The sequence below is a fragment of the Cinclus cinclus genome, chromosome 7 (assembly GCF_963662255.1).
Source record: "Cinclus cinclus chromosome 7, bCinCin1.1, whole genome shotgun sequence".
NCBI classification, from domain to species: domain Eukaryota; kingdom Metazoa; phylum Chordata; class Aves; order Passeriformes; family Cinclidae; genus Cinclus; species Cinclus cinclus.
Window position 1 is genome coordinate 24,911,954 of NC_085052.1, and position 273,157 is coordinate 25,185,110.

The 273,157-nt window shown below is 39.1% G+C and overlaps 5 protein-coding genes across 8 annotated transcripts; 4 read left to right on the forward strand and 1 right to left on the reverse strand.

The window, feature by feature from the left end:
- Positions 1–50,790: 50,790 nt before the first annotated feature.
- On the forward strand, positions 50,791–181,921 carry LOC134046439 (CD209 antigen-like protein B). Its single transcript, XM_062496902.1, has 7 exons — positions 50,791–50,889; positions 51,301–51,414; positions 163,399–163,558; positions 165,569–165,664; positions 179,624–179,752; positions 180,783–180,860; positions 181,545–181,921. Exons 1-7 carry the CDS (start codon positions 50,791–50,793, stop codon positions 181,919–181,921), a joined length of 1,053 nt encoding a protein of 350 aa, XP_062352886.1.
- Positions 181,922–188,619: 6,698 nt separating this feature from the next.
- Positions 188,620–190,519, forward strand: LOC134046322 (pulmonary surfactant-associated protein A-like). The gene is made up of 3 exons (XM_062496672.1): positions 188,620–188,767; positions 189,373–189,450; positions 190,143–190,519. The coding sequence occupies exons 1-3, from the start codon at positions 188,620–188,622 to the stop codon at positions 190,517–190,519; spliced, it is 603 nt and encodes a 200-aa protein (XP_062352656.1).
- A 21,148-nt stretch (positions 190,520–211,667) lies between these two features.
- Positions 211,668–227,697, reverse strand: MAT1A (methionine adenosyltransferase 1A). The gene is made up of 9 exons (XM_062496755.1): positions 227,604–227,697; positions 220,990–221,067; positions 220,368–220,490; positions 218,555–218,667; positions 216,856–216,999; positions 216,028–216,246; positions 212,825–213,007; positions 212,250–212,383; positions 211,668–211,770 (listed from the first exon to the last, which is right to left on the reverse strand). The coding sequence occupies exons 1-9, from the start codon at positions 227,695–227,697 to the stop codon at positions 211,668–211,670; spliced, it is 1,191 nt and encodes a 396-aa protein (XP_062352739.1).
- A 21,176-nt stretch (positions 227,698–248,873) lies between these two features.
- On the forward strand, positions 248,874–251,965 carry EXOSC3 (exosome component 3). Its single transcript, XM_062496432.1, has 4 exons — positions 248,874–249,164; positions 249,306–249,455; positions 250,025–250,176; positions 251,605–251,965. The coding sequence occupies exons 1-4, from the start codon at positions 248,898–248,900 to the stop codon at positions 251,804–251,806; spliced, it is 771 nt and encodes a 256-aa protein (XP_062352416.1). The 5' UTR covers positions 248,874–248,897; the 3' UTR covers positions 251,807–251,965.
- A 6,978-nt stretch (positions 251,966–258,943) lies between these two features.
- Positions 258,944–269,391, forward strand: PRXL2A (peroxiredoxin like 2A). 4 transcript variants are annotated; one of them, XM_062496525.1, is made up of 6 exons: positions 258,944–258,961; positions 265,181–265,360; positions 265,727–265,818; positions 267,718–267,858; positions 268,612–268,776; positions 268,909–269,391. In XM_062496525.1, the coding sequence occupies exons 2-6, from the start codon at positions 265,183–265,185 to the stop codon at positions 269,005–269,007; spliced, it is 675 nt and encodes a 224-aa protein (XP_062352509.1). In that variant the 5' UTR covers positions 258,944–258,961; positions 265,181–265,182; the 3' UTR covers positions 269,008–269,391. The 4 variants fall into 4 exon arrangements, with proteins under 4 accessions (XP_062352509.1, XP_062352508.1, XP_062352507.1 ...); XM_062496524.1 differs by lacking the exon at positions 258,944–258,961 and adding an exon at positions 259,473–259,617; XM_062496523.1 differs by lacking the exon at positions 258,944–258,961 and adding an exon at positions 261,611–262,483.
- Positions 269,392–273,157: the final 3,766 nt, after the last annotated feature.

Below are 273,157 nucleotides of genomic sequence, written 5' to 3' on the forward strand. Positions count from 1 at the left end.
ATATACAACCTCAACCTCCTCTGATGCAACTCCTGTCCTGTTGCTTCTTATTTGGGAGAGGAGACCAATGACCCCCTGCCCTCACCACCACCTCCTTTCAGGTACATGTAGAGAGCTAGATCTTCCTGAGCCTCCTTTCCCCCACTTTCTTCAGCTGCTCCTCATAATTTTTGTTCTCTAGGTCCTTCACACTTCATTGCTGTTCTTTGGACACAGTTCAGCCTTTGTTAAACCAATCCCTTGAAATGAATTTAAGCCTGATGGTAATGCCACATAATTTTTAATAATCCCAGTGGGAAGTCTTTGAAAAGAGAGGAATTGGCAAGTAACGCTGTCAGGAAGTCTATTGTACCTGGGGAAAAGGACATTTTCCATGTTGTTGTTGTAGGTGTCAGGCAGAGACATTAATATGGGAAGTGTATGTTGGATGTTAGCATCTGGTGGGACAAATCACTGGAATATAGGGTAGCATGGCTAGGGCAACAGCTCCTTTTGTCAGGCTAATTAGTGGTTAAGCAAAGCAGTTGTAGGTATCAGGTTTCTGGTAAAACTGAGGTGCATCTAATAGGTGTTAAGTGCTTACCACACCATGTTTTAAGGAAATCCTGCAAGGGCAAATCACACTATGGGAAGTAATTATCTTTGCACATAATCTTTTGTACTCCTGATGTGATTCTAACCTTCTGAGAAAATCTGTAGTTTATTCTCCTATCATGCCAGGATTTCTTTTAAGGGGAAAAAGTCCCCAACCCCAAAAAAGCCCAAAGTAGGCCCCAAACCCATGGATTTGCTGGGATCTACATGTATTTAACATACACAGAGTCTAAATATTGTTATTATTAAATAAATTGCTACAGTTTTCCCTTTTTGTGGGGGTAGACAAGGGTATAACATAGATAATTGGTTAGATCTTCATGGAGTTGACTTTTAGTTGAAGGTACCTGTAGAAGTCTGCTGCTCTTGGGTTTGAAAGGTAGCAATGCAATTCCTGCCAGACTGTGTGAGCCCTGTGCTGCTTATGCATGATTTATAAGGGACTGTAATAATTTTGTAGCTCTCACGAATGAGTCCCTGAAAATGTCGAGCTGATGCCTCACTGAATGGAGTCACACACAGACAAAAAGAAAGCAAGTCTGAAGGTGAAGATCAATGAAGATCAATTCAGGGAGTTCTATGTAGTACTTTATTTCTTTATTCTGTTTCTCTCATGCTCACAAGTAAAACAAATGCTGTCCTTGAAGCACTGACCACTGAGTGGTAACTATATCATTCCTCTCTCTCCCTTTAGCACCTATGTGTTAAGAGCAGTGGATGAATGCTCTCAAATCAAAATTGCTGCTCTGCAGGGTTGTTTTATTATGTGAGGTGCATGTCCAAGTGTGCAGAATTTCACAGATTAAACCCACAGGTTTTCACTTTTCTGTGCCTAAAAGCATGATTTATAAAGAAGTGATTTTGCCTGGCTTGTTTTGAAATGCAAATCCATTTTCATCTTACTTACAGAAATGCATATTCGAGTTCTGTATCATCAGAATTCATCTTTAGACTCAGCATATTTGTAGGAAAAGGTGACTAAGAGATGAAAATAAAACCCTCTTCAGTCTAACTGGAAATTAAGCCAATTTCAGTGATGCTCTTAAATACCTCAATCATAACAAATAGTGTCAGTTTCTAGAAGTATTACTGTCAAGTGATAGATGTTTTTACAAGTCAACTTTTTTTAATTCACCAGCTATGAAGGATTATGTAATAACAGAATAATATCAAATAAAGGAAAATCAATGTCTCTGGAGACAAGCAATAAGACCCCAGGGCTGTCATCTGTATTCATCTGGTTTAACCCCAGCATGGGGCCATTCAGTCCCCTTCCTGGAAAGCTTTAACAGGAGAAGTGTTTCTTCCTTGGATGGATGGTTCAGCATGAGAAGAGGCTGACTGCTGGGGCTCTGGACTCTCATCCCTCAAAGTAGGCAAGCCTCAGAGCTGTGCCTGATTTAATCTACAGCCCCAAACTGACCAGGAGGTTGGCTTTGATGACCACCAGCAGTCTCTTCCAAATAATGTTTCTACTCTTTCGTGGTAAACCTTGCTATTCCAGTGTGATGGACATTTATGTGATGGACATCTTGGAATAACTGGACTGCAGACCTTGTCCTGTTACAGAAGATACAAGAAGTATTCTCTGCCTCTGTGTCCCCCCCCATCATGAGAGTGATGACAAACTGGAATCCTGCTCTCGGTGTTCTTTTCTCCCCTATATCTGTCTGTCAGGAGCCACATTTTCAGCTTGTTGACTCTGTGGGATCCTTTCTACCTGCATGCTGAAATTCAGGTCTGAACTGTCATCACTTCATAGATTGGCAGGCAGAGTTTTTTCCACAGTGGAGAATTTCCTTTGGTGAAAATATGAGATGTGCATGTTTATATGCGTAGTATCCACGTGGCATTAGTTGCTGGATATAACACACATCCTGATGTAGTGTTCCAAGTTCCCAAGCACTCATTCTCACTAGATTTATCCTATTCCAGAGCAGGGGAACTGCAAGAAAGTGCAGGTTGCTGGAGAGAAGGCAACCAGATGGTATCTGACTTCCTGTGGCTGCTCTGAAAAGCACTGCCACACCCCCTGAATCATGTTTGGGAGCTTGGTCACGCTGCTGAGCTGAGCTGTGTGATCCATGTTGTCTTTTAATGAGCTCCTTGTAAAGCACTGGCAGCAGGACTGGCAGGGACTCAGGGCCATGGGCTGCTGCATGCCAGTGCTGTCACCTGCCCAGGACCACCTGGATGCAAGTGGAGCTTGGGCCACCTCAATCCTAGGAGCCATTCAGGGAAAGAAACATTTCTTTTGCGTGTTTGTGCTTTCTCTACCCACGCCTAATTCACAGGCACAATGATATTTTTTTGGTTGCCTGGCAACCAAAGTGTGTGGATTTGGGTTTTTTTCAGGCAGTGTCACGATAGGTGTTTCTGCGTTCAGGTTTGCATGTACTGCTGCATCTCTATTTTAATTATTTATAAGAAACTATACTAACTACCTTGGCTGCTTGGGCAGAGCTTGGAAGAGCCCATGCTGAGAAGCCTCTGTAGAAACCATCCCCCAAAAGCTCTGCCCCTGCAAACTTTGTCCTGTCCTAAACACCCCTACCTTGACCCCCAAGCACACACTGATGGTCACCTGAAGCTAAGGGACCTTTGGAGTGGGTACAAAAATACCAACCCCATGGAAAATTAGCAGGCAAAAAGGAAAACTTTTAGCATGCTGTATTTCTCTTATGATGGGGTTTTGGTTCCTTTCCTGCCCTTGAAAATGAACTACTAATGGAACTAACTTTCTAGTCTAGGGCTAGTCAGCACCGACATTATTGACAGTTTTTCATTGTGGAATTCTTCTATGCAGAAGAGAAATAAAACACTTGAATTATGAAAATATAATCTATATGTACATATCCATGTCATTAGTTTTTATTAGAAAATAAAGGAAAGGTGAAATATATTAAGTGTGATACCATGGTAACTGATGTCCTTCCTGACATGTCACAAGATGAACTGCAGGTCACAATAACATTTGAAATTATTCTACTTCTAAGGAAAAGAGGAAAGGGATTTGACTGTATGACAAGGAAAAGCTTCTGAGACTTCTGATGTGCTTCCAAAAGTAGTCCTTAATTATCAGAACTTCTTAAAATAAATAAATAAAAAAAAAGGCGGGAGGGGGAATTCTGAATTCTTATTGGCTCCAAATCTTAATTGGTTTGATTTTTCAAACACCTTGACTGATCAGTTTGACACTGTCTCTAAGGTCAGTGAAGCTGGTTATGGTGTTAGGTATTGCCCAGGGGTAGAAAGGCTAACATTCAGATTGTGCACTGAGAGCAATTCTATTTTCTGTAGTAGAGAGGCTAACTGCCAAAATGAATGATTTTGTTACTTTCACAAATAGGTATCTGAATATGATTATTGAGGGGTTTTGCTGTTGATGGGGTTTTTTTCCCTTCTCCTGGACAAATGCATTAGTGTTAGATGCAGGCAAGTTAGTCCTGGAACCCTAAGCATAATGTAGGTCCCTTGGCTTGGCCAAAGGTTGGTGTATGCATATTAAAATCTTTAAGGGATTACAGGGATGAATGAAATAGGTTAAGAAAAATTAAAAGATGGGAAAGAAAGTATTATCTGTAGAAGGGAATCTGAGATACTTCTTGGGGAAATGTGACAGACAGAGGAATTACATGCATACCAAATTTAGCAGACCAGTGCCCATAGTTCCATAAACTGTAATAATGGATTGTGAGGACCCGTGTCTGAGCCATGACTTGAGTGTGGCTCTTGTGCTTGTCAGATGTTGCAGAAGGAGATGTGATAATGCTGAGTTGAGGATTAGGCAATGGCTGCTAATGGTGTCAAAGGTAATCCTGCTTTGGGAATGGTCGAGTGCCCTTAATAGTCCCACTCTGCATTGGAATGAAAGAGACTCAGGAGTTGTGTCTTCTGCTTGGTGAACCTGCCAGTCTAGAAACCAAAACCTTCATTTGTGAGTGTAAGAAAAACATTCACTGAAAAACCCCTATCATTTTGTAGCGAAACTATTATTTTTTGTGGAGCTAGATATGTGATTGACTTGTGGAACAAGAATGGCTAGTTGTTTAAAGTACATTGGCTTACTTTTTATTCTTCATCAAGAAGAAGTGCTTTTAGAACGTGTGTTGCTTAAATTATAAAATATATATCCCAGTTAATAATTTTTTTCCAGCAGGGTGTGGCTATTCAGCAATATATTAAGGTCAAATACTTGTTTGGTTTTCATGCAGCTGTCAGGAAGAGAGCTTTGTAATTTCCGTCAGACTAAGATTTTTTTTTTTCTCATGAGCAATTTAGTTAAAAGCTTGGTCTGAATTACAGACATTTGCTACTAGCTATCAAGTTTGGATTTTATCTTCTCAGTAGAGAGCCTGTGCTTTGCAGAAAGCCAGGCATTAACATTGTTTGACTCTTTAATTCAGCAACATGTAGTGCTGCTTCTCTACCATTCTTCTGGATGTGAAATGAGAGAACATTTAATTTGCCTGACATGTGCCTCTGCCACTCAAGATGGACAAAATCAGCTGAGAAGCAGACATGCTTCAGTCCTACATTTGTACTTACAAGTTTTTAATCTAGAGGCACTTGGCTCTGAAAGAGTGATCGTTTTCCCCTTTAAAACCTACTGGTTAATTAATCATAGTAGCAGAATGCTGTTGCAGGCCCCTTCCTGTAACGTTTGTTAATAATAAGTGCTGATAAGGGGAATGTGTTACAGCAGTCAGGATCACATCTGGCAGGTCATCATGGCTGCTTGCTGCTCTGCACTGTAAGCAGTTTTTACCCCCAAAATGTGTTAACCCAATTCTCTGCTGTTCAGTTCTGAAGTTATGGTTACTACCTTGCAGTGCACATGGTACATCCAAGTCTCAGTTTGTGGCTCTGGGATGCAGACACAAGTTGAGGCTGCTGTGCAGGCAGTTAGATCTCTTCACTCACCAACTATTTGTTGGGGTTTTTTTTCCCTAAGCAAAATGTTGTAAGTATCAGATATGCAAATTTGTCAGTGACTGCAAGTTTTGTCCACATCTACTCAGCAGAGTGATTATTTTTAAATAAATTATTCTGTATTTAAAAGAGTCTGGATTCTGAAATTTGTGATTAAATATTTAAGGAAAAAATTGACTGAAATAACTCAATGAACTGAAGTGCCAGAACACTGCTGCCAGTGAAAATGCAGTCCCATCCTTTTCTTGGTTTGGAGAGGTTAGGTGCTTTCACAAGCAAATGATCCTTTTCTGCATTAATCTTCGTTTTATTTTACAAGACTTTCAATCAAGCTCTTCTTGTGGGGATCTTCCACACTTTTAATGTGTGAATCATTTATCTCTGCACATAAAATAAAGCCAACTTTTCATCTTAAAAAATAAAAAACAAACAAATCCACCTAAATGAAGAAAAATATCCACTGCTTTTTTTCTTTTTATGTCCTTTCCACATCTACACTGGGGAAGAAGTAGGAATGCCAAGTGACTAGCATTAAAAATGTTTTCACAATACATACCTGGAAGGCAGTTGCATAACACTTATTTTTTATTGTTATTTTCTCTGACATTACTAAGAATCTCATGAAACTCCAAATCAAAGACTAAACGCATCAAAATTTGAATCACATGCTCTACAAGATTTAAATTCTGGTGTTTAAAGAGATACTTGTCCATAAATCTTTCAGCTTACTTGATGGACATCACTTTGAAACACTACAGGCTTTTTTCCTACTGGAGATTGAAATTCTTGCAAAGTGCAACTGAATGTGTTAAGAGATTGCTAAAGGAGTTCTGTTGTTTTGAGGTAGACGATTGTGCTTGATGCCTCTTTGTGCTAGGGCTGAGCCTGGCAGAGTATGTTAGATCTTTTTCAGTTCCTACATTGACTTGGAGTTAAAGAGAAAAGGATTTGTGCCACCTTTCTCTCTGAGCCATGGAGGGAAGGATGGGCATGATGTCAGTACGAGTGCTCATAATTAATTGTGAGTCTTTTCATGACACATAACGAGAGCTTTGTCCTCAATTCAGAGCTGGTTTTGATACTGACTCAGAGTGGGCTAACACTGAGATTTATCACCAGCCTACATCCTTTCCTGTTCTTACCATCAGAGTACATTCTCTTAACTGTAAATGCAATGAAATACTGGTTTGTAAGAGCAAAGCCATCCTGGCAATCACGCTGAATTGTTCCCTTAACCCTTGTCAATGGAAGGTAAACAGATGACTGAATGTTACCATAGCACTGTAAAATTCATTCTCCAGCAAGATTAATAGGATGCTTAAAGTAAAGTGGTGCCTTTGAGATGGACCAGGCAAACCAGCAATAAGACATTAAGAATGTTATACCTGTTTTATTTTAACAATACAGTCTTGATAGCACTGAGGTTTTAAGATTTAATGAACATGAATGTTTATTATCTGTTTAAGTGCAGTCTAAAATAGAGAAGGCCTTTCTTACCACTCTTCACTCTATGAACTGACACATACCTCTAAGAAATAAATCTGTTTAAGTATCATAAGTGTACTCAGACCGTATTTTGACATGATAAAAGATAACTCCTCTAAGGTGGAGATAATATAAACTCCAAGTTGGCAAGACAGAGACTGACATAGAGGAAGAAGGGGTAAATTTTTCTTTATCACAATTCAAGGGTCTTGGAAAAGATAATGTAGGTTTTGTCTCTTGAGTGGCCTGTCTGTTGTTCTTGAAATATAGCCCACCAAATGTCACTTTTAATTTCCTGAATTGACTAATTAGAACAGAGCAACAATATAAAAGAAATTAATTATATTAGCAGAATTAATTAAATTAATACAATTATCATATATGCAAGCTATAAACATCTCTGCTGCCTTTTTTAGTACCTTCTTGTATTTGCAAATATTTCAAAGCTAAGATGCTCACTGGCAGAAACTGCTGGTCCTTAAAGCTGCATGATGTAAAATTCCTGTTAGGGCTGAAAAGCATTTTTGGGATCAGAAACTGTAATCCGATCATGTAATAGGATTGATATAAATATAATCCCATTACTAAACCATGTGCTTGCATGTCAGAATGAGAAGTGAATAAAGGCTAGGAGATGTTTGAGACATGTTGCTCTTTCAAAAGAGATTATCAGTGTCCACCACTGCAGTATGCAGTGATTTTAAAAAGTGGGTTTTGATGTAGACTGCAACTTCTTGCCATAAATTAATTTTGCTAAAAATTCTGAGCTGTCAGGTCTTCGAGCTTGTTTCCCCCCCCCCCCCCCCCCCCATTCTTCTCCAGCAGTATTAAAGAGCAGGCTGAAAAGATTTATTTTTAGTGAACCTCATTTCCCATGATAGATGCGCAACAACAAACGATACTCTATGAAATAAACCTCTATAAAGGGTCAGAAGGGAGAAATCACCTAGCTGAGAAGAATATACCATTGTATGCAGCTGATAAGAATAAAGCTAAGTGGCTCGTGTCATGTCATTGCCACAGTTATAGTATATTAATCCCTTAACAATATAGAACCAGCAAGCATCTGTTGAAAGCCAAGTGTGCAGGGTGAATGACCTGGATTGCTGAGTCTCTTGAACTGTAGTCATGAAGAGGTTAGCAAATTAAGTGCCTCTGCCCTTTCCTGACACATTAATCTTGCAAAGAAGACACTGTGAACGTTTTATGAATGCATCATGCCAAAGAAGTGCTGGCAGTAGCTTTTTTTGGCCCACTTCCTGCCATCAGTCTTGAGGTAGAGGCACCCAAAAAGGAACTGCACTCCACACTTTTTCTAGTTTTGGAGCCTAAATCAAGACTAAAGTTTTACAGTAGACCAAAAAAATATTCTTTGGATGTTTCATTTCTCAAAACACACCAGATTTCAAATTTATTTGTGTATCTTCATGTTTTGTGGGTTGTTTTGTTTTTTTTTTTTAATAGTATGTTAAATGTATTTTTTGAATACAGCGTAACGTGGTTTTGTTCTGTCTATCCAGTACAATATTCTACTGTGTTAATTTGACTTTAGTGATCAAACTTCTAAACTGCACCCTCATATGTAAGCGTGCATGCAAACATATTTATGAATGCAAATGCTTTTTAAAATTTTAGTTAAATAAGGAGGAAGTGAGACTGATTTATCTGCTCAGCCTTTGACATGGTCTTTCCACTTCAGGGTCTGCAAAGGCTCGTGTGGAATCTTTGGGCTACTGCTACCAACCTGATTCCTCCTTGCCCAGGTTATAATGTGTACTCCAGATGGGAAGACATTGGAATTACCATCCTATCAGCATGGTAATCATTGTCTGGTGAAACAGGAGCAAAAAGAACTGAAAAAAATCCCTCCTGGTGCATGCCACTTGAACACCAAGAGGTGGATCTGTCTCCTCTGCTGACTAGAAAAGCTTTTTGCCAGCTTTTGTCTAAGTAGTGAGATACTCTGCAAATACCCCAAGACTAATAGGCATTGAGGATGTACATTAATTACATTGCTATCTTGAGTTGTCTTCATTTCAGTTTTTATCTTATATACTTGGGAGATTTAATACAGTAGGAAGACAATCACTCAAGAGAAAAATTCAATAATCTAAGCAGAAAATGGATTTATATTCCTTCTAAAGGTAGCATTGGAAAAGAGGTAGAGAAAAGCTTGGAATTTAGTACACGTATTTTATATCTCAGATAAATGCTTGCAATCTTAAGACTGTCAGGTCTCTAGAATATTTCATTTAGCACATTCATATTTTATACTTTCATCCTGAAGCAGCCTAGTTTACATCATTCCAACCTGAACATAAGGATGTAGTTTTGTAGGTGACATATTGGAGGAAATGGTTCTCTGGTATTAGTGTGATTCATGTTAAAAGCATAGGTGGATGTGTATTATTTCACAAATCTCACACCTTTTCTAACCCTAGCTGAGAAACACACTGTGGTTTGTCCTCATCATACTTGAATTATTTCCCAAAGTAAATATATTATTTATCTGTGGTGATAAATGTTACCTTAGTTTTGTGGTTCCTATTATGTTAATGGATCACAGTTTGCTGGAAAATGCCTTTTCTCAAATAGCCTGTCCTTGTTCAACCAGACTGAATTATGGTTTCACTAGCTTTAGTTTCTCCTTGTAATTAACTTTCAAATGTGCTGTAGGAGCATAAGGAGCAAACAAAATCATTTTACAGTAACCTGTAAATAAAACCATTTCCAAAGTAAAACTGACATTTAATACAAAGCAGTAGTGCAATTTGCTGCCACTATAGAGTCATGAAATTAATTACCCATGGGAATGAAATATTGATGAATAACTAACACTACCACACTTAATTTTTTTTTTTTCTTTTTTTTTGTATATGCTGTGCACAAAGGTGTCTGGGATAAGGGCAAGGGAAGGGAAGCAGAACAGCTATGAAAGGTTCAAGCAAGTGTAGGGTTAAGACTGAAAAGAAAAGTAGTGAGAATGCCATTTGCACAGACCAAGAGAAAACAGACCTCAGTTTGATCAACTGTAGTGTTATTTTTTTCTGCATTAACAAGACTTAACTTTTTTCTGCAGAATAAAAACATGATATAGACCTCAGAACCAGTGAAGGCAGTGCTGGGTTGTGGTTGCCATTACAGATTTGGTGTCCTTGAGTGAGGGCTGGGTTTGAGGTTTTTCTTTCTTTTGGTTTAGTATTTCAAAGCAGGGAATGATTGGATTGGTGTGTTTCCTATTTTACTTATGTCAGGATGTTCTTTTTATTCTTGCAGTTTAAGAAACCAGGTTTGAAAGCTCTGTTTCTTGAACCAAGTAGGCTGAGGTTTTCCTCTACTGTCACTCCTAGCAATGGCTTAAAAAAATAAATATAAATTAAAATACCCCTTGGCCAAAGCAATACTTAAAGAAGAGGCATTTATGCTTCTCTTAATTTAATTTGCACAGTACCACATTTGTCTTCCTTGAGAAACCAATCCTGTGGTTAGACAAAGAAGTCTTGCAAGCATGTGTAGCTGTTTTAAATGTGTTAGAGACTGAGGATGCAACTTCATGCTTCAAAACCATGCTGTTATAATTACAGGTCAGTTCTATGGAGTCTTACATTGCAATTAACATTTTTTTAAAAATCAGACCTATGTAAATGGTAAGAATGATGTTGTTATTTGAAAAAATACCCCAGAATTGGTAGTGTAATCTGTGCTCTAATATAAATTCTACTCACTCTAGGAGGGAATAGGAAAAGGCTTTGCAGAAAGAAAAGATGAATTTTTATAAAGAGTTTATGAACAGTTGATTGGGTTGGTTTGTTGAATTTTATTAGTCTATCATACTGCTGAGTTTTTTTACCTGTAAAGACCTGGAGGAAAAGTTAAATCCTGACAATGTGAATGTAAATCACATCCCATAGCTAGGTATTGTTTCTCCAGCCAACTAATCAGGAGCTAATTTCCACAAAGCAAGAAGTGATACAGTAGGAATGTGAACAGAGAGGAGCAAGGTCCTACTTATCATTTCCTTCAGACTCTACTGAAGATAAGCTTATCTAAGGGTCTTGCACATGGAGTCAGGTTTGACTGTGGCCTTCACTGAAGAGATATTTTCCTCCACTCCCACTGAGAGCTGTTCTTAAGAAAAAAGAATAAAACAAACAGGTGCAGATTGCTGACAAAACAAAAAAAAATGCAAAACCAGTGTGTTGCTTAATCTTAGTTATATCATTTTTCTTTTGTTTGTAGTGATTGCACTAATTGCAGAGCAGATCTTCTGTTAGTGCGATGTACATGGAAATGCCAGTTCCACATAAAGCTGAGGCTTGACCCTTGGAGTTGCTGAGTGTTCAAAACTTCCATTGAATGGACTGAAGACATTTGTGTCTAATCAACTTCAATCATGTGAGGGTCTCAATAATTGCGTTCTGTGACTGACAGTTTGTGTAACCCATGTTCATGACTGATTACAAGCAGGAGATTGCTTAATTTACTCAACATCTATTTTCACTGACAACTGTGTAGCAAACCCACAGATCACTTCTCATAATTAAATGCCCTTTCAACATGAGTTATAAACCATGCTATTGTGAAACTGGAGAACAGCTGGTCAATGAAAAGTGCTTTGGGAACATTTCTGAATTTAGGGCTTTTAAAAAATATATTTTTATTTAATCTTCTCACTATTCGTCTGTACAAACTGGAAGATTGGAATTTGTTTCAGGCCCCTTTTAAAAATTAATTTGTTTTCATCTTTTCTTCTTCTATTATTTTAATAAGTGTATAATAGTTTACTTCTCTCTATAATGGATTCCTTCTGCATCAAATTGCTGAAGCAGTTTCTCCACTAAATGCCTAGAAGCAAGTAAGCCAAACTTCCTTATAATATATTCAAATATCACAAAATAGTTGTATTCCCAATATTTACAGCTTTTAGCCCATTTGTGATATCATCACAATAGTGAACTCATCTCAATGAGAACCTTAGTGGATTTTTGCTTATTACTTCAGCTAAGCTCTGCACTCTGTGCTGGCAGATAGAAGCAAGTTGTTGCTACTGAAGTTGCATGTATGTCTCAAAAAAAGATATTAATTTTCCTTTCTCGATTCATTTTTTTCCCCCACTGAAGAGGTTAACACCCAGAAATGAATTCCTGAGTACTTTGGGGCAAGCCAATGTAACTAGATTGTGAAGGCTGAAGTAATGTAGAAAAGAACATGGTGAAATTTCTCAAAGCCAAAATTGATCTCTGAAGGCTAAGATGGTTTCCTCTGAGATAGAATGGAAGAATTCGGTAACTGTCTTAGGCAACAATAGCTTTTTAAGTTTTTTGTTTGTTTGTTTGTTTGGTTTTTTTTGTTTTTGTTTTTTTTTTGTTAACTCCTCAGCTGAAATCATAAACCCCAAAGGTAAAGGTATGCAGGTAATTCACAGATCATTGACACAACACTAGAAATCAAGTAAATTGTGGATGGTTTTTTCCTTCTCTTTCAACTCCAATTTCCTCTTACCCATTATTCAGCCTAAAAGTCTTCCTACTAAATCCTGGGGTCTTATTCTCAGTTAGTATTTTCTGTAAAGTATTTTCTGTCTTTCCGTGATACTTTTTGCATATCTGAAAAGGTGCAGATTAAATGCAATTAAAAATTGCAGAGTTTATAGGTGATACCTTTCATTTGAGAAATCTAAGATTTATTTATAAGAACACCAAGAAAAATGGAGTTTTGCTTAGCAAAATCTGGGAAATGGAGATTTAGTTCCTTGAGCTCCAATAGGTTATGATTTGGGTCTGTCAAAACCTCATCATGCCTCTCAGCAGCCAGCTGCTGGAGGGTTCAGTCACACCCCTTCCAGGGTGTGTGTTTTGATATTTAATTAATTAGCAATGAAAACCTCTGCCTTCAAACGAGGCCTGTGTCTTGAGACAGTTCCTGGTGGGCTCTGCTCAGACACAATTAACAATAAGCAGAAAATTGTCTTTTCAGTTGACATGTTGTAAATGAGGACAGAGTAACACTCGTCCGCCACCTGTGTCGGTCTGATTAAAGCATATTTAAGAGAGCAATACAAAGAACCTTAATTATTCATTACATGTGGTGATTGTGGTGTGTATGGTAACACTTTTTAAGCAAGTTGTGTTTGTTTCCACTTTGCAGCAGAACAAGGATTTATTTCATGGATCTATTTCTACTAAGTAAAAATTAATATATACAGTGGCAATACTAATGTTTTCTCACAAGATTTGCTGCCAAATTCTAAATACTTGGCAAACTTGGAGAAACATCACATTGATTTTTAGTTGTTTGGCTTTTTTTTTTTTTTCTTTCTTTGTAATATTTATTCCAAACATCCCTGGGCTCATGATCTGTTCAAGATGCTCCAGATACCAGTCTAAACTGCTGGTTGTCAGCACGCACCTTAAGTCATGTAGCTTTTCTAAACAGAAATCCCAGCAAGTAGGCAAGTAGCAAACTTTGCCGTCTATGGTGAGAGCTCACATTTTATAAATCAGTATCAATTCTGTTGTATAAACAGAAATATTTCATGCAGAGTCTAGAAAAGGAAGCCTTGACAGTGCTGCCAGTTGTGGGGCAGGGTCTGTGGGGACGTTTGTCTGTGAGGAGTGGCTGACTTGGTGTGCATGAGGGATATATGGTTATTTATGCCAGTATTATTCTTGTAATGCTGTGTGAGGGGGCAAAGAAACATGAATAAGATCTGTGGTAGTGGTGTTTTAACTGGTTCCAGCAGGACGTGCTGCAGCTGGTGTGTTAGAGCCTTTCTTCTGTAGAAGCAAGCTCTGAAGGTGATGGAGCTGGTACTGGGTCCTGTAGCATTGAATGCACTGTGCAGAACAAAACCTGTCATGTGGTTAATTAGCTATTTAAGGAAAAAAAATAAATCCCAAACTCTCCAAGTGCATAACCTTAAAGAAATTTTAATTAATGTCGGCAGGGAAATTGCTGTGAGGGGAAAAAAATGGAAGTGTAAAGTGTTTGTTCTGGTTTCATAAAGCCCTTCTGCCTCTCCCCTCCCCAGCTGGTTTCCTCCACAGATAAAACACACAGTCTCCAAATGCAGAGAGATAAATATTGGCAGCTCCCAGGTTTGCTTTTCATCCCATGCCTGATGGGAAAATGCCAGTCCGTTTTCAAGCTTTTCCAAGTGAGCCTTTAGGGCCTTATTCACCAGACTTTGAATTTCTGGTAAACTGTTCCCTGCAGCTTTGGTCGTGAGACACAAAATTAATTTGTATCCTTTTTTCAGTTTTTGATTTGTGGCCTATACTCATTATGAGTAAATTCTTAGAGGGATGTTTTTTTGTATGGAGCTGGTTTTGTTTGGTTTTTTAAGTCTCTGGAGCTTTACTCAGACTGTTGAAAGGCAGCCTGTTTAAGGCATATCCTCTAACATGTCTGTTACTCACTGACGAACCTTATCTTTTTGTTGCCATTAAAATATCCATTAAGCTTTCTAAAATGTTTGTGGATGTGAAGTGATTTTTTTTTCTGTATTTAATGAACCCTAATGAATCACTATTGTTGTCAGGCCAAAAAGGTGCATTAATTATTGCCAATGTGACTATAAAACAGGAGATGTGAAAGGATATTTTACAAATAAACAACAAAAGACTCTAACTCGTGAAAAATTTCAGCCAGTGCTTGATGTATTGGTTTATAGCAACAAATTTAGGTGGAAGAAGTGGTATTGATTTTCAAGAGAGCCACATATGCATGTTATGTCTAAAGTAGGGCAGCCCCTGAACAGAGAACTATTTCCGTGATAGGAACAGCTAAAACATTTAATAAGAAGAAAATTAAAGTGTAAGGAATTGAAGTTCTATCTGCCTCATTTCACTGCATTGCACATACGACATTTAAATGAGTCTATGATAGGAGCCATGCTGCATTTTCAACTGATTAACCTTTTATTTTTTTTTTCTCTAGGGAAATCTTTTTGCTTCTGTCACATTATTTGGGGGGCATTCCACCTATGTATTTCAGTGGAATAAAGTGCAAACATGGAAATAAAGGTCTGAAGTGAGCTGATGTCTTGATAGTTGGTCATGTATTTGTTCTTAATCCAAGGAAACTGAAGAAATTCAAGTGAAACTTTTCTTTTACTAGTGCTTTATCTCCTCTGAGTGGTGTTAGTTGAACTGAGAGCACTCAGAGACCACTGCTCTTCACAAAGTGCTGTGACTAGGGGGTAACTTCTTCCTGTCAGACTCTCAGTTGCTTGGGCTGCTCTTTTACCAGAGAAAAAAAGACAGTGGTGATTTTTAAAGATTTAAAGATTTTTAAGAATTTCCAAGAATTCTTTCCTGCTCTTGTAGAGACTATTATATCAGAAACATAGATCTGTTGCTTTTAAAGGGGATTACATTTTTCCAGGTTTTTTTTTTTTACAATTTTCACAATTAAAATTTTACAATTTTCAAGATTTTGATTATGCATGATATATTTATGTGGTTTTATAAACCAATTCCTTAACATAAGCACGAGATTATTAATTTTATATCTCTTGTGTAGAGTCCTATAAAACTGGTGGCTTTTAAGGGCTGCTGCTGTGTATTTGATGGGAAATACTGGTAGAACAGGGGACAGGCTTGCAGCTGATTCATGAATCTGCATGGTGAAGAACTTTTAGTCTAGTTCCTTCTTCATAGTCAGGCCATAATTGCTCTGCTACTATTAGACAAAATCCCTCAAGTGAAGGAGGGCACCAAGCAGATGTAGGAACAAAACCACATCCTTACTGACACTCCTTCAAGGAAGGACCTCAGAGGGTACAGGAGGCTCTGCTACAAACTGCTTGGAACCTGTTCCCTTACACTGATCCAAAGCCTCAGTCTAGCTTTCTAGTGGGTGCTCTGTGGTGCTTCTGGCATCACCATAATTTTATTTAAATTCCAAGTGTTTAAATGGGAAAGCTCTAGGCTTGCCAGAGCGCTGATCTTGTCACTGTTTTTAAGGGTGCATGTTTTATGCCTCGGGACACAACATTATCTAAACTGTGTGAGGCTTAAAGGATGCATCTGGAGGACAACGTAGGTTTGAAAAATGGATAAACTGGCCTGGTCTGGCCTGTGCTTTCTACTGGGAGCAGTTCTGCAGTGAATTACCCTTCAAGGGAAAGCATTATCCGTGAAGTAGTGGGAATTCTGTGAGCAGGTAAGTATCAGAGGAAATATATTTCTGAGCTTAGGGGCTAAGTCAGAATATTTTTACTCCTCATGGAAGGCATTTTATCCATTGTTACAAGGCTACGCTGCTATTTAGAACAATTTGTTTTACTGGAACCTGAGTATCTTTGCTCTGAAAGTATCAGCATTTTGGTTGTATTAAAAGTCCTGTGAGGAGGACATGTGCCACAGAAAACTACAACACTTCACAAGAAGGGAAAGAAGGGAGACAGTAGCTTCATAGCAGTGAAATCTGTACATCAGGGTTTCACAGTTTTGCATAATGGTTGAAACCAGCAAGCTTTGATGTGGTGGTACAGAGGTCAGAAAATAAATCAGTAAGTGGCACATAATTTTATGAAATAGATAATACAATACTAATTTTTAAAAGAAATAGTATTTTTCCTTATACCTTTGATTTTTCCCTTTTATCAGAAGGAGACTCAGATTTCTTGAGATTTCTTGTTGCTCTTCTGAATTGGCTTCAAAATATTTCCGTTTTATGCTTTTTATACATCTCCCAAAGATGTCATAATAAAATGGTTGGCTATACTGGGGCTAAAAGATTACTGTTTTCAGTGGATGGTAATTGTAAGAAGAAAATATATACTCTCTGAAATAATTAAATGGGAACAATCATGGATTAACTGAACTTGATCTGATAAAGACAATTCAATACCTAATTAGTGTCTTGTCTTTGTTGCATGTTTTGAAGCTTGAGATTCATCATTAATGAAAGTAATTAAGTGAACAAGTATTTTATCACCAATTGCATCCTGAGAGCAGGGGACAGGGTGGTGGTGAAGAGAGAGGACAAAGGCATGGGTAGATCAATAACATGCAGTTCTGCCTTTCCTAATGACAGCTGTTGTGCTTCCAACTACAATTGCTTTGATAGCATCCAGGGAATCTAAGTTGAAGAGGAGTGTGCAGAGATGAATTGAGATGCAGGGTTTCCACAACAATCTTGGAAAGGTGACAGTTGTGCTTTGACTGGACATTTTTTCTTGCTTAGGGAACTTATTTTAAGTTATGTAACTTATTAGAGCTTGTCCAAGGGACAGACTGAGCAGGCTCTGCTTGGCAACTCAAAATGTGGTTCTGATCATCTCTTGACAGGACAGTTAAGTTGCAAATTTTTATGGCAATGCATGACTGTCTGCAAATGATTAGCCTTTATACTGTCACTCTTGCTTCATTATATAAGAGGTTATTTGCCAATTATCTCTCTTGCAAAGTGAACAGAATGTACACCTTAGTTTAAAAAAGTCATGGAACTATGCAGATAAAGACAAAAGGTTTAGAAAGGCTAAGAGTAAGATACCGACCCCTGTTCCATTTGCTAGTCAAAGCACTTAGTAGATGGGTTAAAGCATTCAAAGGTGCTTTGATGGATATTACATTTTGAACATGGAACGGCTATTAGAAATTCTAGATTTCAAAGACTTGAAAACAGAGATCCATACGATGAGACCAAAATTTAATACTTAGTGCCCACTGAGCCTGGACAATTCAGAAACACCAAGAAATTGGCAGCATATTAGATGAGGAAATGTAAAATGTGTGCATTAGTTTTGGAGAATCATTCTGTATAGAAGCACAAGTAACTCTCAAATACCACCTAGTAACTTATGTCTTAACAAAGGATGAATTTGCAGTAGAGGGATGATGGAAGTAAGTGGAGCTGCACACCTTTTCTCTGCAGTTGGACTGTTTATTGAAAACAGATGATAGTTTCCCATGAAGGTCTGATTATAAATGACTGTGAGGAACAGGGAATATTTCTGAAAAAAACCCTATCTCCTTTAAGATATCTTTTAGCATCAAAAGGTGCTTGGGCAAAGGCTTTTAGTCTAACTATATTTGGAGCTGTGACATCCATTGGATGTGTTTAGAGAAGAGAACAGAAAAGCAAAACCAACACAGTAGCTTCAGGAGGAGGAGCTGTAGAGCTCATTTAATGAGAGAAAATTATGAGAGAAGGGGATGCTTTCAGAATCCAGACATAATTGGGATATAATTTGCAACTGGGCAATAAACACTTGAGTCACTCCCAGCAATCCAGCAACTCCCTGTGGTTGTGTGACTCAGAAATGAAGGCATTTGTAAGTATTTCCATGGCAGTATTCTCCTCCACGACTCTTATTCATGTCTTGCAGCAGTGCACAGTGTTTCTCAGAAAGGCAGAGCTTGTGGCAATGAACAGGTAGCTCTGTCAGCCCTGTAAAAAACCTCTGAAATAACAGAAGCACTTGGTGTTAAAGACCCTTCCCCCCCCCCCCCCCCCCCCCCCCCGATTTTTGTGTTGATTAAGGCCTGGGCTTGGTAGCAAGGTGACTTTTCAAATATTAACTAATGGCATTTTAAAAAAGCTGGGGGAAGAATCAGGTTGGGGATGTAAATAACTGGCAAGCAGAGAAGAGCAAATGATTATCAAGTTCATCTATTATACCTGTCATAGAGACTCCTGTCTGTTGTGGACCATGAGTGACTGGCATATCAGAGGAAGGCCTAAGGTAGAAGGAAAAGAAATAAAACAAGTGAAGCAAAGGACCAGCTTACAGTTCACTGAAAAATAAATATTTTGCAGCAATGTAAGTTTTATACCTCATTGATCCTTAAACTATTTTTGATACTCTAATGGCATATTGATTCAGAAGGTTGTTATATGGGGGAAAATGACATTAATCTGCAAAATGGACTCTAAATTATTGAATAAATAATTATTGTGGGTTCATGGGCTTTTGAGGACTTCAAGCTATGTTGTTCTTCTGGTTTTGGCTGAGGTAGAGTTAATTTACTTCACAGTGGCTCATATAGGGCTGCATTTTGGCTTTGGCAGAGCACGGAGCTGATAGTACAGAGATGTTTTTGTTGTTGCTGAGCAGGGCTTGCACAGAGCCAAGGACTTTCTGCTTTTGGTCCAGCCACGCTGGTGAGGAGTCTGGGGGTGCATGGGAGGCTGGGAGGAGACACAGCTGGGACAGGTGACCCAAAGTGACCAAAGGGATATTCCAGACCATGTGACATCATGATCTGTAGATAAAGCTGAGGGGAAGAAGGAGGAAAGAGTGAACATTTGAAGTGATGGTGTTTGTCTTCCCAAGGACCTGTTTTGTGTGATTTGGCCCTGCCCTCCTGGAATGGCTGAAAAACCTACCCATGGGCAGCAGTGAATTAATTGCTTGCTTTGCTTTACTTGTGTGTGCAGATCCTTCTTTCTCTATTAAACTGTCTTTGGCTCAATCCTCTGGCTTTTACCCCTCAGATTCTCTCCCTGATCCCACTGGTGGGGGAGTGAGTGAGTCACTGTGTGGGGCTTGGCTGCTAGCTAGGGTTAAACCATGGCTGTTGTAAAATGAGATTATTTTAGTAGAAAATTCTTGTCAGGAGTTCTAGTTACTATTGCCAAAATCTCTGTTACAGCAGTTAACCTGTGTAATGGTGTCCTGGTGGGGGATCATTGAAGTGAACTCCAGCTGTCCCAGACTTCAAAACACCTGACATGGCTGTGCTCTCTGGGAGAAACAAGACTAAAGCAAAGAGATTTTGAAACCATCCCAATAGGTATATTGGTGAATGTGTTGTCTCAGAAGCAGAGAATATTCTCAATCAGTCTTTGTACACTAACAATGTAATTCAGGAACCATCTCTACCTCCCCTTTTACCTCTGCTTTAGCAGAGAATTCATCACTAGGTGTAATGTCTGTTTCTCTATTGTTTTTTTTTAAGTAGGGGATAACAAGGAGCATGAGGGAGGGTCTTTAAAGTCTTGCGAGCTTTTTGGATCTCTACAGTGTGGAATCTGCAAAGGAAGGAATAAAAGGGACCAGCATGGCTCTGCAGAATCCACTGCCTGGAGGAATGAGGGGTGCTGAGCTAGGCTCTGGGATGTTGAGATTCTGTGACGTTACTCTGATAAAACTCGCTCAGATTGTCTCACACGAGCTCTTCAGAAAACATGGTGCAGTTAATGTGTGGGACTTTTTAAAGGTCCCAGCTGTACTTTACAGATGGAATTGTGGCTGGGTGCATACACAAGATAAGGAATGATGATTTATGGTTGTGGATGACAGCCCCGGCTGTTGGCTGTCTTCAGAGATTGCTTATTGCCCTCTCCCTGTAATTTGTTCAGTGCTTCAGGTGAAGGATAAATAGTGAATTTATAGTAGTTATAGTGACAAGAAACCCATTTGTGTTAACTGTAGTTATGACTGCTGGCAGTGATGGCCAATGCCTGATCTGGAGAAAGCCTGCATCCAGCCAGTGCCACAGTGTTATGGAGGTAAAATATTAATGCTCACATTTCTTAGTACACCAGTTGCCAAGTGAAAACTGGGTGCATGTAAAATACATACGTATTAAATATTTTTATTTATAATTGTCCATATACTCAATCTTTTTACACAGGTTTCAATAAATCACATTCTGAACCTGCATAGAAAAGATCTTATATGGGGTGCATCTTTACATTTCAGAATCTAAAATTTAGAACTTTCCATAATGAAATCTAAAGCAAGGCTGGCAGAATTAAGGATTGTTAGTGGAGCCATTCAGTAGTAATTCGAGAGCCAGTTTAAGCCATAAGCAGAAGGAAATTCAGTCTGACAGTTAGGTGTCTAATGATTTCATCTTTAATGCAAGAAAAGAACGATGATTTTTTTAATGACTAAAAAAGGCATGTGCCCTTGTTAGTTTAAAATGTTTGCAAATTTTTTAATAGTTTGAGAGTCCTTTAAAAACATTAGTGGAGACAGGCTGGTTTTTTCTCTTTTCATGTGCTTTAATTTAATTTAGCTTAGTTATATTGACAACATTGGAACTTTAAAAAGATCATAAAAGAAGAATGTACATGCAGACTTAATCAGCAGCATAAGTTAGTTAAGATGATATAAGTTAGAAATTGTACAATTTAGATACATTATGGAAGAGTATGTTGAAAAGAGAGAGAAGGGGACAGTCGATTCTCTAAGATGCTCCATGCCTATTAGAAAATTTTGTTTTCTTTGAGAATTCCCAATATATTTAACTTCTAAAAGTTAAATTTCTTCAAATCCTTCCTGAGATTTGACTATTTTTGTAGTCTTGAACATGTACAGATGTGTGATTCTTAATCTGCACAAAATCTATGGAAAAGCTGAAATTCACACATTTAAACCCAGGATTCATCAATGAATTTGATCAATAGTTACAAGTCGCAACAAAATATACTTTGTTAAAATGTTTATGAATTCTTTCTAAGTATGTTATAGTTATTTTTTTAATGACCATGAAAGAGCATATGCATTTGACCTGTTGTAAACACCTTCCCAACACTAATCTGTCTCAAATCAAATGGTTTTCTGATTGTCATTACAGAAGGACCTGTAGATGATTTTCTTATGAAAGCATGCCAAGATAATCTCAGTCATGTTCAATTTCCAGAGCAGGTTATATCAGTGCAATAACTTCACACTTTTTTTTTTTTCTGCCTGTTGGGCCTTTTACTTTAATCACAATGCAGCAGAAGAGTATGAGGGAAAACTACAACATTAAAATGAGCAACAGCTTTCTTGGACAAATAGGAACAACTCCACTGTATATTTCTGCTTTAGCATCCAATCAATTTCTGTGATTGTTTATAACTGAGTAATATTTCTCCAAATCCACCATTAGAGTAGGAAGTGTGAAGATACAATTATTTAATAGCTAGCAAGCTTGCAATGCCCCATACCCATAACTTCTTTTTATTTAAAAGTCTATTCAATCTTAAAGTAAAGGAGCAGAAAAGTACAGCTCTTGAGTTTTAATGTCAACAATAAGATTCCCCAGAGGATGCCCTATGTCTATTAGCTAACCTCAAATTTATCTCTCTTCATCATATTATAAAACGTTAATGAGATTTCTTCCATGAAACCTACCCTGAGAACATAGGCAGTTTTGAGAAATTTGAGTTCTTAAAAACATAGGCCAGAAAATACTGAAGTAGCTTAGATGTGGCCTAGCACACAAGAAAATGTGGATTCTCAGAGAAAAAAAAAAGTTCAGTTGTGAAATTTTGTACTAGGAAATAATTAGCTATTGATAGAGAAATTTAATCAGTATAAAGGGAACTGATTTTATAAGGGACATTGAAGTTTGGTATTTTGTTCACTCTGTCTGCACTGTCACAGTGACTTGATAAAATACAGAAACCCTAGTAAGAAATGAGTCCTAAATTTATGGCGTCTTTTTAGTGCACATACCTGTGGGAAATTTTGTGTGGGTGGATTTTGCAGCCCTTCTGTTTAAAAGAAGTTGTTACGACTTTGGAGTTTATTAAGCAAAAAATAACAGCAAGAATATTAAATAAAAATTAAAATTACTTTTATCGTGACTCCAGATGGTACCTCAGTCTCCAAAAGGGAGGAATTAGCTGGGATTTGATAATGACTGGCTACCAGAATAGACAGAAACTTGTTTTCTTGCATGTAATTTTTTGTACCAAGAAGTGCAGGTTAGAAAATGCAGCTCATCTAAAGGATGTTGTGAAGCAAAAAGGCATTTGGACTGGGCTTGTGGGTCAGTGCCAAGGGAAGGTGTGTCCTGACACAGTCCAAGGAGAATTAGGAAGCTGAAGACATCACATGTCTGGATGACTGACATATTATGGCACTTAGCAAAAAGTAGACACCTCTTTGAAATGAACTTATGTGACCCAAGAATTTTATTAGTGGGAAAACAAATGAATGTAAAGAATAAACTCATTCTGTTGTTGTCAGGGAAACTAAAGCAGCCATGAACCTGAAAGTAATGATGAACATAACTCAGAAGGTTTTGTACAAATAAGCATTCAGCTGCCTAGAGAGCAATAAGAGCAGAGGTGCACTGAAATCTAATGAAAACTATTTCAAAGTTCAGAAATGTATTTAGGCTATGCTGGAGTTGCTAGAGTTCAAGAATGGTTAATATGAAAAAGTTGTTCATCCTTTCCTAAAGAAGGCATCAGATTTCAAATTAAATGCTAATCCACAAACTTGGAGGACTTAACTGCATTTAGATCTAAGAGAGGTAGAGAAATAAATAGCTATGCTTAAGTACTCTGTTAATACAATGTAATGCAGCAGAAGAGTATCAGTGGTAGGGCAATATACCTGTAGGGCCCATTCTCAGAGAAGTATTTCTACCCTGTGCAATTTCCCCCAAAGAATTTTGGATTTGCTTGTGTTGAGGTGCCACTTATGGATTCTTTGCTCCCCAATTTGAGCCCCTAACTATGCAACAGCTGATTAAAACTGGGCATGATAAAGCAAGGATTAATGTTGATTAGCTGAGACAAGCTTCAGTCTTAATGAGAACTTGTGTTAAGATAAATGACTGGGTTTTATCTGGAGGAAAGAATATGCTGGTCACCATGTTCTCTAAACTCTGACAAGAGGAATTTGCAGGAAGCATTTGTGCTGTTGTCTTGGTTACTGTCATGCTCTTGCCACGAACCATAGGGCTGGCATGATCTCATCTACACATGTGAATTGTGATCCAAAAAGTGCTGAAAGGCTGTTCTTTATTCTTATTACTGCAGTTTTGGATTGTAGTGTGAATTTTGCATATCCAAATTTCAGTGTTAACATTGGAAAGTTGATGCGCTGTCATTTTGTTCTTTCTAGGCAGACTTATGTTCCTTACTAAATTATTGAATCTGTCTTTTAGTCCAAAGGGATATTAATTATTTTTATATTTAGTTAATATTCTATTTAATAGATCCTACTATGCATTAGGGAAGACATTCTTTTCTGTCCAGGCAAAAGTCTCTGCTTTGGACAGTTACCTGGTTTCTGTTCCCACAGTATCTGAGCAGCTCATATCACAGCTGCACTTATCTCCTCCGTGCTTATGCCCTTGCCCTGAGTCACAGAGAAATGGCAGTGGCAGGGTGTTGGCTCCAGAGGGCCAGAAGGCCAGTGGGTGACACCAGTGGGATGTTTCCTTCTTTAAAAAACAGACAGTACAATACTCAGTTATCCTTGCCCGTATCTCTTCATGTGGCCTATGGCCATAGTGGGACACATTGTGTTTATTTCTAATTGGCATTACTGGCGCCTGCCTGATTTTATTTCTTTTTCACGCTCTCAGAACTAAAACCAGTAAATCAGTCCTAAGGGAGACCTGCACGAAGGTGTCAAGGATAGTAACATAAATGAAGCTGCTGAATGAATAGCAAACTCTTTAGTAGAAGAGCACTTTTGTCCTCTATACCTTTATTGATTAACTAATCAGATTGGACTGGCTCCAAATTCCCAGACCTGACAAAGAAACTTTGCAAAGAATGGAACAGTGCCTGTGAGCTCAGAGGAATGCACTCTGATTAAATCAGGTTAAGACAAAGGCTTATGGACAACCATTTCATCTGTTCCCAATTATGGTAGGTTCTTAGAACGAGTGGGCCTCCCAAGAAAAGCTTGTTTGTAAGTCCTATACATTTCTTTCTTATCCTTTTCCTCTTGTGTTTCCTTAAACTTAAGGAAACTTTTCCTCTTAAATTTCCTTAAAATAACTTTTACTTTTGAAGGGTCACTTTGTATTTCTATAGAAATCAGTAAAAGAGATCAAAGTTCAATTACTTAGTGAGATAATCCAGGTGATAATTTCATCTGAAGGTTCCTCTTGCTATAATGTTTATGCAATGAATAGAGGTGTAATAAGCAGTAAAATCAAAACTAGTCCAATGATCACAGTCATGTTTCTTTTGCTGTGGCTGTGTCCAAACACATAACCTAGAACGGCATTAAAAGGCTGGCTCTGATGTTGATGTGTGACCAAGAATGGGCACAGTTAGCTAATGATGTTAAATGCAAATATCCTCTATAGATTTGCTATAAGTTCCCTGTCTTCAGAGAGAAAAATATTGCCTCTCTTTGTAAGCACATCCTTTTTGATTGTATCTGTTGAGGGTGTTGAAGATAAAAATGTCCTGTAATGAAGAAACATTCAGTAATTTTAATCTTCAAAGAGATGTACTGATAATCAATAAGGATATTTTCTCTAGAGCATGCAAAGAAGATATGTCTTGAGTTTTGTAGGAATAAAAAAATTCTGGCTAGTATATTGCACTTTTGTCAGGTCTGTGAGATGCTGTACCAGATCTTCCACTTCACAATATTTTTCATTTAATTTGATGGTAATAAAAATAAAAAAAGCTGTAGAAATGAAAGCTGTAGACAATGTCTCTTCTGTGCTCTCAGAGCTAAGGGAGAAATACTAGGGAAGGTTTTCCTTTGAATATGCATTTAAAATTTTTAATGAGATTGCTTTGGTAAAGGACATACCCCTTTGAGGTTTGTTTAGCACAAGTGTTTGCGCATTGAAGCACAAATGTTCACGCTGGTGGTGATAATTATTTTTAAGCTTTCTTATTGGCAAAAAAGATGGAATTCAATGAGTAAAAGATGAGTGAAAATAAATGAACCTTCATAACTGTTCACTGCACTATAGTTGGTTAGAGAGTATCTAAACATGAATGAGACCAACAATGCGTGTGTGGGGATGTGGGGGTGACCCATAATTCTCTGTAAGTACATGTCTTAGATTATATTTGTTCTGTTGCTGTAGCTCCCATTAACCTTTCTTTCCTGAAGTTAATTATTGATAAAATTATTGTATCTCTACATAGTGAAGAATTTTGGAGGTAAGTTATGCAGTAGCCTCTGGATGGTGTCCAGCTTTTAATTACCATGGCATCTGGCTCACTGTAAGGTGGGTTAGACATCATGGCACTCAGGAACATCTGCAGCCATATGGCTTTCTTCATGGGTCAGCATTCCCAGTATTGCTGTTTCTGGTGGAGTACCAGGTGATGTAAGTATTGGTGGGAAATCACAGGGCTTGTTGTAGGTCAGAAAGCAATTGGCAGCAGAGGGGGACCAAGGACAGCTTAAAAAACAAGTGTGGCTTCACCTGGGAAGTATCCAATTTAGACAAAACTTCAAAAGGGGACAGCCAGAGGTAACCAAAGTGCAGTCCAACCTGGACACTGCCTGATCTACTTGTGACCTACAGTTGAGAAATTATTCAGGGATTTTGATAACCAGGATACCCCTGATTCATTATCTTTCCAAATTACAATTTCCTCCAATATGGGAATTGTTTTTCTGATACTTAATGCTGAGACAATTTTATCCTGGCTATGTTGAAAGTGAGATAAGTGGAAGTGAGGTATGGTTTAGTTGCAGGCAGAGGCAAGTAAATTAGAGAACTGAATGAAAGTATAAATCCTGTGCAGTTTAGATTTTTGGAATAGCATGAATCTTTGGAAACGTGGTGTATGATTCACTTTGTGGAATATAATTGTGACTAAATTCAAGTGCTAATGCAAGTTTTAGAGCGCTGGATTCACATATCCTTTTCTGACAACATAAATAATATTTTTGGAACAGCAAATATGAAGGTTTGAAGCCATTGGCATACAAAATCTGATGTAGGCCCTTTGGTTTCAGACTTTGTATTTTGTTTGCTACTTCTTTGTAAACATATATTTTCAACATGCTTTTTTTCTATGTACAATTAACAGCATGCAGGTACATTTTAAAAGAGGTGTCATATGAATGAAACCCCTAAAAACATAATGAGTTAATTCCTTGTCCAGTGTATCTTGTTGGAACACAGTGCCTACATTGAAATGTAGAGATCAACGTGCATTAACAAGGTTTTTATTAATTTTCCTGTGCTCATTTGGCTGCTATAAAATAGGAGATCATGCTTCTATGGAAAGACATTAAAATAGCAGTAACAAAAAGCTGGCAGTGGCTTCTCAAAAGGCCTATTGAACAACAGACTTACACGTTCAAAAAACCCAGCATTAGTCACAAGGCTAATACATCTTCAATAAATCAACACTTGGAAAATTTTGTGTTAGAACATCCTGTGTGCATGGGTGCTAAGGCTCCTGGATTGGATGTAAGTACAAAAGGAGCAGGACAGGCTGTTATGTGGCACATAGCTGAACAATAAAAGTGGAGGATGGAATCTCAAACCCAGATTGTTATAGAGCAGTAACAGGGCTTTTGCATCTCTCTTGTTACAAATATTTTTTTTCTACTTGTTCACTAAGGCCAGGATGGAGGGAGTATCAAACATGCAAAGTATGGTCAGCCAGTTTAAAATTCTTTTCCCTCCTGCTTGTCTTGTCCTGTGTCAGTGAACTCTAGGGTCTAGACAGGTTGAATGAAAAACCTCTCTTTGTTTTATCTCACTGGCTAATCATTTCAGGTGATACACTGTACTTGTGTTTTTACATAGAGAATAGCACTGGTGACCTTATTCTTCCTGTTGCTTTAAGTTTTATAGACCCATGTAGAGTCATCCCTTGATCATGCCCTGTGCATCTAAGCCAGATGCAGTTTTAGTCTTAGTTGTCCAAATGAAAGATACTCTCTACTTCTGATGGTTCAAAAATATATCTGGAGACACTTTTTTTTCTTTTCTGTAATAACTGAGTGCTTGTAAAACTGCTCAGAGCAGAGGTGCTCATTGGTACAGAGAGCAGGTGATGCAGGGTTACATCAATTCCTGCCTTTCTGCCCTCCTGTCTTGGCCTCTTTCCAAACAATTGACCCTTCACAGACGTGCAGACAAAATCTGTGTCACATATTTTCCCGTGTCACCTATGGAAACAATCTCACACCCAAATCCACACAGAAACTGGGCAGGCTCTTGTGATGTAGCAACCTCAGCACACAAACTGTGCTTCAGTTTCAAACCAAGAATATTGCTGGCAACTATTTTACATCTTAAACTATGTTGTTCCATTCTGAAGTGACAAGCGATTTGTTTGCTAAAATTTTGTTCTATGCATCACTGCTTTATGTCCTTGATTATTATTTAGGTTCCTATTGTAACTTTTGTCTGGGTGCTATTGAATGCAATTATATTTCCAGAACAGTGAATATTTGTCTTGTGATGGTGTATCTTAATTGGACATTATAAATAAAATTTTTGGCCTAAATTATTCTTTCTTTTGTACGTAATTCTTCTATGATCCATTTTGCTGAGTAGGTTTAATGTGAAAGGATGAAAAAAGAAATCTACGTTTCTCTGAGACTACTCTTTCAATTTGGTTCTTATTAAAATCACAATTTTTATTACTAGGGATAATACTATACAGCATTATCACTAAGTTGAAAAATCTTTTCCTACAGAATCATATTTATTTTTTAACTAGAGCTATTTTGTTATTTTTACTACCAAATATACACTTTTGATGCTATTCAAATAATGCTTATGTTCTGTTTCTTCTGGCTGCGCTATACCATCTTTTATTAGTGCCTTCCTTTTACTCCTCAGCCTCCTTCATATTATCTTTTTGCTCTGCTCCTTGATTATCAACAATATCCACAATCTAAATTTCCCATGTTAGCTTCTCTATATGAGGTAACTTTATAACAATTGATTGTGACCTAACCCTGACAGTGAGAGCATCCTCTCTATTGTGTGTTACACTGGATGCTTTAGTACAGTAGCTGTCCATTAGTGTTTATGCAAATATTTTTCAAGTTCATATTGTTCTATGTAAATTTAGCACTTTTTAGGCTGAAATGTTCTAGTATGGGGTAGCTATTTAACTTATTATTCATTTTGAGTGAATGGTATGTAAATTGGTTAAAATGAGGTGTGGAGGGTGCAGTGAGGTGGTTGAGAAGTTGTGTTATTTGGGAATGAGCAAATGGGTGGCAAAAAGATAATTCCTAACGTCACACACTACTTGAAGTTTAGGTTTATTTTAAGGAAGTACTTATGAACTCAGAACCCATCTTCCATTTCCCCATATTGTTACAGGGAGACTGACATGTATTAGCTGTAGAATTACACAAGGGAATTTTGAACTGTTCATTTCGTAGACAATTGTCCAAGAACTTTCATGAGATTGAGAATTTCTTTTATAAATTCATTATATAGTGCTGTTACTTGTTTGCAGTTTTCACAGGTCTCATTGAATTTGCCTCCTGGTGAGAACTGACACAAGGAGTTTAGCAGAGGAATTGTCTGCAAAACCTTAGGTACTCAGAAGGACCAGCTCCAAGAATCACATTCAAATCCTAATGCTGCAACTTGAGCTAAACAAAGTTTTCCAATAGAACTAACACAAAGCACAGACACAGAAGATAAACAAATGAGGTGTTTTAATACACATCTTGACCCCTGGGAGTCAAGAAGAGCTAATGTATAAGATCTTTAAGTCTACCAGTGATAAGTAGTTATGAATTGGGTGCAAAACACAAGCATCTGTTTAACATATCAGAACACTGCCAAGCTGTTGAGGACAAGTAACTTCCCTTCTCTAGTCTGGAATATATTGAGCACCTTGAGCCAAAGAGCAATCAGATTGTTGGCAGGGGTGGAAAAATGCTCTTGGCTTTCCTCTCATACAAATAAATAGTTTAGAGGAGTACACTGGCATGGATGAAGACAAACAAACAAAAAAAAACCCCGTGTATTAAAATATATGTTTGTTTATATCCACTGGGATTCAGAGTAGTTTAACCTAACACTGTCTAAACATGAGGCAGGTTCTGAATATGTAAAAAAGAAAAAGAAAAAAACAACCTACTGAAATAGATGGGTTTAATTGCATTTGCTACTCAGACTTGGATGCAGCAAATAAATGGGAAATAGTGTACACATGGACACTCAGTGAAGATGCTAGAAAATTGCCAACTCTGAATTAAGTGACAGGAAGATGGTGATTAACACCACATGTCATATTAAAAGGGTATTTTTGCATCCAGGATGAATCACAGGACAGCAATGTGCAACTTGTCTTTTACCCACTGACTGAGAGAGAAAGGGAGAAAAAGAAACCTGGTGAATATTTTAAGGATGGGAGAACAGCTACTAAACTTTTAAGGAATGAAAAGGAGAAGAGTTTTCTGAGATTTTTACTCCTTGCTGACATAGGGTGAAGACTTCTACTGTCTATTTGGTTTAGTCAATTTTCCCTGAAATAAAATAAATAAAGCTGTTCTCTTGTGAAAGGAAAAATGATCTTAATAAAAACAACATTCATCATAAACACTCTACTTTGTAAGGAGGTTATTGTAGTGGGACAATTTTGATGAGAAAGTACTTTGATTTTGTTTTCTTCACAAGTAAGGTAGCATTTCATCTCCAGATAGAAGCTTTTATATCTAGCAAAAGCAAAGTTAATACGTCTTCATATGCATCCGAAAGAGTTATGTGTAAGGCTTTCCTGTCTGTTTTATACATGCCTTCTCCCCTTTGACTGAATGATTCACTGATCTTTCCTATGTATGGATTGTTTTTCTAGAATTATGTCTGAGTTATTTTTGGCAGATCCTAGGATCCTAAGATAAAACACATTGGAAGAAGGAACCTCACAAGGTGTCTAGTTCGAACTCCAGATCAACTCAGGGTCAGCTGTGAGAGCAAACCAGGTTGTTCAGAACTTTGATCTGGTTTTGAAAACCTGGAAAGAGGGCTATGACAAGACCTCTCTGGGCAGCCTATTCCGTTTGGCCACCTTCATGACAAAAATTGTTCTTTTATACCCAGCCTGAAGCGCTTTTTTTTTTTTTTTCCAAATTATATTCATTGTCTCACATTCAGGACCACAGTAAAGAGCCTAGCTCCACTTTCTTGATAGCCTTCTCAAGGTTTATTCTTTATCTTAATTTTTTTTTCTCCTCCAGAATAAAACCAAAAAACCCATCAACAAGGGCTTTTCTGATCTACCCCTGGGTTACAGGTGTTACATCAGTCTCCTGTGTTGAGCAATGACTTCTCTACTGTTTGTTACTTTCAGTAAGCAGGAGTCTTAAATTAAAACTATCAGCCTTCCTGCCTCATGCTTACTCTTTATAAGCTTCTCTGGAGCTTCTGGCACTTTGTATGTACTACAAAACCCCCAAAACTCTGCAGCCTGAACAAAGCCCTTGCAATAATTTCTAGACTACCCTTCTATCTGCATGTCTTCCTTTCTGACCAGTGGCACAATCTGGCTACATTGATGCTTATATAGTCGTGACTGATTTTAGCTTAAAGAACAGAATTTCAGTACATGTCAGGCTCAGCTTGGGTGTATTTTACCCAAGATCAGGAGTGTGGTACTTGAACCCAAGTTTTGAGGGAGTGATGCAAATGCTGCAGCTATTCCATGTTGTTCCTGTGCCCTTCCCCACCAAGCCCCTCCAGCCCCCCTACCCAGGCTGCTTCTTGCTGGTGAGCATCAGAATGTATTTCAGGGTGTAACTACCAGCAGAATTTTACCTGAGTAAGAGAAATTGACACTGGTGGGGTGGTGTAGTGTCTTCTTTCAACTTCCTCTTCTGAATCCACCAAAATGACTGCACCGTTTCATGGCTTCCAGTAAGGGCCTTAATATCACTGTTTAAAAAACTCAGGAATATCTGTGGGATGAAAAATTAGCTAGAATGGCAAAGGATCTAGTATTCCTAATTTATCTCTGTTGTCATATTATTGCTGTCCTCTGCAAAAGGTCTTGCAGTCTGTGCATGTTGAGATAGCAGGAAGACATGCAGCACTGATGGTGATTTCCTTTTTCTTGGCACAGAAATGAGAACAAAAACTGGGCAGTAGCAGTATTGAACTGGGGTAATGTCTTTTAAAGATTCTCAGCAGAAGAATATAGCAGCAAAGGTTAGGGCTGTGCATGGTTGAATAAAGTTCTGCTTTCTACATATCTTCAACAAACTATGAAACTGGGGGCCAGCATCTCTCTTACGGGTGTCTGCTAAAATAACAAAGAAAAAAGGCTCACAAGTTTAGCAATGGCATGAGGAATTTTTTTCCTCTGGTTATTATGACAAAAATTTGTTACTATCTGTTTGGCTCTTTGTGCTCAGTAAACTGTCTGATGACTTCTGTCTGATGACCTGTGGGCAGCTGCCCTCACCATGCAGCTGGCACTCCCTGACAGGCACTCAGTAAGGCCCAGTTTTGTATGGCTGGAGAGGTGCAGTGCTACCCTGATGCTTAAATCCATCCCCTCGTGGCCATGGTTGATGTTATTTGTCTCTCAGAGCTGTGGAGGCAGCTTGCACTTCTACTATCCATGCTATACTTGTCTCTGCTTTAATGGAGTGGTTCAATTTCCATGGCTGTACTAGCCTGGCTTCTTTCTCAAGCACAATACAATTTCCTTGAGTACACCACGTGTGCACTTTTACTTAATTACCAAAACAGCATTTCTCAAATAAGTAAAAAAAAAACAATACTAACTGACTTCTCATATAGTGTAATTTGATGCAGTGGGCAGGCGGGTAGTTACAAAAGTCAAAAGGCTTCTTTTTTTCTTCATTTATCTTAAAATTTGAAATCTGCCACAGCTGCTTGCTGCTCTCAATCTTTGGGACATAATTCAGTGTCGTGCAGAGATGCTTATACTTACTGCTTTAGCAAGATATTTCTCAAAAGAATTAATGAACTTGGATGAGGAAGTAATTAAGGCACTTCAGTTAATTTATTAGCTGGCATGATTGGGTTATTTTGGGAGTCTCTGCGTAGCATTACAGTATGTGGCATGGACTCTGCCATGATATTGTCTGCCTGTGACCAGTCATGTATGGAAGAAAAAGCAGCTGCAGAAAACCCTTTTTATTGCCTATGTGGGATATGTCTGCCACCCCCCTGCCCTTGTAAGCTTTTATTTGAACTTGCCTTGCAATTCCAGTATGTGTAAAATAAATAGGGTTGAAAACCTTGAGCCGTATCACTCCAAACCTATCCCAGGTGTCCTCCAAACCAGCCTGTGAACCATCTAGAAGCTCTAGGAAACCTGGGGAAAGTGCATCTAGTGCACACCACAGTTAAACCTGAGCCATGCAGCACAGAGGCACTGGCAATAAGCCTCTCTCACTTGTCATGCTAGGAAGGGAACTTTCCTGGAAACAGGCAATATGTTTTCAAGAGGTATTTTTTAGAATTTTGAAATAGAAACTTGCCAGTCCCACTGATGTACCCTGGCCTGCTAATTACTGTGGAGCACATTTTACTATAAATCAAAATGTTCATTCTTGACTGGAAAAAGTTCCATCTTTTTTTAATTAAATGTCTTATGAGAAGTTCCTATTTCTTGAAACAAAACCAAAACCAACAAACAAACAAAAAAACCCCAAACCTTATAGCAACCCTGGTGAAGAAGGCTACTCTGTGTAAGCTACTGTTAATGAGATGGAAAATCAGTATTGTTTAAGCTGATGGACATTTAACATCCATTTGGCAGTTTTCACACCTTTTTCACCCTTTGTAGTCTTTAGTACTTGTAGTCAGAATATCACTCCATATTGTACAGTAATAGCCTAATGTATAGCTACCTAAATTCTGTCTGAAATGTTAGGTGGGCATATCTTCTTCACAGAAATCCTCAAAATGTACATCATGGTAGAAGTGAAAGCAGTCAAACTGCTCCCTGTGCCTGGTGTAGGTGAAGTGAATCTGCTCTATGGTATGTTAGGTTTTTGAGTTCTTTTTTAAAATGGAAGCTGTTCTATAAATGTTTTAGGCATAACTAGCATATATTGGGAGAGAAATCCCAATGGAAATAAGCAGAGTGTGATTGGCTCGTGCAGGCTCTCCAAGGTGCTGCTTACCAGAAACACATAAAACATACAAAGAGCTCAGCCAGCTTTAAAGCTAGGTGAAATAAGCATCTGCTTATCCTAGCCAGGTGATGCAGCTTGGAAAGACATAAAAAATTAGAAATCTGCCCTGGTGGCTCCTTTGCTATTTGTTATCAAGGAATGTTTGTGGCTAGTATTTTCAAAATGTTGGAGCTGACCTTTCTAACCCTTTACAGAGACTTGGGAGGCTAATAGGGGATGGAATGAGAAAACTCAGAAATGAGTCTTCCTAGCAGCACCTATTTCATCTTGGATTTGTAGCATGTGTGTAAAAAAGAGGAGAGTGGACTTAAACAGAAGCTAAATAGAAGTTTATCTATGGCTTTGCCAAACCAACCAGATGTGGATGAAAAGTGCCCAATGGAAACAGGATTTATTGTAGGAGTAACAAGAAATTATATGTAACAAGAATAGACCCTTCCCCTCTGTATTTGTTTGACACAAAATAAGTAAAAACAGGGCTAAATTTAATTTAATTTACCTACTCTATCTGCTGTATAATTTGATCTTGGGACTGTAGTCTCTTCCTCAGGTAGGAATGGACAGTGAAGTGGAAATGTGTAACTAGAATCTAAAATGCTGGCTGCTGGGTGTCATGAGAGAGTAATTCTATTGAACAGTTTTTGACATGGTGTTAGTTAAGAGTTTGGAAGAAAGCCATTTTTTTGAGCTAGTATAATAGCTGTGTGAAGTGAAAAGTAAATTTAATGCAAGAGCTAAGTCATTGCTTTGGCTGAGGAGATGAGATGTGAATTCAAAAAAGATACTTCAGCCAGCTAAACTTTGTGGCTGTTTTTTAAGCAAGTGTCTGTACACATACGCTGTGCTTGTATTTAAACAGATCCATAAATTTTTAACTACGACATTGTTTGGGGAACTTTATCTGTCTTCTTCAGCTTATAAAAGGCTGAGCAAGTGCTTAGGTGTTCAGAATAACTAATCACCTCTTCTTGTTTACCATGGCCTATGGATTGTTATGCCCCAGACTTTTCTCATCCCCTTGAGGTGGAATCTTAATTTATTAATCCTTAAAATGTGGCTGTATTTCCAATTAATACTTGATATCTGATACTTGAAGTGCTTTGAAGGAAAGTAGGAAGATGGAAGGGACCAAAGAAGTGATAACTGTTATTGTTATTATACTTCAGCTAAAAACAAAATTTGCTCTCTCTAGAAGTAAAATCTGACAAAGTTAATATTTGTTGTAGCGCACTATCAGCAGTTTAATCGAAACCCATTCAATGGAAATGTTCAAGTGGAGAAGACTGAAGAATTTAGCTTTTATAACTCTTTGCTTTTTAAAGGAAGCAACAGATTCATCATTAATTTTTGGATGATGTACAGAACAATCTCTCCCCCTTTCCATTTCATAGTGATAATTATTCCTTCCTCTGCTTTTGTTTTTCCCCTTCAGAGCAGCAAAATTGCTAAGTAATCCTGAAGATAGGAGCTGTATTTATAGCCCCCCCCCAGTTAGCTCACTGAGAGAAGCATTAATGCAAATCAGTTTATGCCTTTTAAAGAATGCTGCAGTAATGTGATGCCTTCCTAAGGCATGAAAGATAAGATATATCAAATTTAGAAGCTCTTGGTAAAGGCATATCCTATATAAACTAAAACTTTTACTATTTTGAAATGAGAAATATACAATATGGGGGAAAAAAGTGAGTATTTGTTTTAGCTAAAAAGTGTGTATTTTGGAGGGGATCTAATAAAAAGCCTGTTTGACTACCTCCAACTCCTGACAATCACATCATTTGTGTAAAAGCTATGCTGCTATTTGTTACATGGTTGCTGTGGCAACAGAAAACCTTCATCTCTTCAAGGTAAAATCAGCAAGTGTGGAAATGCAAGAACTGATTTTACACACACGAATGTGTGCTTTGACTCTTACTCATCATTGCACAGTAGAAAAGGACTAAAGCTTTTCTCTTTTCTATTTCATTCTGGCTCTGGGGAGGGTGACTGGGTGTTCTGAGTGGTAAAATGTGAAACCCACTGAGGGACTGAGACATTACTGCCTGCTGGGCTGCCAGTGATTTCAACAGATGGCATCAGGTCTCAAAAGAGCCTAATTGGCTTATCATAGGCAATGCACGTGTAGCAAGGGCTTAGATAAAGCCTGCAAATACACCTTCAACTTGATGACTTGATTTTGTACCTGTGCTTTTAAAGTAGAATATAGCTAAGACTGTATGAATTCATTTGAGACAGCTGGATTTGAACCTCCTGGAGCCTGTATTCCTTTGCTGGAATTGTAGTACAGATTACTAAAAACATCTGTGGTGGATGTTGCAGGCTGGCACAACCTGTACATTTGCATGGGAATCTCCATTCTGCCTCTGCTCTAGGAGCTGTAAGGGAAGATCAGCCAAGGTGTCTAAAGCAATGTCCTATGTGTACAATATTCATAGAATCATATGCTCTAGTTTAGGGAAAGGCATGGAATTCAGAAAATTGTAATTTTGTCAGAGGCAGTACAGTTTAGTTAATAAGCTGTATCTGTCAGTTTTAGTGAGTACAAGGGTTTTTCCCATTTCTTTCTATAGGACTGATCAACAAAGTAAGTCCTTTGCTGTTGGTAGGGTTTTCTGAGTTTTTACTACAAGGCTTCCATTGGAGTACCCAGTGATAAGAAAAATAGTCATAGAAATAACTTTTCATTTATGTGTTTTGTAGTCATCAGGTTTTCAAAAATCTCTATTGTCCTGGTTGAAACAGGTTTTTGTTTTTTCCTACTTCAGGGCCTCCATAATGTGCTTGTCCTCAGTGGAATGTAACCTAAAACCAACAAAAAAAAATAATAAACAAACCCTTCAGAGAAGCTGATTCTTTGTCTCTGACATATAATATGCCATCTAGGAAAAAGTACCAAACAATAAAGCACAAAGATACTTGCCCAAAAATCTTGCAAACTCAAGAGGATAAAACCCTGATTTTGAAAGAATCCATGGACTTGTACAGACCATATAGGGGAAACTATACTGAATCTAAAACTGGAATTAAGAAAACATGTTAATTGTAAAGACTTTGTAAGATTTGAAGCATAGACAACTTCAGAGGAGACTGGGCACAAAGATGCTGGATCAGATGACAAAAGGAAATCCCCCTCTGGAGAATGACTTTCAGAGATTCACTGGATTCATGTAGTTACTGTTCTCATACTGTGAACAGGGGCTCAGAAGATGCTTTTGCTGATTTACACAATGAGATTATAGAAAAGTGGAGATTACAGAAAGGGAGCAGACCCAGGAACGTACATAATATTATTTGTTGATCTTGATGCTGAAACAGAATTTCCTACAAATCCTCATTCAGTTCCACATTTCCTTGAAGGGGTTAGGCACAGGTTCATGCATATTTTGCAACATGAGCTGTCTGCTTATGGGATGGGATTGTTTGCAACATTCCACAACCCGGTCAGTAGCCTACATGACAAGTAATATTTTTGTTATTATTGGATTTTGTGTTTCAGTTTCCAAGTTGTTTTCAAATCTGGATTTTGTAATTGCTGTCATGTTATAAAATTACCAAAATAGGGAGTATAAATTTCTTAGCTGCACTGTTCTTAAATTGCTTTTTGTATGAAACCTTGAGGTTTGCAGTTAAGCCCTTGTGTAGGTCCATTCCTCTGGAAAGAAACAGGTATGCCAGAAGGTTTCTTTAAACTATTTATAGATAGGCAGAGCAAGCAGTCTATAGAAGCAAATAAAGTGGCACCCTATGTCTCCAAATTAGCAAGCAACTAGAGTTTGATTAAAATTGCTATTGGATTCAGTAAGTTAGAGGGTTCTTACCTAGCACTATCTATAAAATTAATCAGCCACAAAATACCCCATGCAGATTGCCAAGCTTTTCACCCAAGAAGTTTTAGAAAAGAAGCACAACTGGCACTTCAGATCCCCAGCATGTATGAGAACAATATGCTTCCCAGCAGTTTGTGGTAAACCAGCACACATTTTAGCACTTCATTACTCATTGAGGCTGTCACACCTGCAATAAATGCAATAAATATAGTGCTGTTCCTGGCATGCTGCTTCATTGCAGGGGTTGGTTATGGCATCCATTGTCACTGACTGTCCCTTCCCTAAGTAGTTGCTTGTTCCTGGTTTCACATAAGCTATTTGGAGCACAGCAGGGAATAAGACTGCACAGGGAAGTTTGCTATGAAAGCTTAAAGACATCAGCATTGCAAGTACCCATTACATTGCTCCTGGAGAATGCTAAGGGAAATAATGTGATTATTCATTTGGATCTGAAGTTGTAGGGTAAAACCTCAAAAGCCATGGCAGCACAGGCTAGAGGAGCTCCTCCATAACTCAGCATCTCTGTAGAGACCTGGCTGGGAATTCCATTCCTAGTCAGTGATCATACGATCAGAAGGTGTGTGTTTCTCCAGCTGCCAAAAGCCAGATCTCTTCAAAGCACTGTTTGCTGTCTCATTAGTGCTTCACACCCTGACATTCATTAACCTTCTGACGTGCTGTACAAGCTCTGTGGAATGAGGGAGTCACACTCCTTGCAATTTACAGTTCCAGCCAAACAGTTTTTACAACAGAATTAAGAATTTCCATTCCAGGCTGAACCAGGCCACTAGCCCAGGATCTTATTTCCTAACCTGCTATTTGTTAACCATGAGCTAATAGTAATGTTAGATGGCTGAAAGAGGGTAATTTTTTTACTTTTATACTGGGTAAGCTTTCTTTTGCTATACTAAGATGCTGGAGTAATTGGACAATTTTTTTTTTTTTTTTTTTTTTTGTCTAAGTAGTTGATAGATTCAGGTTAGATTATTTCATGCTGATCATCTGGAGTCATTATGTCTGCAAACCAACAGAATCCTACCTTCAACTAGTTAACCTATTCCCCAGGTACACAGAGAAATTCTGTCCCAGAGTTAACTGGGACAACAACAAAGGTCAGTTTTACAACCTTGGCAATTTCCAATATCCTCACACTTATATATACCATCACAATATCCTTTCCTATCCTTATTATGGCAATCCATAAAATGGCTTTTCTGGACTTTTAGTAGAGCTGGTCCAGCTCCTCTGGACATCGTTCTGGAGTTCTGCACTTCTGGCTGCAGTCAGCAAGATGTCCCTGAGTCAGTCCATGCACCCAGCCCTCTGCAGAGGGAAGCACAGGGGCTGTGACCTCAGAGGGTCTGAACAGAGGCATGGCTAGAAACACAATTTGCTGCAGACCAGAATGGTATTACTGTCGGTCAAACAAGTTTATAATAAAATATTTTGAAATAGCCCTGCAATACTGGTAAGGCTTTGTTTTTTGTGTTTCCTTCTTTCTGATTGCTTGGGTCTAGATGTTTTGCTCAGGTGATTCTGTAGTACAAGGTCAATCCATTCATTATTAGAAAACAGTGTTTCTTTCTCCCCAGAGCTTAATTTCTAAGCCTCAGAGCTGCATTGTAAGACAATAGATGGTTAGAATTGATTTTAGAAAGTTGTTGTTCAAGATCATTGTTCAGTATGTTCCAAGGTTTCTACTTTATGCTTTCTTATAATTACAATCCACGCTTCACGAAGTTATTTGTAATGTTTGGATGATTTACAGTATGTTATGGTTCTGTATGTTTTTTTTTCTATTTTTAGTTTCACAGCCCCCCATGCCCCCCAACAAAAGCAATTTCATCAGACAATTTGAGAAATGAATTATAGTAGATAAGTAAGTCTTGTACTGAATGCCGTGTAAATATAGATTGTAATAATTTGTCTAAACAGTGCTGCATGTTTTGACTTAAAACAGTTTGTCTCTCACAGTTAATTTATAAGTTTTGGTTGTGTTCAGGCTTCAAATGAGTTTTAGCAGTGGTGGGAAGAGGAAGGAGCTAACCACTGTGTAAATCTGTGGCCTGTACTTGGTGACTTGCAGCAAGATATATCATTACCCGCAAGAATTTGTGATTAAAAATTACTCCTCTTTTCAGTTTGGTCAGCAGAACATTGAATCTAATTTTAGACCAGTGCTGACCTAATTTTAGGAAACTGAGTTCCTGTGGGTCCTGCGTTACTCCCTAGCCTATTTTCTGTTTGCCCCTCTTACAAGGGAATTATGAGGCTTGCCTTGGACTATAAAAATCTTGACCAAAGGCAACACTTAAAGCTATTTTCATGGAGACACTTGTTGCTTGCCTGAGCTGTACCCTGTTGTAACCTTTCTTTTAAGGCTTTCTATAAGTAGCAGTTTTTCTGATTTATTGCTGCTTGTGGATCCAGTAAAAGATGAAGCACAAAGGGAAATCAAATTATCTGAATTCTTTTCAACCCAATATGTTTCTCAATCACACTTATTTCAAACGCTAGTATTCAAGTCTGCTTGATATGGCTCATTATGATGTGAAAGCGTAGGTCTATAAATGATAAATTAAATGTATCATAGCTTACCAAACAAATAGTTTCTAGGAGAAGAGCAAGGGATTCCACTCACTTAGATACTTATTTATTGCACAAGTGTTTATACAAGTGGGGGGAATGTGTTAGCTTGAACTGTTTCTCTTGGATTACGGACAATCCCTTCCTTTTTTTTGAAACAGTGATGACTCTTACAGAAATGGCTGGAGAACAGAGTGAGCTAAAAGAAATTGCTCCTTTCAGGGAAGCTAAGCACACTGTGCCCACTTCTCTTTGACACAGCAAAATGCCATTGTTTGGTTACTGCTTACACACTTTTCCTGTTTCAATGTTCCTGAGTCATCATAGCTGAATAGTATCCATTGTCTGTGATAATAAACTGTGAATAGGGGATGATGAAGTGGTGGTTTCCTGGAAAGGAGCAGAATTAATCTTCAGAATTCCCCATTCCTTATAAAAGGCCTTCTGACAGTCTGAAAACTGACAAGTGTGAGCATTTTTAAAATTCATGTGGCTTGGAAAACAGCCCTGTTGGATTGTCCATTTAAGCACATTTTTAGGCTGGAAGCTTTTACACCAGTTACAAATATATTGATTTTTAAAAAGAAATTATTGACCTTTAAAACCCTGGAGTCAGCTGCTGCCTGGCCTGTTGGAGACAATTGGTTATTTATATTCACAAGGGCCTAGGTAAGAGCTGGAAGTTTGGAGTCAGACTCTGGGCAGTGATCAGAACGGAGGGGTGGGTGATGAAAGCACAGGGTTTACTAACACAGAATTCCACAAGACTCACTACAGAAGGCTGAGATACCACTTATAGGACATCAGTCTATATTCCAGAGTGAGGACCTTAAACCTAATTTCCTTACTACTTCCACCCTGAGTTTCCAGTTTAGTTTATTATTCTCCTCTGTGCCTGTCCTGCTTGTGCTGTCATACCAGTAATAACGTTTCAGCAATATTGGGCTCTACTGTCTAAGCAGTTTAGTACTCACGGAACAGGTATGATTGTAGGTTTCTTAATGAGGGGTATATATATGTAACACTAATTCTCATATTTACCAAAGGATGACTGGGCTATTTCTGCTGCGCCTTGTATTTACATTTTCACCTCAGAAAACAAATTGTTTCCTAAGTTCAGGCAGAAGAGCAATTTTCTGGCTGTCAAAACATATCAAGAAGCATTATATGAATGGGATATTAGTCACTGTGAATTAACAGAACAGATCTGAAGATAAAAACAATGTTGTTAGTTAGTGACTTTACATTGATGACAGATTAAATAATACATATTGTGTTGTTTTCCTGATGATTGTTTTTCTGGTTTTCCTTACTTGAAATGCTTAGCTTGTATCACATGAGTTTTCATCCCCAGCAGGTTAACTGGCATAGAAAGCTTGGCTTTGGCAATCTATGATGTTCACTGAAAAGAGGTTATAATGATTATCATGGCTCTGAGTCACAACAGGTAGAAATCAAATCCCCACTTAGAGCTACAGCTTTCCACTTTTATACTAATGATACTCTGGCACCCACATTTCTTCAGTATTTCTTTCTTCAGCAGACTACAGTTCTGTACTACTTCAGTGTTTCTAAGGGGATGTTTGCACCATGTTCCTTGTATTTCAGTGATTCTTCCTAAGTCTTTTATTTCTTTTGTGCCTCTCAAAAATCACTGTCCCATACCTCTACCATCAATGATAATCTGTTCCTTCTGGATAGACACGCTTATGCACTGGCAGTGGGAGACTAAAATGCAGTGTGGTTTCTGCAGTTTTGACAATTTATAAGTACTGAACTGTCCAACAGAAGGATCAGAAATCATGATCCCTATCCCACTGTCACAGAGAAAATCCATTTGTCCAGCAGCACTTCAGAATGTGATTGACAGGATGATGAAAAGTGTTGAATTGATTTTGTAGTGTGCAATAAAGTAATGTCAGAGTGACAACCATGTTCTGCTATGGTATCTGGGCTCTAAGAGCAGCAGCCCCAGCTCACCTCCAGCAGGCATTATCCCTGCTCCCATTGAACGAGGACTGGGAGCTGAAGGGGGAGATGCCTGGTCAGAAGGTTTAGATCTAAAGACATTTGTTCCAGTTCCTGCCCACAGTAATGGACCATAGGACAGCCCTGGCTTTTGGGGAGGGGACATCTGTTACATCACCTAAATGTTGTATTTGGGACTTGGTTTCGTTCCACCTGTGTCCAGTTCTGGGCCTCTCACTACAAGAAGGACATTGAGGTGCTGGAGTGTGCCCAGAGGAAGGGAAGGGAGATGGTGAAGAGTCCTGTGAGGAGCAGCTGAGGGAGCTGGGGGTGTTCAGCCTGGAAACCAGGAGGCTCAGACCTTACCACTCAGCCTGAAAGCAGGGTGTAGTCAGTCTCTTCTGCCAGGCAGCCACGGACAGGATGAGGGGAGATGTCCTCAAGCTACACAAGGGCAAGCTGGACATCAGGAAGAATTTCTTCACTCACTGAAAGGGTGGTCAGGCACTGAAATGGGCTGCCCAGGGGGGTGGTAGTCACTATCCTTGGAAGTGTTCAAGAAATAACTGGATGTGGCACTCAGTGCCAAGGTTTATTTGACGAGGTGGTGTTTGGCCAAAGGTTGGACTTGATGATCTTGGAGGTCTTTTCCAACCTTAACGATTCTGTAATTTTTATTTGTTTTCTTTTTTATTAATTTGTATCTTAAGGCTTATTTCTTTATTGATTCATCTCTAAATCCACTACAAGTGTCAGAAATGTTGAGAGTAATGATGGAGAAAATACCTATTTATTTTCTTTCCCTCTTTCCCTTCCCTTGTGTCTTTCCTTCATTTTCACGTGCACTCTATTGCTCCCTTGTTACCTCAGCTGTGTTCATTTTATTCATCAGCAGAGACAATCCTGCAAATAGATTTTTCAGGCAGCTGTAGGGAACGCTCAGGGATCTGAGGAGTTTTCCTCTGTAAATCCCACTATAGTATTGCACGGGGTTTTCTCTCTTTGCCCTGTTTCTCCTACTGTGTAAAAGCTGTCCTTCCATTTTTTTAATCCTTTATGTTATGTATGCATTTAGATTCAGACAACTTTATACATTTTCTTTGCAAGAAATTGCACAGAACTAGCATTTACATTTACCTTTTGAGGTGCAGCACTGATAACTTTTTGATAAATGTTAAACCCAGCAGTTATGCCTCTTTTCCCATTATGTTATCCAAGAAACAATGCTGAGGAAAAAGTACATTATTCAGGCAGGAAGCCCCCAAAATCAGTAGTGTGATGTGGCTGCAATTTTCCTGAGACTTCTAAAATTATAAGGTTTTTTTTGTTGTTGTTTTTTTTATAACATGTGGTAGAAGTGCCTGTCATCTCTGTTGAATTTTACCTCAGGTCTTCTTACCAGTTTCCCTTTCTTTTTGAAGTTTTTCTTAACTTTCTATGAGAAATGCATTTTGAGATTAAATTGCCATATTTAGACAGAATGAATGTCCTGCAGGGTAGGGGGCTTTAGGTTAGATGGTGTAAAGAGACAGGAATGATCCCACTTTGTTGTCATCAGCAGCTGTAAGGTCCTGCACTTGCAGCTTGCATTATCATTTTTGAGAGCTGAAACTGTTTTTATAATAATGGACTTACCTATGTAAGATACTAGGTTTGACACAGGTAAAATTGGATTAAATGATAGGGTTGCTGTGGTATGCTGGAAGTCAGACTCATTCAGTGGTCCCATTTGACTTTAATATTTATGGATCTTTCTGCTAGTTTTGTTTTTTGGGTTGGTTTTTGGGTTTTTTTTGTTTTTTTGTTTTTTTTTGCTGTTCTTTTTTTTTTGTTTGTTTGTTTTTGTTTGTTTTTTGATTCATCAAGTATATCAAACTTCATTGCAAGCACAAAAATACAACATAATTATTTTCAGCTCCTGAAGTTTCAGACCCATTAAAGAGTAGAGAAGCTCAGTAACTGTTTTATTACTGCTACTGAAAGTATAATAATACTGGTGACAACAGAGGACAGTGAGCAAAACAAGGAGAGAAATGTAAAGGTGTAAATAGAATCATTAAAGCTGTTTCACACGAGATAAACACCAATGTCAGGTTAGTATTTCAAACCACAGACAGCAGGTTTAATTAACTCTTTCTTTCATTTCCTTCCTGAAAGAACTAACTGTAGCAATATTTGGCTTTCTTAGAAGTGCGAGGCTTTCTGTATTGCTTCCTTTCCTCTCAAATCAACCACCAGCTATGATGAAGTTAACAACTGTAAGAGAGCAGGTGCTTTCTGCAGTTCCTGGTGTCAGAGAGGTTGTCTATTTTCGTTCTGTCCTGGCCCAGTTCTGTTCTGTTTTGCTCTCCAGGAGCAGTAGATGGGACATGCACAGTGCCAGGTGGCTCTTGGTAGGGCAGGGCACAGTTCTGCTGCACACACCCTGGTGGTGTCTGTAAATGGGTTAACTGCACCACCTAATCAGTGGCTTGTTTTCATTTTCTTCTGCCTTCACTCAGAGTCAGGATTAAAATATGAAGGAGATTAATTTCTCATGTTTGGACTTGGTTGTTTATTAAATCTTATCTAAAGTACAGAGAGTTCTAGCTACCAGCTAAAAGTGAGCAAAATGGAGAGTGAATCTAGCTAGTTACAAGGTCTTTTAAAGCTAATCAGCCCAATCAAGAGCTAACACCTATATTATTTATACTTTTGACTCAATAACCAAACCCCTGTGACCCACAGTGCAGCACTAACTATCCAACCAAAAACTACTACCTGAAACTAGGAGGAAGAAGGAAGAAAACACAGAAAGAGACAACGCCCAAGAACGTCCATCTTGTCCCATACTTATTACTATATCCTAAAAATCCTGAATTCCAAACCCTTCACCATGTGAAATTACACACTTCTGCTTTAAGTACACACCAGTGATTTTAACTCCATTATTCAAATTTGGAAGCATTCTCCAAGGCCTCAAGTCAAAAGCAGTGTTCTCCTGAGGGTCAGTGTCAGAAAGCACAGAAAGCTCAAAACTCCCAGGCTTCAGGGTTCCAACAGGTGTTCCCAGGAAGGAAGCCTGAACCATGTCCTGGCAGGGTAGGGACCTGTGTCCCATGGCCTGAACCGTCCTGGAGTTTCATGGGATAATTTCTTGTTTATTATGTATTCAGGGCATTAGACATGACACAGTAGTGGTTGTGAAGTTGTGAGGATGTGGGTGTGAGGAAGGCAGTGTTTATAGGTGTTTATAGGAACTGAAGGAAGGCTACTCTGCTCAAAGACTCCATGTTCTTTTCTATTTATGTGAGTTTACCTATTTAAATTTATTATTTTCCTAGAACCTTGTCTCAAATGTGATTCGTAAAGCTGTGGTTGCATTTCTGTTTTGAAGGTGGTTTTTGACTTTAGGATCTGGAACTTTTATGGTGTCACACATGCACATGTATGTGTATATAGCACACAGTTTCATAGGATTTTTGAGTGTTTTATCTTCTTGAGTTTCATGACAGAATCAGTAATGTTTTCAACTTAGGAAAAAACTTGAGTCTTTCCATTGCAAAAGTTGGAAAGAAGTCCTTAACAGAGAGTTATTATCTCATTTTCTGTTACCACCACACACTTTGTGCTCTTGTACATCTTGATGCATTGATCCTGTCCCATAAACCTCCAGCTTCTCCACAACACAAAAAATCCTTTGCTATGTGATTTTAAGTACTGTGTGCTCCAGGCTCCAAGCTTCCTTATAAATCAAAAATTTGCTGGGTTTTACCCTGGTTGCTTCACCCTGTGGATCCTGGTACTGTCCTCTGTGTAACCTACAGATCACTTGGCTGATGCATGCTTTGCTAAACATTGCCCAACAATGCTGATGCCCTGAGGAATAAGAACGTTTTTTCTCAAATACACACCATTAATGTGAATAGGTTGGGAAAAACAGGAGGAGAAACAGGAAGGAAAAGCCACACAGACTTTGCTGAGTGTAAGTGAAAATTCAGATTACATCTAACATCCATTTCAGAAGTGTCATTCAGAACTGCTCTAGAATGTGCTCTTTGCTCTCAGGAGTGTTTCTCATTGGACAGTTGTTAATTTACTCACACAGATTGTCTTTAACACAGCCTTCCTTAACTAGCCAACAACTCAGTAATGAAATTGCCTCAAAACCTAAAGACAATACTGGTCTAGCATACTTAGCTTCCTCATAATTTTTGAGATATGAATTACAGTCAAAGGAACACAAACAAGCAAGCTGATATTGAGTGAAAAGACTTTTCACATGTTAATGAAATGAAGGAGAAAAGTATTTTCCTGTTGGTTCAGTTTTGAAAGACATCAGTTTTCACAATCCAGATTATCTGACAAAGCTTCAGTATGGGAAAAACTACTTTGTGATGAACACAATATTGTTTTTACTTTGTTTGAGCAAGAAAGAACTAAAATGATGCCTTGGAATTTGCACCTTCTGTGTTTTATTTTAGAGAAAATACAGATCACTGGATTAAATAAATACAGAAATAATATAGCTTTTAATGGAAAATTAGTTAGTCCTAACAAAATAATTAAACAGAAACCTAAAATTCCTGATTTTATTTCAAAGAAAAGAGTCTGTTCAAACTCAATTGCGATTGAAATTGGGCATATTACCCTGTATTTATATTAGAATTTGACACTATTTCCACACATATGTACTGAGATACACTGCACATTTTTTACATTACTCCTTTATGTTTCAGTTGGATGTACCCTTCAAGAGTGGTAGTCAAAGGTTCAAATTCTATTGGACTGAAAATGCTAAAAGAGTGGGATAAAGTTTGTCGAAAAATGCAAGAATTAAAGGTTAAGAAAGCAATAGTTCTTATTCACCAAGTACAGTCATCACTAGCTTACGGAGTGTTTGAAAGATGCCAGGAAAGAAATTTTCACCCAGAGAGTGTTTGGGCACTGGAACAGCTCCCCAGGGCAGTGGTCACAGCTCCAAGGCTGACAGAGCTCAGGAAGTGTTTGGAAAACTCTCAGGCACAGGGTGTGACTCTTGGGGATGGTGCTGTGCAGGGCCAGGAGTTGGATTTGATGACCCTGATGGGTTCCTTACAATTCAGAATAATTCTAAGACTTCTTTACTTAAAGAAAAAATGCTCTCCTCAACAGGTAATACCTGATCATGAGGGATGGATGCCTGTTTTGCCTCACATACATGCCTTGCTTTAACCCCTATAAACATCCTCAGTCTTAGACTAAGATTAGACTTGATCTTAATTGATGAGAGCATGTTACAAGAAGGTAGTGGAAAACAACATAACAAGTGTGTCAAGTGTTCCCTATTCTAAAAACAGGGCTTGTGTAAATTCAACTTGAAATGCCATCTTAATTATGACTAATAGAACTGTTCCAAGTGTTTCTTGTAGGTGCAGTTGTCTTAGCTTGTAACACAGTACTGTGCAGTGGGGAGGAGGTAACAACTCTGTTCAGCATGCAGGGAATAGATCTCCAGCTGCTGGAGCTACAGTGACATTAATAGAGGACTATGAAAGTGGCTAAGTGTGTTTGTTTCGAAGGAGATGAAATTTAATCCATTTTTGCAGGCCTCTGTGCAGAATATGGTTTATCAAGTAATTGGGATGGATTTGATACCTTTCTAGAGGCTGTTATCAAGAGCTTGTTTGTTCCTCATGTGAAACCCTGTTGATTTGTTTAGAGCCCTTCATGTCTGGGTGGAGCTTTATGTTCAAATGAAATATATAGGAATACCAGAGAACTGAAGACCCTTCTATTCAAGCTGATTTTTTGAGGGGAAGAACTTGGCTGAAGTTTTTCTTTTTTAAATGAAATCGGTTATAAGACTGAATCACTTAACTAACCGCAGAATAACTCCTGCCTCTCCTGAATTCAGTTTCTGGAGGTGAAATGCCAGGAGGGATGCCAGACTCAGAGCTGGGGGGATCCCTGGCCACCCATCAGAGCAGCTGCCTGTCTCTACCTTCAGCTGTTTGTGGCTGGTTTAGTCTTTTAGGCTCAAGCAGAGCTCCAGAGTTGAGCATGTCTCTGTCTTAGGGATGTTTCCTCCCAGTTCCAGGGTACCAGCTCTGCATCTTATTGCTCCCTGACCATGTTTCATTGATCGTGGATTCTCTATTTCAAGTCAAATAGGTAGGACAGTAGGTAGCATTGTGCTGATTTTCCTTCTGCTGTCCTCCACTACTGAGCTCACCAGTAATGAATGACCCAAGACTCAGATCATAGAGAAATAACATTGGAAATGTTTGTTTGTTTATTTTGGTGAAAATATTATGCCAGAAATGAAGCTTCACAGAAAGATCAGTGATTACCCCATGCAACTCACACAAGTCTTGCCACCTGGACCACAGCCAGACCACTTTTCTGTCAGTGATACTAAATGCCATACGTTTCCTTAATAATTCATCTTGCAACAAAAAAGACTGAAGTTAAAGCATGTGTTTCTGCTTTACAAACAGCTCCTTGGACATGTGCTGACTTTGCAGCTGCTTCCTGCAGTCTTTGACTTCTGTAATTAGAGCAACTGGCCAGCCCAGCTAATGATATTAAACTGACTGGTCTTGAATGTCATTTATCTCAAGGGTTTAATTTGCTGAGTACAGGGCAGCACAATACAAGATTTGCATGTGTTATGGCTGTAACTTGATTTTTTTAGCTCTTGTTGCTAAGTTACAATAAACTGTTATCACAGTAAATTGTCTGCATTTAAATGGACTAAGATTCCACCTGAAAAGAGCCACCCAGATGAGAATTGATAATATACTGATGTCTCAGAAGAAAGGAAAATAACACAGAACAACTTGTGAACAGGATAATTCTGTATTCTAGACATTAGCCAGACAGGCTCAAAAATAGCTGCTCAGACCCCAGAGACTACGATATGTGCTTCTCTAGCAAGTGACTAAGAGGTGATGTACAATAAATAGGTATTAATTTCAAAATAAGTTACATTACTATTGTCAACTGTTAATAAAATCACCATGACCTGTTGTCTGAATTGTACTTTAAAATTACTTTCCCTGGAAATAATCCGATGCCCTTGCAGTCAGGCACCACACCTAAACACTAAGAAAAAAGAAGTAAATATAAAAAACACTATCAAAGTCTCTGCACTTGTCTAAATGACTCGAAATAATCTCAAAGCATAATGTTGGTAAATGCTTTCCACTTTTACAAGTGGAAAATTGTGCCATATTCTGTGGGAAAATGGTGTAGAATCCATGCTGACACATCAAGATGTTGTCCTACCTCTTCCTGTAGCTCTGTGCTAAATTCCTGAAAATGCTCTGAAAGAACCCTTTTACCCTTAATCTATTTTAAATAATGCATGGAGGGGGTAGTAGCTAAGGGAGTTAAATAGACCCTTAAGGGGTGTTTATTTATGCCAGGTTTGAGTTCATTCTGAAAATATTCATGCTGGGTCATTGGATTATGGGTCTTGGTGGCTACTGGGAAGATGAGTGGTGTTTTTTGTTAATTGCTGATACCTGTTTGGTCACCTCCATGGGTGTGATCAATGTGGGATCTGTCATCTTCCTTGAGCAGAGAGTCCTTTTCATGGCAGTAATGTCAGGACAGTTTTTTTAAAAAGGGTTTAAAAGTCAACTCTTAATAAACACATTGCCAGTACACAGAAGGTCCAAACAAATAGAATGTGTGGGATATTGCAGAGAAACACCATAATAACATACAGGAAACACAGATAAATTTAGTTGCAATTGTGACACTTTCCACAGTACAGAAAACCTGTAAACCAAACCAAATGCCTTCCACTGCAGATGCACCATTAAAATCCAAAGGTAAGATTGTAGAATTCTGCAATGTGCACTAGCTGGTCTGTGATACTCTGTTTATAGGTCTAGAAAAAATACGATCCTGGGTGAATTTTAAAGGTGTCACCCTCCAAAGAAAGCCATTTGCTAAAAAGCATTGGATTGACAGAAATGAAGCTGTAGACATTCAGTGAAAGATTTCCATTAAAATCACAACTAAAAGCTGTCAATCAGCCCTAGCAGAAACCTGCTTAGACAACTCTGTTAGAAATACTGTGCCTCCTCGGAAAAGGGAAGAGTATTTCGCCAGGATTTCAGAATGGGGAGAAGCAGCTTCTCCCTTTACTTTAAATTGCTGTGCCAGAGACATTTACTGTCCTTGCAAAAACCCTCCTGCAACGCTGAATTTTTGATTCACAGCAGAAAAAGCAGAGAGGAATGCAGACAGAATACGTAGTGCAGTACTGCCTGTGCTTCAGCAGACTTGTTTTCAGTGAGCACTACTTTTGAAAAGCCCGAAAATGGGAATCGCATCTACACCAGAACCCCTCAGAAAGAGGGGGAATGACAGGGAAGCGTTTCTGTGGGCTGTGGAATTTCAACTCATTAAAGTGAAGAAACAACTGCTGTGGGAATGAATCCGCACGGAGTCCATGACAGACGCTCCGTTCCCAGCAGCACAGCACAAAAGCTTCATCATTTAGCAATGTTGAGAAGCCTCTCGTATCCACGGGAGCAGGTGGTAGTGCGGCCGCAAAAAGTTGCATTAAGGGGAGAAAATGCGGTCGTTAGGTTGTATTTTGACACGCCATCTCGTCCCCCCGGGTGGAACACACAGGGTTAACAGCAGAAGGACACACCGATGGCATGTAATGTCAGGTGCTCAGACACCCACCGAATTAGTGCCGGTGCCAGGTTCCGTGCACAGCCTGGCACCCTCGAAGCTTCGGGCGGCTCTCGGGTAAAAAAACGACACTTAAATCTTACCTTGGTGTAGTCCAGTGTAGCTTTTTGGTTGTTGTCCGTGCACCGTCAGGAAAAGAGAGATGAATGCCAGATCCCAGTGAGTCATCCTAAAGGGCAGAGCGGGCCGGCTGCTGGCTCGGGCTGCGGGCGGGCTGCGCGGTGCGGCGGCCGCGGGCCGGAGGGGACCGAGCGCGTCCCATGGCGCAGCCAAGGCACGGGCGGCTGCCAGACGGAGCCGGGGAGCGGGACGGCCGCAGGGAGAGCGCAGCGGAGCCGAGCAGAGCAGAGAGGCTGAGGCAGGAATATACCATGTGGCTGCGGGCTCCCCTTCCCTGCCTGCTGCCCAGCCCCGCAACGCGCTGCCCGAAAGTTACTTCTTAATATGTGGTGCACTCCCCGCTTTTAGAGCCTCCCTGCTCCTGTCTTCCCTGTAGTCCGTGCTCGGAGGGATTCCTCGGCATTTCGGCGATTACATGGTCTTCTCTCTGCTGTGGAGGCTGGCGAGGATGCTCTACGCAGAGTATGTTCAGCAAAGGAAGTGTGCCTGTGGCTGTGTGAAAAGCAGCACTTGGCTTCTTGCGGCAATTTTATAGGCTGCTTGTCTGGGAGGGGGAAACCAAGGGCAAGGGCGGCAATTCTGGCATCAGAGGGGGAAAAAAATAGGAAAAGATGTTTGGAGCCACAAAATTGTATGCAAGATAAGTTGGGGAGAGAAACATTTCTTGTTTACTCCTAACAGAACAAGTCTCTGTCTCTGAGTCTCTGGCTTATCATCTCAGGACATGTCTCTGCACATCAGAAATTGGTGCTAGAGACGGAACCCCTCCTGGGGATTCCCAAAATAAATTTCAAGAGGAAAAAGGAAGCTGTTGGAGTGGGTTGCTTGCACTAAATGACAAAGATTTCTCTGGGCAAACACTGCTGGTTTCTAATTACTGTAAGTCTCCAAAGTATGGTTTAATAGTTTCATTGTACTCACACCCCTCCTATGTATAAGTTTCTTTGCACAAATATTTTCATAGGACGCTAATAGAGGACAGCTTCACAGAAATTGGTGAGGGCTGTAAATACTTCCGTATCACTAGGGAAGTGGAGGAAATGTTTAGGTTCTCACTGTTGGCTAACTAGTTTGCTAAATCTGGATGGCTTTTGTGGGTTTTTGAATGGCCTTTATTAAATTATTTGTACTACTACTTCTGTGTCAAGCTATGCTCAAATTCTCTGTATATTTGTGAAATTTATCTGTCTGAAAGCGGTTGTGGTGTTTCATATTTTATATTCCTGCAATATGACTGTTTGTGCATGATCTTAATCCTTACTAATTGTCACAAAACTCCACCAAAAACTGGGAAAATAATTACAGCAAAAGGTGAAAGAGCTAAGATAGGTATACATTCTTGATTAGAAAACTGAGTGTAGGATAGTCCAAATGATTGCACCAGTTAAACATCCATTAGGTGTTCTGCCTGGGTTTCCCTCCACAGAGTACAGAGTACAAAACGATTGAGGTAATTTATTCTGGTCTTATGGGATAAGGATGGTCCTGTGAGAATGAGCTATGAGTTTTGGTTTTTTTTTTTTATTTGATTTAATTATCTATATAATGAAGCAGAACAGCACCCCATATCCAAGAACCTAGGAAATGTTTCCTTAGGCTGATTGCAGGCAAAATCATACTTTGGGGTATTTTCCCCTGAAAATTTGAACAACATGGCAACCTTCTTTTAACCCCGTTAATTTCCACATCTAACTCTGCATGGTGGCATGAATAGTGAGTACCTGTGAGTCATGTGCTGCTGCAGAGTACAAGGAGAGTTCTCCTTCAGCCTGTGAGTGAACAGAATGAAGTATATCCACAAGAATGTTTAATCTGAACTCTCTGTGGACCTAAATTCATCAGGAGAAATAATCTTTGGTACCACTGGGTAGTGGCCATGGAGAAGTGCATCATTATGGACAATTAGCTATGTTTAAGATGTCTATTCAGGATTCTTAGAAGTCAACCAGAACTGTAAAGTGTATTCAAGGTGTAACAGACCTTGTGTTAAATGGAAAATGGTTGGTAGGAGAAGAAAAAGATTTTGTGCCATGGAGGACACCTGCTGTAACAAAGACTGGGCTTCAACCACTCTGTGGTACTGGAATTGTCCCTTGAGATTCTGCACCACTGGGAATATTCAGTGGAGAGAGACAGGGCGGGGATAGGTACCAAAGAGAGAGAATATAACCAAATTCTTAAACACATTTCTCTGTGGTGACAGATGGCAGTGGCTGAAGCTGGGTGTCCTCCAGGGCAGGATAGGAGTGAGTAGAGTAACTAACGTGACTGTGACTGACTGAATTCTTGCACGTTTAGAGAACCACAGACTTGGTAGCTCATTCTTTAGTACTGTTCTTTCTACCTTTCACATTGATAGAAATGTCACTAAATCACCCACTCATGATCATACCAATAAGACATTAACATTATTATGATAGTGATCATGAAAACATTTTAAAAATAGGAAGGACTCCCTTGAAATCTATCTTTCTATAACCTTGTACTTTACATTCCTAAGGGGATACTTTATTAGTTTTTTTGCAAATTCCATTCTCCATTGAAATTTGACCCGATGTAAGAGGTTAGGGAAGAATAGACCCAGTTTGGCTGGGAGGATTGCTGCTATTGTTTTGTCAATGACTGTTTTTGTCAGAGTAAATATGGAGTAAATTCCAATTCGAATTAAACTTGTAAAGCTACATATTACAATAGCTGCATGAGTATTCTATTTCTATTTCTATTCTATTTCTATTTATTTAGAAGCTCTAGCTGGTGATAGGAATGTTATATTCTAGAGAGGTTGACTGACAACCTTCTTCAGATCAGATAGTGAAGATTTGCATATGCCAGAGTAGTCCTTAGGTTACTTACTGCCAAAGTAATTGGGATTCTTTGCTGCAGAGACAATGAGTAGGTCAAGAATCAGATTGAAAGTCAGAGGTTGACAGTGCTGCATACAAAAACTTGTGGTGCAACTGCACTTGCCCTTAGCTGCCATAAAGCCCAGGCTGCCTGGGGAAGCTGTGACATCTCTACCACTGCAGTATTCAAAACCATCTCAGACAAACACAAGAACACAAGAGGGCATCCAGAAAAAAATTAACAATGTATTTTTACCTAGAATATGGTTACTGTGATGTCATTTTCCCCCACATGCTAAATAGTCACTGAATATACAAATGGAATGTGGTCAGAGCTGGTGGTCCTTTCCCTTGACTTATCGTTGAATGCAACCAAATGGACTTGATGATCTCAAAGGTCTTTTCCTACCTAGTTAATTGTGATTCTGTGAAAATGACATCATTGCAGAATCATATTTAAGACTGGTCAGCTTTATCTGTTGGGTGGCTGGGCACCTTCCAAGAAATGACCAAAGTCTCTGGATCACAGTGATGTTCCTGAGTTCTGAAGCAATGTAACCCACGTGCTTATTTCTTACCCTCCCATACCCAAGTCGTTACTCCTGCTAAATTTCACTCCCTCACACTTCCTTGTATTTTGTTACAAATAGAGGAGGAAAAAAAGTGTCTTTCATTATTATTTTGATTTTTTCTTTTACAGATATATGCTTCTGTGTTTAGTCATTGTTAAGACTCCACACTTAACTCAAAATTTTGTACTTCAATTTAGGTGCTGAAAATTTTGTGATTTTAAACTCCAGTAGCAAATTCCAAGCATTAGACCTGCTTTATCTTCTCTCTCAAGCATAATTTTGAGGTTAAAGTAATGAAATTTGAGTTCTGGAAAGTGAAATGGACTTGAGAGAAACTTTAACCTTCACTGTTAAGGGTAAATCCACTCCAGTGGTGATCTGCTGTGTACAGAAATCCTTGACTTGAAAAGTACAATTCCAGAATGCAAAACCACTACAAAAGTTGTATCTTTTATTTCTCCAGTTTGCAGTCCAAAATACTACATTTGATGTATGAAATGTATTTATATTAAAGAATCTAAACTTATTGAAATACAAGTAGATTTTTTTGGATGGCTGTTATTATGTTCATATGTCTATAAATATGAAAAATGATGTTTTCAAAACCAATTAAATGAATGGTATGAATGATTACTTTGGCTGAGAAGGTGGCTGCACATGGCTGTCATTAGCTGTGTGTAGATATTTGTTTCTGTTTACTTTTGAAATGTGAAGAACCGCATGGAAACAGAACACAAGATCATGTTAAAAAGAAAAAAAAAGGAAAGAGGACTTCTTGTCTGTAGATAAATAAGCTGGTTTTTTTTCCAACTCCATTTTGTAAAAAGATTAAGATTTTTTAAAATCACAGTTTAGAAAAGAAAGGCCCTGAATTGGATTGATTTCATTCCTATTCCACAATGCAGCTCAACCTTTGTTTTTCTGGGTTTTGCCTGCACTCTCTGAATGCTCCAGTGGTATGGATTTCTGAGCTGCTGTCATCATCCTATTGCAGTAGTTTGGTATTTTTGTTATTAGGAAGCTTGGGGTTTTCTTTGCCTGATAGTCTTGACAAAATACATTGGTTGTCTCTGTTGTCCCCATCCTGGGTAAGGGAAGCTGATGAATTCTTTTCTGTTCCCGCAGCAGCTTGTTAGGCAATTGTTGTGTCTGCCCACATCTCAGCTTGTGAGGTGGGCAACCCATCTCCAAAAACATTTGCCTCTCACCCTGTTCTCACATGAAAGGATACTTTAGAGAACAGAGTATCCCTCCTACAGAGCATTAAAGTGAACGCAATTCTTCAGTGCTGTACCAGTGACTCAATACCCTGCACATCAAGGAGATGATCTCACGTTTCTACAGCAATAGCCTTGACATACAACGTGCACTCCCTGATTTTACAAGGATGTTGAGCCCTTGAAAACGGATTTTATAAAGTGCATTTTAATACTGTGGCTTAGTTCACTCACAGTTTCTATTATAAAACAGTATTTCAGTGTCTGAAGAATTCCTGGTAAAAAAGATCCCTTTGGATTGGTTGTTCTTAAGGACTTGAGCTTTAATTTTATCTTTTCTTTCTCTATTAAATTGGAACAAAAATATTTTGGACATTGGTGCTTTTAGAAGACTAATTAATATGTGGTTATAAAACCAAAACTCTCAACATTTACCTGGAACTGAGGAAGATGCAAATCTTTAAGGTTGGAAATTCTTTAATGAATATTTTTTACACTGAAAAATTACCAGTCCATTCAAATGCTAGGCTAGCACTTCTTTCCTTCTCCTTTCTCACCAGAAATATGTTGAGTTTGGAAATAGTTGCATTAGTCCATCCAGATGAATGAAAATTTGCCTCAGCTGAATGGTGGATTCAGATGCAGCCAGTATTTGGAGTTAAGACACTCCCTGGAAACCAGCTTTAAATTTATACCTTAGATTGAATGACAAGGGGTCCATCCCTGACTCAGAGGAGTTGGGAAGTCTGCTATGTCAATTGTTATTCCAGGATACTAAAACGTTTCACCTCACATTGCCATAGAACCTAATTAATTTAAGTTTAAAATAACCCCAAAAGCGCAAGGAGCCTGCTGTCAGGGGAACAGATAGTTCAATAAGGGGTATTTATGTGGGTTCAGGGATAAATTGGATGCCTTTTCTCAGCAGTACGCTTTGGCTTTGCTCTTATCAGAGGCTGGCATGAGTGATTGTCTGCTGTTTACTCAAAAGCATTAAAAGTGCCCTGTAGCGAGTGCGCTCCTACTGATGAATACTCAGATATTTGGGAGGTGCTAACTGTTCCAGAAACTTGAGGTAGCTCAAACTGTGTGCCTCAAATGGGAAAATGTACCTCTGATTTCCTTTTTCTGTAATATAGATGAGGACCTGTCTCTCAAAATCTTAGTGTGAATACTCTCTCAACCCCCACTAGCAATTTTCACTTTGCATCATTTTTGATTCATGCATTGTGGGATAAGATTCAGAAGGAATTAAAATGTCAATATTTTGTTTTGTTAATGAAATCAGTTAATTTTGGCCAGAGGAATATAATTATATATTAGAATAAGTCATTCAGAGCCCAGAAATTCTGAGTGGTTTACCCCTGTGGGGGTACCTTTACCCCTGAGAGGGTGGTTAGGAATGTCTTGTTTGGTATCTCCCTGATGAGTGAAGCTTAGAAAATGCAGCTTGCTCCACTGAGCTGGCAGAATTGGTCCTTGGTGCCAGTTTGCTTTTGTAGGGGAAGGTATTAACACAGAATAGCCAAGCACAGTGGCTATTTTGGGCTCGAGAGGTAATGAGAGGTTAAAAGGTGTGAAGTAGGGTTCCAGCTACCTGGTTTTGATAGCCCATGCATCCCGGAAATTTAATTACATATTAACTGCTGCTTTCCGTGCTATTAATGCTGTGAAATGGCCTGTGAGGGAGATGGTCTCAATTAGCCCTTGCATTAACTTTTTGTCATTAATGTGTGCCGGTATTGATGCTTTTAATTGCATGAGACTTGAGGAGAGCTCGAGCAATCACACAAGGATGCCTGATTTGACTGAAGTCTGGCCTCTTAGGTCACAGCAATACAGAACAATTGGGTTTGGTTTAAAGAAAAAAAAAAATCCAGAATTAGGGCAACCAGTGGAGATATTCTCTTTTTACACTAGGAGTGGTTTAGAGATTGCTGTTATTTCTGAGTAAACCAATCCTTTGTTATGATAAAGAAACTGATCTGTGACTTTGTTTTTAAATCTTAGTAAAGCTCATATTGGTTTTCTTGTCTGTCCTTCATTTATTTTCTGTTCACTCTCTCTTCCTGCCCCTTCCTCCATCCCTCCCATTGGCTCAGACTTTTAAAGATTTCCTACCTTCCTGTTGGATACCTTAGGCATCATAGTGACAGCATAGCCCAGTCACTGTGGCATCAGGCTCGAGGGTTATCCTTTCCAGCACAAGTCAAATTTCAGGAAAAATTTCTAGTGCCAGATTATTCTGGTTTTACCTGGTTAAAATCTAATGTTTGAGCAGGAAGCACAGGACTGAGAAAGATGTGCTTGGAGTATGGGATATCTTAGAATTGGTTTTATGTATTCATTAAAGGAGTAAATTTTTTCAAGCTTACTGAATAGATGTACTGAAGTCACAGTAATACAAAGGTTTTTTTTGTTTGTTTTAGGGTAAAATAGCATTTTGAAATAATTCACCCTTTTAAATTACAGATTTACTCCTAAATCCATCTGTTTTCCCCTAAAGATTATATATTATTGAAGCCATACTTATTCTTCTAGAACACAAATCTTGATTCTTTTTGTTACAATGCAGAGATACCTAAGTGCTCATATTCTGTCCTGATGATATGTAAAGCTGTCTCAATTTTCCTCCAGAAGCCCCCTATATAATCATTCCCTAAGGGCCTATTACATAAATTGACTCTGGTTTATTCATACTGTGGCTTTACAAGCAGAAATACTGCCTCATTCTTAAGACTTTTATAAATCAAATTATATTTGCAATATTTTATATAATTTATTTGTCTGTATTGATATTTATGTAAAAATAATTTCATATTTCATTCATTGCAAATTTTCCAGTTTGTTTCTAAGCTTGAATAAACTTGTATGTGAGGAGAAGATTTCTCCTGTTTCATTTCACATGTTCCTAAAATATCTTTCAAGAACAATCTAAATGGATTAATTAATCCTATCTGACACTAATAAATAGGAAAAAAAATCCTCCTCAGGACAGTTCCCTTGCAAACCTAAACTGAGCTGTGTTAACTAAAAAGCTGTAAGGTTTGTAGAAGGTTAATGTTTCTGAAGTTATTAATGAAAGCAAAACCACTACTCAGGAATGCACGATGGGTCTGCCAGACTAGGTTTGTCTCAAAGTTATAATATTACTTTTTGAAAGTGGAAACTGTGTTTTCTCCTTTTTCCTCTTGCATATGAACATGCGTAAGCACACACAAGTCTAATTCTGTATCAGAAAAGTGTTCAGACTAGAAAATCATGGTCAAGCTGATTAGAATTTGGTAAAGTCAAAAAAGAGTCTCATGACAGAGTATTTGGAGGAAAACTGTTTTCTATCTTTCTAATATTTTTCCTCTAAAATGTACTATAATAGTGACCCTATTAAAATATGAGTAACAGCAAAAATTGATAATGATTCATGCAATTAACTATTAACCAAGTGCAGTGCGTCTATTTTTGCTGTGAATTGGGAAGCCTTGTTGAAAGGTTTCATGCTCAACTGTTACACATATTGGTCAGAAATTATTTGTAGTATCAAGAATATAATTCTATATAATGGCAGAAATGGAGAGAGGTGTAAAGATGGTGACAGATTGATTAACGGTGACAGTTCTGAGTGTGCTGTTTCTTAGCCTTGCCCAAATATGACACTTGGGTGCCATTTTTCATTTTCACAAATTTCACCAAGAACTCACAGTAGTGTGAAGACCAGACCTGCACACCTGTTAGACAAACCATGGCTGTTTCTTTTAATTACTTAATTGAATAGTGAGAGATACTTAAGTGCAGCTGTATTCCTGTCATGAATATTTGAGTGCTAGAGAGAAATATTTTCCCCTGACTGCTGAGCAAGTTTGCATCTATTTTTTTTTTTCAATTCAGAAGTTGCAATCAGTGTTTCAATAACTATGGTAAGGTTTTAATAACTACAGTAAGATTTTAAGGTTTAAAAATAAATAATCTAGGTAATTTCCCTAAAAGGAGAAACCTGAAGAGTTTTCTCAGATCATGTGCTAATTTTGATATCAGCAGAACTTGAAATCTGAACATCCATGCTTAGAATGTTGTTGATACAATTTTTAAAATGCATCTTTGTTATTGATATAACAGTTAAAACTGAAGAAAGAAATTATTAAATTGTACCAGGTGTGGCATCCAGCAGTTTGAATTCCATCATGTCCTTGTCCTTCATACACTGAGGTGATCATGCAAATAAAGATCAGAAAAGTAAACTGTAAAGGTAAATGCTGAAAACTTACATAAGCCTGTGTCTTAGAAGTTTAACCCAAACATCTGTCTGCTATTCCTGCAACAACATTGTATTCTCTTTCAGAAATAGTTCAAGTAGTGGAAAAACAATTATAATATTAATGTTATGTGGAGTCATTCTTACATCCAAGGCTTGTAGTGGAGGCGTGTATTTCCTGTTTCCTCTTACTATTCTGGTTAGGAAGAAGCAATACCTAAAACTGGGTAATTTTGGACTTCCATCCAGCTTTGGGAACTACTTGAGGAGTCCTTCTGTCTGCCCAGCCTGGAGCTCTTTCCACACTGTAGAATGATAGAATCATTGAATGTTTTGGGTTGGAAGGGGAATTAAAGTTATCCTCTACTTCCAGCCCCCCAACCATGGGCAGGGACACATTCCACTCGGTCAGGCTTCTCTCAGAGTCTCATCCAACCTGGAATTTAACTCTTCCAGAGTTGAGGCCTCATCACCATACGAATAAAGATTTTCTTCCTTACTTCCAATCTGTATCCCTCATCTTTTAGTTTAAAACCATTCCCCCTTGTCCTGTCATCATCTGCACATGTAAAAAGTCCCTCTCCCTCTTTTATTGTAGTTGGCTCTTAAGTGCTGGAAGGCTGCAGTAAGGTCTCCTTGGAGCCTCCTTTTCTCCATGCCGACCCAACTCTCTCAGCCTCTCTCCATAGAGGAGGTGCTCCAGCCTCTGATCATCTTTGTAGCCTCCTCTGGGCTTGCTGCAACAGGTTCATGTACTAGATTTGTAATATTTTTAATTTTGCTCATAACCCAGAAATAATAGTTATTAATTTGATTGGTTTATGGTTGAAAAGGTATTGCTATCCAAGATGGTAAAATCTGTTGTCAGCAGGCCTTTTATTTGCAGATGCTCAGAGCAGATGTTTAGGAGGAGCTACAGCCAGGGAACCACTTGGACCAAACCTTCTTTTATTTCCCATAGACAAAGCCCATGGCTGCTAAGAAGCCTTTATTAGAACTACTTTTAATTTTGCCACCAGAAATATCTGTGCTTAGAGCTGCTGAACACGACCCAGTTTATAAGACTGGGCTGTAGCAGTCCTGATGAATTTTGGCTGTGCTGCTCTCCAGGGACAGACAGACAGACAGACAGGCTGCAGCCCCAGCCACCAAGCTGCTGTCCTGTTTGTGCTCGCTCTGTGCACAGGAATCAACATCCCATGGGAGCAGGACACACAGAGTAGCTGGGAACAGTTTGCTTTATTAAGTAAATTTACTTAATAAAAGAAGTTAATTAAACATCCTGCATGGGTAATCTTTTTCAGTGATGGCTTTTTGAAAATGTATTACTTTTCCTTTTCATTGCTTTTCTTTGACTGATACTTTGTTTCATTGAATTCCAGATTCAGTCCGTCTGCATTAAAAATTATTTCACAGTTTCTGGTCGGAATGTTTATATAAGGAGAGGCTTTGAAGTTAGAAAATATAAATCAGGAGAGCTTCTTTGATTTAAGGCTTTCTCAAAAAGCCCAAACAAACCAGGTTTGAGGTGTTGGTTGGGTTCTTTCTTTTTCTTTAGTGATTTTGTTTGGTTGGTTGGTTTTGGTTTTTTATCATTATTATTTTTATTATTTTTTTTATTCCCCAACCAGCTAATACTTCCCCAGCTTACAACAAAATTTTAATCTGTTTACTTAAAAGAAAATGTGTTTTGTAAATGAAACATGTCATTAACATTTATTTTACGATATCAGCATTTGATACTTCAAAGACATGGTCTTTCTAAAGAAAAGGAGGAAATAATGGTCTTCTTTTCCTGTGCAATAAATATTGCTAGTTTTCCAAATAGGACCTCTATGAATTTAAAATATGTGAAACTTTAAAATAACCTGATATAAAATTTACCAATCTTAGTCTCCATGTACCCTACCTTAGTATGTTAATTAGTTGAACCAACTCTTCCATGCTTCAAAACGTCCAAGAAACTGATTAGACCTCAAGTCTGTGTTCTGTTCCCCGACTTTGCAGTTATCTTTTCAATTATCTCAAATTTATCTTTTTGTTCACCTGGTTTTGTGCCATTTTTCAGTTAAATGTGATTTCATTTCTTCTGCAAATGATGTTTGATTAGAAGGAGTAATTTGTTTCCTCTGTGAGTATTTCTCAATTAACTGATTAGCAAGTTTGGCTGGGAGGTTTTTGTAATTTTTTTTTCTGCTGCAATATTCTTTTGCTGTTTGAGTCAGTGGTTTCAAGAATCCCCATCACATTATTTCTCTTTTGGTGTCTGATTCTTTTCAAATACCTGAATTCTCAACTCATTTTTAATAACATCAGCAAATAACAGTAGTTTTGGTTTGCTTATTTATCAATTTAATTTTGTTTCAAAATCTGTTTCATGAACAAAAGATTTTTCTGAAAGGTCTAAGGGTCAGCTACCAGGTTTGTTTTTGGTTTTTTTTGTTTCACAATGATGCATACCTTCCATTTCATCAGCAAAACAGCACAAAATATCTGAATATAGATTTTTAAAAACTGTTAAAGAGTCTTAAAGGAAATTTGCTTTTTTCACATATGATGTTAAAAAAACATAGAAAAATACATAAACTGCATTAAATTTTCCTTTTATTTGGGAATTCGTTTTTGTAATAATTTTTGCTTTGTGATTTATGAAAAATATTGAGGTAAGTAATCAAGACCCAAATCCTTTCTTCAAACTGAAACAGCAATTTATGTGTGATAAAATTGTCTGATGTTCAGGAGATTAAGCCTCCTACAGGCTATAATGTTCATGTTCCAGTCATGCAGTTGAATAAATTACTCTTATTTGCTATTACCATTACATCAGTTTGAGCATGAAGGGTCCAAACCTTTCAAACCTGCTTTTATTAAGAATGTTGTCATTGCTTTCAGTGACCTCACAGATCCAGAATATAGGTGGGCAACAAGCATCTCAGAATCACCTGCTGAGAAATAAAAATTTGACTTCTATTTCCATGAGGTAAAACAACCATGGAAATTTAATAGATTAACTATTTTATTAAAAAATTCTGCTTACCTCTCTTTTTGGTATGGCTGTCTCAGTTGGATAAAATTTTTGAATCTTTATATACTCATTAGTACTGAGCATGTAGCTCTTCACAAAAGGAAAGCTTAAACCCAACTAGCTGATCTTGTGAAAAAGCCTCCACAGCTCTGGAATATGGGCTGGAGACTGCAATTAAACTGATAGATTTTTGGATTATAATTTGAAAACTTTTTTTTTTTCACTGATATTATGGAAGAAGATATGAACACAGAACTTTAAAATCTGCACTTGCAAATCTCACTGTGAACCCTAGCTGAGTTGCTTTACTGTCTGAGATGCATGTTTGAGTTTGTATAATTTCACAGATTAAACCCACAGGCTATCAGTTTCCCTGGGTTTAATAAACATGACCTATGCAAAATTGATTTTGCTTGGCCAGTTTCAAGATGAAAATGTACTTTTATCTGTTTTTCTAAAGTGTTTATTGAGGTCATTTCACATACTGCAGCAGACGAAGTAAATATTCAGTATTTTCATGAGATAGATGAGCAGCAAGATGATAAAATCTTGCTTGAATGACTTGGCCTGCACCAAATTAATCCAGTCTCAATGCAAAAATGAGTCTGGGGAAAAAAATACTTTCAAGACAGAACACAAACACAGAGTTCAGTTTTTTTCACAGGCTCCATGTAACACTGTTTTTCATCTTCCCTTTTGCACAGTATTCTGGAATGTGCACTGCATTGCCACCAAATGTTGGACTGGAGGAAACTAAGAACCCTGTAGGAGTTTCTTATTTCCATCTCTTTAGCCCTGCTCTGAGTCCCTCTGCATTGCTATTTGCCCTTGCTCTGAGACCTATTGCAGCTGAAAAAGCCAGCCTTGATTCTGTACCACTTACCTGAGCGTGGCTGGGTGCTGGGCTCTTCAGCTGCTGGGAGACATCAGAGCCTCCTCTGGAATGGATCTCATCACCCTTTTGCTTCTGTGCCTCCTTCTAACCAGATTGTTCCAACCAGCAAGAGAATCTGCAATAATGGGGGATCTGAGTAGCATTTCCCTATGAACACTTAAAGGTGTATTGCAAAGGCTGTAAAGGTTGTCTGACTTCCAGCCGATTTTCTGCTACACTTTCTGCCCTCACGTTTAGTCAAAGGTGTAAAACATTTTCTATTCCCACCAGAAATAGCTGAAATACAGAATTTCTCAAGCTTGATGAGACATTTGCTGCATCACTTGATTTGGAACGCTTTGCTTAATCTGTTTTTAAGAGTTTGTTTGGGCCACATTAACATTTGAGTTACCTAAATGATTATTTTTATTGTGTGCTGTGTGGGACAGGAGTGTTAGGGCATTTCCTTCAATATCTACAGTTATTGATCAATGTAAGTCTGGAAGAGGGGTAGGGAAACAAGTTTAATGAACTAGGACACCTTTTTTGGACACATTTCTGCTGATAGACACTGGAGCAAAAAGGAAAATTCTAGACAATTTTTAGTGATGTACAAAAAGCTACTACAGAACAAAATACCTGCACTTAAATCTTTTGTGGTAATATATCACATGTCATTTTTTCCAGAGCTGACCCTCTGTTTACTCAATGTATTTACCACTGTGTAAATGATTATATAGTACCAGTAGCAATTTTGCCCAAGCAGGGATGAGTCAAAATAATTATTGTAATGGAATTTTAACATTCCTCCTCTCTTGAATATTCGGTTCCTCCACTAACAGGGTTTTTATTAGGAGAGCTAGAAATAGATATGGTGACCTAGGAGAGCGTCAGGATTTCTGCTTACTTATGAATTCATCATGCTTCCTTATCTACTAAGAGAGACTACTAGCAAAATCAGTAGTTTTCTATCAGGTAGATACAGGATAGGTGTTTTCAAGTCCCATACATATGTTTTAATAAACTGACCATTGAGCCCCATACTATTTAATTGATACTGCATCAATTTAATACCATGATAAAATTTTTACAGCACAGAAACCTTACACTTAACATTTTTATCACTAAGTGCCAAATCTGAGGTGTCACTTAAGCTGACAAGTATTTGTTTTTATATTAAAAAGAAAAATAGAAAAAACCAGTCTCATCATAAATAAAACTGCAGAGGTTCCTAAAGCATGACAGCAAATTTTTCTCTCTGCTCTTACAGCTTGCGTCATTGGTAGGGTTAAAAAGAGAAGTGGTTGTCTAGCAACACTGACATTTTTATTTCTTGTTTTGATAGTGCTAATCTATCAGCATCTGCAGCTAATGGGAACACATAATTTAGAATTTTTTTCTTACAGCTCTGTATGTGAAGCAAAATATAATTTCAGTAGTAGGGAAGAAACTGAATTTGACCTTTGTTTTAAAGAGATTGTGTTGTCATTTTAATATAACTTGGTAATGTACAGTAATTAATAATTAGTACAACAGTTTTAAAAAGATCATTAATAAAAATTGTATTCTTCAAAAATAATTCCTGACTGTAGATTGACATAATACTAATTTGTAAACTGCTGTAGGTATTATCCTTTGGATTAATCTTTGTATTGCTAGAAAAATAGCTTTTTTTCTGCTTTTTTTTTTTCCCCAGATGATTTTTATCAAGTGACAACTAGACTTATAGAATGATGCTTTCTGCTGAATTAATATTCTTTTCACTTCTTAGCCTCAGTGGTCTGATTTTTCTGGTGGCCAAATTTCATTAAAGCATAGGGAACAGTAGGCTGAAAGCATAAGGGAGGAGATGATTTAACTCAGAAATGGGTAATGTCAAGGTACTCAACTTAAACAAAAGACAAATTCTTAAATGTGGAAAAGGTTCAGATGCTAAAGAAAAGAGAGAAGTGGTGCATCCAAAGAGGACTGAGATACTTTCAAAATCCAAGAAACAGCAAGAGATAGAAAAGGTCTGGAAATAGTAATGTAGCTGTGAATTGGATTCAGCTGTGAATTCAGGTGTGGACATTAGTAATTCGTGTGGCCTTTGTGGCTAGGAAAGAGCTCCTTGATGTTATGCTTGAAAAGGGAGGAAATCAGGCAAATATTATCAGTAAAATTGTTCCAAAATAGGCTAAAAATAGTGGTTCTGTTCAGTGATTAGTACTTTTGTAATTGTACAATAAAGCATTTTAAATCTTGGGGTAGAGAGAGGTTTTTGTTTTTTGGGGTTTTTTTTGAGAGGTGATGGAGTGATAGTTAATGCATTTCATTGTGAAGTATAGAATTTTGAAGCTATGGGGATATCTTGGGATCCTGGGTTTGATTAAAAGTTCTTCTTGCTCAGCATCCTGCTTGTGACATCAACCTGTGAAGGTAAGAAACGTTACACCAATATAAAAACCTGTCTTTGGGATATTTTTCTTTCTTCTGGGAAGTACTTCTGGGATATTTCAAATCAGGAGCTGCACATGAATATTTTTTTATGGATGTTGTTGGATGTGTTTTCCATCAATTATTCTCCTTCCATTTTGGATCAATGTGTGTTTTGGGTCTTGGTGCTATCTGAATAAGGGGCTTCAAAATGTTCTTGTTTTAGCGAGCTGCTTCACAATGACACTGATTTACCTGTGTCTTGTATGATGGGAAATAGCAAATATTAATTTCCCACTTTTTTTTTGTATTATTCATTATTTTATAGCTTTCTGTGACAGTTCCTAGTCATTAATTCCTTGAAAAATGCACTCCTTGGGAGGCAAGCACAGTGCCATGAAGCCAGGGGTAGCTGTCAGTCTCAGCAGGTCGGGCATGGTGCAGACACCCATTTACAGCAGGTCCAGAGAACAGATGACCAAGGAATATGCCTGTGAGGAGCCTTTAAAAAATGGAAACAACAATCTGGGGCATTATTTACCCCATATATGGTGAGCAAGATGATCAAAAGTACTTTATATATCATTAGAGGACTTGTTATTTACAGTTGTGAGCATTATGAGAATTCTTGGAGTAGTGCAAGGATTTTTGTAATTCTTATATGAGAAAATCTCTTCTCCCTTTGAAGATAGCATCATCACTCATGAGTTTTCTCAGATATTGAATATAAGTTTCCCAGAAATTTTTGTAAATCTTGAGCAAATATTATTTAGATAGATTCTTCAATAAACCTAATTCTTTTAGGACATCTTCAAGATACGTGTGTAAATGCAGGGGATTCTCAGCTGAAGCCTAGAAAGTCAGCGTCATGTAGCTCATACCCGGAGAACGTACATCTGAATTATCACAGAGAAGTACTAAGTGTGGGAAGCATCGAAATATTGGAGTGTAATATCAGAAACACTCAAGTTGAGCAGCCTAGGTACATTTAATGACATGTCTGGTGAAGGTTTCATGGCATGGTTAACTTTCCTAGTTTTTCCATGAGCCGGTCAAAGGTTTCACGGAGGCGGTAGAAGTATGAAGTTGTGCTATATTTGCACTGCCTTCTGGGTAGCGTGCATGACACTGAGCAACCTGCTGCAAGTCATCCTGTCACAGGGGTTTCACATGACATGGGCACAGCTCCTTTCTCCCATCTACAGGTGGGCTAATCAGACACCCTGCTCTGATGGGTCACCTTTTGGAGACAGGAAAACGCTCATGTCCTTCTTGCATCAGGTTATGGAGAGACTTATCCCATATGGACAGATCTGAGGTGCCCTTACGGAAGTTTGCTCTGCAGTTTCAAAAGAACAAAATTTGAGCGGTAAGGGTCTCACCCTCCAGCCCACCCCAGACCATAGAAATGGTGTCAAGCTATGGGAATATGGGAGCAAAGGAGATGAGGCAGAGTGAAATAACTCAGGGCAGGACTGAATGTGTTAGATGATGTTTGGGAAATGAGGTGGGAGTTCAAGGAATGAGAGATTCTTTTGCCTCACTGAGTAACAGCCTAGGGCTCAGTATTTAACTTATACTAGAACCCGATCCCACACGCCAGCATACTGCAGACATGGGAGTGTGCAATTCATCTTCTTTTTTCACTGTTAATACCCTTTCAGACTATTATGTCTTCCCATCCTGTCTCCATTTTCAGCTACCCAGGTTGATAAATATTTAATTATATAAATTTTCGATCATAAATCATTTTGCCCATGCTCTAATCTGTTCTGCTGGTCTTTTCTTAACAAGCTGCAATTTGTCAGTCTTACAGCTAACATTATTTCCTGCACTGAATTAATTCTTTGTAGTGTGTTCATGCCAAAAACTGGCCAAAGGTCAGGCAATTATCATTTCTGCAATGCATTGTCTTCATGGATTTTCATCTGCAGCTGCACTAACCCTGTGTAGTTTTTTGGTATTTCTGCAACATGGGAGTTTCTGTCACCCCACTTCTCTTTTGTTGTATTTTCTAGATTTCTTCCACTCAGTGAATAGCCAGCCACACGTTGATTTCTATGTCCCTAGGTGTTTTTTATGTGCATTTTTCTAAACTGAAACTCATGCTGTCATTTTCTGCCCACTAGTGCCTCTGGCTCTGTCACTAACTTTTCTCAGCTCTGACTGATATTCACAATTCTTTCTGATTTAGTATTGTCTGCAAATTGCACCAGAGCATTATAAAGATATTTTTAAGAGGCAGAGCTCATTAAAAACATTCTAGAAGACATTTTACCCAAACTGACTATGTTCTCATCAACCACCTTGTCTGTTGTCCCCAGAGGATATCATACTTTGTGATATCAGAAATCAAATCTCGAGGTTAAAAAGGATAATAGTCTTCATTTTCAGATTGGTACTTTTTTTTTTCTTTTTAATGGTATTCTTCCTTGGTCTCTAAAATACAAAGTTGAATAAATATGTGGTGTACATAGGAAAACGTGGCAAGAAATCTGTCTCATTACAAGACCAAGGCTAGAAGTCACATCTTTTTTAAAAGGGTGATCTTATTTAAAAGGAATCGGGGAAATTCTTTAAGAGGAAGAGAAAAGGCAAAGCTTCCTAAGTTCTTCATGCTCAGAAAACTGCAACATGTTGTCCTTAGACATGTTTTGGAGAACTGCAGTACTCCTCAGTGCTATTCCTGTATAGTTCTAGTAATTTGGCTACGTTTCTCTGGCTGTCCTCCCAGGTGCCATGGGAAAATAAAACAGAAAATGAGAGATTGTGAGACTTCTCAGCTTGGTGCTTTGAGTGAGAGTACAGCACATGGTGGGTGAAAGTCAGCTGACTTGATCAGGAGTTATGTTCACAAATCTGGCAGGATGGCTGTGTCTACTGTGGTGATCTGTAATTTACTGCAGAGATCCTATTTGGATGCATTAGGCACCCCTGCTGATCAGACCCTCTAGCTGTGACAGATAGAAGCTGGTTACTGGCTCTTCAGAATGTTGCTATCTGGAGATGATTATGGCAATCATGCCTAGAACAATAGCAAGGGACAAAAGGAGCAGGGGGCAGCCTTGCCATCTCACTTGAAATTTCTCTACCTGTTTCTAGGGAGCCTTTCAATTCCCTGAGGGCAGCTGCACACACTTTTGTTAGGAAGGTGACTGGTGCCAAAGAGCCTCTGACACTGAGAGGTTCTCCCAAGGCTAAATGTCTCACCTTTCTGCCAATTTGCCACGTGGCTCAAGTGATAACTGAGAAAGTGAAGAGAGAGAAACCCCAGGCCTGCAAAGTGGCCACTCTACCACGGACACATGGTAACACAGTAAGGAAGTTGGCGTGATCAAAAGAATTACCAAAGCACCCTGCAAGGTATCTGAAATGGTGGAAGGGATCCAGATTCAGGGACAGAGGCGGGTGTGAACAAAACCTTCCAATTTTTATTGTGTCATTAAAGACACCGTATGAGTCCAACAGTAAAAGGATCAGTTCTAGAGGAAATTTCTTTACAACAGCTCAAGGCGGGCTAAGTCCTCTGATTCCTGCTTACAGACGTGCTTTACCACAGTCAGAGAGAGGCAAAATTTCAGTGTCTTTCAGTGTGCAGTACATCTCATGGAAAACTACAGGTGTATTATCCATGGTACAAGAATTCTCAAATTAAGAAACTGATGTTCCAATGTGGAATTTGCATCCTACATTGAATTGAAAAAAATAAAACAGGTGGAGTGGGGATATTGGAAAAAAACCCCCAGAAAATGATCTTCATAAGCTTTCATTATCCCCTCTTGTAGAACACAATCTAGGTCTTTATTTCCTTACTATTTTAATCTCTAAGGCTTCAGCTGCCTCCTGCTCTTTCACAAGGTTGTATCTAACAAAGAGCAAGCATGGAGCCAATGGAACAGCTTGTGCACTTATTGCTACTGAAGCACTTTAATTCTTGGACTTGCCCCCTTTCCTGGGGCAGCCATTTAAGAGACATGTCTCCCACCAGGTGCACAAAATACTCTTCCAAGGAAGTGCAAGCTAATTGCTTTCATTCTGCTTCTGAACCTCAGGGCTGGGGGAAAAGACAATGGTCTAGAAGAGCAATAACTTGAAAAACTGAAGATTCGTTGGCAGTTCACTTTGATATGCGCAAGAACTCAGAGCAAGGTTAATAAAAGTAGAAATGTTCATGAAATCTAATTTCTTTAGTTTAAACATGGTTTAAGTTTATTCCACTAAGGCAGCTATGTAAGGAAGCAAATGCACAAAAATGTCCCTGCGGTGGGAAATCAGTCTACTGTGGTTTCAGATATTGGAACTGCTTTTCACAAATGTGCTTCTGGGTCTCAATGAAATGTTTGCTGTAAATGGAAGATAAGTTGTATTCTCATTGGTCTCAGCTTGTTGACTTTGTGGAATTTCTTCACTGCCACAGCTTTTTGTCAAAATAGGACAATGCCTTTGTTAGACCACTCATGTACTGATTTGAGAAAGAATTGTTGTGTCCTTAAACAGCCACAGGACCAAGAATACTTCTTGTGCTTGGAATCTTGGAAGTGGTCTGGATTTTTATAGGTATTGTTAAACATCCTGAGAGTGTACCCAATAGGAAGGAGGCTGCAATGGCCTGTCTGGAAGAAATAACATACCTATAATATGAAATTCTCCATTCATGTTTTGAAATAAAAACATAGAGTGAAAAGTTTGAATAAAATGTATGATTTAACAAGACTAGCTCCGTTTCCTTCTGGAATTTGCCATATTTTCAATCTTGCAGTAGGCTGGATGCAATATAAAGGTAATAAGATAACTGTGTGTAGTTTTAAAAAGCCACGCTTAACCCACTAAATTTTTTGGTACTCTAATCCTCTGGAGCCTTTTCTTGGAGAACAGATCTGATCTTTGGTTAGAATTTAAAACATCAGCTTGTACTGTAAAGTGCAGTTACTGGCTTTTAAGTTTGATGTCGAATTAAATGTAATGTAACTACTCAGAGTAAGGAGATGACCTACTATGAGATATTAATTGATTGTCAGGAACCATTCTGCTTCCCTCCCATTCTCCTGAAGAAGCTCTGTCTGTTGGTATTTACACAGGAGAGCTAGCAAGAAAGATAGACTACTCTGAAGAAGGTTATAAATAAATTTCCAGTGCTCTGGAGTTGGCAGAAATGTCAGACTAGCCAGTCACCCTCTTTCTGGGCCTGTTTTTAACATCACTTTCACTGTTACCTTCGTTTGTTCACACAGTCCATGCAAAAAATCATGATATAAAACCTAAACAGCCCTGGTCTTGTGCCCAGTAGTCTTGAGATGTTTTAGCCATTTCATTAGCTTTCAGAGCACAGTTCTGAGAGTTGCCTGAGTTCTGCAGAGATTTACGTAAGATGTAGAAAGGTAGAACGGGAAAAACTTCTCGTTCCTTTCCTTCTCCCTCCCCCCATTTTCTTTTGTTCTGTGAGCAGTTTCCCCCAAATCTCACCCTTTTAAATAAGCTAATTACTGCTCTTCACTGGCATGCATTAGCATTATGCTGTTGTCAGTCTGTCAGGTGCACTTAGTCAGGGTTTAATAGGCTTGCAGTGAGCTACAATTAAACTCTGGAATTAACATTTAAAGAGTGTTTACATGATTTCCTCTTCCCTTTCTCCCCCGCAGCAGTTTGCTTAAAGACGCAAGCAGCTTTCTGCTTCGCTTTAATTGTTATGTGAGGGCAATACTGAAGAAATCCATGAAGTTGACTTTCGTTTAAAATTCGGGCTCTATTTTATTTTATTTTTTTTTTTTTTAGCTCTTGGGAAACATTACAGTGCTATTTTTCAAATGAAAAATCGTAGTGATTTAAAGCTGTGTGGTCAAATACAGCTCTCTTAACCATGCTAACAAATGCCAGCAATTAAAAAGAGGAAGAGTTGTTGCTCATTCAGAGGCAGTGTCGTTTTCCACCAAGCCCTGAGAGGAGCGAGAGGCTCTCTGGAGTTCTTCTGGTCATGGACTTGCATGTCCATGAACTGAATTACTGCTTTCTCTGTGAGCCCCAGGAGCTTCACTTTGCTGTCTGTAGATCTCAGTGTTTTGGGCTCTCAGAAAGTTAAGTCATGTTTGTATGGATTTAGACACTCTTTCTGCAGATGTTCTTCGTTTGCAGTCAGGGAGGGATCAGCAGGAATGCTGGATCAGCCCCGTCAGGGTCATCTTGGCATTCACTTAAACCAGTTTTGCTTCCTTGGCTGACTGAAAGCTCTTTCAAAGTCATCAAGACTCAAGAAAGCCCTGCACACTCCTGCCTCCTATGCAGAAGTCACCTATGGGCTGCAAGAACTTAGGAATTCAATGTTAGATGCATATTTCATGCTATGCATGCTCCAGAGAGCACTGGTGGGAAGCCTCTTAGTAACAGGTACAGAGGGGTGAGTTTTGAGGATTCAAAATCCTGATTGGGGAAAAATAAAAATTATGTTAAATCTGTGTCTGTGCACCCCTAGCTATTTGAACTTACTGCAGCTGAGAATATGCCCTAGAGTGTGGGGATTTTCTTGGCTTAGGCATTGGATGGAAAAGGAGAATCTGTTGCCTTTCTTGTAAAAAATGACTTTGCAATTTAGTTCTTAAGTATTTCTTGGATATCCCTACTTTTCAAACAAAGCATGCAAGTCTAAGCTTTCCCATTTGGTACAATGTATTGCTACATTGTACATTACAATTTATTTATTAATGGTTATTGCATTTAACATCTTTATGTAAGCCAGTTGTGGCTCCCTGGTTTTATGTGTGGAATCTGAGGGTAGCAATACCTCAGACTGAGAATTTGCAGAGAAGTTTTGGTCCTCAGATGACACATGTCAAAACACTCTCCCTTATTTCTATGTGCAGAGATTGGATCTCCTCCATTCTAAATTTTTGAATTAAGGAGTTATTAGTTTATTTATTACTTGAAAACATATAGGATGGTAGTTGAGGGAAATGGGAGGGTTTTTAACTAAGCAGATCATATTGTTTGTCCTTCAATATAGAACTAAATTTTCTTTCAGGTGAACAAGAGGGAATGTTTTGGAAAAAACCCTTGAACTCTTCACATAACTCAATAACCAACACTCGTGCAGTTGCATAAATTGTTGCATGAATGTATTGGCCACAAGTGACAAGAACAAACCAATGGTCATATTCAGTTCCTCTTCCACGATTTCTCTGTAACTACAAAACTTGTCCCATTTCTCTCAGTGCAGCTGTTACCAGAAGAGTTTCTGTGGTTTCTGATTATGAATTCTGTTAGACCAGTGGAGAATTTGAAAACCATTCAAAAGGTGCTGCAGAACCAGTGTTTGGACAGGTACAGTGAAGACTAAATTGAAACAGAGGAATTAATGTCATGTTACTGGGATAAGTTGTTTTCCCACCATGGGATGGGGGAGGAGCACAAAAACAACCATAGGTGCCAAAGCCTCTTGTGATCCACCATTACTTTAATAACAATAGCTGATTCATAAGTCTTTTTTATCCTGCTGGTGATTGATCTCTTCTAGCTTCTTTTTGACTCGGCTGTTTAAATTATGCCATTTATATCAGTATTTTACATTACACAAACCTTTCTATTCAGATTTTTAGTGTGCTAATCTCCCAGATCTGTTCAATTTCCTATACTATAGTGGAGTCTGGGAAGAAGCAAATTGTTTTGCAAAAATTGAGAGGTGATACTTGGAGCAGGAAATGCCACAAATGAAATAATCTGTGTGAGAGAAATGTAAGGGTTATGCAGTCAATATCTCTTCATCCTGAAGACAACAAACCTGTGACACAAAAATGTTTTCATTTCTCATCTATTGTGTTAGAAAAAAAAAAAAATCCTTTTCTTTTGGTATGGGAATCTTCAGGCCATTGGCAAGTGTGTTCTAGCATGTAACACTAGAGAATTTTGCTTTCCTCACCTTAACATGGTCCCATCCAAAATATTGCAGCTCTGTAATTGTCTTAGCAGCAACAGTACAACCCACACTGCAGAGTGCTGGGTGTGAGTCATGCTAAAGCCAGACATTGTGCAATTTGGCAGGAAAAAATGACTGAGAAGAATATTTTAGATGAAATACTTTCTGACTCCTTAGCTTGAGGACACATATCAGGTTACAGGACAAATATGCTTTAGAATGGATGATGTTCTAAAAAGAAGTGGAGAACTTTGAAGGCATTATACTGTAGGCCAGATGAATTAAAAAAATCTCAGGAGAAAATAATCCTATCAATATACTATGCCAATATTTGAGTAATTCCTTTTTTCTTAGACAGGAAAGATGCCTCTTTTTTACTTTTTTTAATATTCTACCTCATAAAAGATATAACATTTGTGGTATTGGAAATCAAATAATGTGTGTTTATTCAACAATACTCAATTGAGAGGAGTTCCTACGCGGTCTTGTTTCTGTTGCTGAGCTTTGAGATGGCAGACCTCAATCCAGCAGGACAGAGCTTTGCACTTTTCAGTAGGATGCTGTGCAATCTCAGGGAAGTCCCGTGCATATTGCAGTGTGCAGCTCTGCTAACAGACAATGACCTTCACTAGAAATTGGACCAAACTTCACCAGAGAAAACTGGCAAAGACAGTAGCTTCATCATTTTGGTACAGAAGGTCCAGCAGGCCCTAAATATTCCTTGTACTAGCAGAATTTTAGGTTGGATTGTGACTGTGGAAGAATTTTCATGGTACTGAGTCTTTGTAGGTTCCAGGGAAAGAATTTAGGAGGTGTTTGGTGAACATGATTGCTTTCATCTCATGTGTCGTAGAAAAGAATGTTTTAAAGAACTAAGTTTTCAGAAAGTGCTGTGCTTTCTTTGCTCCTTGCAAAGACTCAAAGTTGTTTTTCAAAATAGATGTGTCTGGTTATTTTTTTAGTACTAAATGAAGTTTCTGTGATAAGGAGGGAGTATGATCTGAATTTGGAGTGGCAGGCTGGTTTTACACCCATAGCTGTTGCAGTTTTACTGTGGAGGGTCTTTTGATATTAGTGATAATCTGTGTTCATTTTTGAAAAGTCTGTTCAGTTAACAATTCAAAAAGAAAGATGGTCAGTGATGTTGAAAGCTAGTTTTGCTGTGAGCATTTTCCTTGAGACTAGACAGAAAAACGGGTTGTGGAGTTTGCTTTAGTGGTATTCTGCTCTGTCATGGTTTTGTTACTCATGGTCCAAAACATCAGATCAATGAAATACTGAAATATTTTAATACGAGGAGGCACATCTCTTGTTGAGGCTGTTTAGACAGATCTGTAGCAGTGGGAAGGATATTTGGGATGACTGCAAATGCTGTTTGCCTGCAGCCTCTCTCACTGAGCTACTGAAACACCGATGTGAAAAAGGGTAAGGCATTAAGATGCTGGATGATTAACAGCAAGGACAATTTGTGTTGTTGTATTGGACTTAAATCATCCTACATCTTGTCACACTTGTCCTAAGTGAATTATCAGTGTTTGTCACTAGAGATTCATAGCTTGCATATTAAGGAGAAGTCATTAACCATCTAGATTGCTCTATGTTTTTAGCATTATCTCTTCTGCACTGAAATCTGAACGTACATTAATGTGATAATGAAGATGTTGAGCCCAAGGATGTAGGCCAGAGCAAATAATTGTGCAATAAACCCCTTCCTGATCAGTAGACCAGGACTGTGATCACTTGGGAGACAGAAAAGAATTGGAATAGTTAAGTCAGACATGGAATAATAGTGGTTTACCTTGCCTTTCACAATTTTGCAAGGAAGAAGTTTTGTCTCCTCTGTGGAGGGCTTCCCCTTCCACCCACCCCTTTAAAAAAAAAAAATGAAGAAACTTCATAAAAAATTTAGAGAGGAGTTTGTTGCTGACTGAAACATATTGAAACAGAACTACTTTGTACAAAAGAAGAATCTGTTTTTCTTCAGTATAATCTCTTTTCTCTATATGCAGTTCTCTGTTAAATTTTTTAGCAGGGGAATGAGTTAATTATGTTTTGGAAATAAAAAAATAGATTTATAATATTCACACACTTTCACCTTTAATAAAACTTCTAGATTGATACACCAGCAATAATTCCTGGAGCTATGAAAGAAATAGGAGTTAATAAAAAGACTATCAATTTTAATTCAAAGTGACAGAATGCATCCTGATTTACTGTGATGTAAAACATGATCTCCCCTATGATATTATATTCCCACCCTGAAGAATATTCAAATTTAATCATAATTCTCTTATATTTCTAGTAATTAAATAACATCCCATCAGCTACAAATAGAACACTTTATGTACCAGATTTCCACTGCTTTATGTCTCCTTCTGAGCAGTTATGAGCAGTTGTGGTATAAAAGGATGAGGCATGGTAGTTCACTAAATCTGGAATATTGTAACAAGAAGCAAACTTATTTTCAAGAAAGCAGTGTTTTAAAACAGTGTACACTGCAAAAGCCTTACTCTTAAATGGAGAACAGGATTTTTAAGGTTTGCCAGAAGCACACAAAGAAGGATTTTCTCTACGGCCTGGTGAAAGATGGAATGTTTTTCTTATTATTAGGTGCAAACGTTGTGAGAGAAAAGATGGATCTTGGAAAGAGGAAAATCCTCCTGAATACCTGTGAATTCAGCTGGTGTGCTTGTCCCCTCAGTCTATTATCATTATCCACCCTAATAGTTGTCAAAACTAAATATATGACTGCCAGCCCTGCATAAGCAGACCTTGAGTCAGGTGAACTAGAGAAGCATTGGTGATAACGATTTACCCATTCAGGTATTAATAATGTTTCAATACAACACTTGATGAACTGTAATGGCTTCAAATTACATGCTTAGCAATGCTGTGGCAGTTTGCTGCCAGCAGAATACACCGTTGCAACAGCAAGGCACACACTATGGGCAGTTCTACTGGAGAGTTAAAACTTAGAACAGTCATTTGGTTTTCAGAAGCTGCTATTGACACTGAAAGAAATTTTAATCCAATTTGGCATTCTGCTCCAATTGAGCCAGTGTTTGAATAAGAAAAATCAACATATATGTGTGCTTGTGCCTGATTTCTATCCCAGAAATACGGAATACATACAAAGTTGCATTCATCTATGGTGGCTTTATCTTTGGAGCTCTAATAGCACTTTAAACTACATTAAATTCAGTTCATTAATTTGTAGATATCTGTTTAAGCAAAAATATCTCATCTTCTGTTCCTCTTTAGCTCATGTGATTCCGAAAGAAATATTCTGTTCCATCTTAGACCATTCCCTCCAGGCATTTAGTCACATTCCTCCCTCCCATGATAAAATCAGTTGCCTTGGACTGCTAGGGTGAGAAGAATTGAAGCATTGTCTCTTTTGATTGTTAGATCTTGCAGTCTTTCTAAATAGTGAAACATTCCTGAAATTTAATCAGTAGCTGATACTAAAATCAAGATATTACCATGGCTTCCTACTGCTATTTGAATATTTCAGCTTGAAATAATCATCTCTGGATTGGCGTGCTTTAATGGAGCAGAGAACATATTCTGTTATTTCCTAATCCATTCATCTTCACTTGCCAAGTTTCTAAGCCTGTCCAAATCTACATTTTGTCTTTCTTCCCTTCTCTGTACAGGGAAGTGACTGCATTTACTTGCGTGACATTGCTGCCAGTTCAGTAGTGTCACTGGGAAATGCTATGTGCACTGCCACCTCTGGAAATAAGGGTGGAAAACATTAAAAGGGCTATTTTTACACCACACATTTTGAAGAAAACCTCTATGCAAGACAGCATTCCAGTACTGCCTGTGTTCCCATGGATAGGCATCCATGACTCAAGGCCTGATTTTGCAAATAAGGTGCATTTAAATATTTCCCCCTGATTGGTTTGTTCCTATTTTAATTTTCTTTTGCTGCCAGTAAGTTCCACCACTCCTCAACCTATTCCATTTATCTACATGTTCATATGTTTTTCCATGCCTGTCTGGTTTGTACAGTTTCCATATTGCTTAGTAAAGAGCTCACACCCTTAAAAAAACCAAAAAAACAAAACAAAACAAAAAAAAACCCACACAAATAAAGAAAGTGAGGTCTGGGAAGATAGTGCTCTTTTCATTGTCAAAAAATTGTGTGTAATTTTTTGTTAGTGGAATATTTGCCAGTGTTGCAACACCTCAGGGTTTGCTTTTTTCCCTTCCCCCTCTCTTCTCTCCAAGTGTTTCTTCTACCTCAGGATAAAGGGGATGATCAACCTTAAAAAAAATATTTTTGATCAGAGAGTATGACAAAAAACATCCTGCACACGTATCATTAGGCACCTTGAAAATAATCTACAATTATAAACCTTTAGGGTTTTCTTGTCATTCCCTCTGAGAATCTGTTAGCTTTGCTCTGGGCACTCTCTAGTTTTTCCTTGGAACATGCTTTTCCTTATCACCACTCCCACTTTTAAATGAAGCTGATAGTGCCTTGCAGTTACTTTTATCTCGGTTGTACAACTTTAAGTAAAGCAAGACGATATATAAAATATTAAAATAACGATATCTAGGAGTGTTACTGAAGTTAGTGAAATATGTGCATCTCCTCAGTATTTCAAGAGTGGGAACAGCAACCTGGTGCTAGTTGTACTGGCTGGGTGCTGTAGCAGTCAAACTGCAATAAAGAAGTAATAGTTATGTTCAGTACAACTTGTCAGAGGGGGTGTGAGATGGAAGAGCCCATCAGGTGTGACCTGGTTTTGCTGGTAGCCACCATCACGTCTGTTGGTTACTCATAAACTAAAAAGAACCATCTCTTCAGGTTAGATTATTCACAGCTGGTCATTGTGCCATCTTTGCCATCCAGCCACATCTGTCAGTGAACTGAAAACAGCTTCTAGAGCGTTCATGTAAAAACCAGGGACCTTATTACTGAATTCAAAGGTCATTCTGTTCTAACCTGCCTTTTTTTGACTCTTCTGTGTCCCATTACCAGGATATATTAGGACAAAGCAAATCTCCTCTATGTAGGCATTCAATTACTAGGCTTGCAATGTACTGCAGTTTGGTGATGCATTCTGTGCTTGCTGGATTTATAGGGTAATAAGCTGGTGCATACTGATGAACCTCACTGGGAGACAGAGGTGTTTGTAGTGTGGTGTTTGGATTGAGACAACCATTACTTGGGATAATTATGGAGGGAAAAGCAGACTTATTTTTACAGTGCTAAATGTTGCAGTAAAGATGGTGCACGTTTTCTTCCATCCTGCTCTGCATCTTTTGAAGAACTTCATAGTCTTAATCAATCATATTGAAGCAAATTGGATTTTATTTAAAAAATTAATTGGATTGGTCTTTCATGAATAAGTATTAGGAAAAGTCCTTTATCTGGTAAATGTTCAAATTTTCAGCAATGTTAAAATTTAATTTTTTTGCAAACTGCTTTACTGGTGAAAATGTAAATTTTTTCCCATTGAAGATTACAACCCCTTTTTTGAGTCTGTTTGAATAAATGGAATTTCTTCAAGTGGGAGACTATAATGCAGTCACTTCTGGACATTTTACCTTCTGCTTATGATTACATTAATAACATTCCTAACTTTGCTGAATGTACAGATGGATTGGGTTTTGTTGCTGTGATTCCTCACTTGAGCTCTGTGACTAGCTGATCTGTGATGGGGAATTTTATTAATTCATTAAAGTGTAAGCCAATGATGTGACAGATTAAAATACAATTGATTAATTGATTAAAAATAGCTGCTTGTAAGTAAATACTGACATATTATGACAAAAGAATAGAGATTATCTCTCACATTAGCATTGCAAGAATAGAAGCCCTATGAATTTAAAGTTCTTGCTTATGTAATTAAGTAATTATCTCAGTGACTCTCTTGAAGAAAAGTATAAAAGAAAACATGCTGTATATGAAAAGAACAATGAATATTTTAATAGTTACATTAATACCAAAGGGAAGCCTCAGGGATTTTTCTCTTGGTGGGTAATTGACAGTAATGCAGATTTTAATTTATGTCTTGACATTCCTTTTTCCTGTTTCAAAACTGAGCTTGCTGTTCTTTATTCCTTCAGGTTTCTTCATAGCAAATAAACAGATAATTTTCAGATTACAAAGCCGAAGCTACTTTTACTGTGTGCTTTTGCTCATGTTTTCTTCATGGGTATAAACTCATGTGTGCAGTCTGGTCTGTGCCCACTCTGCTCCTGCAGCCCCATGTGGATCAGCCTCCCTTCTCTCTCTCCCTGTGCCTGGGACGAGCTGCTGTGGCACTGGCATCACTGTCTGCCTTTGGCCAGGGCAGGAGAGAGCTGTGCCCTGCTCCTGGGATGGCAGTGAGTTCATGTAGTGAACTGGCAGCTTCTAAACTTCTTTAAAGGCCTGTGGATAGAGCCACTTTTTCTTAATGTGGAGCATGAAAAGATACGGTTCTGTAAAACACTGCAAGGCTTTCTCAGGGCTTGCCAAATGAGCCCAGAAGTAAACTTGATCCTCTTAGGTAAGCTCAGGCTTGCTGCTCACAGGCAGGACTGATCCATCAGAACAGGGGCACACAGGTACCTGTGCTCTGCTCTGGCTCTGATGAGGGCAGGGTCTTCTCCCCAGCACACTGCTTGCACCTCTGGCTTTCACACCTTGTCAGCTACTCACAGGGAGGTGCCAGGCAACATCTGAATGGCAGATTCTAGTCAAAGCAGATTTCCACAATCTTCCAGTAATGTATGTCTTGGTTTGAAAGACAGGTGTCTGCTAAGAAAGGCAGGATCCCCTCTTGAAATGGAAAAATGCAAAACCCCTCCCTCCAAAGTATTATAATTTTGAAATTAAGGGGTTCTCAGGCAAAGATACGGGAATAGGAATAACAGTTTTTTACTAGGAAAAATTAAAATAGAAATACATTATTATGAAAACCAAACCCAAAGCACTGAGAGAGTCAGAACACAAGCTGACACCCCATCAGTCAGTCAGGGTGTTGGGAGCAGTCCCATTAAATGGTGGCTGCATCCTCCTGCAGTGACAGATGTGGTTCTGTTGGAGCAGTGCTCCTGTGGAAGAGTGCAGTTTTCCTCCAAAGATCCACTGATGATGTAGAAGGGCCTGATTTTCCTCTGTGGAAAAAGCAGTGGGAAAAGGCTGCTTTGGTGTTCCAAATCTCAGTTTTTATCTAGGTAGGAAAAGCTTGTCTCCTCCCCCTGGGTGGAGCATCTCCCAATGGGATGATGTGATTTTAGCAGCCATGCAGTGCCATTAACAGAACATATCTTCCTGGAGGAAGGGTGGGTTGTGGAAAAGATAAAGAATGCTGGCCCACCTGGTTTTAACAGGTAGAATACATACTTTTGGTCTCATACTGTGTTGCAACCTAAGTAAAAAGAGAAAAAAATACTTAAAAACAAAGTTATGTACCACAGAACTTGCTGTTTTGGGGCTTTTTCTTACTTGGATTTGAGAGTGCAGTAGAGTGTGTGTGAACTGTCTTCTCTGCTGCTTGGGCTGCTGATGCTGTTGACTACATTAGGAAGCAAATTGGGAAATTTGTGTTATATGTAGCACCAAAGCAAACAAAGCCACATATGTAAAATGGAAAGCAAAGGAAACCAGAGGGTGTGTATTCCAGGAAAAAATAAAATAAAATAAAAATTAAAAATTAAAAAAAAAATATCAATGACTGTTTATCTCAAAAAAGACCCTCCTGTGAGAATTAGTAATACCAAAATACAGCTCTTATAATAAACAGTGCTGACCTTCCCCAGATCAGAAACATCTTTGGGGTCTGCTTTTGCAAAGCTTTTAGTACTGAGCAAGGTTAATCACATCCTTTTAAACATGGTCATTATGTGAGCTCTTCAGTAGGTGCTTATTTATACATGGGGTATTTATTAACTTTTTTAACCTTTTCAGGTTTTTCAAGGTTGTAGTTATTCTGGTGGTGTTCTTGTTTTCTTGGTGGTGTGGGACATGGAATAAACTTTTAGAATTGCTTCAACATACTTGTTTTGCAAGTCTTCCACAATACTAGTAACTAGCCAAATTTTGAAGATCTTATATACTTTGTTCTGTTTGGTATAAATTCCTGTCAAGGATTTTAAGACTGCTAGGATTATTTTTAATTTTAGACTTGGAATTAGTTTTCCTGAACTAACAGATTCTGTGGCAGAAACTAAACTGTTTAAATGCTATGAGAGCTCACATTAAGAAATTTTTTCTCAAAATATTCTGAGGTAACATAAGTGGACCAACATTTCTGAGTCAGAAGATTTTGTATTTACAGATGTCTTCAGAGTATGAAATTTTCCCAGAAGAAAGCCTCTAAGTTTCTTAGTGAAATCTAGGAGCTCCAGCTTGAGAAATACTTGGAACATGGAAGCAGTTCAGCAAACTGCAGTGCAAATTCCCTGTAGCGGAGTCCTGGGAAGTTGTTCCCATAAAATACTTTTTTTCTCCATTCATTACTTACTAAAAGTTTCAGATTTCAACAAACTGACAGTTTCTGTTAAAATTTAAAAAATAAAACAAACAACACCCCCCCCCCAGCAAAAAAAAAAAAAAAAACAAACAAAAAAAAAAACCCGAAACTCCACCAAAACAGGTAAAGTGGTAAGTCTCCTAGTTAGTTCTTATTTTGGAATACTTTTGATGTTTTTGGTGTATGTAGATGTCACTCTGACTCTTTATCTTTCAGTTGCTGAAGGACTTGGAAGGCAATGAAGTTACTTGATTTGATATGAACTCCAAACTTGCCTTTATTTTGTAGGACTTTTAACAGATCTATTTCAATGGAAGTTGAGAGCAAAGCTGTGAGAGCTGCCAGAGAGCCCTGATGTGTTCCACATGCTCTGCACCGGGGATTTCTAAGGGCTGGCCCAGGATGCAGGGACTGAAGTGCAGCAGATCCAGCTCAAAACCAGTTTGGCTCTGGAGGGACAATAGTTCAGGCATGTGGTTGGTGATAAAAGCCACTTGAGAAACTGCAGCAGCTTTCAGGAAATTATTGTGAACTTCAGGCTCCTGTAGGTACACAAGATAAATAGGATTACATGGGTATGTTTGTGTAAGAGCAGTGCTGCAGCAAAGCATTACTTTAAAATGCTTGAATGGGGCAGCCTCTCCTTGTTCATGCTGGGCTGGCTTTGGTGTGACCCTCACCTCTTCACCACTCCCAGATATTTCCCAGGAAAAAACTTCTCTCTTCCTACTCTTCCCTGATCCCTGTTCAGCCATGCTTTGTCTTCACGTGTGTTTGTCTGCCACTCCAAACATCTGCTAAAAGAAAACTTCTTTCCTCCTCTATCTTGTTTTCCTTTCATTTCTTCCTGATACATGACTAGAATGCTTAGAAACAACATTTTAGAAAGCTACCAAGAAAAAAGGAGAAAAGAGTAGCAGTGAAAGAGGAATTGTAATTGTTTAGAATTAGTCTGTGGGATTTTTCCGCAAATTGAATCAAATATATATATAAAAAAATCAGAGACAGAAAACAAGGGGGCCAGGGCAAGTGAAGGATCTGTAGAGGGTGGGAAGAAAGGGAGAGAAGATACATGGACATCTGACTTCGATTCAAGAATTTTACACTGGAATCTAAATTTTATAATTTATTCTTTTTGACTCCTAATATACAAAGTGCAGTTCTGGTGGTTTGAGGCATACAGTATTTCCTCTGCAACATATTTCATGCACCTGCATTGCTTAGTCATTCTGGAAGAAGGGTTTCCTTGTCCTCAATGTGTTGTACACAAAGCATTATCTCTTCAGTGAAATTCAAATATTTTCTGTGTGACCGTATCTGATATGAAGTGGTCTGGGAGCTCCAGAAGCCCCCAAGGAAAAACAGCTTCACACAAATGTCTCCATAAAACTCATCCTGATGGTTTCTTAGGCAGCCTTTTCCAATCGTGGCAAGCCTTGGCTCTGCCTCAAGCTGCTGAACTTTCTGATTTTCCAGTTCACTCAATAAAATCCTCACAATTTAGTGACTGCATATTTGATCAGAACTGATGCTGAGAGTAAATAACGCACCAAGGAATCCAACGTGGGAAATCCCATGGGATTTCTCATACGGGTAAGGTCATTTCTTCACCCTCAGGTTTTTATTTGATTAAGAAATTTGTCTGGAGATGGGAGGAATCCCTCCTCTCTACAGACACCTGACTCAGCTCTGCTACTGTGTGCTGAAATCAAGAAAACCGTAAGGCCTTATTTCATGACCAACCCTTCCTTATTCCTGTTTCCAGAGAAGGACAGGCCTAATGCTTTTCTGTTCTGGAGATGCTTTTCGGAGTTGGGAGGAAAATTAAAATATTTGCATGAATGCCACCTTTTTTGTTTTTCTATATTTTTACAATAAATGAAATGAAAATTTGCAACATTTCTTTGTTCCAGGGCATCTGTGTATAAATTTTTGCCTTATGAAAAGTAAAGTCTGAAAGAGTGAGGTTGGAATATGGAACAGCACTTTTTTGTTTCCAGATCTCCAGTGTCAAGTCTTAATGCTCTATGTAGAGCTGTCATTACTATCCATATCACAAGACTGCAATGTGAATTAAATTTAAATCTATATACACCAACGGTAAGGAATTTCTGAAAACACTTGATGTAGTCAAGGTGCAATGTCTTGTAGAAACTGTCTTGTCAGAAGCCTCCTTGTCAGAAGGCCTGGAAGACACAAGTGTTTATGAGAGGGATGGATGAAAGGCGTAGTGCTGCTCACATTTGGTTTTACGTGGCTTTTCAGGGATTTATGCTGGCTGGCATCTTTTCAGGACAGGATGCCTTTGTGTTCTAAGAACTGTGTAGTACTGTGGGACAGGATTGCTTTCTGGTCTATTTTTAGCTGTATGACATCTTAAAGAATAATCCAAAATGATGAATTTATGGAAATGGTTTTGCTTCCAAAGTCTCTTGCCCTTCCTTTCTGTTTCCCCTACTCTTTTCTCCCTCTCCCTGAATCCTCCCCCAAATGTTTGATATCAGCATTTTTAGAGCCCAGTTAATTAGTGTTTGGTGAATGTAGCTAGAATTCATGTTGCAAAATTTTATATGAAAAATTTCCTTGAGATATTTTTGTCTGCTACTGCAAAGATACAAAATGGTCCCAAATGTCACACTCAGATTTTTTTCTCCTCTCCAAATTGTTTTGTATAACATGAAGAATTAAAGTTTCTTTCATTGCTTTCTAGATGGAAAGTCAGCACTTTTCAGCTGAGTTATCACATCAAAAGCAGGTGAAGCACTAGAACACATGAAAATAAATTCAAGGAAGGAAACTGTTCTCTTCAGTGGTTTGTCTAAATTACAGATTAAACTTTACCTTCAAGAAACAGAGGTCAGTCTTGAAATTTTAGGCTATAATTTAGTTCCTCTTTTTTCTCCAACAGTAATGGCTATAAATTGATAATTTCTGCTTAAGATATACAGGCTTTTCATTGAAATGTATGAAAATTTTGTGGTGGTCTTGGCAAGCCCTGTAATTTTAGCAACATATTTTTTAACCCGCTCATATCCAAGGGCAGGGAGCACTTGTGCAGCAAAGGGCACTATGTACAGGTTCAAACTGTGCACCCTGTCTTATCATTTCCCCTCTGATAAAGCAAAGGCCCCACATTGGGAAGATATAAACTCAAAAAGAGAAGCAAAGAGTGGAGCAGACAGCTGCTTTCACAAACCAACAGCAGTGATATAATAGCAAGTGCTGTATGTTAAACAGCAACAGGTGGTTTTGGAATTTTGTTACAAGTTTGTGAAAGGATGTAAATGTTGTGTTGTTACATTGAAAGCAATCAGGTTAGCCATCTGAAAAGGGAGCATCCCCTTTGACTTAGGTATTAGCGTGTTAATGTTCTTTCTTAAAACTCGTCACAAAGTGGGTTGGGATATGGGTCATAATTCAATACAGCATTGAATTATGAATTTTTGATCAGTGAAGATGAGATGAGTTCTTAGATGCAAAAATTAATAGAAGCACCTCTAGTTCGATGAATAAAGAAGATGAGAATAAAGCTTTTGTCACCTTTCCCATTAGGTATCCATTAGGAAAAAACAGGGCAGAGGCACCAATATGACAGAAAAACTGTTCTTTTGAATTGATTATATAATTCCTGGCAGAACAGCAGGGAAGAGGAACAAAAGGATGGGTTTTTAATGAAATCCTTTACTAAACTTTTATAACAGAAGTAAATTGCTATTTTGACTGTATTTTTATCATTCCACAGCATTATGTTTCACCATGCAAGCCAAGGATGTGGATGCATAAAAATCAACTGCTTCAGCGTCTATGGTTGTGGAATCAATTCACTTCCTAAGTGCAGCAGCTGTCCTCTGATGTGTCAGAACAAGAGTAGTTAATATGAACAAAAATGGGAAATGCTGTGCAAAGGAAGGATGCTGCACATCCATGCCTCTTCCTCAGTGGCCTTTGTATATCAGAGGGGTCTCAAAATAAGGGGGTAGTGGACATAGCATGATAGAAAATGAATTTCATAGGGTAGAAATCTTATTTTAGAGTTGTTTCCTTTCTACAAAGTATGAGTGCAAAAATAGTCAAATAATGGCCATCCAGTTGGGAAAAGGCAGAACTAGGGAAGGGAAATAGGTGGGGAATGCACATGGCATGTCCAGGATGATTTGTAACAAACAAACCTTCTGCCTGTGAATGCATTCTTCATTCTCCTGTGGTGGGCTCAGAAGCAGAGTGGCATCACCTCATAAGTGTTGTACTCTACTGCTTAGAAATGAAGATTTCTTAGCAACTCTGTTCTAGTAAGCACCATGGGCAAAGGTGACATTTTTTCATGGAAATTGCATGAAATTTGAGTCTAACCAGCACAGAGACTGTTCATGAAAATATTCTAAATGCCGAGGTGTGTTAATCTGTGTCAAAACCAAAAGTGCTTGTATTGAAGAGGGAGAAGCATGACACAACTGTAAATAGTGTGGAGAGGCAAGAAAATTGGAAAACTGGGATACTCTGCTCAAAAGTGTGGAAATGACATAAATATAAATGCCATCCACTGCTTGTAAAGTGAATGTAAGTGCTTTCCTGTCACTTTGCTAATTGCTTCAGAGGAGCCTTGATGTTGCAGCTGAGGCAGAAAGTAAATACATGCCTGTTAGTGTCTGAGAATGCAACTGTATTCTTTCAAGAAAATTAATCTGTGTTTGCTGTTCACTTGATATGGTAAATTATATCTCGTATCAACAAGTTACTATTCTCAGGCTATATATTTATCAAGATGTTTGTGGTTCATTAACTCCATGAAGGTAGTCACAAGCTAAATTAACCTTGTGTTTTACCCGTTTGTGTATTTTCATCCTCTTGTCCCAACCCAGATGAAGTGGATTAATAGCAGACAATGCCAGTTGAGAAAGTGTGATCGTACCTTTTTACATAGATTTTTATGAAGCATGTTTTCCTTATTGCAGCCTACAAGTGTTGTCTTCACTGCAAAGGGAGAAAATAGACTGTGTTTTTAATGTCAGTCCCCTGAACTAGTTTACATATAAATCACTAGAAGGGTTCTTTGTTATATACCAAGAAAATGATTTTGCTCTGGACTTTGCTAATATCACATTTAAAATCCTCATGGCAAAAGAGTTAGGAACTGACTTCAAACAAAGAAAAACTACTCTCACACTTCCAGATCAATGATTCCTTTTTGGAGTCTGCTTGGCAATTAAGAGCTGTGAAAATCAGCTCGTGGTAGGAGGAGCTGCTGCACCAATTTACACTATTGAGAATTCTGCTCTGGGCAGGCAGGGCAGGGGCACTGGAACCCAGCTCCCTTCTGGCAAAAGGAGCCATTTCTTCCTGGGCCACAGGTAACAGCTGCATTTCCTCAGACCCCAGGAGCTGACTAGTTGACTACAAGTGACACCTAACATTTGTGCTGTGATGAGATTTTTAAAAAGTAATGTCCGGGTATGAAAAAGAAAAGCTAAACAGAATTAAGAAACAAGGAAGATCTATTTTGCAAATGCAATCTGATGACAGCTGTTGTGGCCTCAGATCTCAGGTCTGTAAATAAGACCTCATTTTCCGTTTAATTTGACACATGTTTTCGAGTATTAAATTTTATTGCAGCAAATTATTTTGTGGCTGTTTTCTTTTTCTTTTGCTAGTCATACACATTAAATTCTGCACTATTAGATGCTTGTTAGATCTTCAGTAAAAAGCCTGTTAAGAGCTTACCATACTATAATTGGCATGCTACGTTTAAAATAATACTTGAATATAGGATTTTTTAAAGCCAGTGTAACAAAGAAATAGTATTGAAATTATTGAAAAAGAAATGTGTAAGACAGATTTCCAATTTCCCTTGCAAGGCACTGGCAGCTTGGTTTTGCAGGTCACTCAAGCTCTAACACTGCAGAGCATTTTGCTTCAAATACAGCGTGTAAATGTCCATGAGTGCAGGTTCTGACCCTTATCTTCCTGTAGCTTGTGGGAAATGAGTATTTGCTGTAAGGGAATGCTTTTCTGGGGCCCCAAGATTTTGAAATTTAATGGGATTGAACACATTGTCTGTCTTGTCTGGTTATGTCTTAGTCCCTCATGCTTTCTGTCAACTTGCCTATTCATACAGTGAATTATATCTGCCTTCACATGAAGGCTGAGTTACAGTGATTAGCATCAATCATCTATAATTGATGACCATGTTTGATTTAGCTGTTCATAACAAAATTATTTCTTTAAAGATGCCAAATTTGTATTGTAAGCCTGAAGTGAATTGTAGCTGCCTTTGTTTAATTGCAGTTGTTAGCTTGTTTGCTATTCCAGCTGCTGTTTAAAAAACTTCTGTTGTGAGTTTGCAGTCTTGCAGGCAAAAGTATATTTTTCCTCTAAGAATTTAGAGGATATTTGATGGTGGATTACGTGACCAGCATGAGAAGGAACATACAGCACTGTGAGGATGCAGAGTGCTGCATGTAACCCATAGAGAAAATGGTAAAGTAGCAGACAAAGTTCATCTGGGGGGTTCAGTAAGCAAATATCCCCACTAGTGAAATAAGATCATTTTTCATAGCACTTTTCTTTCCCCTTTGGGGCCTACTCAGACATCATGCTCTTTCTAAATTATTAAATTAGGTCTTCCTTGATCATCCAAAGGTCATGGTGCCTAATGTGTGTTAATGTGATGGAAGTGTCAGGCACAATTAATTTCAGTAGTAAAACATGGGTTTATAGTCCTGAATGCAATAAATTAAAGTGTGCTCTGGACTGCTGTAGTTGGGGAAATTTCTGCACCATTAAGGTTTGATGAGGTTTCATGTCCTCTTTAGGTAGGAAGGGGGAGCACTGGGTGGAAGGTGGTAGGGTGTGCTTCACCTCTGTGATTACTATTGCTCCTCCTTTGAGAGATTATACATCAAATGGACATATAATCTCAAAATTCTGCTTTCCTTCTCAGGCAGAACCAGGCAGCTGAGTTTTACACAGTTTGCATATTCTCTTAGCTGGTGTCTTTATGTTGAGAACATTCCAAGGCACATTTTAAGCATCAAAACATCTTTAATCTTGATTCTGGGAAGAGTACATGCTGTCAGAAACAGATCTGTTCTATACAGCTTGCTACTGAATTTCAAACTTCTGCCATGAAAAATTCAGGTGCCGATAGCTGTGGATGATAGAAATGGGTAAAGCACAGGGGAGTAGTAAATTTGACTAAATTGGCATGCTCTGTAAAACCTGTCTAATGGGGCAAGATATTACAATTAAATGTAACTGTACCCATTTTCTGCCTGTAAGCAGGAGGAAAAAAGCAATAGCAGATAGGTAGCTAGAGATAGATCAATTTTGATTGAAAATTCTGGCAGCTTTCCTATTGAAAGACAAAAATCAAAATCTAATTGTGATAAACATCACTGATAAATCAAAGATCTCTGTATAAGCCCATTTACGTGTGCAGTTTATTCTGAATTACTGAAAATTTAGGACAATATATACAGAAACAAGTATTTTCAGTGACAAGGAAGTAAACAATTTACCCTTATGAAAAGTGATCCTTCTGGGAAAAATACTGCCCTCCTAAATGATCATTCAATGTTTTTAATAGTCCTGTATTATTCATGGGGAATCGTTTTTCATGAGTTGTGGTTTCATAATGGAAAAATAAGCTTCCTCTGCTCTGGAAAGAAGGAAGAGTCTGTGCAAACCTTTCTGCACATAAGAAAAGTTAGCCAAATTTTGATATCTTGCTTCCTCTGACAGAGGAATTCTCTTTGGCTGAGAGCAAAAATTAAAACCTTGTATTAAAACCTTCAAATATGAAAGTTTGTGAGGAGCAAAATTCTAACTCCAGTTTGATGGTTCTTATTCCAGTGTCATGCAGTTTTCGAGGGAAATCTGCTGAAAGAGATGCTGAAATCTGCTGAAACTGGTGACACAAATAATGGGAGGCATATTTAATTTTGAGGCAGACAAAGAAGCCTAGAAAAAGTAGAGAGCAGTAGGCAAATCAGAAGGGTGAGGCTGAAAAAGAGTAAATGCCACAGCAATCCCTTTGGGAGCAGTTAATCAAATGTATAAATATAAACTCAAGAGAGTGCTGATTAGGAGATAGAATTGATGGAAGATGTAGTTTAGGGTGAGCATCAAATTGAACTTGACTCTGAGTTGAAGTGAGTGAACTGCAATGATGTGAATAAACAGGAGAATTGGATATAGGGGGGCTGTCCCTTAAAGTATTCCTGGAGAACCCCTGCCTTGGTCTCTGCACTTGTCAAAAGAATTCAGATGACAGCTACACCAACAAGGAAAATCAAACCTGAAAGATGCAATCAGAGTAACAAAAGTCCTTTTTCTCTCATTTGTGTAATGAGCGCCTGGCACACTGCTGCCATCATATAGAGTTAGAAAACAAGATGTGTAAAGTCAACCAGCAGTATGAGGTCATACTCTTCAAAAAGGACAGTCTTCCCATTTAATTTGAAAAGGAATAAAGCTCCAGAATCTGCAGAGGAACCCCAGCTTTAGTTGAAGCTTTTAGAATATTCAGTTCTAACTTTTAGCTTTTAGTTCCAGTCAAAAAGCAATCTGAACATAGAACAAACAAGGAGGTCATGCTACACTGGCAACAAGGATGTTAAACAAGCCCTTCAAAAGTTATCAGTAACAGCAGATGTTGGAGGCAAATCTTGTATAATTTCAACAATGATCTGTTTTTTAACAAAACTAGGATTTAAAAAAATGAGTTTCTTTCCTAAACATGTCAAACTATTTGTTTGTAGATAAAGTATTTACTGTGGAAAAACTTGACTTCATACTTTGACAAGAAATACAGAATGTATTCTGGTAGGACATTTATCTACAAACTATGTGGTAGATCTCACTAGATTTCTTCTGAAAATTTCTTTAGGTTTGTGGATTTGGGTTTTTGGGGTTTTCTTTCCTGACATTTGTAGTAAGTGCATTTTTGAAAAACAAAAATTATAAGGCCCAAAGAAATCACAATAAAGTCCTAAGTCTACCAAAGTGCTTCAGCAAGTCAAGATCTCATTGGTTTTAAGATGTTAATTTATTTTTTAATTTCAGGATTTAAAGTTAGGTATGTGCACCAGGTGATTTGCAAAATCAAGGCCATATTAGAAATGTTATCTGATTTGTTAATAGGGATTTAATAACCTCTTCTGTTGGGGGGGACAGCTTATGTTCTGTATGTCAGTTTTATTGTGTACAGGATTCACCAATGTCATCCTGTTTAGGATCTTGGCACCCATTTATAATGTTCTTTGCTGGTTTAGAGTTTCGCAAAATTTTGTATGCTTGAGGTGAAATCTCTGCCCTGTTGAGTCACAGTACGAAGTACCCCAGTCGAGTCCTCTTTTCAGTTCTAAGACCAAATTTGTCTCTTCATGTTTTCACTTTCAGCTGCTTTGTTGCCTACTCAGGAGACAAGGGTTTGTTAAATTTCCTTGGTGGCATTTTTGATCTTAACATGCAGTTTCTTTCCAGATCTGCAGAGTATTATAAAGAGGGTAATGAAGCCTAAAGTAAAATGTAAAGTTTACTGTCAGTAGGCTGAAAGATTATCATGCAGGAGTCCAGCATAACTTGAACATGCTAAGAAATTTATAAGTCAAAAGAAGTTGGCATCTATTTGCCTAAAACTCTCACCTTGTTCTCGTGGCTTCTTATAAAATGGATTCCTTCATCTCTTTCAACTGTATGGGAGCTGTGCAGAAAAAAAAATTTGCATTCTGATGATTCTTTTACTTCCTCAGAGAAACCTTTCCTAGTAGAAGTTTACCTGGTTCTACAGTACTGTGTAATTTGATGCTCAAAACTTGGCTAAGATTTGTTCCCATGCTGCCATGTCCATCTTGTCTTGACTTCCATCTTTTTGTGATGAAAGGTGAATTCAAGCAGCCTTGCCAATCTGGAATTCCTTCAGTAAGGTTTATTGGTTTCCCCTCTCCAAATGGGATATTGTTATAATGGGCATTAGGTGTGTCTAAACCTTTCTGGCTGCTCATATGGCAGAGTAGAATGGGTTCTCTGAAGCCTTCCCATTCCCCTCAGCCCAGTGTGTCACAACAACAGCACTAATTTTTTTCTTCTTGTAAGAAACTGGGATTGCAAACAGGGACTTAAGACTACAAATAAAAGAAACAGAATGCAGGTTTGAATGAGGCACAGCAAGAATGTCTAAGTCTGCTCCTCTTAGGGCTGTATTTTGGCACTCTGACTCTTGGCCAGCATATGTCCCTGTTCAGCAGAAGGAATCATTCAAGCAATCTGTGCTAAGACTTGTCAAAGTCTAAATTAAAATGCAGCTATCTTTTTTTTTCCCCCCCTAGGCTTTTACAGTGTATTTCCTGTTAGTAAATTAAAGGGCAGGGAGGCATTTATTTATGGTGATAATTGAGATTATTGATTATGTATTTTACATTTTGTGCATCTTTTAATCTATGAAATGAGTGGGGGTTTTATCATTTATGTCTAAAGGGAAAAAGAATCAGATGATAAGATGGCTTCCACAAAAGGACAGTCCCTCTAGCATAGTGGTCTTTTGAGACAAATGCAAATGTACTTTTTTTTTTTCAATTAGCTGCATTTATGATCATGATTTTGTGTGTGTCTCTTAACCTGCAGAATCTCCACCGAATGGTATCAGACTTTTGTCCCATGGCTCTTAGCTGCATTACATTTTGTTCCAATCACCTTCATTATATGAAAACCTCCTAATTATGCTCAAAAATCTTTGAAGTTGAGAACAGTTCTGTAATGAGTCAAGATGTATACATGGTATTTTCCCAAATGGCACAAAAGTGAAAAGTACAAGGCAGTGTAGGAACATATAGTGCTATGTAACTTGTAGAGCTTAGTTATTCCAGGGAGCAGAACTGTTGACTAGAATTCAGATATAAATTAAACTCCCCGTGCTGCAGCTGACTAGTTGAGTGACCTTAGGGAATGCTCTTATTATTCTTACACATTTTCCCCTTTGATATAATAAGAATAATGTGACTGCAGAGAGGCACAGTAAGGTTAAATCACATTTTCCCTAAGTGCTTGGGGATCCCCTAAGGAAGGGTGTGTATAAATGTGATTATTTATTGTTTCATCGTTTTAATTTTTTGAAGTGCATTAGTGTTGCTAAATTCTGTCAGTTTAGAAGCACTTAGATGTAGTAACATTGCAGATACATTTTTCTAAATAGCAGTATGCTTTGAATCTGCAGTTCTCAGGGAATTGGGGAAAATTTAGGGTTGTAGGTGTAGTGAAAGCTATCACAGAATATCTGTGACAGAATTTCAAATATAGTCTCCAAAGAGAGATGCACAGGGTCTTCAAAGAAATTTAAGAATGAATATGGCAAGCTGGTCTGCTTTGTTCACCTGCTTTCTTACATTTGTCCTTTGATCTTTTAATGTGCAAGGATCGGTATTTTAGTCTTAAATGCACTTTGGGCTATATTTGATTTTTAAGCTTGAAAAGTAACTACTTGAAAGAAAGCATGTGTTTTTGTTGGCTTGTGGAGGGGCAGGTGAGAGAGGGAGGCTGAACATAAAAGCTGTTTTCAACAAATACTCGTGAGGTGCTACAAAGCTGGCCATTACAAAAATCCTCATATTAGCTTAGCAAGAAGTGCTCCCTGTTGTTCAGAAAATTGCAACTTTTTAAAAGCACTCTGGCCTCAGAAAGCAGCCATAATAGCCAATAGTGACAGATGGTATTAAACACACAGGCAGGGAACCAACATGGTTTTGATACTTTACTCCCATTACAAGCTCTCTCAGTGCATGTCTCCTGGGTTAATTGCTTGAGCTCTCACAGAAGGAATCCTGGCTCCTGGTGCGGCAGCTTGTCACAAGATGTGGTAAGAAATCACACAGGATTCTGAGCCTGGAGCCTGTGAATGTGTCACCCTGGTAACCGCTTGCACCTGCAAGAATGACTCATAAGAGCTGAGGAATTGGAGGGTGATTTTTTTTTTTTTTTTAAGTCTTCTGAGCATCAGAAATTCCTCCTCGACAAAGCCATAGAGAAGAGCTTGGTTTTGTCATTTCAGCTGCTGGGTGGGCATGACCAAGGGCACTGCTCCTGCTGTCTGTGTCCCCTGCAGGGACCAAGGGTCCATCTCCTTCTCTGGACTCTGCTAGGTGATCATCACTATGTCTGTACTAGATATGTAGGAAAACAAGACAGAACCTGTCAGTAACTGCAGCATTGCATTTTTAAGGTTGTCAGGCACTTGTTAAAAGGCAAACATGAAGACCTTGATTGCAGTTTAAGAAAGTCATCTCTCAGAAGTAAAGTGTATCTTAAAATTCAGAGTAAGTACTACATCAATATTGATAAACTGGTCTTTTATTCTGCAGATATCTTTCTAATCAGAATGGTATTTGTCCTCTTACAAAGCTCATTTGATTTGAGGAGCAGGTGCTTATAAATTAGATAGCTTCAGTGACTTTAGAGTGGAACAGACAATTAACACCAGCTGAAGATTTGTGCTTGAAAGTTTTACCAACTAGATATTGCTGTTTTGTAGCACCTTTCATCCGTGTCTCACAGTGATTTGCAAACATTAAGTTTCATAGCTCCCCTCTGATGTATGTAAGTGTTGTTAGTCTTAGAAATGTGTGAAATATTCATGATAAAATTGGAGGCATTCAGAGTTTACCCCTCTCACAAACTCAGAAATATTAAGGAAATACAAAGTTATTTGAGGTTAACTGCATTGGAAGATTTGTCTTTTTCCTCTCTTTGTATATATCTGTTCACAGCCAAAATATCTATAATATTTGTGCATAGCCTCCTTGTTATTTTTTTCAATTTTCATCAGGAGTGATTGGTTTTCTTTCACATAGTTGTTATATTTTTTAATTCTTTAATTGCACTTCCTTGTTAGCCAATTCTAAATAGCTGTCCACTGTGAAAGGAAATCAGGTGGTTGTCTCCTGTCCTTGAGAAAACTGCATCTTTGGGTAGAATTTATCTGGGCAGATTTATTGCCAAACTCTAATGGGAGAAGGAAGCTCTATATAGCAGGAGGATTTGCTGTTGTTTGATTCCACCGTAACTGCAAAGGGTTTTCCTCTTTTTACCACTGTGGGTGTGTCAGCATTAGTAGTTGAGATGAGTATTGAGGATTTTAAGGTGAATTTCCCCTCCCCATACTTTAATTCATACCACAGAGAAGTCACAAACCCAAAAAGGGTATTTCTCTGGGATGAAGCTGAACTAAAAAGTGTAACCCAGCCACAAGTAGGGCTCATGGACCATGAGACTTGGCAGCAGATATTTTGTTTCCCAGAACCACTCATCTTGCTCTGCACTAATGGGGGCCTAAAAGTCCCAATATGCCCTTTTTTGCCAGACTTTTTCTCAGCTCCCTGATAATTCTGAGGATGTCCAGTTTCAAGAACCAGTGCAGCTCTTTTTTGGGTCTCCTTTACCCAATGTGGTAGGGAGAGGGTGTCAGAGTGATTTTGAGTAACCTCATTTATTTTCTGCACTATGCTTTTCTTGTTGGAATATGCTTCATCTTACATAGGAGTCTGATTTGTTTACCCTGTGCCATTTGAGCATTGATTTTTTTTTTTTGTTTAGCTTAGTAGGTAATTAAGATTTTTCTCTTTAAAACTAGTTTGCATGTTTTAGTGTGGCTCTGAAATGATTTGGATTTTGCTGTTCTAACCATGCTGTGGCTAAACTGCACATGTTGTCAAGACTGCCAGTGTTCTGTGCTTTGAAACACTTTTGCAATATAATTGACTAAGCACCAGGAAGAGGAAGTAAAGGCTACTGCAAAAAGGAATTTATTGGAGCATTAGGACTGCCCACATTGTTTTTGGACTGGGATCACACAAGTGTGTAGCAGAGAGGACTACAGTGAAATTAAGATCCAAGATACTGAAAGATTCATTGCTTCCATGTCTGCTATAATCCATATAATTTATTACAACTGTCTCTGTGAACCTTTTTCCCTAATACTTTGTGTATTAGGGTCACAATGCTCTACACCCTCCATTTCAGACAGCAATACTTGGGAGAGTTTTCTTTAGGAATAATTGAGTTTCTTAATGAAAAATAAGAAAGGAAAAAGTTATAACCATTGCTATTTTCAGGACATTTTGCACTGTGTAAGTATTTTAAGCTGGGAAATGTCCCTTTAATATGCTATATTATTCAAGTGCTTTGCTAAAGCTTTGAGGGTGGAAGGCTGAATTAGTGTGCAGAACAAAGAAACAGAACTCCAAAAGACCGGGAAAAAATACAGTATTTTAGAAGTCTATTCTACTGTGTAGCTCAGAGTCAAAAGGAACCTCCCTAACCACACATATATCATAAAGAAAATAGTTTGACTGTTATTTTGATTTGCTTTCAGCAAATGAACTTATAATGAAATTTCACATCATCAGGCAGATTTACATTAGGTGTGGATGGCACAGGAGGAAAGGAGGCTCTGTAGCTGTGTGGACACGTGTGAACATGCTGGTTTTTAGCCCTTTGTTTAGATACCTACTGGATGGAATTTGATGGGTTAGCAGAATTTTTGAGATGTTTCTTCTCTTTGATAATTTACCAGTAATGTTTCCCTGTAATGCTAATACTCTGTATTGACCAAGAAAATTCAGTGCTCTGCACTAAGCCTGCAGTGGTAAAAATATTTTTTAAAAAATCAATGTTATCTTTTTCCTATTATTATAGAGTGATAGTGGTACTGAACTACTAATCCTGAAAGGTTGGAAGCAGCTTTTTGGAAATCAATTGCAGATTTCCTTGGTCAGAAAATTATGTACTTGCTGAAGTCATATTTGAGCTAGGAATGGTCACACACTGAAGTTCTACAGTGTTTTCCACCAGGCACGCTGGGGCACTGGCTTGGACCTGTCTGTGTCTGTAAGGGACTCGACAATGATGACTGAGCAGCATTTCCCCATCTTGGAGCTGTCAGGTGATTCTGCTGAGAAGGATGTATGGGAAATTAAATCAGTTCATATAATAGACCTAGGGACATTCTGCAGAAATGTTCTGCTGAATCACCCTGGTAACCAGCCTGAATGCAAATCACAGTTCTTCCAAAAAAAAAAAAAAAACCAAAAAAAAAAAAACCAAAAAAAAAACCACTCCAAAAAAAGTCAGGACAGAAGGGCAGGTCTCCTCTACCCAGAAGGAAAACCAGCCTACCAAACCCAGCAGGCACCAGTGGCACCTTGAGTGTGTATGAGACAAGAAGGAGAAAAACAGGGTGTTCTGTGACTGAAGATTTTGGAAGAGGAAGATGAAACAAGCTCACATGCAACCTTTCATCTCCTTAGTATATTGAAGAGGCTGCCACCCAGGCAAATATTAGATAGAGAAAATCAAATATATTTTTAACTGTTTATTTTAAAGAGCAAGAAGACATAAAAAATTAATTTCTATAAGGTCCACACAGTCGCTGTAATGTTGTGTTGTGCCATAATCACTAATTTGAGGATGAGTGTTGTGCTTGGATCTAATCTAGTTTGGATCAGTTCCCTTTTTAGCTACTAGTGTATTTTAAAAAGGCAATTTTTCAACCCTTTGCTGATGTAATTTATCACCTACATCCGTGACTCTGACAAGATACTGACTCTTGTGTTATGCATAGTAATTGCTGCTGCCCTCTCTGAATTTACTGTGTTTTATAGCTGGGCTACTTCTGCTCCCAGATCTGCTTTTCTGGCATGGATATTATAATGAAACGCAAATGTCACAATTTTTCATCACATGTAACATATCCAGTCTGTGATTCTCTCTGTAAAATGAAGCATAAAGATATTTGGTATAAAGTGTGTTATAGCCTCAAAATGAGAAGGTAAATTTGATGTATTAGCTGGGTAGGGAAATATCATATAACTATGAGGGTAACTCATTAGGAATCAGGTACAAAAAATGGCAATCAGATTTCTGATTAAAAGCTACTTACCAGTGACTGCTGGATGCATAATTAAGGCAGATTCTTTACAGACTTCAGTTTATGCAGGGTGATTACAATATATACTTGGTATTTGAGAGCTTTCTTCACACAATAATTAATTTTAGGCTTCTTTTGCTCTTTCAAGAAGAAAGGGCATAGGACTAACATAAATTAGACACAGAGCTCTAAGCTCAGTTTTTCGGCTTGAGAATCTCAGTCCAACAAATCATCCAAATTTCAGTATTTAACAACTATCATTTATAGTCACAGTTAAGTTTGAGAGGTCTGAAAATTAAAATACAACTCAGTTTTGATACTTTAGTAACTTAAAAGCCATCAGCCATGGTAACTGTAGCATATCAGCTCTCCTTATAGATAATGTAATGGTAAATCTATAAGATTTAAATCTGTAGGATTTACCAAAACTTTCAAAGCATCTTTGTCTCATTGTCACCCAGGAAAATTCATGTTGTAGAAATTTCATTGGTTAGCAATACTCATACAAAATATTACATACAATGAGTTGTATATAGAAAAGTTCTGAATATTTCTATTGATTATAAAAGCCCTGAGAAATCCTGTACATTCTTGAAATACATCTTTTGGAAGTGAATGCAGAGTTTTTCATCCTATGGGTGACAAGCAATTACAGTTCTTTTGATGCCTTGCTGTCTCAGATGCTCATAGAGAGAATTTCCAACCTCTTTGCTTATTGCTAAAAGTGACGATCTCATGTTAGGGCAGCAGACATCCAGAAACTGCAGTCTCATCATGAATAAGAACAACCAGCTGGGATTTAAATCCCAGCATTGGAGCACAAAGGGTAATGCATTAAAGCTGAATTCTCATTAGTGAATTGAACCTTCACATTGTGGTAGCTATAAAATGTCTATGCCAGCTGGAAATTAAAGGAGCAAGAGTAGAAGAAAATGAGCAAAGCTTCTGAGAATGTGGCCTTGAAAATTACAAATGTGTTTGTTCAGGAAGATATTTTTAATGAAGTGCTTAATGCACCAGTCATATACCAACTTATTTTCCTGCAGTTTGGATCATCAAGGTTAGAACTATTTTAATCTCATCTCCTCCTCTTGACTTTGGTGACATAGACACATATATTGGCCTGAACACAGTTCTGTTCTGTGGAACTTTTAGTCTTCAGATATTTATTGCCTCTAAGCTGTAACAGAAACAAAATTGTACTTAGGGCTTGCATAACAGAATTTTCTCCAAGGAAGCATTTTTTTTTAAATGTATTTATTTTATTAAATGAGTCTACAGAGCTGTGGCCACAAATAAACTAAAATGTAAAAGTAGGTGCATGAAGTAGGTGTACATGTATTTGCCAGCCCACACTGTATCTTGTAAATGGGGAAGGTTTTGAAGCCCACCACGTTTATGAGAGTATTCACTTCATTTTTCTGTATTGCCAGCCTAAGCCATTGACTTCTGTGAACTTGGCTCAAAGCAATTGTTCTCTTCAGAATTACAGCCATTGCTCATTGTCTGACAAGGCAGTCAACACTGACAGCTTGACCGTCCAAAGGAAGAAGAAACAAAAAAAATAAAAGTTGCAGGTTCTGAGAAATGTTTCTGGTGTGCAGCTCAGCTCAGCAAATATGTAGTTTCACAGGTAGAAAAAGAATATTTCATCCTCAAAGCATATGAATGCAAATGATCTTCTGGCATATATAAAAAGTATGGATATAATTTTTGAAGTCAATAGCTACTAATCCAAACTGAAAATGGTTTACTATTTTGATCTCTCCACGGGGAAAAAGAAGGAATCCAAACAGCTCTGTCTGAAATATCAAATCTAGAAGCACAGGTGAGAGCTGATGTTTGTACATGGATTGCAGTGTACGGTCTAGTACTGCTCTGTTTTGACACGTGGCTAATCGTGGCTTTTAGGAACAAGTGGAAAAAACCAAACAAGCCTCACGTGTGCCTCATCTGTCACCATGTTAATTAGTGTGTAATTTATCTACTACACACTGCTCTTCAAAGGGAGGAGGCTTTTCTCAAGATCCTTTCTGATGCAGAGGGCAGTGCTGTGCACAGAGATGGTGCAAGCTAAGTAGTAACAAAATTCAACTCTTTTAATCTTTGAAGACCTCTGATGCTCTGTAAAAAGCGAAAAAGATTCTGTTATCAAGTTGCTTTTCTACAGCTGGAGGCAGTGGAGTTTTTAAGGATTTATGCTGTTGTGAAATAAAACTTATCAGTGTTTATTTCTTTCCTTGTGGCTAAGACTGAAAAGAAGCATTTGGCTTCCCATCTTTCCAGAATAGACATGCTTGTCCTACAGGAAGGAAGTTGAATAATTCAGATAGATATACTTTTTTTTGTTCAATGAATAACTGAATTATTGATCCATAAAACAGGTTATGACTACTTGTACCATTTTATTTCATGTGCAGAGTCAAACCAAGATCTGATGAGTACCTGAGGATTGGCTAGCTCACTTTGCAAAACTAGTCTTGAGTTGATGGGGTGGCACTGTTATTTTCACTGTATTGTAACATTACAAATGAAGATTTGAGCGATGCTCTATGGTGTTATTTAAAACTGTTGATGATTAAGCTTCAAAATTCTGTGTACTTAGTGTATTGTACCTCATTCTGGTGTATCAGTAAATTTTTAAGACAGGCAAGAAAGGATCTTCATTTGAGAAGGAATTTGAATTGGATGCTGGTTTGCTGACATACCCAAGCATTGTACTGGACTTGACAGCTGTATCTATTGTCGTCTCTGGTAGGTCACATCTCAGGGGAGAGAAATCAATGTATTTTGATGGGCAACTTGCACTTCTGAACAAAATTTTGATTGTAAGTAAGGTGATGCAAAATTAGTTAAATAGATTTGCTGTGGATTTCATCAGAGTGAGAAAGATAAAATCTGGCCCAGAGCCCAGCAAATGTTCCAGAACTGCCCACTGCCTATGAGATGTGCTATTGTCTCCACTGCATTTGATGAATTTATGTAACAATATACTTACCTCTTCAGAGAAATCTTTTTTGAGCTCTCCTTTATGAAGTGCAAAGGTACTCTCCCTGCCTTGTTATCCAGATTGCATTTACAATGTGTGAAGTTATGACATTTTATTCTTTATGTAAATGTATTATAGGGAAGTAAAGCAAATAAAAGGTAATGAGAAGATGAGCTTTGATGGCACGGTAGAAGAGTGCAGTATTTCAGTGAAAAAAGTGACAGCCAATAGTGCTGCCCTGTTTTATCTTTTCAAACACATTTTGCATTTAGTTCTAATGCTCTGCATTAATTCATGTATAATATGCCTGTTGATAACAGGTTTATTTAAAACTCTTTACATGTTATTTAAAAAATGAGATTAGCATAGAAAAAGTCTTTGGAACTTTGCATTTCCTCCTTTTTCCAACACTCAATGTGCACAACAAAAGACTAATGTGGTAGATGTCCATCAGATTTCTCTTGGCATTACTTGCCAGTATTGCTCAAATTGCAAATATGGCAAAATATTACCAGTATTCCTTTATGTGAAGGAAGCAGGCACAGGATCCAGGGCTGTGAGCCTGAGGCAGTGCCAGCTGCCTTTATTGGGGATGGGTACCAGGAAAAAGGGCTGGAGCATCCTGGAGAGCCTCATGGTCCAGTGATCATTATTTCTGAGCAGGGGGCTGTGGTGTTTGTTGGAGGTGCCAGGCTGAGGGCCCTGGAGGGGGTGACTGTCAGCTGATGTGCAGAGCAGCACCTGCTCTGCTCCCCCAAATCACCCTTGTGCTTCTGGGGATCCCCTCTGGCAGTGGAAATGTAGCTTTTCCTCCGCCTGCTCTTCTAGTTTTTGGCTGTATTCCTAATTCTGCCCAGGAGGAGGCATTTGAGTAACAGTTGTTTAAAATTTGGAGATGTGGATACCTGCCCATTTGACACTGGGGTAAGAAGCATGAATAAACCATGAGGTATGTTAGTCACGCCTAAGTGTCTAATAGCCTTTTCCTTGCTGCTGCCCTGCAGTAAATCTTCCATTATTCATTGTGTTATTTACACTCTAGTATATGTATTTATGCTACAGTATGAAGCTGTTTTGTTGAAAACACTGTAACCTTTTTAACCTGATTGCCTTTCCTACTTACCATATTTTTTATGATTTTTCTGTGATACAATGGGAAGCAGTGGTTGCCACAGGGACTGCAATTTTGAACAAGCAGACACGTAGTTGTCCCTTTGCCATCTGAGAGCAGGGGGACAGCACAGGCAGTTCCACGAGGGACAAGGGGACAGGGGTCATTCTGTCCCTGCAGTTGAGACATCAGTTTTCTAGCTACATCTTTCTAGTTACACCATGTTTTTGGGGTAATTTTTGCTGCATGCTTTCTGGAGGTCAAAGCATTAGATGTTGTCAGCTGGCTTTAAGGAATAAATGTTTTGCTTTTGAAATTACCAGATGGAAATTTGTGAGCACTGTGCTGGCAGCAGAGATGTTTTGACCGTGCTGTCTGCAGACTAATAATGGGCACAGGACTCTGGGACCTTGCAGTAGGTCAGCTGTAAAAAGTCAGCCTTATTAAGGAGCACACTTGGAATTTCTCTCACACTTGGAATCCAGCTATTGACATCAGTGCTTCACTGAATCACAAAGCAAGTGAGTCCTGGGCTGTTGGCATTTACCTGGGTAAACACCATCTGTGGGCAGAAGGTGGAGAGGTCAGTGTTATGAATGTTTTTTCTTCTTCCTGGGAAACCATTTTCTGTATTGCCCATGGAATTCTTGTCCCTTTCTTCTCCACTCGTGTAGTTTGGGGTGATCACAGCTCCTTTAGCAGTCCTGCCTTTTAGTTTGATGTTAGCAGCTGGGACTTTGCTGGAAGTACATCCCAAATTTACCTGCTTCATTTCCTTGACTTGCTGCCAGAGAGAAATTATTCCTCACCATTTTGAAGAGAGGGGTCCTCTTTCCTCTTCATTTTCCTCTGTAGCCTGCTGATCTCAGTGAAGAAATAAAACAACTCCCCTCTAGCAGTCCATACTGGCCACAGTGAAGGAGGAAATCATTTAAAGAGAGAGCAAAGATGGGAAGGACAGGAATGTGTTTTAAGGCTTGTGGGGAGGGGAAAGACAAAAACCTTTTTCTGTTATTAATGAGTCAACTCATGCAAGTGTTTCTTTCACATGTTCCTTTTCCACTTGCTATGTTTTTATTAGGATTCTCCCACATTTGTATTTTTAAACAATTTAGATACAACCAGTTATAACAGCTAGTTCTTTTTATTGTTTGGCTTGCAAAGGAGAAATTGTCATATTAAAATGATTTTTTGGGATGATTTTTTGCAAGTTATTTTTAGAAAAACCTTCTCTACCAGAAGTAGAACAAAAAAGTCAAGCTAGCTGTAGACAAAAAAATAGAGCTGTTACAGAGGTAGGACTGAAACAATCACTGCAGTGCAAGTTGAATTTATCAGTCCTAGAAAGCAGGGGTTGTGAACCCAAGTTAATGAAAAGTCATGACCAGTGATATTTTATGGAACTTACTCTATGTGAGGCTGCTTAAGTACAAACATTGAACCTCTGAAGAAAGGACTAGGATGTCTCAATAATGCAAAGTATATTCCTGGATAAAAAAAAATCAGCTGAAGAACTGGGTAGATTTCAGCCAGCCAGTTGTTTCTGTGCCATGGCTTTGGTGTATTTCCATAGTAGTCATGGCTTTATAACGTGTTAGGATATAAAAAAGGTGATTTATCTTTGGTTGTGCATGATGACTGCCAATTTTTTGCACAAAGCTGTTTTAATTATCTGCCCAGAAGACGAAAACAGAAATTACAAATCATAAGGGAATAGCAAACATTTTTCAAATTAGATGGCTTTCATTTGTACAATATCTAACCTGCTAATGTAGAAGTGAAGGAATGGAAAAAAGTGGCATCATATATATCTGTTATTGAAGATTCTGATTTACTTTCTTAATGGAATTTTTCCCATGTTAATAGCATGTTCCAACTGTTGAGTTGTGCAATAAGCCTTATACAGTCACCAGCATTTTAAAATTAATACAGTAAACTTAAGGGATACATGTCATCTTTTTAATGCAGCATAAGATATCTTTTTGATACTGTTCGCTACTCAATTTTTTCTTAAGTTATGCATTTAGCTTTCATCTCTAAAGAACCCCATTATAAGTGACTTAATACAAAATGCAGCCACCATTAATATACTACAGCGTGCCTCAAATTTTTCCTTTCTGATAATTCAGGATGTATGGATTGGATAAAAATGACAGTTATATATTCAGAGGTTTGATAGGCAAAGACCCAAGAACCTTTGAGCTAAGGGGCAGGAATTAAGATGCTATGTCAAGAAGTGACTGTACAAGGTGGCTGAGGAAAGCAAGTAAAGGTTTGATAAATCCAGGAGCCAGCCTTGAGAACCAGTGATAATGCAGGAGATACACTGGAGAGAATGAAAGTGATGATATGGAGAAGGAAAAGCACTTAAAAGAACTTTTGTTCTAGGTCAGAGATTAAACTGGTTTCCTTTTTCCACAGTATTGTGCAAGGCTGAGGTGGTTGGGTCTGGAACAGGAATTGAAGAAGGACCTGTTCTCCAGAAGGAAAAGATGGCAAGGCACCAGAAAGTGATGCCATCACACAAAATTTACAGGAAGACATAGTTTATCATTATTGTTCTGTGAATAACCAAGTACAACCAGAAAATATTTACAAAATGACCCAAACAGGTCAGTCCCAAATCAGTGCCTCTTGCAATTCTTTACAGAAATTAGGTAGCTCATAAACATTTCCTCTGGCATCTTCCTCCATGCGAAGTCAGGAGCGCAGGGCAGAGGTAATGTATTTTTTATGAGAGTTAAAATATTCATAGATAGCAGCTGAGCTGGTGGAGACAGCAGAATGCCTTCACCTGGGAAGCCTGCCAGATGGACAGGTTAAAAGCCCAGGCCACCATCAGGTGCCAGGGTGGCTGCCCTGCCTGGGGCTGTGTGCTCTGCTGGCTCAGCCCTGCTCTGCACCCCGGGGTCAGAGCTCTGGGGCTGCCCCTGGCTGCTGGATTCATCTGCACCTTCTTCACATCAAGCCTGCCAGTGTGTGTGCTTTGTAGGCTTCATCTTTTTGTCCTGAGCTTGAGGCAGTTGTGTGGAGGAAGCGAATTCTGAATGGTGGGATATGGCAAGAAATATTTTGTTTAGCTTTGATTCTTGGCGAGATAAATATTTTGGGTTTTAAACCAGCCCTTCAGGATTTTCTGCTTTTTGTAATGTCCTTCACCATAGAAGTTTTCATTGCTCTGAAATTAATTCTGGTTTTGAGCTTGAAAACGCACACAATTTTTGTGTGGGTTGTCGTGTCATTGTACTATCTAGCTAGCAAATATTTTAACTCAAGGGCTTATTCTAAATATGAAGTTCTTTTCCTTAGCATCAGTTTCTGGTGACTGGATATATTGTTGTTGATTAATTAGATAGTATATAGGAGTCTGGGACAAAAAAATGCACATATTTTAGAAAAAAAACCACAGATCTAAACCTAGTTCCCTATGCCATGGCATAGATTAAAACATCTGGTTTTATCTATTATTTGGCAGTACAAATAAGGAGGAATTCAGAAAGCAGCACCTGTGTATATTAGGGGATTGATTCCTTTTTGGTAAGATGCTACATAAATAAATTAGTACCTGATACTAATTAATATTTTTATTTATCTCTTGTCATGCTCTGACAAAGAAGTTGCTGGTGACAGTTTTCTAAGGAGGTGCCTTGGAGTGTGGCTTACTTTAAGTGGGTTAAAAAGAAATTTAGAACTCTCTCCAGACGTCTAATTTTCTTTTTTTTTAGATTGGTGGAATAGATATGAAGTAATTTTGTTCCTTTTTTTATTTAAGGGGTGTTGCTAAGACAAGCCATTTTTCAGTGTCACACATTATCAAGGAACTGAAATGTGCTCTTGAGTTCAGTTCCATGGGTTAAAACACCTTTCTGTCATGGGGCACCAGCCAGTCCTTTCCTACATTCTTGTTTACTTAAAAACCTTTCTGTAACCCTGTGTACCTGTATTCAAGGGCGTTTCTGAATGACCTTCAAGGAAAATAATGGTATTTACCTAAGTAAAGAGCTGTACTGATAATATTCCCCTGTATTATAGAGATAAAGTGCTTCAAAATGAAACCATGCAAGGAGAGTTTAGCATTCTCTTTGCCATGATTTTAATCAAATGATTGCTTTCAATTTTGTAATTTGATATTTTGTCCATAATAAATTATATTAAGCCAATGTTAATTAAATAATTGGTGAGAGGCAGTTGTATTTGACTAGACAATGCATGTGTGATTTAAGTCTAACTTTCTGTTACGTTTTCTTTTTAGACATTAGTTTTAAATGGACTTTTTGCTAATTTATTTTTATTTTAATTCATATAACCTAATCTATCATTCATGTATAGTGTCATATAAATAAGGTGGACTAACCCTGTGAAGGACTGAAAAATTGTTGAAGAATAGCAGTGTCAAATGAATTTTCCTCTTTTTAAAGTCCAGGTATTGTTCAAGGGAGTGGTTTCTGGTAGCTCTATTGAATACAAATTGCAAAAAAAGCTACAAGCTACAGATACTGATCTTAACTTTCAAAGCAAGGATTCAGTGTTCAGGAAAGTCACTGGAATAGCAATTCTACAGGCTTTGTTGCACAACCTGATTTAAAATAGGAGCCAGCCTTTCAAGTTTTTCCTCTTTGTTGTGCCCTGTGTTCTTCATAAATAAAGTTGAAGGAAAGATCCAAGTGTGAGAATAGCTGTTCCTCATTCCTATCCAGTTACTGGCCTTTCTGGCAATGCAAACGCACTGGTTTTGGATACAAATAATGTCAGTCTGCAGGTGTGTATGTGTGTGTGATTGACCCAACTCACAGGTTCCTTAGTGTCCTGATAACCAAATTCCATTAGTTAATGTCATCAGGACATTTACTGATGGTTCAGCTGTAATACTTTCCAGTCTCTTTATTCCCCTGAAGAAACTCTGCCTTAAGAAGAGTAAGCACTTCCCATTCAAAAGCACACTTCTTGGAGAAGTTTTACTTGGCATGACATTAGATTGTTATGGAAAATGTAGGAAGTTGCAGCTGTATGGGCATTAAGCCCATAATATAGAATAACAAGTTGAATAGTTTATATATACATGTATGTGTGTTCTTAAAAATCTCTTTCTGATGTATCTCTGGAATCTGCGAAGCTGCTATTGCAGTTGTGTGTCTTATGACATGTCTTTCCTGGAGACAATGTTCTAACTATGCTTGTTTGGTCTGGTTTGTTCATTAAAAGGAATTCACCGACTTGGACACATAATTTTAAGCTGACCTATCAATGAATGGCTCAAAAGCCACTGTGGTAGAACAAGAGGCGTCTTGTACTTGTGCCGTCACTTTCATTTCAAAGAGCAGGAGCCTTTCTTGGAGATTACCATTGCTTTCTGCAATTTCTGCCTTGCTCTATGGTACTGTTCCTGTGGATGAGTTGTTCGCTGAGACAAAAGGGCACACATGTCACCCATGAACTGTTCATGGGGCAGCTGCAATGTTCTCTCTTTCTCTTTGAATTTCCATATTGTTTTGTGCATGTAAACTGACAGGAAGTGCTGTTTCTGGAAGATATCACAGTCATGTAATACTTTGATATAGAATGCTCTTTAAAATGAACATGGAAATTTTGGCTTCCTAACAAGAAAGAAATGTGAATGCTTTATCGTTCCACCCTTTTGCATATAGTTGTGTGCTGTATTTCTTATGAAGGTAGAAAGAAGGTACTTGAAAAAAAGAAAAGAGGTCATTTGAATAAGTATCAATTTTATTGATCAGATTCTTTGATTGATTTCTCTTTGGTGGTGGTGTTCATGCCACTGCATGTCTACTGCTGTTACTGTTCTAATCAGGATGTATTTCAAAGCTCAAAAGGCTTCCTTCAGTGTTTAGCAAACAAGTGAGAATGGATCAGAGAGTGAAAGAGATGATGTCACTGTAGGAGACCCTCTATTTACTTCTATTTATTTGTACCTTTGCATTTGTGTAACCATTTCTTGTCTGTATTTATATCTCCTTTAGAGAAGGGCAAGTAGTATATAGCAGTGTATATTGACACTTTCAATATATATTTTTAGTAATACATATGTTTATGCTCAAGTAGGGAAGCTCCTCACTAGTATCAAAATTTGATTCTAATCAGAATTTAAACCTCTAGCAGTTAAGGCAGGTATAGGGTGAAATATTTTCCTGTTGGGTTCTAGATCTTCCTCTCCTGGCAATTGGCTTCTAAATACTGGTATTTGATGATATCAGTCCATTAAAAAACCCCAAACAGTAAGGTCTTCACACATACCATTTTTCCCATAGCACTTAAAGTTCTTCGTACTAAAAAGATTCAGGGGTGTCCACAGAAAATTGATTCACCCAAAGTCAAGGACACCATCCATTCTTTCCTCAGTCTGATGGATACATTTTCATGAGGGACCTGTGGGAGTTCCTCTAGATCCCCCTCCAGCATATCAATTACATTAAGTAACTGATCTTGCTTAATGTAGGAGTATCAGTGCTTTTTCTTGTGACCTGTCAGGATGAAGTTCACAGCTGCTGAAGATATATCTTGCAAGATCAGGCCCTCTGCTAATGCTAGGTGAGTCATGGAAATCAGAAAAAAAATTAATGTGCTATTTAGGTTAGTTCTACCTGGAATGGAGTGGAGGCTGTCTCTCTTTCCACAGGACTTGGAAGCACAGTTGTGCCTAATATTTGTCTCAGATATCCCATTTATGAGTCATTCCTTTTTACTGATCAGGCAGTCTGGCATGTGCAAGCACTTGGTGTCTATCCACCCACACTTTGCCCTTTCTGTTTTCATCTGAAATATTCCACTCTGGGGCTCAGTAATATAAATTTGATGAACAAATGATATTCTACAAGAGGGAAAATATAATATGAAGTAAATGAGTTGGTTGCTGCTGCTTTCCAAGTGCCTGAGCTCTTATAACAACTCATAAAACCAGAGATTTTCAGTTTTCTTTTAACATTTCCCAGTTCTTTATGTTAAACTATATGATCTCTTACCCAAAGTATTGGTGTGGTAAAACTTTTTTATTCCATTGAAGGAGGAAAACAGGAAAGCTATTACCAGTATATTATTAAAAATACAGACATATCTGGCTTTTTCTGTAACTTTTCCATGTTCACCATGTGCACAGTACTGCTAAACATAGCGTATATCTGTCCATTTTTTGAAGGCTTAAAGCATACCCTTTTTTTTCCTGGCAATTACAAAAGCCTGAAAGACCCCATGGCATTAGATAGATTCTCACTGTGAGCTGAGATTTCCCTCTGCCTCAGGGGCATGCCACCTGAGTTTAGGTAGGATGCAGTGACCTAGAGCACCAGTCAGGATAAAATGTGGTTGTTGTTAGTAATAGTGATAATTACAGCGTGGTTATACTGTCTAGCTTGGGTCTACAATGCTGTCTTCTGTGATTTTTTCAGTGACACAAAACCCACTTTTTTTGTTCTATGATCTTTTTCCACTCAGTTTCCTGGTGCTGTATGTACAGAAGCTTGAGGTTTTTATGGCAGGAGGAGGAAGAAGTCCCTCAAGTTCAGGATAGGCTTTGCTGGGTGTTAGGTTCCTGCGGTGAAAACTGACCTTTTTTGAGCTTAGTAGTTTACAGGAGTCTCTAATGTGATTAGAAAGGGAAATAGAAGATAGAAGGGAGGTCTGAGGTGACCAAGGGAGGCGTGTTTTGGCACAATGAAAAATTCAAAGTATACCAGCTCCATGACTAAGAATGAGATGGGTGTTAGGAAAAGCAGTGAGGAACAGGTAACTTCAACCAAAATGGAAAATGGGCCTGGGCTAGGGGAGATGTCAGGGAGAGGGAGATGAGGTAATTTATGATACAGGTGGGACAGAGCATCATGCATTTTGAGCTATTGAAAACAGCTTCCCAAATGACTCCCGACCTCCTGTCTTCTTTCTGTCCCTTCATATATCTTCTCAAGTAATGCTGCTTGCTTAGCTGTTTTCTTAGACCTCTTTCTTTCAGAATTTTCCAGCATTCCCTAACTCTGTTAGTACCTGTTGAATGAATTAGGATTGGTGCTCTAAGGCACTGGGAAAACCCAGTTAAAAAAAGAAAAAAAAAAAAAAAGCCAAAACAACAACAACAACAAAACCAAAGCAAACAAACAAAATAAACCCCATACAACAACAACAAAAAAACCCACTTTGATTTCTTGTTTATGGAATACTTCTTTTGGGATCAACAGAAATTTTCCATGGGAGGTTAAAATCCTGTGTTCAGTGTACCTGTACAGTCCTGGTGGTTACAGCTGCTTTTCACACAGTGTTCTGAAAGGAGAATTGGTCCCTGCAATTCTGAAGCTGAGAGGAGTAGAATTAAGACTTTGCCTAATTAGTGCTACCTTTCAAAGGTCTATTTTAAGCTGTCTTCCTTCAGCCCGAGCCATGTGGTAGTTTCCAAAAATGTAATTTAATCATATCTGATTGCTTGCCGGAACGTGCAATTAACTTAGGTGCAAGGGAATTAACAGTATTTGCCAGGTGCTTCATAATTTACCAGGAGCTGCCTGTGCCACATACATGTTAAGTGTGCTGCTGGTTGTTTAAATTTATTGGCTAGAATATTTTAAGCTTGTGATGGAGTAATTTTTATTGCTTCCTTCCATTTCTATTCCTAGGATGACTCAGATATGAAATACTATGTAATTATATTCTGTGTACTGTTAAACTATCCCTTGCAATTATGCTGCATTGTAGTTGTTCTTTTGAGACATAACAAGCTACCTATCTTAGAAGTTATTTTGGGATGCAATTGGTTGCTAGGGTGAAGATTAATTTTCTAGTAATTCTAAATTTCAAGTAATTCTCCAATTCTAGAATTTTTGAATAAAAACTTAAACTCATTTTAAAAAAAGTACTTCTCATCTTAGAAATTCTCTGAAATCCAATTCCATCAAAAAAGGGTAGAAATGGTTTTAGAAAATATATTTTTCTGTAGGACTACACTTATGTCCTGTTTCAGAGTCAGATCTTGCATAAGTTATATAAATAAAAATGGGAAGAGAATGGAAAAATTTGCCATCTGCCTGCAGGGAAATATTTTACTTTTTATTTGGAGTGCATTTCTGAGACCCAGATTAGTACTGTAATCCTTCTCTGAAGCCCTCTTGCATTATAAATTTTAGAATTGCTGGACAATCTCACGAGACTTTCACACAGGCTTTGTACTTCATTTAGTTCTAGAGATTCATGAAAATTGAGTTTTGGACAAAAGCAAACATCAGCTTAGTTCTTGGTTCAGAATTCATGATTGTTACAGGTTTTCATACCTCACGATCTGGAAGAAGTTTCCACTGTCTGATGTCTCTCTTTGTCAGACTTGGAAAGGTGCACACTCTGAAATTCCCTGGAAAATTGCTTTGAAAACGGGTTGTGAAGACAAATATTTTAACTGGAACACTTGCTCAAACATAGCAGCAACTCTGAGATTTAAAAGTCCCTATGTACTCTGTGGTGGCCAGGAGGTTATCAGAACTGTGGCTTCAGACCACCACTGAGTTGGAAGATAATCACAATAAGCCCAGCATGGAAGAGAAAATCACTCTTGCCTCCTGATTTCATCAGGCACTCAAGATGATGCAACTTTCATTTCCCCAGTACAAAGCAGCAAGCGTGTGCCAGAAGCAAAACAACATGGGGATGTGCAGTGAGTTCTGCATGTCTCCTGTTACCTGTTACTTACACTAAACCAGGAAGAAAATTGCTCAGTCCATTTGCAGCTCTTTCTTTTCCTGCTTATAGAACTCGTGGATACTGTCTTTCACTGAAAAGGCTGTGCAGATCTTATATTTCCCAAGGAATAATGCATTCCCATAAAGCTGTCACAGATTCTAAAAAAGCAAAAGATAAGGGGAAAACAGCACAAACCCAACAGATTTGACAGTTTATCATTGTCTGAACGAATTGCAATTGATGTAACCGTATCAGAGACTTGCAGGTGTTTAGATTTTAAGATGACATTTGAGACTGTAAAAGTAGGATTTGTAGCAACAGCCTTGATAAATATAATCCTGTCTGAAGCTCTGTGTGCCCCCCATACTGCTGGGACTTTAGAAGAGGAGAAAAGGTTCATTTATAATCACATACAAGGCAGTTAACAAAAGTTACTAAAAGGTTTTTTTTGAGACTGTCAGGTGCCAAAACCAGCTAACTCCTCTAGCCAAAATAGACTGCCAAGTGATTTGCACAAAGTGTGTGTGAAACTCCAGAAAGACCAATCTAGAGATTTGCCTTTAAGTATTTTGGGGTTGGGTTTTTTCTTTTCTGGTAAAATCTGCATGCTTAAGGGAACAATTGTCTATGGAAACTAGTTTCCTCTCCCATTTATAGTCTGGAAAAGCCTGATCCTGACTGCTGAAGAGACCCTGAAGACTAGAGAGGAGGATATTGTGCAGTACTTCCTTGTGTATATAGCTGGTTTTAGATACTTGGCACACTACTGCTCTGCTCATGGAGAAGCAGGAGGAACAGTTATTCCCACATTTGCCCCTGAGCTTTCTTTATATAAACCTTTATATTATTATATGTTGGTTTATTTCTTCTTTTTCATTTCAGCACTTTGTATAATTCTCATTATTATTGCTAGAACACTAAAATGGGCTTTGCTGTCTTGCAGAGTCAGACTGTTTGGAGAGGTTGCCTGTGATGAGTGATTTCCAGAAACATTGAGGTGATGGAATCAGGGAACAATAAATGAAGGTTAAATGTCCAGAGCTAGTTAAAAACCTCTGTGTTATTTTATTACCACGAAAGCCAAGTCCCTGCCAAGGATTGTCTTGTTAAGAAGATGCCAAGTCTCAAGGAGAAGGTTCAGTAGTACAAGTCATGCATTAGTAGACTGCTGAGCAGAATGTAATGGATCCTGAAAAACAGACAATAGTTAATGACTTCCTTGAAGTAGAGCTGGAAGGCAGTGCTCCTTTGTGCATGCAAAATACTGGAGAAATCAGCTTGCAATGATGATTCTATAAACCTTTTTAGATTTGAAGAGCACAAGCTGATGTTTATACATAGGAAAAAATTGTTTCAGGCAGTTTGCAGAGGCCTGAGCCATTTAAAAAAAAAAAAAAAAGTTGATTTGCCAAGAGAAGGAAATGCCACTCAGTGTATCAGAAAAAATTATATGCTATGTGTAGTAAAAATGGAGTAAGTTGGGGGTTCTTTCTGGGTGGTTTTTGCTGGGGTTTTTAAAACGCTTTTGTTGAGTCTTTGCATTCAGCTGCATTTGCAGAAGTGTTGGTGCAGAGGTTTTGCTCAGCCAGTGCAATAAAGGATGAGCTGGCACTGTTAGAGCTCTGTGGGTGATTGAATGTACCAAGAAATACAAATTTCACTGAGAACTTGGAATTCAGGCTTTCTTGTGAATTATCACAAATACGGAGCAGGTACCTTTGTGTGCTGATACAGGGTTTTCAGTGTGTTTCAGAAAATTCGTTGCCATTTATTGCTGGAGCTGAGTCTGAGGAGACTTATCATCATCCTTTAATCTTTTTGCAGGTTTTCAGAAAAGCTCTTAATATACTGCTTCATGTTAGAAGTTGTCAGCACCATTGGCAAGCACTGAAGATGAACATGAAGGAGTTGTACTTTTCTGGATGTGATTAATTCTGGCACAGTACTTGTTCCCATGGCTAAGGCCTGTGTGCACTGCTGTTCTTGTCAGGTTCGTTATGTGTGTTTTCTCTTTCCAAGGTATTATGTCTTCACTGTGAAACATTCACTCAGACTCAGATTTGGCAAACAGAGTCTGAATCTAGCAGCATGCTGGTTTCCAGGAAAAAATAATTTGTTCCCTTGGAGGGAGGGAAAGGATTTGGATTTTAAAAAGCTTCATTGTATTTTGTAACACAGAACTTGCTTTATATTTCTGTACATAATATTTCTGGAGCAGTTGCTTAGGAGTGACCTTGATGATCGCTGAGTGAATTATAACATATTATGTGAAATTTCAAGTTCTGTTCCTAAATGTTAAATTCTAAAAAAGCAATAATAGCTCAGAAGTTAAGATACTCTTGACATGACTGTTTACAAAGTGGGGTTTCTTTTCCGGCTTAGAGCAGTATTTAATGAGTAGATTTTAAAAGTATATTTTACCTCTGAGAAGTCTTGATATTTTACCGTGGCTAAGGAAACTAAGTAAAGACACAGGTATTGTGTGTAATCTCCCAGGTCATCTTAGAGAGACTGAAGAGGAAACAGAAGTGGTTTAAAGATCTTCTAAATTAGATACTATTTATAGAGACAGAAATTCCTATATGAGGTTGAACTGAAGGTTCACCTAGTTCACTCCCCTGTTTCTAACAGAGGCTACATTGAAAAAAGTTAAAGAATCTTACATTATTTTATTTCTCGTCTCAATTTGCTGAGTAAGCACAGAGCTTGTTGTGGGTATGATGCAAATATAAAGAGATATTAGTATTCAATACCTCTGCTAACAGTCTCCTGTCAGATCTTTTCATGGTACATAAAGTGAACAACTTCCAAATACCAATAGATTTTTATTGCTGGGACTAAAAAAGACATAATCCTAAAAACATTGAGTGATCAGTGATAACTCTGGAGGTGTTTATATTTACATTGCAGCATAATCAAGTAATTTATAGACAGGTATCTTACAGCTTCTGTAATGCCTTAAGACAAATGCATGCTTTAATTATCTGCAAAACCAACATCCATCATGGCCAGGGCAGATTTGTGGTAAAATGAGGCCAGTTTAGTAATGAACTTGAAGGTTATAGGGATGTTTCTCAGCAGCTTCAATACACTGGTCCATACTTCTCCTTTTTATTTTGAGCATAATTTATTTTGCTTTGCATAATGCTGACATTCTGGGAAATTTTGCCTTCATGAAGAACCTTTAAATGATAATAATGAATAGTTAAGTATGGGCTTTTGGCAGTTTAAAAAATAAAATATTCCTCCTCAAAAGCACATTTACATTACAACTTCATATTTTGTTGATTCCAGCAAACTTCTGATTTAACACAGATGAGGGATACCAAGTACACGGTCCAGGAGTCTGAAATTGTGCTTACTCCCAGATTAGATCAGGGTGAGATTGGAGCAGCAGTGCTTTCATTTTTGTCATAAGAATTAGGACTTAGGAACAACTGTCTATTTTTTGTGCAATATTTGCTGCTCTAAAGATGCCACCTCAGATGCCTGTTATGTGGTGAATGGTTGCCACTGTTAGGCCTGAGGTGATACCAGTTTCAAAGAAAATAGATTGATGAGTGTATTTTTATAGTAGAATCATTTTGAAATGAAAGTATTCTTCTGTTCTGTGAGGTATAATTTTATCTACTGGTGAATAAGGAATTTCATATTGCAGTAGTTCTTATTTCAATCAAATCAGTGGAAGTTTGGATACAGACTTCAAGCCAACAGGATTAGGTCTTTAACATTATTATTAGATGATTATATTTATCAGTATGATGAGTTTCTTGATTGTGTTATTCCAGTTGAATACAATCTTCTGAAAGTTAAGGGTTGGAGTATGAGTTCCTTGAAGCCACTGGAATGCGGCTTTCAGCCAATGTATTTGGAATATGGTTATTTGTTAAGAGAAAATACTATTGTACATTTTAATCTTCTGAACTGCCAGTACTGAAGGAAGCCTCCCTCATCTTTTTTGCTCAGAGATAATGTGGCTGATAACCTTTGTATAGTTCAGGGACTTACTTCATTGCTTTCTAATAGAGTTTCTGGAGAGTATAGATTTAGATTACGTTTTGGAATGGCCATAGGGCCTCAGGGAAATATGCTCTCATTAATGGACTTGTTAATGATCATTATTGGAGAGGCTCTAATAGTATCAGATGTAAATGTTGTCACAGCCGTCCATCTTTATCATGCAGATATGGAGATGCATCATTAATTCTCACAGAGATTCTCAGATCCTCAGAGCTGAGCACATTGATGCAGGATGATTGTGTCTGAAGGAAATTAAAAGCTGTGCGTTATCAATTTAATATTTCAGATTTCTATTTCCAATTAATATGGTCTAAGAGATAAGAGGAATTGAACCACAGCAGGACTATGGGTTATTCAGAAGAGATCAGATGCAGATCACACCTCTGTCAGTTCCACCTTCATTCTGCTCATTGCATTCTCTCTGAAAGGGGTGAGACAATGAAAACTTATATCAGTGAAGTCTCACAGCTGAAAAGTTAAAAATATATAGCCTATGTAAGCACAAAAAAATTATGCCAATATAAAATAATTTATAGAATCTAGAAAAATTTCTAAACATTTTTTCGGCCTTTTTCCTTTCTTTAAGTACAATAGTGCCTTTTTTTCCTTTATCATTACTTTGATGGGTATATTCATAATGCATTGAGTACAACAAATAATAATATGTCTCAAATTTGAGATTATTCTGTCTCAACTGAGACAGAATAATCTGTCTCTAATTTGTAGCTTTAGACCCTCCACATTAATAACCTGTTTGATAATTAATTGCTAAAATGTGAGAATTTGATTACAAATATTTGGTTTGGAGTTTTTGTGGTAGGAAACACACCAGATTATTTCTTTGTAAACCTCAGATTTACCAATGCTTTCAGAAAAATTAAGAAGTGCAGTTTTTCAACATGCAAATCCAAAGGTAGGCTTCTAAAAATAGTAGTGGTTTTATAACCCCGTTGTCACTTATTTTGGAAATAGTGGCTGGGTGTTAAGACAGAATCAAAAAATAGCTTTTCAATGGCCCGTTCCGATACCAGACTGTGTCCTGCTAGATGAGTCCCCTAAAAGTGAGGGAGAGGGGAGTAAAGGAGCAGGTATTACAAATGACGGTGGTGGTAAGTTCTCCTAAAAAGGGGACAAAGTATGAGTAGGTAAGTGTCACTTGTGCTGAATTGTAATCAGTTGTGAAGCTGTGGATGAAAGAGTTCAATTCCAAACCTACCAAGGACAAATGTAGAAGGTGGAAAAGAATTTTCCCCTGGAAGGCGAATGGGATATCCCTAACAAGAGAAAAACGGAGGATGGAGACATTATTTTAGTTCAGTGAAGAACCAGACAAACTGACTAAAGCATGTACATCAGACTGGGGACAGCTCTGATAGTGAAAACATGAACAGCACACTGCTGGACTTGGGAGCTCCAGAGATTCTCTTGAGTCTGCCCAATGATGTTCCCATGTGGGGGAAAATTTTAAGAATATATTTTGCACGTATCTCTGAAGTGTAAAGCAGCTGCAGCATTGATCTGCTGCAAGCTATGAAACTGAGAGAATGTTACTGAAATGCACGAGAGGGATTTTTGAAAGGAGTAAATTGCAGGGTCCACGTCTGGAGGATGCTCTCTGTGTCCAACTGGCTCGTGCTGTCATGGGTACAGATGAAAGATTGTGGAAAGTAAGGTCTTGCAGGGCTGAAAAAGATGAAAAAAAAAGAGTATTAACAAAAGAAATTTACATCAGACACTCTTCTTTTATGCAGGACAGCAGTTAGGGAAGTCATCTGTGAAATCAGATCTTCATGCAGCTGTGGTAGAGAATTCCCTCCCGGTGCTCCCAGCAGTCAGGGTGGAGACACCTTAGCTGGGACTGTCCTGGCTGGGGCCAGGGTGAGGTGCCACAGTTCTGCTGCTTGCTGCTGACACAGGGAGCAGGCAGAAGATGAAATACAAAGCTCTTAAGTAAGGCTTCTGTACTTTTAGCTTCATGAGAGGAAGAAATCCTGTGAAAAGCTTTATTTCTAGTATTTCCTGCCCACACTGATGTTCACTTGAGTCTCACATAGCTTTTAAATTATTGATTGATCTATTAAATTAAGGATTCCAATTATTTATCTCCAATGAACAAATGTGAACATCTGCTATTGGTCCAGCGCTGCTATAAAATGTAATTTTATTAAATTTCTTCTATGAGTTAAGAGAGGAATTGGAGCACTTTTTCTAAAATCTAACATATTCCTCTGGCATCATTCTTGCTGCAGCACATTTTGCTTATTTTTTAATCCCCAGACTGAAAAAAATGCTCACTTGCTTCTTCTCAGCTGTTTGGGCATTGTCTTTTGAAGGAGGCTGCCAAGCCTTGCAGATGTTTGACAATGTGGAATGTGTAGTGTAAGGTCTGTAACAATCACCTGGCTTGCTGTGAAATTTTGGAGGAGTGAAATATTAACTTTTTTTGTGCCATTTTATCTCTACTTTTCACAATGTAGTGGTACTCATCTCAGAGGATGTTTCTCTTATCTAGACTCATTTGTTATGGTTTTTGTATTGCAGTCAGTGCAAAATACAGAATTTGCCATCTGTTCATCTCAGTCTCTTTGTCACACTTGTCACCTGCTTTTAATTTCCCCCTAGGAAGTCCCTTCCTATCCCCATTGTATGGTTCTAATTTTAATAATCCCAGTCCTTCTAGAGCTCTTTCCCCAAAGAAATATTTCACTGTACACACCACTTAGTGTGTTGATATTTCTTGTTAGTATGCAGCATTGGGTTAGCTCCTCTAGATAACCTTGATAAATTAAAAATTGGCTTTTCAATATTCAATCAACCTAGCTCATTTATCCAAATGTCTGATTTCCTTTCTGTCAAAGCTGAGCTCAAAAGGCTCTGCAAAAATTAATGGAATTAAAATTGCATATTTTTAATTGAAACAGAAATTAAAAATCAGTCTTCTGTTAATGTCACCTTAAATGCATTGGTTTATCAATAGTGAAATAACACACAGTGGTGGATATGACATAAAAAACATTAGTTTTCAGTAGACAGTTTTTCTTTGAATACAGTGAACATCTAATCAAGACTTTATTAGGAAAATTTGTGAAAGCTGGGCTTGGTCTGTCCTGCTCTTTGTATAACTGTTGATTCTTGCTAATTCTTCTACATATTTTTTACAATTTATAGAGGTTATATATTCCAGAGGGCTGGGAGGTAGGTGAGAGGGGCATCCCGTGCACTTATCTTGCAGCCTAATGACAGCAGCATAATTTTCCAACTCAGACCTCCCTTCATCTTGTGTTTCATTGCCTTTGCAGTTTAAAAATCCCCAAACACCCTTGTGTGTTTGCACCAGTGCTACTCAGTAGTTCTCTGTGATTGTCCCACTCAGCTGCATTCACTGCCCTGGACCTGCCCTTGTGTCTTTTGCCCATCATTTTGGTTTTGCAATTTAGAGTATCAGTTACTCGAGGGGATACCACAGTGTGGTTCCAACTTTATACCAAAAATCTCACAACACTTTTTGTGAATGGACAGGCTTACAGGAATTCACCAGCCCAAGCTTTCCAAAAGCCCCATTGCACTGCAATGCAATAAATAGACCTGATTGTCAGTGGCCACATGGGCAGAAGCGTTGTCACTGAAGGGGCCTCACATTCCTCTCTGCTTGCTTTATGTCCTGGCAGGGACCCTGAAGCTCCAGGATGTCCTATGATATGTCCCTAAAAACACTGATGTGCTCATTTCTCAATGGCTTCTGAAAGCACTCAGCACTATCAGTCAACAGAAGGCAAACAGAGGCCAATCTTTCATCACACTGTATAGACCTCATTAATTTATATATAGTGTGAGCCCTGAAGGCTCTAATTCATCAAGTCAAAGCTGCCTGGGAGTTTATCAGCCAGGTTCATTCTCTATTGTAGCAGCTGTGCTGGCAACAGAGGTCTTCAGCAATTCTTTGATTTGCTTCTGTGTTTAATGACCTCTAATTTTGTGGTGAGAATATATTCTTTTTTGGGGGATCTTCTTTTGGGTTTATTTCATTTTGGTTTGTGTTTTTTGTGAGTGGGGAGGAGGGCTTATCCATGTTCCAAAGTCAGAAATGCATTTTGCTGAGCTCTACATATTATACTTGAGTTAATCTACATAGGTTTTGCATTAAGGCAGTTAAAATGGTTTCACCGCTGCCAAATTAAAAAACCTAAGGTCAAGCAATTTCCCTTTGAATTAATTTATGCAAAATATTTGAACAAAATCCTGTGGGTTTAAAACCTTAAATTTAAAGTACTGCTTTAAAAGGAAAATTAAAAACCTGTATTTTAAAATTAAGAAAGATGACTTTTGATTAAACCCTGACAAGATGCAAGAGTTTGCTTTGCTTTAAAGGCTCTGGACAGTTGTTGCTAATCTTAAAGGAACCAAAGAAAGTGCTTCAGACTGTGTATATGCCCTACAGAGAAAAAAATTCAAGGGGGAATGAAGGCAAGGAACTGCTGTTTAAACATTGTATGTCTTCAAGCTGTTGCACTTTTCTATTAGATGAATATTTGTGTGTTTCCTAGTGCAACTGGCAGTGCATTTTTCAAAAGTGAGCAATTGCAAAGCATATACAGTATCAAAGATGCTATTTGATAGCATCAAAATCTTGCTCTACTTGTTTTGCTATCATCTGTGGAGAAATGGAACCTAGGAATTCCCTTATGATATAGTTTTGCATCAGTAACTTCTTTGTACCTTGGTCCAACCAGACATTCACCCTGGATTAAAGCTGCCAATTTAAATTCTATAAAACAATGTCCAGTTTTGCTATCAAAACGGTGCAGAGGAACAGTGCCATCCTGCTGCTGGAGTTGGTGCTCACCAAAAGGACTTTTAGGAGGAGGAAGAAGAAAAAGTGTGTCCATTTCAGAGTGAATTATCTATGTTTAGAATGTCTGGTGCTTCTTTAAAGCACAAGCCCTACAAGTTTTGCACAATTACTATGTACATGCTCAGCATATCAGACTTCTCTGCTATGTCATTTCTGCAGGGGTGCACAGCTTACATCCTTGGAGATGTGTGGTTGTAAGATGTTCCATGGCCTCTGCTTGGTGTAATTCCTTTGCTTCTACTGCAATAAATGTTTTTTGGGGTTTTTTTGTGTTTTGTTTTGGTTTTTTGGGGGTATTTTTGTTGGCATTTTGTTTGTTTGTTTGTTTTTGTGGGTTTTTTCTTGTTTTTGTTTGATTTCTTTGTTTTTGGGTTTTTTTTCTGTAGAGTTTGGAATTGTGGAGTCAGATGGAATAATGGAAACACCTGAAATGAATAACTGGTGAGAAGAGGGCACAGCCTGGGACACTACATGGAGGATGGAAGTCAAAGGCTGCTTTAAAGGTAAACAATACTTTGTTGTTTGCATTACAGCAGATAGAAAAGAAAAACAGTTACCAGTAACAGAAGCTTGAAATATGCAGACTGGAACAGAACTGATATGCAGATTCAGTGGGTAGGAAACTTTGGTAACCACAGTAACAGTAGGCAGCTTCAGCCTTTTGAGTTATCCATCTTTGCAACAGGAATTCAATAGAGCGGTGGTGGAATTTTTGCTTGTCCTTTGGAAAAGTCGAAACAGACCCCAAGGATGATAATGTGGAAGAGAAGACTCTGAGTTTGAATTTTAATAGAAAACCAAGTTTTAATAGAGAACCCTAAGTTTCCACACAGTTACTGTGTTGGGTGTACCTGGTCAAATGGCTTCCCGAGGAAGAACTGAGAGAGTCATCTCCTTCCTTTCATTCTGCAGCTTGTTAGCCTAGCTCTGTGAAATGCAGATTTGCATGATGCTACACTGGAAGTGGTGCTAGTTATGCGTTTCCTTTTAAGCAATGTTTGGATTTCACAGTAATGCACATTTTGAAGCCAGCCTTAAAATCTGCACTTATGTTGTTGGATAAGGAATGGTTTTCTGAGGCGTGGAGAAGTGGCATAGCCTGTCAAACCCGAGGGGCTGTCAGTGGCAAAATCCACAATGAGAAAATACTCTTCTCTTTCTCATTTGCACACAATTCTTTTTGGGCAGCACCAGGGTGGTGGAGGGAGAGAAAAATTATGAAAAATTCCTTTTAGCCCTCTATGCACTGGTCTTCTGTCCTGGAACTAGACTACAATAATATCTTGAAAAGCAAGCTTGACCATGAGGATGCTTACTAATGAATAAAAAGCCAAGCTCATTTTTGGAATAAAATAAGGAAATGTTAAGATTTGTTTAAACACCTTTGTTCTCAAAAGTTTTCTTTTTATGGTCACAAAGATGTTGCATGAAAAAGTAATTTGTGGCTAGTGATCCAGAATGCATTCCCAGGCACATCTAGGGAAGCACTAAGGCTGCTGGGAAATTAGCTGGTCACCTCTGGAGCGGGATGGCAGTGGTGCTCCTGGCCTTCTCCTCTATCTCAGATTTCACACTGTGTCTCTGCTTGCAAAGTCCCACTCTCCCTCAGCAGAAGCTTGCCCAGCAGGAGTGGATTTCTTGGGGCAGGTTGGCAGGGTCTCTGCAGCCCTGCCAGCTGGGCTGGCTGCTGAGATGCTGAGGTTGGAGAGCCCCAGTGTGTATCTTGGAACCCCTGGGGCATGCACTGCACTGTCTCTGTGTGCACAGTCCAAGTAAACCCTCAAAAATACAATCTTTTAAAATACTAACACGCAAGCAATGAAAATCCTCTTTAGACAATTAAAATGCTACACAGATGATGGTGGCCAGCCAGTGCTAGAAAAGATTGCTGCTGACTTTCATTTTAATATAAGAAATCTCACAACTTCTTGCTAGGATGAGGAAAACACTCTTTGCCTTAATGTTGTATTGTAATATTTTTCCACTTTAACGATTAAGGGTAGCCAAAAACCACTAAAAAAATCTATAATTACCTCCAGATTTACAAGTATAAATACATATGCTAGTTAGCTCTTAGAAAATAGCATTTGTGTTAAATTCATCAAGAATTTCTCATTAAAAGTGAGCATACATGAATTAGTTTAACGGGGAAGAACTGCTGGAGCGTTTGCTTGGATTTGGCTCTGCCTTTGTCTTTGCTGCAAGTGTTGCTGCCAGCTATTTCACCCAGCCCAGCCACAGCCTTGGAGCCCTGAGTGATTTGATTAACAGATGATGAATTATGAGAACTTGAACTGTGGCTGATGGCTGAGGTCCCACTGCATTAGTACTTTGGTTCTCAGCTGAGTTTGAATATTATGCCACTGACCCCTTTAGGTTGGCTTGGTTGGGCTTGAAGCCTATATTAAAATTAACTGAGGTATCTGTGATTGAATGGGAGTTCATTTATAGAAAATATAGATGTGTACATCTTTTGCCATGCTGCAATGAAGGAAGACTGAATAAAGATGTGAGTAAGCAGCTCATCAAAAATGTTCACAAAACTGATGACAGATTCAGCTTGTGAGGCTGAAGCATTCTCATTATGGGGTATCAGAGTAACCCTGAAACAAGATGCTACTTTACTTTGCTTCTGTTGACACTAGAAAAATCTCTCCAAAAATCTACAAGTGCTTTTTCTTCTCAAAACACAGACACTGAAAGGAGAGGTGAAGGTGATGGAGGAGAATGCTAAAATATGAATAGAAGTTATAATAGTAGCAGCCACTATTCTGCTAAGGCAGAGTTCTCTGTATTGCCATTAATTTCTAAGCTCTCCTCAGGAGCTGCAATGCTGAGACTAATTTATTGTTAGCTTTATTGTAAAATGATTTAGATCATGAGTGTAAGTATTTGATTAAATGAGTTGTGTTTGTGTTGAATCATCCAAAATTTGGGTAGTGAACTGTCTACTATATTTGTTGGTTTGTCTTCATGAGAAATTCAGTTCTTTTTTTAGGTAAGTGTGCAAAGTGTTAAAAACTTGTAACATGGAACAAATACTCCATATATCTTTCACCTGGTTAGATTTCCTTAGCATTGGCTGATACACATTATTCTGCACACTTTCCTCTAAAGCTTAAATAAGTTGAGTGAGGCTTTATTATTACTCCCTGGTTCATTATCACCCAAGCTGAGCTTGATGAAGTCACAAGTGCCTGGCAGGGTAAGCTAGAAAAGAAGAAGATATGCACAAAAGAAGAAATGATGCCTTTAAAATGTTTGTTGGGACACATTGAAATAAATTATGTTACAAAGGATATTTTGCTTCCCAACCTGTGGATATTGCATTGAGTTCCTACTTTGTTTCCAAGTCTATTTATAGTTCCTAGATTATGTGAAATCCTTATGAAATTGTTTAGTACCCATGGTTACCAAACACGTTTCACAAACTAACACAATTCTAATGCTGTGATATATCAGCAGAATTTTTGTCTTTTCCTAGCAGTAGGTTTCTGGTAGAAACCCTCAGAGGTATAGATAATAAAACCCAAATACATTTCCTGCATGTGCAGTAAGCTGTATTTAACATTACTGTTTCTGCATGGCTTTACTTTTAGTATGCTATTCTGGCACTTTGGAAGAATAAACAGTCTTGACCTGCCTTGCATTCCAATGAAATGTGTCAGTCTTCAGGACATGACATTTCTAAAGAGATGACAGCTGAAAAACCTTCTTGCCTAAATCTAAACAGCACCTAGACCACATAAAACTTCCTTTTTACTGTCCTTTTCTGTTGCAAATGTAAACAGACAGCAGCAAGTGTTGCAGCTGTAATAATTCCACTGTTAGAGGTCCTGTGATATTTTCTTATTGGTGGGATTCACACATTTTTTCATGCTTTGTTCTTTTCATCTGATGATTCAGGAAACGTGTGAAAATGAGGCAGGGTTGCTGTGTCTTACAGGTTCTCTGTGATATAAATATAGGACTATTCACCAGAGGTTTTTGCAGCTATGAATGATACCCTGTGAAGGGAAGAAACTGGCACCATCAACATAATACAATGAAACTAAAGCTATAGTGAGCAATAGCTCACTCCTGTTATTTCTTTACTCCTTTTTTAATGCATTAAACCATTCTTTGCTTTTAATTTTGTCCCTCTCCCATTCTGACGCCTCTGATGTGTATCTCACATACAAGAATTACATCATGCCAATGAGCTATAACAGAAAAAAATAATATTTATAATCTGTATTATTTACTCCTTTGCTGTTTTCCTCTAACAATCCCTTCATAACCCCATGTACATATCTAAATCAAGTGGCAAAAGCCAACATGACACCCACATGTGGCAGTAATTAGCAGGTGCAGGCTGATTGCCATCAGAAGTGGGTAATGTTTCAGCACTAATGGGCCATTACAGTGAGAGGGCATTACACTCTCAGCACTTCTTTCGTGCAATAATGTCATCCTAGGCGTTTTCTGCTTTTCTCACTGACAACAGCTTGAAATATAATCTCAGCTAAACCAGGTAATCCACCTGATTGGAATCTGCTCACTAAGGGAAAACAGTTGGGAAAAGGAAGCATTTGGAGTAGTGTTAGTATTTCAGAAGTATGTGAAATCATTTAAGGCTTGTATAGTTTTTCACTCCGCTCATGCTACTTGTTTGTTAAATAAAAGCTTACAGGAATCCATTCAATTCACAGGAGAGCTACAAAACTGATGTTTGTATCCATTCCTGTGAACTGTTTATTATATTCTTGCAATTCCTCTCTTCCTTCAGATCTGTCTGTTAGCTAATCGACACAATAGTTGGAAACATATGTGAACTGCTGATTGCTCAAAGCAGATTTTGGAAGGGGGGGGAGTAAATAGTTCTCATAGAACTTTATTTCTAGAACATGGATCATAGCTGCATTTTATCATTCTCTCATAAGCAGTACAGAGGGATTGGTAGAGGCAGTGGGTTTATTTTTTAGTGGATAAAAAAAAAAAAACTGTTCCATTCTGTGCTGCCATTAGTGACTGGGAGACAGAAATAAGCAGAGACAGGATCACTGCTGCTTCAGGCAGTTTCCACAGCCTGCCAGATGCTGAGCCTCACCTGCAGCAGCTGCAGCTCCTCCACCTTACAGCCTGGGGCTTGGACCCAGGAAAGTTATTTTGCAAGGGCTTGTGCAGAGTGCCTTCCCACCAGGGGATGACTAAACTAAGGCCCACTATGTGAGTTGCTTAGGAAGGCAGAGACTGTTTATATCCTGCAAAACACATTATACCTGGAATAAAGAAAATTTTCCCTATTCTTTTTAGCCTGCTTCTGAAGCTTGAACAAACTTGGCATGGCTAAAGCATGGAAAGTCTGCCTGTGGGAGGAAGATATCCGATATCTTGAGATCCAGGGTGCCAACAGCTGTGAGCCTCACTCTTCATTTAATTCCTGCCTTGGGAACAGGCTGTGCAAGCAGACCAGAAGTTGGCAGTGCAGAGTGACTAAGCAGAAAACAGGCAGCTGCTCAGAAAGTCAAAGTGGGGATGTCCAAATGACTCTGTGGTTGCACTGCATTCCTGCCCCAGCCATGGCAGAGCTCTGACGTGGGAACCGTGAAGCCATGATTGAGGAATTAGCATCCACTAAGGCTGGCAAAGGATCTGTGGCCAGGGTGTGGTGGGCTGCTGGAGGCAGGAGGGACTGGCTCCTTCTCCTCTTCCCCAGCTGCAATTGCTCTTTGTGCTACCTCTTCCTTAAGGCCTGTTTCTTCAGGAACTCCAAGTTACCCGAAACAGGAATGGGTTTGCACAAATGCTTAGGATCTGTAAATCAAGGGCCATGTTAAGGTGACAGTATTTGTGATCTGATCCTCAGAATGCTGCAGACAATCTGATCTCAGCATCTGCTGTGTGAGATAATTGGTGTGTCTTGGCTGTGTGTCTGGTGTTAGGCTGAGCAGAAAGATGAGCACACTGTGCACATTAAGGTTAAGCCAAGAAAAACATTTCCGTGAATGTTGCTGGAAGTGAGTTTGTCCACAGCATGGTCTTGCAAATGTGATGTGTTCCCATGAATCATTCACTCTCTTTCTTCCAGATACTCTAGATTTCCATGTAGTTTTGTGATTTATGAGGAAAAAATATCTGTGACTCTGTTTACAGCCTCTAGACACTATTCTGAATGTCACCGTCATCTGAGCCATGTGAGATCACCCCATTGTGCACTTACATGGCCAGATTCTCTTCAAAAGCATTATTGGATCTGTTTGCCTAAAACTTGGCACTACATTGAGTGTGAATAAACATATACCTACAATCACAGAGCAGTAGGAGGAGTAGATACTCAAGAAAACAGATAGTTCATTGGAAGAGAAGTGAATGATACCCACTCTGAACATGAGGTATTTGTTTTACAGTGATTTATGGTTTAATATCCATGTGGTTTTCAATGCTACTTCCAAGTGAAAATAACAGTGTTTGATATGAAAGACCTGTCTGTGAGGCCACAGATAGTCCTCGAGTGTCTATGTTCATGTGCAAAAGTGATCACCTGAACTATTTCTTTAATTGTAAGTTTTAATTGTAAGCATTTTCTTAATGTCACCTCCTCTTTTGTGAATCGTGGCTGACTGTGTCCAGACACTCATGAAGGCCAGTACACTTCCAAGTAATTTACCAGAATTTTGAAGCCAAGCATGTTGGAATGTCAGCTGACTTCCTTTTGCCTTGGCACAAACACTGGGATAACTATGATTGGAACGGAGTATTTTAGCTTCAGATTCCCCTGTTCTACAAAAGGAAGAACACCTATCTTACTGTGATCCTAGCAATTCTGAAAATCATTCTAGAGATGCTCGTGCTCAGATGTAATCTACTGTCGTAACTGAGTTTTTGTGAATTACTTGCATACCTGTCTGAAACTCTTGAATCCCTTTTCTTATTTTCTGTCATGATTATTCTATCTCCTCTCCTCTCCTCTCCTCTCCTCTCCTCTCCTCTCCTCTCCTCTCCTCTCCTCTCCTCTCCTCTCCTCTCCTCTCCTCTCCTCTCCTCTCCTCTCCTCTCCTCTCCTCTCCTCTCCTCTCCTCTCCTCCTTTTTCTTCCCATGCCAAAGAGAAGTTAATTTTAAAGTCACATTTTTCCAGCCGTGTACTGAGGAGGATGAATCCTAAAATACTAGTTTAAATTCACTCTACATTTTTACAGGGCTCACTGCAGAGCCCATGTACAACAAAGGACATTTTGCATCAGCTCTAACAGATTTCAGCTTGAGAAAACATATTGTATTTTCCAGTAAAATGCTGTGTCTCCATCCTCTTTTTTTTCTCACTCTTCAGTCTCTCAATCTATTTCTTTAAAGATTTTTTTTTAAAATCTGGATGATCCTTGCTTCACTTTTCTCCCTATTTTATCTTTTCCTAAGTGGGAATTGATCCCAATAGAGCTGGGATTCAAGCTGATATTTTAGGAGCAGAATATGACTGAATTGCTCATTAACTTCAGTAAGTATTTAATGAGCAGTTAATGACGAGCATCTCTTATTAACTGTTCCAATATTCAAAGTGAAAATGTTGGTTTCACTTTAGAAGATGTTAGTTTCACTTAAGAAGATACTGTTCACACTTATTTCACTGTTTAATAAAGAAAAAAAAAGACCTAGAAACTTGCTTCTTTTGACAGTATGAACAGCAGTTTCACACTGTAAATCATACTGCATAATACTGCAATTTTACACTATAAGTCTGTATACCATAAATTACAAACAGAGCCTATACTGTGTGCCGTGATTAGATTTTTCTAAGCTTTTGCCTGTAGCAGTTGAAGTCCTTTCCTAGTGGTAGGGCAGGTTGGTGGTGATTTGGTCGAAGGCTCTCTCCTTTCTGGCGTGAAGCAGTGAGGTGCCACAGCTCAGGGGCCAAAAGCAGAGCTGTACAGGTGGGCTGTGCTCACAGAGGTGTAACAGTGGTCTGCGGATGCTGATCTTGGCCCACTGCCCTTGCAGGGTTCACTCAGTTATTGCACTTCTGACTTTTGCAGCTCAAGGACTGTGCAGGCCATCCCACTACAAGAGTTGATGCTGACCACGTCAGTGAAGTCTTGCAGCCTCTATGTGTGGCTGAGCAGGATCTTCAACATCATCAGAAAACTATGTGAGCTCCTCCCAGTGCAGAAGTGATTTGCTTTCCAGCCACGGAAATGCAAGGTTGGTGGCAGAACAGGAGAACTATACAGGTGCACTGCAATAAAGCCTGAGCAAACAAACAGGGGCTTATTTCGGTTCCAATGGCACTGTTCATTTATCTTCATCTGGCAGAATACACTAAGGGCACATCTGATATCTCTTACCAATTTTTAACCACTTTTAATTAAGATTAGATTGGATCATCGTTGATATCAATAAATCAAGCTCACTGTCACAGTGAATATAGTGAAGATGCCAAAACTTTTATGGACTAGAATTCATACTGGGACAGTTGTGCAAAGTAATGGTAATGGATTATGACTAAGAGCATAATTAACAGTCAGACAATTGGCTATATCATGTGTGTCTTAAATGAAACCACTCGGTGAAATTAAGCTTACTTTGAAGTAAGGAGGAGGTGTTCTTTTGGCTTTTATGGCAGTGCATTTCACCCTTTACATTCTACAGCTTTTGAAATCAAAAGGGAAGACAAAAACCAAAAAGTTTTTCTTTTCTTTGTTTTACTAAAGCTGTCCTTCAGACATCATTGAACAGCAGGTATCTCTTAGAAGGATGGTGGATGCAGGTTTGCACCTCAGTCTTGAGTGCTCTCTGGGAATAGTGGTTTCATCTTCATTTTCTCCAAGTTAATTTTTTTTTGTGCAAATGTCCTCTTTTCTTTCTGAAGCTCGTTGCAGTAAGAATGCTTCAATTATAGTGAGCTATGATATAGTTTCTAATGAGTCTGAAAGGCATCAACATATCAGACACAGGAGCAGCCTGTAAAAAGCCAGGCAAGTGTCAAACAGGTCCCTCTTTAAGGCTTCAGGAGATTATACGCTGTTGTAGAAGCCCACTGTGCAATTACTTCACTTTCATTGTCACAGATGGCTACTGAAATCATTCTGTCTGATAGTGTTTGATGAAGCATTTAACATTTTGAATCACAGTGGACTAATACAATTCACAATGAATCCCGAATTTTTAACTGGATTAAATGTCTGAGAATTTTTTTTTTTTTTTTTGTCTCAATGTGCTACACTTTTCTACTTTAAGAAAACCTCAGGCACTTTAAAGCTATAGTATTAAAAATTCTATTTGCTGCTGAATATGCTATAAAATGATGAAAAGAATTCCACCTTTCCTTGGTGGCTCTGGCTGTTCCTTTCTCATCATAAAGTATGTATTTAGCTCTTTCAGACAGCTGAACAGTCCCATTGTCCTGGGCACAGAAAAGCATAAAATCACTGGCAATCACTTTGCCATTGTGTTTGGATATTTAAGGACAGGACCTGACAAATGAGGCAGGCCTTGAATCAGAAGAAGAGGTAGCATCAGATAATGCAGCTAAACAATATGTCTAGTACAGATTAGCTCTGAATGAATTCTTGGCCAGGCATTCCTCTGGCAACCTATTTGCCAAAGAAAGGTCATGATTTAACTTTCAGGTAGTATTGACATTTCTGATTCTGAATTTTATTTTGTATTCAGTTTTAATTAAGATTCTTGATGGTCTTGTAAACTTCCAGGAATGCTCATAATCCAGAAAATTATGGGGATGCTTATTTCTGTGACTCTTCTCCTTACTCCCATCCTGCTGCCTGAATAACCTCATCCTGGCAGCACATACTTGTATCAGTATTGGTTTTCTAATGTAAAAAGCATTGTACAAGGATTTATGGGAAGGTCTTGGGATGACTCAACTGTTGGCTGCTGTCTCGGCAGCAGAAGGCTGTGGTTTCCATTTCCACCTCATGTACTAGGCTCACTCCCAAGGCTTGGCACTGTCTTTTGGTGACAGGGGGTGTTTCACTGAGGAAGATGTCATCCTGAACATGACATGAGGAACTCAGAGCTATTGTTTCTCCATCTGGAAATGAAAACCCCAAGGAATACTTCAGACAGTGCCGGAGCTTAGCTTAGGGCACGGCCAAAGGTTCCCAAAATCATTGCTGTAGCAATTCATACGTGAGATGTTCAGTACATGACAACCACATTTCTGCCTGAAGAGTCTTTGCTGCATCACTATCTATATTGTTTTCAACAGTGCACAGCATCTGTTGTGCCATTTGTAAAACACCCAGATTTCTACTAGCACAGCAGACATTTCTCTTCTATGCAAGTGGCAGGAGCTGTAACAAGTCAGCTTTGCTGCTACCTCATCTTCCCACCTCTGGAGAGGTGTATCCCTCCTGTTGCTGCTGGGACAAAGTCAGCTGTAGAAGTCAGTGGGTGGCACCACTGGAGCACTTAAATGTGTCTGCCAAGGGAAATACTGCAGCTGATTCCATATTTTCTGTGATATTGAGGCAGAAATTCTTTAATTATGGTGCATGGTGGAGGCTGGAACAGGGAGCCAATATTGACAGTTTATAATTGTCTTTAACAAAGGAGATTGATAAACCTAGGGAAAATAGTACATTTTTGGCTTATTATGATATTCTGCTTTCAATCTGATTTTTTTTAAAAAAATATTTACCTTTCTGTTATCTGTGTCTGATTTCCTGTTACCCCAGCTTTTCTGCACTACTCTATAATCTTATTACAGATTTCTGTTTCCCCCTTCCCTTCCCTTCCCTTCCCTTCCCTTCCCTTCCCTTCCCTTCCCTTCCCTTCCCTTCCCTTCCCTTCCCTTCCCTTCCCTTCCCTTCCCTTCCCTTCCCTTCCCTTCCCTTCCCTTCCCTTCCCTTCCCTTCCCTTCCCTTCCCTTCCCTTCCCTTCCCTTCCCTTCCCTTCCCTTCCCTTCCCTTCCCTTCCCTTCCCTTCCCTTCCCTTCCCTTCCCTTCCCTTCCCTTCCCTTCCCTTCCCTTCCCTTCCCTTCCCTTCCCTTCCCTTCCCTTCCCTTCCCTTCCCTTCCCTTCCCTTCCCTCTCTCTCCTTCCTTTCCTTCCTTCCTTCCTTCCTTTCCTTTCCTTCCAGTACTTTCAAGTACTTTCTCCTTTTTCCTTTGGTTTGAAAACCATGGAAAATGCTTTTATGAGAACAGTGATAAAAGCCAAGGACTAGACTTCAACCCTATGTTTTCATGCTTTTCCAGGGAACATGGTGATGATTATGAACTGATCCAGTCACAGACCATTAACGAGCTTGTTCTCATACAGAGAGCTGATAGCAGATTTCAGATAGATTTGGGGTTAGACACACACAAAGAAAATGCTTCTGCTTGTTTTAATCTCTTTAGGCTGAATTCCACACTGTGAAGCACCAGCCTTGCTGCTATCAGTGGTGGACTTGCCTCCCTTCACCACAAATCTAATCTTAAAGAGCAATTTAAAAGGCACTATAAAAGTATCCTATGATGTCCTATTATTCCTAGGCAGGGGATACCAGGATCCTACCAGGGAAACCATCATGTTCTAAAGCCCCTGATACACACAACCTCCCTGTGGTCACTTTGGAGAGCTGAATCTTCCTCTCTGTCTGAGCTCAGAAATAACTCTTGATGGAATTTGGTGGAAAAACAGTTCTGAAAAGTATTTAAAAGGGAGAATAAATATATTGCTTGGCACTATGACAAATGTCTTGTATTTTTTAGGTGGTATGAATACGCAAGTAAATTGGTTTGCAATGCTCATGACATAAAACTAAGCTGAAAACAGTAAATAACATTTGTCATGCAAATCACAGAAATAAGAGAGCATACAAGAGATACTCAGATGATACGTGAGCAAAATTGGCTGTAAAATAGACTCCTCGGGGATTTTAAGTAGTTTTTTCTTTAAGAAAAATATGGCAGTTAGATGCTCTGCCAAACTTTTAGTGGCTTAAACCTCCAAGATCTCTACAGAAGTCTGGAATGGAGCCATTTCGGAGCATGATTTTTATCAACAGGGATTAGAAGGAATGATAAAACAAATCTGAAGTTTTAATAAACAATCAAGTTTCCATCTTCACTACCTAGATTCCTATTTCCCTCCTATGCAGGTAGTACTAAATTACAGGTAGCAGGTGGGATTCTTGTTCTTCATTAGACTTTAATATCACTTCATATATATTTAAAATTTATAACAGGTCTCATGAATTCAAATGAGACATCACAGTCCACAGATAAAGCTGCAATAACAGTTATACAGATTTTAGAAAATAGCCAACCCCAGGTGTTGACTCATGAATATTTATACACATCCGTCATCAAGGAAGAGAAATATAATTTGGACCTGGTCCTATTCCCAATGAAATGGATAAAAAACCACCCAATACTAGAATCACTCCTTTAAAAAACATCTGAGAAAAAAAACCCAACAATTTTTCCCCATTTCTATGTGTATCCCCAAAAAGAGGGTAGAGGGATCATAAAATGAAAATATGTTTTTCTTTTTTTTACTTCTTGAGATGGTTCATTTTTTTCCTGAAGTTGGAATTTATTCTTGTGTAAATGCATGTAAGCAAAGCTATTTTTCAACCTACAAATTTTTTTAATTGTGTCACAATGTTTGAGTTTAAGCATATATTCTTTGCATGAAAAATTTCATGAATAAAAGCAATCTCTGCAACACCTGTGAAAGGAAATACATAAAAATTTAAAGTCAGTAAAGATTTTATTTATATAGCTGTAATACAGCCAAATGAATTTTTCTCACTTAAAAAAACCCATTCATTCAAACTGGGGAAATTTCTATTCCAAGAAATTCTCTCTGGAGCTGAAATGAGATAAATACAAATACCTGGTAAAGTATGAGCTCTCGGTCAGATTCTGACTTTATTTGCACCTTTGTATATACTTGGCTATTTCCCTTAAGTTAGATTGTTAAAGATTTATTTCATGGCACTGAAACCAAGATCATGCATATGAATGCTTGACAAAACAGAAGAGACAATTTGACAGATCAGGAAAATAGGACCAAATGTAGACTTTATATAGAATTTAGATTTTCACTCTTCCCTCAGTTTTACCTTTTCCTCCTGAAGACAAAACTCCATGAACCAGGGAGACAGTCAAAAGGGAAGAGAAAATGCCTGTGGCAATAAAATTAATGTAAATAAAGGTTCAGGAAACATAATCAGTTGTTTATAGAGACCAAAATCTCTTCTTTTTATTCTAGTGTCCATGGATGACAGGGGAGGTTGTGCAGTCTATTCCATTTCCCAGGAGTCTGTCACTGTCCTGCACTGGCAGGTAAGGTTTTACCTTGTGAGAATCAGTCTGGGTAGTCTCCTCTGTGTTCCAGGCTAGAGAACTGTACTGGTTTGCAGGATATTGTATGCAAGTGCACTAGCCAGCAAGAGTAAAAAATAGTAGCTGTTCATCTGTTTATTTCAACATGACAGTTCTCCAGCACTGAAGAACAAAAAAAAGTTGATTTCATGAGGTGAGAGGAGCAGAGCTATGCCCTCAGAACGTTTTATGTATTCAATAGCCTGTAGCTTTCTAAAGTCAACTTCCGAAACTGGCTACAGTTTCAGGAACAGTATTATTTGAATAAAACACATAAGGATTTTTTTTTGTTTGTTTGTTTTGCAAATATGGCGGAAGCGATACCTCAGTTCACAGTGACTTGCCTTGGGCACTTAATATATGAGAGTTTTTAATAGTCTTTATGTATTTGTGATGAAGGCTTTGAATCCCAGAAGATTTACAGAAAAAACTTAAGGATGTTATTCCATTAGTGTTCTATTCCAAATATTTCACAGTTTATTAAGTATCAGAAACAATATCTGACTTTGGTGTTTAAATTTTAAGATGGGTATATCACCGTGAAAAACTAATGCTTTGATGGAAAAAGAATTACCTTGGGAATTATTTGTCAAACACAATAGGGCCAAAAATAATTGTTAAAGTTCTGGTTTAAAGGAAACACAAGGGGACACAAATAAACATTTTTTCATATGCAGGATTAAATGAGAATGTTAAGTAGGCTGCCCATCTCACTTCTTGTAGGCAACTTTGCATTTTCTTCCTTTATTTTCATTACCTATGTTTTTTAAGACAGCATAAATTTCTTTTGCTGAGCATAGTGCTGTGTGGGGAGGGAGAAATGTCCAGGTGACAACATGACAAATGTCATTACTTTATTCATGGCAATTGTGTAGGGAAAGGCAACCAGTTTTCCTGACACAGGGTGTCCAGGCTGAAAATCACCTACAGGCATCTTGACATCGATCCCACACTTGAGAAGGGATTGATAGTAGTGGGTACAAGTGGCATAGAGGAGCAAAGGAGTTAGATGTCTTCTTGCATCCTAAGACCATGATGGAGCCTCATCTGTCTCTGAATATTGAGGTAAAAACAGGCAGTGGCAAACACCATGGGGTGCCTTTACATCACCAGGGAATGTGCATTTTATCTGCTTAGTCACTGTAACTGCTAACAGAAGTCTGCAATATTTAGGGAAACAGCTTAGTGCATATTAATTTCTTGGAATAGCCCAGATTAAAGCAGAAAGCCAGCTTTCTATGGACTCAAACAATTAAGGCAAATTTAAACAGATTAAACACATCTGTCTGTACTTAATCAGAAAAGGGATTAGGACTTAAATTTTACAACATAACCCTTGTTCATCTGTATGTCAGGCACAGTTTGAAGCTCTGTGCTGCATAGTGATTTAAATTCATACAGAAGTATTGCTAAGAGTGGGAAGGCATTTTAAATCGTATCTTCTAATTAATTAACAACTAAATATGACATAAAGACAGCATAAGAGAAGGAAAGGTTCTGAGTCATCTGATGCCCTGGTGCTTCGTTGCCATAAGGAGCACCATGTTTAGTTACAGTTTCATGACTGCACTGCTCGAGTTGAAAATTCACAGTGCACAAGGCTTGTGTGTAGTGAAATTGGGTTCCCAAAATGAAATGGGGATGGCAGAATGTGTGTCATGCTCAGATGGGCGACTCAGATGTAAAATAGTCCTTCAGGAAGACCACACTGTTCCGTGTGAAAATCTCTTTGGGATGTCCCAGCAGTACATTTAATCAAAGCAGTGGTGCTGGGGGCTGCTGTGTGCCCTGGCCACAGAGCAGAGATGTGCAAATGAACACAAGCTTTGCACTGTCTGCAGCAATGGGCTTGAGCTCGGAGCATCTGTGCATGTAAGTGCATCTGGAATAAAGCTCTTGGCAGCAGCAGCACAGCTGTGTTTGAGGGAACATGGGTGAGGGCAGGACGGCAGTGTGGGTGCTTCATGAGTTTAGTCTCGTTGCTCTTTGCTCCTCTTTTATTGCTGAGGTTAGAAAGCACAGTGTGATTTGGAGCTGAGAAATCAAAGTGTTAGCAAGCTGGGGGAGAAACCCCGGTTTATTCTGGCTCTGTCACCAAACCTGGCAGTACCTATATATCCGGCAGTAATGACATTAAATATAACATATACATAACCACTGGTGGCAGGGAAGCAGGTGGCACACAGACAATTAATTAATCCCTTAAATCAGGGATTAGGGGATTTGTGGCAGGAGCAGCAGCCGGGGCTGCCGCTCCCTCTGGCGGCATCCAAAAGTGCATTTCACCCAAAGAAACAAAGTGCCTGCAAATATCTTCAAAAGAAGGATTTAAAGCTGCTGATTCACGACCTCCCACCTAAGCATGAATATCATATAGTGTGTGCTTTGTCTGGAATACACTTCATTTAAGGTGTACTGTTTAATTAATGTCTGCTATTTTTCTATGGCAATAGAAATACCACATTAATCTGTTCTTCCAGCACCTTAACAGGCACACAGGAGCGATTTCAGACCATCACCACGCTGGATTTTTGGAATCATATAGAAAGTGCAGCAAATCCAGGAGCATTGTGATAAGTGTAAAAAAAGTTTGCTGTAGAAATCTTAATCTGATCAAGTCGTTGTTACTTTGTACATTATTAAAATATGTGTTTAAATTCAAAGGACAATTAGATATTCTTGGTAAAAACGAAACAAAAACACCTCATAAGCTAAATATCAGAAATTCCTGTTAATTTAGTATGCATTCCAGTCTGTACTTTTGGTTCTCAAGGGGAAATTATGAGATAATTTGATTTAAAGGGGGAAAAGATAGATACATAAATTTTGTGTTTCATATCAAAGGCCAGACATTAAAGGCATCCCAGGAGAGCATGGCATCCTGCAAAAGCCTGTGGGAAGGTGTGTGTGTGGGGGGGGAAATTACAGAAAAATATGGGCAATACCACAAGAGAATATATACGAAGAAACAGTGAAAAACAAAGGCAAGTCAAAGAAAAACACACAAAAAAGGTTTAGGTGTTCTAAAACTGGTATTTTGGATGCTCTATATGGAGAAATTTTAAGTCTTCTATATTTTTCTGGTCATTTATCCACCTTTGACATGAACCTTAGTTACTACTTGTAAGCGACTTTTGTATCAATATAATAACTCACATTTGTTTTATGAATTTTATTTTCTCCTTCTCTTTCCACAGTGACCCAGAGCTATTCTTTAAATACCCTTGTCCCCAAGATACAAAATGCTACCTTTTTATTTCTTCTGCCCGTGAACATCTCTGCATACCAGTTAGAAACTACAGAAGCACCATGAAGACAAGTTTTATAGAAAAGTAGTGCATTAGGCAAGGAGGAAACCACAGAAGCACTGCCAGGCTGTGAATGTCTCCCCTTAGAGCTGTTCAGGAGCTCTGATAAACTGGTGGAGGTGATTCCAGGTGAGCAGATGAGAGATTCCTTCTACAGCTACAGCAGATCCTCTCTCACTTTTACCCTGGCTCTGATTTTCTGTCTACACCACGTGAACATGTGTTTGTACCCACACGTTTTACTGAACACAAATGAAGAGAGAAATAGTTTCTAGAGAGTTGTAGGTAGTTGTCTGTCGAAGCAAGAAAATGAAGTTGTTTTGGATGAATGTCATACTGTAGTATTACTCTGTTGTTTTTAAACAGAATATTTTTATTCCTTAGTTGTCTTTTGAAACTATACAGAGTGTTCTTGGTGAAAAATCAAGGATGAGTAAGAGAACAGATCAAAGCAAGCATATTTTTTCCAGAGTGGAGTCATCCACAGTCCTTTGATAGAGTTTGTTAGTACATATGCATATCCAATTTTGGATGTAGTGGCATTCAGATATTCTTCCCTTCCTTCATCAGTTAGTGATTTTTTTAGTTTAACTAATGGCTTTTATTAAATACAATGCACTAAGTAATACATTATGTCTTTGTTATCTAGATGGCTAGAATAATGCCTAAAATTTAGCAGCAGTATCCTTTCTCTCCCTACCTATCTCAAATTCAATTCAAATTCCATCTTTGTGATATGTAACAATCCATGACAATTTCATTATAGTAATTTAAACTGCATTGCTTTGACCTCATGCAATCCAGATGCATTTAAGGAAGACAGTTTGAGTTACAAATTTTGGTTTTTCTATATTGGAAGGAATGAAAATTGAATTGTAAGCGGTTTTTTTTTCATATTGTTTCTATGGCCATGTAATGCTCTCTGTTAGATTGGTATTATTTGAACTCTGCTTAGAATTTTATTGATTAACATTTAATATATAAAAAACTACTTTTTTGTGTCTTCATAGTCACAGAAACTTTTTTTTTATTTTGTTTATAATTTGTCTGAAAATGAAAAAAATAAGAGAGTAAATATTAGGGTAAAGCCTGCATTTATGATGAGGGAGAGCTAATATTTTCATCAACTTCATTTTCCACTCCATAATTTTGGGATAAAAGACAGGTCTAGAAACTCATGATAACCTCACAGATTTTTGGCTTTAAAAATGCTCAGGAACCAGGGAAAAAATTATATGCTTTGAATTTGGAGACTACAATTTCCAAACATCCATCTCATTCCAAATAGAGACTGGGAGGAGAATGTAGAAAACAAAGAAACAGTTATAAACTGAACATGTTATTTTTGTGTTTAAACAAACAGAGCATTAAGAAGTGATTAAGGGAATTCCTTTGAGAAGGGTAAGTAATTTGGCCTTTCTGGCTTCTGCTACTTCCATGTCCCCTGGCAGGACTTGACATAGAACATGAAAAGTACATGAGAGATCTCCACAGACAGTTCAGTCTCCAACATGTAACTCAGTGTGGACACTGGCCGCCTTTCAGTGAGCATAATTGTTTCTTCAGCCAGAAAATTCTGCATAACAATAATGTCAGGGCACATCTGTTTGGTTCGGGTTCCACTGAATCAAAAAAATGGTTCCCTGTAATTCCTTTCCCTACCCAGCAGGTTGGTTGGTTTGTGTTGGGTTTTAACAAATGTCATTCTGATCCATTTGCAGGCCATTCCGATGCACTCGAGCACCGGGACACATCAGGCACATCTGGGTTTCTCCCTGTAGCTCCATCAGCCCGCGCAGTGGTTATTGCTGGGTAGCCACTGCTCTCCCTCAGGCATTTGGAGGCTGCAGCAGAGCTGGGAAGGGTCAGGGCTCCTGCCAGGAGCCTTCTGCTGTGCTCAGGGAGAAGTGAGGAGCTGGGTACCACACATTCCATTAGTGTTGAGATGGAGCGAGCAGGCAGCACTGCTGTAAACATGAGAGATCCTCTCCTGCCTGCCCCAGCTGCCTCTCTGAATTCTCCTCATGTTTGACCAAATTACTTGGATCCATTCACCCTCCTACACTGATTATTTTCCCCCCAAGATTTCTGTTGTTTTATGAAGCATGTAACTATGACAGTTGAACTTCAAAGCAATGTGAGAGTTTACAGAAAATGAACCAATGTGGGTTTTTTTGTTTTGTGTTTAAAAAATGGTTTAATGTTTTTTTAAATAATACTGTGAGCTTCTGGGCATTAGTCACAATTTTATAATAATAAGAGGGAAAATAATGAACTGATTTGGGCACCTAAAGGAAACATTAGTGTCTAGAAGTATATCCTGCATGAGGTACATAGCTAAACATATGGCCAATGAACCACTTATTTCAGGTAAGTACTCCATATATTTTATGGTAATTATTTGCACAGATATTCATGCCATCAGAGACAAATTAACCAATATCCTCAGATAATTTATGCTCACTGTTCCTGATATCACTAGATTAGATTTCTTATTAAGAGATTGATTTTTATGCTTTTTTATGAAGGAAAAATACCATAAAAAAGAATCCTACATAATGTAATCACGGGTGCTGAGATCAAACACCTGCAGTCTGACAGACAGGGGAAGAGATCTGATGTCTTTATATAACTGTCTTGTTTCCTTACAAGGTAAGTAATTTATTCATGGCATGAAATTTAAGGAGTCCAGTAGTGACTTGTTCTTAGTCATTCAAGTAAAGATTCAGTTGATTTTAAATATATTATTATTATGCAAAATGGCAACAGATATTATAACAAATATGCCAGCATCACAGTTTTGTACCAAAGCCCAAACCATTTAGAACTTTTTTGACATTAGCTTGTTCTTTCTTCCACTGGAGGAGTCAGAGGATTCAGGATGACCGAGTGTCATCTGGAATGTCTCATTGAAAAGTAAAGGAAAATTACGAGATTTTAGCTACATAATCTGAAATAATTGTGGGGTCCACTACAGTAAACAAGTTCCTGCCTTCTGAGTCTGTTGAAAAAGAACTGTACTGGAGAAGGTTTGTAACACATTGCAGCTCCCCTACTGAGGATGACCCCTCCCAGCTGATGCATGGCATGCAATTTTGGGAAAGAGCTGATTGTAAAATGTTCAAGTAGCCTTGTGCAGACAGCTGCCACAGAAGGCATTGCCAGTGTAAAGGGACAAAAGCATCACGCTTCCTTCATTCATATGCCTTGTAATCTTGGTGTGTAAATATAGCTGCAGCATATGTGGATCTTTTCATTATCACCATTCACTTATACCATTGCTACCTCATGCTCTGCGAGGTTTTTATCCTCCATAAGCCTTTTATTCTCTCTGTGACTGCAAATGTACTTCACAATGCTTTGAAGATTAATCCTATAATTAAAGGACATAGTTAAATAATAAAATTCTGGCTTGCTTATACTGAAGAGACATGTAAAATCTTCAACCATTAAATTGCATCTAAAAGCATACTGCACTCAAAGAAACAAAGTATTAGCAAATATTTTCAAAAGAAGGATTTAAAGCTGCTGATTCACAGCTTACCACCTAAGCATGAATATCGTATAGTGTGCTTTATCTGGAATACACTACAATACAATTTAAGGTGTAATGTTGAATTCATCTCTGCTATTTATATAGGACAATAGAAATACCTTTCTTTCTTATCAAACAGAAAAGGCTTCATTTTCCTGGTACATCAGGGTAAGAAACCACAGTTGATTCACAAGGCAGTGATATATGCTGAATCAAAATCTAAATATCCTACTGCACAAATTACTCCAGTCCCTATTTGATGCATTGTCTGCCTATAGACAAGCAGGTCATAAATTCATTCAAGTCCTGTTCCTTCAGTTCCAAATTTGCTCTGATACCTGTCTTTATTCGAGGAAGCTGCCCCACATCCCCTGATGACACAGTCATCCTGCTGGCTAAGCAATAATAGAGCAAGCAATCCAGCCCACTGCCAGAATTCAGCAAGGCACAGATGGAAGTTACACTCATCAGATGTTTGAGCAGCAGAATACCCTGCTTCTCCTCATTTGTATTGAAGTGTTTCACCTGGAGGATGATTTTATCCACTGGAACTTTCAGTTTTGGCTTGAAATGCAGCTTTTTATATTTAATGGTCTATCTAAGTCCCCTAGGACTTTCCTCAACTCGCAGCCATGGGAAAAATAAACTACGTGTTAAACTCAAAATATTAATTCTGGTTTTGGTGGTTTGGTTTGGTTTGGTATTGTTTGTTTTGTGGGTTTGTTTTTTTTATTGTTGTTTATTTTTTTTAATTTATTTTTTTAAGATAAAAGAATTCATCTGATAGAATATTATAGGAGTACTGGGTGAAATACTGTCTGTCCTGTGGGTAAAACCTTGAGGGTAGAATGCACTGAATCATAACAAATGTTTTGCTGACTACCAAAATACTTGTAGGAAGCATGACCTCGTTGAGTAACTGTACATGTAATTTTGATTAAAATCAGCAATATCATATGCATTACTTTAAAAAACCAGAATACTGTAATGTACCACTCTGTACAGGCTGTATCACGTAAGGGGGAATTTCAGGCAAATACAGGGAAGGAAAAAGAAACAGTGGAAAATGTTTGATGGAAAGGGTTTTACAGAGTGGGGGGGATCAAGAGAGGGTTTATAAGCTGTGTGAGGTAAAGCTGGTCAATGACAAGGATTATGGGCCCTGCCTAAAAGGTTTTGACCTCAATATGGATCAGAGAGCCAACCTTGCTGAGGTATTTCAGTTATATAAACTGTCCTGCACAGATATCTCTCTCTTTCTTTCTCATTCTCTGCCTGGAAGAAAAAGCACTATTTTAGTTGCCCTATGTGATTTTTTTTTTTTTGCTTTTTCTGGCTGTTGTAAGGATGAATAAAGAATTGACAAGCAGTGTGCTTTCTGTGGAACAGGCAGCAACAATCCTGTATTCTCTATTTGAAATCTATTGGTAACTGGAAATAGAAATTGGGTAGTCTTTCTCTTCGAGTTTTGGGAAAGGTTCTGGACTGACAAGATTAGCTCTGGGTACTAGTGTTTGTCCTCCTGGGTTTCTCCTGGAAAGGCTCCTGTCACCTTAAACTCAGCTTCCTCACTTCTCAATTACTACTCTTAGTAAAGTCAGGTTGTGGTTTGGTTTGCTATCTGAAAGCTATAGATTTCTTAAAGGCTGAAAAATATAGAAATAGTTCCAGTGGGAAATACTTGAAAAGAACAGTATTAAAGTCTGTTCCTAAGGGTCAACCCTTGTGATATCCCAGGGTAATGAGATTCTGTCAAAGCATAAGCTTTCTAGCAATTTACTTTAATGTCTGTATGCATTGATATAGATTAATATATGCACATAGGTATCCATAATTTTTCTTCATTTTAATCTTTGTGCATCTTTAGAACAGAGTGTGAAGGGAAGGCAGGGGAGACAGGCAAGGGGTGGCCCTATTCAATCCCAGCCTAGACCATGCTTCATACAGAAAGAGGGGAGTAACAAAAGAACTAATTTAAATGAGAGAAGCAAGCCCAAATCAACTGAGGTACATTATATGTTGCGGGGAATTTTTAGGAGATTCTGTGACCTTTGTAAATAATTGCTGCTCACTGTTGAGAAGCCAGGTGACGTACAGAGCAACCTGCAGCACATGATGCAACAATCAATGCAGGGAGGCTTTTCCTTCCTTCCTGTGTCAACACTAACCTTTACATTATTCTTGGCCTCTCTTGTCATAACTTCAGGTGTGGCAGGTACCATTCCTGCTTAGTGAAAACTGGCACAGCTAAGACACCAAAGTTCCTGGTAATTCTTCCTTAGTGTGTATGGATGAGGAGCCTGATTCCAAGGGAAAGGGTTATTTTGAGGGTCTTTTATTACAGAATTTAAAAACTACTAGTCTTTTATCTCTCAATTAAGTTCTTTAAAGATAAAGCAGTACATAATTTGCCAAAGTTTTGTTTCTTAAGATATTTGTATTTTAGATATTAAACATGGAACTCTATTACACAGCCATTGCAGTATGTGCTGATACTTTGTTTTGAACACTAGCAGTGGTTTTTAATTCTTCTCCTTTCCTGTATTTGTGCTATTAAAACAGAAAAATTGAGACATAAATGACTGTTAGAGCTGATACAATATTATTCATTGTACAAATATACAATTGTGACTGCCAAGCATAAATATTGCAAAAAATATTGGTATTAAAGTGTGCAGCATGAGGCTACAAATATAGCAATTAATTTCCTTAATAATAGCTGCCTACCTAAAGACTGTGATTGTAAAAACAGCTCTATACCATGGAAATGGCAGGACAGGAGAAGGATGTTCCAGTGTTAAAAATGTACTCCCATTTTAGTACAAATTAAAAATTATTTAGAGGGCAAATTCAACAAAATGGCTCTTTGTTCAGACATGAACTGACAATGTTCAGATCTGAGGAAGTGTTCAAACATTTAGAATTTAACAGGACCTGTCTGAAAGACCAAAGAATAAAAGCTGTATGAGTGGTGAAAATTTTGCTGGTATGTATGCATGCAAATATTTCCTAGAGTAGATGTTTAGCTTGCCCCTGTGTGTTTTGAAACATGTATGTGCCTCATGTGGCATCCAGATACCCAATTACAAGCAGCACCAGAATGATGCTGCTACCACCAGGTTCACATCCTCCTGTCCTGGTGCAGTCCCCAAAGGAAAACTGCCAGCCCTAATCCTGCTCAGACTTTCAAGCAGCCCAGTGTTTGTGTACTAAGACATGGGATGTGTTGCTTTAAAGGGGAAAATATATATTTGGATATGCAATTATTTATTATATGTTTATTCATGTCTATAACTTCTTAAGTGGATCCAAATGATTGCTATTTAAATTATGTAGCGCTATAAATCTGTTTAAATCTTTTGCCCAAGAATACATAAATAGAAAAATATGTTGCTGGCATATTTCTGGTCTCATCACCATAAGCACTCTTCTTTGCAGAATTTTATTTGAGAACAATTTCTGACTAATTTAAAGCTGTCTGCCCAAGTTTAGTGTCTTCTAACCTCCTAAAAACCCAAGTACTAGAATTCAGCCTTGGCATGGTGGTGGTGTTGTAGCTGCTAGAGGCTGAAGTACATTTCTTTAGTCTCCCTGGTGTTTCTTTAAAGTCAGTGACTTTACAAGTGGCATACCAGAGGAGGTAAATCCAGAGCCATTTTTATTAGAATGCTAACCTACTTTTGCAAGGTCTTTGAACATGTTAAGCAGAATTAGAAACTCTCCAGGTTTCCCTGAAAATACAACTCCAGATGAGAAGATGATTTTCAACCTAAACTGGATATGAGACTACTATGAGAAAGAAATAGGAGGAGGTTAAGATCTAATCTACACCTAATACTAACAAACATGTTAAAAATAAGTTCAGGCTGTCATGTCTGTCAGGTTTTAGAAGGCAGAAACTCTTGTGTTTAGATTCTCTGTGACCAGATATATAGGGGTAACCTCTGAAGTACTGCACCCCTGAGGCACAGGAGTGACTTGGGTCAATATTCTCCTCTGATAAACTGTAAAGGCTTGATTTTTTTGGTGCTGGAGTAGTTCTGGCTTCATATACTGCCAAGATTTTTATTCCTTTTAAACTGGGTTAAGAAAAATCAGCTTCTCTGTCATTTTTCAGAACCTTTCTCTTAAGCCTCATAATTACTGAAACCAAGTTAGTAACTTGGCACACCCTGCTTTTGTTAATCAGGGCTCAAGAACTAAATCATTGCAATTTAAATGTATGTGGAAATAGCAGATACAGCTGAAGTCCTCTAATGACTACTTGAGGTAGACAACTTTATAAAGTCCTAATAATATTTTGATTATTCAGCTCTGATGGCTCTGGTATTTCTGGGTACTGGGCTTTCACTAATTGATATTAGTGAAATCATAAAATATGATGTTTTGATCAGGGAAAAATGGTGTACGAAACTGAAAAGAAGCATCATTAGTTCTTTCACTACTCTGCTGTAGGTAGAGATATCTCTGTTGAATGTCTTCCACAGCAGCCCATAATTAAATATCTGTGTTATACAACAGATGATAAAATGACAGCTGGGAGTGGGTAAAAAATGCTGGGAAATCCAGATGGGATCTGAAGACCATGAGCTTGAGGAGAATATATTGCAGATGAAAAATCTTTTCTGTTTGTACTTCAGATTTTGTATGTATTGCTAAGTTCAGCATCATGCAAATTGACTCAGACAGAGGCATGAGCCAGAGTTCTTACATTCCACAGAAATATCTTCCTTGCTTTCATTATGCTTTTGATCCCTCCTAAATGTGGAATGTGAGTGGGTAGAATTTTCACAAGCATTGTTGCTGATATTATCAAATACTTCAGAAGCCTGATTATGATATACACTTGGTCTCTATTATGCTATGAATTTGACATATCAGTTAATTAGTTATCAGCTGCTGTTCTGCTGTTTGTACAATGTATTTATTTACCATGAAAAAAATGAGATTATTTAGATTAATTAGCTAAATGCAATTAGAATAAAGTGGCATGGGGGAAGAATTTGAGATCATTCTACTAATTGCTGAAAGGCTAATGGGAGGTTGAACTCCAAAATTATTTCTGCTTGAAACTTCTCAAAGCAGTAAAAATCATGGAGTAAATAACTGAGTGCACTCTCTACTTCTGATTTTCTTTTTATCTTCTTTCTATGGAGCTGCATTCAAAAAAGGTTTGTTTGTTTTTGTTTTTTTTTTTAAATTCAGAATCTGTATCTATATAAATGAAATTCTGATGGCATACCTAATGTAATAATGTTAATTTTAACAGAATAGGTGGCACCCATTAGGCATGTCAGAAGTAATTAATATTTCTGGTCTCCTGATTTACAGAGGATATGTTAATGTTCACCACCTTATTATTGAAATTTTAAAATTCTTTTCTTGGCATACATTGGAGTCATGCACACTAAGCAGCTTACCTGTGCATACCTACATCTTTTCACAGTCTGGAGTGAATCTGTATTTGAGAGATCCAGTCTGTATGGGTTTTGGCTGCTAATTACAAAATCATAAGCTTAGAAATAGGATTTTAGTGCAGTTCCATTTGAGCAAACTCAGTGAGTCCAGAGCAACTGTGAGCTCAGATGCAATTGAGCATTACCTGTACCTAATGAGTAAAGCAGCGAAGGGGGCTGTTGAGACAGGATTATAAGGGCTGAATTTTGCTTTTATAAGGGCTGAATTTTAATGGCTTAGCAGAAATACTTAGCAAAATGGCTTAGCAAAAATTATCAGTTAAAGCCCTCATTAAAAGCTCTTTACTCAATGAATTAAGGCTTCCAAGCATGTTGGACATCTGCCCCCTCTCTGGAGCTGCCCTATTTTCAGGGGACATGACAAACCCTTAACTCTGAGCAAGGTGCAAAGAATCTGGAAGTTACTTTCATACCAGGGCTCTCAGGGCCATGTGATGGAGCCTTAGCTTACTACTTTGGGTTCCTGCATTTTCGTCAGTGTTTACAATTAATGTCTGTTTTGAAGGCCCTTTTCGAAGCTGTTATTTAAGAGCTGCCCAGGAGCACTCATTTTATGTATTAAAAAGCAGAAATTCAGAATAAAAAGAGGTGCTCAACCCACTTTGATGTAATATAGTTACCTTATGGAGCATGGGCAGCTAAAGAGAGCCATCAGCTCTTACAGGAATTTGGCATTAACCCTTGCAGGCCAGACTGAGCAGTGCTGCTGCACCCAGTGTTGAGCTCTACAGTCCCAGGAACAAGTGACAGCTCCAGCACTGCCAGCACATTCCAGGCTGTGGCCCTGCTCAGAATGCAAAGCCAGGCAAAGAAATAGAAATAGAAAGGAAACGGGGGTCGAAATGGATCCAGGTACAGTAAAGTGACTTTCCTATAATTTGTCTCACTGGTGAACAATGTTCAGCTATTCCTCATTAAAATTATGTTTAATACAGTCCTCAACCTGCCAAGCATGGAAAGAATGTTTGTGAGCACTTCTGATCTGAAGGTTTATAAAATCTTCTGGTTTAATGTGATTCTGTGGTAAAAAGACTAGATGAACATGAGAGCAGCATGTAAAATGAGGGTAGGATATTCCACAGGTGATTATTCTTCTATGGTTCTTTCAGTTCTAGATCATCATATTTAAATGCACTCTGGTCTGATAGTGAATTAAATCTGTTACTAGTGTTGCTGTTTCAGAAGGTTTTTTCATGAATTCTTCATACCATTTTCGAAGTCAAACACAGTGCTGTAAGATATATAGCCCTGTTCAATATTTTACCCTAAAATGGGAAGAATCTATAAGCATTTCAATTATCTTTTATTTTTCTCCCAAGAATACACACCAGAAGGAAATGAATGAAAGATCAAAATAAGGGAAATTCTATAGACTTAAGAATGTTTTTTCAGTCTAAATTGTAACTAACAATTCATTATCTGGGAATGTTCAGTTAACATCCTTACCAAGCATACTCGAAATGACCAGTTAAAGGTTACAGTTAAAGGATTTCTGCTCATTATTAAGGCTATTTAAAATGTTTGTGTTAAAGCTAAAATAAGCTAATCAATCTACATCTTTCCGGACCCATAAAAAACATTATTCTGACTCCTGTTAAATCCTGCAGAAATCTGATGTTGCTAGCGGGCTAGAAGAAAGAAATTTAGCTTCAGAGAATGTCTGAAATATTGCCACTACCAAGCTGAGGAAAAAATAGGACTCTAATGCAAATGTATGTATTCTAAGAGATTGAGTACACATGAAATGAAGCTGCTTGCAAGAAAATACTATTAAGGCATTAAACCAGTGGAAAAAAAAGTGTAAAAGAGAGGGTAACTAAGGGTTGTGAAAAGTCACATAATCTACCTCTCTGCCTGAAGGAAGGCTAGAAGAATTTGCCTTTAAAGCAAACCTTAACGTACTGTGCTTTACAGCTCCACTGAAGCTGGTTAGCCAGAAAAATTTCAACTTTTCTGATTCAAGTAAGCAAGACCTGCAACCCCTGCTGTAGGTTTTTGACACTGATGGTGGAATATCTGTTCATCCATGCTGGCAGGCTGCTCAAGAGAGCCATGGGAAACATGAGGGAGCCCCAATACCTGGTCACAGACAAGTGGCCTTATGTAGAGCCACTGGAGCTTCAGTGGCAGAATTTGGAGGCAAATTTGCCTTTCTGCCTCGCAGATCCGTCACTGCATCAGCTCTTCCCAAAAGTCTTTCATAATTATGTATTCTACCTCAGTTATGGCTTCACACACCTCAGTATGGCTTGGCATTAGTGCTTGTGGTTTCCTTGTAAGCAGCCTGGGGAGGATGGAAAAAATGCCTCTCAAATATTCCATCCTTGCACCCAATTCTTAATCCTGGAATTATCCTCTCGAGACAGGTATTTCAGTATTTTTTTCTTGCCTTGCTTTCCTATTTTCCTCTTTAGAAATGTCACTGGCAAAAATATCTAATGTTTTTCTACGCAGGTATAAGGAAAAGGGAAATAAATGTTTGCACTTTCAGAATTCTTGAGAACAGCAGAAATGGTGAGGAGGATAATAAAGATAAGCAGACCAAGATAAAAGAGAAGCTATTTTTCAGTCAGAGGAGCCTCCAAGCTTATCTAGTAATAGAGACTAAAGTCAAGACGTGCTTCTAATAAGGCCAATATTAACTCACCATATTTATACCTTACAGTAATGCTGCTTCTTCATCAAGGCACAGCTATAAATATAATATCATCACTTCACATTTTCCAATAAACTCAATACATTCTGAAATACGGTAATAAAAACCTGTGATTTCAAATAGTGACATATAGCAGCTGCTATTTACCCCAGAAACTCCCTTAATAAATGCAGTATTATGGGTTGATTTTATTTCAGAAGAGAGACTGAATTTTCTTGATTTTTTTTTTATTTTCTGAAAGGATAATTTATTTATTTCTGGTGTATCTAGATCAGTGCAGTTGTTTGGTGCATATGGAAAATTGACTTCTGTCTACACGATCCTGTGATGAAAGAAGAAATCAACTGCATAACACTGAAATATTTTCACTATTTATACCTCTTCCCATCAGGTAACTGTCCAGAATCTGCCTGGGAGAACTGCACAGAAAGCAGTGCCTCATTTGCACTTAAATAATTTTACTAAGGCCAAAAGGAAGAGTTAAAGGGCCACTCAGCAATAATAGGAATTTATTCAAGCGGGATCCAAATGCAAATGTCTGAACTTCTTGAACATATTCAGTTCTGGAATTCCAGTTAAGATCCATAGGTATCAAATATTATACTTTGTATTTGTAGTAAAAGACCAGGGTTTCCTTTTATTAGTTACAATCTGCATCTAGTAGTTTTAAGAGGAAGCTGCAAATGTTTGCAAAGTTGTGACATTAATTATTTGCTTCATTTGCGCTGTTTCTCTTCAGCTTCTCTGATTCAACTCATTGGGTCATGAAGTGTTGAGGTTCTCAGAAAGCCTGGACTGTGTGGGACAGAAAGGACAGTAGTCACAGACATTCAAAGAGCTGTGTGGCAGGAGTCAGCCTTTTTTTAAAGGAAGGAAAAGGCCCATAAAAAGTGTAAGCAGAAAAGGTAAAGTAAACAAACATTATATAAAGGGAATAAAGGGAAGAAAGGCCCACTTCCCCTTTCCAGGCTGAGATAAGGTCCTTGTTTAGGCAGGAGGAGCTGATGAAGCTTAGGCAGAGCAGCTCCTGTTGGATGCTTCCCTCATGCCTCATGATTCAGCCTTTTGAGAGCTGAATCAGATTGAGCTTGGGTTTGCAGGTGGTTTGGACAGGTTTTGTTTTGCCCTCAGCTGAGGGATGCAGCCAAGCTGTTGCATGCCTGGTGGTGATTACTGATGGCATAAACAACTGCAAGTTATTGTGTACAGGAAATGCAATATTCCTCCTAGAAAAACAAAAACAAACAAACAAAAACAACCAAAACACATTTCCCAGAGTTACTGCAACTTTCTCAGAGATCTGACAGTCACCTTCAGGACCTTAGTAACACAAGTATTGCTGCAAAGGCCATCTGATGGCCTCGTGGATTCCAGGTTCTATTTGATCCTGAACCCTCTGGATCTTTCAGAGAGCTTCAGAGCTGGAAATCCATTTATAAACTCTTCATTTGGAATAGCAGTACTCAGCTGCACTGCCATCAAAGCACACAGGCAAATCAGCCATGCATTTGTATGCAGTGTTCTCACACATGGGTCACTTGGGGAAATAAGGTGGTCTTGCTCAGCAGCCTCCCAGAAGCTGCCACTCTGTTCTCCATGCCGAAAGTAATTCAGATGTATTGTGTTTCTGGCTCCTCTTCATCCTCCTGCTCCCAAAAGGCAGGAGTGCTAGTGGAAAATTATTAAAATCTGATATTTTTGAAGGTGACTTGAGACATCAAAAGCACTTCATTTCCAAGCTGCTGGGCTGCTTGCTTGCTATGGAATAAATAGCAGCTCAGCATGACCATCACCTGAAGTGGATGATATACAGGCAGGAGAAATGCTTAAGCATGTAGGTCGGTCATAAAATCCTAATATCCAAACTGAGATCAATAGAAACAGAGTAGTAAAGAGAGAACAGTGGACAAAGGTGTAAGTGAAAAGATGGATCCTGCCGGTACATTTCTGACTCTAATTCACCTGTCCCTGGGTTGTCACTTGGCACAAATATATATCACTTGCAACATTTTTTATTATATTGCATAAATGGAGTCACCATTAGGGCTGTACTGCATCTCAGTAACAAATTCACTGTTTTAGCATTCCTGCTTGGATTTGACATTGAAGTTTGTCAGCTACATGAGTCTCCCTTCATTCACTTTGTCATCATGAAAATTACCTTTCTTGTATGCTGCTCTTATCACTTTTAGACAAACAGAAACTGTGTTTGGTGACTCACTAATAGGAAGTAAAAAGTCCTTCTTACTGCAAGGTGATATTAATGACAGTAAATCTTCCCATGGCTTTAGTTAGCTGTCATTTGCTAGGCAATTCCCATATGTCTGAAGACCTGTGAGGTAGCCTATGGTTATCTAAAATAAGTTTAGAAAAGGTTGTGTGAAAATGATGATTGTTTTTTAGTATTCTCTTGTATGCATGAAAGCAGTTAGGGATCTACTTAATATTTTTCAGAATTATATTTTAACTAACATATTGAAATTAGGTTTCATTAAAAAAAAAAAAGAGTGGTAGGCTTTCAAGAATTCTGAAAACTCACAGCCTTCACTGAGGTAATTGAAAACTTTGGGGCACCAAACTTTACAAGAAGATGAGAACTGTGTTTGAGCTGCAGCAGAAAGGCTCTCCAGAGATTTAGTTATTGCCCAGCTACTGGAGCAATTCCTAACAGAAGCAGTCTGTGCCTGAAGATACTCTTCTGTTACACACTTCACCTGGTGGTGTAGATTGTATTTATACCAGTGGCCATTTAAAGATTATTCAGACTATCCAAGAGAGGTGACTCAGAGTCATTCTTAGTGCACTGGAGCCCCAAAGCTCCTGTCAGACAGGACATGACTGAGAGGTATTGGAGGCTCCAGGAGTGCTATCAGAACACATTAGCAAACCTATTTTTGCATTTCTGTCATCATATCAAGATATTGTTGGCTCACTCTCTTTGGGAAGATCTAGTGTTTCAAAATCCTGGGTCTGAAAAATCTTCACGATTTTCATATTTTTGGCAGCTACCTTTTAAGAGCAGTTAGGATTCATTCCCTAATATTTTTCAGATACCCAGACACATTTTGTAGAAAGCTGCTCTGGAAATGTGACAGCTTTGATATTCTAATGAGAAGCAATGCTATCAGGGTTAATGACAACATCTAGCTGTTTGGCTGGTTCCATAAATTATCCACACCAGAGGGAGGGGGTTAAAATCAAACAAATTTTTAAGAGTCCATTTTGATTTAGTCCATAATGTGAGGAAATTGTCCGTGACAATTACAAAAGGTAAAATTTAATCTCTGATGTCCTCGTATTCAAAAGAGTCAGATCCAGAGTAGGCACTGCAGAGAAAGAGCCTGTTGGGCATTCCTGTCCATCCACTGTGTGACAGCCTATGGATGCATTGCAGGGAAGCAACAAAAGCTTGGAACATTTCTGTTCAGGAGGTCAGTCTGCACAACAGCCTCTGCCCCATGACTAAGGTGGGAAACTACTGCAGAACTATTCAGAACTTTAAAAGTGGTTTTGAAACAAAGAGGATGAGTAGGTGAAGACAGAACAGGAAGTTATTTGTGTAACTCATGCTCTTGGCTGAAGTGAATACAAGATGACTGGTAGATATTAGTGGAAAATAGGTGGTAGGAGCTACTCTGCTTGAGTAATTATAATTGTATTTTACTTGTTTGTAAATATTGGCTGTTCAATTCTTTTTTTCTAGTTCAGCATTATGCCTGTCAGAGGAAAGTTTTGCAGTGTCTCAACTGTTGGTCAAGCAGCCTGAGTACTTTTATTAGATTCAGATTTAAGAGACAGCTATTTGTGGAAGCCAACCTAGTTCTTTCATCTATTTGAGTAACATTTTTTGAGAGCAAAAATTGGAGGAGGTGTTAGTTTGTAGACATTCCCTGTTACCTCCAATTGTATAAAAGCATCTGGTTCATTAAGGCTCCTATATAATATGAAATTTTACAGAATAATAATATCAATACCGCTTCAGCATAATGCATTTGTTTGGTTCAGAGTTAGTACAGAGGAGTATGGAGTCACTGCAGGTAATGTAAGCCAAGCCACCCCTCATGCTGTTCTAGAGCAAGCATGGGTACAGCAATTCATGCTGTACTGCAGTGCCTCTCAGCCTGAAATGTTCACTGGCAGATTCAGGGCCCAAAGGAGTGCAGCAATGGACAGTGGAAATGTTTTAGTAGAGGTGAAAAGTTACATTCCCCTTTCTCTTTACTAGTTTGCTAAAAATTCAGAAATGTTGATCCTAGAGAAGAAATGCAGTGGTTTAGCACAAGAATTCAGCTGGCTTTGTTGCTGTTGAACCCTAATTACTTTAAGAACGTTTCAAAAGCAGTTTCCTTTTGTTTACCTCACACCAGTCCTGCTTATTAAGACCTCAATCAGGTCTAAGCTCTCTGTCACAGCATTCCAGGCCACAGCTTTTAATAGATATGCTTATTAATGTATATGCTAAAGGAAGCATATGGCTTTGCAAATCAGGGAAGATTTTATTTCGTAATAGAATTTTATTTAGAGATTGCTCATTAATTCTTTAAATCAGCTTTTGGTTACAAGCATTTGCTTAAGTTTGTGCAACATAAATTGCATACAACTACAACTCAAATTATTTCTTATGAATAATGTATTTGAACAAATATAGGCCTTCAATGTATTTGCAGATCATTTGTAGTCGGCTCACAATTTTTATGCCTGAGCCCCTTTTTTCAAGTTGTTTACTCGTTTAGGCTAGAAGTGGGATTTTATATGTCGCCAAGTGTTTAATATGCAATTTTCAAGATGTATGATTTACTACTTGAGGTGCTTTTTTCCATCTCCTTGAAAATCTCTGGGAGTCCACCTGCCTAATAGCATCCTGAAACATTTATTGTGTTTGAGTTTACTGCGCAGGCAATGGGAAAAGAAGCATAAACTGATGAAAAACATTTCTCTGTGCAAATATTGAATTCATGCAATGGTTGTGCTATCATCTAATAAACTCTTCTGCATTCCTCCTATATGAAAATATACGTGTCCAAATATTCATGGCTAAATAGAATCATCATATGCATGGATTAGCATAATTCAGATTAAAGCAGTAGAACAAACCTTGAGAAATATTTTGAAAGGAAAAAAATTTGTTGCCGAGTCATGTTTCCTGAAACAGAATTGCTTCTTTCAGATCAGTTTCTGAGCACCTACTGGCAGTGTTGCTGTTTTTGGACCCCGATGTCCTGGTGTAGCCCCATTCAGCCTCACGCTGGTCCTTCAGCACTGGCATGGGCTCAGGTACTTCTCATCCCTTTCAACTGATCCATTTCAAAAGTGCCCGCTCACCACTCAACCCCTTGCTGGTCATTCGGTCCAGGCTCCAGTCACAGGACTGGAGAAGGGGGACAGCTCAGGGATGAGAAGCCCATGAAAATGAAATGCCTTTTTTCTGTGTCACTGCTTTTCCTGGGCAACAGGATTTCCTGGGAACCAGAAAGTCTGTGGTCAAAGGGCTGCTTGCTCTCCTTGTGAGGGAGATGTGCTGTTCCTGCAGCTCTGTCCCAGCAGGAGAGCCCTGGCTGTGCCCAGGTGGGGCTCTCTCTCCTGGAGACTTCAGGCATTTCCAGGAGGTGTTGAAGCAAACCGTGCTCAGGGCTCTCAGAGCTGGGAGTGTAAGGGAAGAGGGAGCAGGGTGCTGTGCCTGGGAAGGGACGCTGTGTGCCGTGCTCTGGGACAGAGCCATTTCTACATTGTCCATCTGAGCCCACGAGTGCCAGGCAAACCCCTGCCTTAGAGCAGGGGCAGCAATGAACAGAGCGTGTGCTTTGTGCCAAAGCCAGAGCACCTTGCAGCGAGGCCACTTCAGCAGAAAGAGCAATCCAGTCACAGCAGCCCATCAGGGACTGCAGAACCCGGGCACGCTGTCTGAGCACCAGTCGAGCTCCTGGGTAGGAGCCTCAGGCTGTCTTTAGGATCAGGTCTGGCCTGTGCAGCACAGCCTTTCTGCTAGCCCTGATAGGCACCTGTGCCACACGCCACATAAAATACGAAATCAAAAGCTGCACAGAACTCCAAAGCTTTCACAGTCTTCTGAAAAGCTATTTAGACAAAAATGTCCTTTGTCATTTTTATCTGTGCTCTGTTTAGCACTGTTATGGCTGTGCTGACATATTCTGCTATGATTTTTCCAGTACAATTTTCCTTCCTGGTAGAAAGTTATGACAGTTCCTAACATGACTAGATAAAAAAAGGAAAAAAAAAAACAAAAAAAAAAACAGTGGTGTTTGAAATGATGCTGTCCGTTAATATGCCTAGTAATTAGAATGTCCTGTATCTGTGTTCAAGAGGCAGAATTCCGTAACCATTCAGATAACCTCTTGGACTGGTGAGAATTTCCTGTCAAAGCAAGGGATGGGGTAAAACCAAATGGTGGGGACTTTCCTGTTCTATTCCCTATCCACTCAGGTCTCTGAGGAAAAATGACTCAAGATCCCTTTCCACACATCAGTGGCCACCGCCCTTTGCCAAGAGATGTAGTTGCCAGGACGACTGTTGCCAAGACATGCTGGTTTTCCTAGGGAACAATTTCAGTGTGTTATTTCTGTAGAGCAAAACATGTCCCGTGTCTATTGATACACCCATAGGAGAAGCTATCAGAGTTTTAGCTCCCTGTGGAGAGTGGGAAAGGGTCGCAAGGGAAAACAAGTGCAGTTACCAAAGGGGAATTTGCAGTTCAGGAGAGATCTGCACAAACTTTATGATCTGTCAGACTGTACATGCACTCTGAAAACAGAGTCCCAAAGCCCAGAGCTGGGAGCTTGTTTAATCCGTGAGATCAAAATGAATTCACAAGCTTGTAATTCTTTTAAAAATATTTAGTTAGGAATAGGATAAGGTCCTTGGGGATATTCTGCACTGTAATAAATAGCTATATAAGCTCTTATGATTGAGTGCAGTGGCTGTGATCAACCATGTGGCATGTGCTGGAAGCAACAGGTTCCACCACCTCACCCAACCTGGGAAATGTTATTTTGAAATGACTGATATGTCCTCCAAGGATAGCTCTTTTCCCTTGGAAACAGCTTGTGAGTTCTACATCACCTGAAACCTTACCTTAGCTTCACTTTTTTGGTGGTATAATGTTAACGACATATACACAGCAATAAAGAATCTCCATTGTTACACATTTTTAGAAGTTATGATTAAACTGTATTAGTTTCCATTTCTTTTTGTATCAAATTCTTTTTGTTCAAGTGGAAAATGGTTTTGATTATTCTATAATATGAGATAACATTCAACTGAATGGCTGTAAGCTATTTAAATGGATAAACGCCTCTGTTGAGAAATACAAAGAAATTTGACACTGTTCTTGTCCACCAGAGGTCACTTACAGGCCACTTTATTCTTTGGTGGCTGTGCTTTCACTCGCCTAGTTAGCATCTGTTGTTTCCCTTATGGAGTACTTTGGGATCAGCTGTTGAAATGCAGGTCCTGAAGACCCTACTAATGACTTTGAATCTTTTCTAGAACCATTAACTTTAAGAAGCAGAAAGGAAAAATCCTGCAGCAACATAATAAAAATAATGAAGAACTGTAGGGACTTTATTGATCCCATAACCTCGGCAGGTAATCCCAGCATCCACACAGTGCTTCACAAGTTTTGCTGTGCATATTACAAAGGATCTCGAGTGTGAGCCCTGTATTACTAAATCTATATGGGATTCTTATCTGTTTTTTTATCTGCTCAGTCTTCACAAAACCTTTCTCAATGTGCACTTTAAGTTTAGAAGCAAAATGTGTTTACAGCTTCTGATACTTCAACTGTATGTGAATGTCAGGTCTTGCATGCTAGTGTAGGCTTCTGCTTCATGATTTTTTGCTGCAAAATGATGAAAACCCTTGAGAAATCTTTATTTGATAGATCAGTTACCAAATGCGAGCAACTCTTCCAGCTTTGGCAAAAGCTGCCACTCTGCATCTTCTGCTGCAGCTGGAGTGAAGAGCTGGAAATCTGCCATGGTGTTTTATGAGCCCTAAAGCATCAAGATTGCCTCTTCATGGTCTGTGTTTTAAGAAGTCTCAAAAGAAAAAAACATCCTTCCCCTTATATTTCATTTACAGTAGATGAAGGAAAAGCAAAGGAACAGAGTGAGAATATTTCTGTTCCTCCAAATCCAATGAAGGACAGAAATTTCCCAAAAGTGTGTAGACCCCTTTAGCCAAATAATGAGATAATGTGTTCTGAGCTTTGTATGAATGGCCTTTTTTTTTTATTTTGTTGTGTCTTGTTACTGTTTGATTGCAAGAATTAACCACTTCTCATTCAGAGCAATATAGTGCTGAACAGTTCAGCATAATACATGTGAGTCAAAAATATTTTTGTTTGCTTCAGTTGAGTAAATATCAAGGTGTAAACCTGATTTGATCATGAAGCACTGTTATCTTTGTATGCAGGTGAACTGGAGCAGACAAAAACCTCCAATATTGTCTCTCTAGCTCCCTAATACTTGTAATACTGGGATAAAACCATCATTATTCTCAAGTATAAAGGTATAAATACGCAAAGATTTACACTGTGCTTAGTTTTCCAGTTGCACTAAGCAGTGCATTCTTTGCAGGAGTCAAACAGAAAGCTGAGTGCAAAGCCTTGTGCTGGATAAAAACTTCTATGGAGTGATGGGTGACCCAAATGCGTTCCAAATGTGTAAGGTAAGACCCCTTAAAACTGTGTGAAGCTGAAGAGAAAAGTTTTTTGAATTTATAGTCAAACTTTCACAACAGAAGTAAAGTAGAAGAGCTGACTGGGGATGGTAAAAACAGCATCTTGATGTTATTTATCTTCGTTCAGAATCTCATGTTTTTAAAGCTTCCATGTCTTTTACCTCAGATGACAGAAAACTCAGCAGATTTTCAGAAGAGGAGGAGAAACTCAAGTGTTCTTAATAGTCAGTATCCCAAGTGAGGGATCCTGCGTGAATCGTCAGCTCTGAATCTCAAACAGAACTTCCTCTGAATTAAGCAGTTTGTTTGGGTGCTTTGGCCTGGTCTGCTTCAGAACTCTCTCACTCTCTTAACAGCTTCTGTCAAGATTATGCTCAGCCTTGCAAACTGTGTTATTCCTGTGGCATTGCTCCTAGTGTGTCCTACTGTAGAAATTCCCTACTCCCTCACAAGCAGTTGATACTTTTACCTTGCTGTTAATATACCAAGCAGTCACAGGACACTGGAAGATTTTATCATTAATGAGGGTTGACTATTTCAGGGTAGAAAACAAAACAGAAAGCAGCTGGTCATGTGCACAGTCCCTTTGTCAGGCTGACAACTCAGTAGAGATAAAAAACTTCAGCTCTGCTCCATCCTTCTAATTGTGCAGAAGCATGTATGCATGGTAGGATACACTGGCAGGGGATAAGTCACTACTAATTCACAAGATAATTATCTTGCACAGGACAGCTTCCATTTTATATATTTCCAAGGGTTCTAATTACTCTCACTGTATGAGCAAGTATTAAGAATCGTGCTCCATAATGCCTGCTCTGAGTTTTTTCTGAAGCAAGGTTATTCCTACAGTTTTGTTCTTCAAAAGTCTTTAATACTGTCCCTAATTGTCTCAATGAAAAGTTTGAAACACTTTGTGCACTCCTGGTTTCAGAATAAAAGCACTCTGATGGTCGACATCAAAGTGAGTCAGTGAGGTAGCTGTGCATTTCTACCCAGTGCTTTTGCCATTTACTCTTTTGCAAGTGTCTAGGAGCTGTCACCCTGCTATGTTGTGATGAAAATAATTGGGTATAGTTCCAACTTCTGTTATTCCCATATGATATTGCGGCTGGTGAAGAACACTCAAAATTGATGGCTCCAAAGGCATGTTTGAAACTTCAAAAGCTGAGTGTTCTCCTGTGCTGAGCTGCTTCCTTCTCCAAGGAAATCTGCAGAGTTTCACTATATATTCAGGAATATGCAGACACAAGACCACTCCTCCAAAAGAATGGTATGCATAAAGAAGGCACATTCAAGGATCTAAAAAGTAAGGAAGTCTGTATGCAAAATTGGAATCAGAACCAAGTAATTCTGGAGGGAGAGAAGATATAGAATAAGCATATAGAGATATAGAGATAAGCAGACAGTAAAAGAAATTACAAACCCAGTTAAGAAAAACTTTCAATAGTTTGTGAACACTAAGACACCTGCCCTTTTAACTTTTATTTGTCACTTAATGCAGATATTTAGAGTAATCCTGTAAATTTTGTACTTAATATAAACATGCAGGGTTTGACAGAGTTTAATGATATTTCTGCTGTGTGGAAGGACTATGTTTTAGCAGAATGGTGTCTTGACCTGGTGAGAACCTAGGGGTGGAAAAATTGCTGGCAATCCTGTTTGCTTCATACTTCTGCTTTTGCAGGCAAGCAATCTCCAGGGAAGTTCAACAGTTGTAACAAACCAGACATTTTTGTGGGTTAGGAAGTTACAAGTTGAGCCCTGAATGCAGTGTGTTGACAGCATATAGATCACACTTCTGCTTCTTGGCCAAAACAGCAAAGGTCAGTGTGGAAATTTCAGCTTTGTAATTAAAAGAAAACCCAACAGATCTCTAATTCGAAATCTCTTTTTAATCATATTGGCTCTTCAATGTTTTTATCAAATCATGTCTGACAAGTAGCACTGCTCTAAACTGATGTGTTCATTATATTTTTACAGACACGACATTTATCCTAGCTCTTGAATAGGAAAGATACAAGGCAACCTGACAGCCCATAACTTCTCTCTCTGATGCCACCAGAACAGAGAACAATAGCCCCAGAAATGGGATCCTGGAAACAAAACCTCTCTTGACACTACTGCAGGGATGGAGAGCTTTAATTTTTGCGGTTGGAAAATTCTAATAGACCTTACTCTTGGTAAGGAAATTTTCTCCTAGCAATATTGCTGAAAAGTCCTTCCTTTAGCATTAAATTTTGTGTTATTAATTTTGCAGGGCTACCTAGCACATACTGTTCTTGCTACTCTACTTTCCATGTCCCCACAATGGTACTGTGGCTGGCTGGACAGTGCCAGCTCTGTTGCAGGAAAGGCAATCACTGCACTAAAGCAGGTCTCAGAGAGCCTTCCTTCTCCCAGGCTACTGAAAAAGGTATCCACTGACTGAAAAAGGGGAAAAACCTTGCAGTCAAAACTCAGTGCCTGCAGCTGTGCTGATTCAGGAGTTGCTATTTGTACTGTACCACAGCCAATGTCTACCAAGGCCAGGCAAAGAGCAAAGGGCTCACCCCAGAATGTCATATGCAGCCCCTCTAAATAGGGGTGGGAAGACTGAGGTAAGCAATCATCAGGATTGTGTAAGGCAGAAACAAGCCAGTGAGCAACCTCTTCCCAAAGCAAAGGACCAAATATCAGCTTTTAGTAGAAGTGTAGAGGATATACCTTTTTGTTTTGGCAGGCTTGTCCTCATGCTAAAAATTCAGGTGGTTTCTGTTTCACTTCTCTCCAGCATTCTGTTGTGCTGACTGCCAGGCAAGCTGGTGGTGGTGCAGCAAAGCTTCACTGTGCACTGGTGTGGTGAAGGAGTTGGTAAATTAAGATTTTCTTTGCTGGGATAAGTATTTGACTGTGCTGAGGCCATACAGCCTTTGAAGGTTGATTCAGACTTTTGTCAAAGTGTTTTGCCAGAAAATAGCTCATGAAAGATACGGAACAAAATCAACTGCTGCGTTGGTGCTTGCTAGTCTTGCTTGCTTCATGCAGTGCAGATTTACCTGTAGGACAACAAAAGACAAAAGTTTGGGTGGCCTTGGCCAAGACTAGAAGCTCAGACACCATATGCCTGTCCAATTTGAACCCAGAGAAACATTTTTCAACCTGTTTAGTTGGTGTGCCTGTAAGAGACTGGCCAATACCTATATATTAGAATCTGACCAAAAGGCAACTGAGTAATAAACCAGGCAAGGTTGCCAATGGGAACAATCCTGTGAGTAACTGGAACATTTGAACCAGAGAACTTCCCAAAGCAGTATCTGAACCCCAAGAACTAGAAATCCTTAGTTCTTTAACAATGGATTTCTGCATTACTTTTCCAGTTAGTGATTGCAAAGAAAGTAATCCTCCAAAGCACAATGTGACTCACCGCTACTTTACATACAGAAACTCAAGTTTTTGGTGTAATTATTCAGACAGGACTGAATAGGATGGACTTTCCAGGGTTGACCAATATCCACAACAATTATCAAAAGGGTACTGGTTCATTTGTGGAGATAGGGCTTGGCAAAGCATTCCATCACACCTTGAAGGTGGTCCATGCAGTATTGTAGAGCTCACTGTGATAGCACCCACTACTAAAGCAGTTGTTAAGAAGAAACATAGGGGAAAATCTTAAAATCTAAGCCACTGTTGGTGCTAATTGTCATCAGTTACTTTTTAAAGTGATTTAATTGCTAGGAAAGCCTGCCACCATTTTGTCAAAGTGTAAACAGGCACTTGGGCTCTTCTAGAATAAAGGATTGGAGCACCCTGGAAAACTAGGGAGGTAAAAAGATTTTAGCTCCTGGCTGGCAAAACCAACAGAGATTTGTGTGAGTTTGAATCTTTGCACAGAGTGGACTCATCTGAAGGTTAGTTGTTTTTATTTTTCCAAGTTTTCCTTTATTTTGAGATCTCTCTTGTTACCTTCAAGGGAGATACCAGCAATGTCAGCTTCCCTGGAATTGGATAATTAATATAGTATAGAAAATTATCAGAAGGAAATCCTTACAGTGTGTTAAGAACTGTCTGGAGTCCATGAAATTGAATAAGAAATATAAACCAGGACTCAAGTTTGTTATACTAATTAGCTAAATACCTTCCTTATTTTATTTTAGCATGTGCCATTGCTCTAGACTTTGATGAGACCCTAATGGAGGAAGCACAAATAAGAATATAGAAAAATGGTGCTCCTTAACCTCTGCTTTTTATCCTAATTCTAATGTTCTTACAGTAATATTCTAATGATTATACTCTACATGGTACATTATCAGATGAAACCTGACAGGGGAAGCTGCTTTCTGTAGGAAATCTTTTCTGAAGCTCAAAATGAAGAGAAATAATTGAGGTGAGTAGCAGAATTCATGCTACTACATGGATTAGATTTTTCTCTTGTTACCCAAATCTGTCAACCAAATGGTCTTTCCTGAGGCTTCTTTTTTTTTTGACTGGTAGAACTGGGACAAATTAAGAGAAACTAAGGGAGTTTGACTTTAGTATGTGGCTTATTTACTATGAAAGTTTGTCAGCTCATACTTGTGGTAGTTTAATTTTAGGTTTTTTTCAGTTAAAGAGAATATCTGGGTTATTATTGCCTCACATTTGACACTCATATTGAAAACAAAGGCAGTCACTGTGGTGCAGCTTGTCAGAGCCTTACCTTATGATGCTGCTATCTGTTACTGCTGTTCTGCTCAGAGAGGGCAGCAGAGGACTGCAGATCTTCTGAAATCCAAAAGGAGTTCAGCTCTGAGACGTAATACTGAGGAGAAATGCATCTTTTTAATAGACAAGGTCTGAAAGAATAAATAGGGGAGTAATTCAGATCACTGCTGCTCAAACATACTTGAGCTTTTTGTCCTTTAAAGTGTGGGTGTATGCAATTAATGGAGATTCTAATAAGAGAAGCACTTAATCACTTTGAGCTTAAGCACTACCTGATAGGTGTGAAGAGTCCCAGCAGAAACACAATCAGCTGTTGAGGATTCATCCTCAACTAGAATATTGTATGATTCATTTGGCATGAAGGTAAATGCTGTAAATTTAGACATATAATGAACAAAACACTGGTGCAATTAATTACTATTGTGATAGCGGGTATTTTCATTAGACCTTAAGACTTTCAGACTGTTACAAGTTTAGTTGTTTCTTTAGAAGTTTCAGTATGTACAGAGACAATCAGGGGCTATATGAAATGTTCAGACATTATTCCTTTTGCCTGAAGGCAGGAGTGTATTTCCCAGGTAAAGCCTCAAAATTATGCAAATGGAGAAATTTATTAAATAACTCTGTTTGATATGTGGACTATCTGTGGATTTAGAAATTATTCTTTTTCATCCTTTCAATGCCTTGGCTTTCACTACTAACAGTAAGAAGTGCAGTTAGCACAGAAAAACCTGAAAAGAAAATTTACTCCTGCCCAGAACTTCAGCGCAGTGTTCCTGCAGCCAATGTCTTACGAGCTAGAGATGGTCCCAAAGGTGCAGGGGGTGAACAGGTACAGAGCTATCACCATTTAGCAGTACTGAAATTTTGACACTCCTTATCATCCCTTTACTCTTGTTTCATGCCTCCTTCAATCTTTCCTTTTGCTTTTTTTCATCTCTCCTTTTCTTCTGCCCCATTAGCCTTTTGTAGGTTCTGCACCATTTCAGGAAGCTGAACATACTTTCTGCATTTATAATGCTACTCTAGATACTTGGCTTTTAATAAATAAAAAAATTAATATGATACATTTTCAGAGCAGCCCATAAAATAGAGATGTAATGAGATTTTAATCTGATCGTACCATTTGTACTCTGAATCACTTCCTATTATATCCTATTAAATTATTACTGCTCTTTCTTTCCAGGGGCCAGTTCTCAAAACCAGAAATCATGCTTGCTATAGTTGCCTCCTAATCTGGTGGTCATAACTTGATAGCTTCATACTCTCTGTGCCCCAAGAGCAGAATTCCCCCAAGCTGTGATTTGTCAGGTAACTTTTTCAGGCTCTGCTGCAAACAGCAAATGGATCCACAGATGCCTTCTGTCGTGTGGCAGAACCAGGTCACACTCTCTCCCAAGCTGCCAAATCAGTTTCTGCCCAAACTCTTAATAAGTACATATGAAATAGTATCTTTTCTTACCATATCTCATCTGTGTTATCATGAGCATGCCACCTACCTTGGAATTAGGTGCTTTCTTTTCAAGCACAAAGAAAGTCTTAACATTATCACTTTATATGAACTATGACATAAAATGTCAGAGGCATACACTGATATTCTGTATTGACATTTTCTGGTCCACATACTCCTCAGTGTGCCCTCTGCAATTCCATGGTTGGAACAAGTAAAGCCAGCAGTATCTTTCAACAAACTGCTCCAGAGAGGAATCCTTAATAATGCTGTGATTCAGCTCATTTTCTAGATCATATACTGTGATGTGTGATTGGATTACAGCTGAACTAGTTTGGCTTTCTGGTTCAAGAGATTGTGTACCTCTGCAACAACACGAGGGCATTAATTTCACTGGATTTTCAGTGCCATAAGTAGGGGTAGTAAAGACTTTTGCATCAAAGTAATGCATTTCCTAGCAAATTATGCTTTCCATGGGAATAATTCAATTTTCTTGAGATGATTTTATTTTCCTGGGGGTGGGCAGGTGGAAGAGCAAGGGGGAAGGAGTCAGTGTTTGGTGCTCTCTCAAAACACTTAAAAAACATAGTGGGAGAAAAATTTAGGAAATATTTGAACAATTTTTTATTCTAAGTTAAATTCTAGGAGAAGAATCAAGACATCTGTAGAGTTTCCCTGGAAAAGTGAGACCTTCAGGAATAAAAGAAACTTTAGAGCCACAAGGAGAGATAAAAGTAGAATGTGGAAGTAAGAAATATATTTCTCAAGATTCTGTGAATCTGGTTTTCAACCTTTTAGCATATTCTCAAAAAAATATTTGTGTCAGTGTCTGGTATTCCTACAGCACCATTTGAGGAAAGGTGTGATTTCCAGAAGTGTGAGGAGCAGAAAAATAAACCATCTGTTACATAGAAGATGAGCTGCCCAGCAGAACTGGAGGAACAAAGTGCCTGGAATGAGTCACTAGCTTGTTGTTTTCTGTGAGTGAAATATCAAACCTTCTATCTCATGTTATAAACAGAGTTTTTTCTTCTTTCATTCCTTGCCTGTTCATGTGGTTTTTTACTCCAGTTTTAATTACTTTTAAAATATTAACATGTATGTTTTGCCTCTGAGAACTGGGCTTTTCCCTCTGAACATAACAGGACTTTGGCAGCCCTGAGAATTCAAAGCCTATCCAAGTGTTCATTTGGTCAGGGATAAGGCACTCCCAATTGGACAAATTCCCTGAAAAAATCTGCAGTGTGGTCTGTGATTTCTGCTCTGGAAACCGAATATCTCTTTCACGTGGCATCAGATTACAGGAGAGCTGAGCATCTTGGAGACAGGCATTGTGCAGTCATTTTAATATAAATTATTAAATAACAGCCTTAAGTCCCACTAACAGAAACTAAAGACTTGCAGAGACAAGTAACTGCTTTGGAAACAAATGCACAGATTTTGGAGGCTGAATTCAATAGACACAAAAAAGGTGAGGCAAATGAAATTTACTTTTCAGCCTGGTAAATGATGGATGTGCTTGTGCTGTGCCCCTAAAAGAAATACCCAGAAACAGGGTGTATTTCTAATTGTTCTCTCTTTGACATTCAGTTTTGAATCTCCTAGTAAAATGAAGATTTCATCTTTTCAATCATTATGTATTAAATGTGTTTATCCTAGTGGTATAAAGGTAATAAGTTATGCCATGCTCAGCAGGCTGGTAATTCTTTCTGCCTTCTTTCTGAGTTCCTCATAAATACAGCGTGAGGGAAGCCTTTTTTAATAATCTAGAAACTAAAGAAAAATTGGTCTCTATTTCATCTTTGAGCTGAGCTGTAAACTTGGAGAGATTACTCTCTAACTGCTGCTTCTGATACATTCTTTTATGATGTAAATAATGGACACCACATACAGTCCCATGTTTCTTCAGTATTTAGTGATGCCTTTGCTCCTGGGGCACTTTTATTCTAGTTCTAAAATTGCCTGATAATGATCACATAGAGCCTAGAGGGGTATTTATCCTCCTGAGTACAGAAGTCCACTGCAGTAGCTACTGACATGGAAATAATTTCTTTTTTGAAGTTTCAGCTATTTTCATGCTGCTCTTTCCATGTGATTGGAAAATGAATTGTGCTGTAACTACAGAGAGGAATAAAACAGTAAACCAGTCAGCCAAGTTGCTTTGTGTGCAGTAAGAAAACAAGATTGTGTTCTCTGGCAATCTATAGGCATCAGCTGAGGTACAGGGGGTATAAATAAAGATTTAGATGCAGTGGAAAGCAGAAATATTTTTTTTGAGTCTTAAATTAAATACAAAAACCTGCTACTGACATGTTCTCCAATTGGAATTTAGCTCATGCCAAAAAAAAAAAAGCAAAAGTCCCTGTTTATGTGATAGGTCCTTAATGTGAGAGAAGTGATCCTATAGGCTTTTATGATTTTCTTGATGGGAGCTTCTTTCACCTCAAGTGAACTCCAAAAACACAATTACAGCCCAGTACTACAAGTTTGACAATTAAGAAAAATGTTTCCATTGAAGGCTCTAAGTGTTTAATCATGGAGGAACAGATTTTCAATTTGTCTTCCACTAAGTTTAAAACTAAGCTAAGTGCCTCTACAGAGAGAAGGATTGTGGCTACACTGGCAAGTTATGGACCCAGGGGAACATAGGAATGTGTCTGTACAGGGGAACATTTGATGGCCAGCTCATCTGTTTTATAGCTGTTATTTTCACTGCCTAATTCCCTGTCTACCTTTATAAGTAATGACATTTATTTTCTCTGCACTAGGTTATACAGGTACAGCAAAAAAGCAATTACTGAAACTGGTAAAGGATATGAATTTTCCAGAGTATGATTTATCTGCTGATCTGCTTCATGGCCTCCTTGTCATTATTGGCAAAGTATCTTTGCAGTTCTCAAGTGAACTGCATTCCTTTTCTGCATTAATTGGTGTTCTGCAGCTGTGAAAAACAGAACATTTAAAAATTTGCCTGGAAGTTTTTTATCAATATTTATTACCTAAAAACACAGGAAATTGTGTGATATTTAAAAGATATATTTGGGTTTAGGGATAAGAAATAATTCGGTCTCCGATGCATTCATTTGGAATGATTATATAAGTCCATTTTAAGACTATCTCCAAAAAACACTGTGGAATGTTTTGAGACCATTTCATCTGGAGTTGGACTAAGACCAGTGATTTGTCCCCGGTGCATCAGCCAGTAGGTTGCAATGACGAAACTACTGATTTGAAAAAAAAAAAAAAAGAAAGAAAGAACTGGCGTAGTATTTTGAAGATGTGAATGGTTGTTTTCTTTCAACTTCTTTTTTTTTTTTTTATTTTAGAAATACTATTCCTGATTGCCATATCAGCCACTATCTCAAGAGTTCAGTCCCTGAAGTGTAATTTAAGACTGATTTTTACATTAGTTTTCCAAGCACATCTCCAGTAGAGTTGAAAAATTTATGAAGCACCTTGAAAATTATGAAGCACTGTGCTTCATTCAGGTGGGATCTATACAAACCACAAAATGGTTTGCAGGTAAGGACAAAAGTATTCTTATGCTAAACACATTGGAAGTACACAAAAGCAGAATGGAAAAACACTCCTATTGTATGCTCAGTTTCCTACAGCCCAAAGTTATCAGATAATTAACTTTTTAACCAGGCTGTGTACATGAAAAGCATATTTGGCCCCAGCTAGGATTGGTTCTATAGAAAATATGAGCTGCCCTTCTTGAAATGAGTTCCCAGACCATAAGCTTTTAGGTTCCACTCTGGTGTCACCTCTCATTTCCAGCATTTCCTGTCCTGTAGGTTTACCCCGGTGTAAACCATCTCAAGGGAAATGCTGCCCCAGCTGTAACACCTCCTGTGCAGAAGGGAAGCTGCCAGCTTCCCTTTCTTTTGAGAAAACCAAACTGCTCTTTATTACCCTGGTGAAAACCCACCTCTGCTGGAGTTGCCCTGGAAAAGCAGCTGTGCAAGTGTAGCTCTGTTAGTCTGGGCTTACCTGGTAAACTCTCCTGTCCTGAACCAACGCTACGAGGAGCAGAATAGGGATGGTGGAATCTGACAGCTTGGAAGGCCATTGTGTAGGAGCAGGTTGATCTCAGGCTGGACAAAAGCCCACAGGGCAGGAACCACACCTAGAAATAGAAAATGAGCTCTTGCTAAGTAATGGTACTTGAAACTTCTAAATTCAGTAAGGTGTTATCACATGTGCCCTAAGTTCTGACGTTTTGCATCATTTATGTTAGGGACACCTTTTCTTCCTTGAGGAACACCTTTCTTCAATAGGAGTTAAAAAGAAGGAATTTAAAATTGTGGTCTATTGTATTCCAGGAGGCTTAAATCAGCATCACTGATGACCACTTAATTTTGCACTAATTATAAACTAATCATAACTGTTATATCCCTGGTTAGAACCAACTCATACAGTGCTAATATGACCTCCACAGAGCTTCTAGAGTAATTCAGGATGAAAGCAGAATTTATTAACCAGCTGCTGGTTTTATCTTTCTAAAACATAATTTCAGGCTCAGGAAGAGCTATCCTATCACATGTGAAAAAACCACAATCACTGAAAAGCTCTTTTCATTCTCTTCAGTTTTCAAGTGGCAATTTTCAGTGGAAACTGCAAGGTGCAAACAGGAAGCCAATCAGTAGCAACTCATACTTACTGCTTTATTTTTTTTTCTTGTAACACATAAATATGGGGGAGCAGGTGGTTAACATATAGTTAGAGCAGAGGTCAAGTGTGCTCTTCATTGTGGCTTGTTTTCTGTTGCGAAGGCATCAAACTCTTCAGTTCAAACATGCAGAGGAGAAGTTTTATGCAGGGGTTTGTGACTTTAGCTCTACCAAATGGCTCTCCTCTTAGCACCTTAGCTCCTTAGCACCTGGAGACCTAAGGAGCGAAAAATGATTCCTGGGTTGCAGTTTGGCCAAAAATGCTCAGGGGAATAAATAATGCAAGATTGTCTGGAAACCTAGGTGCAGTCTTGTGTCTCTTTTAAGCTCTGCTAAACCCCTCAACACTAGCAGCATGTCTGGATACTCTGTGCTCTATCTAGCACGAATGATTTTTTTCCTGAGGCACCTGCAGTTAAAATCTCTTTCTATGGCCTGTGACCAGAGTAAAGATTCAGACATCATTACAGACATCATTGAGCTGTTTAGATCAGTGCTTCAGGGTAGGCAGTTGTAAGAGCTTTTTCCTGGCTATCTGTGAGCTCTGGTTTGTTTATGACTCCAGCTTTGGCACAGTTTGTCCCTCAGAGCTGAGCTTGTGTGTTAATCCCACAGGAAACTTCAGGTGTATTTGCAGTGGGAGGGACTCTACAGTGCCCAGCTGGTTGGCATCCTCTTCCAGGGTGGAAATTAAATTCGGATAAAATGTCAAGCACCTGGACTAAATATACAGAATGTGAGAGCAGTTCTAGACCCACATTTAGGAGTCTGATTTCAGGGTCTGAGGTTTGTGCTTTGGGCTTCATGCAAACAGACCTGCACCAGCTCAGCAGTGCCTGAATTTCAGTGTTTCATTGTACCTGTCCTCATCAGGCTTTCTGGGCTTACCTGGGACAATCCTGAACAGAATCTTTTCCCCCTTCTTCCCACCTGCATGGTCGTGCTGCAACACTTGGCCACCTTTGCCTTGTACTTCAGCTGTGTAGGAAAGAATTCCATGCAAATTTGCATCCCATCCCAAGAATTATACCCAAGTACATTTATAATTCAAAGTTTTCTTTCGATGTAAGAGAAGCTAAACCATACAAGCTTCTTTAGCTGAGATGGACACAGCGCTTCACCAAATTTAGTTGGAAATCCTGAAACCTCTTCAGCACAGTCATAATGTCTGCATTAGTTACTCTCTTGATTGTCTCCCATCTTGCACTTTACATATCCAGGGACACCTCTGTCGAGCTGTCCCATTCAGAAGTGGTTTGATCAGTACTACATTGCCTACAGATCACAAGCTTTTAACTTCTCTATCCCCTTACACCCTCTCCACCCTGCCTGAGCAACCATACACATTCACAGAGGCATGGTAAAGACAGGAAGAAGTAATGTACTTTTTAAATCCTTTTACCTCTTTACCCTTTTTCTTCTAGAGCTGCAGCTAAAATGAAAAAAGGGGGGGGGGGGGTGTTTATGGTGCTTCCTAAGCTTTCTAAGTAGATCTTTTATTTATGCATCAAGAAGTAGTGGAGCAAAGATTGTCTTGAAGTCTCTGATTGTCCTCTATGTGCTATTATTTTCTACTATGTGGTATTTAGCTTCAAGATGCAATTGCTACCCTCTGGAGAATCTCATCACTCATTTTCATGAGTGAAGTGCATTTCTAGCTTTCATGACTGATCATGAAAAAAGTTAAAAGCCTTTCAATGGAAAAGTTCTACAAGCGAAATTACAGTGTTCATTTCTTTATAACATCATGTTTTTAATTCTATCTTAAAAGCAAAACCTGTATTTTTAATTAAGTGGGGATTAAGTGTTGGCAAAAATATGGCAGGACTGAATGACAAGAAAAGTTTTCAGTTCCTCACTCAATAGCAGTTATAACATCTATTTAAGAAATGTTTCAAATGTGTCTACAGTGCTTAGTGTATATGTCTTCACTGGAAATTGTATATTACTCTTTGTCTTGAGTTGCTGGGAGCTCTCCAGTGGTTTTGAATGCTGCAGTCCTAAAAATTTGTTTTTGTCAGATACTTTCAAAATAGTTCTGAATTTGGTCTTTATTCTGGCAAACTGTGTGAGTTGTTGAAAATATAATAGCTTACAACATTTATCTCTGTAACAGTCACAAAGTACATTCCTCAGGAAAGGTAAAAATCCATAAAAGATGGCAGTTATTAAACAGTTGGGGCCCATTTGTGTGGGAAAATAAGTGCTTGAGAAATGCAATGTACTACTGGCATGATGACACTGGTACCAAAACCTTTAGGAGCACAGTTTTTCTCCAGGTTTTGAAAAAACCTTACTTAAAAAACTTCTGAATTTTATAAGCTAATACTTAGAAATCATTTCATCTTTAGAGGGTTGTCCATGGGAACAATGGCAATGGCCTGACCTTGTGAAAGAGGCACTCAGTTGTACTGAGCAGGCTGGGCTGTGCACAGGGCTGAACACAGGCACAGCTGGGGAAAAACTCTTTTCTAGCTTGGGTCCCTGACATAGTCTGGTAAGGCAGACAAACAATGAGACTAAAGAAGAATGTTTGAAGAGTTCTTGTGTAGATTCCCACTCCTAGGAAACAAGTATGTTCCTGTCTGCCTAGAATGAGTCCTCAAATCCAAGTAGAGAGGCAAAACTCTAATTTATAAATAAATACAATTAATACTTTCATTATACTATAAAAGGTGTATTTTATACTAAAATAGGTAGTTGAAATGATTATTAATAATTGTGTTGAGTTTCTCTTGAGTTTCTCACTAACAAAAATAGTATTTAATCTTCAAAACTACATATAAAGCTATTATAAAGGCTGTCAGGGGCTGACCCCTATGGAATAACAGAATTATATTTTATTAGTTAAGTAGTTGGCATTCATGGTTATTACATAACTCAGAGTTATTAAACATTCTCTTTGATTTGTCATTTAAGTCTGCTGTGTTTTAATAACCCACTAAACAATTTCAGTTTGAATAATTTTGACCTCAAACAACATTCAAGATCTTCCCATCTCTAGAGAGAGAATATGAGAGTGTAGAACTCTGTTCATTCCCTTTGTCTTCTTTCTATTTCTTTGAGTCTTCATCTGTTCCTTGTTTTAATCTATTAGATTGAACTTCAAGGGGCTTTAAATTGAGCTTTTCTCATTTACCCTTGCAGGAGCCTCCCAAGAATATTTCTGTACCGAAGCCTCTGCAATAATTTACGTAGTTCCACATCAGCTGAGATGTATCAATAAAAGGTGAGGAGATGAGTCTGCTTCCTGGGGCATGTAGAGCCTTTCCTTTGCATGTCAGCACTGAGCTCAGTGGGTCTCAGTGGAGCAGGGCTTGCTCCTGCTGTCTGAGCCCCCAGCCCCTGGCACTGAGAGCTGCTGCCCTGGGGACGGACCACAGAACCACCAGGTGCCATTGCAGGAGCTGGGAGGATGCAGGGCTGGGCCTCACCAACCCATCAGGATATCTGCTTTTCAGGGCAACTGAAATGATGAGGTACTTTACTAGCTGTCTGCTATAAAATGCTCCTCTGCTCTTGCACAAATTAGAATCTCAGCGTGTGCAAAAGAAGCAGATTTGGTGTGTTAAGCTCTCCGTGCTTCCAACAACACAATCAGCTAAAACACAGAGAATTTTGTGTTCACTCTCCCGAAAAAATCTGTGAAAAATAGAATTCTGTAATACCTGCTATCTTAATTTTTAACTTATAACAGCAATAAAAACCACAATAGGTGGTGTTTGCTGGGAATTCATTAATGGTTGTCTCCCTTCAGTAAAATACAAAGCAGCTTCATTTCACTGTGATCATCAGACCTTAACAGCAGCTTGCTGAGTTTATTATTTTCCTTTGCTACTCTCTGTTTTCTGCTATGTGTTTTCAGCAAGTTTCTCCCAAGGACTTTGAATTTCAATTGCAAATAAAACATTGACAATGCTTTGGATGCATATGTTCTAACACTTATCAGTGAGACATTACGCAGCCATTTCCCAGCAATAACCACATAATAAGAGCTTGGCAGGACCTTTTTTTTCTATCAGCAGTCTAGATTATTTTAAATTGATAACAAGAGTCAGGTGGCTATTTATAAGGGCAAGATATGAATTGAAAGCACACGTTTCCAAGGCAATGTTGGCCAGTGGCTGTTCAAGCATAAATTGCTTCCTATTACCACTTTGGATGGGAGGTGAATAGTCCAGTTCATCTCTGTGGGAACACAAAGTGGCAGAACACCTCCAGCATTACTCTTTGCACTGTTTCCAGTAAAAGAAAGCGATATTTACTCCATTGTGGCACACTTAATTGGCATTGCAGTGAGTAATTTCGCTGTGTTGTTGAACAAAGGTTGAGAATCATGTCCCATACTGTTATGTAGTGTTCCTGTAAGAGGGCTTCTTGATGCAGAAATGCAGAGAGGAATTCGAGTTAGGAATTAATGTGTCCTACTGGATAAAAAGGTGAATTGATGATCTGAGGAAAAGAAACAGGATTCCTCAGTGATCCTAGGAACACCATCTCTCCAAACTTTAGTTATTCTAGCTCTGAAACAGGCAGGGAACAGACTTGAAAACATTACTAGGTTGTGAATTTAGAATGAAATATTTCTGGTTTCTCTTTGATTATGAGAGGACAAGACAGAAGTTGATTATAGCGTGGTCAAAATTCTTACTCCACCTGCATAAAGAATATGGGAAGGGAGAAAGGGAGAGCACTTGTCCTGTCCAAAGGAAGAAGGCTGTGTCTAAAAATCTGTTATTGTCAAAGCAAGTGCTGCTTGATGCCTTTGTTTTAATGTGCTCTGGTAGATTTTCTCCTTTTTTTATTTAAGGCATAGAAAAAATAGTTCAATCAAAATTACTTGGCTCTAGCAACATGCCTACCATTTTCATAAAACCCAAGAGACTACTTTGATATCTGTAGTTTAAATAAATTATTTCAAGTATGTGAAGAGAGAAGAGGCATCTAATATAGTCTGAAAGCAAAGGCCAAGTAGTTCTGTTAACATAGGTTTAACTTGCAAGTTCTTTGGCAGGAGAGAACCATGACTTTTGAAAAAAAAAAAAAATGAAAACCTGGTCACCTCTTTTCTTGATAGCAAAGTTTAAATTGCTTTTCCTAGACTAGAAAATTGATAGATTGAAAGGACTTTGGGGTTTGCTTGAAGCCTTTTTTTTTCCTTTTTATATATTTTTTAAATTATTATTTATGTTTTTAACTTATACTTTCTGTACTTAGGAAGAACAAGGCTATGTAAGGCCTGTCCAGCTCATTCTGCTGAAGCCAGCTCTTTAAAATCCAACGCTTCAAGCTCTGTTCCCCATCTCTGATGTCCTCTTTTTGGAAACTCACGATCTATATTCAGTATTCCTTCTTTTTCTCCATCCACTTGTGTACACTTAAACCTAGAAATTTCCCTGGGATCCACTCCCCAAAATAACAGTGTATTATTCAGCTGGCAGCATTTCTCTGATGCCATGTTTTTTCATAAATATAAACATGTCTCATCAGCAATCACACTCTTCCTGTAAGATGTTTATCCTCAAGTTAAGACTTAGGGCATACATACCAGAATTTTCTTTCAGTATTAGCAGTAAAGTGCCACTGCCTACATTTTTTTCCCTTCCATTCCTGCATCAGTGCACTGTAAATTACAAACTATTTTATCAGTATTTCTTATTTTCCAAAGGCAGGGGACTGTTTAACTTCCCATATTTTTGTTTAGTTTTGTGTCAGTAAAATTAAATTGCAGGTGGGGAGGAGGCAACACTTCAGCTACTAGATTTTTTCATGACCTAAGAGGTGACATATGTTTAGTGCCCGGTATTTCTGATGAAGTCTTAAGCTGATGGCAATGAGCACTCTTAAAACTAACTAGAGAAGCTTAACTCTGTATGATTTAAAGCTCAGCAAATAAATTACAGTGGAAATACTAGGCAAATATAAAAAATGAGTGTTGTTTGGAAAGATGTAGACATGGAGAACTGGCCACTCCTGCTTTCCACACAGATGCTGTGCCAAGGACTCGCTCAGAGAGTCGATACCAGGAACTTGCAGCACAGTGACACACTTTAAATTATTGTCTCACAAATTGCTAATATAAACTAGCAAGGCTGTACATCACTATTTTATGTGGAAGAGCACGGCATAGCTTTACGCAGACCAGTGAAAATGATAAGTTATGGTAATCAGTAATCAGCTCATTTCAAAACAGCAAAATTTGCTTTGTATTCTGAAAATGACAGGATTGAAAGCTGTATAAAATTAATTCTGGCTCTGAAACCTCCTTAGCAGTTAGTTTTTTGAAAGAAGCAGTCTTTTTGACCACATGATATCTTGAAAATCAGATTCCTTTTTCCCCCCAAGTTCCCCTTTGCTGCTAGTTGAGCAGGGTTTAAGTTTAATTCACTGGAAGCACAGCATATTTAATATTCTTATGGTTCTTCCTAATGATAGAAAGAGCTATGCAATACCTGGGGTCCACTGAAACCAGTAAAGTTCCCTGGCTTAGTTTTGTGGGTGTTTCCCAGCTAAAGGCTTTCAGCCATTACTACACAGGCTTACCTGCAAATTTCAAAATTCCCATCCTTGTAGGTATCCTACAAGGGATGCTAGGTTGCAGGAAAAATATTTACTTTCTTTCTTCCTTGTTTGAGTACGTTTGTTTTCCCTCATTCTCTGCTGCATAACTAAGAAAGTAAATCTAATGACTGAGTAATCTCTCACACTGGATTATGTTTTAAATTTCTTATCAGATTCCATTGTGTAAGTATAATCTGACTCATGGGAGAACAAATGTTATCAAATGTATCTTTCTTCAAAAGTTTTGGTAAAAGATAATAATTGATAAGGTTTTCCTAGATGATAAGCCGTGTTTTGTTCATGCCACACTTTCACAAATGGACAAAGATAATAGCTAGTGGAGCTTTACTCATCTCCCTGTTTAATGTTCTCAATTCCTTAATTTTTTTTATAATATAAAATGTGTTAAGTGGAAGAAGCAGTACAAATCTCTAGAGACTTATGATGTTCATGTATTAGAGATGCATTTATATGCAATGGTGCAGCAGAAAAACAAGCCCTTACAACTGTTGCTGAGTTGCCTAGAAATTGGATCTGTATGAGGTTTTGTTCTGGTAGCATTCCCAAGAACTTCGGCACCTAGTCATTTAAAATATTACTTCTCAAAATCTGGATCCATTAAGTTCCATCTTATTCTGGAATTGAAGAAGTTTCCTATGTAGCCCAGAAGTCTGCTGCCATCCTGAAACACAATTACCTGTGTCTTTGTCTGTGCTCAATTGTCTGGTATCTGTGCTATTTCCAAAACTGCAAAAGGAATTGGAAAATAACTATTTTATCTGTTGGGTACTGTCTAATCCACATTCTGTGCACTCAACACCACTTTTTTGCATCTACCTCATCTGGACTACAGAGAGAAATTGTTTCCATTGGTGGGGTGAGAGGTTTTGTAAAAGGACTAATGTGCATTCAGAGCTCTGCTGGCATCTGGTAGAGGAAGGACTCTGAAGGCAGATTGTCTGTAAATTTGTGAGTGTTAACTGGTCATTTGCTAAGAAGGACGCCTGATATGTCCTCAGTTTGCTGCTTGTGGGGGGTTTTGAGATGGAGAATAGACCAAGCTGGGCACTTTTAACTGCAGGACAAGGCTCACAGTTGTGAATGGAAGTGGATTTAAGTGCCTGCACTACATCTAAGGGGAATCCTAAATGTACCTTCTGCTTTGGTATTTGATCTTGGCTAGGTCAGCCAGTTGATATTAAACATCTCTAATTGCTGAACAGGGAGCCTAAAGATGTTAGCTTGAAGCTGTGAATCCTGCTGGAATTACTCAGAAAGAGGAACGTTACTATTACAGATGATGACAAAATTGAAATAGTTTTAGTAGAATGCAAATGAAATTAACATTCTGTATCCAAGAGACCACAGTTTAAACTGACAAAACACAGAAAAGCTGTGAAGCTGAGGTATTTTTATCTCTCAGGCGAGACACTGATGTGTTGGCTTGCTGAGGTTTGTAAAAAAACCCCATCTGGGATCAAACATTCTAGAGTAGAAGACATCAGAACAAGAAAGAAGTTACAAAACCCCAATATTTATTTCTGGGAAACAAGAGGAGCAAAACCTCTGGTTTCTTTTTTTCTTGAAAATTATGTCAATTTGAGAATTTCCTGCATGTCTACAGATTTTTTCCAAGATCCAACTCTGACCAAGAGAAGATCATGTACTGTCTTGTACCTGAAAGAGAGACCAGAAGCTCCTGGAAACACTGAGTATTCTAGCACATAGATATAAAATTATATTAAGGTAAGATAAGTACATCAGATGAGGAGAGAGGAGGCAAAGTTTAGAATTCTGTTTACTGGGTCAGATTATCTGGAAGGTACGGGGCTTCCCCAAGATTAACCACAAGAATATGTTTTCTTTTACAAGAGCCACTGGTGGTCATCTCCCATTTTTTGCTTTTATAAAACAACAAACAATTTTTAAATACGACCTAGAATTGCTGAAAGTCACTTTATGTTTTTCATATCTTTTGCATCTTCAAATCTGGGGTTATCTGTTAGTTTTGGACTGTATTTTCTACAACATTTCTCAACCCTTAAAACTGAACTCAGTATTTGCATAACAATTATGTGAGCAAAACTGAAAAAGCTCATTCGTGACCTCAGTATCCAGTCTCCACTTCAGCCATATCATTTAACAAACACAACACTATATAAAGGGGATTTGTGTGAACTGCTTTTTCATTTCACTTTGAAGCAGAAGGGTAAGTTGAATTTCCTTTTAATAAATCACAAGGAATTTCAGCTAGAAGGCAAACCCATTCCTTTTGATTTCTGTGCTCATATTTCCGTTCTAAAATTAAGTTTCCCTTTATTAGTAATTTTTTTACTTTGCTTATACTTGCAATTTTGGTAGATAAGGAGGTGCCTGAAGGACAGTAGATAGTAATGACTGATGAAGGTCATTAAAACTGGATTAAAACTGAAGAGCTGTGTTTGTTCAGTTTTGCTATATAACTGATCAGGAGCCTGACTCTGCATCATAATCCAATTACAAGCTGAATGCAGTAGTCCATTCAAATGTAATTCCCTGAATGATCATCCCCAGGCAAAGGGTACATGTTGTAATTGCATTTCCTTATCTCAGGGATGTAAGTACTCCTAGGCACCTAAGGTAGGTTTCTGTTAGGGTCTTTAATAATCTGCTCTCTCTGAGTCACTGACCAGGGTTTCCAGAGCTGTCTGCTGGCCTTCAATAAGGGATAAACAATCCAAGACGCTTCAGATTCAACAAACAAAACTCAGCAGCACCTTTAATACTGCACATGTGCTCTTAGGTGGATTTGATTTTACATTCCCTAAAGTGCAAATTCTTGACTATACTGCTACTCGTTAAACATACTGCAAATTTTTGACATAACTGAATATATTCAAGGGTATGTCACATCAAATTGATTTTGATAAGACATTCCCCTAGAAAAACAAGTTGCTGTTGATGCAGATTAAAAATAATCTCAAAAGTCTTCTATAACAGTGTTAATATGGAAGATACATGTTTAGTGCTTTTTCTTTTAAAACTTCACCTCATTTAATAAATTACACTAGAATGATATTTTGATTCTGATTGGCATATATACTTTGAAATATTATAATTATAGCTAGGTGTTAATAACCTTACAGCATTCAAGCCAACCAAGTTTTTATTTTAAATTTTAAGAGGAGATAGATTTAGAACCTAGTATGTGTAAATGCTGGTCTTTTTCTAAAAGATGGAGGTTTTTAAGAGAGAGCAGGTAAAGGATCCTCTTTGATTTGTGCCAATAGAAAAGTGAAGTAATTGGTATTAGGTTGTTTGTTTTGTATGAGTCAACACATGAGCATCACCCCATTGGAAATGGATGCCCATTCCAGCATCTTGAACCTTTCTTTATATCTCCTATTAGTTTGACTTAATCATGTCAACAACTGGTTTGTCTATGCAATAGTATCTTATAGTCCTTCAGGTTTCACAGCTGCACAACACACCCACTCACTCTGCTCTGTAAACCCACCATGTACAGTTTTAAAATGCTTTTTAGTCATGATAGCTCAGCACTAAGATTATAACCCTACTTACTGTTTTATCTGTAGGGATAAATTAAGATGAATAAGCCTATTGCAAACCAGCAAAAATACATTTTCTATAAGATTAACTGTCATTTTCAGACTTGTGGAATTTTCTACAGAACGGGATAGGAATGTCAATTGAGCTATAAAGTTTTGGCCATGTGTAAAACAGTATCAGTTTATGCCAAATAAATGTGCTTAGATAGTGTTGTGCTTTAACAAGCTCCCAAACATTGCACCTACCACTGTAAGAGATTTCAGGTTAGTATCCTATGCATCATTGAGTGATTAGAGCCCTGGCAGGCAACTAATGGCTTAAGTGTCATCAGCTGCCTCTGAGCCTATCATTTCTCAAGGATTAATCCAACAAATAGTCAGTGATGGTGAAAGGGATAATTTATCTTCATTATTCCAAGTTTATCAGTCTAGAAAGAGTTTTGTGTATAAACTGCACAATGGTCACAAAATAAATCTGGGAAATGTCTTACACCTGAACTATAAACTTTATCTAAACAAGGAAATAATGTAAATTTCAAGAAGGGGTGATGGGGGAAGGAGTGTGCAGCTGTGTAAACCAGTGTAAAATAATTCCTTACAGAATCATTACCTGACAAATGTGTGGGGTTTTTTTACAGCTGGCCTGAGAAATCATGTTGTCTTACTCATCCTACATCTTCATAGCACTGGCTGCTTTGTTAGTGACTTGCCATGCATTGAGTAAGTGTCCAGGAATTTCTGGGCTGCCTGGTATCCCTGGAAGAGATGGTGTGAAAGGTAAACAAACTTGTCTCTTTTGCAAGAGACCCATGTCACAAAGGCTGCATGACAAGAAACAGATAAAACAGAAGGACATGTGCTCTCAATGCAGATGTGTAAAGCACAGGAAGGAAAAGAGAATGGAGGAAATGGGCAATTTAATTTTTTTCTAAAAAACAGATCTCCCCTCTCTTCTGGGGGAAGAGGGGAATTGAACAGGTTATCAACACTCTAGCATATAAATATTATGTTTACATATGTAGAAATGCCTTCTCCGCATCTGCTGACAAGGCTAAAGCACTATCAAAATTATTCCCAGACTTCCTGTATTACATCAAATATGTTTTGTTGGGTTTTTTTTAATGGATTGTGAAGTAAGAGTTGCAATGTTGCAGCTCAGGGATGCAGCAACCTTTTGTGCTTCTATAATGCTGCTTGTTTCAGTTGTGAATAGTGGGGTATGATCATGGGAATGCATCTAGAGCTATTGTTATCTGTGGAAGGTGTAAAAGAAAAAAGAATCTACCTTTACAGTTGGCTCCCATCTTTAGCAAGCAGTGCTGGATGTATTTCACACTATCCAGAAACCTTCCACTACCACTGTTTCTGGCTCCCATTAAAGAAAGATAAAGCATAGACCCTGCACTTTAAAAAGAAAATCACATGGTGCCATAAGAACTGTTTCCTCCTCCAAGTATCCCTCGTGCCTGTTCCCTACCAATTACTAGAATGAAACCAATTCTCTTTGGCAAAGCCAGGTTCACAGGTACACCTAACTAAAGGCTACAACCTATAAAGCTTCAGTTTCTTTTCTGCAGAGGGAAATTATCAACATTTCAGAGCATTGAATGTTTTTGTTAGTTTTCTTTATTATAGATTAACAGCAATGTAAAGAAAAAAGTACTAGGAAAGTATTTATTTTACCCTCGCTGATGTTAAATACATTTGCCAGTTAGTTCTGAAAAGCAACTGGTTTTATCCAGGGGACTGTTCCTAGCAGCACAGCTGGTTTTTCCTGATTGTATAACTTCTGGTTTTATCTGCATAGGTCTGCCTGATTCTCTGGCCACCAAACGTCACTATGCTTTAGCAAATTTGAAACGCCGGCTGTTCCAACTTGAAGCTGGTAATTCTTCCCCTTGTCACTTTTTCAGCTCACAACTAATTTTAAGTGCAATAGGCAAAGTTAGTACAGAATCAAGACTCGCAGGAAAGAAACAGCATTTGGAACAGGTAGTACATCCCAAAACTTCATTTTCTCATTCAAAGCAGGGCAAGTCAGGGTTCTTGTTTCCCTGGAGAGAACAGACTCCTCTTCATTACCATAATGTGCATTTATTCAAATTGGGTTTATTTTATAAAATATTCCAACTACCTAATATTGCACTTTCCATGCATGGAAAGTCAGTCTTGTACCACTTTTATCTATCAGCAACCAGATTGCTAAAGGTGGTAAATTGTTTTGTACTGAATAGAGACTCACAAAACAATCATCATATCTCTGTTTCCCTTGCTCAAATCTGAAGCACACTGATCTTCTTTAGAAAGTACACAAAACATAACAAGGCTTTTATTTAGCCTCTTCTCTTGGAGGCAAGGACAGGCTGTCAGTCACAAGCAGCTAAATATATTTAGTGAACAGTTAGTGAATGGGTAAAGTTAAAGATTTTTATTCCTCTTCATCCTTTGCGCTCAAATTTTCCCTCTGTTCTTCTTAACACTTTCAGTTTTCTCTTCATCTCTTTATTTCTCCTTATTTGCTTTTACATCAGTATGCCATAGAAAATTTACAGAGCTTTTCATGTTTCAGTGCTTGCTTTGACTGGGAAAATAAGAAAAGCAGGAGAGAAAATGCTTGCCAGCAATGGGAAGAAAGTTGACTTTGCATCTGCACTACAGTCCTGTGAAGAGGTTGGAGGAACTCTTGCAGCCCCCAAGAATGAGGAGGAGAATAAAGCTATTATGGGCATTGTGAAACAGTATAACCAATATGCTTACTTGGGCATTAGAAAGGGGGAGACTTCAGGTCAGTTTAGGTATATAAATGACATGCCTCTGAATTACAGCAACTGGCACCAGCATGAGCCTGATGGCAAAGGGGAAGAGAAATGTGTGGAGATATACACTGATGGCACCTGGAATGACAAAAAATGCAATAAGTACCGTCTCACAATCTGCGAATTTTAAAGAAGGGCCTTTCAGCCCCCTCGGAGTATGGAGATAATGAAGTATCTGTGTTTCAGGCTGATTACATTTCTGCAATTTCTCTGTATCCTAAAATATAAAATGAATCATATTGTGATATTTTTTAGCCTTAGGTAAATGCTAAATGTGCTAGGTGATTAACATGATTAAAATGTGCCTGAACTGATGTGCCTGATGTGTTTCACTCTTTTGGGAATACCTCAGAATTAATTTCTCATGGCAGACTGTCTCCATACCTTTGTGGAGATTAGAGGAAAATTCCAAGGTTTCACTTAGGACATTGGGAATGCTGAAGTTAAAATTGCCCATGGTGTCATAATTTGGAAGCATTTTGAAGTACTTAATAGTTTCTTCCTCAAAAGAGATGCACAGAGGTTGACTTCACTGGAGCAGTTATGGTTTCAGGTTTTGGACACCGCTTTCACAGAGCCTGTGTTGTGTCACATTGAACCCACTCACTGATACATCAGCACCCACCTTTTGTTTCATGAAAATATCATTACTACCAGTTACAATTAATTTGTCTGGTTTCAGAAGTAAAACACAAAGATAAATATTGCACTTGATTCAAGTAGACAGAATGTGCAAAATGATAAAGATTGCATTTTGTTGCTAAAAACAGCACATTCTCTCAGAAAACCATGAGATTGCAGTGTTGGAAGGCCACATGTCAGTTCCCAAAACACTGAGCGATGCAGGTAATATTTTGGGAAGGCAGTTAAGAGTGGAAGTTCAATCAGTTCAAACACAAATGTCTCTGCTGATGTTATACCAAGCAGCACCACTGACAGACTTCAACTCAAATCTGGTGGGACCAAGAGGCACCTTTTCACAAAATACTTTCACAGCTCCTCCTTTTGGGCAGCTGGTGAGCAGAGGCAGCTGAGCAGAGTACCAGGAGCAGCAAATTCTCACATTCTCACCTTGCAGTGAGGATGTCCTGGGCTCATCCATTGTCATTTACACACTACCTGAGGAGGGTGGGGAAAGAAAATAAAGCACTAGCTTTAACATTCCTCCATTAAACACAATCTCCTTCCCCACATCTGGCTGTGTGAGGAAGCCCCTGGGAAGCTGGATTTGACTCTGGGCACTGGTGTTCCCAAGGAACATGAGGAAGAGAGGTAGGATCTATTCCCCTTCATTTCAAGCCCTGCCAAATTTCTGGCAAGGGATGATTCATCTCCAAGCTGCATGCAGCACTCCAACAGATAAGAGAGCAGACCAAGATTCTGAGAGGATAGAATTACACCCAGGACCGTGCTGGATGGATTTCAAAATGTGTACCTGTTTTCCAAAGCAGCTTGTTTTGAGACCTATGACCATGATACCAGCTCAGCCAAAAGTTTCAAATGGGAAGGGAATAGAGCCATGACAACACCTCTAACTCTCTGGTCACACTGAGAAAGAAGTAATTATACCTTTAAATTTTCCTGGGTTTAGATCTGACCAGCTACACTAAATCTGCTAGAAAGGGTTGAAAGTTTACTTAAAACTACATCTTAAATATTCTAATTTTAGTAAGCAAACCTCATTAGAAATTTTTGATTCAAATTATGCAGTTTCTTTGTTAGAGAGTTCAACTGTCACAAAATGTCACCGAAGCCTCCCCCAAAAAATCCTTACCAAGATCATCTTTTACTCTCTGAACTGAAAAAACATATTCACTTACATATATCTCCAACTAGTTTTGGGGTATCCTTTTCCTTTAGTTAATGAAAAATTTATTTCTACCGCATTTATTTCTGTTGGGGTTTACAAAATGACTGTAGAGATCTCTTGTTAAGACCCTTAATGTGTAAAACCTTACTAACATTTTAACACAAAATAACATTTATATGTAAACAGATATAAACTTCAAGACACCAGGGTGTTTTTCATCCAGTTAAGAAAAATAACATTTTTATTTTCCAGTCACAATCTAGTATTTATTACATCAACAAGAAGAGTATATAGACTAGGTCTAAGAGCCCATATTTTTTTTTTTGCTTTAGCCATTATTATTGAAAAAGGGAGAAAAAAACAAATCAAACACATACATGCTGCTGGAAAATAAAAGGTCCTCAGACACAGTCAGAGAACTGCTTGGCAGTTCTGTCTTTCCCCTCTATGGTTCACAATTGATCTGTAATGTTGCTTGGTTATTCTTTGCAGTTCCACAGAGGAAAAGTATCCAAAAATTGTTAATTTTTTATTTTGCAACGGCTTTTTTGTGGTGTGTTGATGTATAACCCTATCAATTTATACCCTCAAATGCTATTTGAAACATCAGCATTTCAGTCTATTTTTTGTGAAAGCTCTGATTTCTCTTTTTATGTACTAATTTTTTTTTTTTAATGGACAGAGAGGTTAGGCACAGGAAGAAACAAAACATATTGTTTCTGTGTTCTGCTATGATAATATAAATAATTTTGATAAAATATTTCCTTAAAAGTGCAATGAGTAACAATAATTCGTGATGTCTAATGACCAGACCAGGCAAAATCCAGGTTAATCTTTCTTTCTTTAATTTATAACAATTTGCCACAGAAGCGCATCATAAAGGTAAGATCTTTAAATCAGAAAATTACTTATTCTCCAAACACTATAGAAGCTGTTTTTTAAGAATTAAGAACCTAGGACAAGTAAAAGGATGGCAAAAATTCCAACCCTTTTGAGGCAAGTGGATCCTGTCTCACATAAGAGAAATTGAACACAGTTATTATGGTATGTTTAACAGTAAGACTTTGGCCATAAAAATTATGGATATTTATTTCAGAGAGACTTGTCCCTGGTCTAGAGTGATAGCCTCTTTTATAGTGGTGTAATTTAATTAGTTGTTTCAGCTTAGAAGTACTATTATCAATTTTGGGCACTCAAAAACTTCACACCAGCCCCCCGTCAATCCCTACCACATGTAAAGAAATTAACCATCAATTCCAGCAAACACAAATTTTTCTGCAGTTTCCTGATTTCTGTAGGAACTTGATTAAAAAACCCCATGGTTCTTCAGAAAACTGAGTTCAAATTCAGCCTTTTTGTGAACCTAACTGGCAGGATGTGACACAGGCTGGCAGGGCTACCTTATCTTGTATAAACTGTGAGCTGAACCTCAGAGTATCAGGTTGCAAAGGATATTTCATTATCGGAAGCTGAAGCATACTTTTATAAAATCCTATTGGCCAACAGTTACACAAACATAGTTGATTTCAAAGCACAATAGATACAGGATTCTTGGAAATTAGAGTAACATCTTAAAAAAATGGTAAGAGGACTTGGATGTGTTTTTGAAGTCCCTGTTAGGAAACCAGGGTTTGGCAGAATTTCCCTCCAGGCTTATAACCCAAGTGTGGGTGTGATGCCAAGTGAAACCTGGAATGAAGCTTTCACCCATCCCTGCCCTTGTGGCTCAGGAGCTGAACAACACTGCAGAGCAAGGGTACCTTAACCCTTGAGGAGGCTGTGGCAGTGGGGGCTAATGAACTATTAAAGAGATATCACCTTGCTTTCTATTTGCTATACTGTTTCTGAGCTTTTTCTCATCTGAGCTGCACCCAGTGACATATCAGTCATCCAGAGACCTCCTCTTGGATCCTTCACTTAAGCCTGTGGGGCAAGATGGCAGTAGCATTCATGTGCACTGATCACAGGTAAAATGAAGATTTTCTGCTCCAAAATGCTGCTTATAATTTAATTTTTAAAAATGCCTGCTGAAGTGTCTACAAGTGTCTACATCTTGCTGAATTGTTTTAGTGCTCAGCAAAAATAGCCTTAGCCCTCCTCTGAGAAATGGGACTTCGTGTCTTCCCATGATCTATGCTCTTCCTGCTGCTGGGGACAGTCTGATAATTATTTGCAAAAGTAAATGCAGAAAACACAGGACAAGGTTGAAACAAGGTAGGGTGGCAACAACATCAGAATAGAACAAAATCAACTTAAACAGAAAATATTGATGGGATTGGGGGTATTTAAATACAAACAGAGAATAAGAAAATAATTTTTAAGGTTTTCTGTGAATGGCACTACAGAAAAAAAAAAAACTCTCAAGAGACCAAGTAGACCAAGAAAAGGCTAAGAAAGAAGGTGATGGAAGGAGCACACAGCCATACAACTATTCAACTCTGGCTATATTTCTCAGAGCAGCTGAGAAAGCAGCACTGACCACCCTTTGTCCTTAGCAGGTTTTGCCTTGCCTATCTACACTGCACAACACAACCTACTCAGGATATCTGACATTTGCTTCACTGCCACTGAAACTATGAAACCTCTTACTGATTGATGTGGAAACTGAAGAGAAGTTACCTCAATGCTCAAAAATAGTTTGTTCTTTATCAGATCTCTGCCCTTGAATGTTGCTAGACCTCTGTGACATGTGGTTCAAGGAAAGATCAGAAAACAGTTTACAAGCTAGTGTAGTTATATAAAATTGTCTATTAGGCAATCATAAACAAGCATATTAGAAACTAAGGTGTATTTAAATATCTAATATGCACCACCTCATTAATATGCTGATGAAAATCAAGGCAAGAAAAGTTTATCAAATCTACATCAGTTTTTCCTCAGGAGTCTATCACGAGAAAACTTTTGTCCCCCTCCTGGTTTCCCAGGCCCTGAGTCAGCATGTGAAACCCACAGCTGCAGGACAAACCTCCTCCTCCTCCTCTTTTGCACTTGCCTAACTTGTGGTTTCTTCCAGGTGCAGTTAAATGTTCCAGTTGTTCTCACCATGGATGCGAGGGGCCAGGGTCTGCCAGTGACCTTTTCTAGGGCTCATCTAGAGCCCAGGCACTGGCTTGTCTCGTGTTCTTTGTTTGATTTTGGTGGGGTTTTTTTCCCAAAAATAACAATTAAAAACCCTCTGCCAGAAGAACGTTGAAAGCATTACATCAAACACTCAAAAACTAAGAAACTTGCAATCTGACAAGAAACTTGAAACAAAGGTTACTCTTGCAAATTTAAAACAACCCTCTTCTGTCAAGGTGCATACAACTGGGTACTGCTTATTTATTTTTCACAGGACTGGTGCACTCAAGGGCACTCAATGAACAATGCAGCAGGATTTAATCCGGCGTCTGCAGGCACACCACCAAGGACAGAGGTGTTGAGGCATACAGCAGTGATTGAGGTGAGTGTGGAAGTGCAAGGTGTGGCTGCACAGTGCCTGTGGATGTGGTCTAGCCCTGCTTAGACCCAGCAGCAAATGAGGCTAATACAGACACTGCTGACATTCCCCATCTAGTCCCAAAGCACTTCCTTCCCCAGCTGTCTTGGCTGCTGGCCTTGCTGCAACACCAGGATGCTGGCCTGTCACCACAAGCATGATGTGGCCTCATCCAACTTGACTGAACTGGAACAGACTCAAACACCTCTCCTCAAAGTCTTCACTGCACAGAGCCAGCTCTCAGCTGACAACAGCTGTAAAATGCTTGGCAAGGCCATCTCCATTTCAGTGATGCTCCTCATCTTGAGCCTGTGTACTTACAGGACTGGCATAAAGCAGCTTTCTCCTTCACTGAGAGGTCATGGCTCCACTGAAGAAAACTGCTCTTTTTGACATAAAAACTTCCCCTGGAGTATTCTGTAAGTTGTTTCAGCATGTGTCTCTAGCTCTCTCCTCTACATGTGCTGGAGATGCACCACTGCCATTTGGTTTTGCTGCTACAATTGTGAGATTGTTTAGTTACAAGACTTTTTGGTCATTGTCACTGGTGGGTCCTCAATCTGTAACAAAATCAGGTGGTGGTATTCCTGGTGCATATTATATTTCAGATGAACTTGTTATTCCTTATCTTCTATGACATTTGCACAGCCACTCTGTGGAAACATTAGGTACTTCAAATATGAATTGAGAAATCTGTTCTGTTCCAGGGTTGGCATTTTAAAACTTGTGAAAGTGTTTCTACAAGTAAAAAAGTACCTTCAAATAGTTTCCTCATGTTTTAAGTACATTTACCTCTTGAAGAAAACAATCCCCCATCATTCAAGTTAAAGTTCATTAGATTTCCATTTATATGCGAATTCATGTCACATGACATTCTTTGTGCTTTTCTCAAGTTACATGCCCTATAAATTGGACCATTTATTGAGTCTTCCTTAATTCACACTGGAGCTGCTTGGTGAGTTGAACATCTTTAGCTAGGTTGCTGCTTAAACTATGTTGAATCTATTTAACTGTACCACAAAACTTGCCAATTTCAATGTGTGCTTTATTTTTATTAATAATTTCACCTCTTTTTATAGACCATGTCACCTGTGGTGAAGAGATGTTAAAATATGGATGCTGCAATAGAAGAAAAAGTATTAGTAGTTGTTTTAAAACAATTGACAAAGACAGCATGTCCCAATTGGTCTTAAACATTTTCTTGCTAAAGCAGCCATGTGTCTATTGTTGTCCTGTAAAACAAAACTATAACATTTTGCATGGGGATAAATGGCATATAATGATATCTGATGTACAGAAAAGAGCTTTGAAGGAATATTTTGGGGTTTTGCTCTGTTGACTTTTGTAAACTTAGCAGACTGTCTTTGGAAAAATATTTTAATTGTCTGAAATAACTTTGCAACTGCATGATATCACTGCTGGAAAAGCATAATATACCTAAGACTTCACACCCAGAAAAATTCTAAAACATTATCTTTTTTTTTTAAATGCAGGACTCTACACTGGACAGCAAACCACTCTGGTTTACCTTTACCTTTAAATGATGCTGCCTCCACAGCTGCACAAAATCTTGGCAGTAGCTTTTTTCCTGCTCCCATTCTGTGCTCAAGGTAAACTTGCAGGATTTCTTCCAGAGTTCCCTTTCAGGCCTTTTTTTGGAGATGGGAGCGATGAACGACAAGTTCCAGGTACATGAAGTTATCTCCATTTTTATCTGTTGTGCTCTATGCTTTGTAGACTCAGTAGTGCTATCTACCCTAATCTGATGTGTGATCTACTTGAAATAAAATAATCAGGACTTTACTAATTCCTTATATGAAGTAAGAAATTTAAATCTGTTTAGTGATGCAGTGGTTCAATTCACAGAGAAAAATTTAGAATTTTCCATAATACAAGAAGCTTGTTGCTGAGTCCTAGGTTGGAGCTGTATGCAAGTGCTTCAAAAGCCTGAAGGGTTCTGTCAAAGATTCAGTCCCTAGACACAGTTAAAAATCAACTAAAACTACTGCACTAGTGTCAGTGTTTTGCCTGGACTGGCTCAATCACTTCACTTTTCCAGATCCAGTTTTCCATAAACATCCCTGCTTGGCAGATGACTTCCAGGATCTTATCCCCTAGCCTTAGAAAGATGAATGTGTGAAGATATCACTGTTTAAAACACAGCAATTAACTAAAACTTGTCAAACAAATGTTTTTAAAAGTTCACATTAATTTAATATGATGACCTCTGCTTTATTTGAAAGCCGAGATGAAACTGTAATGCGAAGTGCATAATAGCTGGCTTTCTTCACAGATCTCACACCACTGGCTGGCAATGAGAATGGGAACAGTTTGCATCAACTGGAACATCGGATTTCCAGACTGGAAGGAGGTATTTTATCTGCCTTTACTTTCTGCTGCTGCTGGGTTAGTGGGGATAGACCAGGTGGGCAAAAACTGCTTCGTAAGAGAAAGGCAGAATCTTCTGCAGTTTTATTGCGTCCCTTTTATATTTTCTTGAATGAAAACTTTCAAATGGGAGAGGTGGGAATTAGAATTTCATAATTAGTGGGAGACATGGGCAACAGCTCTGAAGTATCAGTGCAAGGAAGGCAGGAATGTGCCAAATTAAAATCCCTGCCTACACAGAGCTGCTCCACGTACACCTTGTACCCCCAACAGACAAACAGAATACTAAAAACATACTAAGACAATCATGACCAGATCAAATCTAAGATTCCATTCACTCAAGAACATTGGTATGCTGCAAACCACCTCAGAATCTTAGAGAGAGTCTCAAAGAAAATAATATGCTTTTGTAAAAAACAGAATTCCTCCTTTCCTTCTACTCCAGGCTATGTGATTCTTCTGTTTCATCATCTCTGTATGTATGTGTTTCTCCCCTTTTCTCCCCCCTCCTCATTTCTAAATGCCTTTGAAATTTTGATTTCAACTTCTCCTTTCCTTTTCCTTTTCCTGGGTTTAATCTAAAGTTAGGGAGCAAAATAGCAGGAGTTAGAATTGACAGCAAAGTGAGGGCAAAACAATGTACAAATGGTTAACAGTTTTTCCTCCCTCTTGCAGTCCTTCGCTTGAACAAAATGATAACAGAATCTGGAGGAAAAGTATTTGCTACCAATGGGAAAAGTGCCGATTTTGATGCTACAGTGGAAAAATGCAAAGAGGCTGGAGGTTCTATTGCCACTCCAAGGAATCCTGGCGAGAATGATGCCATTCTGTACTTTGTGAAATATTTTAACACCTACGCCTACCTGGGGATAAAACAATCCCTTATTCCAGGCAAATTCCAGCTCCTGAATGGTGCTCAGCCAAGCTATACTAACTGGTATTCAAACGAACCCTCTGGCAAAGGGGAGGAGGAATGTGTGGAGATGTACACTGATGGCACTTGGAATGACAAAAAGTGTAACAAGAATCACCTTATTGTCTGCCAATTTTAGCGCTTCTCTTGCTGCTCTCCGGAATGTGCTTCCCTGTCACTTGTCTCTTCATTTGTAGCTAGTGAACTTCAATAATGCAGCATGAAAAGATAGAATTCACGCTTTCCCAATCTGACTTGTCTTTTAAACATATAAAGAGGAAACTGTATAAAGAAAGCAGTGGCCATTTTGTCTGTCTCTTAATAATTGCTCACTGAGTGTCTCAATACTACTGCCTACGGGTTCCTACTGCTGTTAGCCTGCTGATTTATTACAAGACTAAAAACTGGAGTTCATTGCCACATATCTAAAGTGACTTGCAGCCACAAGACCTTCCAGTACTCCTTTACCCATTTGATCTCGTTCTCTAAGTTTCCCTCACCACAACTCCCCGTACAGACACTTTGCTGTTGTTCAGCCCCTGTTGCTTTGGCCACCCTCACCCCCAAGAGGTACCCTGTAAGAAGACACGAGCAGTGCTGCCAGGGTGGCACAGAGCCAGCCCCCTTACATTTCCCACTGGAAAACTTCAGAGACAGCAGGTCTTTGACCATCATGTACCTCCAGAGTGGTGGCCAGAAGCTAGCTGTCTAGCAATTCCTAATCCCCCTCCTGCCTCAAAGATGTAGGAGCACAAGAAGACCTAGGTCCCCTGTCACATGTGATGTGTGTGGAAAAAAACACACAGGAGCCAACAGGAGAATTACTGGGTCTATGCGGCATAGGGAATATCAGCAGAGTCATGACAAGGTCAATGTTTTTCAGGTTGTACTGTCATGAGATTCAGATAAAACTAATTTTGTCACCACAAAGGTGCTTGTCAGACCCTCATTGGGATTCCCACAGGGGCAAGGTTGGCAGATGTCAAGTGACTCAGCACTCATTGCTGCTCAGTCTCCACTATCCAGCTTAAGATAAAGAGAAATTTCTCTCAGCTTTCTTGCTTGTCTGTTCACCTACTGAAAGTGAGAATTCCCCAAGTTCAGATTCTCAGTTGTGAAGTACATCTGCAAACTCAGAAGTGTCTGATTAGGAATTTTCCTTTCTCCAGGGCGGTTGACTTCAGCATAGCTTAGGCAATGAAGGTTCTGCATCAGCTCGGTGACATGGCACAAAGGCTGGCTGAGCATGTGGGCATGCCTCCATAAAGCCAAAAGCCTGACTATCAGTCACACTCATTCACACTGTGTTAGTCCCAGCTTGGTCACAGAAGGCTGAGCAAAGACAGGTCCAGCTCTAGAGGCAGATCAGCTCCCCTCACCCTCTGTGTCAGGGAGACAGAACAGCCACAGTATGGAAGGTAACAGGGCAGGGAAGGTGTGCTCACAGCTCATGTGAGCCTGGGGGCCAGCAAAGAGCCTGCTTGGAACCTTGTACTTCTACACATCACTATAATTCCAGAACAGCAACTTGCCATGCAAAATATTCCTGCACTGGCTTAAATTCAATAACAGCATTATTCTGAGCACATGGCCTGTGACAAGGAATGGGTCATCCTGGCCTTCTTTCAGCCCTCTGCTTGACACCAGGGCCTGTGACTCCTTCTTGATGTTATTCTCTGAAAACTGATCTGCTTGTCTTTTAGCTATTAGGAAAATTAATGCAACAAGGTTGGTGTCAAACCAAGACACCTTTCTGCTTGAACAGCCTGGTGCCTGCAGGTGGTCCACCTCCACAGGTATACTCAATTATTCACTCCAGAAGTATTCAAATCCTCCATCACCAATGCACACTAAATAGGACCCTGTTTCCAAGAGCTATAAAATTATCTCAACATATGGAAAGATCAAACTTCTGTGAGCAAAGTCCTGTTTATCCATGCATCTGTTTGGCATGTAAGGAGATCTACAAGCTGTTGAAAAATGCCTTATTTTGGGACAGCACAGCCAAAATAGAAACTACTGAATCCCATATCATGGAAGGTCCAGACAGACTACCCTGGTTAACCCAGGTGAAAAAGGTACATAGAGGGGAAATGAGGACTCAGGAGTCCATATGGCACTGTCTCACTTTCAAACTTTATTCTTACTCACAAACATTTTACAGCTCACCAGTATCTGTCTGTACCCATCAGCTCACCTGCCCTGTCTTCAGCCTTGTGTGACTCCTGTTGTGAAATTTACTCTGCCATGAGCACAAGGACACAGGATCGCAGGCATCATCTCACACAGGAATTTTCCACTCATCATATTCCAATAAAGTTTAAGACATTTACAGTACAATGCCTGAGAATGAAGTTGAACACACAGCCCACCACCACCACCAAACATCTGAAGCCATAGTAAATTTTTTATTTTATCCTGCTAATCTCCAGGGGGTCGTAGAATTACCTCAAAATTAAAGCTATTTTCAGGTGTGTGAAAGAAAGCAGCTACCTTCAGTGTTAGTAGGCTGCCAGGGAAGAGAGCAAAGGACTTTGTTACTCCACAGCTGCAGATGCCCTGGTGAGACCCTGTAGCTACTCATGGTACTAGGATGAAGACACAAAACCTCAAAGCAAATGTTTGCCACCCTGCCTGAAGCTGCCACCTCCAACAACCCTGCTGACAACAAGGCAGGTCTGGAAACAGCAGTCCTTGGCCTGAAAGGCAGATTGGTTCAGCTTTTGGGCACTGAATTTGTTTCCTAGATGGGAATGAGACAGCTGTACAGCATCCTTTGATTTGTAGAAAGACAGGATTTCCCCAGGCTAGCAAGCATTTTACTTCAAAAGCTGTTCTCTGAAACATCTGTGAACTTATTTTAAAAGCTTGATCCACCCTATCCTAACTTTAAATACTAGTTGCGCTTTTAAAAACTGCCACTATTTGACATGTATTTACTTGTGGATATTCTGGACCACCCAGCGTGCTGGCAAGCCAAGGTCTGTGATGTTCAATTTTTGGTCAATGGCATGCACTTTCCCACTTTCAACTGTAGGATGAATAGTATCACCACTAGGATTAAGTAAAGTTAAAATTTTATTAATCTGAAGAGTTAGTAAGAGAACAGGATAAACAGGTTTCTTTGAAAACAACTTAGTGAGGTATTTGATTTTAGCAAGATGAAATATTAGTGTCAAATATCAATCAAGAGTGGTGGAAGTTTCTTGCCAAGCTCTGCAGGGAAAAGAGTTACTGATTCCGCCTTGCATAGTGGCAAACAATTATTCTACCCACCCCCGCCAAGAATTGTTCAGAAAATTGTTTTGAATTCTATAAAAATATCCATCGTGTGAAAAACTGTCAAACTATTCTTAACGGCTGTTATTTTTCGTGAAAATACCCTAGTTAATATTGTTTTCTGCTTTTGTAAAAAAGTGAAAAAACTATTGATGGCTGTGTGGGTTTGAGGTCTAAAGGGGCATCCTTGGGATCCGAAGCTCTGTAGAGCCCTTTGGATGTATCCATTCCAGCACAGATAGTTCCACAGGCTTCATTGTCCAGTTTTTAAGGCAGGCTGCGGTTTGGCCTCCCCATCTTCTCCTGTCAAGAGGCAAGAGCCAGCTGCAGCAGCGTGTTCAGGCGGGAGGGACACTTCTCCGGGGCTGTGCAGCGCCACCTCCACAGCAGCACGGAGAGGAGCCACAGCTGGCTTAGCAAAGCCTCTGAAGAGGGATTTGTACGCTCTTTATACAACAGATACTGCAGCAGCCCGGGCACAGCTGTGATGTTTCAAATATTTAAACAAAGCTAAGCTGTTAAGTAGCAGGTGGGCTGTTGAATATACCTAGGTGGAAGAGAGCTGGGCGCACGAACTCCTCGGATCTGCAATGAACTTACTCAGGGGCATCACACTCTGAAAGGTGCTTTGCTGCTCGTAACAGAACGAGTTACTTAATCAGCTCGCTCTCTCCTGGACGAATAAGATGATTTACAAGGAAAGCGCAGGTTTCTGGTGAGAAATGGGCTCTCCTTTCTCACTGCAAGCGGCAGCGTCCCAGAGCAGGCTGGGCGCGTGTGAAGAGCCGGCTGGTCCGGCTGGTCCCGCTGCCTCGGGAAGGCTTGTGCCGCCTTAGGAGCCCCGGGCGGGAGGCGGCAGAGCTCCGCACCGCCGTACGAACAGGTGCTGAGCGCCCTGCTGCGCTCACCTGAGCCCGCCCGGGCCGGGGGTCCCCGCCCTGCCCTCCCGCAGGTGACACCGCTGCCCGGCGCAGCGGGATGGGCACCCAAAAAACGCCAGCCCAGCCCAGGGACAGCACCTGCAGGACACCCCGAGGGCTCTGAGGAGGTAAGAGCGGACAGAAATACCTGCTTCCAGGTAGCCGGGTTGAGAAAGACAAAAATATCCAACACTAATTCAACTGCTTCCATGCCGCTCTAGAAAAATAAGGGGGATGAGGGAATTATTTCTACTTTGGGTAAGAGGTTGTCTTACCAAGAGCAAGGAAAATTTGAAGACTATAGAGATCCTATTCACGTAGTTAATTTTAAGTGCAAAATAGTTTGCTAATTGGTTAGGATTATGTCTGTAAGTGGACAGCACAAGGCAATCCTTTATTCTCCTTTTACAGTTAGCACACCTCCAGCTTGTATAAGTTTATTCAAGAGTGTTTAAAATCTAAATATTTTAGAACAGGCAATGTCTGTGACTCAGTTGTAGGTATTTCCTCACTGCTGCACATTCAAGAACCAGAAACTTATCTGAGACATACCTCAAGGTATCCATGATATGCATGAGAACACAAAACCATCTTTTTAGACGAAATACAAAAATCTGAATTTATATGCATAGAAAAGTGCTATTTAAATGACAGTGAGCAACTCTTGTGGTTTCAGCTTTCACTGTAGTCACCCAATTACAATTACTTTTGGAAGTGAGGGAAAACTAAGGGCTTGATCAGCTTAATCACAAGTTTGATATGCCAGTTTCATCTATTAAATAGTCTGTCTCCATAATAAGTTTTCTTTTAAAAATATTCCCCCAGGTTTCATACATTTAATTTCTGCACCCAAATTTCACATTAAGATATTTTAAGATAAATTTGTATCCTGCAGTGACTTTACTCACCAAAAGATAAATACATACAGATTTGACTTAATCATACTAAACTGCCTCGTGCCTTATAAAGGCTGAAATCCTTTAAAAAATGAACACTGAAATACTTTAATACTGTAGTTACTTGTTACCTGTAGAGGGAGATATTTATAACAAATTCAGTGAAATTTCTGATAATATTTTAATGATCCTGAGTGCTTTCATACATCCCTGGTTCAAAAGATTTGGCCCTCTAGAAATCAAAGCAGCATTATTAGACCTTTCTAAGCTTCTACACAGTTGAAATGCAGATTTTTCTCTAAGATACCAAACCACTGATTTGATTTCTGGTTGTTGCAGTGTAGCTCTCTTGATCATCACCCTCTTTTCAAGTCCATCACTATGCCAGACATCAAGATTTGAGAATTTTTCCTGTTCCTACCATTTGCTACCTCTGTTTGTAGCACACAGGGAAGTGGCAGAGGAATGAATTCACATTCCTGCAGTTGCCCAGGGTCACCAAGGCACACTAAGGGAGCTGCAGATGCCATGACCCCTCCAGAAGTCCAGCCATGGGTAATTATCCTGGAGTGTGAACAGGAAGCTGGCAGTCAAGTTAGAGAACAAGTACACAGCAGCACTTGTTCTCCCCACTTGAAGGGCAAATATTTGTATTACTGACTGAGTAGGAAATGAAGCAGAACAAGTTCATTGTTGTTGTTGGTTTACTCCTTTCAGTTTGTTCTTCCTTTAAAATAAGTGTGTGCCTGGGAGGAGAGTGGTCACACCTCTGCAAGGCTGGAAGTGTTTCACAGCTCCTGTTGTGCTAAAGCAACTGGGAGCCCATCCTTGTGTCTGACTGGGCAGCTCTCAGGTGTAGATAATAAAACCCCTCCCCACATAAACATCTATAAGATGTTGAAGATACTGCAAATTCAATAGACTCCATGTGGTTTCATCTGATATAATTAATAGCAGAATCTAGTGGAATTCCTGACCTAATAAAGTATCAAAATTATAGAAAGATATGGCTAATAATCAGTCTTTAATATTTCAGATAGATTGTTTTGTATTTTATACAAATTTTACATTGCTTTGTACTCCCGACTGTGGCTTTTTATCCAATCTGACTGTATCTGTCTCCACCAAGGTAAGAGCTGAGCGCTGTCACTTGATTTCACAACAAGATTTTGACTGACACTAAGTGCTGTAGCTACTAATCAAAATATCTTGCTAGAAACAAAAGAAAATACAAATATTCAGTGATATAAAACAGATCCTGCAGACTTCAATCCATTCTGTCATTTGGTGGCTGCATTTACAAATTTACTGGGCCCCCAAAGTTTTAAAACTTGCTTTTCTGTTCCCAGAGTTTAGTCAGTAGTACTAGGTCTGTGGCTTTCCAGACACAGAGTAAAAACTGTTATATGATAGCAAATAATTCTGTAGTTTGGAGGCCAATAAATTATATAAATAGGTGCTAATTCAGATACCAGTTCATCTTTTAGCCCTACGCAGTACATTTTAAAAGAAACAACTGAGAGCAAGTCAGACTGGGAGGTCACCACCTCCCACAAGCATCTTGCTCAAGGGAACTTCTCAAGTTACAATAACTAAAGTTACTGTAATATTCAGAGGGCTGTCTTGAACCTTCACACTATTTCTGTAGACTGCAAATAAGCTTTTTTTTTTTTTTTCCCCTTCTGCTGCCTTCAGCATTTGGCCTCATTGGACATTGAGGCAGTGCAATCCCCCCCTACCAGAGGTGACAGTGGGATAAATATATCTAGGGGTTTCACAAGGTTTTCCCTACTGTTAGTTCTCTAAAATGAAGATATTAATATGTAATTTGGAGGGGAGGGAGGAGGAGGAAGAACCAAGACGAGCAGAGAAAAATAACTGCCTTTTTGACCTAGGTTCAGTAGAGCTAGCAAAGATTACATTCAGCACAGCAGGCAGGAAAAGCACTCTTCAGTATTTTCAGATGGTGGGAAGGACTGGGGTGGATTCCTTGCAGGGCAGAGGCCCCAGGGCAGCTGTCTCAGATGCATCCTGCCCATCTTCTCCACTGCAAGGCAGCAGCAACACAGAGTAAATCACTGTCTCCCTATCTGTGGTTTTGCTCTTTTTCCTAATAACCAAAGGCAAGGCTTCAAATCAAACATTCAAACAGTACTTTCTGGCTTTTCTATATTGCAGCAGGCTGTAAGCCAGTACACAGTACATCAACTAAAAATACTAAAGAGAAAGTATTTTGTTTCCTGCTTGTACTGTCCTCTGCAAGAGTTATGGTATTGCAGTTCAAAAGTGAATCTTTGCTAAGATAAAGGGAGCAGCAAAGTAATCCTCATTCCAGGACACATTTTTACAGGGTTTACTTTAGATTGTATTAAGTATATGACCTTAGTGAATACCAGCTTCATTTCCAGAATTATAAAATAAGTTTATATTTCTTTTCTCCAGAGGGTTAAAGGATGGAATTATCGTTTCACTAAGAAAATATTCAGTCCACTGTGCTAAGATTTAGCCACCTTTAGCATCCAGAGTGGTCTTTCATCAACTATAGTATAAGGAAAAAAACCACCTCAATTTGTATATCCTTCAGGCAAACCTTAAATGAACCACTGGAAATGGAAGGTACAGTCACAAATCACAACTCTAAGAGGCCTCTTTTCTCCCTTCCCCAGTTGTCTCCTTTATTGTACACTTCTCTAAAGAAGTCATTTTACTGCATTTGATATATCATTCAATGTGTTCAGCTCAAATCCTGGCAGATGCCCTTACTCATTTACCCATTTCTTAATATTAGGGATAGATCTAAAATGAACTTCAATATAAATTATTTTGTGGTTTAGAGACCAGATTTGACATGCTTACACATTCACTGATGAGGACTTAATTGAGATAAAGAGTTCTCAAAGCTCCAGTGACAGTACCTATTTATTCTAAAGACTTTTTATTTCCAGAGCTGTGTTTTGTAAACACCTATTTTGATTCTTGTACGCCCTCCCATAATCAAATACTGTGACCCTGTGAGAAACACCCTTTTAATAGAGCAGTCCCAGACCTTTTATAGCTGTGCTGAAGGGAAGAGGATGGCTGAGATAACCTGCAGCATTCAGAAGGGCACAGAGTCGTGGCCTGCAGCCTCTGCTGATGGCTCAGCACCACAGCTGAACAGCTTCACCTGGCAATGCACCTGTGTTCCCTTTGGGATGAGTTCTGCTTTCATCGGTGTACCTTACTTTTGATCATCTTACTGAAAATCATGTATATAGTAATAATGACTTATGACACAGCCTCCTCATCATATGGGCAGAATATTGTATTATTCAGGCCCCCAATGACCAAAGCACACTGCATATCATGCCCTGAGGCTGTGCAGCACTCACTCAAGCTAAGAAAGACCTTAGGACAGGAGAGCAGAAGTACAGGAAAAGCTTAAATAGGTTAATGCAGAGCAAAAGCACGCTTGGGAAACTCTATGTTACACTTCCTAACCAGCAGCAATTTTTCTAGCTAAAGCCAATGTAGCCAATGGCTCCAAAAGGTGAGCAAGGCCCATGACAAATGAACTGCTCTTACAGCCTTAAACTACACATTCTTGAATCCTCAGAGCTGCCTCAACACTATCACAGACTTTCCCATCACTTCCCAGCTGCTTCTGCAATATCATCCAAGGCACGTGGAAACCCAGCAGTGCTTCCCCCACAGACCCAGGTGGGGCATTTTTGTCCACCCCTTGCAAATACTGCCAGGGGTACAACTGGCAGGACAGAAACTCCTTATCCAAGCACAGAAATATGTTATGTCATCTCCACCAAGGGATGAAGGAGAGGGGTGTGTGCTCAAGCACACCTCACCTTCCCCACCTCAAACCACAGCATTTGCTTTCTCAGCACAGGAAAAGAACAGAGCCTTCCTTCACCCTCAGCATCCACTGTCTCTTGGGATCTCTTGCTTACACAGATGGGCATACAGTCCAGCTGAGAATCACTGGGAGTCTGTTTGGTGCAAAATTCACTGATGTGACCTTCCCTCACAGCCAGGATTTAAGGAAAGGGCAATACTCTGCTCTCACCCCCAGCAGATCTGGCTGCTGCATGCTCTCACTGGATTTTTTATTCCCCCCCCTCCCAGATCCAGACACTGGTGAGGAATCAATAGAGCAGAGAATGGGGACAGGGATTTCCAATGCAAACCATAACTGAATTTTCAAAAGAGGGAATTTCAAAAAACTGAGAGGGGAAAAACAGAGGGAATGAAATGACAGCAAGATTTGAAACTAAAGAAAACAAAGCAAAAGTGTCAACAGCAAGAGCTTAAGAGAAGATACCTGGCAGAGAAAGGGGCAGGAAAAAAGAACCACAAAAAAAGTCAGAAACTGAGATATTTAATGGAGTTAACTGCCTAAGATATTCAGATTGGCAGACAGCAGGCTAATGAAGCTTTCAGGTGTGTGGGTTCTGGCAAAGGACTTTCAGTCCTTATGACTTTGAGGTGTGTAGGTCCTGTGGAAGGAATTGCATTGAACACTGCATTCCCTAGGACACCCCCATCAACAAGCTGTGACATTCCCTGTGCAGCAGCTGTAGGCAGCAGTGAAAAAGCACAAGGAAGCTCCCTGAGCAAAAAAAAAAAAAAAAAAAAAAAAAAAAAATTTCCCTCGGCAACAGCCTCTCCAGGTTAAAAACAGCCTCATACCCATCTTCACCCACCAGACAGTGGGAAGAGAAGAATAATACCAAAGGCTTCTGTGGGAAAGGTCAGTGCCACACAGGCTGATGGGCTTTGCAGCACAGCCCACATCAGAACTACAGATCAGAGCAGATAAACACACACAAAATCAAGAAGCTGCTCTGTAGTTTGGGTGAAAACAGACACAGAGCACAGCCCACTTCAGGGAATGAGCCTGGTAGGCAGCATACCAGATTCCAGTCACCTTCCTGCCACAGGTATGTGGGATTCACTGGAAGAATAGAGCAGGTGAAAGAGTATTCCAGGCTCTGAGCTAGGGGAGCTCCAGCTGCAGCTTCTGTACTTTTTCTGTGCTTGTAAGATTTGAGATTAATCTAAGTAGAATGCGACACAGCAGCCAAGGAGAACTCCATTAGGCGTCTGCTAATGGATAGCTAGGCTTCATTGTGGATATCATGGCCTAAATCCTCCAAGATTTGTTACCAGACATTAAGTGACTCTCCTCACAAACCACAGGGGAAAAAAAAGAGTTAATGGCAATTTTAACAGAGTCATGTACACAATTCCTGGAAATTATTTAAATTTTCCGCTCTCCTTAGACATACATACTCTATCAACCATGTTCCCATCTTCACCTTTACATAGAAGTGAGGATTTAGTAACAAAAACTCAGTAAAGCATGGGCTCGAACAAACCTGAGACCTCCTCAGGTGAGTTGCAGCCCCTCAGGAATCCTCCTCACTACTGGCAAAAGGGGTTGTGGAGGAAAAAACCTCTTCAGCCCCTGGCACCTCCATTTATTCACCCACTGTATAGCTTTCAGGCATGTGGTTCCTGGAAGAGGACTTGCAGTCCTGATGGCTTTCAGATACCTGGGTCCTGTGGAAGGAATTGAATTGAACACTGCATTCGCTAGGACACACCTGTTAACACTTCACAAAATCGATGTGGTTTAACTCCTTCCTAAGCACCCTGCTCTTTCTCAAGTGTTATGCACAGAAAAAGAGAAAATATGCATTCTGGTGGCAGTTCAATTTCCCGTTCTCCTTTCCATCATATTCTTTTATTTTCAGCTTTAGCTTTGATACGTGTCGGTGTAGTAATACTTTTGTGCAATGATGCTCCAAGTGGGAGAGGAAGGCCTTAACAAAACCAAAATTTTAAAGAGAAAGGCTTATCCACGGGTTAGGATCATTGCTTTAGGGAGGACAGGGTGTCTTACACGAGCATCAGCAACTGCAGCTGAGCCATGGGGGAAAAGCAGGCTGATGGTCTGTGGAGGCTGAGGGCACAGAGAGAAGGAGCAGGAGCTCTTCTGGGGTCTGCAGTCCAGGAAATGGGTTTGTTCTTCAGGGTAAGAAAAGAATTGGCCAAAGAGGCTGACACCCCTACGCTGGCTAAAACAAAGGTATCTATTTAGACATAATTCCTATTTGGAAGTAAATGATGCAGGATGGTTTTTTTTTTTTGCTTTACAGCTTCAGGCTCTCGACACGGAGGAAATCATGCTGGAAACCATCCTGTCCCCATGGGAAATCGTGCTGGTGATTTTTGCCGCAGTGCTGGTGATGAGTTTGCTGGTGCTGCTGCCCCCGGCTGCGGTGGTGCTCTGGAGGATGAAGCGAGCTCCGCAGATCTGGCTGCAGGGCTCGGTGTGAGCCTGCCCTGCTGCTGGGGATGGGCCACAGCCACGGCCCCTCTCTGGATCGCTCTCGGTACCTGGGATCCACCCGAAAGCGCTGGCTCTACCGGCCTGCTGCTGCTAAGCTCCCGTGAAAGAAGAACTCTTGCCATTTTGTCGTCGGCCGCTGCCGTTCTCAGCACTTTGCCTTCCGTTTTTTTTTTTTGTTTTTTTTTTTTTTTTTGTTTTTTTTTTTTTTTTTTTTGGCTGGGTTGTAATTACTGTTGTTGGCTCAGGTCCTAGACCGAGCTCTTCTCTTGTGTTATGACGGACTGAAAGAGACAAGGATAATGTATTCCCTTAATCAATATCAGGAAAGCCTCCCTCACTGTAGTTACACTGTAAATATTACCAAAACCTTCAGCTGACTGGCAGGGGGACTTATCAAAGGCATGCAGGATACTCTGGGGAGGCAGTAGTTTAGTCCGGCTTTATTGTAAAACACACAAAAAAAAATTTAGACAATGTTTAAATAGATAAGCCTCCCCTGCTTCTGTTGTTTGATCTGAAAATTTAATGGTTTAAAATGTTCTAAAGTTCTTTCCTTCTATATGATTTTTCCGCTCTCCCCGACCCCGCAGTGCCAGAACAAAGCCTACCCCATCCTGGAGCTAGAGCAGGAGCACAAGGGATGGTCCAATGCTCAGGCAGGCCAGGCCAGATACCAACAAGAATTTAATGCTGTGTGTTTACACAACAACCATTTACATGAATTAAATTATGCAAATATACTTTGGGAAATAACACAATTAAATTTACTTTAGTTTTCAGCTGTGTCATATGGACTTACTGAGTCAACTCCCTGTTGCATATATAAATGAGAGCTCAGGTGGTGGGAATAGAACAAAACTTCTCTTCAAGTTTTTGAAAAACACCCCAGCAACCCAATCTCCAGCTTAAGATCATGACAAATGATAATTAAAGCTTTCCAGCCTAATTTTTCCACACTGTGTGACACTCACTATGAGGATTTCTGACCCACAAATGAAATAGTTTCTGTCAGTTTACAGGCTTGATCTCCTCATGAAATAAAATATTAGCAACTTTTGTTGATTTGTTTGGAAAGTCACTAGAATAGATTAATAAAACTGAGAGGAAAAACGGGGTTTAGCACCAGTAGAAAAATTACACTGCAAAGTACTCCAGATATTTTGTCTGAGCATCAGTTCATAATGATTTTGCTGGAAAGACTCAAAAACATTTTATCATTTGATAGAGATCATTTGTTTGTCAGAAATAAATATTTTTTAAAAAAAAACTCAAAACCACAGTGATTCAAAACTCATTGCTTTTCCTTAAGACAACAGCACTTTTGTCTCCAAGACAATGGCTTAATTTATTGCCACATGGTTTATAAGCAGACAAAGCTGCCAACTCTGGTGTAATTGTCTGCTCCACTCATTGTCATATGACTGTCTGCTTCTGGGCCCTAAAGCAACTGGGCATAAATAACTGGAGTTATTTATGGTTTGGTTTTTTTTTTTTTTGCTTGTAATAATTCAATTCTAAGCCTGAAATATAACTATGTAAATATATATATTTGAATCATTTATCTGATTAATAAGGTAAAGGTCAATTTTACATCAAGCACACAACTATGCTGCCTGTGTCTGAGAGACCAACAGAAATAGGGAAAAGGTAAAAAAAGGAAAGGAAACACGAACAGATGAGCTGTCTGTCTTCACACCTATAGCTTCACTGTTTGTTCAACAGAAGAAAATTAAAATATTACCCCAAACACAGATTCCACTGAAAATCACCAACCACTTACTAAACTGGTTTATATTGCATAATAATTCACATGCAAATTGTTTGGTAGCTACAGCTCCACAAATAAGCTGGATCACTAATACTAAGTTGCCTTTGATCTTCACTTTCACTTAGTGTCAGGTGGACAATGGACAGGTTCTCTGCTGCTGTTCTAAGCCCCAGCCAAGCAAGCAAGTGAATAAAGTATTAAACCTCTACAGTCAGGAGCTGTTGCCACTTACACAACTTTAATGGTCATCAGAGCAATAATAGTGATTAACTGGCAGCTGTAAAAGTGAGTAGAATTATGACCCTTTGTCAGTAAAGATGACTCCTGACACAGGACGATTTCAGATAAAAATCAGTGTTGTCACTATCTTCAGAGATCCTGAAGAAGTTATGCCTATAGGAGGGCATTTGCTAAAAAAACTTTAGTTCTTATTTAGATCTAATTTAATTTAATTCCAGCTAGACAAGTTTAAGCCATGAAAGTGATCTTCTTTCTTTGCAACTCTTCTGCCATGAGCTGCGGGATTAGATTTAGCCTATATATTTGTAACCCAAAGCTGAGGTCATGACTCTGATCTCCAGTCCTTTAACGAGATAAAAGCTGTGTGTATACATGTGTTAGCCATGATTTCCCTGCTCTGTTCTGCAGCCCAAGTGCAGAAGTGCTGGGCTGTGCTCAGTAACCACAGAGGATGCAATCAGCCCCCTGGTCCCGGCTGGAGCCGTCGATTCCTTGCTCCGCAATCTCTTTGAGGAAGATGCTCAGCTGCTCTGCCTGAGTCTCAGGGAAAGCAAGTGTGTGCACACAGGTGCTGTTGCTGGGGAAATAGGCAGATTTAGCTCCACTGATGGCCATCTCAGAGGCTGGGAAAGATAAAGATGACAACAGATAAATAAATAAATAAATAAATAAATAAGCAGCTGAATTACTCAGTTTAGATCTGTCCTGATCTTCAAGCATGTGCTGGCATTCCCATTTTCTAGACTAAAGTCTCCAACTTGGAATAAAAGTGCCTATATGATTGCTTTCAGTAAGCCTTAGAAAACAACTTGTAACTGCTCTAGCAATTTGTCACTGCCAACAGTAAAATATTTTCCACTAAGCATGGGAGAGGAAGGGTGGCCCTTTGGTGTATCTATATGCACATTTATTTTTAAATTAAGGCAATAACAACAGAGTCATACAGCCTGCTTTGGATCACAGACCAAGCAGTGGATACAATGGGAGCAGTCTTAAGAGTCCTTGGGCTGCCATGAAGATAGCAGTATTGCTGTCCAGGGCCCAGCTGCTGGCCTTTATTGTGTGTGTATACAGGTGTTGGACAATTCTGTTGAGATTCTTCAAGTATTGTTAAAAGATAAATAAATTTATGTCCTATTGCTGTCTGTTCAGTGGGTCACACAACCTTTGTGCAACATGGGGTTTGTGTTAGGGTGATACCAGTATACTGTTTTTTTTTTTTAAAAACCCACATCCATCTTCCCACAAACATTTTCATAAATGTCATATTTGGTACCCCAAGATGAACCAGCAATGCCGTCATGTATTAAAGCTAATGTGTTTTCTTACTCATCAGTTTACCAGCTCAGCACTGGCTGTCACAATGTCACACTCGACTAGGTTGTCAAGAAAAGAGAAACTTTTCTTTCCTCCTACTATCTTGAACAGAAGAGAGGGAGCCTCATGTCCTCATGGGCAGATTTATCTGAAAAGCACTCACGGTTGCAAACAGCCAGGGCCTTTCCCCCAACAAGCTGCGTGGTCCAGGAAAATCCAGTGGCATTGCCACACACTTCATACAGCCTGCTGCTTCTGAGGAACTCAAAGTCATAGCCCTTGGGGAACAGTGATGGGGGAAAAAAAAAACAAACAAACAATTAGGGGGAAGAAACAGCCAGCGAAGCTAAATACAAGCACTACAACCTCTCCCAGCCCTGAGGGATATAAAAAAAGTATAGCAGGCAAAATTAGGTTTTACCAAATATGCAGCTGGAATAGAATAGAATAGAATAGAATAGAATAGAATAGAATAGAATAGAATAGAATAGAATAGAATAGAATAGAATAGAATAGAATAGACGCAGCAGCACAGCAGCAGTAAGGCAGCAATGTTACCTTGTTGCACATGGGTTTGCAGTACTGAGTGTTGTCAATGGTCACACACACGAGCCCCCCATTTTTTGGGGCCACTGGGCGTGGGCATGGAGTTAGCTGCTTGCAAACTTTTGGGTGGATAAAAAGAAAAAAGAAAGAGAGCAAGAAAACAATATATCAGAGTGAAAGTGGATACAAAACCTCCCCTTCCCAAGAAAATTTCTGTCTCCACTGGCTGGCATCATCAAAGCAAGCATTTTTGCTTGTTTAAAATGTTTTCTTCCCCCACTTTTTTATTTTGCTTTGTTGTTTTTAGGTGGGTTTTTTTGTTTTTTTGGTTTTTGTGGGTTTTTTTTTTGGGGGGGGGGGTTGTTTTGTTTTGTTTTGGGTTTTTTTGGCCACACCCACCAAATTTTCCCCTCACTTGTCACTGTGACAACAGGGTCAGCCCCAGTTACACTTTAGGGGTGGCTCACTGTGACATTTGCATTCACAGCTCTGACATTTAGTGCTATTGTGGCCCAAACTATCCAAATATTTCTTGGGAAAATATGACGGGCATGCCAAGACAGCAGAGAGGCTCTGGCTGGAGGGCCACTGCTGGCCCTGTGGCTGTGCTGCTGCTCAGCACCAGTGCCTGGGCTGCAGGGACAGCAGGACCCTCTCTTTGTGCTGCGGTGCCTCCCCAGTCCCAGCGCTCTCTCTTGCTGAGATGTCTTTTGTTATGCCACTCCTCCCCAAAAGAAATGCAGTTACTTGGCTCATTCTGTACTAGAAAAATTTTCTTTGTGCTTCTCCAGTGGCACTTTGTTCAAGGCCCAGAGAAGGGCAGCGTTGGTTCAGGAGGGGCCTCACATTGCTCTTGAGCAGGGCGCAGCAGATGGAGTGCTTCTTGCAGTGTCCATGCCAGGAAGTTGATTGAAGCTTTTTCACCCTTGGCAATCATATCAGGCAAGCATTTTGAATATTTCTGTGGAGTTAGGGCAGAAAAAGCCTAAGTTGAAAAGGAAAGACTTTGGAGCCATAGAATTAACCTATCTGTGAACACATGTAAATGAAGAAGCTCCTGTATTTCCAGGTAGCTATTATAACTTATCTCACTATATACTTGCTTGTATTCAAGTCACTTCATATATCTGGAGCAGGACAAAACTGGAAAATATAGGACGCTTCTTGGACTAGCAGTAGCAGGACCAAAGCTGTGGTAAATCACATGACACTGATGTTTTTCTGCTGTTGCGTGTGGGTCCCCTCCCCAGCAGGTACTTGGTACATTGCCAAAGCAATACACGAGCTGTGCTTCCCTGCCAGGGCAGGCAGGAGCCCACCAGCACAGGAGGTGGGCGCAGAACAGACCCCTCTTACCTCAAGACTCTCGTTCACATCATCTATGGTTGCACTCTCACATTCACTTAGACCAGCAAAAGCTCGGATTTCAGTAAAATCTAAAAGACAAGCAGAAGTAGGTACTTAGGTAGGTGACAGTCCCTCCTGACACATGAACAAACCCCAAATACCACTTGTTCAGAGGAACTGTCCTTCTATCCTGCTTCTATCCTACCCCACAGTCCTAGTACCAGATCTTATACCTGAGGTGACCAGGACTCAAATGTGAAAATCTGTACCAATATGGATTTGTTGGAAACAGCAATGTGAGCCCCTCAGCAATGCGGGGCCACTCAGGGCTGGGTTCCCAAGCATGCCCTTCATTTCTCTAAGACAGCCCTATTTACATAATTGTTAGTCATATCCAAGAATATCTTACCTGCAAGAAGAACTGCTAAACTTAGGACAGCAAACAGTTTTTTCCAGGGGAGGCAGGAGCTGAGCATTTCTCCCTGCTACCTGTTGCTTGCGGTGCCTCGAGCACAATCACTGGAGGCAGGCACAGAGCTGTGTGCTGTGTGTGGCTGGTTGGTCACTCTGTGTCCCACTCAGCCTGTGCCTCACCCCACAGCAGTGCTGTGGTTAGGGATAAGGGGCAGGCACACTTTGCCCCATTTTCTGGGAAGCCCAAGGAGAGCTTGCCAGAACAGTTTGGGAGAGGGCAAGGGCATGTTCTCGTTAGGGCACTGAGGCAGAGTGACTCTGCTGCTGCCAGCTCCACCGGGAAATTTTCAGATTAACTGGTTTACTGTAAACATGTTTTGTGTCTGCACATTCTTGCACGCTCTGGCTCTCTTGCCAATTTCCCATCTGTCTGTGTTTGCCTCTCTCTCTCTCCCTCTAACACACACACACACACACACAAATATACTTCCACAAAGAAGACATAATAATGCCTTAACTTGTTCCAAGAGAAAGCTCAGAACATCGAATTGTGACTGATTTGAACCAAGGAGGTATGGTCTGTATCCTGTAGCATCCAAAGTTTAGATTTTTTTTTTTTTTTGATGGAGCCATGAACCTCATGTGCTTAAATCCATTTATGGGAAGAGCTGAATAGGTAGCAAAATTGCCACAGAAGTTCAACCTGTTCTACCCTACATATTTACCAGCAGATTAATCCAATTGTCCGAGGGTGCCTGACCCATGTGTGAAATGCAGGGTTCAGAGTGTTTCACCTGAAAGCCTGTCACACACCTCCACACACTGTCAAGCCTCGGGCCAGCTTTGCCTGCCAGCCAGCTGGAAACACACACACACCCCTCCTCTCCAACAAACCATTAATACTTGTTATTGTCACCACAGGAGCAGAACTGTTCCTTTTGTCTGCAGGTTTTTCTTTTTGTTGAGACGCAGACTTTCCGCTTCCATGTTATGTCATGAAAGATATTTATTTATTTATTTATTTATTAATTTTTAATTAATTTCTTATTATTAATTTTTCATTCACTTGCTTCAGCTGGTTGTAGTGTACTACATTATGACCTGGAGCTCCTGAAGAAGTTAAGCCAAAAGGAAGGCACCCAGGGCATTGACAAAGAAATGTTTTATCGTGCTATCTCAGGGACATCTTGATGAACAGGTATGTGTAGGACAGTAACACTGCCACAAAACACTTCTGTGTCCCTCTTTTTATTAGCAAAATGCTCCTGTATACATCATTGACAGGTAAAAGATCATTAGCAAAACAAGTGTTTAACAGCAAAGGTCAAGGTTTATGTTTCTAGGCAGACCAACAGGACCTGGTTCCAAACAGCTTACATTTCTGAGGCTGGCACACACATATTCCGTATTCCTTGGAAGACAAGCAATATGCAGCAAGGAAAACAGTCCCTGGGAAATCTCAGGCAACTAATTCTTTAAGATGCAGGTGGTCTTTAAGATATTTTCCTGCCAAAATGTACCCAGGTGGGTATCCAACGAGGCCCACTGATTAATGTGGTTAAGTCCTTTGGAGATCAGAAGCTACACATAAACCTGTTTATCTCAACTTACATAGAACATAGAGCACATTAGCATAATTACTTAAAGTGAAGAGACCTCTGGCTTGACTAGATAGAAACAGTGTTTATGACATACTTGAAAGGAATTAATGGCAGCTTTTTCTTTAATGTTCATCACAGGCACTTTCTTTCCACGACCACATCTGTTCGGGAGGCACTGTGTGAAGACATTTCTTTAGGAGATAAACACGGGGTGGCAGCACTTCTCCAGCGCAGATTTATCAGAATGCTGGCTAAACCACAAAGCATTAAGTCCCTCCTGGGGGCCATACACAGTCATACATTGGAGGATTAAGCTGCTGCTTACTGACAAACAAAATTGATCACAGAAGATAAACGTGATCTCACACCCTCCCGGCTTAAACAAACCTGTGCCCAACTCAGGCATTTGCAAAGAGGAGTTTGCCACTGTCGAGGACAATTTAGCACACGGGCACAGAGAGGTCCTTGTCATCAGCCTTGGCCGCGTCCCGCCCACCTGCAGCCGCGACCCTGACCTGCGGGGACGAGAGGAGGGCGCTGGCTCCAGCAGGAACATCGGGACAGCGGGACGGGGACGGCTCCCGGAGCCACCGGGATCACCCCTGGAGCCACCGGGATCATCCCTGGAGCCACCGGGATCATTCCTGGAGCCACCGGGATCATTCCTGGCAGTCACAGGGATCATTCACCCCTGGCAGTCACAGGGATCATCCCTGGCAGTCACAGGGATCACCCCTGGCAGTCACAGGGATCATTCAGCCCTGGCAGTCACAGGGATCATTCAGCCCTGGCAATCACAGGGATCACCCCTGGCAGTCACAGGGATCACCCCTGGCAGTCACAGGGATCATTCAGCCCTGGCAGTCACAGGGATCATTCAGCCCTGGCAATCACAGGGATCACCCCTGGCAGTCACAGGGATCATTCAGCCCTGGCAATCACAGGGATCACCCCTGGCAGTCACAGGGATCATTCAGCCCTGGCAATCACAGGGATCACCCCTGGCAGTCACAGGGATCATTCAGCCCTGGCAGTCACAGGGATCACCCCTGGCAGTCACAGGGATCATTCAGCCCTGGCAATCACAGGGATCACCCCTGGCAGTCACAGGGATCATTCAGCCCTGGCAATCACAGGGATCACCCCTGGCAGTCACAGGGATCATTCAGCCCTGGCAATCACAGGGATCACCCCTGGCAGTCACAGGGATCATTCAGCCCTGGCAGTCACAGGGATCACCCCTGGCAGTCACAGGGATCACCCCTGGCAGTCACAGGGATCATTCACCCCTGGCAGTCACAGGGATCACCCCTGGCAGTCACAGGGATCATTCAGCCCTGGCAGTCACAGGGATCACCCCTGGCAGTCACAGGGATCATTCAGCCCTGGCAATCACAGGGATCACCCCTGGCAGTCACAGGGATCATTCAGCCCTGGCAATCACAGGGATCACCCCTGGCAATCACAGGGATCACCCCTGGCAGCCAAGTGCCAGCACAGCCCCCCTCCAGAGCTGGGTACATGCCCTGAGCCGGGGCCAGCTCCCCGAGGGAGCACTGGTCCAAATGTACCTCACACTATGTGTGTTTGGTGAAGTTTTGAAGTTGCTTCTCTCAGCTATATTTTATTCCCAACTTATATCCAACACAGAAAGCAATGCAATAAACCTGATGCTTGGGTGCAAAAATTATGAAAAAATACTGTGTAGCACAAACCTGAGAGTTGCAAATAAAAATCTAATACTTTTTCACTGAATTTCCATGAATCACATGGACTAAAGAGTGATCATACAGGTATTAACAGGGAAATTCATATAACAATTTTAAAATCTAATCAAATTCAAATATGTTGGTAAACTAATTCCTGCAAGAGTAGAAGTAGCTGAGTTGAAATGGACCATTTTACAGCAGCATCAAAACAAAAAACCCACAGAAAAAGATACACCTTTACATATATGGTAGGAAAAAGCTTTTAATTCTATGATTGTTGTTTCATAGGAGAGCACTTATGTTTCAAAAACGCAGGTAATTGAAACACCACAGTAACAGCACATATGCATGGAAGGTGATTTAAATATTACATATATGTTAATATTTTTTATAAAGGAGGCCAAGATACTGTTAGGTGATGTTCAGCCTTCTCCCATCAAAGCAGCCCCCAGCCATATGCAATGCTAACTCCAGTAAGGAAATTGGACCCCAGAATTTCCCATTGTCTAATTAGAAGCAACAGATCTGCTGATCCTTAGTCAGAGTTGGGAAATTGTCTTCACCTTTGCCCATCAAAGGTTTGAGGTTTAGCTTTTGGTTTGAGTACCTGAGTCACACTTTGTCTTTATCCAAAGAACCAACAGAGCAGCAGTTAAAAGTAAACTGTATTTTGTTGTCTTACGCCGATTAAAAAAAACAGACTCTGTCCATTACATCTTAGATAATGAAAGACACTTAGGGTTAAAAAAAATCAATTTCCAAGAAAATAACCTTTCTTTCTTTCCATTTAAAATCTAAAATTCCTTATGTTGAATATAAAGCTGTCAAATGTTATTTTCAGAAGTATCCTCATCTTTAGTGGTCTTCCTTCCTGTTTTTAAATGGTGACATGTCACTAATGTCAAAACACAAGTTTTTTAGGCACTTCCCATGAGAATTCCTGTCTTCCAAAGTGACCATAGCAGGCAGTCTTCTGGTAAATGGGCTTTTTTAGATCTAGATCCCTGTGTGTATAACAAAAAAAGGAAAACAATTTCATATTAAGATACTTCATGATAACTACTATTAAAATCCTGATGTTGATCTCCATCCCATCCCCTCAGACAAGCAAACATATTCTGGTGATGCATGCATACCAATGAACATGCTCAGTGGAGACAATAAAGTGACAACACTACTTAAATGCCTTTAATGCACTTAGGGTTATAGGAAAAGTCCTTATTATTAAGAATTAATAGTTGTAATGGAAAAGATGAAATAACCTTAAATTTCTTTGGTAAACTGAAAGAAATTACCTTAAATTCCTTCGGTAAACAAAACATTTTTATCAGAACAAAGTGACTTAAAGTTCTTGGAATTAAAAGTTTTATTTTACTCCCATATAGTATAGAAGGCCAAAACTTCAGTAACAGCTAAGATTTTGCAAGAAATAATCTCTTGGATGCAACTACTGGGATATTTTCCTTTCTGTGTGTTTCTTTACCTGACAATGACTCCAGGCCGAAGATCAAAGTTTTTGTGCACAATGTCCAGCAGCTCTTTCTCTGTTTTTTGGGAAGTTCCATAAGTGAACAGTGAAATAGACAGTGGATGAGCAACCCCAATGGCATAAGAAACCTGTTGGGAAAAAAGCACCTTAGTCAGCCAATAAACACAGCACCTCAGGGCAACAGTGGGTGGCAAAAGGAAGCATTAATTTATGAATCATCTTATGAAAACTAAGGCCTTTCCTTCAATTCTCATATTTGCACAATCTGTATTTGTAGAAAAAAAAAAAAGAGGAAACTTTGAAAATGTTGAGGCCTCTGGAATACTTTCTCACCCATTATCCAGTCACCCCATGCTCATTTCAATGACAGAGTATCAGAAGGTTGAGGACTCAGCAAATATCTGGAAAAATAGGTGGGCTTGAACCAAGTACATTGAGTCTTCCTTTCCTCAACAAAACCATCACCAAGACCACTTCTGCTACAGCGGCTCGTACGCCGAGCATTATTCGAAGAAAATCTAAAGAGGGAAATGCGTTTAGAGAAAAGCAGCATCCCTAGCAAAGCATACCTGAACCAGAACACGGCGGCAGAGCCCAGCTTTGACCAGGGACTTGGCCACCCAGCGGGCCGCGTAGGCGGCCGACCTGTCCACCTTGGTGTAGTCTTTGCCGGAGAAGGCCCCGCCGCCGTGCGCGCCCCAGCCGCCGTAGGTGTCCACGATGATCTTCCTCCCGGTGACACCAGCATCACCCTGCACCGGTGACACAAGGCGTCCATTACCCATCCATTCAGCCTGGGACAAGGCTATGCCTGCCTGCAGAGCACTGCGGCCACGCCTCAGTTCACCACACGGGCACTGCTGCGGGGTAGCTGAAGGAACGAACTTGTCTCACCGAGGTAAAAGAGTGGCTCTAATTGTTTCCAAAGCCAGATTCTCAAGACAAGCCAAATTCACAAATTTGTTTGGTTAGTCAAGCAAATAGGTTTATACCCAGACAGCTACAGCATACACTGCCTGGTTTAATTGTAAATGTAGCAGCTTTGGTTTCAAAATTACCTACTAGGTGTCCAAACCTATTACAATATTGCTAAAACACCATGTGTCATAAAGGAACTATTGAGAGATTTAACACTGTTTAAAATATGAAAAAAAAAAGACCTATCCAGGCTTTCATATCTTTTAGTTAAAATCACAAATTGCGTGAATATTGAATAGTAATCTTTTTTTTAATTTACAGTGAAAGGTATGTCAGTGGTATCTTACAGATGGCTACATGGACATTGGCACTCAGCACTTCCAGTGCAGTATCAGAGATTGTCATATATGTACTAAAAACTGCATTTCCAACCCCAAAATACTTATATAGCCTAATTTAAACTGTACACAACAGGGATGGAGTACTACACACATAACATGACAGGCAGTTATAGGTAATTCAGAAAGGATCACTTCTTTCTAAGAACAGATACTTAGAGATGAATATTCTAAAATATTAAAAAAGGAAGTACAGATAATATTCTAGTTGCCTACAGCTATCCTGCTGACTGTTCTTCACAAGTAGTTCATATTTTCATTTGATCTTGGTTAGCTGATCAGCATCAGACTAATTGTCTGACCCCTGCAATTTACTAAATCCTTAAGCTTTCTGGCGTGAAATGAAACATGTTCAAATTTTAAATTCGGCTGCCACATGTGCAGGCAGATTTGAAATTCTTGCCTCAGAACATCATGCAACTAAAATTCAACTCCTGAAATGTTTGCATGGCAAACACAAGTGGGGAGTCAAAGTTTTTCTTAGAAAAACTGTGCATATACACAGAAGTAAACCTTTGGCACTGTTTGTTCCATTCTGCTACGAAAGCACTGAGACATAAATCTGGATTTTAGATAGCTGAGCATGTATTAAAGGATCCTGTCCTTGGGGTTATTCTGCTTGTCTCAAACCTTAATTTTTGATGGTGCAGGCAGCTGCAACAAGAACACCTTGTGTGCCACCATGACTTGGCTGCAGCACTGAGAGGAAGAATAAATGGACATGTGAAAGGCAAGAAAAACTACCCCTTGTTTCAAAGGCGCTGAACAAGTACAAATGCACTTGTAATGTGTGTGGAAGTCATTGTTGTGATGAGCTGTAATATCTGTCCTCATCACACCCACAGGTATGGCTGGTAGGAAAACAATGACAGCAGCAAACCTACGCATTTTGGCATAGACCGAATTCAAGGTCCCACCACACTCAAAAACATAAGATGAAAACCCCAAGTGAAATGTTGTATCTTCCTTAGATTAAATGAGCTGGAGGTAAGAAAGCCTTGTGTAGCTAGCTTCGTTAAAAAAAAAAACAAAGCGAGTAACACTCTTCTGAAAAATAAGCAGAAAGCTAAAGCTGTTAAAGTCAAGAGGAGAAATAGTTATTTTCTGGTTGCTGCAATGCCATTGTAAATTGCACAAGTGATGATAGCTGTTGCAAGGTCATGGACACATAGACAGATTGACCCACACTGAGTAAACGTAGCCCAGGTTTAAAAAGCTGTAAAGGGACACTGTGACTTGCCTCAGTTTGTATGCGCAAACATATGCAACAGAGCTCCAGCACAAGAGTAGCCAGGGTATTCCTGGCTGGCTTATCACTTCTACATTTTTAAATGGATGCAGTTCAGTACACATCTGAAAGATTTACATTTTTAATGGGTGCAGTTCACTGCACACATAAAAATCTTCCTATGTGTAGCCTTCTTTTTGCATGTAGCTGTGATTGCTGCCTTGTTCATTCACTCTAAGTTACAGCTCAAGTTTGACTCTCCTTTTGTGCATAGTCTAGGATGTCAATGATATACAAAATTACAGCAATACAACCCATTCAACTGCAAAAAAATATATTTTTTGTAGAATCAATAATTATGATGATAATTCTCAACATCTTCCTACCTGTTACATGGCACTAATGTAAAAAAGGCAGAGTGCCTTAGAAATATTTCTAGAAAATTCCAGTAAGTGAATGAATTTGTAAAACAAAAGGAAACACCGTCTACTTGGATTTGTTGTAAAAGTCAACCTAATTTCAGGAAGGAGCTTTGAAGTTTTGTTGTGGTAGTTCTGAAGGCATCTGAAGACTAAAATATTCATAATGGTAAATTTCTTTTCAAATTCTAAATCTTGGAATTGCTGGTCCTACAGAGAGTGGAAGTTCTTCCTGACTTTGGTGAGTACAGGACCAAATTACAAATTCCATCTCCTGTGCTGCCTAAAAGTAAAAGGAACATTTATTTTCTCACCAGAAGAAGCTTTATTTGGGCTGATTTTCAGGACAAATGAATATCTTCAGCTCCTACTGGTGTCAGGCAGAACCGTGAGAGCTATGCAGATCTGAAAACCAAGTTCACTGTAAGAGAAGTAAAGCTTCTCTTGTCCACCTCTCTGTAAGAAGTGCTTCCCATGAGGAAGGACTGCAGGTCTCACTCAGTGCTGGATCCCAGAGGGTTTGAGGAAACCCAGAATTGGGCTCTACACTCTACATGCAATGGAAAATTGGATGCAGATTGCCTGCCTGACCACAACACATGTCCAGTATCACCAGGCCCTCAAAGGTTACTTTGGCACAGGACACCTGAAACCCTGGGCCCTTCTCCCACATCCAGCTGCAGGAAAAATCTCCCCCTGGGCAACTTGCTCCTTACACCCTGGGACAGAGATGCCAAAACCTGAGCACTGTAGACACACATACAGTGAAAGGCAAGCTCATAAAACCACCAAAATAATACAGCACAAACCTGAGGCCCTCCAATAACAAAACGTCCACTAGGCTGAAGGTGATAAACAGTTTTGTCATCCAAGTATTTAGCAGGGACAACGACTTGGATCACACGTTCCTTCAGGGTCCTGCGCATGTTCTCCAGAGAAATGGTCTCATCGTGCTGCACGGAGATCACAATGGTGTGAACACGCACAGGAACCACTGCTCCATTCTTCTGGGTGTACTGAACTGTCACCTGGGGGAAAAACAACAGAGCTGCCATGAATGTCTCAGTGGTGGTCATCAAATACCGGTCACCTAGGCTATTCCACAGCAAAATGTCAGTGCTGACGTTAGAGTGAGCACTGCTCACAGTGATGCCAGGGTGTAAGAAATGCAGTCATTTCCTCACTCCACTTTTGATATGCTAAAGGAAAAAAAAAAATAATAGCAAAAAACCCAACTCGATAAGGACAACTTGATTCTCTATGAAATCAAAATATGTCTTTCAGATGGGATTGCCGTCAAAACTCAAACCTCATAAATTTATGTTCTTAGTGCATTTTGAAAATGTCAGCCTGAAGCCCTAAATAAATTCCTTTGAATGTTACCTTTCCAACAAGCACAAACCACTGTAGTTCTTAAGGGTTAAATATCCCTTCACTGGCAGGCTCTGAGACAAGTGAACCATTTTCCAACAGCCAAGGAGACAACATCACAAAGCAGTGGATAAGCTTTATGTGCTCCTTGTAGGTTATCCTGATATGCTGAAACACATCAACTGCTGTCTTCAAAAAAATTCAGTATTTCTGGAAAGAAAAGGCACTGGTTTCCAACTTTCTGAACAATCCCTTGCAGCAGTTACCTGTGTCTTGGAGTCAGGCCTCAGCCAAGGGAGCTCTCCACTACGCCTCAGCTCTGCTAACCTGGCGTTCAGTTTATGAGCAAGAATAATTGTCAAGGGCATACATTCTTCTGTCTCATCTGTTGCATAACCAAACATCAAACCCTACAGGAGGAGAGAACGTACTTCAATAAGTGTTAAAAGCACCACAACCAAAGGCAATGAGATTTCATCTGAAGAAAAGAGTCAGAGTAGTATCCTCTACTGTGTTACATCACAGTGCAAGAAACCAAAACTCAGATCAGGCTCCAACATGTTGCAGTGTAATGAGAGGCAAACCATGTTCCTTGAATCTTTTCACTAACCTGAAGGCTTATATGTTGAGCTAGAACCTGGACAAAAGTGAAGACATTTCTGTGAAAAAGCCTAATAGGTTCTTTCACGGAAAAAAAAAATCTCCTGGAAAAAACACTTCAGGACTATTCTGTCATAGGAAAGATGTTTCTAGTAGCCTGGAATTGTTCCAGAGCTTTTATGTATGAACACAGACACACTTACACTAACTGCAGCTCACATCTGAAATTTCAGTGGAATGGGCTGTGATCACTCCATGAAGGACATACCCTTCAATGGTTTAAGGCACCTGCCTCAGATTTTTCAATGCCACATGCTTAGCTTCTACTGTTATATATTATATTTATAGTGTTATATATTACTTTTATAATTCTCTCATGTACCCTGCATCAGATTATCATTTGCTAAATAGAGTTAGCATTTCCTTGCTCCTCATCCAGTGTATGTTGTGGGGGAGAAAAAAAATAGTAAAAAAAGACAGGAATACACTTTGATCAAATGGAAAGTGAGGCCATCATAGTGTCAAAGGAAGTCAAATCTCTTTTCATCTCATGTAGTATTCTGTCCCCATGACAGCAGAAAAACATTTTAATTTAGTCCTCAAGGGATTTTTGGAATAATATTATCTTGGCTCCTGGACTCGGATACCTGCACTTATGGTTCTCAACAGCACTGGTATGAACTAGACATTACTTTTAATGATAACTAGTAAATGCTAAATTAACTCACATGGCATCAGTCATGTTATGCAGTTTTTATGTTAGTATCTCTCTCTTGGGAACACACCATAAATGCCTACATGTGTTCTTTAGCTCAGAGAAATGCAGTTTGGACACCCTTAATCACATGGAACACCTAGTACAAGAGCTGCCTCCAGGAAAGAAGTGAGAATTAAATGTACTCTGGTATTTATTGTACTAATGCTGAGGGCAGGTGAAACATCACCTGGTATTTCACTGCACAAAATCTCAACAGCTCTGTGAATGCAAAAAGATCCTTTGTTTATTCCACATTACAGAGCAAGTCTGGCAGTAAGAAGAATGGTTGATGAATCTAAAGCTACACAACACAAACATTAAATATATAAGCAAAAAAAACTTTGCCGAGTTCTAAAAGGAACCTCCTCAGCTACTACAAACTGCCAGAACTCTCCTGATTTGCCTGGAGTGCTAAAACAACACCAGACAAAAGTCTGCTCTCAGGGAACCTACAACTGTTTTATTAAAATTATGGGTTTTATGCTGGGGTAAAGAGGAGTGTGAAAATATTTTGACATGAATTTTGACATATAAAATAGGACATTAAGATGGAGTAAACTTTTTCCATTAAAACAGCTTTGATGTTTTAGATGTGATGCTATGTCTACCTGATCTCCAGCACCAACATCCTCTTCGTTCCTGTGTAGATGAACACCTTGGGCAATATCAGGTGACTGCTGTTCCAGTGCCACTAAAACATTACAAGTCTTGTAGTCAAAGCCTATTTGGAAAAAAGAATAGCAGTGAATTCTTTATCTGTCACTATTAAGGAAAGTGACATAGAAGCAGAGGACAAAGTTTTTATTCTGAAGGATAACACATTCAGAACTCAAAACCAACTGCTATTTTTTAGTAAAATGTTTGTCAATACCACACTTGAAACCTTTTTTAGGATGGGATGAGATATATAGGGTTGCCTTTCTTGCTTGTTACTGATTATTTTTTCTTGCACTGACTCCCTGCGGCAAGCAAATTCACATTAGGAATTGTCAACTGCAGAAAAGTGGTCAAAAAGGTAAATAGTGAGCCTCTCCCAAATGAATACTAATGAAGTCCTCTACATTAATTTCCAGAAGCCGAGTTTTCAGCAACTGAAGACTCTGCTCTCTGCCACATTATTTTTAATACATGCAGAGCAGTGTCCATATTTAAATTTCTCATGGGACTTTGTATGAACCACAAACAGAAAACATCAGAGTCAGGTCTCACAACAAGTCAGGAAATGGGAATTTACGTGACTTTCCAAGACCAAAAGTAGGGTTTAAAAAGAAATTGAAAGACTTACAGAAGATTGTGGCAAAATTTCCCACCTGTTCCTAGGTATATTAATAGTGACATGCTTCTCTCCAAATCCAACCTTTCCTAGAACTGCAGCTACTGACAGCTGCTGACCAAACTCATGTTCAGCCAGTACAACATATATACACGTCCATATGCATATGATCCACATGAATACTCTTCACTCTCTTTTTAGTAGGCTATGCAGAGAAGAAAATTATATTTCTGGACATAATTGTTTGGTTAAGGGTTTTCTTTTTACTTATAGAAATTGTTTTTTACTGGGTCACTGAATCTCTCCTCATCACTGTTGGCTGTTTGGATAAAAGGGAAATTTATGATCTCCTAGATTTGCTTGTGTTTTCTGAAAGCACTGCTGTTGTGTGATGGTGGAGGCAACCTGCAGCTGAGCTGCTGTAATATTCTCCCACCAGAACCTCCTGCAAATTCGATTGCAACTGAAGGACTGCAGTAAACAACTCATAAACCAAAAGCTCTTAAAAGATACATTTCACTGTAACAGAATACTTGGAATATTTCTATTGTATAAACAGATACATGCAAATCAGAAAGTGAAATGTGTCTAGTGCACAGAGCATTTTGTCACTTTCATCATTTGCACATCTCACAACCTAGGGCTGGACCACACACTGCTCAGAGTAAAAGGAGTTATTCAGAGCCAGCAAAGCACCCTGCAGTGACAACCACCTTTACACCTGGGAATTCTAAATGCTACCACAGTGCAAAAATACAAAGGTACTGTGAAATGAACTTGGTTTCTTCTCTCTCTTTTGCATCAAGATGCAACAATCAGCTTGCCAAATGAAAAACCAAGACTCAAGTTCTGGCAAGTCTGGAGGAGTGGTAGGTTCTATGGTTCACTTTATGGTTCGCAGTTAACTCTTGTGGCCAAATACCACAGCTCAAAGTATAGTCTGCCTACTCTCAATTCAGTTTTAACTAATAAAAGGCTTTTACTTACTGGGGTAAAGCCAGAAAGTGTATCATGCAGCACCATGTAAACAGCTTTCACGCAGCACATTCAGTTTGTATCAGGCTTGCTAAAGCCCCTGTATGGAAGTAATGGCAGACCTGTTTTGCTATTGCTTGCTCTTCCATGATTTCATGAGTTTTTCCACCAACCTTTAGCTGAATCATCATAGCCAATATGTCTAATTGCATCTCGGACAACTCGCTGATAATCCACAATAGCACGAGAAGTGATCTCCCCACAGAGCAACACCATTCCTGTCTTACATACTGTCTCTGAAAAGAGAGATGAAAACAGGATTACAATAGCAGAATAAGCCAGCCACTAAGGTAAAGAATTGTGTTTGTGATGATGCTGATTTTGAGAGGTCTACTGGATGTGTACAGTGCAAATCTTTTATATCCATTTTTTTACCATTATAACTCCATCTATAAAAAAATATTTTCATATTCACCATCTGTCTGAAAGCAAGGAAAAAAACTAATATGTCCAATTTACAAATGGGAAAGTCAAAACACTGAGCATGATTCAGTGATATGCAAAACTGTTTCTTCCAGGACAATTCAGTCCACACACAAAATCAATGGCCCTACTCTTCTACAGCCTGCTTGGGCTTCAGTCTTTACAAAAACTTTTAATGTTCCTTCTCATCTCTCCTCTTGAAAACTGAAATTCTTTTGTCATTTTTGAGAGAGAAATGAGCTAGGTCTTTGCAAGCATCCTAAAAAAAGATTGTGACTGTGATGACTTAAAGCAAAGCAGCAAACAACTTACCACAAGCAACCTTGGCATTCGGGTCCTGTTTGAGGTGGGCGTCTAGCACAGCATCGCTGATTTGATCACAGATTTTGTCTGCAACACATCAAAGCTGTGATTCAAAACCACAGCACTCAATACAAAACATGGACTGTTTGCATCACTTTCAGTAGGCATTTCAGAAAGGCATTCTTGCATTGCTTACTACTGGCACATTTAAGGCAGCTAAATAGAAAGACATGTTAAACATCCTTCCAGCAAACTCAGTAGACAGAGTGGGGAATTTACCTACCAGTGTAAACCAACTAACTAGAACTTTATCTGTAGCTTTCTGTGCTTAGATGTGAAACAAGTGTATAAGTGAGAGGTTAAGAGGTTTTACTCACAGCTTTCTCCCTCTCTAGCACCACCAGCTCTGCAAACCACTGGTGTTCTAATGGAACAGTGATGTTCCACCACCAGCTTCCATCATCCCAACAGAAAGTTACAATGTGCCTGACCAACACTGGTAGTAAAGCCTGAGAAAGTGCTTAGATTAACAGAGATAATGCACAGCTCAGTGGAGGGCTGGGTTTTGGGATGCTTTTTGTCACTACCTACCTTCTGGCAATGTCACCTCCTAAGAATCCCTGGATCCCACCTAAGGCAGTGCAGGGAATACACACACAGAAGCAAAGGGGTAACCAGGTGAAGTTTGCCTGAGGTAAACCTTTAGTAACATGCCAAATACAAAGGTTTTAGCTCAAGTTTGTCATAACAATATTTTATCTTTTTCTTCCTTTATTTTCTAATCTTTAAAGCAAATATTGAATCTTAATCAAATAATCAGCTAATCTAATGGACAGAAAAGGGCAGCACCCATAGCAATGTCTTCTGCATGAAAATGGTTAATTTTCTTATTTAAATTTTTCTTTAAAAAAGGGTCTAGTATTGCTTTTAGATTTTGACACAGCAAAATATAAATTAATCTCCTGCCTTGCAATTTGCAACACAATCTGCTGGAAATGTTTTGTAAGAGTCTGTCATTAGAGGCTTTTAATACACTTAAGCTCAAGTCAAAATAAATTCTCACTAATTTTCATGACGAAAATGTACATTTAGCTAAGAGGAACAAATCAAGGACTGGAGAACTAATGTGATTCTGGCACTCTGATCTCCCATCTCACTACCTCAACACCAACAGAATGAACAAAAAACACAGTAGGCAAGTGTAGGCTGCATTGGAACCTTCAGCCTACGTGGACTAGGATTACTAAATTTGGGACAATTATTACCAAAGAGGAATCAGACACCATTCTTGCAATTTAATTATACGCCCTACTGAACCTTGCTTAGCAAACCTGGGTATAAAGGTGGCAGCAGTGATTAAAATATCTTTGCTTTTTCTGTTCAAAGTTTTCGTTTTTATATGGAAATGTATCCACATTTTCAAGCATAAAAACAAGAAATATTGACAATAGGCAATTTTTTTATTACCTGGGTGAGACAACAGAACAATTGGGGTTAGAATGGCTTTCTTAGTGCAGGTCCAATACCCAGCAGCAAACTCTAGTGACTGGGACTGCTCTGGAGTCTTTTTTCACCTCCCAGAGTTCCAATGAACAGCCTTTATTGCTGTCCTTGCTCCACATGAAGCATGTCTCACCTGCATTAGATGCCCCTGTCCCACATGTCTGAGTTCCCTGTATGGCACACGTAGGGATATTACAAGCATTCTTGCCAAAACACTCAAGAAGGGTGTTAAGAAGCTGTGGGAAGGTTTAGGACAGAATGAGAAGAATGCCCTAGATCAGAAAAGTCTGTCTTACAGGATGAAATCAATCAAACTCTAGTTCTGAAAGGCTTAAAGAATGGCAGCCTACCAGAGGAAACCCCTACAGGCATTGAGATCACTGTCCCTAAGAACCTAAAAATACTGTGCTGAGAGAAAAGGGTTGTTTTTCCTGATGGGAAATAATGTCACTACAGTTGATAAATGAAAGCTAGAAAGAGACAGATAAAGATTAAAAAAGGAAAATCTGAAGACTGACAGCCATGGAAACCATTCAACTAGAGGAATGCAGGATTCCTTATCCTTTAAATGTCTACATGAAAACTGGATTTGAAAGGTATGAATGAAATTGAACTGCCATTTAATAACTTGTTTGAAGAACTCTTGCATGAAATATTATTATCTATGTATGAAGGTCAGATCAGATTATATTTTGGAGATCCCTTCTGATCTGTAATATCTATGTGAGAGCTATTAAAATAAAATAATAGATTAGAATAATTTAATCTACTTGGAGAATGCCCTTACATTAAAATAGTTTAAGGTAGATCAGTTTGATAGTACATGTCATATCTGATTGTTGCTGCAACAACCAGCAGTTCTAGTGCAACAAGATCCAAATCCAGATAGAGATATGAAGATGGAAAAGAGAAATCCAGCTGGATGATTGGCTGATTAATGTGTTAAATTAAAGGCATGTCTATTAGCAAAGGTCTCTGGTGTAAAATAAAACCAGGCATTCTATTTTTAGCAATGTTTAGCAGGCCTTGTGCACCCTTCATTATGTTATTTAAATTTCTCATATCAGCTGGCCCATTTCTCTTATTATCTACTAAGTGTGAGAGGTTAAGTTTGTCCATTATCTTTTTTCCTTTTTATTTTCCCTGCTTTTTTTAGAAACAGGGAAAGCATAATGGAGCACCTCTGGCGAGACTATAATCTTAAAAAAAACATTTAATAGGTCAGAACTCAGCTAATGCATACTTTCATGTCATGAATTACTATCCAATGGAATGAATATTGCAAAAGGGGTATCTAAAATGACTGAGCATGCAAGTATTAGATAGCCATGACTCTTTTCATGAAATACAATCATCCCACAGGCCCAGCCTTATGGCAGAGATGGCAACTAGCCATGAAACAGCTTTTGTTAACCATAGAATGAGTCTAGGAAGGCTGGTGATAAATCCTTATTCAAAATCCCAGTTTCAATACTAGGAAGGAAAGAAGGTGTTCAACAACAAAGGTGATCTCTGATAATTAGAAGGAACTTCACAGTTTTCCAGATAGTTAAACATAAGTTTGTTACATGAATCTAGAGTATGTAAGAGCCTAAGAAAAGTTCTCAGGACCTTCACAGGAATTCTGTTTCACAGACTCAGCACACAGAGGGAAAAAAAACAACCCTATGAACAGCAGTAAAAACTGAATATTTTATTCAAAAAAGCTTCACAAAGCACAATGACGTTCAGCCAAACTTCTGGATGTGATGGTGTAGTAAATATAAAAAATTTTGAACATTTGAAATTGCAAGGTTGGTTTTCTTCTGTAATCATCAACATTAAATTCAGTATTTTTCATGATATGTTATTTTGTCAACAGAAAAAAATGAACTAGAATGCGAATTTTTATATTCAAAATATGACAAACTGAGCAATTTTCAGTTTTCTGCCAAAAAAAAAGTAAACAGGGAAGAAATGCAGATACTTATCATAAGCATTTCATCAAAAAATTAGCTTTCCTACAAAAGACTTTCACTACAAAGACTTCAAATACCTGCATGGTGCTGTACATTTTTCCTATTTAAAAGAACACGTGAGGAATGCTAGTTGATAACTGCAGTGGTACTGCAATATTAGCAGTGTTCAGATGTCTTGTATGTACATCTGTTCTCCTTGTTCAATGCAGTTTACTGAAGTATCATGCATATCACTAAGTATATATAATCTTAGATATAAGACATACTGGACAGATCTGCATTTTCTGGAGTTTTTTTTCATTCAAGATTTTTTTTTTCCTGTGAATATCTACAAGATAAACATATGCTTCTAATATGGTTGAAAACCTGAGGGTGCTTTTAGATGTTTGGTCTTATAATTTTAAAGAGATTCATTGATACTTTCTGGAAAACTGAATGGCAGACAGTTTGCAGCCAATTCCATCTGTAGCCACACAAGATAGGGGAAGGAATCAATCCTTGATGGTTTGACATCTGTAAGACATTTTGGGGCACAGAAACACACGATGCTTTTCAAAGCACCATGAAACCTGTGCAGCATGACAGACACTACTGGACTAAGGAAAATGGAGCAGTGACAAAACACAGCTACAAAAAATAAAAAAGCTCTCTTTTTCATGCTACTGTCTGTGTGCTTTTATTATTATACTGAAAGGGAGAAGTGTAAGTCATCAGAGAGTTTGAAATTTACACCACTAAATGACTAAAAGATCTGAAAGGAATTCCCAAATGTTATGCCCAAGGGATTTTGAAGAATCTGGAGTGAGAAGATGACATAAACAGCTTTCTATAAAGTCTTTGGGGAGCACAGGTAACACCTGTAGGTTAATTATTGACAGCTATTACTTGCTTCTATGGAATCTGAGCTTCTCAGTGACACCCAGCTCTAGGCATTGCACAGATACAAGGCAGTTCTCTGTACACTCAAATAAATAAGCATGTGATTTCTCCTGCTTTGTGCATTAAGAAGGTCTCCATTAAAGCATTCAATACTGAGTTAATATAATCAGAACAATTCAAATTTCCACCAGACGAATATCTAGTTCAGGATCTTTACTTCACATAATGCCCTCTAGCAAAATTATACTATCACATACGGAAGAGGACTAATCAAGAACACGCAAATTATCCATTTTGTATAAACAGAAGGAATCAGAACTCACAATAAAATTCTATTGCTACAGATAACATCAGAAGACCAACTACAGCCTCAGGCGCTGGGCCTCATTTTAAGAAATAGCGAAGATTTCCTGGGTGATAAAATCCTAATGGCATGTCTACACTTCTTGTGCAAAACCACAGAGGGGAGAAGGGGCCTTGGCTGGGATGTACAGGTGATCATTTTGCTGTCAGGAGACAGAGCTATCACTGAGATGATTAAGATCCATTGCTGATGCTCAGGAAAAATAATTTGCAGAACAACCCAGAGTTACTTACTGCTAGCCTGTCCTCCTTTGATCTGGCAAATCTCTATCTTCCCTTTGCCATAGGCATTGGGGTTTTCAGCACCCTATGCGAAGATCTAGGCTGTTTAAGAAAGTATAAGCATCACAGCCTTGAAAACACCCAGGTAAATTTCAGTTTTCCACTCCCTCTAAAATAAACCTTCAGGTTGGTACTTTGTATGTCACAGTACCCAGAGACCCAGCCAGCTCTGTCAGGCGAGAGAAGCTGCAGAGATGTCCAAGTGTAACTGTGTTTGTCAAGGGCCAACTAGTATTTGAGCACAGGAGAAAAATAATGTTCATGAGGCTTAAATGAAAGCTGAGGGCCAATAGAGGGTTTATAAATAGAGGGAATGTGAATAAGAACAAAATTTTGGCCAAATTCTAAATTGAGAAACAAGATAAAGAGAGGACTGGTAAAGAGATCAAGGGACAAAGCTAAATTTGGGGACTCAGTTGAACTCTCTCTGCTTGAGACTTTCCTATTATTGCCCCAAGATGACTAAAAAAAATGATCAGAGTAGCATAAATTGTGACCATAAATTGTGACCATAACATATCCACGTTATTTCCAAAAATTACCACACTGTTATTTTTCCCATAAGACCGCATAGCACTACAGACACTGGATGTAGTGCATAATTATATATAAATGTGACATGGGACATATGTTCCAAGGGCAAAATGTGGCTGTCATTTTCTGACTGTGTTACATCAGAAAGAACCCCAACTGGTTTAACCTGATGTAGGTGCCTTCACATTGATGGAGATGTACTCAATTGCATCAGCCATGGATTTGTTCTGAGGTAACAAGTTAATGCAGAAGAGTATCAAACTACAAAGTTCTCATTTATGACCTTTTTATCCTCTGCTGTACATGAATACAGACCTGAAAAGCCTTATTACAGCAAAAAGTACAGGCCACCAAATTGACTTCTAAAACAAATACACTTTCTAGGACATCAAATACCCCATTGTGCCCTGGTCTCACTTGAGGGAACAGTTGCTGTTGACATAAGGTGTATGTTTATGGTGGATGAATATTTGTTTTCAATAAAATTGAACTAATCTCTGCTGACCATACATAAAGTTTAGCAAATAACTGTCCACTCTTTGCTTAAGCAATTCCATATATTGCATCAGATGATGGAAAGGGGTGGGAGGCAGGGGCAAATTGGTGACTTTTCCATGTACACCTGCTGGGACCACTATAAAAAGGCTCTAAGATAGGCTGCTTAGGGATATTCCTGTCATGGTTGACAGTCTTAGAGTACCCCATATGTGCAGGACAGTTTCACAGAGCCCATAAAGATATGGAACTTGAGAAGCAGCTATGCATTCTTATCCATATGTGAAACTTGAGTCTGTCAGAGAGACAGTAGTGTCTCCAAAGGAATACTGAAAGAAATTCAGATGAAAAGGAGCAGCAACCACAAACCTCACTGCCTTCCTCCACACACCCTGCAAAAGCACATAAACTCCTGTTGGAAGCACTCTAGTGACAGCAGTTCTACAGTCTGTATGGACAAAGTCCAGTAGAAATGAAGTAGAAAAAGCACCCCGCTACAAATAACTTCTCTAGTAAGATTAACACCAAGTGAATTCTTCTTTAGGCTTTTAAGACATCTCAAATGAAAATATTATCCTTTTTAGACTTTTACCAGAGCTGGCTTCTTACCTGGATGCCCTTCTCCCACAGACTCCGATGTGAACATGAAAGCCCCTTCATCATCAAGCGTGTAATCACATAAACCATCCACTGGCCCATTCATGGCTGTGATGCTGCTCCTGATGGATTGCTACAAACGGTGGTTGAAGAGCTCTACCTTTAGTGCCTTCTGTTTAAGAAGGCTCTTTATCAGCAGGACTATTCGCTGTCTTCACTTATTACCTCTTTGGCTGACTTGATTTTTTCAGTGTGTGAAAGCAGCATGTGCCTGCATCCGTGCCTGCATGCAAGGAGCATGCATGTGCCTGAAGTCTGTATCCCTACCTAGCCTGATCTGTCAGTGCCTGAGCTGCTCCTATATATGGAAAAGTGAAAGTGCCCAGACAATCATGTGAGGAAAATGGAAGAGCCCATTTCTTGGCAGGGGAGTTAGTTAACTTTAGGGTACTTCACTAATTAACTCAGTTCTTGGAAGCACTCTGCATACAACCTGTGCAAGACTGGCTACCTTAGCAGCTCCACTGAGCATGAAGTAATGCAGGACTGCTAGTGACAGCTCAGCTCAGCTGCTTTTCTCTTTGGCTCTCCCCTGATTCTGGGATCTATGGTGTACTTCCAATTCTGTGTTGTGGTTTTGCAGGGATAGATATAAAATGTATAAATGCACATCTTTCCTAGTGAAAGACAAGAAGAAGTTTGGTCTGCATCATATAACCGTATTTTCCTTTTACTTTTTCATCTCGAGAAAACTGGAATTCCCTGATGAATTGATTTTTTACTTTCATTCATTTTTTGTGCACATTTGAGAGACAAAACATCTGATAAGATCTAGCACCACGGCTGCTTCACAGTCTGCTACACAGGGCTCACTCTTCAGCCTTTGCTTTTCTTTTCCCTTGTCCTTTCTTCTACTAATTCAGGTCTGTTTGAATCACATTTTTGTATCATATTCCCATATTATATTCCATAACTCTTAGAAATACAGTAACTGCCACATATCAGAACTCAGTGATCAGTTCTGCTGCAGAGAATTTCTTCTAGTCAGATGACTCATGTCTGGAATATGCTGATGGTATGTCAGGTATGAAGGCAGAGGGCATTCGGTGGGTATTCGTGTCTTTATAAAACACAAGTAAATATACCCATGGGACAGATCCACAAGTGCCCCATTATATATAGGTGTATTTTTCCTTATTTCCTTTACAGAAACCATTATAGTCTCAATCTCTGACCAAAGCACTGGTCTACTAAAGAAATTAATTCCTTATCACTCTAATTCTTATCACAAAGTTTAAAAACTTAGTTAACTTCAAACCCTTAGCCATTAATATAATTATTATAATTATTAAAAAATCCCCAAGATGGTTCCTTGGATTCAAATTTCTGCTACATATTTATGTAAGAATTCATCAGAATTTTCACTTTCTGCCTACATTCCTGAAAACAATAACCAGTACCTGTGAATGTTCACCAGTAATCTCCTGCAGCACTGGCCCCTCTCCAATTATCATTGACATGGAATCTTTAATTTCAAATATTCTTCCTTGTTTTTCTATTGTACAGAATTCATCTTATGGAATGATAAGCACTGCTTGCATTTTAAAAATTCCACAAATTCACACATCAGATACACATTATGAGGAACAGACTTCTCTGGAGTAAACTGTGGTCACCCCACTAACATGAAGATACTATCCAGCCTGAATAAATTACAGATTAACATCACTCAGAAAAATAGAATTAAAAAAAAAAAATAAAAAAAAAGAAAGTAAGACCAAAGAGTAACTAACCATATTAAGCCTAGTTAATCTGTAACATTCAAAAATTATATTAACTCTTAAAGTAAAATAATACCGGTGATAAACACTCATTCTTAAATGCAAATGTTCTCTTCTTCCTTATGGAGGCACTACAAGACACAATGAACGAAATGAATGAAAGAAAAACCACTTTCTGTATATGTTAAGAGTTTTCTTTCCAATTCCACAAACAATCACCCAACAAAAGCATACAAGACTGATTATCATCAGCCTGTGAGTTCCACTCTCTCTTGCTTTTGGTTTTGCTTTTTCTTGGTTTTCAATGCCACTTAAGGAGAGTAAATGTACTTTTGGAATCAGCATTCATGGTTTTATGGTAACACTTCAGGAGAACGCAGGCCTCTCACATAATCCTCTTATCACATATTTTAAAAAAACAAACAAAACAAAACAAACCACAAGCTCTTAAAATGCTGAAGAGCACAAGTATTTGACATACATGAGAAATGAGTTTGCAGGACCATTGTTTATTTTCACAGTTCTTTTGGACTTGCTTCTGTCTAGTTAAATGCATTGGTCCTTGTGACCTTTGGAGGGTCACCCTTCATTAAAAACCCTCACAGGTACTAGTACTCCAGAAATATTGCTCAGCTGCATTTCACATTAACTTGTGTAAAACCTCCAATCTGAACTTCTTCCAGCTGTACTTTTACTATCAAGAGCAATACATTTGTTTTATGGCCATGAAGCACCTCAGCAGGTTCTCTTCTAGGACAACTGTGACCAATGCTAAAGCATTGTAGGGTTATGTAATGTTTAATTTGGCTTCTCTTCCCAGACAATTTGACTTTTTAAATATTTGTAAAAAGGCAAGATAGTGTTTTACCATCGTGTCTTTTTAGCATAGCACTTCTGCTTATGAGAAAAAAAAGGATGATCCTAAGAGAATGATTGATACCAGCATTTTCCCTTATTCCATTTTATTGATAATGACTCATCACTCAATGTAACAGTATTCCAAATTTTTTGTTAACTTTATTGCCATACTCACATGGACTGAGTCATAACAAAGTTTCTCTGTAAATCTCTTTATAATTCATGCATTGTCCATCATTGTATTATCTTTTGATCATATTCTATGATCTTTACTAAGAAGGTATCTACTGATAAAATCTTCCAAATCAGTGTGACTCCTTTGCTTTGAAATGAGGCTAAAGACAGGAAAAAAAATGATGCAAAAACAACCGTGTCCCTCTGCATTTCTCTGTATTGTCTACAATGTCAATTGAAATTACTGTTTCAATTGGAATAGCAATGTGAATCTTTCTATTGACTGTAAGAGTCTTCATATTTGGCGCCATCCTATAGTTTTGGTGATTTTACTCACAGCAGTTCTGGAAGACCACCCCTCTTCTAGTTCATATAACAAAGGCTGACCAGAAGGCAGAGATTTACTGCAGCCTTGAGAAAGCCCTGGAAGTTAGTGAACAAGACTTAACTGAAAAAACTTATGAATGATTGCTATTGATGATGCTGATTCTCTGAAAAGATGACCGATCAATTGTCTTGACCCTAGACCTCACATTCTCATCAGATTGTTTTACTTGCTCATTTTCTCCTTTTCTACATTTATCTGCCTTTCTCCCCTTCCCTCTTTTTGTCTTGCTTATATCCATTTAGGTAAAAGTCATTTCCCTTTCTTCTTGTTTTCTTTTTCTCCTTTTACTTGCATGTTTCCATCTCCTTTTTTTTTGTCACTACTGAGATCCCATTCAGGTTATAAACCACTGAAAATGGAGCCTACATGGGTGAATGCTATCTGTAGAAGTGAGAAAACAAGTCTGACTACTAAATAACAGAAAAAACATGAGGACAGCAGAAGGGGAAAGAAGAAAGCAAGTATCTCTAAGACTTAGACGTCCTCATTTCAGCTGCAGAAGAAACAAGTTTGCCCAGGAAGCAGCACAGGCTCCTTCACTCATAGGGTTTCACCACCACGGTAACTTTTTAGTGACTTCTTTTGAGTGAGCATTGTATCAAGAACTTGGAACAACTTCTGCATTACTAGAATGATTGATGGGAAGACCATTTAATGACCTGTGCAACTTCTCTCTCTTATCACAGCGTCCAAATGTTAAGGATAATGACTTGATGTGTAGAGGTCACACACTTTTACTACAGTAACTTAAAATTAAAATTCTACTAGATTAAAGAACCAAAACATGGTTAAGTGTAGCAACATACAGGAATACTTCATGGATACAGATAACATGTAGGAAAAGTGTTTTCCTAAATGCTTCTGTTTTGTTCTCTCACCTTTATCTTCAGATATGATTTTACCAAGTTAACTGTTTAACAGGCTAATAGTTTAAATTTCTTATTTGGCTATTTTTTCCCCACTTCATACAAGGAATTTACTCCTAATTAATGCCTGTGGAAGCAATTTTTCAGGCATTTACAAAAAACACTTTAATACAGGTTTCATTATTGCTGTTTACTATTAGTAGTTTGTATTATACAAATAATGTGTTTTCAAGGAATTACTGCAGTCCATCTTTTTTTCCTATTGGAAATGAGCAATAAATTCTGCAAGCCTCAGGGGAATATCCTTGAGGGCTTTTTGGTTGGTTAGTGAAAAGCCTTGACTTAGCCTGTACGTTTTGGTTAGGGGGAGGTAGTTGTTTTGGTTTGGTTTTAGAGTTAACAGAAGGAAGATTTGTTAAGATGTGTTTATTTCCTTTGCATGAAGAATGACAAACCTGATCAAAGCAATAGAGTTTGAACATGGGGAATTCAAAACTCGCTTCCCACCTGCTTCAGAACTCTCACCCCTATCTAGTATTATCTGAAACTGAGAGTGGCTCAAGGCCTCTCCAAATGTGCAGGTGTAGATTTCACTGGCCCATAAACATCTAGGGTAAAATAAATACTGCAGAGCAGAAAAAAAATGTTGTGATTGTAAAAGGAAAGAAGGCAGTGTGTGCCCTGAGATGGGTGTTTGTCACCCAGCATTTTTTCTTTCATCTCACCTTTCACCTTCTCTGGACTGGACTATGGGACCTCCTGCACATGACCATGGGCATTTCACTCTGGAAGGCTTTTATGAGTTTTGAGTAAATGCCAATTCCAGTCAGAGCAATTTCTTGGTGTGCAGTCTTTGTAATTCATTCCACAGTAACTTCAGATTCAGAGAGATCATTTGCTGCATCTCCCATCTTCCATCCCTGCCATTTCCTAAGAAGTCTTTCCAGACTCTTCCATTACTAGTATCAGTGAAAATAATTAATTTTGCTTCTCTACCCTATGCTTGTTTTTGCATCTGTGTGACCTCTGTGTGAAATTCTCTATTCCAATACCTCACTGAATCAGAATGTTTGAAGCTGGACAGTCTGTATTCCAACCTTCTGCTCAAAGCAGGACCAACCTGAACAGGTTGCTCATGGCCATGTTATAAAGTAATATGTGCCAGGTCTTTCAATGTGAAGTGGCAACTTCTAGTGTCTCAGGAAATAATTAAAGCTACACTGGGGCTAAAATGGGCTTTTATTAAAATATATCTTGGTATGAATTTCACTGGGAGCATTATTTCTTTAAAACTAAGCAGAAATGAATATAAATTAATTTTCTATTTATTCACCTAATAAAAGTACTAGCAGTTCATGGCTCAACCCTGAGATAATGATAAATGTAAAAGTCACTTTTCTAATAATTCTTCATAAATAAGCCTTGTTGTAGCAGAAATGGTGCAAAAATAGCTAGATTAGGCACAATTTTCCATTTACTGATTGGTTACTATTGCTTCATTTAAACAGCATTAACTGGTACATAATTAGTTCTGCCTTTAGACTTTGGCAATTTTCCTGTTTAAATTATAAGCTCTGTAGAGAAATGCACAAGCATTTGTTTATGTTACATGCTTATGTGAAGGCCTGTTACAACAGAATCAGAAGTTCTTTGTATCCTTCACAAATGATGAGAAGGTAGAAGGGAAGGAATAGAGCCCTGTTCCATATTCTCACACAATTAAGAGTTTCAGTTTGCAAACGTAGCAGTGTACAACCTACAGATACAGCATTTTACTCCAATGCCCCTATAGTAAATTAAGCCATTTATTGTTAAGATTATGCCTTAGACAGGTATGGAAAAGTCTTCAATTAGAAAAGGTCTCCCTTTAACCTTACAAAAAGGATTTTTTATTTTACTGGATGTTTTTTCCAGCTGCTATGGTCAGTTGTTTGGACAGGGAAAGATTGTCATCTGACATATAACAAAGCACAACCCTTAATTTCAATGGCACGGGGTGTGACCACCCATGAGATCCACAGGCAGCCACAGTTCCTTTCTGTGGGAGTAGTTAGGGCTCTCTGCTGTGAATGACAGGACTGATCACCTGGCCAGACTAAACCCCATTACGGCCACAGATCTGTATCTCAACTTGGCTAGGGAACTTCAGCTGGCTTCCAGCAGCTTGGGCTCTGCCTTCCCGTGTCTTGTGACATTATTAGTGTATATATGTAAACCATTAGGATTTCCTCAGTACCTTAGGAAAGAGACTGATGCATTTAAACAGCTATTACCCAAGAGTTTTTGCTGCAGTGTTTCATAGATGTTTACAGTACAGGTGGTCTTTGGACTTTGAAACAAATATTGACTTTAGTACACGAAGTCAGGTTTCAGAAACCTATCTGCAAGAACAGTTGTGGAATTTTGTTAATTCTGGCTTCCTGACAAGGAACATTAGGTTAAATTCAGACACATTTGACTTTTTCGAGATATAACGCCAGAAGATACTTCTTCATCTGGTATAAAACTGTAGTTACTCCTCTGGACCAAAACCCTTTACAGGTCTTCCCTATGGGTATTATATGTGAAACAACAACCAGTATTTGAAGATGCACCTCTTCTATGCTTGCAGTGAAAATATTTACATACTTCAGCTGCTTGATACAGGCAAACATCTACTCAAACACTCAGCAGTAATCTAGTAAATAATGCATAGCATAATTTTACATGCATTTTGCATGACTGAAAATAACTACACAATGCTGTGAGCTCAAGAATTAGGCTTGTATGGCCATCAGGAGCAAAAGATACTGCACACATCCAATGTACATTTTAGCCATGACTCCTATCCGTGGTTATTCACAGTCTTTTCAGAAATTCTCCCACTGTCACTGCTACAGAGTTCTACTGGTGCTGTGAGGTCTGCAGGAAACTCATAACTAAATCAACTGATTGGTGAAATCTTTCATAGATTCTCCAACATTGACCTTGTTACTACAGCTGATTCAGACTGGGAAGGTTGCCACTTAAGTAGAAATTTCGCATAGTTCACCTGAGCAAATATATTAGCAACCAGCAAAGATTATTATCTTTCATCTGTGCCTGAAAGATTTCACTGCAGTTGGTCATTTAGCAGTTTGGGATAAGGTCTGAACAAAAAACACAGCCAAAATTATTCTTAGATATCCATCTAAACAGGGGATATTAAATAATGGATTAAGGGTACGTAGGATCAACTCACACAACTATATAAACAATACTATACCAAAATTCATACAGCAATCACAACACATCAATATTTTTAGATTCCTGTTAACAGATAGAATATGGAATGGAAAATGGATCTCATCAAAAGATCCTTAGGCTTATAGACATAGTTGCCTTCTCACAGTTTCATTATTATACACTTCCTCTTTTTTTTCCTTCCAAGTCCTTAACCCTGAAACAAACTAAAAAACTCAAGACTTGTGATGTGTTACAATCTTGCTTTGAGCCTTAGCAACAAGAACACTTTTAGCAATGAGAAATATTAGTACCTGGAGTGCTGCATCTCACCTAAATCTCATGTTATACTAAAACATGAAAAATTACTCAAAGGAACAAAAAAAGCCCCCAAAAACCTCCTGAATATGATCAGTGCTTGCAATGTGAATTAAGACTATAAGCTTCAAAATTTTATTCTTAAGGTTTAAGATCAAAAACATTTTCATTTTTGCAATGGACAGTATCCAAGTTATGCAGAAATCTCAGTACTCCAGAAAATAAACCAGCAACATTAGATCATCTCAAGGAAAGAGACAGTTTTAGTCCTTTAAGTGGAAACTGAAGCCTGCAGCTCTACTAGGCAGGGAAAGAGAAGGACAAACCTGTTCTCTTTGCCATCCTAAACCCTGCCTTACATAGGTATATAGGCTCCCCACAGGTAATAGCTCATAGCTAAACGTGTGGAAGAGTTGCTCTTAGGGTGTATTTCTAGCTTTCTTCTCCTCCAATATTTTCTTACCCCTTGATTCTTCCCTTCTTCGAGGTTTTCCTACTAATCAATTTAAGTAGCACCTAAATTTCCCACATTTATAACAATAACCAATTCAATTTCTATGCAGCAGATTCTTTACTGTTTCTTGACAGGAGGTTGACAGCTTACAGGTTTCCTGCTGCTGCTTCTTTTTTATGTCCACAATCTGTGTTGCTTGTAATTAAACACCAGTGATGCCTTTGGCCTCTCAACAGTTTGGTAAGTCAGCCAGAAAACAAATCACAGCAGACCTGCCACAATCAAAACCTATCAACTACTCCTATTGACTCTGAGAAGAAAAAACATTTGACTCACACATATTAGAAAGTTTGGCCAGTGAAGTGAAGTATCTGATTTTCTGCTTTTGAAAACTGCAGAAAATTGAAATGAGCACCAAGCATTAGCCAACTCCTCTCAGGTATCCTCTTTTCTGTGTTTTTAGGAATCTTGGCTAATGAGAAAACTAATGGCAAGTTTATACTGCAGTTTATTGTTAAATTCTTCCCAATTGCTACCAATGGCTTAGAATCCCAAAAGCAACAGTCAGAGGTTTTGGGTAATCAGTTCTAGTTTGTGCCCTCTCCACCTCTGCAGTACCATAAAACATGTCACTGGGATTCTGTAAGTCTTTAGAGGCAAGGTCAGCAAGGTTATTTCAATGTGTAATTACTTTAAAGACACATACAGATATTCCCACGCAGTTGGCATGAGTATTTTACTAGGACTCAAGCTGGATTCATACCAGCATGAATTCAGTATGCACAGACCTGATCTCCTTAGAAACTAAAATATGAAATTCATTTCCAGATTTTGAGTTCACAAATATGTGAACCTATCCAAAACTACACATTTCATTTTTATGGTGTTTATAACAATGAAATACTGTAAGCAATAAAAAATTATTTTACTTAAAACTAGGAATTTACTTATCCTACCAAACAAACCAAAAATTGAGAGAAGTCAATTGATCTTTCCCTTAAGGTTAGACAGCCCTTTGATTTAAAGAAGTATGGAAAAGAATATTGGTGTACTGCTGCCAGCTGTATGAGCTCACCACACACAAAAGTGGTGACTTTCTTGTAGTCACAGGATAAAGAAAGAGTTGTAGCTGCTGGAGAGACTTATGAAGAAACTGCACCAAAATAAAGAAGCCTGCCTTTACTCTGTCAAGAGACAAGCTAAATGTATAGAAATAGAAATATATAGGTCTGGCTGTATTTCCTGATTTTTTGTGCCATGCAAAGAGCTTGGGGAAATTCACGGACAGATTCACACAATGTAACTATGCCGAGTTTCTATTTGATAGCTAAAAAAAAAAAAAAACCAACCTAGAAAAGTCACCTAAGGAGTGTAAGGGGAAAACATGCTACAGTTAACAGCAACCTACATGTGAGCAGTGGCAAAACTATTTATCCTAAAGATACTAAGAGGCAGGTGCCTATAAACACAAACTTTTGAGATAGGAGAACAGTTATCATTTCAGTATAGTACTTTAATATATCGTCAGTGGTAGTTTTTGTAGGGTTCATACCTATTACCAATAAATCTGACTCAATAGTTTTAAAATACAAGCAAATACAATAACATTTAACCCAAGTTCAAGCAAGAAACAAAGTGTTGGTGCATTTTTGCTATAGGCTCCACTTAGGTACATATGCCCACAGAAAAACAGTTTAAGAACAGCTGTCTCAGAACTGCACCACAGTCCCAGACCTAGAAATTTTCAGTCGTCAGGCCCTAAGGGTAACTTTTCAGTGCAGCCTGGCTTACAATGAAGCAAACAGATCCTGTTTCCAGGGTTACAATTATCAGCTAAATAAATAGAATTTTTTAAACTTATCTACTAAACACATCAGTGGCAAAACCGCAATTGCTTAAGATAATGAACCAAATACAGGTGTGTCTGTGTGCAGCCAGTCATTTCTGCAAGAAAGTGCATCCAAGAGGTGGAGCAGAAATTAAGCAGAATGATTGGAGAAGCCTAACACACTCCCAGGAATGTGACTTGAAACAGAGCAAAAGAGAGCTGCAGTGCCCCTGTGCTGAAATGGGAATGATTAATTATCTGAATGTTTCCTCTCTCCAACCCTCCCCACAATTAAGCTCTTTTTATTTGTGTGGTATCTGCCTTGCATACAGTTTGAGGCAATCAATTCTCTCCTGTTTTAATATTAAGTACATAAAAAGTTTAATAACTAGGAGATGGCTTCTCAGAGGTAGAACTCCATGTTAGTTGAGAGCTCAATCCTCTTAGGATTTCAACCACAATTTTTTCAGCAATTTCAATGAGACCAAGACTGAGATCCTTGGAACACATCTTCAGTGCACCAAAAAAGGGTTTGCCTCCATTTTTTTTTTTTAATGAAACAACAACAATCAGCACTATAATGGAGCTGAAAATATTACTCAGTTCATTCAGAAAAACAGACTAACCAAAATACTGATCAAGTTCAAACATACATCCTCCTCCTCCACCAGGAAAAACCAATTTCTTTATCTGGCATCTGCTAGACAACATCTAAACTATGGAGGAACCGCTGAATAAAATAATTTGCTGAACTCAAACACTAGTTGATTCTTGCATCAAACTAAAGTTACATTTTTTGCAAATACTTTCCCAAGATTTTTGAAATAAAAACCCAAAACTTCTATGGTATCAACTTGTATTGAGATCCATGAATGACTACATGGATTAAATGGCAGAATTCCTTTGGGGAGTTCATTAAAAAATGCCTAAACCTTCTAAACACCCATAGAGAAGCTGGAATTATTCAAATAACTTTGGTGTGATATGCTTAAATATAATTTTTTATTTCTAAATCAAATCCAAGCTTTACATCATGATTTAAAGTAAACCTAAATTTTAAACTGTGATGGATGAAAGTAATGGGGGAAAATTTGGAACTTTTAATGAAGCATATATTTCTGTAGCAGTGCAGAAATGTCAATACGGCCTTTGAAATAGAGAAGTCAAAAAATATTTATCAACAAGAACCAAATGGCAACCTTCTCTGCTCATTACATTACTTGGCAGTATGAACGTGCATTTACTCTCAGGTGATAAAACAAACATGCCCCGTATTAATAATAAAATGTTTTGAATCTTTGGGCATTGATTTAGTATGACCTACAACTAAAGAAGAAATGGGAGCACTCAGTATCTTCAAGGCTCTAATGAATGTAATTTTTCATTATATAGTATCTTTATTTAATTTTTTTTAAATATAGTGTAGGTTACAAAAATTCTGATCTAAGTTAAACAGTAATTTTGGTTAATGATACTGATTCTATGATGTACAAGTTAACAGGGAAGACCCACAGTATTGAAGTTGCATATACATCTGACTGTCAAATTCTGGGAATGAGTCTTCTGTTTAACTTCTTAAAAATCTTCTATACTGTGATAGCTCAAAAAAGGGCACACCTTCCTCTACCCGGCCTTTCTTCCATTACTATTAGCCCAATACCTGTACAAATGCTTATGTAATAGTATAACTTCTTGAATTGTATGAATTATGACAAATACACAAGTATAAAACCCAACAACTGCATGAAGGTCTGTAACGGAAGTGCCAGAAAACAAACAAAGTAATAAAACCAAGCCAACAAATTCCCCCACAAAAAAAAAAAAAAAGAAAAGAAAACAAATTTACCATAAGATATTTTAAAAAGTACATCTCTCCTTTTCAGCAAATAACAGGCTTAGGCTCTCTTTTCTAGCTGTAGTCAATAGACTGCTCTTTTTCTAACCTAAGTATAGGAAAATCTTCAAAGAAGTGAAGCAATTAATAGCTGACTTCAAATATGAGTAAGCTGTATTAGCAAAGTTCAGAGGAATTCAATTTAACATTTCATCCAGACTAATTAATCTGGCTCCCATTACCATTAGCAAATTACTATATAAAACTTCTGCTTACAAAAAGATAAGTTAGTTCCTTTAGACTATGAAGGAAAGCCATTCATCATAAAGGGACTGCAAACTTAATAAAACCTATTCTATTAAAAGACAACTTGAAATTGTGCTTGCTGCAACACGTATTTCTCCGTGCAAGAGAAGATTCTCACACTGCAGAGCTGTTTTCACCTCTGTGAGCAGACTGATAGTTAATCTGAATAATTTTGTCCTATTCTGGGCTTCATATCTGTTTTCATCCTTGTGCTTCAGTATTGCTGGAATGAGAACAGCTGTGAATGGGCATGTTACTATCAGCATGTTCTCTGAAGGATCTGGACAGGGCCTGGTCACAGCCTAAACAAGACTGCTCTTACTCTGAAGAAAGGAAAAGTTACAATTTCATATATCTTCTGTCAGTATCTAGCACCTTATTTTCAGTGACAGTTTTCATCATCTGTCTATGAATTCTATCTTCATTGCATAAAAATTTATTCAAAGGGATTGTAAGCTGCAGATGGAGTTACATTTTGTAATTGTTTTTTTTCTTTCCAAGGTACAATTTTACATTTTATGCAGAGGTTAAATTGTGTTAACACTTCTGAAATCACATCATGTGCAGTAACTAAAATTGTCATCTGTCCTCCTCCAGGTTCTAGCTTGCTATATTCCAAAGAAGGTGAAAGTTCAAAAAAAAGAAGGCAAAAATTATTTTAAGATTCCTTAATTTCCCTACAGGTTTAGACACCCAAGGAGAAATCATCTTTGTTGTGAACTACCTTTTCAAGTAACCTACAAGCAGGTTTGCACCTCAAGAAAGAACTGAGCCAAGAACTATTTACCTCTTGTCCCATATCCAAGATAAGAATTCTTATAAAGCTGTAGAAGGGGAATAATGCACCAAGTCTGTGCACATCAGATCCTGAAAGAAATGGGAATTCCTATAAATAACATTTTAACAACAAATGTTTTCTGTACCTAACAATAAAGAAACAGATAAATTGGAATCTATGCTGTATTTTGACCCTTGCTCAGTAATTTTCTGATAAAAGTTTCCATCCAAAACTTCCTACCTTGAAATAAAGTGAGGAATATGGACTGCAGCATAGAAAAAGTCATAGTTAAAAATAAGCTGAAAAAAAATGACAAACAGAAGTTGTAATTTTCATGGGCTAAAATTGACAGAGCTCCCAGTGTGTTTATTTAGGATGCACTCTAGTGGACACACATATAACAAAATCAAACAAAGATACAAACAGTATGAAATTATAAAAAATTGAAGTAACATGTCCTTAGAATTAATTTCTAGCAACTTTTAAAACACTTTGAAGGCTGTATGAAGATTGAAATTTTCATGGTCAGTATGACTGGACATTAAGTGTAAAGGGACATGAGTTACCAATTTCTGAAAGTGTTAATCTAAATACTAAAAACAGTTATACATATTGGTTTAAAAGACAAACTCCATTTGCTTATCCATTTACTCCACCCCTTTGAGATTGGCACAAGAGGCTGCTGTGCATGAAATGCTAACAGGTATAATTAGAACTGTGGTATCAAAGTCTGTCCTTAAATGATCCCATTGTAACTGTTACTAACAAATATCATTGTAAACTGTGTCAAAATCTCTTTACTGGAACATCAACCACAAGGGAAGGTATTCATGCCACAGGCAAGGTTTTAACTACCATAGAAATTTCAAACTAATCAGAATTATTGTAGATAGCAAAGCCTGACCACTTAGACACAAAAGTAGTTCCACTTTTCATGACTCCAAAAGTTACAAAAACATTTCTAAGTATTTATACCTGCTGAGTGACGTTTTCCTTTTTTGACTTTAAGGATGCTCATATAAGGTAAGGTTATTAATAGTATCTAAAAAGCAATGTAGCAATAAAATGGGCACAGGATTTTTTTAATAAAGGTACTTTATCTTTAAAATAAATAATAATATATTACTATATGAAAAATCAATAGTACTCATGTTTTTAAAATTTGGTAATATTATTCTTAGTCTGATCTACATGACCAAAACACATAATCCAGAGCAGGAAAACATTACATGATTGATCCTTGTTTTCTGGGTGTACAGATATTTAACAGTTTGCCAAGGATAGCAAACCCCTTAGACTCAGCAACACCATTAAAAAATTGAAGTAAAATTACAAAAAAATCGTTCATCCCAAGACTGAAGAATGCAGTGAATACATTAACTACGCACTGATTTTGTAATGAAAGGTATTATGAAAATACCTTTTATTGCACAACATTGGCCATGACCATCTAACCTGTAGTAGAAGACAGAGATACAAAGGCACATTTTATTGAAGAAGCACAGAATTTCTTAATGCTGATGGTCTTTTCCATTTATAATGAAAAGACACAGAACATTCTTGACAACCTGTACCAAGATACCAGTGATTACAAACATCTGTTCTTGTAAAAAAACATCTTTAAGGATTATAAAACTTCTTTTTACAGATAACCATGGATCAATTAATTAACCATGGATCATGAACATTCTTCCAAATTTTTAGAAGTGAAGTTCTGAGATATAATCATGGTATTTAATAGAGAACAGATTTATTTTCTTGATTTACAAATTCAAGAAAAATACAGGAAAGTCTTAAAAACTAGACTAATCAAAACTAATATGCAGATACTTGCAGCTTACCTAGTACCACACAATACCAAGAAAAGGTTTGAATAATAAATAGAATAATAAATATATTTATCTAATAATAAAGCCTAGTGCAAACATCTCATGTTACAAAAACCACCTCATGACTTCTAGGAGACAACATCTTCTAGTACATACTGAGCTAAATTTACCTCTTTCAAATACATTTGGGAAATCTGAGTGGATTTTTGCATCAAGTTTGATGTTCAGAATACACTCTCCATCTTTTAATCTGTACAGCATTCCCCTTTTCTATCAGAAACCATTCAAAGTCTTGGAAAATAATTTTCAACAATATTTTATTATTTTAATATTGATTCAAATTATCATATCGTAGCATCTATCCTCAAATCACATTGACACATTAGTTTTATTTGTATTTATTATGGTTACTTTGATATGCAATAAGTAGGAAATATATTTGTTGCTTTCACTTCAGCTACAGTTTTATTCCGGCAAGTCAGCCATGCTAGCTACAATGGTTTAAGAACAAAAAGGAAGAATCAGTGTCAGAATAAAGTGATTTTATACAAACACCTTAAAAACAGACACTGGAAAAACAGGTATGTAAATCAGTTCTATCTATAAAATACATAAATCAAGATATTACACTTCAGGATCAGCAACTAATGAGTAGAAAATATATTTACTGCTTTCAGGTCAGTTCTAACTTTCTTCTTCTATTACTGTTGGGAGATCTGTTTGACTCTGAAAAACAACAACAAAAAAATTCTATCACTTATCAGCAGTCACTGAACTTTGTACAAAGGAAAACAGGAAAAAACTGCCCATGATAGACAAGTTGGTACCTATCAGTATAGACATGTATTCTTCCATTCAATACAATTAATACAATGAATGTGATCACCAGACTTCTATTATAAAATCCAGCAAATTTGGATGAAGCCTTGTGATTCTGAGGGCAGAATCAATAGTACAAACCTATATCTTATTTTATTAATCTGTCCTTAATTTGTAGCAAACATATCACTGTAAAACCTGAAATAACCTCCCCACAAGCCAATATAATCTAATGCCTTTAGGCATGAAAACTTGGCACACACAGGAAGCAGAAGGTACTACTTACTACTCATTTTCACTCTGGTTTTGCAATTAGCTTATTAAAGAAGACAAAAGATACCCAAAGCCTCAATAATATTTTTTAATATGTCATTATCAGAAAATTATAAAAATTGGGGCTATATGAGATCTTGAATACTCATCTGATTTACCACAGTGGAAGAAAGAACTGTGAAAACCTGACCCTAAGAACAGTCATAAGTATTTTCATAAATCTATTGAGAGAACACTTCTAAAACAGTCTGCTACTAAAGCAACCCTAAGTATAAAGCATATTAATATAACAACAAATTTTGAGCTAGAATGACACTGCTGATACCAGAAATGAAGTGATTTAGCACAGGTTGTATATAACTGCTCACACAGCACAGGCAGGCTGCCTCCTCTCTGATGCTTTAGTCAGCAACATATCTAAATACAAAAGAGTGTTTTAAGTCTTGAGGATTTAGTCAGCTAACACCACAGAGTCTTCTAGAATGGCTTAACTCCTACCAGAATGCAGCTATGGGCAGTTTGGAGGTTGTGACCAAAATACCATCCCTTAAACAGTTTTAACCTTTTGATAGGTCAGCACAGAAAGGCAAATCTCTAAGAATCAACCAGTTATAATCTCTTTCTAAACACTTACTGGTTCACTTTCATCTGGCTCCTCAGGTCCATCTTCAGCGACTCTCTTTTCATCTTCCTGTGGTAATGAAAACCAGTCTTCAGTTAAAATGTCCCATGTCATGAAATCGCATTTCAGGTATGTTAAAATGACATTATCTATTAATATAAAGAGAATATTTTAGATAAATACTATACAAATTTAGTAGTATGGGAATGTGGTCTTTGTATGCCTAACCCCATTTTTTAAATCTTTTTTAAATTAAAAAGCAATTTAAATTTTTTACATATTCATTTTTTCTGTCACCCTAAATTTCATCTTCCTACAATTATGTTTTGTCAGTGTTTTAACAGTTTTCTAAAAACTTAGGTATTTTTAAAATACTCTGTGCTCCACGGTTTTAAAAGCTTTAGGGAGATAAGCATGCCAATTATCCATGCATGTTTCTACTGAAGCAGCATTACAAGAGCAGTATAAACTCCCATACACTACTAAGATACCAGAATCCAGTCGCATTGCAATTCCAAACCACAGTTCCTTTTCCAGGTATAGTAAATGGATTTTGTGCTAACACCCTGCAAAACATTACTGTCTTGATATTTAAATTAGACATGCTTATTTTATAAAACTTTCCAATAAATACCATCAAGGAATATGGAAGTATCAGATAAGCTGACCTTACGTTGGATTACTGCAATAACTTTATGTTCTCTTCTGACCAAAATTAAAGTATAAAACCCAGACTGCAGAAGCCACATGTTAGACATTTCCCCCTATCTACATGCCTGTTTCTTTAATTATGTGTTAGTTCAACACCCCTGGGCTTCTGCTTTGTGTTTTGTAATTGATGCCTGCATCTGGAAAAAAATGGCTGATAAATGTTATTTTCAAACCATCAACTAAGCATTGGCTTAAACCTCTTCCTGCTGCAACTGCATTTCAGCTTCTTTATTCTGTGCTTCCAACTCTGTACGTTCTTTCTTCAACTGAGCCTACAACCGGTTTAAGAAGGGACAAATTAGAAAGAAAAAAACCCACATTTATCTTTTTTACCACATTGTTTACGATGTATTTATCATTTAAATAATAAGTACAAAGTAAGCATAAACTATAACTGCTATGTTATGTTAATAATACAGTCCTTTCAGCATCATCTGACTTAACATCTTGAAAGATCTGAGACTCATGGAAAAGGCTTTACCACCAACAGAAGAAACTGAAGTTAGTGTACACACTTCAGATACTGTCTCATTACACATGCTCTTTATAGGTCAGTATAAATTATCTCCTATCCTTTGGATTAAGCTCTTTGATACTTTGTATAGGACCTAGCACAGATGGATGAGTCAATACAGAATCAAATCTATAGAAAAATTTGGCAAGCAATGTCATTAACATTAATCATGTCCATCAGCAACCTCTAGTATTTACAACAGGAAATTTCTAACAGGAAGTGTTTATTAATTGTGAACATAAGTCCTAATACATCTAAACTACAGCAACTGCATAATCTAAGTATTTACATTCAACAGCTCTAGAGTTTTACTGTTTGCTCTTGCATTTTGTGAGCAGTTACAAGTATGGTCATAGTTTTCTATTCCTTTTTGGTACATAAAAGCAAAACTTACCCAGTATTTGACTACAGCCAAAACTGAGTTATTTTAAAAAGAAATGCATCTGAGTATTGTTCAACACCTTTCCCATAGCTTATGTGAAATGATTTATTTAATTCTCTGTGAATTGTCTCTAGACACAATCTCTTTATTTTCATTTACTATTTCATATCACTCATGAAACCCTTAAGCACACTACTTTTGTTTTGTAAATTACTAAACTCCAAATTTTAAAACTGCAAGTGAAATTAAATGACTGCATTTGACACGAAAGCTAGGCTCAGTGAGATCAACATAAATTTAAAATTAAACTTTTGATTTTAACATCATTAAAGTCATCCATACAAAAAAATCCAGTCAGGTCACATTAACATCACCATGGCAACACTGACTTCACATGACTCCTTTATAAAGAATGGCTAGAAACACAGATATTGTATTTATTTCTCATATTATAAGCCCAAAAAGTATTTTCATTTACTTCAAATCCTAATTTGGCTGCCTTTTACCTTAACAGCTATCATTTTTTAATAACATTTTACTGCACAATATGTAACTTTTCCTACCCGAGTGCTAATAATTTCAATTACTCAGAAAAAGTGAGATTAAAATACTTGCTTTATGTCCCCTTTATCGAAATCACTATGAAAAGAGGTCCAAGAAGCCACAGCACCCTATGCTGCTTAGAATTATCTATTATTAAGTATTAATAACCTGACGTTGCTCTTCAAGTTTCTGCTGCTTTTCTTCCTGGATTTTTAACCTTTCAAGTTCTGCTCGGGCTGCCTCCCGTTCTTGTTCCAGCTCAGCTCTCTCCAGCATTTTCTGTTTCAGAGGTAACACAGAATCAATTGAACATAAAAATGAAAGATATATTAAGTAGCATCAACTATATTGTAGCAATCTTTTTTTTTTGCCTAAGTTGGATCCACCTTTTTTTCTTCATCTAACTTTCTTCTATAATTGTAAATCCAGTGTGCAAGATACTCTATTGGATCTGCTGGCCGATGCTCTACAATCTCTGCCAGTCCTTTCTTCAAGCAATTTCCCAGGCACTGCTTCAGATACTGAGACTCCATCCAAACCTACCGATAATGAACAGATACTAGACATCAATGTCAGAATTAAGTTAGGGGATTTAAGAACTCTTGCTTCAGGCACCAAACACTGACTATGACATTACTTTTTACTAAGACAAGGAAGTTATTTAGCAGTGGTTTACTTCTTAAAAGCTCCAGTGACAGGTCAGTAATGATAATCACTGCAAAAGAAAAATGCTTAAACCCCACTTTACTGTTTGGACACGTGTAATTCATAAACTACTTGGAAACGTGCTGCCAATTCTAGGTCTGCATGATTAAAAAAAAAAAAAAAACAAAACAAAACAAAGCAAAACAAAAAAACTGAAAACCACAACAGGACATTAAAAACTTCTACACAAACACACGAACAGGCAAGTAGATCTGAGGACGATTAAGGGGTAATTTTAGTCGGAACTGTCAAAGCTATCTTTAAGACACGTATGCAATGCCTGAAGCATTCACTCTGCAGCTGAGAAAGGCGCAGATCTCTGCACGTGCTTTACTGGTTAACACGAGCCTTCCTTCGCTGTCAAGGGGGCTGAAGCCACGTGGGGCAGAGAGCCCGGGCACTCGGGCACAGCAGCGAACCCTGTCCCGCTCTCCGCGCTCACGGCGGCTCCGGCTGACCTGAATGGGGCCCATCCTCTTAACCCGGGCGCCATTTTAGCACGGCCAGGCCTTCCCCCTTCAGCCCTCTTGCCCCGGCTCCATTTAAGCCCGGGCCTCTCCCGTTCCCCTAGGCTGCGGGCGGGGCGGTCCCGTTTCTCATCCCCGCGCCTGGCGGTCGGGATGCTGGGCTGGCCCGTTACCGCACCTCGCCCCACGCTCCGCCGCAGGCACTGGCAGCCGGTGCTGCCGCCGCCCGGCTTCTGGCGCCGCGGGGCCGCGCTGTGGCCGCTCGCCTTCCCTCGGAGAGCAGCCCCGCGCCGGCTTCTTCCCGGCAGCAGCTCCCAGAGCGCCCAGAGCTCAGGCCCCGGCCCGCCCCGCTCCTACCGCCCGGCCCCGGCCCGGGACGCGCGGGGTTGCTCCGCAACAGCGCCGCGAGAGCAGCGGGCCCCAGCGCCGGCCGCAGGAGACGGTGAAGGGCCGGCTCGGAAAGGTCACGGCTGGCACAAAGCCGGGAGGAGGGACCGAGACCTCAGAGGGTTGTGTGGCCCTTGAGAGAGAGCTCGACAGGCTGAGGGATGGGCAGAGGAGAACCCGAAAGTCGGCAATGGCACCTGGGGAGGCGTAAATAACCTCGAGCACCGGGAGAAGCTGGGGGCTCAGCTGCTGGAGACCAGCTCTGGGGAGAAGGATTTCTATGAGCCAGCAGTGCCCTTGTGGCCTAGAAAGCCAATGGTATCCCGAGGTGCGTTAGGAAGAGCATTGCCAGCAGGTCCAGGGAAGCGATCCTGCCGCTCTGCTCAGCCCTGGTGAGGCTCTGCCTGGAGTGCTGTGTCCAGTTCTGGGCTCTCAGGGAGAGGGGGACGAGGAGATCCTGGAGCGGGTCCAGCAGAGGTCTGTGGAGATGATACAGGACTTGGACATCCCTATTACAAGGGAAGGCTGAGAGGGCTGAGCTTGCTCATCCTTGAGATGATTGCTAGGGGACCTCATTAATATGTACAAATATCTAAAGGGGAGGTGCCAAGCTCTGCTCAGTGCTGCCAACCAGTAGGACACCAGGCAATGCAGAAACTGGTGCATAGGAAGTTCCATCTAAACACTAGGCAGGACTTCTTTACTTTGTGCAGGTGACCACACACTGGAACAGATTGCCCAGAGAATTGTGGAATTTAGAGATACTGAAAACCGGGTGCAGTTCAGTGCAATGTGCTCTAGGACGACCTTGCTTAAGCCGGGAGGATGGACCAGATGACCCACTGTGATCCTTTCCAGCTGTTTTAATGCCATTCTCTGCGAGCAGTTCCCCTTCACAACTGACGGGATCTCTTCTGCTCCCTGCCAAACTCATCGGCTGACATTCACCTCTGATTTGACCAGCTGTTTGCTTTACTGTCAACTTCTAATCGAGTATTAAAAAACCCCGCAAACAGCTGCATCTGGAATAATTAACTGCGACTCCGAAGCGCACTAACAGTCTCGTCCGCTCCCCGGCACAAATGGAAGGCGGGCTGCTTCCCTGAAAGAGGAAGTGCCGCGAGCGGCGAGGAGGCGGCTCCAGCAGCTGTGGGATCGGAGGGCCGGGCCCTGTCCCGCCCCCGGCCGGGGGGTGTCGCTGCCGCCCCGCGCAGGCCGCAGAGCGCAGCCGCCCGGCCCGGCCGGAGGGGCCCTGCGCCGGCGCGGCCATGGCGGCGGAGCGCGGCGCGGCGGCCGAGGCCCTGGTGGGGCAGGTGGTGCTGCCCGGGGACCTGCTGCTGCTCCCCGCGCACTACGACGAGGACGCGGAGGGCGAGCGGCTGCGGCTGAGCGCGGGCGCGGCGCCGCAGGGGCGGCTGCTGTGCGGGCCGGGGCTGCGGCGCAGCGGGGCCGGGCTGCTGGTGACCAAGTGCGGGCTGCTGCGGCACCGGCCCGCGGGTGGCGGCGCGTACTGGGTGGACTCGCAGCAGAAGCGGGTAGGGGCGCGGCGGGACCCGTGCGTCCGTGTGTGTCCCTGTATGTCCGTGTGTGTCCCTGTGCGTCCCTGTGTCCGTACTTGTGTTAGCCCCCGTCTGGCCCGCGCTCCCCTGACCCTCTCTCCCCCTCCCCCGCTGCAGTACGTGCCGGTGAAGGGCGACCACGTCATAGGGATCGTGACGGCCAAAGCCGGGGATGTGTTCAGACTGGACGTGGGCGGCAGCGAGCCGGCGTCCCTGTCCTACCTGGCCTTCGAAGGCGCCACGAAAAGGAACAGGCCAAACGTGCAGGTGGGTGCCCTGGTTACCCTGGCGGTAACGCTCGAGCAGCGTCGTTTGGTGGCGCTTCTGTTGCGTTTTAGTAGCTTTTCTTTGGGATAAACCCACGTTAGAGGAGGTGTGCGGATCTGCTTGTATGTAATGGTTTCGCCTCGGTCCTCCTCGGAGGGTTTTGCACCGTTAGGCCGCGGCCTTTCTGGGGTTTCTTAGGAGGGCTGTAACTAGCGTGGTTTGCGCTCTCTCCGGTGGGCTGCGTGCTTCACTCTCGTGTTTTCGTCTGCTCATAGTGCTGCCAGGAGCAGATGCAGTTCATGAGTAAGCTGCATCCAACAGGGCACTCTTCTGTTAAATTTTTAAAACGTGATGCTGGCAGAAAATGTTAGTTGTGTGGGTTTTAACAGCACTATTATGAGTGGCTGTGTTGCACATGCATGCCACAGTTTCTGCACTCAGATGAAACACTATGAGCAGAATGTAAAAGGAACTGTGAAAAAAAAATAGGCTGGTGTGATATTTTTTTATTGTCCCTCTACATGGTTATAAGAGATTATACTTTTGTTCTTTGACGCTGTTTTGTTCAGGTGGGCGATCTTATTTATGGTCAGTTCGTTGTAGCCAATAAAGACATGGAACCAGAGATGGTCTGTATAGACAGCAGTGGAAAATCAAGTGGAATGGGAATAATTGGACAAGATGGCTTCCTCTTTAAAGTTTCCTTAGGTCTAATAAGAAAGTAAGTACTAAAAAATGTAAGTAGTCACTCTCTCGTGTAAGATTCCCACTACTGTTTCTTCTGAGCAGTGTGGGCAGTTTGGTAAATCAGACTGTGTAATTCTTGTAGTGCATTTAAACCAGTTTTACTGAATAGAGTATGGATTGATGTAGGAGGAATGTGTATTTTTCTCCTTAAGAGGCTTCGAAGCTCTATTGTATGGTGTTGCATGACCTGTTTAAAAAAAAAAGGGATGTGGTTGCCAAGGCAGTATGGAAAAATAAAAGCAGTGACCTGGGAAAGTCAAATATTCAGGATAGTGTTTCAGGTATGCACATATTACCGTGGAGTTTAAAGCTTGTCAATGCTTAATGTCCTTCTTCTGTTTCATGGGGTAGTGGAGAGTGTATGTTTGGCTGACAGCTGTTAAAGGGATCTTTGCACATCAGTATGCATTATTTTCTGACTTCCAAAGAAAAATAAATAGCATTGAAATAAAGATACAGATTTTAAAAATGTAGTGTTTTAGTTTAAAACTGACACATTAATCCAGGAAGTGTTCCGTGAGCTTTTAAATGTATTGTGAACTTTGGAGTTGCTTATGCCAATATAAATATGAGATTTTTTTGTGACTGTCAAAGAATACTAGATTACATAGATATACAGTAATTAAACTTCGTTGTTGTTTTTGGGGTGGAGTTTTTTTGTTGGTTTTTGTCACTCTTTGGAGAAGCAGTCTGGCAGAGCAGAGCAGCTTTTCCATACCTGTAGCTGTCTGATTTATATGCCTTATCAGTAGTCAGTGTGAACTGATACAAAAACTTTTTGCAGCCATTCTGTTTTCCAAATTTTGTCTGTATGCAAGTAAAAAATAGCAGTGTATTACAACCGCTAAATCCTGATGCGCTTTTAGTTTTTGTGAATACTTGTTCAACCTTGATTTAATCCTAGACACATTACAGCATTTAGTATGCTGTCATCTAATAAAAGTTAAGTAGTCTGTTTATTGCTTTTAATACTGTTTCCTGAAGCAGAAGGGAGGTCCTGTTTTGAAAGACACTTCTGAGGTGTCAAATTTATAAACAGCACTTAAAAATGTCATTTTGTCAAACAGTGTACTTTTAGAATTTATTAGATCATAGAATTGTTGTAAAAATATTAATTCACTATAAACTTGTCAGGGACTGCTTCTGAATCTAGTGAGGAAAAAAAACTAAATTTACAACGGTTTTATTTTTTAGGTACATGTATTTTCTATGATAGGAGCCTTGAAAATCTGATACTCTAGTGCTGTTTTGGGTGTATATGAAACTCTATCATCTTTCAGTGTTTCATGAATAGCTCCCATAGTAGGAGTACTGCTGGAGTTACTGGTCAGTAATAATGTGTTGTCTGTAAGTGTGAGCACTTCTTCCTCTGATTTTTTTTTTTTATTGGTCTTGTTCACAGGCTCTTGGCTCCCAAATGTGAAATAATTCAAGAGTTGTCACAATTGTACCCATTTGAGCTGGTGCTGGGAATGAATGGAAGAATATGGGTGAAAGCAAAAACAGTTCAACAGACTTTAATTATAGTAAATATTTTGGAAGCCTGTGAATATATGACTGCAGAACAGAGAAGACAAGCCCTTGCCAAACTGTCAGGGAACTGATAAGAGAAAACCTTGAGGATTTGTTTGTGATTACTGTAGGGTGTTTTGGTTATTTTTGTATTCAGATTTATATTAAAAGCCTTTTTTTAAATTAAGTACTAGACTTTGGTTGTTCTTCATTGGTTGTTCTTCATTTCCCTTCTTTATCCACTCAGCTTGTTTTTGTGTTTTTAAGGCGTTTGTTTGGACTCACCTTGTGGTTATGAAGCCCTGCTTATGTTCATTAATTTTCTGACTAATGGGAAGATGGTCTCTAGAAGCTTTCATTAGCTCTGAATTTTGAAACGTAACTACTTAGGTCTTCTTTTAAAAACCGGTCATTTTGTGAGCTGCAGGTATTTGTTTTTATAGTTATTAAAATGTCAAACAATCCATTTTTACTTGGGGTAGTAAAAAGTATCCTGTGGATCATTTATTTTGGTTGGGTGCTCCATTTATATAGTGACGTGAAGTAATTATTTAATATATTATGAAATTTGGGAATAGAAATGCAGATGGAGAATAATTGCAGGGTGTAGAATAAAAGAATCATGGGGTGGTTAAGGGAAATTATCAGATAAGGCCAAAAATATGTTCACAGGGACATTATCACTTTCCCCAAGAGATGACCTGCCTAGTAGTATGGACATAATGATTAGGATGTCACAATAATAACCATGTGTTTCTTGTTTCAAGACACTGATTTTTTTTAGTAATAGCATAAAGATGCCATAGAACTTTGCTAATATTTAACAAAATCAGCATTTCTGAAAAAAAAGCTGTTTGGCTTCTTTGTGTAACAGTCCCTCCAATGCATATAGAGGTGCTGCCCTAGGTAGGGTAAGCTCTCAGTGAATTTCAGTATGTGAGTAATTTCCTGCTGCTCTGAAGGAGAAGCCTGGATTAATGCAAGGGTAGGTACTGATACCTTCTTCCTGTGGGAGAAAAGCTTGATTGTAGGCACCTAATGAACTGCTTGCAGCTGCTAGGCAGTCATTTAGATCTGTGATGTTCCATGGTTCTTAATAAGCTGAATGGTTTAATAGCAACAGTTAAAGGAAATTACTAAAAATGAACTAATTAGAGTAAATCCAAATACCATCTTAATTAAAGCAGAAACATAATTGTCCCTGTTTATTCTGTATTTCATCCAAAGCTCAACCTATGGCATTTGATGATAGGGTTGTCTTTGGCAGCTCTGTCATTTAGCCATTGCTTCAGTTCAGAGCCAGCTCCTGTGAGTCATCTGTAATGTGCTTACTTACCTAGGGCTTCCCCTGGTTCGACAAGAACACAGCTCTAATGGTTTCCATGTGAGTCAAATGGCTGCAATTCAGAATTATTTGTGAATTTCACTGGTCTCCCTATTTAGCATCTAGGGCATTGCTCATCTGGCTTGGGAGGTCTTTAGTCATCTTTGTTCACTTGTCATCTCTTGTCAGAGATGTCAGCAGGTGAAGTGATTTTCATTGATATCCCGTAAACCTTTTTGGGTCTGTAGTCTGTCTCTTACTACACATGAGAAGCTGTAAATTAATCAGGTTTTCAGTAACTGTTCTTCTCTAGAGTCTTTTGAATTCCACCTAACCAGAGCCTCTGCAGGTTGTCTGTTGTTGGAACAATAGCTGGCATAGGCAGAAAAGCATTTGCCAAATTATCTCAGGGTTCTAACTTTTTTTTTTTTGTGTGTGTGGATTGTTCTTATAACAGTAAAACTGCAGGAATGGGCAATGACTTGGATCATTTGCTGGATAGTTGTGGCTTGTAATGAAAATTAGCCTTACCATTGTCCTTTGCCTAAACAAATTCCTTTCCCTTCCAAAAGCCTGTATTCCAAGCTTAACCTGCAAGATAAAAATGAACAATCCCTGTTAAAATGCTGGCTTGGTAGCGCAGCACAGCAAATGGCAACCTTGAAAGTTCTCAACATAATCAGCATGCTATTTCATACCACTGTCCCACTGTCACCCACTTATCACCCAAATACAAATGCAGTTAAATCAAGAACAGGATACAAGATGTATTGAAATTATGCTTATTAATTTAGCAAAACTAAATAACTAAAAAGTTCTTGGGTTTTACCCTCTACACAATCCTTCTACACTTAAGTTTGTCTGACAGTTTATACAGTGGAAAAAAATTACAGTGGATGTGAACAAAATGGGTGTGGGGAAAAATGCTTGAAAGAAAGTACACTTAAGCACATTACTAACAGAAGACAATATTCACATTTTAGTTTTCTTTTTAACTTTGGAAAAAAAAACATTCCTCAAACCAATTACAATTTGACAGGCTTTATCTAACAAACCAAATATTCAGGCAAAATCTAAACAATAGCTTTGCAAACTTTTAGTTCTATGTTGGTTTCTAAACCAGTCACGAGGAAAGGTTATGGAGTCTAATTTGCTTCTAGGAAGAAAGGCTGATCATGATTTAGTTATGAATTTTGCTGGAAGTCTTCCACATTCCCATTAAAGGCACATAAACCCCTATACTTTCAGAAATAGGACTTGCAGAAGGGGTGCTGTGGACTTGAAACGTACCTTGCTAAGTAAGTAGAACATCTTTTCTGTTGCATTTCTCCATGATGTTCACCCTTATCAGGTTAAGTCATCATTTAGAGTTGTTTATTTCAGATACCCTATGATTGTGCGTTGGATACTTTGTTATATTGCTTTTCTTTCAAGCTGTTGTGATCAAGTTACGTAAAAATGGTAGATGTCAACATGAAAATTGTTCATATGCCCATGAGAGATGAGCATAATCTCTCAAAAAGAAAGTTGGCCAACAATTAAACAGAAACCATGCATTGAAAATACGAAATACAGTTTGTGGCCCTTGGTTGGTGTATAAAGACTCAAGAACAAATACTGTCACAAAATACAGAAATGCAGTGTTGAAATTCAGTTTGATAGTAACACATTTGTGTTTTGCTCTAGCAGAAGAAAGTTACACAGACAAATAGCTCAGTGTAATAAAAGGATTAAGGGCTCAACTCTAAGGCTGTGGTTAGAGAGTGTGGTTGTAGCTCTGGTAGTTTAGAACTTTACTGTGCCTAACTACTCATTACAACCTTGCCACCAGGAGTTGGAACTGAGATTTGCTGGCATATGTGTTTGATTCCTTGCCAAGTTCTATCAAAAGGACTCACATTGGCATCAACATTTTGAATACCAGGGTTATTTTTGGTTTTATAACATGGATGTTCTTTAGCAAAAGAGGCTATGGATTTTTTTCTCCCAGATTTTAAATATTAAGAGCAGCTCATCTTCTACTGGAGAAGGTCAAATTTGTTCTAGAAAGACCAATTTTCCGCCTTGGAGCTTGGACAAATACTTCTGAGTAACAGCTACATCAACAGGTTGTTTTAAACCTTAAAAACTGATCACCTCCAATGCTTACAGAAAAGTATTTACACTAGATTTCTAGCTCCATACAACCACCTTGGTTGTATTAACAACACAAGCAGTCTTGTCCTTACTCATGACTTCTACAGATTGTTAGATGTGTAGCTACTCTTTAAGTCCATAGTGAGAAATTAAACGTGCCAGTTTTATCACAACAGCTTGTAAGAGAAATAGCCTAGAAACCTGGTGAGTGCCTGGATTTTAATAGAAACTACACAGTAGTTGCAGGATCGCTGCAGAATGACTGTTTTCCTCTGATGTCCTGATTTTGCAGAGGTGCAGTTACTGCTTTTTCAGTGCTCTTCGTGGGTAATTTGGGATGTTCAAGAGCCTGGTTTTGCTTGTAGAGCCTGAGGCTTGATCCACTATTCTAGTGGCTTGAATAGTCATTAAAAATAACTTTTTTTTACTGGTCTTCAGTGTCCTGCCTAAAACGAGAATATTAAAAAATCAGAGTAACTTTATTTGTAGCACTGCAGTAAACAGGAGACAGACAAACTATAGACGACATATTCTGTTTTGCTCCCACTTAGTAATTACCCTTACCTGACACAAGGATATTTAAGGACTGAAGGACAGTGGGAGGACTAATGACCTCATCTGCACTTTCCAAATGCCTTGGTTATCTTTTGTCTTGTAAATGGTAGGCTTTTCTGTGATTCAGTGTTTATTAGGCTATTGCAAAAGAGATTTGTTGTAAGAATCTGTATACCATTTGAAAAGACTTAACTAATTTCTTCCTGTTCTTGTCCAGATGGAGGGTATTGCACCAATCTCTTCTTGGTGTCCCACTGTGAACTGCTTATGTGAATGAACTAATTTCAAAAGACCTGTATTTCCTTTGGTTTCTTCTGGGACTACTGTACCCTGATCTTAGCTGAGATAAATCTGAGATTCTGTGTCTAGGCTGACTGGTGTGTTTATTTCCTGAGAATCAGGATGAGGCTGAGAACACTGCTATAGGGCTGCATGTCACTGGACAGCCTCCAAACAAGAGACAGCTTCTGCCTGGCCTAGTGGGGATCTGTGTCACTCTGCATCTGCGTGGCTTTGCCTTTAGTACTGTGTAGGTGAAAAGTTTAAGCTGTATGTTTTTTTTATATTTACATCTAATCTCATTGGCTTGGTATCGAAAGTCTTAATTAATTTAGAAGTCCTTTTACAGACCAAGGGCCTAAATCCCACCACTGTCTTTCCTTGTTGCCTTAGCGATCTCCTGTTTCCTCATAGAAAAGACAGTTTCTTTAATATAAGCCATTTGTCTAACAATGGCCTTGGTCTAAGACTGATCTACAGAAGCATGATCCAACAAGAAAAACTCCTGAAATAAAGCACAGCTTTGTCATTCTGTACATGAATTGAAAGTTTCGTAATACTAGATCATGTTTTAGCATAGCTACCGATACAGCACATTGTGACTTACAGGCATGCCAGGGAAATGTAATTAACTAATGTACAAGCAGTTTACAGATTGATTCTCCTCAATCACTGCTATAAAACTGAATTATGAAGGCAGGAAGAGAAGGACTGAATGTTGTTTTTAGGAGCACTGATAAACCTGGGAACGTGAAGATTAAATATTGATGACTGTTGCTTTGTGAAATGTGTGGGTATGTGTTCAAGAGTTAATTAGTCTCTTTTTAAAGAGGAAAAATACATGAATAACATGTGAACAGGTGAATGGAAAAACTCAACTATAATAGATCAATCTTAATATGATTTTATCAAAAAGGAGAACCAGAAAACCAAATAAGTCAAATTCCCATTCAGATTTCCTTCCAAAATTTCACTACTTTTCTGAAGCAATGAAGGCGAAGATATTCTAATAAAGACAAAGTAATTGTCACTGCAACTCCACTTAATACAACACAGTAGCTTTTCAAGGAAAGCAAGCTTTTCGGGAGGTGTGGGTAAGGAAGGTTAGGTTCCAGTATTTTCATGACACTGTATTTCTTTGTTAGATGTGTGCACGCATTCAAAGGATTTTGCTGCTTTGTTAAGTAGTATTCCTGGATGGAATCCAGATGTGTGGGCTCAGATTCTGCATTTTTTGCAACATTTTTACAATAGGGACAAATGAAATCAAACTCACTTCTGAGATGAACTGCTTGTTATTCTCACCTGGTGCCTTGTCATGGACTCCTGCCCAGGGCAAAAAATAAATAGACATTTTCATTTTGCCATAGGTAGGGCTTTTCTTTTCCTCATCAGCAATAGTGGCTACCTTGGAATTGTGAAGGCCAGCTGCCAGGTTGTTAGAGGTATATAATGTGCAGAAGTATCATTAAGAAAAAAGTTCATTTTTTATGCTTACCATGGAAACAAAAATAATGTAGCTGCCATTCTACCATTGCTAAATGTTGTCAGCTCGATCCATAACCATGATTAAATTCAGAATAAAGGAATCTTGACAGCCTGCAGAAATCAGGGTTTTAATTATGCAGTGATGGCTGACAATTTGACAAAAAATTTTCCAATTATTTTTTTTGCTCATAATGTTGTTCTAAAGATTGCTGTGTCAGCATGGCAGATACGTATATTCTAATGCTGATTGACTTTTAAAAAAATTACAAAGTCACTTCAGCATGTTAAGTTTGGTGTTGACAGAGAACCGACCCATACTAATTAAGGAGAAAAAGCAGAGATATTGTTTCATGTATTTTCCAGGAAAAAAGTAGCCACAAATTCTTAATCCTTCCAAATTCCCCATCTCTTTCACGCAGTCTGGTAATGCTGTTTCTGCCATGAGGTTTGCTTAGGTTATTTTTTTATTGCTCCTAAGACTTTAGTGTTTTTTTATGCTCCATTTGATTTATAAAAGAATATGTGTAGCTAAAAGCATAACTACCACAATTTTCGGCAAAAAGACTCAAAATATTTTCCTTGCAACTGCCTGAGCCCATGCCATTCTGACATGTGCAATGCGACACGGTGCAATAGGCTCTGTCTTGCAGAACTTGCTGTCCCGTGTGGCTTTCTAGCAGCACACGGCTGCTGCTGGGCTCTGCTGTAGGAGCAAAAAGATAAGAAAAGCCATTTTGTCTAGTTAAGTTTGGAATGTGGTGAAAAACAGTGGTTGGTGGAATGTAGACACGCCAGTACCACCAAAAGGGTTATGTTCATTCTCCTGAGCTACTGTTGTGTTACAGACCACACTGTTCTGTCATTTGACAGAAGGCTACTACCTTTTGTTTTTGTTTTTTTTGTTTTTTTTTTTTGAGACCTCAGAAAAACAGTCGCAAGGTAGTGAAGACGAGTCCTCTGCGTTTGTAGTTGGACTGGTGCCTAATGACCACAAGCATCTGAAGAGCGTGTTTGTTAAACGACGTTGTGACATGTTATTGGCTGTCTTATCTGAGCAAGTATATTCTTGAATGCAATATATATGCAAACATTTTAAGTGCCCCATTAATCAGATGAGTTAAATGATAAACTCACTGCATTCTTGGACTCAGGTCGTTATGGGTTGGGTGCTTTTTTTGCCTCGCATATTTAAGCGCTGTATCCCATAATGTATTTCGGTTCTTTCTTTGTTTAGCCAGAAGCTGCAGCAGCCCCCGAGAGGGGACAATGGGTTCCGAGAGGGAGCTGAAGGCTTTAATCCGTTCCAGCCGCTAACGGCGGGGCTAATCGCGCTGGCCGCACCGGCGCGGAGCCGCCGGGCCCAAGGGCACCGAGCGCGGCCGGCGGCGGTGCGTGCGCGGAGGGCGCCGGGGGCGGTGCCGGCGGGCCCGGAGCGGCGGCGCTGGGCGTGCGGGGTGTAGTGGGGGTGAGTGCGGGGTGTAGTGGGGGTGAGTGCGGGGTGTAGTGTGGGTGAGTGCGGGGTGTAGTGGGGGGTGAGTGCGGGGTGTAGTGGGGGGTGAGTGCGGGGTGTAGTGGGGGGTGAGTGCGGGGTGTAGTGGGGGTGAGTGCGGGGTGTAGTGTGGGTGAGTGCGGGGTGTAGTGGGGGTGAGTGCGGGGTGTAGTGGGGGGTGAGTGCGGGGTGTAGTGGGGGGTGAGTGCGGGGTGTAGTGGGGGGTGAGTGCGGGGTGTAGTGGGGGTGAGTGCGGGGTGTAGTGTGGGTGAGTGCGGGGTGTAGTGTGGGTGAGTGCGGGGTGTAGTGGGGGTGAGTGCGGGGTGTAGTGTGGGTGCTGGGCCGAGGGGCCGCGGTGTGGGTGCGGGGTGCGCTGGGCGTGCGGGGCCGCGTGTCCGTGCGATGCATCGGGGGTGGGCGGGACAGCGGCGCTGTGAGCGTGGGGCCGCAGCGTGGGCGGGAGGGCCACGGGAGCGCGTTGTGCCGCCCGCGGCCCGGCTGTCCCGTCCTTGCCTCGGGCTGTCCCGGCCGGGGGGAGGTGACGGCGGTTGCCGGCTGCTGAGAGCCGGGGCGGCCGGGCACCCCCGCGGCTCTCTCCATCGGACCTCCGCTGCCCATCCCGAGCTGCCCAGGTTTGAAATCCTGCTTATGCCTGCCCTCGCGGTTTAACCTTCTGGGAGATCCCTGCTTGCTAAACAACCTTATCCCGTGTGTAAGTAGGCACAGCGGGATCCGTGAAGGACGAACAGACTCCGTGCTTCGTTTCTCATTTCGTTCGTGATGCCCTGGTTGCGTCCTGGGTGCAGTGGCTCAGCTCAGGATATCGATCCACCTTTGAGGTGCTAGAAGGACCAGCCTGGAGCTTTCCCAGCCTTTTATAACCACAGGAGCGGTGTTCCCATCAGACCTGGTTCTTAGCAAGCGATGAAAGGGGAAACAAGGTTGTGGGGAAATTATTCCACGCTGGGTGTATGGCGATGTGTTACAGCCTCATTTATGCATAGAGCCCCTCTGCCCTATGGGGTGGAGTTGAAACGTGTCCATTTTTTGTGTCTTTGCTTTTAGTAATAATTTTGTGGTTGTGAATTCTATAGTGTGAGAAAAGTTAAAATATAAGCAAGGCCTAAGAACCCGAAAAAGTGGAAAAATCTTAATTTAAGATTGAATCTGCAGGATTTAGAATTCTTGGACCTTCTGGGTAGGAACAGGAGGGATCACTTGCCACCTAGCACCTGCTGTACTTTCAGTAAATGCTGACTTGTATTGTTAGTGGGTCTGTTGGTATTCCCTTTCCTCTGTCACCTCTGCAGACTGACACAGGGTGCAGCTTTCCTGCTCTGGATCGTTAGCAGACCAAAGCAGTGAGTTCATCCTGCATTATCTTCAGAGAGGTACATTTGGCAGTTCTGTGTTTCATGAAATATCTCACGTCTCTGTGGTATCCATTGATCTGTGGTATCCATTGGCTGATCAGAGATCTGAATTTTTCCATACACAGTGTCTAGCTGCCTGTTCCCTCTCAATACACCAAGAGAGCTGGAAGATTTCCCAAGTGGTGTGCCAGAGCTCTTTGCTCTCCCTTGCTCAAAAGAAAAGATTTGTTGAGATGTTGTGTTTCTTTAAAACAGCCTGAGAATGGGGATAACAACTAATTTCCTTTCAAAGGAAGGAGTGTGGTTTGTTTGCTTGACACAGCAACCTTTTCTACAGCTACAGCCAAGAGCACAAAATTCAGTATGAACCATGCATGGATTGGGAAGAAACCTAAAAAGATGATTGTTATTTTTGACACAATGTGTGGTTTGTTAGGTCTTTACAATGGTAAAAAGAAAGGAAAATAATCCCTTGTATTTGAAAATTACATTTATGCCACAAGAAATGCTAGGAGCATTGCACACAAGACGTGCATTGATTTTGGTGTTTACAGGCTAATTTAAGTTGGAAGAGTTCTCCTAGGTATCTCCAGTCAGATCCCTGCTTCAAGCAGGGCTAAGTTTGGAGGTCTGTCAAGATGCTATATTTTGTAATCCTTAATGGTATTTAAATGCTCATGAAATCTTGACGAGCATGTTACCAGGTTATTGTGAATTGTAAATTTTCTTTATAGGACTTAGCTTACAAAGGTATTTGTAATCATGACTCATTGTGGTGGGGGGAGCGGAATGTCTCATAAAAAATCACCTCAACTTGTGGGATGCGCAAGTTCTGACAAAGCTCTGAAACATTTTTTGGCTTGATATGGAACATCTTGGGGAAGCTGGGGTGGGAGAGAAGGGAAGAACAAGCAATGGTCAGAGCCACTTTAGACTAGAGAGTATTTGCCAGCGCAGTCCAACTTGCAAGACCATTTTCTTTTTAGGAAAAGTATGTAAGGAAATCTGTTTGCTACTCTGAGTCTTATTGGCATCTTGAAAACAGAATATTTTGGGTTTTGTTTTTTGGTTTTTTTGGACACAGCTGCAATGGGTCCTGTTTACACTGTTAAAATGTAAACACTGCTGCATGTTTAAGGATAGCTGTCTACAAAATAACAATTTTTTCTTTGGTTGTGGGTGGGAGGGAAATGAGACATCTAGAAAACAATGTTTTAACTGGTCTTGACAAAAGTGAAGACCATCCACTGGCACTTGAAACAGGCTTATGATTAAGCTTGTTTAAATTCTTGTTTAAATGAGTACTGGCTCAATAAAATAAGTCACTGTTATTTTGTACATCTCTTGTCGTTGTCACAAAAACATACAGAAGGTTGTTTTTCCTTTTTCCTTTAGACTGTACTGTTTAAAGAGAAGTGTTCATTATTTTCTGAAAATTTTAACATTTGAGAGGTTAAAGATCTATCTGATAGTCACAGAGAAAATAACGTTTTTAGCAAAGGGACATTGCCATTAAAGCAGGTAACTGACCACAGAAACACTGGGTTCATTCTCTAGTACAGCTTCTATACTAATATTTTTTCCTAATATTGTGCATTGTGGTATTTTTCATTTTTTTCCAGGGTTGTTTGCATTGTTTTGGCATGCGGTGTGCATGTGTGAAGGGGTTAGATGTAGAATAGTCTGAAACACAGGGAAAACGTTACTTGTAAGAATGCCCAGTTCTACAGAAGAGCGTGGCTTAGCATGCAGATCTAAAAGTTTTGTGTTGTGTTCCCAGCTTCAGAAAAGCTTTCTGTAATTCCTATTCTGCCCATAAAAAGGGTAACCATGTGTTCAGTTAAAAAAAAAAAAAAAAAAAAAGAAAAAAAGAACTAAGAAAAAAAGAAAAAAAGGGTTGAATGATTAAGATACCTTCAATGGCTCTTTGCCTGGATTGGACAGCCGTGCTGGCTTTTATCCCCGCAGGGTGGCTGGGGCAGGGATTGTCAGAAGGCAGAGGCTGCGGGGCCGGGCTCCTCCCCAGCGCTGCCGCTCGCCCCCGTGCAGCGCCTTCGCTGCTCTGCCTGCCGGAGCTGCTGCTGCCCGGGCTGCCGGCCGGCATCAGCAGCCCGCATGGGTTCTGGTGAGTGCTGCACCCCTGCTAAAGGCTTGCGGGATGCTCTCCTGCCTCTTCTCATGGAATATGGCTTGTGGGATGCTGCATGTCTGGTGTCTCCTTATTGCTGCTCGGTGGTTAAAAACTTGATCACAAGGCAGTTGTGTTTGTATTTCAGGGTGGGGGGCGAAGGTTGTGAAGTCCTTTTGAGCTTCAGATTTCCTTAATAAGCAGCAGCTAACCAGAAATGAAGCTGCTATTTGAAATGCTCGGCTGTTTTCCAGACAGTCTCAGCAGCTGGGGTTCAGTGACACGATGCGTCAGGGCTCAGCCTGTCTCGTTAGCAAATGTTTTAATAATCCTGCCTGCTGCTTCCCATGCATGTTTTTTAAAGTGGCTCATTATGGTGTTTGGTTAGCAGGGGAAGAATTTAGGTATCACCCTGCAGAGCTGCATTTTCCTTTTTCCTATGTATATAAATAGCAAAAAATTCCCCTATTTGAATAAGGTTGTGGTTTTTGTCACTGTGTGGAGACCAGAGTCCAACTAAAATGAAGGGGTGTGTTGTCTACACGTAATGATCTCCTGGATCAATAACTACTGATTGGAAGCTGACTTTCAGAGATGTTGTTTATGCTAATGAAAAGCTATGTGAGAACTATTCATTAATCACTTGCCACAATTTCTGTAACATTTTTTGTACACAAATGATGTGCACAAACGATTAATACTTGGGTCCCCCTCCACTGCCCATAACTATACATTTTAAAAACCACCCACTTCTTGACCTGATGAGATTGAAATCCGAACAGTTGGGTAATCCAACTCTAGGAAGGAGCAGGGGTTTAGCCTTTTGGGTATGCCACAGAGATTTTAAGTCTTAACACAAGGATATCGTTGCATTACATACATTTGGAGTTACATTTGCATCATTCCAAAGGCTGGGGTCAGGATGGTCTCTCATAGGTGTCAGAGGCAGATATTAAAAAGGTCATTATGATGTGACTTCATGTTTGAAAGAAATGTGTAAAGAAAGCAGAAACAGTCAAGGAAGTTTTGCCTTGGTTAGAAATAAGTGGTGCAATAGAGTAGGATCTGTTCTCTTAGCTGCATGATGTTTGTGTAAACTGGCCTTGTTTCTTGCTCAGAATCATGGATTATTTAGGTTTTTAGATACCATGATACTGCCTCCCTTGAAACCAAATACACTGTTAAAAGAACAATGCGATTTTGTTTGGTTGGTTTTTGTTTCCCAATGTTGCATTTGTTTATCAGTAGTATTCTGGAGCTGGGTTAAAGGATAGAAAGGGGTTTCATTACAGAAAATTCTGGGCACAAAAGTGAGGAGTTACTCCTAATTGATTCTGAATTCTGGCAACAGCTAGCTGTGGGGATAAAGATCATGTATATGTCTGGTTTATTGCCAGTCATAGTTCAAAAGAGTAATTAATATTTTCTTGCACTTATTGGGGTGGGAACCTCACCCATACAAAAGTATATACAAGACAAGAATATTTACCAAAATACTCTATCAGGAAATATGGTTTTACTGAAAAAAAATATTCTCCATAATGTGTAATGCTACAGTTACATGAGTAAAAATATACAGCCATTGTGAAGTAAGTGTTCAGTGACTTCTTACACTGCCAAAACTCCAGTGACTCTTGTACCAGTTATTATTCAGAGCAGGATCTTGAACTTTGTCCACGAGGCAGGGCCTGTTGTGATTTCCAGCATCCTCATTAACTGATACTGCCTCTCTGGAAGCCCTTTCCAGGCTTGTGAAACACTTGCAAGGGTCAGGATTGGGCTGGGGGGGGTTTGTGGATGAAAGGTGGTTAAACAAAATTGCCTTCTAACTTGAGCCACCAGTTTTAAACCACAAGCAGGGTTTGTAGTGTAACACTGGAATATCTGTAATGTAGTGGCTCCCATTGCAATGCTATCAGCATATTCCAGCTGGTGGGTGTGAGTTTAGGCTGTTTGTTCCTGCTGTCCTTTCTGCTTTAGCAAGAGTGGAAGTGAGTTAACATAGAAGTGCTGTCCCGGGCATGTTTGTAATGTTGGATCACTAGGTAATAAAATGGTTGCAAGTCTACATTTTTCTGTCTGCAGGCATGAGCTCTAAGTTTGGCTTTGTGCCTGCTTTGGTTCTCAGTGGGGAACTGAAAGGAATGTGAAAGGTTACCAGTTATGATGAACCAGATATAGAAGGTTTAAATTAATTTTTTCCCAAGTCTTCTATAGTATATTTGTAAAGTTCACTGTTGAATATGTGAATATTGTGTGTAAAACATTTCATCTACAAATGCTTCTCTTTTTTGAAAGAAACTGCTGTCTTACTGTAATTATTTACGTCACTGGTAATGTACAGGTCATATTATTGGAAGCTCTTTATTATACATATAGACTTTGATTATCTTTCTTCTCCTTATTGCATCCGAGCACCTGAGATGTGTCTGCATCTTAAGTATTAATGATTTTGTCTGGTGGCAGGAAAGGATAAGAACATCTTGTTAATATCTAGTTTTGAAGTAGGTCAGGCACAGAACTGGAATGTAATCTCTATCTTTTAAAACCAATTTCAGTACGTTAATAAACATACAAATCATTTCCATTAAACCAAAAATACCTGCATGAACTTTTAGTTGTTTTAATCCAATTCCTCCTCCTCTGGCATCACTGATGTCCACTGTCTGAGCTGTTCTTTCTTTCTCTTTCCAGAAATGTCCTTCCTGCCTGACCTGGGGGCCTTCACCATGGGCATGTGGTCTGTTGGCCTTGGAGCCATTGGAGCAGCTGTGACAGGGATTGTCCTTGCTAACACTGATTTATTTTTGTCCAAGCCAGAAAAGGCTACATTGGAGTTTTTAGAGGAGATAGACCTAAAAACTTTGGGACCAGGTAAGGTTCTGGCTATTTCAGACCACATTCTTCAAGAATTGGACTTTTATAAGAACCTTTCTAAGGCCAGTGTTGAAAGTAGTTTTCTTAGTCTTTCCTAGTTATGACATGTAGTTGAGTGCCCTTGATATCCAATGCTTGTGGTGAAAAGCAACCAAAACTGTTATTTCTGGATGAAACAAGGCATGCTGCTAAAAGTTAATAATGCAGTAATCTCCTCTTATATGTATAGACTTTTTTTCCCTGTTAGAACTGTATTTGAATGTGGAATTCTCTGCAGTGCTTTGTGTTGGTCCATAAAGCATTAATCATTATAAACAAGAATGACTGATATTATTGTTGGTGTTGTCTCTTCTGTACAAACAGAACAAAGGACATTCAAAGCAAGTGAACTATGGAAGGAGAATGGTGCAGTGATCATGGCTGTACGAAGACCTGGATGATTTTTGTGCAGAGAGGTACTTGCTTGGCTTGGGGATTAATTAAGACTTGAGGTCTGCTTGCATAGATAGTCTGTAAATAAAGGGAGGGGATGAATAGGACAGTCATCAAATACATCTAAAATGTCTTAAAGGTTTTGTTTCATAGTTCAAACTGGTCACCAGCTACCAGCATACTTAGTTTCCTTTGCAGCTGGTTTGTATGGTCCAGGTCCTGAGCTTTTTCCTTCTGAAGGTGAATGTTAGATGATTTTTACATCTGCCAGGGACCTAGCCCGTGGCAATTAGAAAGGGAGATTGCACAAGATTCAGTTGGTAATTAGTCTTATGGGATATTTATATATATATATAGTACAAAATAAATCTCCGTGAGCCAGGTAGTCTCTGGTCAAATGCAGCCCAAGACTGGATTGGCAGAAAGCCATCAGATAAAGCTCATATGCAAAAAAAAAAGAGGTGTGCATAGAGGGAGTACCTCTGTGTTCTGGGTGCTAAATGTGAGGCAGGAAGGTAGACTCTGAAGATAAGGAGTTTGTGTTCCATAACAAGGTGGGTTGGAAAACAGATTTTGATCCTTAAGTTGACATTAGGCTCCTTGGGTGGAGCTCCTTGGAAGCAGACAGCTAAAATATGATTTGAATGTACCAAGTGCCTGGGAACAGCCATAGCCTGCACCTTGGATGTTGTGTTTCTCATAGCTATAAGGAAAAATAGTTATTATGTTGTTACTCACTATTCTGTAACATGGAGTAATTAATACTGTAACCTCTTCATTAAAGCATCTGCTCCCATCAGTAGTAACTGCCTAAATAGGTGTAGAATTCATAGAAGGTTAAAGTGCCTTGCTCTCTGAACAGGTGTAGCATAGGCAGGAGGAGAATGCTCTTACGTGCCTGACTCTGTAATTTTCACACACAGTCAGTCAGGAATCCAAGAGTGATATTTTAGTAGTAGTAGTAGTATTACCAAAAGTTTCAAATTTTCCTGTCTGCTCATTGCTATCTGTTTGCTCCTTGGTACTCAGTGGATTCTAGATATCCTGCAAACCTTTCAGTTAAGGTATTCCAGTTAGGTGACTGAGAGTGATCAGGTAAATGGTGTCCATGTTTTTAAAGTGTGGAGTCGAGTTTTTTGGTGGGAATTCTGTCCTGTAAAAATGACCTTTCTCCACGGGAGATAGGAAACATATTTTCAGTGCACACTCTGAGCCGTTCAAAACCTTAGGGATCTTTGTACAACTGTAAGAATTGGGATTCCTTTAGGAGAACAAAATACCCAGCAGATGAATGGTGACACCTTACGCTCCTACACACCAGAAAAAGAAATTTTGCTTCTAGGATACTGGAAGTTTAAGAAGAAATTCCCTGGTGTTTTTTTTTTTTTTTTTTTTTTTGTTGTTGTTGTTTGTTTGTTTTTGTTTTGTTTGTTTTAATGGGGGATTTAGGAAGGAAAGTGTTATCTTCATTACTTACTTTAAACTTGTATAGCCTGTGTCTGCACTGAGCCCTCAAAATACTTTGCAGAAAGACTGATAATGATGGCTGTCAATTTGGAAAAAAGGATTGAAAATTCTTAAAAAGTTAAATTATGTGCAGGCATTATATTTTTACCATTTGCAAATACTTTAAAAGATAATTGAAGTCCTATTATAGGCCAGGTGTATCTACAACTTTAAGTTAAAAATATGTTTTACCCAGTGAACACTCAGAAGAATCTGCTTCCTCCATGTTTAACAAAGAAAATGGTAATAAATCTGGTGAAGAGCTGCCTAGGAGTACAACTAGCTTAAATGTTACATGTCTCTTTCTGGTTTGTGCCTCAAGCTAGAACTTGTGTGTTTCTGATGGTGTTGAAATTCATGGTGAAGCTTTCCAACCTCCATTTATTGAAATGTTTGGGGTTTTTCCCTTTGCTTAGGAGGCTTCTGAGCTCTCCTCTCTGAAACCCCAGCTGTCCAAGCTGGGTGTCCCTCTCTATGCTGTTGTGAAAGAGAAGATAGGGACTGAAGTGGAGGATTTTCAGCATTATTTCAAAGGAGATATCTTTCTGGATGAAAAGGTATAGTGAAGTTGGTGTTCTCCTTTTATTTAAAAACAAATCTATGAATGTCGTCTTTGAGGAGCCTGCATAAATAAGTAGAATGTAGTCTGATTGAAAAAGGATTTAGTAGCACTGTAGTTTAAGAAGTTAATTGGCTTGGTTTTTCTATATTTATACATCCTGCTGAGCTTACAAACTGCATAATAGCTATGCACTGATAACGTGCTGTTGCAGGATTATTCCTCCCCTTTAACAGGTAAACAATATGGCCTGTAATATTTATTCCCTTCTTCCACTGGCTGTGTGACTCACTGTTGTTTATCATGTGCAAATCAAGGTTTGAAGGGGACACATATAATTAATTCATGATGTACAGGCCAGATTGCAGTGATATGGCTTCTCCTGGTACACTGGCACGTGCTGGATTGCCAATCTCATGTCCTACAAAAGCACCACCCTGCTTTCTCCGTAAACCAGGAGACACATTTAAAAATCGTTTGGGTTCTGAAGAAAGAATATGTAACACTCAAAATCTACTAGATCCTTTTATTTTCTCTCTCTCCCCTGCCTATGTGAAAGAATCAGGCTGAATTTAACAAAAATCCAACAACCAACTGACCAAAAACTATGTTTATCAGAAAACACTGCTGCTGTCAGCAGTAGGGATGTAGGTGTGCATGGGGCTTAAATAATTGTGGATAAGCTTAAAATCCACATGAACCAAAAGTCCTTTTCCCTTTGTTTATTGACATATTTTCTGTTCCCCTGCAGAAGGGCTTTTATGGTCCACGCAGACGAAAAATGATGTTGTCAGGCTTTTTCCGCTTGGGAGTTTGGCAAAATTTCTTCCGTGCTTGGAGAAGTGGATATAATGGAAATCTGGAAGGAGAAGGATTCACGTTGGGAGGTGTATATGTGATTGGGGCAGGAAGACAGGTACTGCAGGCCATCTAGGAGGCTTTTATCTCTCATATAAGATCAGAAGTTCATTTCCTGGAATTGTTTGGTTGGCCAGTGGATCTTTTGCAGGGAGACATGTCTGAATTTCTCTCTTGTGTCTTTGACTAGGGTGTTTTACTGGAGCATCGTGAGAAAGAATTTGGAGACAAAGTCAGCCTTCCATCTGTCCTTGAAGCTGCTGAGAAGATAAAACCACAAGCTTCATAAATGGAAAAACAGTTGCACATGTTTTTGATTAGAGCTTGAAATGTAGAATGTATCCATGTCTTGAATGTGCGGTGTAATTGCATAACTATTTAGGGATTAATTCACAGGGAAGGTTCTCTATTCAAACCCAGAGAATGATGAAGTTCCTCTTGGATTGTTTTTGGTTCCCTTGCAGCCTTCCAGGTGGTCAGGATTTCAACTGGTCCTTTGTATTCTGACTGTATTTATGAAAGGCTAGGTCTAAAATCTGACCTAACCTAGATGTTTTCAGTCAGAGACAGTTGGTTGAAAACCTATCTACCTAGGGAAACACAGCTCTGCTAAGGCTGTAGTAATGGAGTACCAGCTGAGGGGAAAAGATAATAAAACTTTATGTAAATGAAATGCCTTTGGTTTTTGCTTTTTCATTAACATGTAAATACATCTGTGTTTCTAGAAAACTACTGTCTAGAAGACCCTGTCAGTCTGACTCTGAGATTTCGCATTCAAGACATGCCGCTATGTCTGCACAGTGAATTTCTTGTTAGTTCACTACTGACTCTAGATCTTCTAAGTCCATGTGATTCCCTGCAAGGAATATAACTGTGGCTCGAGGGCAGGTTCATTTTTGTATTTAAGATTGTTTTTAAAAAAATTGCATCCTTGTGGGTGAAATTCTGACCTTTTCTTATTAGTATTTATATCCAGGTAAAACTGATTTTAACAAAAAATATTTATATAGTCTTCAGGGTCTGTTCTTCACAGTTCCCAGCAGTAACACTAGCAGTGAGGATTTTGAGTGATTCATATGTTTCATTTGGAAACTAAATAGAAATTGGACTCATGTATGCTACTATCAGCTGAAATTTGTGTTTGATTATTTTGGGGGTTGGAGGAAGGAACAGGATTTGGAGAGTACAGCAGCAAGTTGACTCTATGATAAAGACTTCCTCTGTAGAGGCTTTCCTCGGAGCCATGGACAGATGCAGAGAACCATGAAATAAAGAATTGTGCCTGAGGGATTCTTTTCCTGGGTTTTACCACTGAAAGGCAGTACTGGTATGGTGTGCTGACACAAGGCCCCTAAAAGGTTCAAAGTAGTGTGTGAGTGTCCACTTGTGTGCAGTCTGCATATGGATAGTTGGGAGTGCAAGTGGTAGGAAACACAGAGATGCTAAAAGCAATGGGGGTGAGCTACAGTCTCCTATAGTTGCAAGAGGCTATGAATAAATAAGATCTTACAGCAGGAATATTCTGGATGGTGGCTTCTGTAGAGTGCTGAGTTCTCTTTATCATGGGAAGTAGAAAGCTTCGCTATTTCCAGAGAATAGATCTTGCACAAAGACCAGCAAAGGAGGCACTGCTCTTAGACTTGCATTTCAAGCCTTGTCTCAAGGGCTGTTTGTGCATTTCACATAAACATGAAATGTGAAAGACATAAATAGTCCTTGGAGAATGGGATGGAAGCCAGATAAATACCAAGAAATTGAAGATAAAGTGAAATGCCTGTAGAACCTGCTGAATCTGGAAAGTATCTCCTTACAATTTTGTATACAAGCAACTGAATTCCACCCACTTGTCAGCTCTGGCTGCCCAGACTGCAAGAAGCCTTAGATGATGACAAGGACGCCATGGGGCTGCAGCCTGCTCTCAGCCTGCCCAAAGGGACTGGAAACAGAAGCAGGCAGCTATGTTATCCAGCAGCATGGAAGTATAATGGCTGTCAAACACATAAATCACTAACATGCTGAAGTGTTCCTATAGCATAAAAACATTTTTAGAAAGGCCCATGAAGTCTTCTTAAGTTTTTTAAAGTACTCATGGAAACGGAAAGTTCTCTGTTCTGGCAGGTTCCCCAGGGGGATGTATACAGAAACCATATCATACCGAGGTCTTTTCCTGCTCTAAACAGCATTATTTCCTGTGAACAGCACGCTTCTTCTTTGAAAGTTATACAAGCTTACTTGCATTTCAAAGTTTTCTAATCCTGTCTTTCAAAAATCAACATTTGGAGCCCTGCAAAGTAAAAATGGCATTTGAAATTGTTCTGAAAAATTGTTCTTGATAAATCTGATTATTTTTTTCAAGCCACCCTTGGGATTATTTGGAGTTGACTCATCCTTTCCGAACCCCATACTGACAAAATAAAAATGGGAAGGATTGAAAATACGTGGTACATAGGAGCTAGGAACAGATAATTACCATTGGAAATGGGCTAATCCAAATAACTAAAATTAGAGCAAAATAGTAAACGAGGAACAAATTAAATCTTAGCGAATTTCCAATACTGCAGACTGAATTTAGAATGTACACTGAAAAAAAAATACAGTTGTTGATTTTGTTGTGCTAACAGCTACCTCTGCTGGCCCAGTTCTTTGCATGCATTTAATGTTTTGATATTTTTTGCTTTTAACGTGACATGTACCCAAAATCTAAATCACTTTTCAGCACATCAAATATCATATTTTAACACTCAGCTGGTTACTGGAAACTAATAATTAGAAGTTTGTTTGTTATTCTGAGATGTGCATTTCACACCCATGCAGTATGATACTCATTTTATTTTAATCTTTAAGGTTGAAGATGGATCAGGTCAGTAGGAAAGTGCACAAAGTGCAAGGGTGGGGCTTGAGAAACAAAATTCTGCTGTAGTATTTATCTTCAATCAATTTTTCTTTGTTTGTCAGCCCATTTATCTTTTTTCAGCACATAACTGGGATTAATGAAAGTATTTCCAGCATGAAAATGCTTTGAAGTCAGTGATGTAGGTGTAATATAGAAAAGTGCTTTTTATTTGAACTTTAGGGATCACCAATTGCATTTTCTAATTGCAGTATCCTTTTAGGGCCGTTAGAAAGATGGTTTGGCCCAGAGGGTGTTTTTGGTTCTGCATTTTTGTTTCCCCGTGTGCGTTATCTGTTCCTACGGCTGTCAAATTGCCTGCCCTTGGTGCCAGTCGCGAATGTACACAGCGAGACGGGAATACCAAGGCATCCCTGCCATTTTCTGATAGGCTTCCTGTGATGCATTGTGGTAGGGGGGGAGGAAAAAAAAAAAAAAAAAAAAACCACCAAAAAAGCAAGTTTCTCTCTGCACCGCTGGATGTCACTGCTATCCAGTCAAAGTGCAGGTGAGCAGTGAACCCCAGGGGTTTTCTGCAGTAGAAGGTTTGCTTTTTGCTTAACAGGTTCCAGGAACAGACCGCTGTGGGGTCCGATTCTACTGGAAGAAAGCTCTTGGAAAAGATATCTACTCCTGCGATCTTTTCACTTGTATGGACTTTTTCCTTTTAAGAATGAAAAACTTGAAGGAAGGATAAACTGTATTGACTGACACGATCTGTGGTATATAGATATTTCTAAGTGAAGGGAATAAATTATTAACAGACTCACTGCAATACTTACAAAATTTAACCCACTGCACTTTCGTGGCAGTAATTTCCACTCCTGCCGGGGTGTGCGTGGCTGCCTTAGAGGGGACTGGAGCAGAGAGGTGCCACAGCCACTGGTAACAGCAGGAGGACGTGGGGAAACTGAAACCACTGATTCAGCCTGATCCCCTGGAATTTTACTGGGTAACTACCACTGCCATCCCAGTTTATTATTCTTCCAATCGATCAGAACACTAACATGTTATAAAGGCTTCCCCTAAAATATTTCTGCTTTTTCTTTTAGATCCAGATGCTGATTTCTTTGAAGTTGCTTAAGGGTCTCTCAGTAGCTTCTGTGGGCTGTGTTTCCTTGCACACCCCTCTCTCTTAACCTCATTAATTATCAAAACCACATGACAATTCCAACTATAACTCTGATTCCCAGATGCCTCCCTCCATAAATATACTTTTTTTTTTTCACTGAAAAATGGTATTTGGTGATAATGTGGAACACATACAGTGGTATACAGCTCTGGTCAGGCCATTTTCCACCAGCTACTGCTCATGATGATTTCATTAATTTTAGAAAACAGTTTTGCAGTAGTCAGAGGAAAACAGCATTGACAAACCATACATGAACATCAGCCTGCACTTGTGCACTCAAAAATTCAGATTTCCTATTTTCATTCCTGCAGGATTATTACACCTCTTACTGCTGAAGTGACTGTCTTTTAAGAGTGTTCCAATTTGCCCTAGCACTTAGTTAATGGTTTCTGTGATGGATGAGATTTTTACTCCAAT

What these genes read in the sequence shown, in the direction of transcription:
- LOC134046439 (XM_062496902.1), top strand. Translation starts at nt 50,791, where the DNA reads ATGGCATGTAATGTCAGGTGCTCAGACACCCACCGAATTAGTGCCGGT. An exon ending in GCGAGGATGCTCTACGCAGA is followed by an intron (nt 51,415 to 163,398) that starts GTATGTTCAGCA and finishes CTGTGGATTTAG; the next exon opens with AAATTATTCTTTTTCATCCT. An exon ending in TGGAAGAGATGGTGTGAAAG is followed by an intron (nt 179,753 to 180,782) that starts GTAAACAAACTT and finishes TTATCTGCATAG; the next exon opens with GTCTGCCTGATTCTCTGGCC.
- LOC134046322 (XM_062496672.1), top strand. Translation starts at nt 188,620, where the DNA reads ATGATGCTGCCTCCACAGCTGCACAAAATCTTGGCAGTAGCTTTTTTC. An exon ending in CGATGAACGACAAGTTCCAG is followed by an intron (nt 188,768 to 189,372) that starts GTACATGAAGTT and finishes CTTTCTTCACAG; the next exon opens with ATCTCACACCACTGGCTGGC. An exon ending in GATTTCCAGACTGGAAGGAG is followed by an intron (nt 189,451 to 190,142) that starts GTATTTTATCTG and finishes TCCCTCTTGCAG; the next exon opens with TCCTTCGCTTGAACAAAATG.
- MAT1A (XM_062496755.1), bottom strand. Translation starts at nt 227,697, where the DNA reads ATGAATGGGCCAGTGGATGGTTTATGTGATTACACGCTTGATGATGAA. An exon ending in GAATGCCAAGGTTGCTTGTG is followed by an intron (nt 220,491 to 220,989) that starts GTAAGTTGTTTG and finishes CTCTCTTTTCAG; the next exon opens with AGACAGTATGTAAGACAGGA. An exon ending in ATGTTGGTGCTGGAGATCAG is followed by an intron (nt 217,000 to 218,554) that starts GTAGACATAGCA and finishes CTCCTCCTGTAG; the next exon opens with GGTTTGATGTTTGGTTATGC.
- EXOSC3 (XM_062496432.1), top strand. Translation starts at nt 248,898, where the DNA reads ATGGCGGCGGAGCGCGGCGCGGCGGCCGAGGCCCTGGTGGGGCAGGTG. An exon ending in TGGACTCGCAGCAGAAGCGG is followed by an intron (nt 249,165 to 249,305) that starts GTAGGGGCGCGG and finishes CCCCCGCTGCAG; the next exon opens with TACGTGCCGGTGAAGGGCGA. An exon ending in TCCTTAGGTCTAATAAGAAA is followed by an intron (nt 250,177 to 251,604) that starts GTAAGTACTAAA and finishes TCTTGTTCACAG; the next exon opens with GCTCTTGGCTCCCAAATGTG.